The sequence below is a fragment of the Xiphias gladius genome, chromosome 13 (genome assembly GCF_016859285.1).
Source record: "Xiphias gladius isolate SHS-SW01 ecotype Sanya breed wild chromosome 13, ASM1685928v1, whole genome shotgun sequence".
Classification (NCBI taxonomy): domain Eukaryota; kingdom Metazoa; phylum Chordata; class Actinopteri; order Istiophoriformes; family Xiphiidae; genus Xiphias; species Xiphias gladius.
In genome coordinates, this window is record NC_053412.1 from 1865058 (window position 1) to 2151502 (window position 286445).

At 43.4% G+C, this 286445-nt stretch overlaps 10 protein-coding genes and 2 long non-coding RNA genes across 40 annotated transcripts; 6 read left to right on the forward strand and 6 right to left on the reverse strand.

The window, feature by feature from the left end:
- Nucleotides 1–30736: 30736 nt before the first annotated feature.
- Nucleotides 30737–35196, reverse strand: LOC120798364 (cell adhesion molecule 2-like). The gene is made up of 4 exons (XM_040142614.1): nt 35115–35196; nt 34116–34224; nt 31646–31687; nt 30737–30816 (listed from the first exon to the last, which is right to left on the reverse strand). The coding sequence occupies exons 1-4, from the start codon at nt 35187–35189 to the stop codon at nt 30737–30739; spliced, it is 306 nt and encodes a 101-aa protein (XP_039998548.1). The 5' UTR covers nt 35190–35196.
- Nucleotides 35197–39495: 4299 nt separating this feature from the next.
- s100b (S100 calcium binding protein, beta (neural)) lies at nt 39496–40692 on the reverse strand. Its single transcript, XM_040142394.1, has 2 exons — nt 40555–40692; nt 39496–39642 (listed from the first exon to the last, which is right to left on the reverse strand). Exons 1-2 carry the CDS (start codon nt 40690–40692, stop codon nt 39496–39498), a joined length of 285 nt encoding a protein of 94 aa, XP_039998328.1.
- Nucleotides 40693–66373: 25681 nt separating this feature from the next.
- Nucleotides 66374–97463, forward strand: sh3bp4a (SH3-domain binding protein 4a). 3 transcript variants are annotated; one of them, XM_040141736.1, is made up of 5 exons: nt 66374–66635; nt 76328–76494; nt 77196–79543; nt 95233–95421; nt 95734–97463. In XM_040141736.1, the coding sequence occupies exons 2-5, from the start codon at nt 76371–76373 to the stop codon at nt 95956–95958; spliced, it is 2886 nt and encodes a 961-aa protein (XP_039997670.1). In that variant the 5' UTR covers nt 66374–66635; nt 76328–76370; the 3' UTR covers nt 95959–97463. The 3 variants fall into 3 exon arrangements, with proteins under 3 accessions (XP_039997670.1, XP_039997671.1, XP_039997669.1); XM_040141737.1 differs by lacking the exon at nt 66374–66635 and adding an exon at nt 66818–66849; XM_040141735.1 differs by lacking the exon at nt 66374–66635 and adding an exon at nt 72181–72287.
- A 6879-nt stretch (nt 97464–104342) lies between these two features.
- Nucleotides 104343–105018, forward strand: arl4ca (ADP-ribosylation factor-like 4Ca). The gene has a single exon (XM_040142150.1). It carries the CDS (start codon nt 104434–104436, stop codon nt 105016–105018), a length of 585 nt encoding a protein of 194 aa, XP_039998084.1. The 5' UTR covers nt 104343–104433.
- Nucleotides 105019–120102: 15084 nt separating this feature from the next.
- Nucleotides 120103–141033, forward strand: aox6 (aldehyde oxidase 6). Of its 4 annotated transcripts, XM_040142528.1 has the most exons (35): nt 120493–120669; nt 121964–122021; nt 122126–122222; nt 125662–125770; nt 126749–126875; nt 127236–127297; nt 127561–127638; nt 128102–128182; nt 128541–128685; nt 129203–129295; nt 129434–129585; nt 129988–130081; nt 130256–130365; nt 130726–130910; nt 131512–131674; nt 131784–131867; nt 131967–132136; nt 132250–132376; nt 132941–133063; nt 133684–133780; nt 134055–134179; nt 134663–134796; nt 135018–135105; nt 135485–135571; nt 135665–135856; nt 136018–136245; nt 136487–136582; nt 137380–137508; nt 137677–137751; nt 137858–137910; nt 137989–138103; nt 138209–138274; nt 138979–139167; nt 139719–139886; nt 140647–141033. In XM_040142528.1, the coding sequence occupies exons 1-35, from the start codon at nt 120616–120618 to the stop codon at nt 140695–140697; spliced, it is 4005 nt and encodes a 1334-aa protein (XP_039998462.1). In that variant the 5' UTR covers nt 120493–120615; the 3' UTR covers nt 140698–141033. The 4 variants fall into 4 exon arrangements, with proteins under 4 accessions (XP_039998463.1, XP_039998464.1, XP_039998462.1 ...); XM_040142529.1 differs by lacking the exon at nt 120493–120669 and adding an exon at nt 120103–120404 and having other exon boundaries at nt 139719–141033; XM_040142527.1 differs by having other exon boundaries at nt 139719–141033.
- On the reverse strand, nt 140979–149035 carry LOC120798315 (aldehyde oxidase 1-like). Of its 7 annotated transcripts, XR_005708672.1 has the most exons (10): nt 148769–149035; nt 147595–147706; nt 146623–146703; nt 146414–146460; nt 145770–145996; nt 144886–145069; nt 143628–143689; nt 142957–143071; nt 142609–142674; nt 140979–142441 (listed from the first exon to the last, which is right to left on the reverse strand). XR_005708672.1 is itself a non-coding variant. In XM_040142533.1 (3 exons), the coding sequence occupies exons 1-3, from the start codon at nt 142738–142740 to the stop codon at nt 142106–142108; spliced, it is 321 nt and encodes a 106-aa protein (XP_039998467.1). In that variant the 5' UTR covers nt 142741–142912; the 3' UTR covers nt 140979–142105. The 7 variants fall into 7 exon arrangements, 1 of the variants encoding a protein (XP_039998467.1); XR_005708675.1 differs by lacking the exon at nt 146414–146460; XR_005708673.1 differs by having other exon boundaries at nt 145770–146703; nt 147595–147652.
- A 1042-nt stretch (nt 149036–150077) lies between these two features.
- bzw1a (basic leucine zipper and W2 domains 1a) lies at nt 150078–159243 on the forward strand. 2 transcript variants are annotated; one of them, XM_040142531.1, is made up of 12 exons: nt 150078–150200; nt 152201–152274; nt 152381–152557; nt 153029–153123; nt 153319–153384; nt 154090–154225; nt 154402–154511; nt 154740–154910; nt 155827–155973; nt 156827–156965; nt 157521–157643; nt 158449–159243. In XM_040142531.1, the coding sequence occupies exons 2-12, from the start codon at nt 152211–152213 to the stop codon at nt 158478–158480; spliced, it is 1260 nt and encodes a 419-aa protein (XP_039998465.1). In that variant the 5' UTR covers nt 150078–150200; nt 152201–152210; the 3' UTR covers nt 158481–159243. The 2 variants fall into 2 exon arrangements, with proteins under 2 accessions (XP_039998465.1, XP_039998466.1); XM_040142532.1 differs by lacking the exons at nt 150078–150200; nt 152201–152274; nt 153029–153123 and having other exon boundaries at nt 152480–152557.
- A 3293-nt stretch (nt 159244–162536) lies between these two features.
- Nucleotides 162537–164401, reverse strand: si:ch211-246m6.4 (basic helix-loop-helix transcription factor scleraxis). The gene is made up of 2 exons (XM_040142615.1): nt 163685–164401; nt 162537–162572 (listed from the first exon to the last, which is right to left on the reverse strand). The coding sequence occupies exons 1-2, from the start codon at nt 164399–164401 to the stop codon at nt 162537–162539; spliced, it is 753 nt and encodes a 250-aa protein (XP_039998549.1).
- Nucleotides 164402–167570: 3169 nt separating this feature from the next.
- si:ch211-246m6.5 (von Willebrand factor D and EGF domain-containing protein) lies at nt 167571–198028 on the reverse strand. Of its 4 annotated transcripts, none has more exons than XM_040142594.1 (33): nt 197721–198028; nt 192425–192609; nt 191893–192121; nt 191123–191188; nt 190722–190954; nt 188989–189078; nt 188687–188828; nt 187610–187827; nt 186614–186687; nt 186158–186434; nt 185721–185923; nt 184653–185563; nt 184379–184515; nt 184110–184271; nt 183906–184010; nt 182549–182663; nt 180719–180990; nt 179890–180109; nt 179568–179705; nt 176361–176846; nt 175912–176082; nt 174451–174836; nt 173801–174314; nt 173271–173366; nt 173036–173131; nt 172651–172746; nt 172212–172307; nt 172005–172100; nt 171742–171837; nt 171317–171412; nt 169965–170060; nt 169496–169593; nt 167571–168673 (listed from the first exon to the last, which is right to left on the reverse strand). In XM_040142594.1, exons 1-33 carry the CDS (start codon nt 197818–197820, stop codon nt 168653–168655), a joined length of 6321 nt encoding a protein of 2106 aa, XP_039998528.1. In that variant the 5' UTR covers nt 197821–198028; the 3' UTR covers nt 167571–168652. The 4 variants fall into 4 exon arrangements, with proteins under 4 accessions (XP_039998528.1, XP_039998529.1, XP_039998527.1 ...); XM_040142595.1 differs by having other exon boundaries at nt 173801–174311; nt 176361–176849; XM_040142593.1 differs by having other exon boundaries at nt 176361–176849.
- LOC120798353 lies at nt 170409–190391 on the forward strand. 10 transcript variants are annotated; one of them, XR_005708689.1, is made up of 8 exons: nt 170411–170843; nt 172028–172138; nt 179337–179427; nt 179852–180169; nt 180727–181028; nt 182561–182696; nt 188680–188861; nt 190318–190391. It is a non-coding gene; the product is annotated as an uncharacterized LOC120798353 (long non-coding RNA). The 10 variants fall into 10 exon arrangements; XR_005708687.1 differs by lacking the exons at nt 182561–182696; nt 188680–188861; nt 190318–190391 and adding exons at nt 181111–181473; nt 181825–181948 and having other exon boundaries at nt 170409–170843; XR_005708694.1 differs by lacking the exons at nt 182561–182696; nt 188680–188861; nt 190318–190391 and adding exons at nt 179593–179761; nt 181111–181948 and having other exon boundaries at nt 170412–170843; nt 179905–180169.
- A 2461-nt stretch (nt 198029–200489) lies between the features above and the next one.
- kynu (kynureninase) lies at nt 200490–208788 on the forward strand. 5 transcript variants are annotated; one of them, XM_040142602.1, is made up of 16 exons: nt 200490–200943; nt 201565–201704; nt 202867–203048; nt 203647–203842; nt 203951–204071; nt 204159–204241; nt 205273–205334; nt 205705–205776; nt 205919–205993; nt 206430–206576; nt 206674–206772; nt 206852–206925; nt 207076–207128; nt 207364–207449; nt 207784–208014; nt 208183–208788. In XM_040142602.1, the coding sequence occupies exons 3-16, from the start codon at nt 203037–203039 to the stop codon at nt 208303–208305; spliced, it is 1434 nt and encodes a 477-aa protein (XP_039998536.1). In that variant the 5' UTR covers nt 200490–200943; nt 201565–201704; nt 202867–203036; the 3' UTR covers nt 208306–208788. The 5 variants fall into 5 exon arrangements, with proteins under 5 accessions (XP_039998536.1, XP_039998535.1, XP_039998533.1 ...); XM_040142601.1 differs by lacking the exon at nt 202867–203048 and having other exon boundaries at nt 206674–206960; XM_040142599.1 differs by lacking the exons at nt 200490–200943; nt 201565–201704 and adding an exon at nt 202292–202328 and having other exon boundaries at nt 206674–206960.
- A 31186-nt stretch (nt 208789–239974) lies between these two features.
- LOC120798354 lies at nt 239975–256534 on the reverse strand. Its single transcript, XR_005708695.1, has 3 exons — nt 256393–256534; nt 255127–255230; nt 239975–240432 (listed from the first exon to the last, which is right to left on the reverse strand). It is a non-coding gene; the product is annotated as an uncharacterized LOC120798354 (long non-coding RNA).
- Nucleotides 256535–286445: the final 29911 nt, after the last annotated feature.

The following is a 286445-nucleotide window of genomic DNA, read 5'->3' on the forward strand; positions in this document are numbered from 1 at the left end:
CAATAAATTGATGTAAATAAATTATTTAAATAAATACATAATTCTACTGCAAAATGTATAACTATGTTTTGTTTTCGTTTAGAAATATTGCCGTACATTTACAGATTCAAATAAGTGAATGAATACAATTAAATAGAAACAAATACAAAAATAAAATAAATAACTAAAATGTACTATAAAGTTAATAAATTTAAAAAACAAATACCATATTTACTGATATTACAATAAATTGAAATAAATACATAAATTTACTATTGTATTAAGGAATAATTTAAATGCATAAATATTACAATAAATTCACATAAAAATCATTTAAATAAATAAAGTTACTATTTTTGTTTGCATTTGCAAATATTACAGTTATCACAATACTTGTAAATAAGTAAATCAATTACAAAATTTACCATATTACTAATAAGTCTGTTTACATTTTAAAGTGATAAAATAAATTCAAAAAAATAATTATATACATTTAATATGGTATTAATATATCTGTTTACATTTATACATTTACAAGATATTCAAATAATGAATGAATATAAGACAAAACAAAAACATAAATAATAAATGTATTTACTGCAATGTTAAATCTATAAGATAGTACTATACTACTTTATATTTATAAATATCCCAATTAACTCAAATAAATAAATAAATATACTGTTCTTAATACACTGTTTAAATTTAAAAACATTACAATAAATACTAATAAATAAATACATTTGCTATAGTCTAAATAAATCAAACTACATTTGTAGTTATTACAATAAAGAAAACATATTTACAATAATGTTAATACATCTATTTATATTTACAATTTTTTTTTTTTTTTAAATTACAAAATATTAATATTAAATAGGTTAATTTTCCCTTTTCCACACCAACATGCAAGTCTGTCGTTTTGAGATTCATCCACTCTGGAGACCATTTTCAGAAGGCTAATTTTTCGGTTTGAAAACACCACAAAAAGATGAATTTTCAAAATTTGCCGGCTCTGTGCCGACATGGTTTCAGATGTGTCACGTGTTGTGGGGCAACTCTAGACTTGGAATTTTGTTTTTTGTTTTTTTGTTGATGTTTTTGAGCTGATGAGTTCCACCTTAACAACTAAAGCAGATTTTGTCATCTGTCAGGGGCTCCAACCCTGTTATCACCCAATCATGTCATTAGCATTGTTTGCGGTCTTTTCTATGATCCAATAATCATGTTAGCTGACGGATATTTAAACAGCCTGACTCGTTCTGTCTCTCTGCTGTTGTTGCAGTCTTTACTCAGTTGTTACTTAACCCCTCCAACACCCCACCGCCACCAGTGTCAAGCCCCCTCAGAGGACTGTGTCATTCACATGCGATGTCTTTTGTGAATGAAATGAAGTTTTGGAGGTCACAATGTCTTTTTTAAGAAAGCGGTACAGGGTTCAGCTGGGCTCTCAGGTCCTCCAAAGGACACATCGTCTTGATGAGGGACGCAGACCCTGAGCCGGGACACAGCTTGTGAAACTTCAAGTCTGTTTATATTGCCTTGAAATACCCGGTGGTCAAGCTGGAAACAAAAGTTCTTACTGAAAAGCTGACACGTGGCCGATTTTCCCAGGACTATACTGTCGTGTCTGGGGAAAACAACATCTAACATCAGTCAAATTTTGGTTGACAATGTCAAGACACATGATTTGGCTGCACAAACTGTGCTGTTGCTACTCTAACCGGATGGTTATCTACAGGTGAAGGTCCAGTTTCTCTCCCCCCGTTGTTTAACTCTGCCTTTGCTGGCAGAAGTCTGTAGTTACAACGTGAATCGGCCAAGGTGCCTGTACAATTATTGAATGTTTTGGTCTTTTGGCTGTCGGTCAACGTGTCCTCCTATGCTCTGTCAGGGTGGAGGTGAACCGGGGTTTTACAAAGTCGTGAATTTGACAGATTCCCACATTGTTCATTGTATTCGGTGCAGCCAATGTCAGCATAATATATCATGCTGTTTTTGTGCACGGTGACGGACTTGCACCAGAACGCCAGGGACCAAATTTTATTCATAAAAAAAACAAAAAAAGGAAAGGCACAAAAATTCACTTCTTATGACCTGATTCAACTTGAAAATAAAAGCTCAGATTTGAGGAGCTTTATTAGTTCCCTCACAATATTTTTCATCCATAAAAAAAAAGAAGTTAATCGGAATTTTTTCAGTTGTGATCTCTCGTCATGTCGGGTCAAATTGTGCAATGAGCTGCTGGCTTCCAAGATCCCAGTTGCAAATATGAACTGTCAAGCATCAGGCTTCTTTAAGGACGGAAACGATGATGATGAATGACATGAAACACGCGCTGGTTTTTTATTTGTTGACTTGAAAGTTCAGGCCAAGAGCTGCAGTGCTGCTTTGCGCTGCAGGGAATCAATTTAAGGCTTTTTATGAATAGATTTATTACTCGCAATTTATCTGAACCAAAAAAATCGTGACAAAATGGGGAAACAAAACAGCAAAAACTGAAACAAGTTTTGCAGGTACGGTGATAGAGACGACCTTTAAACCGGTGATAAGCAAACAACAAACATCGACAAAACGTAAACATGCACCATAGCGCCCTCTCTGGCCAGTAAGCGCAATTTTTAAATCTTGTGAATGACAGTCATCCGTGATTCTGTGCAGGGCGTAGGGACATTTTAAACAAATGTCGTGGGGTCACCTTAAGGTCCATCAGTGCAGTTTTCAAAATGCAGGAATTAGATAACGACGCTCGCCCTTTTCCCAAAGTTTCATCAAGATCTGATCTGTCGCGGCCAAGATTACGTGCAGCCTTCAAAATGCCCAGCTCCATCATGCTGGTCAAAGAACAACACTGGAGCGAGTTCTGAACTAACCCTAACAACTTTTTAATAACATCTGGGTGCACGTCAGCCATAGGAAACATTTTAATCAAAATAATGGGTATTGTTTACTGGTTACATTTGGGGAATATTTTCCAAAAACCTCTTGTATCTCTTGACAGAAAGAGATGTAGCCCTAATTGAATCCATGTTCCTTCTTGTCTTACAAAATGCTGTGTGATATTTCATCTGTTGACATTCGATTTTATTTGGGGTTGTTGGCATTTGAAGAGCTTGGGAGGGCTGGGGTATTTCTCTTAAGGCTTTCCACAACCAAAAACACAAGAGCAAAAGTGTGAGACATGGATTTGTCTAGCTAATATAAGCCATCAATTAGTCCTCACAGTCCCTAAAAAAAGTCCCTTCCTTGTAAAAGTGTAAAAGTGAAAACAAGCTGTGAAGAGTAAAGCATAAATATAACCTCCGTCTAGCTTCTCCAAGTATGTAAGTTAAGCAGGTAAATTTATGTGTTAGTTATGTCAGAATAAATGTCACGAGAAACAGAGGAGCCCGAAAGCAGGACACCGAACACGAAGAGTCACCACAAAAACCTGGGCGTTTATCCAGATGACCGAATGTAGAGCGGGACTCGTAGACTCGGGAGCTGAGGGAAGGTGGCAGTGGGGAGGTGGAGAGAGGAGCAGGGTGGGGGCGGAGGTCATGATGGCCGGGAAGAGGGTGGAGGTGTCGGAGCCGAGTCAGGGGAAGGCCTGAGGCCTGTCGCAGGCCGCGGATGGAAGGAAGGCGCCGGAAGCTGAAGCAGGGAGAGTTGTGCTGTGTTGTGTGGAGGAGATGAGACGGTGAAGCTGGCAGGCAGGCAGGCGCTCACAATGACAACAGTGACATGCTGGTGTGATGGTTACGATGTTCGCCGTCTAGTTTAACGTGTCAGCGTGCTAATATTTGCTAATTAGTGCTAAACAAAGTAAGTCTAAGCACAATGGGAACGTCACTATGTTTTGCAGGTACAGTATTTGATCAAAAGCCAAGTATTGGACAAATTACAAATTAGACCCCATGGTGGTGCTACAGGAAAAATCAATAGGATTGATCCTCTGGGGACAATCCATTTCCTAACAGTCCACCCAACAGTTGTTGAGATATTCCAGTTTGGTCGAGGTTCTGGGACGACAGAACGATGTTTCCGTCCCTCCAGGACCGAACCGAAATGAGTTGAGTTGCAGTTTCACCACGAAGGCAGGACCGCCAGTTTTCATACACTGGGGTGAAGCAGAGCATCAGTTTCTTCTCAGCCCTCCGTTCCTTTACATTGTGATGATGATGATGGGGATGGTGATGATGAGGATGAGGATGATGATGAGGATGACGCCTGTGCAGACTGATCTACTTCAGTTATATAACTAAACTAGCCTGTGTAGAGACATGTTCCCCTTTTTTTCTGTCTTCCCTATAATTAAAATATACTTCTTGTTTGAGACTGCATTGAGTATAAAACAGTTTGAGGTCGGCTGGCATCGCTGAAGGGCATCCAACTCTTGGCATCCATGTTGCCATGGCAGGACGTTGTGTTTAATGCTAAACACGGCAGTTACAAGTCAACAGCTATCTGCACTATGCCACCCTCTGGCCCTATTAAAATGCAACCTTTGTTTAAAATACACCCTGTTTTAATACAGCTTGGCTCGAACCCTGAGTGTCTGGCAGCTGCGCTCGCTCACTTTTCTTTATTAGATGCTTTTAAAGAGCCACAGCTTTTTCCTGTTTCTGCAGCTCGGCTCAGTCTTTCTGTCTTCAAGTTGTATGATTTTGACGATGATGACAAGTTGATTTGTGCCTGCGAAGCTTGAATTTAATGGCTAATTTGTAATCCGAAGATGCTAATTGAGCCGAGCGATTGTTGCTCTTAATTGAGACATCCACAAAATGATTTATAGCGGGTAATTAAAACAAATGACAGTTCTTTTTAAAAGCATAATAGGTAGCTGAGGTCCTTGGCTGACAGAATGCTTATGAATCAGCAGTGTTTTAGTGTTATTTCTCTGATCAAAACTTGTCAGCTGCAGCAGTTGAACTTAAAACTGGCCTGTTTTTTTTTTTTTTTTGGATTAACTGTGCAGAGAGCAGGGGGGGGGGGTTAGGAAGCCAAAACCTGCTGTTCCTCATCATTAGCATGCTCCATGACTAAACTCCACCAGTTTATATATTTCTCCGCACCAGAAACCGGCTGAGGAGCTGCGGTAACTTTCCACAGTGCCACCGCAGGCCGCTGCAGCACTTTATGGCGACATGCAGAGGTGGCACTTACAAAGCGGTAAGTGCGCCCCCAAACTCCGGCTGCAGCTTGTGACCTTTGTGTTTTTCCAACTTGATTTAAAGCAGGGGAGGGTTCGCACACACACCCTCTCTCAGCCCTCAGCTCCGTTGAGCATGAGGGTTGTGCCTTGCTCAACAGCAGCTCAGCATCTGAAACTTAACAGTTTCTTTATTCACACACTTTTCAAACACAACGGTGAGAATTCATTTTCATGCTGCCTTCCTGAATATGGCCTACGTTTTGAACATGAATGGTTTCTGGGCCCTTGCCTTGAATGAATCTAATCAGTCTAATCACTACTACTATATTGAATTTCTCACAGTTAATTGTAAATAGTTTGATATTTTCCAAAAAGAAACCTAACATCTTAACAACTATTACTTCAAATGACACCAAACAATAAAAACACCCTCCCACTTACAATCACATGCACTCACTTTATTAACGAGATATTGGTCCTCAGACCTTCATCAGGTAAACTTTATAACTATTCATAGAACCTTTGCCTGAAACTGAAAGGTCGTCAAAGGGCGAGACTCTCTGGTGTGCAAAGCAGTGTAACTTGCAGATGAACTGTATCTTGAAATATCTCTTGCGTAGTTTACAATAAATTAAAATGTGTACTCCTTTCATTTCTTCTTTTCAGAGGTCAGTAAAGCTTTTAATCCTTAAAATATGTCCAGTTGTGGAGAGCAAAGAGAAACTGCCCTGAATTCATCTTGAACACTGCACTTTTGTGTATTTAGTAATGTTTTATTTTATGGGTCTTTGATTTCTGAATTATTTCTAAGTTTCTTGGAACAAACTGTGTAATTAGGTACTGATTATGGGGAAAGTAGGAATGTTTTTGAAAGAAAGGCTCAATTTAAACCCAAGTAAATATTCATTTATTTTTCATTCATTATTGGAAACTTTGTCCTCCATTAATGTTTTATTGCATTCTTCCCTGTAGACAAATTTCTCGTTTCTCCATACTTCGCTGACCTACTGTGGCCGAATGAAAGACTCGGACTCAGTTACAGTTAACTGAAAGTGTACCAATTGAACAAAATTTATGACTGGAACCAGATTACATAGTTCTTTGTTGGAAATTAATTGCACAGTTTAAAGAAATTACAGACTTAGTATAAAGTTTTACTGTAAATTCACCCAATTAAAATGAAACAGACTGTGATTTTTAGATCCAAACACAAAAAGTGATTTGCTCTACTCACATACAGATCCCAAATGATGGCGATGCTATTTGCCAGTTGAGGATAAATTCACAAATCCCACAAGGCTCTGTCATGGTCGTGCATGGGTCACAAGTATAGTGTTTGTTTGGTTTTGTGAAATGCCCCAAAATGAGCAAGATGAAATGATCTCATGTTGCCCATTGCAGGAAACGGGTTGCAAATATGGAGAGACAAGCCCCTGGATAATGGAGAAAGTGGCTTCAGAGTGGAAATACGCCAACCCACCGACTTTTATTGTGAAGTTGAAATTCACGACCGGATTTGTCTCATACAAACTATGGAGAACGCTGCTCGGTGACAGTCCTGTCCGCATGCATTTGTGTTTTTGTTGTGTCAGCAGTTTGGCGAAGGTCCACTCTGGTTTCGGCGTGACAATGCAAGGTCCATAGAGGTCCACGAAGAAATGGTTTTCCTCAGCTTGGTTTGGAAGAGCTCGACTGGCCTGCACAGAGCCCCGATCTCGAACTCCGCCAACACCGCTGGAAAGGAACCGTGAGCCAGGCCGTATCACCCAACATCAGTGTTTTACCTCACTAATGAAAGAAAATCGCTGCAGGAAACCCCGAAACCAAATAGAGCGGAGACTGTTATACAGGCATATTAATGCCCATGTGGAAGTGTCCACATACTTTTGGCCACTGAGTGTACGAGTCTGCCAGCTGCTTACTCAAACAGTTGAGGCGGGATATCTCAGATCTGTGCTCCACCAAGAGTAAATCTCATAATTCCACACTGGTGATAGACAAAAACGTTATTATTTGACTGGTGTTGGGCTGTTTTCTGGTTTCACAGACGTCTGGCAGAGCTACGTGAGCATCTGCTTCCGTCTGGTTGTTTTTGGCGCTTCGACACAGACATCTCCAGAATATGAAACGGCACCAAACATAGGACAACGATCAGGTCGAAGCTTTCAGACATCCGACGTCTCAAATTAGGATCGGGCCACCGACAGACGCAGGGATAGAAGATGTAGATCAAGATATGATTAAAGGTCACAGCCACTCGAAATTACAGGCCTGCTGCAGTCATGTTATTTCCATGTCAGGCTCGTCTGGAAGGGCTCGGACCTGCGGCTCATCCTTCAGCCCTGGTTAGTGGTGAGAGCCGTGCAGCCGGAGGAGACACAGCAGGCTGCAGCTCTGGTTAATAGTCCTATCCGGGACAGGCATGTTCTGGTAAATTGGTGGCAGATGTTGGTGAGTTTGGATGCAAATGGGGGCTTTCAGCGGGAGAGCGGTTGGTTTGTGGAAGTGAGGGACTAAAACAGCTTTTCATTACTGGAATTCAGGAGCCTTTCTGTTCGTACTTGCACCTATTTGAGTTCTTGTTGGAGCCTTGATCTTACTTGCTGTGTCTGTGTAGACACTTTTCAGTCCAACTGTTGCACTTTGAAAGAGACAGATCTGCAGCACCGAGGCCCTGATTCACCAAAAGATGGCTCTGCTATTTGGGGTTTGGAAATTGTCCAGCGCTGTTCATCGAAGCACACGGTAAACACAGATTCGCAGGTGCAGCAGAGACACGGGCTGACGATTTGAACTATTTCGCTGGCTCGAATATCGGCCGAGGGTATTTATTGTTCATTTGAAAGTACTAGAAATGTTTCAGAATGATAAAATAGTTTGGTTAATATTTGAATTCTTTGCGCATCCGTTTTACTCTAAGCTCCGGCCTGTGCAGTGGCTCGTCATAAACCCCGTTGCAGCACCACTGCAGTACATCCATTGGAGGATAATTTCACACCAATCCCAAAAAACATACACAACATTTCAGCCAACATAGAAAAGAGGCCCCTAAGTCCTCAAAAGAAAAAAAAAAAGGGGGGAAAAGGGAAAATTGAATATCTACAGTTTCATGACAACTGAGCAAATGTTATTTGCTGAAGAAGATCATGTGATATTATGACTGAAAGCTCGAGAACAAGTACATGCAATGGACCCTGAGGGGGGGGGGTGTTTCATCAGGGAACTGTCAAGCCAAACTCTTGTGTTCTGTTTTAGAAACTGCACTTTAAAGTGTGGTGTTTTTCCCTGTCCTCTCTGTCCTTTCTCAGGATACATTGTGCCCGTGCTGTAGCACTTGTAGTAGTTGCTGCGGTGCATTTTCACTACTGGTGAAGAAAAAGGAAAAAAATGACAACACTTTCAGTTCCTCTTTGTGTTCACTCGAGGTTATTATAAACCAAGGGAATGAGGGTCAAAGGTCAAGACTTATAAAAGAGAAACAGATCTGGTCTATTCTCTCCTTACTGGCCTTACTCTCAGGAGCCAAATGGATATTTTGGATTTTCACGTACCGAGGTTTTGAGAGTATTGACCTCTGAAAATTACCCTGTCGGCTGCATCTTTCCCGACACAAACTCACTCTGGATAATCACAGACTTCACTCTGGATAGTTTTCAAAGGAGCTATTTCTCTTTCGGTGGAAAGTAGTTCCAATTAAAATTGTTGACTGTAATGTCTGTGGATCATTCGGAGGAACGAGAGCATCGCATCCGTAAACAAACCACTGCTGCTGAGTTTTCCAGATGTAATTTTCAAGTGCACATCTGTCATTTTTCAGAAAAGCAGATGGGTGACAGATTGAAGTAAAAGAAACAAAAACTAAACAAAAAACAACAACATAAAGTAGTAAGTGAGGTATTAGTCAGGTGTTGTTTCACTTCCAACCTGCAGAATAGCTCCAGAGCTCTCTGATAGAGATTCTCCAAGTCTCTGAACTCAGTTTCTTTTTTTTCTTTTTTTTTGTTCCCTAATCTGAGTTGTTCAATTGGGCCGAGATCTGTTGACTGTGACGGGCCACAGCGTAAGGTTCCCATCTACGGAAGAGTCTGCATTTGGTTTTCCGCTCATTTGTCAGGCTTTTCCTTTCATTTCTCACCAGTTTTATAGATCTCTCCAAGCCTCTCTCGCCTAAAACCAAAGCTAGGTCCGCGATCCTGGGAGCAATGTGGATGAACCGTTACTTTCTTGGGTCTTTTCAGATCTCCTTTTCAACACTGTGAGCACCACAGAGAACGGTTTGTTCGTAGCGAGTTTATTAGACCATTAGACCTTGTTTTAGCACCACATGTTGTCAACAGTATGTTAAATGTTAGTCTGTTCTATATATGTGGTTCAGGGCACTGCGCTGTCGTTGTGAATCCGCAACGAGAATGATATTTTTAAAGAAAAGAGGGCTGATTTTTAATTACGCTTTCTCGCATCTTCAAAATGTCCGGGAATTTAAGGAAACCCATCTCAGTCTTGGCTTGACAACCGTGTTTTCTTTTTCTAATTGGACCTAAAAAGGGCTTTATTAGCACAAATGTGGTAAACTCAAAGAGAAGTGTGTAATCCCTGACCTTTAAATTAAGTTTAGACTGAGAAAATCACTGAAATTGGAGTCATGAGCTTTTCAGCCAACAATGGCAGCTTTTTTCTTTATTGAACACAGCCCTCTTTTGGCTTTGAAATGGGAAAAATCTAATCTATGAACAACTTTTTAAAACTTTTTCAGTAATTGTAACCCCACGTTGTGTTTTATTTTAGTTTTGTATATTTTTGGAAAGCAGCTCTTTTTTTTTGCCCCAGTTTGACCTCCACAGGATCTAAACTCTGTAATTAAGGAAAGTGACTCTCACTTACTTCAATTAAACAGATTAATTTGCACATAAAGTAAAGCACACCTTTACAAGACCTTTGTGCTGGAAGGTGATTCTATTTTTTCTTGTTCTCCTCTTATCAGCTGATATTTGTAAGTTGCGTCTGTATCTTCCTGCAGTTTGTGGCCTGTTTTTTATTGTGCTTTTACACTTTATTTACTGTGGATTATTTTACCATGTGTTTACCACTGGAAACTCCTGCCTGCAAACCAAGTCTTGCTGATGGGAAACAGGTCGAGGTGAATTTTTAACAGATTACAGTCGTGATTTCCATCTTGGGTGAATTAATGCTCATTGTGTGAACATCCGCAATTTGGTCTGGAGGTTAATTGAATTTGCACGGAAAAAAGACAGGAAGCAAAGAAGATTTAATATAAAACTTTTTTCTGTCTGGTTGTTACTTCTGTTAATGACTCAGAAAAAAAACACAAGTCCAAATTTCCAAACTAGAAAACCTAAAAACTTTAATTTTCTCAAAGCACGTCTGGTACCGTATACATCAGCATCTTTTCAACGTCATTTTCCTCACGTCAGTGCAGTAAATCACCTTATTCCACCTTCGTATTAAGATTTATTGAAAACAGTAAAAAAAAAAAAAAAAGTTTTGTGAAAAATAGAAATGGAAAAAAACAGCATTTCAACACTCAGATGATGATTTGCCCTTTTGAAGTCCCGTTTCAGATATCTGTGAGCTGCTGAGTCACTGTGAGCTGTTGCGGATCTTGTTTACATTGACTTTAAAGATTAATCATCGTTTACAGAATAAAGCCGCAGGAGCCGTGACAACGATATGAAGAAAAAAGAAAAAAAAATGGTAATACCAGAGGTATCAAATAACCAGTCGTGATACTAACTTCCAAAACATCAGGTATGAAAACACACATAATGTATTATATTACAGTACAGCCTGATACTGCTTGAGAGAAAATAGTTAGGACTGCATCCAAATGTATTAGTCATTCCCTGTTGTTTCCTGCCTCAGTCAATGAAGACTATTGTCTTTGAGGAAGCGCCTTCGGGAGGAGAAGTGTGAGTCGTTTCGAAGGAAGTTCGCTCCCCGAGGCTACTCGGCCGCTTGCATGGTAAGAACTGCCTAGAGATACCGGTGTCTGTTTATATGAGGGTCTTATTCATGTGCTGCCCGGAACGTCTTCTGATTCCAGTCCACTAACCCGTGTAATGGCTCAACTGAGTTCGATAGACAAATATGTGATTGGACTTTATTGCCCCGTTACCCGTGCCTCGGCCGGTGCCGCGCCTGCTGACACAAATAGACAAGCACGTTGACAAGTGGTGCAGGAAGAATTCGGATCCTTTACTTCAGTAGACGTACTAACACCGCACGGTAAATTACACGGTCCATTACAAGTAAAAGTCCTGCACTGAAAATGTGACTTAATTAAAAGCATGTGAGTGTAATCAGGAGGACTCACTTAAAGTAACGCTGAGACATGGTTCCTCTGAGTGTTACTAGTATTATATAGATATATATATATATATATATCATATCATGAGATTATTATCACTGTTGCATTAATGTAAAAGCAGCATTTTACTGTTATAGCTGGTTGAGCTGCAGCTTCTTGTAACTATTTTATACAGGACTACAACTAATGATTATTCTCATTATGGATTGATTGATTGAATAATTGATTAATTATTGTTCGGTTTTTACAAAGTCACACGGTGGTGAGAAATGCTGTCACCCCGTCGCCCACAGCTCAAAGTGAAACCTTCACAGCGTTTGTTCCAACCAATCAATCAACCAACCAACCAATCGTCAAAAACCTCAAAATTGTTGAAAAAATAAAACAAAATTCCCGTTTTCTGTCAACTGATGAATCGACCAATAATTTCCGCTCTATACTGTAGGGAGGCGTAATTTATAATTCATAAATTTTTATGTAAAATTTGTATTTTTAAAGTAACTTGTAACTAAAGCGGTTAGTGGAGAAAAAGGACCAATATTTAGACTCATGTAAAGCGCAAGTACCTCAGATTTGCACTTCTTGTGAATGAGCTTTGTTATTTTCCATCACTGACACTGACAAAAACCAAGAAACACTCTGCAATCATTGCGGTTGTGTTGCTTGAAACATCTTGGATCCATGTTTGCTTAGTGTCCGCCACAGATTCGAACGTGACCCCGCACTATGATGGCACTGAAGAGGAGCCTTCCACTGGCTACGACCTGGCCAAACAGCATTGCTGTTTCAAAACCAGGAGACCGGGGTTTGCGTCCAGACAATATCCGCCTGTAGTGACCACAGCCTCACTAAAACTTTTTTATGGTTCTTTATGGTTTCAGACTTAACGGCGCTTGGTTCAGGTTCGGGAAAGATCCTGGTCTGGACTGATACAGAAAAGAGTTCACAGTGACTTCAGACGCAACCTGCTCATTTAGACTGAACCAAAACCACAGAGAGGGCTCAGGATGTGAACCCGGTGTCCCGCGTCGAAGTCCAACCTGACCCTGTGCGCGGTACATTAATGTGGCCCCTCGACTTGCTCCAGCCAGCGATTACGTTTGTCCCCGCAACATGATTGGGAAAATAATGTAGAGATGTGTTAAAGTAATTTCTAGGAGACAGTCTCTCACTGCCTCACTCCTCACGAGGCGTTTACTGCCTCTAAGATAAAGATTATCGGGAATTAGAGCAATAACAGGGTACCGCCCTTGTTAACGATGGCTGCACGGGGTTCCAGTGATTGAAAAGGGTTCTAACTACAACCTGCCCTGAAAACAGTAAGAATCCTGCCTCGATTTTCCAGAGTTTATGTTTCTTCCACAAGCTCTGAGTTTGAACGCCACATTCTCTCACGGCTCACTTGCTTTCCAAAGAATCCAAAAAGAACCCTCAGTCTCCTTCCAAACTTTTCTTGGTTTCTTGGTCGGAAGCTCCAGCTAGAGGAGTTTTTCAAGCAAAAACAGACAAATAGGTGTGATTTTTTTTTCAAAGAGGCTGCTGTGAAGAAAGTGATGCTGGATTTTAGGAGAACCATGATCATCTGCAGTAGAAACAAGTGACATGTTATCACCCTCCTGACAGATTTGTTTGCTTGTTTGCCGGAGGACTGTCTCAGACTAAATAAAGATAAGTTCTGTGTTTTTCCTCCCACAAAGACGATGGATTGACTGTAGTCCTTCCAGTCGTTTCCCTCCCTTGAATTCGCCTGGACCTCTGACCTAACAGCCTCCTACCCTGTACTTTAGCTCCAAAAAACCCTTGCTCCTATTTATACCACACACTCACAGAGCCGAACATTACAGCTCGTTAAAACGGCTCTTGTGGCGCACACTGAGCTTGTTAGCAATTTGTTTGGGGGAAGGAGTTATCAGGTGGTAAGCTGCACGTGAGTTTGGACGTACCTTTGATCTTCGTGGCATGCAAATCACCATTGCGAGATATTCAAATCATTGTGTTTTATGTTTATAGTATAGAGAGTCCAGTGTTGAAGGCGTCAGGGTTTTGTCTGTCCAACTGTGTGATATCATCATGAATACTGGGCTGATATCCAGTAAATTTACCTTGGATATATTTATATTTCCCAGAGGATGAGCGCAAATGTTTCTGATGATCCTCCCCTTGATGATCACTGGTAAACAAGTTCTAAATCCAACGGGTAGACTGCCACGACATTTACTGATCACATTCATGTTAAACAATATGATGTAGGGTTTTGGGGTTGTTTTTTTTTTCCCCAGTGGCTTCCCCGTACAGTCTCTAGAAGCTCGAATTCATCTTAGGTTCGAGGATCGGCTCAGTCGCACTGCTTTTGAATTTGCAGCCGTTCTCCAGGATTGTTCTGGGGTTGAAAAGCCTCGACCAGACCTCAGTTTTTAAGCTTTTATTGTGTCACTGTTAAAAACCAAAAGATGGCATTCTGTCTTTTAATTAAATAAATGGACGACAGAACAGTGTTTACGACGGAATCGGGATCAACTCGATAAAAACCCCTGCGGTGGGAAAGCAGACTCATCAGTATGGTTTTGTGTCCAACTTGTGTTCTCTCTTGTTTCTTCGTGTGGTGTAATAATCTTTTTACAATTGATGGACTGTAAAAACACATGTCACATGCATGGATGACTTACGGAAAGGGCCGACCCTGCACAGCGGGTCCAGGGGGTCAGGGGGGGCCCAGGCCCAGAGCCTCAGTTACGAAACGGCCGCAAACGGTTCCTTATGGAAAAGTCACTCAAATGACTAAAAATGGACGCAAGCTACGACAAAGATAGCTCCGCCATCCTTCGGCTCAACTGTTACCTGTGGTTTTCTTATCATTTTTTGTTACATGTGGTATGAATAACGCAAATCACCTTGCAGGCTCAGTGTCCGAGATAAAACCACGTCCCTGTTCTTCCCAGAAAACTTTCCTCACAACCTGGTCCATTAGAAATCATGGAAAAGTATGAAATCTCCTCATGTCCATGACTCGTGGGTTATTGACAGCAGAGGCTGATTCTGATGGATTGCATGAAGTCTCGTAAAATCTCAAATAAGACTCTCATAAATGGATGTAAATTGAGCACAGACTAGGCAAAGCGGATTCTTTGCAGTTTACACAGTTATGTAAAGACAATATTCCAACTGAATAAGTGAGATTATGTGAAAAAAAAAAGCAGCAATCTGAGACTCTGCTTTTCTTTTGGCAGGTTTTCAGTTAAAAGTTTGGGTAAAGTTCTGCTGTTCACGCAATTTGGTGGAAAGCTTTTTTTTTTTTCATGGTTTAAATGAGAGCAAAACATTGCCAAAAATGTTATTGTTCCTCTCAGTAGAAAACTTGTTTTCACGAGTTGGGGATTGAACCCAGGTCATTGAAATTGAAGGCACATGTGTCCAAGCAAACAAGGAAATGTTATCACACAGTATCACAACTCTATTAGAAAAGCTTCAATGCTGATGATTTTGATTTCCATATATATATATATATATATATACTTTGGATGTTTTGTAGGTGTTAGGACAAGACTGTAAGAGCTGCACCAGTTTTTTTTTTTAATTGTGAGTTAACACTGCAGCGAGACAAGTCAGAAGCAGCTGCTGTAATGGAAAAAAAAGAGGAAGTTCACTGCTCTGCCTTACAGAAATGTCCCCATTTCACCGTCTTGGGTAAGAGCAAGTGTGGATGCGACTCCTCGTTGCCGCGACGTCAGGCGGTTTGCCTTTACACGTTGAGGTCAAAACGCTTCAGGAGAGAAATGATTTGCCGGCAGCCCACGAAGCCTCGGAGCCGTTTGAAGTGGGAGTCTTTTTTGCCGTCCTGTCAGCGGCAACGTGCAGGGGGATCACAAATCAGGAGGATAAAATAAATAAAGGCCTCCTCCTCCTACGATCCTCAGCTGTTCCGGAGATGATAAAGATTCAGTTGTTAAAGTAAAGGAATCTGAAAAGATGACTGTGTGTTTAAGAGCATGCCACTGAGCGCATGCTTTACGTGATGCTATCGTGTACGTGTGCTTTTTCGCTTGTGTTGAAACATGTGTATTTACGCGTGGATGTGCAAGTGTGAACAAATCGGCCCAACAAAGAAAAAAGGCAAAGTAAGACAAATTAAAAGTAGAAACGGGATGAAGGAAAAAAAGACCACGAATATCTGTACTAAATTTCTTGGCAAGTCCCCCAGTAGTTGTTGAGAAATTTCAGTCTGGACCAGTTGACACTGCCATCCCTGTGCCGCGGCTAAAAATTCATAACCCAAACAGTAAATAACGGACCTTGTTTGCAGCTTAGTAGTAGAAACACTGAGGTTTCAATAACATCAGCAGCACAACTATGCAGCTGAATAAACTGCAACGTTTCATTAAAAATATCCAGAAACCACTGAAGTTAGAGGGGGGAATTGAACACAGACCGCTCAGCTCATATAATCCATCTGTTTCCTTTTGGAGGACATCTCTATTGTATGTTAAAGATGCATTTAAGTACAATTGACCATATGGTCATAAAAACTATGATTGCGGTTCACATGCTGCCTTGTGCTTAATGCCTTTCGTCACTTGGGTAAAGGACTGGGAGAACAGGGGATGTCACGGAAATGACTCCGGGGACTTTTTCCACTCTTATTTAACATTGTGAGCATCTGAGCATTTTCAACGTTGTCAAATAATTGGAGAAATTCAACTGCAATTGTTGCACAGTCCTCAACCGAAGCGAAAGGCCCTGTGGGGGGTTGGAACCTAAGGCCGGGGTCATTCTGTTTTTTTTCTCGCCGTCAACAAATCCCATGAAAAGACTCAAACCAACGATGTGATAGTCTGCTCCCTAAACGACTGGGAAAAAACCGGGAGGAAACGGTGCGTTAGTCGGGGACTGTTTTCAGCGGCGGATTAGTCCACATTTGATACTGCAGTGGGTATTTTGGGCAGCAGAGTGGTGTGTGTGTGTGTGTGGGACTGAGTCAAAATAAAACTACAGTGTGTTTATGTTCGTGGTGATGAAGGAACAATGCCGCCCAGTGCAACAGCGTGGCTCTCTCGTGTGTTTTTTTTAGCCATGCCGGTGCCGTGACTTGAGGGCTGGTCGGTCAGTCCGCCGCAATGGTCCGTCCAGAAATATCTCGACAACCTTTGGACGGATCGCCACAAAATTTCGTACAGACATTCATGGTCCCCAGGGAATGGATCCTACAGAATTTGGTGATCCCCTGACTATTCCTCCGGCACCATGAGTCTGAAATTTGTTGGTTTGAGTGAAATGTCTCATGAACTATTGAGTGGATTGTCGTGAAATTTGATTCAGACATTCATTCTCCCCCTTCAGGGATGAATTGTAACAGCCATGGTGATCCATTGATTGATCCAGTACCATTATCGGTTATGAAAAAACAAACAAACATTATTTAGTTTGACAGCAGACAGTAGAAAAAGGAGCGGGGAAAGAGATGAGGGACGACATGCAACAAAGGTCTTCGGCCAAGGTCAAACCAGGGCAGCTTCGGCTCATGGTTGGTGCTTTGACCCCTGAGTCACCAGGCCGCAGGGCCCATCAGGTCAAAATTAAATTTCACTAAACTACATTTCATAATCTGTCCAATCTTTTGGTTTATGACCTGTAAAATTAATGGCATTGCTTTCAGCGCCAACTCCACTTTGTGTACCTGCTTTGTGTGTATTTTACCTACATTCTTTAGCCCAATTTAGCTGAAGAACGCCCAAACATTCACAACAATGGAGCTCTTAAGGCACAGAGGTGTAAGATATATCAGGTTTTGGATACTCAGACAATACTTGTTAGTAGGATCAGTAGATCTCTTGGCAATAAAAAAAAAGGAGAATATTAGCCTAATCCTGTGAGGTTGCGATAATTGAATGTGTCTCCAGAGGATGAGGAAGTTTATGTTGCATTCACAGGTACTTTCGGAGCTCTGCAGTGCACACAGGTTTAGGATGCAAACCTGACAGCAGAAAGTGTGAGAAAGAAACGCTGGTAACTTTGACTCGGTGATCGTGGCATGTGATTCACTTCTGGAATTTGCGATGGCATGTTCGAGATACTGGAGATACCTCGCAAAATATTTCACAAAGTTGGAGACTGACAAAAAAACAAACGGTGTTGCAAGCATCGCCTCATCTACGCGCCTCATGGACGGCCGTGTAGAGAAATGCTCCTAATACATCAGACGTCCGGAGGTTATCTCAGCTCTGTTTGGTTAAAGGCGAGCTTTCAAACACTGACGCCTGAGAGCTTAACTCTGCCTGAAAGCTTCTGTTCCTCCGCCAGCTCTGGAAAAATGAAAACAAGAAAAGGTTAAATAATGAGGAGTATGATGGAAAGCTGCATATTTTCTTCACCCACTTCATTCCTTGGATAGCAAACGCCCACGCACTCCACTGCCTATCAATATCAGAGCTGAGCATTTTACTGGGGGCAACTTTAGAGGTTTGTCTGCTGTGTGTGTGACTCATATATGTGGAGACACAACACAGGGAGAAAGGTCAGAGTGATGAGTAATGAAATGGTTGGAAACAAATAAAACAGAGGATCTGGATTAAAAGCTCTCAATAAACAGGCATGGACAGATAATAAAACAATGGGCCCCTGGGCAAAGACTTGTACATAGGAACAAGACACAAAGACCAAAACAGTATACAGATGACGCAGCCACGTCTTTTATCGTCATCTTGTGTCGCTTTGTGGTCATTTTGCACCTCCATTTGTGGTAGTTTCCCGTTTCTCTGTAGCCATTTTGTTTCTCTTTGTGGTCATTTTGCACCTTTTTTTATTTTCAATTTTTGGTTGTTTTGCATCTTTGGCCTGTGCCCAGTCGGGCCAGTTGACTGACAAGCACCTTTTCTTTTTCTCTCTGCAAACAAGTAAGATACTGTGAGTAAATCAGAAAAAAAATAACACGAATAAAGGTGAATGTACTGAATAATCAAACTTTAAATTTTTTGTTGGTGCGTCATACACGTCGGGCAAGGACATACGTCAACTCTGGCTGCCAACTTTTCCAAGTCACATCTTGGAAAATGGGTTCAGAATCTATACACCTGTAAACGTTTTATTTCCGGTTAGACATAAATGTCTAGAATCTAGAAATGACTTTAAAGAAACAGGAGTAAGATTTTGGGTTTTTTTGTTTTCTGTTTTTTTTTTTTAAAAGTCTAGAAATTTCATTTCAGAAAATTAGATTAGACTAGATAATGTGATACCATTATACCAGAGGCACAAACTGAGACTCTGACAGCCGACGTTTTTGCCTTGAAACCCTTTTCACTTGAGACCCAAACAGTCTGGATGACTAGAATCGTCTAATGGGAAGAGGGAAACTATGTTTCGTGGGGGGAACTGACCCTCTAAATGAAGCAGTAACAGTCTCCGGCTTCAGCAGATACCACAGTTGTGCCCTTGAACAAGACACTTAATTTCCAATTGGCTTAGGTGGAGCAGCTCTGTGGCAGCAGCAGGCCGCGGTTGTATACCGGGCAGCTCCCAGTAGCCGACAGCAGAAGGCTGTGGCCGCACTGGGCAGCCCTCGGTTGATAATATGTGCAGCTTTATGAAACTGAATCATGGCATTGTTGAGAAAGAGGGAACGTGCCCGGCAAACCTCACGTGGATAAATAGGGGCTGAATAAAAACCTCACCGCCAACCTGGGAAGTGGGGGTTTGTTTTTTTGTATTTATTTGGAAGAGCTTTGAATCCATCATCCCTGCTATGTGACTGACCAGGCATGCTGGGAAATGTTTTCGTCAGTGGCCATCCTTTCCAAACCCTTGAGTTTTGATGACCCGTTCTTTGCCAGCATAAAAACGTTTGGAAACGGAAAATGGCGTTTTTTGGTAAGCGATGAAATGAAAGTGTTTCATTACTGCAGAGGAAAGAAAAAAAAAAACATACAGAGGTGCTGCACAGCCATCATGGCACAAAAAATGTTTTAATCCAATCCACATTCAACCAAAAGCACAAAAATTCAATTTTGTTTAACCTCTGCTCCTTTGTCTCTGTCGGAGATGGATTTAATTTGACGAGACACAACAAAACGACGTCAGTTTTCATGCTGCAGGCCTGAACTTCATTGGGTTTTATACAATTGGCTGTTGCTCCTGTCAGCACAGAATAAAAACTGTGACTGTGACAGGTATGGAGTCTATCACAATTTACATCTGTTGGTCAACTTCTGGGTGCTGGTGGGAAATGACACATCCAACGTGGAAAACTCCATTGTTTTTCTAGTTTTTGTCATCATTCCTATTGTTTTGATGACTTATGACTCACCGACTTCTTCACTGGGATTGGGCAACACCAATCTATTTATCTCTCTCTGTGTCTATATTTCTCTCTCTCTCCGTCTATCTATCTAAATTCAAGTGTTTGGCAGATCCTAGCCTTCATCTGGCTGCTTGTGTCGCTGGCTGACGAGCAATGCCGCCGCATCCCAGAGAGTCAAATCAGACCCATGCTGTGAAACGGCTGAATTGTTCCCGTAGGAGTCTGTAGAAAAGTGTGGGTTTCCGGAACAACTCTGCCTACTTGCGAGGCGCACGGAGAAGGGAAAGCGGTTTCGAAAGGTCCAAAGTCCAACAACACTTGCACCGTTGTTGAAAAACTTCATTAAAAAGCCTTTTGACTTGTGGCCGTGTTTATACAGAACATTTAAATGCTGACCAGATGCTGATAAAGGCCACTGGCTGAAACACATCACTCTCAGATTTAAGTTGTTGTTCAACACTCCCAACAACTTGTTGGAGCGTTGCTGGAGTTTGAGTTAAGGCAGCACTTGTATGTAAAATGATACTGGAAAAACTCAACAGTCACATCACCGCAGTCTGTGTAGATGTTTCTGATTCAGACCATCATTGGTTGCTCTTTGTTTATTTTGCATTTAATCACAACCCTCTCCATCACTGACTGAATAATGGAACTTCCCAATTCTCCAAAAAATTACAAACATAGAGTTTTAATGACATCAAGCTGTTACTTTCTACTACCAGCTCATGCCGGCGGTTTGTCCTGATTGACCTCGAAAGCAGCGTTACTCACTGATTGCTTTTGGTTTTTATACTCGTTGTAAGAGGAGAAATGTTTGTGAACGCCTACTTTGGCAGGGAGCTGAGACGAGACGTCGCGGAAACGGGGCCTGTCAGTGAAGTACACACTCCTCCAAACCTCCCCCGTCTGAAAAACACACACACACACACACACACACACACACACACACACACACACACACACACACACACACACACACACACACACACGGCGTGCTCCGTTCGCATACAAAGGTGCTGCTTCGGCCCCCTTGTCCCAACATTCTCAGGTGGTGACTTCAGAGTGAATTGTAAATTTGTTTGTGTGTGTGTATGTGTGTGTATGTGTGTGTACGTGTGTGTGTGTGTGTGTGTGTGTGTGTGTGTGAGTGTGTGTGTGTGTCGGCCCCAGGCACAAGGTTTTGTGGGGCAGGCCCTTAGGACTAACTCTGCCAGCCTAGACTGTTATTACTGCTGTTATACACACACACACACACACACACACACACACACACACACACACACATGCGCACACACACGTACACGTACACACACACACACACACACACACACACACACACACACACACACACTGTGACTCTGCTCATCTGGGGTTGATTAACATCACCACTTCCCTACACACACACACACTCACACACACACACAAAGACACACACACACACACACACACACACACACACACACACACACACACACACACACACACACACACACACACTCACTGACATGAGCTGTGGTGAATGACTGTGTAAATTGTGTGTGTATTTGTGTGTTTTGGACAGATGGGTGGTGGTGGTGGTGGTGGTGGTGGTGGGGGTGGGGGGTGCTTAAGGATCACACATGCACACGCACAGAGACAGACACAGACACACACAGACACACACACTCATGAGTGATGAGTGACGGCGGCTTCCCATGAACTCAGTCACCCCTTCAAAATAAAATCTGGGGTTTGGGACTTCATCTCTCTTGTTTCTCTGTTTTAAATGTTTTTTTTTTGTAGCTTTGTTTTCACTTGTCCAAACCTCTCCAGGACCTTCCAGGACTGGACTCAAAAGTCAAGGCTGCCCCAGATATAGCCTGTTTACGCTTTTCGATCCTGATTTACAAAATCGCCGTCGAGTCAGACACGAGACCAATTTAAATACGCAGCTACCATTTACAGCTTCATGGTTTGGAAATCAACGGGCGTCATTTTAGGTGAAGAAAACATACATTTTGAGTGAATGGAAAAAAACTTGTCCGGGTACAAAGCACTGAGCTTGCAGTAAACTCTCTACACAGGAGGCAAGTACAGTTTAGTGTCACAGTAAAGGTGGTTTCACTCTAAACGTGTAAGTGTGAGTAGTTTGTGTGAGGTAACAACATCAGCTCTCTAACATGGCGTCCCTCTCCTCACTGGTACTTGTGTGTCACAAAATGATGCACAAAATTAAGTTCCTCTCCATCGTTCCTCTCCACAGTGACACTGTCTCACCAAAACTTCTGTCTCCCATCAAGGCCAGATTCCCATCGGCATTCGTTCATTGTGGGGGCCTGCATCTTTGGGGTCTAGTAAATTCAGTTGAGTTGAACTGCGGCTGCGGATCCCTGAGGAAAATCAGCATTGTGCTCTCTCCGTTGGCCATAACGGCTTTGCTCCGTGCAATGATGCCCCTGCGTCGTGGGGCTTCTATCGGGGAAAATAAAGCGATGGCATTCTGGGTTGAGACAGCGGCCGTCGAGCACTACAGACGCACAGCCCCGCTGTTTACTTTTCTTCGCTGTACACTACGTCCACTGTGGAATTACTGGACTCAATTGTTGGTTTTGCCTCGGGCACAAAAGTCACAAAAATAAACGCAAAAAAAATACAAGAAAAAGATGCAAACTGCAGCTGCTAACTCTAGGCCCCTGCCTCCTGTCAATCACAACCCCCAAAAAGATATATGCCAGTCTTTAACGTGTCAAATGAAAACAATACGACGATGCAAACGTGGAGATGAACCTACAGAAAAACCACCTGAATCTGCAGCTCCCCGCGGCTTTACGGAGCTTTATAGTGAGTTTTGGCTCATTGTTTGTTTGTCCGGACCACAGCGTTACTCATTTTTTTCACTGAGTCACTCTGGACGCCCTCATAATATCGTTTTTTTTGCTGCACGAGGCAGCTGCTTTAAAGGGAAAAGCCACTGTCCACTAACTGCTCGGCAGCAAACAGCAAACAGACACAGTCAGAGACCAGCTGGTGGACATAGTGGAGCATTTAGTGGCTTGAGAGCCAGATGTTTCCCTCAGGAGCTGGTAGAGACCAAAACCGGAGCTAAAAGAGAGGGAGTACTGGACTTAGATTCATCAGGTGGACATGAACACCGGATCCGGATGAATCATCATGTTGCTCTGTGACTGCTCAACGTGGAAATAAACAGCTGTTTGAGAACAGGTTCGGGATATCAACTGAAAAGGTGATGAATATGCCAACGCCGTATTCACAACTTGTTTCTGCTGCCCCAGGTGGCCAAAAAGATCAGTTACTGCAGGTATAACGGAGCTAAATGGGAAGCTAAAGACGCTGGCGTTGGATTTCCGTGTTTTCTAAACGCTAAAATTTTTTAACCAAAATCGAATTTCCCCTTTGAGCAACCCGCCTATCGCCGCCTACAGACGAGCCACCGCGAGAGACTTGAATCCGAAGAAACAAAAAAAAATAAAGCAATACAGCATTTTACACAGTTACAACATTAAGTGACTGCTCTCCTCTTTCCAGGAGGTACTTTCTCATATTTACTTTAGAGAATTAGAGAAACTGAACATTTCTACGAGCATGATAAAAGCTGGAAAAGCATCAACAGCGATGGAAAACAGGAAGAGGCTGCAGGAAATGAGCAGACCCTACAATCAAACTGGAGTCATCTTTTTAGACTCACTACCAGGTTGAATAAATCACTTGTTATAACTGATACAGTTTCACATTCCAGTAATGATCTTGTGGGACCGCCGGGTGGGAAACTCAACCCTGCCAAACCTTTGCTCCGCTGGAAAAGGCTGCGTTACTGTTGAGAAATTACGCAGCTCTCCAGAGAAGTTCACAGTGTATTTTATCTCTTTGATTTCTTTCCTCAAAACAATTTCAGCTCATTCTTTCCTTGGCCGCCGCAGCGGTGTTGTTATTGAGAACATCGTTAACTCAGCCCAGCGCTCAAATTGATTTGACAAACAGCAAGCATGTGAGTCACAGATGAAATTTCTTACCTTGGCGGAGCTCCGGGCCTCTCCGTTCCCCATCGGTTTGGGCTTTAATGGACGCAGTTATGACTGCGATGAGGAGGGGAAAAAACCTGACAGTGTCCAAAACTTTCCCTCTGAACTTTTTTATGTCCTCACCTGCTCAGTTCCCAGCGGAGACCCGGTAATGGAGATGTTGTCACACAGGCGGGCTTGTAAAACTAACAGTTAATCAACCATCACATTGCTTAGTTCAAAGGTGCACTCTGTACTGTCTCCGTCTCAGTCAGTATGAGTCAGTTCTGTGAGTTTTATGTAAAGCAAACCTCAGCACTCCGGCAGCTGGCTGGAGTCAAGTCTAAATACCAAACCTGGAAAATCCCAAATCTATTAAATGAGAGAATAATAGAATTTGAGACGGTTAAACGGAAACATATACATTTCTTTAATTTCGAAAACCAAGTCATTTGAATTTCTGGCTCCTCTAAATCCCTGGTGAGTGGTGGAAGACATATTCAGATCCTTTGTCTAAAAGCCCTGCACACCTACTCACATGTTTTCACTTATTGGGGCTGCTTGGTTGGAACTGGCCTGAGCTCCGCTGGAAATTAAACTGGTCTCCCCAAACCTCAGTATTTAAATATATCACATAATGGCGCTCTTATTGTTGCATTCACAAATTATCAGCGTTTTAATGCTGTAGCCGGTGGTGCTACATCAAAACTACGATACTCCTGGTGCTACTTTACACTTTCAGGTAAAATAATAAATGGCAGTACATCACTTTTACCGGCTTTGACATTTGTTAGGCAGGTAAAACCTTGAGTTGCAATGTAACAGGTAAGTACAGCTGCAGTGTTGTTGGATTTTGACTGACCAAAAGTAGCCTGATTAAATTTTTCTTTTCTCTTTGTTTTCTTGGTTAATGTCACATTAGCCCTCGCTTATGCGAACAGATGTACACAGATGGAGGAATAATGTTGCCGTGGATTCTGTGAGTTCTGTGTGAGAAACGACTCGACTCCTGCTTTTTAGCCCGCATTTGTTTACGCGTTGGAACATCAAGTACTCGGAATTCGCCATTAGCGGTTTCTGCCTGCAATTTACCATCGGATGTACAAATAACTTTGTCTGGATTATTTTAGTATTTAATTCAAAATATTTTAACCATACGCTTCCAGTTAATGGTTTTTCTGCATTTCTTGGAACTCCAAGGAGAAAAAACCTCGACAGACCAGAGCAGGAAGAGCGCAGGCGTAACTAAAAACGTTACCGACGTCTCCCTGCTGCGCTCCAGCTGCGGTTTTGACAGGTTGGCAGGTGGAGACAAATCTGGTGACGCTAACAACGAGGTGAGAGTTTTTGGAGAGAGTCGGCGAGACTGTGGGCGTCGCCTGGCCCGGGCGTCCGGGGCTGTCGCTCCCGAGGCTTTTTCTTTAGTCTCCCAACTGTCCCCGCCATTGAGCGGTTCGTCATTTCGTAACTAAACATCAGTAAAAAAAAAAAAATAAAAAATAAAAGACGGCGGGGTTGTAATTTATCTTCAATGAATCGGAGCGGGTTCACAGGAACATTCGTGGAAATACTCGGGTCTCTGTTCTTCAGTTGATGATTCAGTCGATCTGCTGTTTTCCAAAGACGAGCGCACACTGTCAGTCGCCGTGAGGAAAAAAATGGGTATATGCAGGTTTTGTTTTTTGTTTTTTTTTTACCAGCGAAGGGGCTGAAGCTGAAGCACGAGGATCCTCCCATGCTGAGCCAGGAAAACAAGGCTCGCGAATGTATGAGCCCCAAAGTGAGGTGAACGTGATACGAGACGTGAGCAGAGCTTAAGTTGTATGCAGCTAACGCACTTTGCACTGCAGTGTAGCCAGCTAAACCTTGGCTAGCGACACCCCCCCCCCCCGCATTAGATACCCAATATGTTTTATCAGGCTGGTGGTCCCACAAAAAGTGACAACACCCGAGGCGAGTTCAAGTTACCGCAGCTTCCGTTTGGGCGAAACTTTAGGCTTCCGGCTGAGCTGATGGCGCCGGCCAGTTTAAAAAGTGGGCGGATAAAAACTAGGGATTAAACACCGCATCTAAACGACCGAGATGCGTCTCACACACACGTCAACGTAGGTCGGCGTCGGGTGTCGGTGGTGGTGGTCGGTCAACACGCTCTGCGGTGTAAGTTCACAGGAGGCTAGGAAACTCCCACAACCGGTGGTTGTGTCAAAAATCACGTGGTTTATTGATAGAGAGGGTGAAACCAGACACACAGAAAAATAGAAAACCGAATCCAAACCCTTCCTTCCTTCCTTCCTGCTCCGGTTTTCACAGTAGCCCTCACATGCAATAATAAAAAAAAAAAAGATTAAAATAAAATGCACGGCAACGGCCCATTTAGAAGGACGTTTTTAAAAGTTCTTTGATGGAGGAGAATCTGGGCTCCGGCCCCTGATTGTTAACAGTTTAGCTGCAAAAACATCCCGTTCTGGGTATTAGCAGATAAAGACATGATGCAGAGGTTTATGTAATGAGTAATGATCTGGGCTTCACAGGATCTGTCTGATAACTGCGTCTGATTACAAACTTTTTTCTCTGCTGTTGTTTCCCTTTGCCTTTGTTGTTTAATGAAATTAATTGTCAGTGACATTTTGGTTGCTTTACCGTTAAAGGTTGTGGTTCAAAGTTTATACTTGCGCTAAATATTTACTTTTTCTTTCTTCTCTAGTTCTGGTTTCATTCAAAGATGTGATTATTTTGCACTTCGTATTAATTTTACAAGGATACTTCAATTGACGATCACTAAAAATAGCCAGAAAACATTTTGTTCTCTCAATCTGCACAAAAACAAGGGCAAAAACATTGAAAAGTTCCCCATCTTATTGTTGTCATGTGAATTCGGGCCCAGCACACTTTTATTTACTACACCCTTAAGAGTATAAGAAGCGCTCCAAGTGGAGTCGTATAGGTTTTAATTTAGTTTTTTTGGATGGAAAAATACTTTATAAAATGTCCCGGCAACCAGGTCCGGTGAAAAACTCCGGTTTGCTCGGAGACGGATCAGTTTGGACTTTTACAAATGTTTGCATCTCAAAATGTGGCACGGTACCAGGCTGGAGCTCGCGGTGGAAGTGAAGTTCAGCCCCTTTCCTTCGTCCGGTTCAGGTGTCTCTTTCTGGGTTGTTTTCCAGCCTTCGCCGGCAGACCAGCGCCGTGCCACACACCCAAACCGCCTTTCGTCAGGCCGACGCCTGACAACTCCCTGTTTGGTTCGGAAGGCGGCCGAACTGCGAAATCAGGCGAGGCTCCTCTTGGCCAGGTTGGCAGTGTCGATCCCCGGGCAGTGGCCGGAGGAGTGGAAATAAAGGGGAACTGAAACACGTTCACCACATTAGCATGAGTTTTGGATGTTTCACCCTTTAAAATATTCTAAAAAACCAACAGGCATTCAGTTTTTGCTCCCGAGCATTCAGCCCCTAGAACCTCAGGGGGCTGGTGACTTTCAGTCTGGGTTTCGTTCTCAGCGTTGTGACGCTTCATGGTTAAGGCGATGGACTTGTGCTGACGACCAAAACCCTCAAATCATTCATTCCTCCGTGATGGAGTGGGAGGCTGCTGCAGCTAGGCGCTGCGGCTACCGAGCGAGCGGCACAGCGAGCTAATCGAGGCCCGTGGGCGCTTTAACCTTCCTTTCCTCCGAATGACCCAAAGCTGTTCCTTTTTCCTGCCTGCTCGGCTGCTGTGACGCCGCTGCGGTGTGTGTTCTGTCTAAGGGCAGTTCATTAACAAGCGCCACACGGTTTTAATTTCTGGGGGGGGGGGGGTTTATTAGCCGATAAACACACAGACACGTTATATTTACTCTGCCACTCAGGCCGTGTGTGTGTGTTCGTTTAAATATTTAATGAGGTAACATGAGCACACTCCTGTTCCTGTAATGAGCAGGATGAGATCATACTGTGTCTAATGCCTAATGACTTTTCCTTTATACGGTATATTTTCATTTCTCTCTCCCTGGGTCCTTTTATCACTTTTCTTCCTCCTCTTCTTCTTCTTTATTTTCTCCTCCTCCTCCCCCTCAGTTTCCCCCCCTATTTATTGCTATTGATTAGAAATGTATCCGGGTATTGAGTCTTACTACTTTCCTGATAACACTTCTCAGCTGTTTCATGCCACCTTTTTAGCTCCACCTGCAGGCCAGCTGTGCTATTACAACCAGACCCAATATTTTTCTTTTTTCTCTCTCTCTCCTGGTTTCTTGCTGTCCGGCTTTGAAAAGCTGAAAATGAAAAATTGAAACGATTGGAATTTTTTTTTTCAATTTATTTCCCATTATTCGTCTTTCACATTTAGCTCATTCATTAACATGGGAGTCAGGGAAGCTGGGGGGGGGGGGCAGAGGTAGGAGGGAAAAACGTTTTAAACTCAAACACACCTGTGTTTCTACCTCAGAAATCCTCTCACGGTGATTCTCCTATTAGAAAAGAAGAACATAACGTACACCGGACACGCTGAACATCCAGACTGAGGTTTGAAGGGCGTCTTGGGGGGACAGCCCACAGCTCACCGGCTGCTCGACGGTGGGATGAGTCGGTCGAGGTTACGACCGAACCTGAGGTTTAATCAGAGCATTTTTAATGACTCTATGTTTTGAAGAGAAACGTTACAGTTAAAAACAAAACAAGAATAATTGTATTATCATTATAACTATTGCGGTTAGTCCTAGTGACCGTTCCTCTAGACCCCTACTCTGGGACCGGGGGCCGGTGTAAAGGCAGGTACAGAGGCTCTCTGTGTTTTAAAGTCCGACCCTGACAGTTTCTTACGGTCAGAACCGGTTCTGCGTCCTTTGTTTTCCCCTGTCGCTGTTGTTCACTTTTCCGCTGGCACCAGGTCTGTATCCCAAACCGCTCCCCGCCCCGAGGCCCAGACCCATAATCCCGGGTCGGGGGCTTTAGCGGCGAACCGCGCGGGCTCAGGCGATCCGGCCGCGCCGGCAGGACGCTCGTCTCCTCCCGGACCGAAGCTCTGGAGGGAGTCGGTCTCTGCTGGGTGACGGTTTGACTCGGGCAGAGAAACAGGAGCTTCGCTGGCCACCGGGGTCAAGCTGCTTCCAGGATGCTGTTGCCGCTGTCGGCCCCTTGCTGCCCCGGGGGCCTAATCCCCATCCCCTCCTGCCCGGACCACCTGTTCGCTCTCGTCAGCTGCGCCTGCCCCCCCCCGGTCTCCCCACTGTTACACAACACGAAACGAAATAACAATCACCGGGCTCCCGGGGCCCGATCCACCTGCATCCGACTCCCACATCACCACATCACTTCTCGGTAGTTTCTCCTCCCTGCCGCAGCTGCGCGCCCGCCGCGGGAGCACGTTTCCGGACTTGTCCTCGCTCCAGAATCAGGGAAGCGGCTCCGGCGGACCGCGTCGCTTCCAGACCGCGCACACCAATGCGCTGGGGAGCAAGCGCGCAGTTGTCTGTTCCGGCCACCGGGTGGCGCGGTTTGAACCGACTCCTGGTCCCAGAGGGCCACCACACACAAACACACACCGGGGACTAGGACGTGTCCAAAAAAACAAAAAGTGTAAACTTTATTCTTATAAAAGTACAAGTGAGTAAAACTACTCAAGGAGTATTTGTGTAAACATAGATTTAAAAAATAGGACAATCTAGTGAAATTCTTCTTCTTCTGCACTATTTTTAACTGTAGGCAAGAACAGGATTCATTATTGAACTAAGTGTTGACATTCTTCCTCCTTTCTTGTTTCTTTCTCTCAATTCTTCTATTTTATCTGCTTTTCTATTATACTGGAAGAAAAAAAAAAAGAAAAGAAAATAGAAAGAAAGCCAAAAATGCAGAAACGAAAACATCAGCGAGGGTTGAATTCAGGTTGGAAAATTACCACAAACTCTCCTTTCCAAATGTTTAGTCATAGACTATTTCTCACAGCCGACTCGTGACAGCGCGCCGTGTTAGTCAGAGTCCAGTTGGCGGGCGGCTGGTCACTGGTCACGGGCGGCCGAGGGTTGAGAGGCCGCTGGGCGTCGGACGAGTTAGTCGGCCTGGCCTCGCGGCCCTCTTTCAGCAACACGGAAGGCGTTTATTCTGCTGTGAAAATCCAGCCTGTTTTAGGAACCAGCAGGTAATAAAAGGCTGCAGGAGAAGCGACGGCCAAATGGTGAAGATTAGAGGCGTGAGGCCAAAGGTCCCTCAAGATTTCTCTGCATTTTAAAGGGGAGAAGGTCCCCTAAGTTGAATTTAAGGTTGTTTTTCTGCAAAGGTAGACGTTTTCCTCAATGTGTTTGATGTTGTTCAAGACGGCGTAAAGTATATTTGAGTGAAAAAACAAACAAAAAAACAGCATTTTTTTTTGGTTTTGGAGAATAAATCAGAAAGTGAGAAAAGTGCCCCAAGTTCTTCCAAAACGCTGGAGGGGAAATCTTTTCTCAGTCTGCAACGGCCACGACAAGAGTAAAACACTTTCATCAACACGCTGACAATTTTTGTAAAATCTGGCGCGAGGATCCCGATTCACAGCGTTTAAATTGGTTCACAGGTTGGCAGGTGAACTTCATCCGACAACGTCGTCCGAACAAAGTGGGAACATGAATAGTAAACGCTTTTAAGCCTTTTCCCCAGCCCTTACACGGGGGGAGACCGGCCCATACAGATTCTGACCCAGAATTTCTGCACAGCTAAAAACTCACATGTCAAACAGTTTCGTCTCGCTGCCCTTTGGTGGCGCCGCAGTGCAAATTAGCTTAACGCAGCGTTAGGAAATTTGGGCTACTTTTGGAAAACAACAACCCCTGAAAAGAAAATGTTCAGTTTCACATCTCGTCGCCGTCACAGAGCCACAACGATCCTCGCGTCCCCGACATCACGTCATTCCTCCTCTTCGATCTTCAGAGGCTCCTTGGTTTGGAGCAACATATCGTCGTCGCTGTTGTCGCCGCCGCCGCTGCCGCCGCCGCATCGCCCGCCGCCCGCCGCGCTCCCGCCGCCGCGTCGCCGCCGTCCAGACGACGCATTGTGGGCTCAGCCTTTATGTCTGGACAGGTACCACAGCAGCGCCACTACTAAGCAGACCAGTGCCAGCAGCACCGCACCGACGACGCCTGGAGGGTGGAGTATGAAAAAAGTCAAGAGGGCAGAGCAGCGACAGGGCCGGAAAATCCTACCTCACCGCACATCGAGTCGTTGCCACCTCGCCGGTTTTCCTCGACATGAAACAGCTCATGCGACAGGAGCAAATTCACGTCTGGAGTGTGTCACAACAATCAACTGACACACGCAGGCAAGCGGCTAAATTTGCACTTAAATGATGCAACCAGATTAACAAAGGTTTATTAGAATGATTAATTCTATCACCTTGCCGTCTGTAGATAGATTCATAACTGAATGAAGATTATTTTTTCCATTCAAATTCCATTTACTAATATATTTACTTGTCACCTCTTTTCCATGTCATTGACTATATTATATTATTAGCACTGAAAAAGTCCAAGATTAAATTCAGTGTCCCTGATCTGGTCTCAATCCGGAAGCGAGATATTTGAATCTTAAACTCTCACAGAGATAATTCATATTTTGGAAGGATTTATGGTGCGTTCAGGTCACGTGGGATAAAGGGGTTCTCCGATAATCTCCGATATCTTTAAAATCGCTCGCCGTGGACGCATCAGGGTTACGAAAGAAGTTTCGCGCCAAGAACCGTTTCAGGAGGAGCCCGACTTGATTTTACTGTCCGGCTGTTCGCTCTTTGCGTCGTTAAACCAAGGTTCGAGGTAGAACCGATTGTCATTCTGAGATGAAATGACAAACAGGAATAAAAACAGGATAACAAGTACAAGGACAGTAAAGTGCAACCAGTTCAAGCGTGTTCGCCAAATTCTCTAACCGATAAAAATGCAGGTTAAGGAAAGCGTCAAAGTGAAATCACCTCACCTCCGATCAAGGCTTCCGAAGCTCCATTGCCCGAGTCGACGTCTGTAAAAGACACAAATTGAAATGCAGAATGGAATCAAACCAGCTTTGGTTCATTCATTTGCCTTTTGTTTATCCGGCTTTCTAAAGCATAATCCCTGGAAACATCATCTCGTTTTCCAGAGGTGGCTCCGTTCACGCAAACTCACGCTGTGCAGCCAAGCTGAGGGTTTAAGGTGCTGGGGTTTTAAATCGCATGGAAGGTGTATTTTCATTTTCCGGAAGGCTTCATAAAAGTGAAGAAATCATTGCCATTGCCTGATAGCAGCTGGAACTTTTGATTTCAGGTTAATGACGACGATGACGATTTCTAAAAAGAGGAGGTTGAACCTGGATTTTTCCTCCAGTCTAACTCTCTAAAACCGGTCTCCTCGTGATGTTTGGGCTCTCGGTCTGCAGGTCCTTCAGCATGGAGGCCACCACAGCCGCGCAGTGTCGCAGGCAGCTCACCTATAAAGTTGTTTGACATGGCCTGACATGATTTTTTTTTTTCTTTTCTTTTTTTATCTCTCTGCTCAGAATCCGACCGTGCACGGTGTTCAAACGCCCTCGGTCTATTTTAGAGCCTCAGCGTTTGCAGAGTGACGTGACGGAGGCTGCTTTTACACTGCAGGGCCAAAGAGGGCCGGACTCTGTTCACGCCGCATTGCCACCTCACAAAATTTCATATCACACGCTCCAAAAAAAAAACCAAACCAAAGCAAAGAACGGTGCTGCTGACGTCTCTGTTTAGCGGTGAGAAAAAAAGGCATCTACCCCTGCTGACCCCTGCGATGAAACTCGTGTTGAAGGTGATATGATTAGAATTGAAGCACTGAATTGGGAGCACCACCGTGTCAACTCGAGATACTGTCAAAAAAAGCAAGAAGCGAACGCAGCTGCTCCGGGCTTCGACTCTAAACCTTCAAAAGATTTGTCAGTAGAATCTTCAAGAAAGCTAAAACAAGCCGCCCTGAGGTCACTCTCCGCGGCTCCTGCGTGGGTTCCACGGTCGCATTTAGTTTTGGTCACTAAAACGGACTCTGCGCGTAAACAGTAAAAATTGCAGTAGCTCAGAGAGATAGATTGACCCTGCGTCTGCCATATTGTAAATTCTTTTTTTTTTAATCGTGAACGTAGAGAATCATCATTTGTAAAAAAAAAAAAAAAAAAAAGGTTCTGATATATTTATAATGTACAAAGGAAACTGGCTGAAACGGAAACTAAATTCTGCTGTTGGTGGACGAGGTTCATCGGAGAAATCAGCTAAAATCCGAATTCCATCGGTGTCAGATTTACTAATTTATGAATAATAGACTCAGACTTCTCTATTCATAGTGATCCTGCTCCTGCTAGTGTATGATCATCATCATTGCTGTTATTATCAGACAGAAAACGTCACCGTGCTCGGCTCTGCAGCATTTTAGAGACTTTTTAAGTCAGAGAGAAGTTTTCATTCTTAAGTTTGTGAGTGAAAGCGAAGGATTTTTTACTTCATCTTTCACTCGAGTCCTAAATTTGACCTTTAGCAGTGAAATAAAGGATAAACACGGGCCCAGGGCTCAGAGAAAATCCCCCTCCGTTGTCGGGTTGCTCGTGTGTGCTTAGTTTAGTTCAGTTAAATGGTACAAAATGGTGAATTTCGGGTGTCAAAGTGAAGTCTGGCTTCGCGTACACACAGATCCCCCGGCTAGTCAGCCCCCTCTCTGGCCATCTTCAGCCCTGCTGTGTAAACGAGGGCCAGCGGGTATCAGCGCGCCACCCTTTATCTCCCCGGCGACAGACCCAGGGGGCGTCACAGTCGTTCCTTCCCCATGCTCCTCTCTGACACCAGGCTGATAAGACACTCCCTGCTAACCACACACACGCACACGCAGCTCGGCTGGTCCGAAAATGCTCGCCGCGTTTTAATGTTTTTTAATCAGATAAAAGTAGAAACATACAATGTATGAACATTTGAAACATTAAAGTATTTGTGCATTGTTGTTTCTTTCGGGCGAATCAATCCAAAAATATCAGTATTTGTATTGAGGTCTGGTTAGAAGTGCATTTTATAACGGAAATGAATGATTTTGAAAAATGCCTGTCAGATCTTTCGGCAGTGGTATCTGCTGAGTTGTGGTCACCAATAGCAATGATGTCACAGTGGACTGACTTTAGTTTATCCAGCCGACAGAAACGTTTTCTCCGAGGGTTTCTGAAATCCTCCGTTTCATTCGTTTGTTTTAGGGGAAATCGTTTTTTTAGGAAATACACCCCTTTGCTTTCCTGCCGATGGTTAGATGAGCAGATCGATGCAGGTGGCTGGCTTAGCTTAGCATAAGGACCGTTCATGTTTCGCGTTTAACGCGCGGACGCGAGTTTGGTATCACTCCTCCCATCCAACTCTCCGCCAGAAAGCAGATTAGAGTATTTCCCGATATACCGTGTATCCTCGCATACGTGTACGTACCCTTCGGCAATATCTTGTTCACAACCTCTGGAAGAGGAGCGGGAGACATTTCTGCTGACACCGGGACCACGGGGGCAGGAGTCGCGTGGACGCTCATGCTGACGTCAACCTGAACAGAAGAAAAAACATCTGAGAATCATCCGGGTCCTCGGGGCTCATCCTCTGGGCACCATGAATGTCTGTACAGTGGCAATTTGTCCAGTAGCCAGACAGTTTGTCCTCCGCGACGAATACAGCAGGTAATCCATGGTGATTTTCATAGTGATGAACTAAAACAAGTTTGTCTGGAAGAAGGAAATTCAGTCTAAAACCTGAACGTAAACTCTGGATGGCAGTGATGTAAAGATTTATAATTAACCAGGGTAAACAACCAAAACCACTGGCTTCATCCTGTCAACCTCCCCGTGAACGAGCCGCTTCCAAACATGTCGGGTGGCGCTGGCCCCACGAGCCGTCTCCGAAGCGTTCAAAGTGACATGTCTCCGGCAAAGCGATCAGTTAAGCCAAACATGTAACCGCGCGGTCTCTAAAAAGGGGAGCGGGGAGCTCCGTGCCTCCAGTTCTCACAGCTGCAGAGCATCAAGGTCAAACGCAGAAACGTGAAGTACACAACAACTGACTTTAATCTGTTCATCCAAAACTTCATTAGCATGTCTCCAGGGGTTTCAAATTTTCACTTTCCCTCCACATCTTTTCTTACTTAAGACCGCAGCAGAAGTTGATTGTACATATGTGACTTGTAGAATGAGCAAAGCGAAAACACACATGCAGCAGGGTTGTGTTTTGTGAGCGTACGTGGCTTTATCAGCGTCGTTCCAGAGATTATTGACTGACTACTTAACATGATGGAGTATAAACAAAAGGTGCAGGACAAGCTTTGGACCGCAGCTTGTTCACGGGCCCCATGCGTGAAGAAAGATATCACCTGAATATGAAAAAATTAACTAAAACAACAAAACAAGACTTCAAACCCATTAAGAAAAACAAAAAACAACTCACCAGTTCTGAGAATCCACAGGCAGCTGTTAATTCGCCAAGAAGAGGAAACACAACAGAGCATATGCTGGATAACATGCGCGCCCACGCGCACACACAAACGCACACACACACACACACACGCGGATGGGTGTGGTGTCAGTCCCCAGGGTCAGGATCTGTTCCCCCACCAGCCAATTGTGAGGCTGACTCCACCCCTCTGATGCTAAACAGCCTGCAGATGTCTGAGACAGTGCAGCTGACAACGCCCTTACATCATCTGTGAACACACACACACACATTATCCTACGTGCCCGTGTGCACGCACGCTGTGTTTGATCATCTTGGTTTGTCAGCGCAGATCTTCCTCTCCAGTCCGGCGAGTTATTACCTGTCAGCGGCCTCCTACATTTCCCAGCATGCCATTCGGTCCGTTTTGATGTACGGCTGTTGCGCGGCGGATGCCCGACCTGGCTGCGTCTCGACTCCGGGGACGCGTGGAGGCCAAAATGCGACTTTATGAAGCCACCGTTGGGTCAGGTGGAGCCGACCACGTGTCGTGACGTCCGGCGTCCGGGCGGCTTGGGTTGTGGGGACACTGCTGCTGGTTTTTTGACAGATGGGGAGTCATTTTCTGTTTTTCCGCATCTCACTGCCACACGACGAGCAGGAAAAGACAGAAAGTAATCACGTGCTCCGACATCTCCAGCATCTGTACACGCCACAACATGCCAGCACGAGGCTGGCATGTGTGCAGCTCCCTAGACTTTGTGCTTTGCTAGCTTTGTACCGTCTAGTTTCATTCTTTTGAAACCTCACAACTGCCCTCATTGATACTGGACATATTCGAGGTCCATCTCTTTTTTCTGCCACTGTCCCACTGGTTTATTGTCCATTTTGCGGATTTCTTCCCAGTATGCACCTCGCTACTGTTTTATGCTAACTAGCGGGACGGCATACTGAGTTTAGTTGTGCCTGTGCTCACCGTGCGCAACTGTGTCCCCTGGCTCGGGAACCCTGCCCTTTCAGTTATGCTACACTACACGGTGTCCCCGCTAACGTCCAACGACATGTGCGACGCCTCAGTCTGGACGTTTTATCACCACTTCCCCTTCAAATGTTGAACAAAGTGGTAAAAATGGCTCCAAGATACTTAAGTTTACACCCGGCTCTTTATACAATCAGTGATCAGCAACATGTCCAGACTGTTGACGAGAACAAACAGCTGTGGTTTCCATTTCTGGGGTTTTTTTTTTCCCCCCAATCAAACTGAGAAATAATCTTCTGTTGTCAAACTCCTGGAAATAATCTGGACTTGTTGATTAATGTTTCTTGTCTCTTATAATCTACAGGAAGCAGAAACGCACAGAAAACTACAATTTCTTAGACTCAACCTTTCCAGCAGGTGACTCTCATCATCCTGTTGGACAGGCTGAGCTCGGCAGGGCGAGGAATTAACCCTCGCCCCGTCCCACACCCGGGGAAGTTGACGAGGCTAGAAAACGACCAACCGTTGCCTTTTGGTCTTTTTGTCATTTCAGGATTCACACTGACTTACAATGTTTTAGCCGCAGATATGAGGTCACAGGGAGAAACTAATGCCTCGCACATGTTTGAGTCGCATTACATAAGCTCACAAGGGAAATCAAAACATACATTTTTAACTTTTTAGGTCTTTTCAAGCTCCAGTTGGTGTCGGTTTAATCCAAACCACATTTAAGTAGGAAAATGCCTCAGGCCGCCCTTTGTAAAACATCTGCTCCGCACAAAAAATAAAAAGAGAAACTGGAAAATGTGCCAGAGTGACATACTGAGTTGGAGCGATAAGAGCAAATCATTGAAGCGATACCGATTTCATTCCTGATTTGCTGGAAAATGCTGTTTGTTTCTGCTTTCTAGGGATTCAAATCAGTCAGGGAGTTCAGAGTTTGTCCCCGGTTCTTCCTCTGTTAACCAGGAAACACCTGCAGTGGAGTGAAACACACTGACAGCGCGCAGAGAAAGAACACAATGACGAGACAGATGTTCCGCAGCTGAGGAACAACTGGTAAGATGTCACTCTAGTGTTTTTTTGTGAAACAGCCAAGAATAAACTGGGCGAGTTCGTTTAAAAAAAAAAAAAAAAAAATCAAAAAATACCATGCCTTGCAGATTTTGGGAAAATCATCCAGCCTCAGTGAAAATCAAGAGGGTTTATTCTGCACAAAGTGTGTTCTCGTCTTCTATGTAACCTACTTTCTTTTAAAAAGTACAATGATTTTAATCAGCAGCAATGTTTTCATTTTGTTGGATGAATTAATTCTAACGTGTGTTCGCTGCACCTGCTTTTTTATTGATCATTCGACAACCCCCCCACCACCCCCAGAAAAACACAAAAGAACAAAACATTCATAAACTCACAGTGACACACTGATAATTTAATTCATTTCGTATCACCAATAACCAGACAAACCAGTTCTCCACATCTTAAAAAAAATACACATTGTCACATCACCGGACAAACTCCTCTGTTCCACGCCGTTTGGATTAACAGTTTAGAGAGAGTTACGCACTGTGATACTAGATGGTTGTTTTTTTTTTTTTTAAGATTGTTTGACAGTTTCTACTGCGCTGAATGTGAACTCTGACAGGATCTAAACCTGCAGCAGAAGCAGGGAGGGAAACTTGGCTTGCTTTAACTAGACTCGCCCACGGGGGGCGGCGGCTACCAGATCCCGACATTTTATGATTATTTTAGCAGCCAACTAGACATTTGGAAGGTCTCGTGACTCAGACAGTTGTTGATTACTCGTTTACCAAGTACCTACATATGTGGTGAAAAGATTTTCCAGAAAGAGCTTCTAAGGAAGAAATAGACCAAAACAAGAGCCAATCAATCAATCAAACAAATCATCAGCCACTTCAACTATTATACAGGTTGGGGTTTTTTTTGAATAGAGCGTCAAATAAACGAGACGTGCAGAACAGACAAACTTACCAGCCACATCCAAGATCTAGCAGCCGGATTTTTGTTTTACCACATGACCCTGAAATATGGTCGGTTTTCTGCCACATTAGCAGCTAGAGCAGCTAAAACTCAAAAGCCATTTCGTAACTTTTACCGGCCAATCAAGTGTTTTTCAGATCACGACCAACTCACAAGTCACTTTCGATATTTGATAGTCAACTACATTTTCCAAAACTACGGGCATCTTCAGATAGGTGGTTGGTTCTTCGGGCTACTCTCAGTGGCCTCCTAAGGTTGTAAGTAAAAAAAATCTCAGATGAATGATTGGTGGCTGATAAAATACTCACTAGCTACATGCAAAATCTGCCAAAAGCTTTTAATTTTTAAGTGTAGAGCAAACAAGATTTCTTTAAACGTTGTCTGAACAGTTGGCTAATTCCTAAACTATGGCTTCCAAAGTGGCATCTAGATTAGCTAAAACTCACAAGCCATTCTGAAACTTTAACTTGCCATTCAAATGGGTTTTTTTTTCTCAATAAACAACCAAACACGAGTCACTTTCGATAGTTGGTTGACTCCCAAAGTGACGAGTGGAGGCCACTCTCAATTAAGTTGGCTCTTAAAATCTTAAGTGCAAAATCTCAAAAGAACAACTGGTGGGCGCTTGGCTAACTTACTAGCCACATCTGGACTCTACCAGCCAGTTTTGTTTTTTTGTGTGTTTTTTTAGAATATAACTCCAAATGATGGTTGGTTTTATGCCAAAGTGGCTGCAGGAGTAAAAAAATAAAGTTACTGGTTACTTTTAATTTTTCAACCGTGAAGGTGTTAAACCCCTTAATCGTGTCTTCCGAAGTGACTGAAGTGAGTGGCCAGAGCTCACAAGTCATTTTGGAATCTTTCACCGGCCAAATCAGCAGATGTTTTTAGTATGACAACTAATTTACTAGTCACTTTCAAAATCTGACTAATCTGACTAATTTTTTTTTTGTTAATCTTTCAAACACAGGCACCTCTAGCTAGTTGATCGGTTCCTGCGGCTGCTGGAGTCAACTGACTGGTTGGCCACTTGGCTTTGGAAAAAGTACATGAATAAAAATTTACTGGCCAATTTCTGCAGCCAACAGCCTCCAGCTCTAAAAAACCAGTTTGACCTGTGAAACCTTTAATCTTCTGGGCGACGTTTAGAAATGGCTGTTGGCGTTGAGAATGAGTAGCAAATACTAAGATCTCCAAAACATGGCTGACTTCGGCCAAACTAGACTGGACTGTCTGCCAGCCACCAGCCAAACCTGACTGATGGTCTTTTGGCTGCTGGCTGGAGTTGTGGTTCCCCACCCTGCGCTGCTCTGAAGGCATCCACAGGTTGTGCGTTGCTAGGCTTCTGCTTCTTCATAATTTACCGTAGCGCCCCCCCACCCCCACCCCCTTTTGTCTCCGTCCGTGGTCGCCGCCTCCTCACTCGTCCTCATGCTCGAAAAACTCGTGGCAACAGACGGTAACCACGGAGATGAATGTCATGAACTCCTGGAAGTCACACTCGGCGTCGCCGTCGGTGTCCAGGCTTTCCATCAGGCTGTCCAGCGTGGCCTGGTCTTTCACATGCTGCCGGGGTGGGGGGGGGGGGTTCAGATCAGGACAAATACGACAAAAAGAAAGAGCATTAAACATGTTTTGGATGAAAACAGAACTTGATTCAAATTCAGATCAAGTGACTGCATCACAATTTTGGGTAAGTTACTGTGGTCACTCAGCTGGTGTTCCCAAGTATTTTCATTTTCTGAGACTCTTATGCAGTGCTGGAAGAAGTATTGTATTGTTGTGCTCAGCTAAAAGTTTTAAAAAAAATACTATCTTCTTCTAGTTTTGGCAGCAAATTGTACTTCAAAAGCATTAGAAGTAAGTAGTAAAGTGTTGAACTACATTATTGGATTATTCCATACGTTATCGCTTTATCTGGTTGATCTGAGTTTACCTCCTTTACATAGCGTTGGGTGGTTTGGTTTGTAAAAATGCATCATATGTTTTGAATGAAAAAAAAGTCTTGATCTTCAAAGTAACTAGTAACTTCAGGGGCCAAATAAATGCAGTGGAGTAAGAGGTGCCAGCGACATGCAGCACGAGTACCTCAAAACTGTACTTGAGTACATTACTAGAGTAAATGTGCCTAGTTACCCTCCACCACAGCTTTTTAGTTTCATCCTTATTGTCATTTTCCCTCTTTCCTTATTGATTTTTCCCTTCGTTTTTTCTTTCCTTCATCAACTCATCTTGTGACACAAACATCCCCGGAACAACTTAACTAAACTCTACCCCGCACCGAGCGTAGGACTTTTACTTGTAGCTCAGTATAACTTCCTCTGTAGCTTAGTTTTAGCTAATGTAACAGGATCTGAACACTTGTTCCACTGCTGGTCAGTTCAAGTATATACGCTCTGTCTGTTCTTTTCAACTCAGCCTCCCCCGGCCTCTCTCCACTGATCCAGATCCCTTGGCGACGCCGATTTTGAGCCTCACCGCCATCAGGTCTGGCAGCTCATCGTGAAGCAGGTCCTTCAGCTCGCTCTTCTTCAGTTTGCGTTTGTCTCCTTCTCTCTCCGAGTACTTCTGAAATACCGCGATGATGGTCGCCATCGAGGTCTCTAGGTCGGTCATTGTCATCTGTTCTTTTCACCTTCGGCGTGAATGTGAAAACGGGTAAAGAAATAAAAGTCACAAACAGCAGAATTCAGGATTCACCTACTGCAACACAGAGACATTAATCTGAGACAGAAGCCAAGATTTCTTGTTCCCCCGTTGTGTGACATTTAACATCGGCCCATTATTACCCGACTGCACCATATTTTGATACAGATATTGAATGGAAGTGGACTTTCTTTAAAAACTGACAGATGCTGAAACAAAACTTCCACATGGTGTATAAATAATAAATAATTAAAATTCTGACATATTTAAGATGCTGATTGGTTGCTATGATAATAATAATAATAATAATAATAATAATAATAATAGTCCATGCCTTACTATGCTGGATACACATCAGGTTTATCAAATGACAAAGCATATTTTGACAAATATCTTTACTTTTCCATCTATATTCACTCACAAAATGTGTTTTACCAGCATGACGCAGTTAACTTTACTCATTTTTTAAGCTATGATATATGATTGAAAATACTTGAATTGTAGTATTGAAAAACCTGAGATGCAAACTACTTGACACTATTTGTTTATTTACATTGTAGGATCCAGAAAAAGCATTTTTTTTTAAAAACAAAACATAATTCTTCCTAATTTTATCACGTCATTTGGCTCAGAAATGCAACAACGACTGATCCATCAGTCGGTTTTCTTTTTTCCCCTCCCCTAAATGAAAAAAGGCGGATGACCTTACCTCAGGGTTAGTCCGGGCAGAGGCTGTGCGCTGCGTATCCAGAGAGTGGAGGCTGAGGACGGACCGCGGGCTTTATGCTGTGGCAGAGTGGTGGGCGGTGGTGCGCAGGGTGCAGCGCTGGAGGTCAGCCAGCCTGCCAGTCACACTGCTGACCAATCCCGACCGCCCACCTCCCCTCACTCCACTGCAACCCTGCGCTAACCGGCACTGACGGGCATGTCTGACTCTCACAATCCTCAACGCCAGTGCAGTAAGGTAAAAACTGCTCCTGGTGTTGAGAATGTATTTCCCATTACCCTTAAACTGCTGCTCTAGAGATGGAGGACTGAGATTTTAGAAATGTAATCGAATAGGATGTCACAGAACCTCAAGGGTTGAGAGTAAGATGTAACATTACAGCCGACTCTTTCTTCAGCCTCCCTGTTACATGCTTTTGGGAGCACAGGTTTTTTTTCTAGAATGACTGTGAGAGCAACTTACTGGACTTCTCTAATCCCAGGTCCCCACATTTTTAAGTGACTCCAACTTTAATTTTAAGTACGTGTCAGAGGAAACTACGGCTGGCTGGATCTACTGCGGCAAAAAAAGGCTGACAGCAGCTAGACGGATACGTCAACACTCACTTTCGTTCTATCAGTGGCGTGGCGCATATATAGATATATCGATTATGGAGTCATCAGTGGCTAGGATCAATGGGCTCAAACAGGAGGTGCTGGAGGCCTGGGAGGGAGCACTTTACTCTAATAACCCCTTTTAAAAGTCTGGCGATGCATTGCATATGTTTCGCTTTGTAAAGATTTTACAGGTGGCATGTGGGTTTTCAGTTGTTAGGTGGTAATTTTTTAAAATATTTTCTGTATAATTTTTGATAATATTGTGAATGTAAAACTGTAAAGATGATGTACTTCCGCAAAAGTTGATGGAAAGAAAGCGTAGGACACGGGCGTAAAAAAAAAAGGCCTAAATTGCCCCAAACCAATGCAAATAAAACAAAAACTATCTGAGTCTAGTAAGTGAGACTCTACTGCGTTTTTAATAATTGCAATCCTTAAAACTCTACTTGAGCGTAACCACGAGTTCTGTGGTTTCCTGACAATGACCCTGGGTTGGAATCTCTGACGATGAAAAGATTTGGCTGGCTGACGGTGCAGATTCGGTAAGGACCAGGTCTAAGACCTCTTTTAAAAACAGCCTCCAGGTCTGGTAGGGTTGACTACTTGAGCTGAAGTGGGGGCAGATGCTCCATGGGCACTTATTTCACACAAACTGCGGTTGGGTAAATGGACTGACCTTCCGAAAGTCACCTCGGAGTTGATTCGGTGGCCTGCGGTTGTGACAGAGGCTTCATTTTCGTCGTCCTCAGTCTCTCAAGGTCCAGTCGGCCGAGCAGCAGAGGACTGGATCGACTGATGAGAGGAGTTTTCCAATAATCAGCGGAAACGAGAAAAAAAAAGTTGGAGGGGAGAAAAAATAAATCACACCACCCAGCCCTAATTTAAAGAGTTTGGTTCATCAGGGTTGTTTGTAGCCGTGCTAGCGTTGGGGCTCTGGGATCAGTGTCAGTCAATCAGTCGGTCCAGACAAAAAGAGCTCCACAACTACTGGGTGGATTGTCGTGCTGAAGTTCGTGGTCACCAGAGGATGTACCCTAATAAATTAAGCGAACCCCCTCTACTTTTCCTCTGGTGCCACCAACAGGGTGACACTTTAATTTGTCCAGTGCTTTGGTTTATGAACAAATCAGCCATGCTTTGTGTTTAGCGCTAACTAGCAAAGGTTTTCACGCTAACCTAAGATGGTGAACGTTACCTGTCAGGCCTCAGCATGTTAGTGTTGTCGTTGTGAGCGCGTTGGCGTGGTGACGGGGATTGGTCCATCCAACAAAACGGCTACAGAGCAAACCGAAAAAAAAAGTGCTCGGTGGCAGGCGGACCTGCACCATCATAAACCGGACTTCAGAGGAAGAAATTCAAGTTCACGGTAAATGATCCAGACCTGCCCCCAAATTAAGTGGGTTCCTCCCTGGCCCACCCCCCCTCCCCGCGGCAAGTTCGGTGCAAACCGCTTCAGCGGTTTTCGTGTGATTCTGCTGAGGAATAAACAAACAAAACATGCAGACACGGGTGAAAACTGAACCTGGCATACTGTACATAACCCAGGACACACACACACACTTAACAGCATTCAGCAGGCTGAATTTCTAAAGGAGATTTTAACCATCAACCCACGTCGGTTTTAGGGCCTCCCTCTGTTCATCATAACACTCAGGGAACCGTTTATTAGTGCAACTCAATGACTCATAAAATGGCACGTCGGAGAAATTACAGGAGGAGCGGCAGGTCCTTTCCAGTTGAGATATATTTACCAAAACCTCGCCAAGCACCTCTGAACTAATTAAGATCCAATGAGATGAGCAAACAAGCCTGACGGTGCCAAACACCTCCCGGTGTATCTCCGTCCGTTCATCAGGGATCGAATACCATCTATCTGTGTCCCCCCTTTGATCCGGATCTGCCTCTCCTCGCTGTGTGCGGGCATTCGCCGGGGCGACAAAGGCCCGTTTCAGAGGAAGTGGATGGCCGTGCATGTTAATCAAGACGATCTTTTCACCGTCGAAGTTGGCCAGACGTGTGCCCTCCGCAGCCCAAAGGAGAGCTGACAAACACCACATCTGCTCCGGCCAAATGGGCTGAAGTTGACGTGTCCCGGTGCCAGGTTTTCACCCGCAAACGCGGTAAACAAAGTTATGGGACTTTTTGAAAAGAAGAGAGAGAAAAAAATGGAACATGCATGAAGTTTAGTAGGTAGCCTCCAGATATTTCACGATTTGATAAGAGTTTCCTGCAAAGAGAACATCAAACATTGTGTCTTTGGAATAAAATAAAGAAAAAAAAAAAGGTGCACTTTGTACACTTACAGTATTAATTAGAGCTCAAAAGACAGACGCAAGAAATTGGATTTTATAGTTAATGTGGCTGATATGGCTGCAGCTTTAAGCAGCTTTTCTTTTCTACGGAGCCCCGGAGTCTCGAAAGATGCATCTTTATTAATCGTGTGCGGACAAGGTCATTAAGTTTTATTTTGTCTGCAAGAGATAAAATAAAGGCGTCTGACAACAAACCAAAATATAGTCTGGACTCGGCTCAGAGAATCTACTTTTAAAGATCTGTAAAATGAGAGGAGCAAAAAAAAACGTTAAAGAAATCGTAAGCTTTGATTTAAAAAGTGAAATATCAGACGCAAGCAAGACAGGAAGTGAATCCCAGCATACATGGAGACGATCTTAACACTAAGTCATTCTGCATTTTTGAAACTGTCAGCTTTTGAAAAAGTTGATCATATCTTTGTGACATTAAAACATTTGAAATGACAAATAACGGAACGCACGGTTGCATATATAGTGTATGTACGGGATTTTGTTTTTCTCCTTATCGTTTTTCTTCACGGTGTACAGTTCAGTTATATGTAACTCAGCTTTGGAAATTATGTAACGTAAACACTCGGGCCACTGAAGCTCGATTCGATTCGGTGTTTCTGCATTTCCAGCTGCCAGGAGGAAAATGCCTTCCAGGGTAACACTGCGACCCAGCAGGTATATCTGGTGAATATCATGTTACGGGTCAATAATCTCCACAATGTGCCGAATTCCCCGGATGTCTCCCTCCAGCGCCCTCCGTGACCCCCGACCTCCGTCCACTCTCTGTATTTTCGGCCGGGCGGCGTGTTGGAGAACAGAGCCGTTTATTACACGATAAACCGTGTCTTTGTTTGACGGTAGATACACTCCTCACGCGGACGACTACAGACCGTTTCATTGTTTGCTTCAAACACTGAAACTCTGTGAAGAGAAACGGGCCGAGACGCAGCCGGGCGAGAGAGCATGATCATCTATCATCTCTCTCTCTCTCTCTCTCTCTGCTCAGTGTGTTGCCAGGAATGAGACCTCTTCTTTTTATTTTACTTTATAAACAATTAAGGGATAAAAGCCAAAAATATGAGATAATCAGTCAACAGAATTATCCACCGAGTCATAATTTTGACTCGGAGTTTTGACTTAATAATAACAAGAAATTGATTTTCATTTTTTTTTACTCATAATTTTGAGATAAGGACTTAAAAAGTAGAACCCTTGAATAAAAGCCACAGTTTTGAGTATAATGAACTTGATGAAGTCATAATTTTCATTTAGTATCATATCTGAGATGGTACAGTAAATCCATAGTTTGACATAAAGAGTCATAATTGGAAATGACAAGTATATTATATAATTATATTCATTAATTTATTTAAAACCTTTTGTCCTATTTTTTGTTCCTTGTGGAAATAGACTTGAAAAAAAAAAGTTTTGTGCATAATTTAAAGTTCTTGTGGTTTTCATGTAGTTTTCGATTTGAATTTTTTATTCAATTTTTTAATTTTCACTCAGTAAAATGTTAAATTTGTTATCTCATAGTTTCAACTTACCATCTCAAAATCATGACTTAAATGAAGTGGAATTTTTGACTCAAGTCACAGAATCTTGACATCACTGAATTCATCATTTTAATGTAGCATCTCATATTAATTTTTTTGTCATGTTATGTCTCTTATTTTTGATTTACTCATAATGAATTTTCTCAAGATTTTAATTTTCGCCTTATTATCTCAAACCTCTGACTCATTAAGTCATAATTTCGATGTGGTATCTCATAATTGTGAGCACAGTAAATAAATATTTTGACTCATAATCTTGGCACAAAAAATATGAGTATTTTAAATGTTATCATTGCCAACTTTTCATCCTCTTTTTTCTGGGAGAAAAAAAATGCCTCCATAAAGATTGTGCAGAAGAAGCCTGTTTGGGAGGAAATAGTGAAAATCTTCATGCACAATTTTAACATTTTGTATTTTTATCTTTTCCACTATGCATAATTTACAGTATTTGCTATTTTGTGGCGTGTATAGTTTTACATCCGTGTTTTGTTTTAGATGTTTGTGTTGAGTTTTTAAAGCGTTTGTTCATGGGATTTGTGTTTTTGTTTTAGGGGATAATGTGCCGGATGTCACTGGCTCATCCTCATCGCGGGAAGGAACCGGGCTTCATATTGAAATAGACAAAAAAGAATAAGAATTTAAATTTGCTCAGAATTCTCCTCAAGGAGAAGGTAAATGAAGTCTAGTTACATGAGGTGTGGGTGGCAGTGCTGAACATGAGGGAATAAGAAGGGTATTAAAGGTCATTTTTATTCAGCAGCTTCACCAAACAAAACAGCCCCAGTTTATCACCTACAGCCCAGACGGATTCTACACCTCACACTTTTCACAGTCAACCTCTCTCTCTCCTTCCCCTTCCCGCGTCTCCTCCAGCATATTTTCTCCCGGGAGACGGCGTCCTCAAACGGCCCGGGGCGTCCTCGGAGCTCAGCCGGGCCCCCGGAGCTCAGCTGTCGCCGGGGCAACCGGTCGTCGCCTCCCGCTGGTCTGGAAAAGGTTTGCCAGGGCCGCTGAGTCACCGCCTGGCAGCCGAGCGCAACCTGAGATTAACACACACGCGCGCGCGCACACACACACACACACACACACTCTGAAACACACGCAATGAGGTCAGGCCTACTGGTTTCTCCCCATGTCTTCCTTAAGGATTTAAATCGATTTCTGGTTTCTTTCTTAAATTTGTTTTTCCTGTTTCTCAAGTCAAGCGAGCTGCTCCATCTACTGCCAACATGAAGTGACCTCTGACCTTTAACCCCTTTCGTTACTCATCCTATGTCTTTTGGCAGGTCGGGAGTCTCTTTGGACGTCACTCCAAGTCCCTCTGGCCGGAAAAAGACAGAAGCCAAAAAACGGGGAAACGTCTGAATGGTAAAAAAAAATAAAAGTCATGCACTTCTCTGTTTCTACTACTTGTCATAGTGACAATTCACCATTAGAGGGCAACAGTGTGTCATGCACGAATCCTAAAGCTCCCAACAACCTGAACCAGATCAATAATATCAAATCACATATCAGCTGTTAAACTAAAAGGTCTAACTGTGAGCCACAACACAGTTTTAGCCTTCAAAAGTCCTTTATTCTGACAATGAATCAGTCTCACAGTACCCGACATAACAACTTTAAAACAGGGTTGGTTTCATGGGGTTTTAAAGAGATTTATGGTGCAGAAGTAATTAAGGGATTTTATTGTTGTGGATGATTCACAGGTTTATTATCTCCTTATTAAGATGACCCCCCCCCCCCCAACATAAAATGGATCCTTAAAATCACCCCTGACTGATTACACTGTCTTAAAATGACACTCAAAGTAAATCCAATTCATTAGAAGCACTATAGGACAGAGTGACGTGGGGTTTATGGATTATGATCCCTAAACTAATTTGAAGGAGGGAAAATGTAGTTTGTAAAACAAGCCAAACCGATTTCATGACTCCTGACGAAAACAGTATTTTGCCTCTTATTTAGCCAAATGGGGAACTGAATCCTCAACCCAGACCGTGTGAAGCAGGACTATATTCCTTCTGCCGGGTCCCCACTCTTCAAGCTTGTTGTTTTTGTTGCTGTTGTTGTTGTTGCTGCGCGGTTCTGCCTCTAGGGGGCCGTATGAGACGCAGACCTCAGAGTCAATGGGGTCACCGTGTGAAGCAGGACTATATTCCTTCTACCGGGTCCCCACTCTTCAAGGTTTCTGTTGTTGTTGTTGTTGTTGTTGTTGTTGTTGTTGTTGCCGCGCGGTTCTGCCTCTAGGGGGCCGTATGAGACGCAGACCTCAGAGTCAAAGGGGTCACCGTGTTAGTCCCATCGATTGGCTGTATTGATTCCTTCGAGACTCCAGGCTGCAGCCAGCCACCCCTCAGTGTCGAGCCGTTTGTGTGAAAGCATCTGAAGTGAAAATCTGGGCCATCCAGACGTTTCTGGTCGCTGATATCGACTTTGCTTAAAAAATCGGATAACGGACAAGAACATGCTCCGGCATTATCCTCTTCCTGTATTTCCCAGAGGCCTTGGGACAACTATTGAAGGATCTCACAGTCCATTTCCTGCACTTAAAATTTTTTTTATTGGTACACAAAAAAAAAAAAAAGAAATGTCATCATTAGCATTTAAGGCCTTGTCTTTAAAAAGAGCATATTGCATTCATTTGAAATTAAGACTTGAATTTGCACTAAGTTTTTAGATGTGACAAACAAAAAACAGAGGTAATGTGAAAATCATAAAAAAAAGGTCACTGGAAAAATATGTAACAGACTTTCTGCGAGGCACTTTACAAAAGCAACAGTCTGAATTCACCACTTCTGAAGATTGTACTTTACAGCACAAAAAAATCTGCATGTCATAATTTTGAAATAAACATCCTGTATTAGTCAGAACATATGTATAAGACAACCCGCCCTCACCAAACCTAACCCAAAAAATGCACCGATTATCAAGTCAATTTCATCAAGTCAAGGGGGAAAGAATTGCCAGTGCAGGAGGAATATTTCAGCATGTTTCCGGTAGAAATCACCTCATTCAAAAGATTTTCTAGACACGAGTGTCAGCACCTTGAAAAAAAAAAAAGTTTTAAGAAAATAAGACTCAGTTACAGACAAACTGACTTAAGAAGAGGAGTCATTTCACAGAGGAAAAAAGTCCATGTTAGGGAACCAAGTGCCGGATGAGTTGAAAATGTGACCTTATCCTGCCGCTAGAAGACAATTACAGATTAAATAAATATTATTCAGTTGAATCCAAATCACAATTACTCATGGGAGTGAAAAGTGGAACCAGAATTACGCTTCAGCGTCTCCTTAAGCGATGCACGATGACTCTCCTCAACATTTGTTTCAGGAGACTGTGTCAAAGCCTGAGGTTTATTCAAATAGTTTAACCACTGCTGGCATTTTACTGTTGAGGCTAGGCCAGTGAAGCCGAGTGAAAAAAAAAAAAAAAAAAACACAGGGAGGCGAGGCGACTGGAGTGGAACAGAAGAATATTTATTGCTGGATTAAAGGAGTGGGACTTGAGCTGGGAAGGAGCAGGGCAAAGGGGAAGGCCTGGGGAGCCTGGGGACTGGGCTGGTGGCTGGTTGTGCAAGGCAGGGGGGAAAAGGGAGAATGTGGAGGGCGCGACAGATTCCACCTGGGAAAACAGACAGACGAGTTCGCAGTATCTCGCTTTGTTGCGAAACGTCACATCCATCTCTTCCTTTTCCTGGCTGAGGCCGCGGCGATGACCACGGCGGTGTCATGGTGCCCGTCCTGGCCGGTGTTTTTCCCTCCGCTGGATTACTCCCTGGCAGAGCACGCGTATGCCTGGCTGCTGATCACAGCATAATCTGGGCGAATCCTCAATCTGTCGTTCAAACACAAATCCCATCTGGCTCATTTGGTTGTTCACACCGCAGTGGCGGACAGACCGTCATAAACCTGGATCCCAAGGAGGGGGGGGAGTGTTTTGTGAGGGGTCAGGGCTGCTGTGAGAGGGTGTTACACTGAGTTATGGCTGCAATCAAGCCACTCAGGTGATTTGTGAAGGTCATCTATTGTCGCCTGGAGCTCAGAGGTGATGATTTTCTGTCTTCCTGTCTCGTCCCGTCTCTCCGACACACTCCTACTACAAAACAACATCCATCTTGGCAAGTTATTGGGTCTCAGATTCGCCCTTCAAATGGGACTTATATTAAACCCTGCGATGTGAGGGGAGATCATTCCGCTTGTCACCACAGAAGGTAAATGTCAGATCTGATGGAAACAACCTTCTTTCACTCAGTTTTAGTTGTGTTGGCAGACACCAGGGATTTAGCTGATAATTACTTACTTTACTTACTAACCGTCGCAGCTGTTTGACAGAACGCACAGTTTTAAGTAGGACAGGCGCCTTTATGGGGTCATCGTCTGAGTTTTTTAAATGTTGCGAGGCAAACGAATAAACATCCAGTTATTACTCACCATGCCGTTCTTCTTCCAGAGAACCATTAAACGAAACAGAGGAGCTTTCTTTTCAGTTTTTGTAGGTCAGACCTAGATTCAGTAATTTCACCCATTAGTTCCTACACAGGTGTTGGTGTTGGTTTACAGCTCACCATCATCTGGGTCTGCTCCCGGAGCCGCAAAGATGAGGCGAGAGCAGTGCTGACCACCGTGGCCGACGCCCGTCAACCAAGCACACATGCAGCAAAACAAACAAAGCTTCCAGGAAAGAACTCATTTTCAGGAAAGTAGAGGCAGTAATTTTTAGTTTCACTTTTCAGTAAGGTATCGTGACATCACGCAGTTTGTACAACAGTGGGATTTACTAAAATCAGAATATGAAATACTAAAAACTTGAGAAAGACTGCAAAATACTGATACATCTCAGATCCATTTAAACCACGTGAGTACAAGTTTATGGTTGGAAACATAAATCTTTATTCATTTTTATTAAATCATATAGTGTGTATGGATTGTATTGTAGAGTTTATATGACTGTAGAAAGGGTGGAAAATGCTTCGCTTTCCAGTTTTAACGGAGCGAGAAAATCCACGGTAAATGTTCCTGTCTCGATGTCGAACGACACTCCCATATGCGGACGATGTTAAATTATATTTTAACCAGAGAAACCGAGAGATTTCAGCTTTTTAAGAGACATTGGTGTAATATCGAGCCAGTGCGGTGGATTTGAACCCGCGCCCTCTCCGTCCACATGGCGGCCCTGAACGTGCCAGCTGCAGAGTGGCCATCTCATGTCGCATCTTTCCCACCCTAATCCCATAATCCTCTCCCGCCTCCACTCTCACCCACGCCCCCCCCCTCCATCGGATTAGGGGATCCTAGTTCAGAGTGCTCTATCCTCCAACCGCATACACACACACACACACACCCACACACCTACCTGATGGCCTACAAGACTATAAACAGGTTTACAGACTGAACACAAGAGCCTCCAGACTGAATGCAGGTCAGTGATGAATCACAAGAGCAGCAGCATCCATCGTAACCTCTTTACTCACACTGATCCTTTGAATCCTATTTACTATTTTATACTACCCACTGGTGAAGGATACATATATATATATATATGTATGTAATATCCGTCGTGAGACATTCACTGAATTATATGATTGAGTCCAGAATAAAATCTTATAAAAAGTGAATAAATCTGCGACAGAAATACGCTTGTTTTTAAAAACATTTCGTGTCAAGAATCATTTTTATGTGGTGAATTTATCTGAACCAACTGGTAGATTTTTTTTCCCCCATTTTTAAAAGGGACAAACAAAACACACATTTTTACGCCGGTTTTCTGCAGCCATGCAGTAAAACCTTTTCACTTTCAAGCCAAAGCAAATGAACCAAATGTGACTGCTGAAACTTAGTTTAGGATTAGGCTACATGGGGAGAGTCTGGATTCATCTGGACTAATTAGATGTCATTCAAACTTGATTATTTTTGAGTGACAATGCCTTAGTACGAACGGTCTCGGTTTTGTTTGCAGAGTTCTGACATCTTGAGCTTCTGAGAGCCTTTACAGACTTTTTTACAGGAGCATGATTGGATTATTGGTAGTTTTTTAATGAATGAAATGATGAATGGCAAGATTAATCTTTCAGGGGGGCCCCGGGGCAAAAATGAGCCACTTAGTCCTCTAATCCCCCCCAGGTCCGCCCACTCTCTGTGCAGCGTGTACAGCCTTCTCTATGCAAGAATACTCCTGACCCTGAAATTGCTGACGGTTCTTTGATTAAAACTTTGCATCATAGAAGCATGAAAGTCAGGATCAAGTAATAAGAGAGGGACCCACTGTGAGGCCTTCGTATCATCATTTCAATTCAATAAGCTTGAACCTGTTGACAGCACGTTCACCTTGGAGCACATTTCCAATCTAAAGTTCACCGGAGCAGTTTGAAACAAACAAAACAAGGACCGCTGTAGCGATTTTATGCATCAGACTCATTATCATTCCATCCTCGGGACATTCCCAATGATTCTGTGTCAGATACTTTTCTTCACCCTCGAGAGAAGAGGGAGTCTTTGCAACAGATGAATCGAGCAGACATTTTAATGTGAAAGATGCTGATGCAAGTCCACACCAAATGCAGGAAATCTGTTCAACACCAGAGGAACACAGTGCCGTGACTGTTGGCCATGCCAAACATCACACTGTTTTTGCCTCAACACTGGACTCGTTCATCTCCTCCATGTCACCCGTGCCGGGTCATCGGAGCCATTTTTAGCTTGTCCGTTGGTTCGTTGAGTGAATCGGATCAGAGACAGATCCCACAGCTGGTGGAAGTCCCGCCGCAGTGGACGGAAGTGCCATGTTCGGAGAAAAGCTCCTCCTCCGTAAGCAGCCAGCAGCAGCTCAGGCCTGATTTATCTGCCCCCGTCTCAGACGAGGCTTCCAGACCTGAGACGGATGTGTCTGAACTGAGCTGGCGCTCGTTAGGTCTGCGCGAGTCAGGCAGACAAGCCCCAGGACAGTCTCACTCCGGGTCGTGATATGTAAAGAAAAGATTTGAGAAGATCTGAGACGCTCATGAGACAATCGTGACTAGAATTTAAGATTTCATTATCTCCCTGACTGATACCATCTACGTGTTCTCACAATTTGCCTTCTGGCCTTTTCTTTTAACTCTTGTGTTTTTTTCTCAAATAAAACCTATTGGACTTGTTCATGAAAGGCTGAAGTCGCTGTTCGACTTAACTGCTTTTTGTTTTTTTTCTCTTTCATCACAGACGATCTCTTCAATAACAAATTGGATCGACTTAGTTTAATATTACAGAGGGCGTCTCACAAACTGGATGGCGTTTCCACACAAATCTCAGTCTTCCATGCTCAGTCACAGCTGCTACAACCTGTGCCGTTTAAATTTGCCTTGGCCGAGTCGGCACTTTATGCAGAGTGTTTTAATCCTCACACGACCCGCCCCATCCCACGTGACCAGAACGTGGCACAAACGTCTCTGGAGAAGATGGAAGGAATCGTCTTCTTTTGTATATTCTCGCTTTCAAGATTCATGGATACGAATAAAAAAAAGTCATGTAAATTGTTTGAGAAAGTGGAAGGTTGCTTATTCACACAACGTTTGTTAACGAGCAAGCTACTTGGTAGATGAGAGTGTGTGTTTGGGGAGAGATTGGAGGGCCACACCTTGGGGGGGGGACTCATTAGCCGCTGATCTGAAACACCTGGAGGACACCAGGAGAGCGAGAGTCGAGATGCTGAGTTGTTCCTGCAGCTGAGTTTATCCAGAAAGGTGTCGTGCGACAACATGGGAGCTGTAGATCCTTTCACCCATAACATTAAACCCGATATTGCCTACGTCAGGTGTGGAGTCGACTCGGATGAGGCTCGCCAAGAGGACGTCACGCTGCGTGGGTGACACGGGGTCCGGTCCTGCAGCCACAGGTGAGTCAAACCCGTCCCTCCGGCCAGAGAAAACAAAGCACGCTCTTCTTCAGATGAACTGCTCCCAGATTTGGACTAAACTAAAAACTCTCCCTCCAAACTTGAAAAATACATGGAAAAAAACCCAGTTTTATGTGTATTTAAGTGAAACACCAGGGGTATCGAGAGTCCACCTCATGAATAAGTTAGACACACGAGACAAACAGCTTAACGACTTAATAAATAAATGCTATCTCAGTGTTTATGTCTGCCAGGCATCAAGCTAAAGGAGACAAAGTAATTTCATGCTGCAGTAAAGACATCGTCTTTCTGTGTTTTGACTGTCTTGTAGTGAACGCCCAGCGTGACAGTGACTGCACAGAGCTAATCTTTCCGCCGAAACCTCCCCCGCACAGACGCTCAAAAGCAGCTCCTGACAACCACAACACCATATGGTGAACACTAAGCTCCCGACAGGTCATAACCGCAGAGCTTCAAACTCTCAGGGAGGCTGGCACATCGCGGCCCCGACTTCACCGCGGCCGTCGGGGGGGGATTACCGATGTCGAAGGAACGACGAGCTGCACTTCATCGAGCCGTGACTTCTAACTGAATTAAATTATAAAGATATAATCCTGTCTCTGAAAGGGTTTTTCCTTACATGGCTGATTTGTAAAATGAGGACACTTTTAAAAACTCATTTATATTTATTATTATATTTCATTCTTTAAGACCGATGAACAGATAACATTCATCATTTTTCAGTCCAGACTTTGGTTTACATTTCTGGTTGATGCTGATAAACCCCTTTTTTTTTTTTTTTATCGTATTGTTTAGGTTCAGGATCCAAACTACAGCTCAGCCTGTGCAACGCGTGGCTTTTTTTCATTACAGTCCGTTTGATTTTCTCACACACATGAAGCATTTAAGTGTTGTGAGCAGCTATACGTCCTCAGTGACGCATGTCCAGTACATACTGAAGTTCGTGATCGCGCGGCAACTGATGCACGAATCATTTTAACCTCTTCGAATCTGCCGCTGGTTCAGTCCTTGCGAACACTGTGGAAACCCGCTTGGCTTTATTTTGAATTCCAGCCGGGTTGCCAAAGCTTTCGGCGATTCTTGGATAATTTAAAGAAAGTAAGGAGAGATCTCTGACTGATTGCAGCGTAATTTGCGTCCTCTGTGGTGTCAGCACGTCGAAAACCGTGTCGGTGAAGTGAAGCAGCACGTGACAGGGTTTTGAAAACGACGCAGTCCCTTGTTGAGTCGAACTCTTCTTGTCGTATTTAGGAGCCGGTTTTCTTCATCCAGCCGTTATCTTCGGACGCTGTGATTCTCATTTCACTCGCAGGATTTCAAAGAGGCTCACGACGGAGCTGCGTGACTGACGGACGGGGTAATCAAGTTGTTTTTAATCTCGCCGAAAAGCTCCCCGGCCGATTCCTATTATCATAATGAGCTCCCTCGTTTCTGTTTCAAGTCCTCGCCGTAGCAGCTGTTTGGGCGCTCGCGTCGGAGGGAGATGGAGGGCGCTCCCCGTCGCTGAAAGGTCACTGGTGCAATCCACGTGTCCTTGAGCGAGTCTTGGAACACTCTCCATCCTCTGGAGTCCACGAGGAAGAGAGTTCCAGCCAAACTGTGCAGCTTCTGGCTACTAATCTAATTTTTATATTTCAGCCTCAGATCACTGGATCGGCCTCTGAAGTCTGAAACTATTCATGTAGTAATCAGCTCTGACAGCGTCTCAGGCTGATGAGGAGTCTAGCAGATTCCCACAAGGCAAAATCAAGAGCGTTTATTCAATTTCAAATATACAGAGCTCGTTTTTTTTTTTTTTGGTCTCAGCCAGTGAAACTCAATTTCATGTTTTCACCCGCTACTTAAAAATCTTCACAGGCACAGAGGTTTGGTGAAGAATCCTCTGGATGAGCAGATTAGATTTTGCTTCAAAGCGGGAGCCGGGGCTTCCACCATTAGATTAGATCAGGTGAAATTTTGCGAAGACATTCATGGTGGAGGACGAATCCCACTGACTTTGCTGATCCTCTGACTTTTGACGTGGCGTTCAGTTTGCCCAGGACTTTGTCTCACCTCTCTGTTAGCCAGGCTGGAGACTCTTAGCCTTGAGAAACTCCGACATCTTCCCACAAGGCCAGCTCCATAAAGAAACGTTTTTTTTTCCCCAGTTTGATGTGGAAGGACGTGACTGGTCTGCACAGGGCCCTGGCCTCAACCCCGTCCAACGCCTTTTGGATGAACTGGAGCTGTGACTCAACCCCAGAACCCTGGGAGCTTCAGCACCTTGCTCCGCTCCCGGACAATCATTCAACGCCGTCTCTGTGTGGGAACATCTCCACATAGATCAGCCGCCGTGCTCACTCGGCCCGTGTATACGGTGTTTGGCCCAGAGGTGTAACAGCTGTTTAACCTTTTTATAGAGCCTTAATTCTCCCTTGGCATCCCAATGAGTTTCACTGCTTTGCCAGCTCTACCGGTTTCATGAGATTTATACGACTTCAGGAGGCCCTACGAAGGTTTTGGCAGGTTTTAGCGGCCACACGCGCACGCGCGCACACACACACACACGCGCGCTCGGCTCGGCTCGGGCAGATGAAGGCTGAAAAGCATTTAGCCGAGCGCGGCGAGGCGGCGTGAGATTAATGGCGATAAAAGCGCCTGAGCGAGGGCGAAGGTGAACCGTTGCAGGGACCGTCACTGAGCGTTCATGAGACACTGACGTGTGAAAACAAAAAATGAAAATAAACCTTAAAAAAATAAGACAACTGACGACAAATCTCATGTGAAAACACCAACTGTGTGCACACAACTGGAGCCCAACAGAGTAAACACATCCCAAAATCTTGATAACAGAGAAGACTAGTCGGCATATACATTATACAAACAGGACATGCACTGCACTAAAATACTGAACACAGACACTCAACTCTCCTCCTTCCCTGCACTTGTCTGAAACATCTTACATCTGTTTTTAACAGATTAGAGTTTCGAGCCAAAGGAACCGTAGCTGTGAACTTTCCCCGATTTCTTTGACAGTGGCTCACTCCTACAAACGCGCTTTTAGGTTTAGGTAAAACACAAGAGCATCGGCAGGTCAAGTAAAGTAAGTCCAGCAGGTAAAAAGATGTTTTGTTATTTCTTCAGTCGCCTTGTGTTTTGTGTTCAAGCCCCCTGTAACCTGCTTATGGTTTTATGACCATACTTCAAGCGGGGTGGGTGGGGGGCTCGTGGGTGATCGGTGTTGAACCCAAGTGGTCTGCGGCGAGGGTTCAGAGATAGGGATTTTACATTTGAGACCGTACGGGGAGGATTCAGCTGTACAGTGTAGAATTACAGTACCTGGGCGGACTCTCTGCATCTGCCCTTCTATTGATCGATCGATCCCTGGGTGTCGCTGAGATGAGATTTAGCCCCCAGCTCTAAAGACCCTGGCTTTGCGCCGAAGTAATGGCCCCAGACCAGAGTGGCATACACCTCCAAAGACCAGGTTCACCTGTAAAAATGAATGTGATCTACGTTCTGAAGCTGCAGCCACTTTTCTCCAGGAGTTTGGAGTGAAGTTCTTCATAGTGAACCTTAGAAATGGATTTCAAGCTGCATTCGGCAGCTGCTGGTGTCGTTGGTTTGAAAAACAGTTTCAACATCCACAAATTCTGAAAGTGACAGAAACTGAAGGAAAGATGCAAAAATTTGGTTTGTTTGTTTGTTTGTTTGTTTGAAAGCCACAGACATGTTTTGTTTTGTTTTGCTTTGCTTTGTTTTTTACCCCAAAATGTTTTGGAGCTGATATTTTGAATTTATCATTTTAAAAAGGAAACTTGGTGGCACAAAGGGAAATGAGGGGTAAAAGTAGAATTTCCGTGTAGACCTTAGTCAGGTAATGCTTCCGATAACATTCAAAGCTTTTGTTGTTATTCACAACACGCCAGCACATCCTGTTATAATGACAAAAGTTTCTACATTTTAATGAGATTACATGTTGTTTTGAATAAAGTAAAGTGATGTTGTCATAACATAGATTATAAACTCCAACTAGAGAGGTTTCTTGTTAAAATGAATAATAATTTGGTGCCTCGTAACGAGGGGGAGATGTGTCACTACCCACACCAGCGTTGTGTGCAATCCACAGGTCCCCTGTTGACCTTTCACCGGAGGTGGATCTATAAAACCACAGCTGATCATATTCTAAGAGCTCGTCCCTTTTTTGCTTGTAGAGCATTAGTTGCAGTTGCATGGAAAATCGAGAGCTTCCTTCTGCCGCGGAAACACTGAAGGCTGAGTTGCTCAGAGCAGCTTTTACCGCTGCACAGATCCATCAGACACGCAGATCAGAACAGCCACTTACCAGGTTATTCTATCTGTTTTCAGGAAACTATTCAGAGGGAGGTGTGACCTTTTTGTCTGAGTTGAGTGAGCTGTAAAGTATTTGACCCCATCAATAAGAGACATCCTTCATTTTCATCTAAAACGACGAATTTGTATCATTTGAAGCTGCTGCCAAGCGCTATATATCCAGCATCATTACCCTCCCTTAATCATCCTGTATCTAATCTGAGCGTCCTTGAGCGAAACCCTAAATCCCTTCCTTCCCGCGCTCTCTGTAAGTTACTCTGGATAAGATGCGGATGCCGTAGAAAAGAGGCTGGTCCAGAGGGTCCAGGCAGAGAAATGGTAATCATTCAGTGGCCAGGGATTTGGGGATTCAAAGATTTAAAGGCCCCCCTTCAGAAAGTAGCATTGTTCGGGTTCATCGTGCTCCCAGAGTGGCTTTTTCTCTGTGTTTCAAAATGCAGACGGAGGTCTCAGTTTGCAATCGGATCAGGAGCACAAATAAAATGTCAGTGAACCACAGGAAAGTTCAAATGGAATTAAGAATAAAGGCTTTGGATATTCAGCTTTTGCCCCGAAATGATTAATGGTTTTTCTAAATATCATAAAGAATTCAAACTAAATCCTGCGCAGCGACAGAAGAGGCTGCAGATTTCAGGTGTGTGTTTGCCCAGAGATCCAGCCCTCTAATCCACGGCCTTTTCCAGCTGCTACGACCGGGGAAAGGATGAATAAGTAATTTCCTGTGAACAGGCTGTGCAGCCTCAAGTGCGGAGCCGTGGTACACGGACAGATGGAGGCAGGAGAACGAGGAATGGGCAGGGGACAGGAGAGAAGAGGAAGGAAAATAATAGGAAGAAGAAGAAGAGTGCTTGAAGATGAAACCTCTTCCTCTATCCGCAGAAACTCCAGAGTTCATTTCACCACCGTGGACATACGTGTCTGTTCGCCACAGTAAGATTGATTTCTTAACCTCTCATCCTCGTGGAGCCTAGAGTCGCACACTCCGGGAGGTTAGTGATGCAGATTGTTTCATTTCCGGCTCGATACCGGCGCATCACGTCCCTGCGCCGCTGTGGCCTGAGAGGTGAGCGCCCGATACCCGAAATACTCAAAGTCCTCGATGCACTTAGAGCTCGTAATGTTCGCTTTTGACCCATATACGCGCTTGTTATTGGGGCCGTAATTTGCAGTGGTGCTGAACTGGATGCATCATACTGAGAGGTGTTTCTAAAGGCTTACAAGCCTGACGGGTCAGAGTATTAGAGACATCACTGACTATCGTCCTCAGTGCTAACACATGATTTAATTAACACCTCTATGAACATTATTGGCGTCATAAAAGTCGACTTTAAGTCAGGGCAGCTGTATCGGATTACAGTGGAGTGGCCCAATAAAATGGAGCTTATAAGAGCACAAATAAAGATTTTAAAATCTCAGTGGTGTTTGCTTCTCTGATCAAGCAGTGCAGAGCGAATGCTTCGGCACCAATAGATTGCTTCTTTATCTGTGGGATGATGAGATCCATCCTGTTATCTGAGCATTTATGTGCGGGGATGTAAGAATTGGAGCCAGTAAAGTGACGACATAATCAGTGTCCTGGGCTCTGTTTATGTTACTGAATTCCTTTGGTTGTGGTGAGAATTCTAACGACTGCATTTTGAACAATTTTTATTTTATTTTATTTTATTTTTTTAATGCTGAAGTGCGGAAGTCCTGAGAACAGCCTGTAACAGCAGTCGAAAGTCAGACAAGGTGGCGGAGGTAGAAGAAAACGACTTTAGCAATGTGTCCACCAAAGTTTCTCCATGACGCCAATCATCAGTCTTTGCTTCTGTAGTCTATGATCATTTGGAGATTTTCTAAGATGCGTTGCAGACTTTCTATTATATTTTGAGCATTCCCACAACATTGCGCTACGCCGTTACCATAACCCCTTTTTGTTTGGGGATCTTCAACTGAAGGTCTGCAGCCTCTTTTCGTTCTCCGCTGGCGTTTTTAGAACAAATTCTCGGTCACCGCGTTTTCAGGAACTCCTGTATTTGCATTAATGTGGCATCTGAAATGAACCAAATTCCTGGTGTTTCTTCCCATAACCAACCTGGTTGACAAGCAAACGCTCAGTTATTCTGATGCAAAGTGAGCTGCGCTGACAGTCAGGCTTCTTGATAAAGCAGTGAATAGAGAGCTCCTTTTCAGATCCCACGGTTCCCATTCAGCCCGGATGAATAGATGCGTCAAATCCAGTCGGGGCCTCCAATAAGAGCTGAACTACGGGGCAGTAACGTCCACAAGAGAGCCGCGTCCAGCAGAAAACATTTTCCTCTTTATGCAACTCCCAGCTTTTTGTGCCAAACTTCTCAGGAGGCTTCTGCATTCTCGAATCTGTAAAGGACTTTAAGGTTTATTGTTTGTATCGAACTCTTCATATTCCCGAGAGCTGCTCAATACACAAGTGCTAAAATACAAACTGCTCTTGTGAAGTCCCATTAAAGAAGAAGCGATAGGAAGAGAAATGTTGATAATTGCAATGATCAAAATCCAGATCGTATCCCAACGATAACACTGGTAGGTTTACTGACAAGATTACGTATATGTAACTGCTTCTGTTGTGATATAATTAAAAAAATGACCACCAGCAGAGCCCGTGGTTGCGTCTCTGACTTTTGCTGATGATGTAGCTCTGTTTGCTTCTTCGTGCTTCGTGCAGTTTGAAGTCCCCGATGTTTGAAATGGTTGGGATCTCAACAACAATCGGATGCTTTTGGCCTAACCTCTCGGATCCTACTGACTTTGGTGATCCTCCGACTCTTCCTGTAGCGCCACCGTTACGCTGACATTCGTATTTCTTATATTTTTTATTTCTTGTAAAAAGTCTCAACAGCTACTGGTGGGTTTGCGAGTTGAACTATATTCCAACACCCGCCTGTGGTGGGGAACAGAGCGAGGAGCTCAGATATAAAGAGCCAGGAGCTGCTCAGTCAGATTCACATTTGAGATGATGGAATCATTTATCATTTTCCTTTGGTGAATGACTTAAACAATCAATCAGTCAATTACTTAAGTAATTGTTTCAGCATTACATGCGTACTGAAAGTCTTTCAGAGAAGAGAAAGTAGGGGATCATGTCCCATAAAGAGCTGGAAGAACATTTTGATTTGAAACAGATGGTGGAGGTTTGACCAGTTACTACTTTTTTTTTTTTTTTTTTTCAGTTTCCAACCACATCTTGTGGTCTTCCTCAGTGGAAGGAGTTTGAGATGAAGATGTAATTTGCTCATGTTAACTTGTTCCAAGTTCAAGATTGGACTTTTATCCGCAAACATGCAGGACATGTTTGCAAATCAACGCTGAAAAGAGGAGAAGAGAAAAGCAAGAAAAGAGAAACTGACTGCTTACAAATAATATTAGAAAAAAAAAGAAGAAGTGATTTTGTGAGTAGTCTGACTTTCAGAGAACGTTTTGGAGTAAATGTAGCAGAAAAAAAAAAATCCATAAACAAAGATGTAATTGAATCCTGCACTGAGCAGAAAATGGTTCAGATTCAGTCTGCTGGAGTGAAGCAGGCTTTTTGTCATGTGGAATAAATGAAAACTTCAGCCTGATCGATTTAACTGGTGGCTGGAGACGCTGAAAACCTGAGAAATCCTTTTCTAAGAAGGTGCGGGTCCAAGGTGACTTCAGCCTGCGGAGCGGATGTCAGAGCCCTGCGCTGACATCCAGTCACTTCATAACTCGCCTTACAGGTATCCATCAAACCCCTCCCCCCCGCCCGGCCCCTGACGGTGCAGAATGAGAGAGACTCACATCGCTTTCACTGCCCGGAAGCTGCGTTAGCATTCATCGTGCAGTGTGCGAGAAAAAAGAGGGGCAGAGAGATGTCTGGCGTTCTTTCTAAAATGCTACAGTTTGGGTCCGACACAAAAGCTGGAATAAGCGCGTCTGAAGTCATGATGAAAAGACTATGTTGGACTTTTAGACTTCGCCGCCGGATCAGAATCATGTTTTGAAATTCAACTAAAAAGCTTCGTGCTTGAAAAGTTCTTTCATGTGAAGCGACAGATATAAATCTACCACCTGACTCTTAGGAGATAAATGAGGATGATGTATTTTAATTTCAGCTGCGGAAGAAGTTGGTCCTCTCTCCTCTCCAGCTGTTACCGGTTGCTCCAATTAGCTGCCTTGTTGGAAACTTTGGGTGCAGGCTTTAAAAGATCCCCTCAGGCTTGACCGGGGGGAGCAGAACGGCATCAGCGTGCCTCGCTGCAGCATGTGGTATCTTTTTTTTTTCTTCTTTTTTTTTTTCTGTTTTTGAAAGAGGTCTGAAAGTCCAGTTTTTACAGCTTTCCTTAGTGGAGCAGATCAAAGTGAAGTCAAGGTTTTCTTTGAGCTGCGGTTGACTCACTGATGCGTTTGAGGTCACGGCTCTCAGGCATCTTGAACTGTTTGATTCCATCTTCTGTATGCGACGGTGGATTTAGTGGGTCAGAGTTAGAAGTTCAGACTGTCGGGGAAGACAATGGTGTCGCTTGTGATTTTTCAAATGGAACTTTCTAAAACAGACCGTACGATAATCACGCAGCAGCTTGCCAGGTGTGCAGCTGTGCGAGCGTAGGCAGGGTTCGTCTTCTGCTCTCAACCTCCGCTTTTTTCTCTTTTTTTCACCACTACTTCTGTCAGTTTTCGTGTGAACGACCGAGTGCAAAACCACGAATGCCTTGGAGGAAAGTATGCACCGTGATTCCCGTCTGCACCATTCACTGGGTGCCATACAGTTTGTTTTGCTCTGGTGCGAATGAGTGGATCGGTTGCTGAACCTGATGCCTTTTTCTCCATGGTTTCGGTTTCTTTCCACAGAAATAAAATTCAAGCGAACCCAAATGCATCGCCGCTGACGCATTCACGTCACGCCAGCGTTACTGGAATTATGACCAAATCTTGTAAATAGCCTTCACCAGTTGTTATTACAACTGGGAATTTCCGATTTTTCTAAGACCTCTAATACGTCTCACCGTATTTCAATCCTCACACGACCAACTCTGTAATCATCCAACCGCCTTGATGGTGGAAAATCAACATTTTTCCCATCTCTACCAGCCACTCTGTAAGAACTGAACATGGCATTAAAGCCAGTAAAGCCAACTTCAAGCCGGGTGACTTGAAGTGGGGTCAGGTCAAGACGCGCACGTACGCTTATACGCCTGGAGACGTATCTGGGATGGGAGGAGGGCGGAATCCGGTCAGAGCTCGTGAGCGAACGGGAGGCTCTGAAAAGGGTGCGAGGCCAAACAAACATCATGGCTACCAAGACGGCGAAGATGGAGACTAGCGGGAGATAGAGGGGGGGCTCTATGAGCCCCGGCCCTCATCAAACTCCATCACCGGCTGGACATAAACAAACGGGACGCCATTTCCTCTCTCGACTTCTTGGGTGTTTTTGTTGACACTAGCGATCGTTCCCTCTTGTCGCGGATCTCTCCGGCCGCCGCAGTGCAACTGTAGGGGACAAAAAAAAAAAAGTCTTGTGGTTCGAGCAGCTCAGCAGCTCTGAGATTTTCAAAGTCTTGCGGCCTGCACTTGGCCTAAAGGGTCCCGGGGAGGTTGTTTTTCATCTGTACCCCTGCAACAAATCTTAACTTCTCAAAATCCTGATTTCCATCTTATTTACCATCCTCTGTAATGAGCTTAAGACGCAGCAGCAAATACTTTATGGGTTTATTTGGTCTGGGTTTTGCCTCTCAGGCTGCCCCAACCTTTTTGATAGTAGGACCTTTTTTGACCTGACGGGGTGACGGCTGGCCTTAAACACGGTCCCCTCTGCTGCTGTCACTGTTGTCCAAATCCACAAATCTGCAACAAGGCTTCAAGATCAAGGAGGTGAGAGCTTTTATGTAAAAGCCAACATGTCAAAAACACTGCTAAATTCTGAGCGAACGCACTTCCTCTGATACAGATAATGTGTTGATGATTAATGATGCTTAACAGGTTGTCCGACCGTATCAGGACAGAAGCTTCACGAAACTCAAACGGCAGCGTGGACACGGGAGGTTATCCGTTTTAATTTCCGGACGTTTGCGTCTTCACTGGGCTCGGAGCGGAGAGCCACAGGCGGACTAACACATTTTTAGCCTCGGCCTTTTCTTGGGATTTGTTTTACGAGAGCAAAGATACAGAATATCTCCGGCCTTCGACGCTCAAATGCTCCAGTGGAGCTGCTCAGCGGCCAGTGGATCGTGAGTGCATTTGTGGAAAAGGTCCGCTGGAGAATGAATGGGAAGAAGTCAGAGCAAGTGACCCGCCGGACGTCTGAAATGTGCGGTTGTACAAGCAGGGAGCAGAGGGGAGCTCCTGACCGCAGAGATGGATGTCGTCCGCAAGGCAGCGTTTCCAAACGGCCGATTGTTCCCGAACAGGTTTTTCTTGGTCTTGTCGTCTCTCGGAGAGGTCGGCTCTGGATCAACTTCCCCCCTGTGCGCTGACACCAGCTTTACACAGCAGAGAAGACACGTCATTTGAGTGGTTTTTGTTAATGGGATTAAAGAAGGAGGTCTGTTGGACTGGTGAAAACTGTTTTTCTCTCTCTCGGTGAGGAAGAAACCAATTGACTCTCAAGCAGCCTTTTAGAGTTCTTTTTGTAAAGTGTTTTTCAAATGGCGTTAAGTATAAATCTACATCAGATACTGACTCATCAAACTCTGATTTATGAGAAGTTATTATGATGATAGGTTTCTTTTTTTTTTTTTTTAAACCTTTGAGGAAACCTTTGAGAAAGTTTTTTAGTGTGAAATTCTCAACAACTTGAGACAGATCAACTTCCTCCTTTCAAAACAAGCTGCTTCTTCTGCTTCTGTTGTTGTTGTTGTTGTTGTTGTTGTTGTTGTTTTTACCGATGGTGTCACACAGGCCACGGCGGCCGCAGAGGGATTTAGGCGCGCTGACAGCGTTTAATCACCAAACCCTCGATGAACCGCGCCTCATTAGCGGAGGAGCGTCCCGCTGCACGAGCCATTTACCCTTCAGCTCCACTCAGCTTTATTTATAGAGGCTGTTCAACACAGAGATTTACAGAGAACAATTCACACAATGTGTTGATCGTTACTTACTCCAGAGGCAGGTTTACCGTTGTTTTTTGTGCCCCGGTTTCGGAAATAGTGTCAAGTCCTATAATGTTTATTGCTAACAGAAAGATAAAGTCCAACCAAAGCAGTGAAGTTTGATTTCATTGCAGCTTCGGTTGCCATTTTCTGAGCTTGCCGTAATGGAGACGTAATGCACGGTTGCAGCGCTGTATCCTGATTTTTTTTTTTTTTTTTTCTCAACTGAAGTGTATCCGAAGTGGGTAGAAGAAGAAAAGGGAAAGGGGAGGAACGGAGCGTGGGTGGAAAGAGCTGAGAACAATGCGGGGATCGGATGTCTCTGTGTCAAATGAGGCGATCGTATCGCCCGACATTTACACCATAACCTGGCCGAGAGAGAGACAGAGAGAGAATCATAGGTTTTTCTCTCTGCAGCCTGCACAATGTGAAATGAGGATGGGGCGGGAAAGGCCAGAAATGTCAACAACCCCGCGGCGTCTGACGCATCATGTAGCAAGATGCAGATGTAGTCCACACAGAGAGAAGAAAAACTCTCTCTGATATTCCAGTGTTTGCACTGGAGCCCCGCGAGGCCTCCCAGGTGCAGATTCAGTTGGATCAGTTCCTCTCTGTCAGATCTTTATCCCATTTTATTTTATTACATTTTTATTTTTTTTATTTTTTTGCAAATCCTACTAAAAGCCCAAGGAGGTGCCCTCCTCCGGCCGTTACTGGGCTGATATCGCGTCGTCTGATCCAACAGTTTGTCGAACTGATGAGCCTCCATCGCTCCGTCTCTCATCCCTCCTGTTTATTTCATTCATTCCCGGTCACTTGATTTTCGCCCAGCTTCACCTGCGCGACTGTTCCCAGACAACATGGGATATATATATATATATAAATACATACCTCCATAACAAAACAAAAAACACGAGAGTAATGAGCTATAGATGTAATAGATTACTTGATTGCCGAGTGTGTGTTTTCGGTAATTCAGTACCAGCAACTGATGACTGAGCGACTAAAGTAACGGAGTACAAGAGCAACGCGGCAGTTGGAGACTGCACGGCACACGGACAACGCGCGTGCGTGCGTGCGTGCGTGCGCGTGGCCCCGCCCTCCCCGCGACGTCACGCGCTCTCCTCCAACACGGCAGCGCTCCTCCGGTCCTCCGGCAGATCCAGAGCGGCGACGGTCGGAGTCCGGCGCGTCGGTTCGTCTGCCGCCGCTGAAAACTTCTGCGACCGGAAAGCGAGCCTCTTATTTTCGTCTTTCGGTTCCTCCCGGCGCCGTCGAGTCTCCATCCACTTGTTAATTTTTCTTTCTCGAAGACACAAATGACGCGAGAAAATTCGAGAGAAAGAGGAAGAAGTGTCGGCGGGCTCTCCATCAGCTCTTTTTCACCCTCCCCGCACTTGGCACCCTCTCCGAGCGTTCGGGCTTCCGGCCAGCAAGAGGTCAGTTCACATTAAAATCAAATTTAGACTTCATTTCCTCCAATCATCTTCTTTTGCCGAACGATTCCCTCAGCTTCGTCGTGAGTTTAGCGGAGAAACGTGTGGAGAGAAATTCGGCTTCACTCACATGAGCGATCTCCGTCGTGTCCCCGTGATATTCCTGTCGCCCGGTTACCCTTCTCTGCTGCTCTCAAACGGTTCCCCGTGTTATCCTGTGAGTTCATTTTTTTTAAAGACTATTTCCTTCTTTCTGTGATGGTCTGAGGTGGTGTTTTAATTTAAAAAATGTTTTTATTGCTAATTATTCCAGGGTTTTTTGGAGCTTTGTTTCTGTGATATTGTCCTAATATCGCTCGGGCATCAGTGTTTATCTCCCCTTCATCCATCCAGCTGTCGATATTTGTGATTAATCCTATTATTGGGAAACATGGAAAAAAAAAAATCACTGGAAATGATAAGTTGACAATTAGCGCCTATTGTCACGCGTGCGCACGCGGAAAGGCGCGTGCACGCGCGCGCCTCTTTAGCCCTGCCAATAAGGTCATCTGATAATCTGAAAATCCTCTCTCTCTCTCTATTAGGCAGCCTCAAGGTTTGAAACACACACACACACACACACACACACACACACACACACACACACACACACACACACACAGGGTCTAAGAGGAATGTTGGTTTTTCTAGTCTTCTTGTTTCTTCTTGTCTCTTCACCTTCTTCTTTCTCCTGTTCCTCCGTTTCCTTCTTTCCTTTTTTCCCCTTTCTGCCTCCTCTTTTCCTTTCCCTTGCTCATCTTCCTCACCCTCCCCCTCGTGCTCTTCCTCTTGCCTCCTCCCTTTCTTCTTCTTCTTCTTCTCTCCTCTGAAGATTCTCCCCTTCCTCGCCCATCTGCTTGTCTCCTCGTCTCATCTTCATCTTGTCTGCCTCCCAGTTCTTCCCTCTTCCTCCTCCTTGTTCACATATCTTCTCCTCCTCTCTCATCATCTTTGTCTCCTGCCCTCCTCCTCCTTCACCTCACTTGCCTCCTCTTCCTTCCTTCATCCTCCTCTTCTTCGTTTTCTACCTGGTTCCCAATCCTTCCACCTTTTTCTTGACTCTATTTTCATTCTTCTATCCTACTTTGTCTCCTTCCCCGTCTCCTCACGTTTATCTCCCCTTTCCCCCTATATCTGCTCCTCGTCTCCTTTACCTGTTCCTCCTCTCCCTCTTCACCTTGTTGCCTCTTATTCGCCCTTTCTCACTTGTCTCCTCTTTTTGTCCTTTCCCTCTACTTCTTCCTCCTGCTCATCTTTTCTTATTACTCCTCTTTTCCTCATTTTTGCCCTCTTTCCTCTCCTTTCAAACACTTAGAGCATTTATTTTCCTTCTCTTCAGCCTTTCTTCCCCTCTTCCTCCTCCTCTCCCTGTTCGCTTCCTCCTCGTCCTCCTCCTCTCCTGCCAATTCCCTCCTCACCAATATCTTCCTTATCTTCATCCCTCTCTCGTCTTTTTTCTTTTCTTTCCCGGGTCTCCTCCTCCTCTCGCTCTGTGAACAAACACATGAGCACAAACTGATGTGAAAGTGACACTGAACAGTCCCATCTTCTCACAAACACACACACACACACACACACACACTCTCTTGTCTCCACCCCTGAGGCTAAGCCTGAAAACTAGCGTGTCATCGTTTTCAGGCTCCGCGTGAAGGTGCGCTCCATTTTGTAATGAATGGCCACTCAGCACAACACACACACACACACACACACACACACAATGACTAGATTTGAATCAGCACGCTGTCCTTTACACACTTGCAAAACAAACACCGCACCTCAGTATCTTGTTCTCCGACAGTGCCGAGATTTGATTTTCTGCTCGCTCTGCAGCTTTACGGTAATAGATCAAACTCATTAACAAATGTAATGTACTGATTATAATCACGATCCTTCGCTCCCAGTGTGATTTTGAAGCCTGAACCGCATCTGATGAGCCTCGGTCTGAACCATCCAAATGATGCTGTCAATAGCTGACAGTTTGCATCTGCTGGTGTTTGTCCACTGCATTTGACGAGGAGAGGGACAGATGTTATAAGACGTGTGTTTCTGACGGCCGCACTTACTTTTTACTGTCATAAACAAGATTTAACATGCAAACCTTCCGATAAACACATGAAACACTGAAACTATCCAAACATTGTACCCTATGAGAAATTTGACACTAAGTATAGGGCTGTTATCTTGGTTATTGATTCATGCGGTGATTCCTTTTTCCGATTAATCGTTTGGCCCATAAAATGCCCATTAAAATACCCTGGAGAATAAGGTGACGTCGTCCTTGTTCTGTTCAAGCCGTGGTCCAAACCACTAAATGTCTCAATTACTATGATGTAAAACCAAGAAAAGAAGCACGTTCGAAAAAAATGTTTGACAGTTTTTCTTTAAAGATGCCTGGTATTGTCGATCGATCATCAAGATAGTTCAGATCAGATTACTTTTCTTTCAGTCGACTACTCGATGAGTTGGATCAGATCTAATCGAGTACACCTTGCTGCCGAGAGCTGAAAGTGAAGGTTCTGAATCAGGCGTGTATGCTGCTACCTAGAAACAGTAGATACGTTCTGAAGGCAACGTCGTTTTCTAATAACCTAAAGAGGATGCGTCGTCGCACGATCTTCGCCCGAATCCTCCGCCGTGCTGTAGCCGTATGTGTGGATACTGCACCACTCGCTGAAATGCTTCCGGAGCGAGCTGGGGCTCTTTGGACGACTGCCTCCGTCGCTGCTTTAAAGGACTCCGGGGCAAGGAGCTCTTCTGGGTTTGATTCTCATCGAGCTCGGGCTTTCCACCAGATATCAGGCTGAAAACAAGGTCAGCTGATGATAAACCGAGTCCTGACTATCTGACAGCTCTAAATGTCCCCTTGAGTGGTTGAAACGTTATAAATACTGCTTCACATTAGCACGTAATCGGGATGATTCGAGAGCACAACCCTGACTTGTGTTCTCACTTCATTTATCAAAATGATTACATCATCAGTTAAAAATATGCAAAGCCCTTTTCATGAAATTATAAATGCTGCTGACAATGTGACAATTAGCTGCTTTTACATTTTCCCTGAATTTATTACATTAACAGGCTTTAACACATTTGCAGTCCATTTGCAGAAAGACGTTTTATCACACCATCCATCTGTTAGTGCTCTATGATTCGCTACTCGGCTGTTCTTTCACTCCTGCAGAAAGTGACGCGGGAGGTAAATTGTTGCGTTCAAAACGCTTAATGTCTGTTGGCCTACGTTGACCCGTCGACGCGCTCGAAATGGCACCTCCTCTCCCCGAGTGCAAACCTCTCCTCTTCAACTGCCGGCGGCTGACGAATCTCCTCCGGCGCGGAGGCGGAGGAGGCACTAAAACTCAGCACTTAGCAGGCTCATTTACCTGGAAACCCGTCCTGAGGGGAGACAGGAGGGATTGTAACAATTTCAGATGAATTTCTCTGTGTCGAGCCCACCGGCATTAAACGTTTGGCGGTTGGGGCGGAGCGGCGCGACAGACTAATGCACTTGACCTAATGCCGAGTGGAACGTTTTGTCATTTGGTCTTTTGTTTTTTTTTTCTCCTGCAGGTCAGATATCGGCAGGTCTGCAAGGTTTAAAAAAAAACAAAAAAAAAACCAACCAAAAAAAACCCCGAACTTGTAATAAAGCTGCAGCTGGACAGTAAGAAAGATCATCAGAGAGGAATCACCCACTCAGCCAGAAGGGATATGATGTTTCCCTGCGTGGGAGTTAAAAAGGAAAAAGACAAAAAGGGAAGATGGGATCAAATGAGCCACTTCTTACATCTTGTGCAAAATATTTTTTAAAATTTTTTTTGCCATGTACCGGTGACATATGTCTGAAATGAGAGGAAACGAAGCTTTGAACCTCTCAGGAGGTCTGCTGCTCTACACCTCTTTGAGCCCTTAATAAATGCAGGTTTACGACGTCGTATTGTGCATTTCAGAGGAGGGGAAGTGTCGGCTTCAAGGGGAAAAACCCTTCATTTTTCATAATTCTTGTTAAATTAGTAACAGCTGGATCTTTGATTTATTAGACATCTGATGACTCAAAGGCACATCAGTGAAAAGGGCTTTTCTCGAGGGGATACTCGTAAAAAGTACCGGAGGTCAAAAGCTCCACAGGGTGCCTTTGATAAGCCACTTTATTTGTGACTTAAGATTCAGGTGTGGACACAACGGCTACAGTTCTTCAGCTTCATTTCCCTTAATATTGAAACAAATAACTTGCTGGCTGTTTTGTCACGTTCTTCTCAGAGATGCCAGACAGTTTCTAAACCCACTGCAGGGCACGACCACGGTCTTTATCCAGAGGCAACACTTTTCTCTATGATCATATTTTAAGGCATTTTTTTTTTTTAAAGGGTTCTCCAGTGAATGCACCTTTTATTATGTTCTGGTATCTGTCTTGTTATAAATCAAAAGTTTCAAGTTTCTACAAATCCTCTACGGTGGCCCACAGGGGACAGCAGTTAAACTCGTGTATGATTAAAGGAAATCGACAGACGTCGAAGGTGAAGCTACTAAGAATAGTGGAGAGTTTTCTTTGGTCATTTTGAGTTTCACGGTCAAACTTCCGAGGACGTTTCGTTTCCCCACTGCTACATCGCGGGTGCAAACGTGCGTCCTGATGCATGATGGGAGCAGAGCTGCATCGCTGCATCAGGCCACAGCAGCTAGACAACGTGTTTTCTGTCCCCGAGGTCGGGACTGAATTAAACCAAAAGAGCCCGAGAGAGACGGGCACAGAATGTGGAGAAGGACCCAGAGAAACTGCAGCCTTGTTGCACTGATGGAGCAAGTTAAACAGTCACGTTTAGGGTCATTTGTTTTGTCTTGGCCGACTTTAAGGAGAGAGAGAGAGAGAGAGCCCACGTGGACATAGCTAATCAATAATCAGGAGACACTGAAAAAGCGCATAATGCAGTAAATAGAGGAGTCTGATCTTTTGGAGGTTTTATCATCAGCGTGTAAAACCAGGGGGAAAAGAGAAGTGATTTTTTTGTTTTTAATATCAAAACCGGAGGAGACTTTTTCAGTTTGGCATTTAGAGCTAAACAGATGAACATTCATATTTTTAGATTTGTGTAATAAGCTCCTGAAGTTGTTTTCTTTTCATTTTCTTAACTGATAGTGAAGAGTCGTGACTCAGGCGGAGTAAGGAGCAGTCCCTGGTTTGTTTGATCTTGATTTTAAGAGAGTTTTAGCCCTTCAGCCTCCTCCTTTGATCTGGGATTACTGCCTGTTTGAATGCTTACAGACAAAATTCAATGCTAGATTAAATTTAAATATTACATACTGTGGGTTAAGTTTAATCTTTGACATGATAGGTTTTGTTTTCCAGCTGCACACGAACAGGCCTGCGCTGCAGCATCTCGTTCTCCGCCCTGTAATCTGCTCATTTCAAACAGCTGTGATGGGGAAGCGATAAACTCTCTGCCTGCATATGGCTGCTGGAAATGGTTATTCTAGCAACATTCATCCAGGGATTAGGACCGGCCGACTCCCGGCTAATTAAACTTTCGACTCCCCGGCGTCCTCACCGCTCCTTCACTCTGTCAGCTTGACTGAAAGGAGTTAATAATTTCGCCAACTCAGATATGAATACACCAGCGGGTAAAGAAAATATTCCTGTTTCCAATTTTGAGGACGGCTAACCCACAAGCCCTCAAGCAGTTTGCTGCAGATCCCCTGAAAGCTCCTTTTTAAGTGTTTCTTCTCCCTCTGTAATTGAAATTTCTCTGCTAATGTGAAGTAAAACAAAAGGAAAATGGAGTTCATTTCCCAAAATGCTGTATATACTTTATTATTCAGTATCTAGATTCTGAAGAATCCTGTCTGTAACAGTCCTATTTTTCCAGACAAGGTCACATGCAGAGTATTCAGATCCCTGTTTAGCTTTTGTGTTTCGATGCTGGCTTGTGTCATTTCTCCCCTCGAGTCCTGGATGTTTTTCTCCTGTAGCAGAAGGTTTCATCTTCCAGGAGGCTGAGCGTGGATCTGCTGGGGTCCTTTGGAGGTATCCAGTTGGCTCTCGACTGACCGTCACAGAGAACAGCAGCTTCCATGTCCTTTTTTTTACCCCCTTTTTTTTTTTCTCCTCTGTATCTGTCAGAGCCATCCTCGCATTTAGCGGGAACCACCTCGGTGCTATATCAAAGTGGTTGACAGTGTCTTTGTCTGCTGGCCCGTTATTGATCGCAGGCTCGCTCCGGCAGCCCGCCGAGCGCTGGCTTTCGAGCGTGGGGAGGGGTTTTTATCGTTGGGCGACACGCTCACTGACGTGGGGAGAGGGTGCGGGACGGAGAGGAAATGTCACCTCGCAGGAGTTTGACCGGCTTCAGCGTGAGCTCCCAGGTGAACGGACGCAGCCATTAAACGAGCCCAACTTTCCTCTTTAATTGCGTGCTCGGCATCCCAGAGCGTGGCTCTGCTACAGTTTCACTCAGCTTCCCATGAGGAAGGGCTCTGAAACAATTCCAGCCTCCAGTATTTTTCATTTGAAAATATGAGAGACAAAGGTACTCGTATATCTGCTCGGTGCTGTCTTAACACATTGTAAAAAAAACGCAGACTAGAGCTGCAGTGGTTTAGGTGAAGATTAAACTTCTTTTGCGAAAAACAGGTTCATAGGAGAGTGAAAAAGTTGAAAAAGGTGTTAGGGCTCAAGTGGACGAGTTTAGAAGAAGTATCAGAGTTCAAGTTTGGAGGGAAGTTTTCAGCATTTTCAGAAAGCATGAGCAGCGCAGCATAGTGACCGGGTTACTGTCGACTTTGTACGGTAACCTGATTTGTTTCACCCTCATGTGGATAAAAAGAACGGTAGTAATCAGGGGGATAAGAGAAACCTGACTTAAAGCAGCTACATGCCTCCTGGAGAAAGGGGATTTCTTGGTTATGTACACGCGTAACCAGGTTTTTAATGTGCGTTTTGCACGTGACCATGTGCAGGACAAAGAGAAAAAGACAGGGAAAGTATCACTGTAACAGCAGAGCAGCAGGATACAACACCCCCCCCACCAAAAAAAATATATATATATCAGTATATGTTGCAATCCATCCCCTTTTTTAAAATGATTTAGTCCAAATTCTGATTCTCATCCATGTTGACTAAGAAGAGTGGTTCCAAAATAATGAAGAGAGTAAGAGCGAAATCTGATTACTGACCTGGCACATTTTACAACATCCAGGTTACTACATTACCACGATTCACTGCATAACCTGACATCTCCTGTGCCTGTAAACGTACCCATTGCTGAAAAAATGTGTAGTTCCATTTCATGGTGGCGATGCTCAGTCTACTTGACCGTTTTGCTGCTCTGAAAAGACTGAGGGAAGGAAAGGGGATTGGAGTTTTTTTTATTTTTATTTCATCAGATAAAAGTTGTCCTTGGTTGACCAACAGAGGAAACAAGCAGGAATATTCTGCATATCACATTTTTTTAAAAAAAAGCTCTCCAACCCTGAATAAGTTGCCTCGTCTTAACAGTAGCTTTCTTTGACTTTGGCTGAGGATTATGGTCATGTGTCTGGATGCAGTACGTCTGCTAGGAATCCAATATACACACTCAGTCACAGCCTTATTACTGCCTATAGTAAGAGTGAAGACAGTTTTTTACATTTTTGACAGTCAGGTTTTTTTTTTTTATTAGCGAGATCTCACAGGAACCTTCACAGTAGCACAAATCATTTGGCGTATTTTTGTTCATCTTAGTTGTTTACAGTGATGTGTTGGGAGAGAGTTGATTTAACACTTTTTTTGGAGGACGTTCTGACCAGCTGTTCATAGCCATATCAGCTGTATGAGTGGACAGAAAGCTGTGTACTCAATGCTCGGGGACTCTGAATAAATTATATCAAACCTCGCAAATACTAGCTAATTTGCTGTGCGGTTTTCTCAGTTTTCACTGAGGACAGCAGATGCTGGTAACGTGGTGAAGTTGTGTTGAAAACAAATTTTGTATAAATGAAAATCATCTGTGTGTTTAATGTGAAAACACTGAGCAGAAATTCAGCTCCAAACATTAAAGCTCTAATGAAGATAATCAGTGAATGGCATTTACATGGCAGCTTCTACTGTGTGTGTCGCTTTAATCAGATTAAAATGGCATCATTAGTGCGCAAATGCAAATGTTCCCCACTGTCGCCGCTCGCCACATCCTCTAGGAATAATAAAGTCTCTTGTGACTGAGGGGAGCAGCATTTCGCTGCAAAACAATTTCTTGCAGGCTCTCTAATCAGATTACAGTCCTCTGCTGACTTTGTGTTTTCATACACAAATTGAATCATAGCTCAACTCTGACAAGGAAATTGGTAACTTGTTTGATACAATCGGAGATGTAAATACTCAAAACACACAGAGCAGTGCAGCCAGAGAAGGGAGAGATGTTTGGTTCTGAGGTGAAAAGGTTGCTGGTCTGAGTCCCCCGTAGGAAGAGATTATTACTGGTGTGACTGCTGACAACAGCCCGGTCTCGGAGGTCTAGTATGAACCTTCAATTTCTGTTGGCAGGGAAGAGATATTAGAGATCATCTAGTCTTTTATATACGTTTTTATACGGCACTTGGCCAAAAGTATGTGAGCAGAGACGCTGAAATACAGGACTCATCCAAACATACAGTATTTTTATAGCAGGAAAATGACATTTTAGAAAACAGTGTGCTTCCAGCAGTTTGGGGAAGGCCCTTTTCGCAAAGCAAGGTCCATAAAGAAATGACTGCCTTGACTGGCCTCCTCACCTAACATCAGTGTTGGACTTCACTCATGCCCTTGTTGCTGAATGGGAGCAAAACCCTGAAGCCAGTTTCAAAAATCTGGTGGAAGGACTGAAACCAGAGGAGTTGTAGCTGGTATAGCAGCAGATTAATGCCCGTGGTCTTGAAAAGCCTTGTTCATCTTTCCCATAAACGCTAGATGGAAAGTTCGGTTTGGTGTCCAAATACTTTCGGCCATTGAGATTGGAAACGACATGTAGAGGTTTCGTAAGGGACAGAGATATAAAAGAAGTATTTGACGATATTGTTTTAAAAGGATAATGTCAGATAAAAGGCTTCGTTGCTGAATGTAGTTAAACTGGCCAGCATTAGTATAGCATATGTACATTTTCCCACATTGTATTTTTGCAGCTAATAAATAAAGGTGAACATTGTCCAAATGCCGCTCTTTGAAAAGTGTGCTCACGGCGTTCTTTCCTCATGCTTTACATTATGTTTCAGATCGTCTTCATTATCACTTTCACTCAAAACTTGAATCTCTTTTGGTTCCGTTTCTTTATTGCTCTTCGATTTCTCTACACCTAAATCATCTCTCTCTCTCTCTTACTCTCTCAGATCCCCCCTCATGTTCTTTGCATCGATTTGGGAAAAAAACTTCTCCCTGCTCAACTGGGAGCTAATTTCTTCCCTCAGCAAATCCTTTGTACTCAGTTACTTGAAGAAAGCAGTGATATTTGTCAAACTTATTTTCCGCTGCTGCGCTCTGACCTTTGTCGCCCTTAAGTGTGTTACTGATCTAGAAAATTAAGCTTCCTGCTCCGACGTTGCTTTTGGAATTTGCTCCATAGTCGAGCATCAGCTAAACGCCTGAATGCAGATGTGTTTCAAATTTGCTGGTCGCTCCCACCGTGAAATCCTGTGTGCGTTTATTTCCCATCCAGATGAAAGGCTGCCAATGAGCGAACGCCACGATAAGCACCGGCCATGGCTGCCAATCGAATCATCAGAGTAACAAACAACAACCACATCCTCCCTCGCTGCAAGTCTGAGGGGACGCTCATCGACCTCAGTGAAGGGGTCACTGGGGCCAGTCTCAATGATGTCAAAGGTCAGTGTTTCAGTCAGACGTTGCCACATTTTATGTTGCAGACCTTTAAAAAAATATTGTTCATCACTTAATCTTTCTAGAACTTAAATAATCTGTTGTTTAATTTTTGATCTCTTTTGATCTTTTGCAATAAATTATTCAGTCATATGTTGAAAACAGCATTATTCATTGTCTAGCTCTTTCACTTCACTCGTAGCACTTCATTACATTTGTTTACATGCTCTATATAAGATAATGAGGTGAACTAAAAATAGTATATTATGCAGTGAATTATGCGGTTCATCCACTCATACATGTAGCTACTGATCTAAAAATGTTGTAGCTGGATTCAGATGATCAGAAATAAGGTTTTGGTTATGCTGGGGGTAGCTTATATTTTTTCAAAGACCAAGGCAAGAGATTCAGATTCCCTCAAAATTTTTAGACAGTAAACCACTGAACCGTTTGATCACAAACCCTTATGTCTGATCCATAGTACCATCACCAGTTCAACTGCCCCATTATACCCATGAGTGATTATGAGATAAGCACTGTTAACTGCAGTATTTTGAGTAATCAGCCAATGAATAATTAAGTGCACTTGTCTAAAATAGAACCAAACCAGTTACCAAACACTTTGCAATCAAAACAAATAAAAGACCATCATTAATAGTTTTATGACATAAAATTGTGATTTGGTCTAAAATCTTTTTTCCTTTCAGTGCCTTCTCCCAGTGCCTTAAGGCTGGACACTTCTTCCTCCTATGGAGCTGCACAGGAAGTGGTTGCCATAAAGGATTATTGCCCCAGCAGCTTCACCACACTGAAATTCTCCAAAGGCGATCGCCTCTATGTGCTGGACATGTCAGGTGGAGAGTGGTGGTATGCCCACAACAACACGGAAATGGGCTACATCCCAGCCGCCTACGTCCAACCGGTCAACTTCAGGAACTCTTCGCTTAGCGACAGTGGGATGATCGACAGTCTCGGGGAGGGATACGAGGATGGGTCGAAGGAGTTTGGAGGTTTGGGGGAATGGACAGGCATGACTCCGAAGCCCTCCCCAATATACAACAACAGCCCCTTCTCTGTGAACCCTTTTATCTGTCCATTAGATCAAAATTGCAAAGATATAGGTGTAAGGAACTCAGCAGACCTTATTCTGTTTGACGCTCTGGCATCTCCATCATCTTGCTCCAACTTTAACACTCGCACAATCAATGGGTTCAGCAGCTGCCATATTAACAATACCACCCCCACCAGCCCAAACCAAGAGGTAGTACATAACCTCCACAGGGATAATCCATTTTTCAGGAGTAAACGTTCCCATAGTCTTTCAGAACTGTCTGTTCTGCAGGCACAATCTAATCCAACCTTACCTTCTTCGGGATTCTTCACAGGCCTTAAGGCTCCTTCACCAGATCAGTTTCAGAGCAGGGAGGACTTTAGGACTGCTTGGTTGAACCACAGAAAGCTAGCCAGGTCTTGCCATGACCTTGACTCCTTGGGCCAGAGTCCCGGGTGGGGCCAGACACAGCCGGTGGAAACCAACATAGTGTGCAGGTTGGACAGTAATGGAGGGGTTGTTCAGCTTCCAGACACCCATATCAGTGTACACATCCCTGAGGGCCATGTCAGCCATGGAGACCATCAGCAGATCTCCATGAAAGCCTTACTGGACCCTCCACTGGAGCTCAACACTGACCACTGCTCCACTGTGAGCCCTGTGCTGGAGATAAAGCTCAGCAACATGGAGACCAAGTCCTTTATCACGCTGGAGATGAAAGTATCAGTAACTGTGAAGAAAGAGAGTTGTCACATTGCTGAAGTGCTTTGTGTTCGCAGTGATTGCAAAGAGGGGCCTTACATACCGATCCCTAATGCTTACATTTACAAGGATACAGTCCAGGTGCAGTTGGATAGTCTGGAGCCCTGCATGTACATGGCTGTTGTGGTTCAGTCACAGTACATCAGCCAAAATACAACTGTTTGGGACCATTTGCAAAGGAAAGTAACTTTAGGTGTCTATGGACCCAAGCACATTCACCCATCCTTCAAGACAGTTGTGGCCATGTTTGGGCATGACTGCGCCCCCAAGACCTTGTTGGTAAGCGAGGTGGGCCGGCATGTTACCTCCGCTCCACCGGTGGCCCTCCAGCTGTGGGGGAAGCACCAGTTTGTACTGGGATACCCTCAGGACCTGCAGGTGGGATTGTACTCCAACATGTCCAACTACCAGGTGAAGGCAAGCGAGGGCACCGGGCTGATTCGGGGATTTCAGATCAAACTCGGGAAGGTCAGCCGGCTCCTGTACATGATAACATCGCACAACCCCAACAGCATCTCAGACTTCACTCTCAGGGTCCAAGTCAAAGACGCCCTCGACTGTATCCTCACCCAGTTCTGTGTCCAGACTCCGCAGCCACCACCAAAGACTGGAGCAAGGATAATGGGTCAGAGAAGGTTCTTGAAAAAGAAAGAGGTGGATAAGATTGTTCTCTCGCCACTGGCTGTCACCTCCAAATACCCAAAGTTTCAGGAGCGGTGCATTACCAACCTGAAATTTGGCAAATTGATCAAAACGGTGATCAGGCAGCACAAGAGCATCTATTTGTTGGAGTACAAGAAAGGGGATGTTATTGCTTTGCTAAGTGAGGAGAAAATCAAACTGCGAGGGCAGCTGCGGACCAAAGAGTGGTACATTGGATACTATCAGGGGAAGATCGGGCTGGTCCATGCCAAGAACGTTTTGGTTCTGGGAAAGGTAAAGCCAATTTATTGGTGTGGGCCGGATCTAACGACCACCATGTTATTGGAGCAGATCCTGAAGCCTTGCAAATTTCTTACGTACATCTACGCAACCGTGAGGACGGTGTTAATGGAGAATGTGGGAAACTGGAGGGCGTTTGCAGACGCCCTGGGGTATGGGAATTTGCCGTTGAATTATTTTTGCCGGACCGAGCTTGACAATGAGCCGGAGAAGGTGGCATCAGTTCTGGAGAAACTCAAAGAGGAGTGCACCAATATGGATAACAAGGAGAGGAAGTCCTTCCAGAGGGAACTCATGATGGTAAGACAAAAGAAAAGTGTTAATGGACATGGCTGTGATGTGTGAGAGTTGTTAAACTTTTACTTTTCCATTTCTTATTGTTTTCTGTTTATTTCCTCTTTTTGATATGTACGTATCTAATCTTTGTCTTTTGGCTAAGAAATGCTGGAAGAAAAAGGGAACGAGCACTCGTTTGACAGCTGTTTTAAGATGTCGTTAAGCAAGGCACTAAAAGGTGCATGATTCCTATTTTAAGACTTAACATATGTTCTTCCTCTTGATCTCCACAGTTATTTAGCCAGCGCATCCCTTTTTATCTAAAGGTTGAAACCATGAACATGACCTTTTAAAACTTTGATATTGTGACGATTAAAATCTATTTTTACTAGTTACTGTCCCATAGACAAACCACTCTGTTGAGTTTTTATGTGGGCCCTTACAACCAAATGGGGTCTAAATTTCAGTTACACGTTGTATTTTATAAAACCTCGAAAAATTTTATAAAACCTCTCAAGGCGACATCTTCAAATGACTTGCTTCATTTGGCCATCAGTTCACAATTGAGAAGCTGGTAAAAGAGAAATTTTTCATTTAAATTTGATAAATTACGACTGCATAATCTTTTGGGAAAGAGTAGTGTAAGCTAACAATCACTGAATTGTCCATGAGCAGCGAAATAACATAAAGTAAAATTGGTGCCATTCCTTTATATTACAGCTGTTACAGGCTATTGCTGAAATAACATTCAAAGCATTTAGTTCCCAGATAAATATAAAGAAAAAAACCGTATCACCATAACACAGCCACAACAGCTTAAATGATGTACATTATAAACCGAAGAGGAGGAGACTACTATCAGTGTCTCTCAACTGGTTGCTGCATCATTAGTTGAGCTTTGTTGAAGCTGAAGAGAAAAGAAATCTAATTTCCTAAACAGAGTCACTCGCCGTCTGATCGATTAGTGCATCTCAGGTGCAACAGCCCTCAACATGATTTCTTTCCGCCTCAGCCTATGTTGCAGTCGAACAATGTCACACGATGTAAGTGTGAACTGGAAGAATTTGAGTCCTTGCACTCAGTCACATGAATGGTACATAACTTGCCTTATAGCCTGAGGAAGCTCACAGTGGGAACAGCCATCACATGAAAAATGAAGGGTGGGTGGCGTGGCTGGAGGAGAAAATCCTGTAAAGGGAAAGCATAGAAACAAAAGTTAACATCTGCAGTTTGAGCAAAAACAACTCTGTCAAGCGGACACTTGCAGCCCTCGATGCGTTTTTCTTCTCCGACAGCGCCGGCGCCTTGGGGGAGGCAAAATACTCCCAAGATGTTTGCCCACGCTAGACGCCATTATTCAAAAAGTACTTTAGTAAAGTACATTTTTCCAACGGCTGTTTATCCAGGCAGAGTTGTCGAAGCATACACGCACTTTTGTCACAGCAACATGCTCAGTGCGGCCGCAGTTTTCACCTAGCGCCCACCGGAGTTGCTGGGGGTAAAGTGCCTTCATAAACGGGACTTTGACGGTAGCTGTCGAGGTGAAGGGGAGTGCTACTCATTTGCTGTTCATGCCTTTTACCTCACACAGTTAGCCAGAGAAACTCACCTGCAACTTTCTCTCCGTGTTTGGCTGTAAGCCACATGACCTCCCCATAATCTCACTGGGTCTAAAGCGAAGGAGGCATGCTTTTATGTTTCATAAGTCTTTTATTCTGGCGGCTACCTTCAACTCCTGCTGAGGCTCTTTAAATTGCTGTGGGCACAGAGAGCGCCTTGGCTTTACTGTTTCTAAACTGGGCTTCATCTTTGAGTCCATTGAGCTCCATTTTAAATAAAATATTTGCTGGAAAGTGAAACAAGGACACACCCAGATGTCCTTTACTGATGTCCAGCAAATTTTTCTTGAAGCCAGAAACCATTTCATCACCAAGGATGATGTAAAAATTTGTCCTGTTGACCTTGATGGAACAATTTGCCCTTATAGACCAGTACATGGTTTATCATTATGTGGAATCTACCCCTCATATAATGTTTCCTGGCTTAAGAACAGATTTTAAACCCTGACATAATGTTTAACCCTGAATTAAAGGGCCAGTTGCCAAAAAATGATTTCATTATTCCATGTCTCAGCCAGACATTCATAGTCTCATGTTGCTCTCCAAGCTGTTCTGACCAAATTAAACTGAAGGAGTTATGCTGAAAATGTGTCAAGTTGATAGAAACCAGCAGGTGACTCAGGTTTTCTCAGTTTTTTTGGTGCAGTGGACCAAAAGCTCAATTTAACATATAACCTATTATCCAAAGTTGAAATAGACACAGACATACAAGTCACAGGTTGACATGACGGTACAAAGAAAATTTAAAGAGCATTTTAACCTCTTAAACTCTTTCTTCTTAAATTCAGCCTGACATTCAGAACCATATTTGCATAGCTTGTCGATCAGTAACTCTTCTGATCTAGTTCTGTTAGAGCTCCTCATCGTGACATCTAGTGACACAGGTCTGTTGCCGAAGACTGTTTCCCTTGTTTTCCTCCCTTCAAACAGTGTTCCTCATTTCCCTCTGGTGTTGGGCTTAGGGCTTGGGCCAGGTTATGGTTAGGCATTGCAGAGATAACTGGTTGGGGTTATGGTTTTGGGGTTGGGTTAAGTGTTGCAGAACATAACTGGTGGGGAATAGGATTAAATCTGGGGTCAGGTTAAAGTAGGGGGAAACACAAATCGATTGGGCAAACAAACTTCAACACCTGTAATTCTTGGTTCTTTGACAGATGATGCGGCCCCAGTTCTGTTTCTCTTGACCCGTTATCACTCGTCTGGAATTTATTTCCCCTGTGGCAGCAAAATCTCAAAAGCCATCAAAAACTCCAGCAGTTTAAACTGGGCTAACTGAAAAAAATTTTAAGGCTGAACAAACTATAAAAGACTCATTATCAACAACATTAAGGCAATAAAGAGAGTCAGTGAGTCGCACAGGCTTGAATGTCCAAATCTCCTCAAACAAAAAACATCTTACATAATTATTACTCAGTAAAACATTCCTACTGTGAGAACCTCTGGCTATAAAGTCCATGATTATCAAACAAGGCCTTCATTGTTTTCTCATAATAATGTGGCTTTTATCTGGACGAGAGCTGCTACTTTTAGGACAAAAATACCCAAATCCAGACAACTGGTTTAAATTTTACAAATAAGAGTGTCTAATTCAAGCATCGAGGAAAAACATGGTCATTAAATTACACAATATATCAGTCCTCTTTGAGCACTTTATTCAAAAAAACCCGGACCTCTTGCTCGTTATTTTATTGGAACGACGTGTTAGTAAAGGATGGGGTGGAACATTATCATTTGAAAGGGGATGGATCGAGGAATCGGTGATGGGTGTAGACTGGAACACGTCATGGTGAGGAACCCGGGGGAGTGAGACCCGAGGTATCATGGTGTCATTGTCCCCCCTGTGGTTTCTGTAATGAGAGAGGGGGAAGCAAAGAAGCAGAAAAAATGGGATTAGGGCAGGGATGTGAGAATTGATACGAGTGGAAAAGAGAGAGTACAGACACACCTATATACTGTAGGTAAAGCCCGGATACTGAATAAGAACAAGTTGTGGTCTTTGTTCTAGCTCAGTTGTATTTCCTCCCCTCATTACACTGACTTTATTAATTTGTCTAATTCTGGACCTTTAGCTGATCTGCTTACGTAATACCACCCAATATAGCCATGTCTTTTGACCTAGACCTTTTTTTTTTTTGTTTGTTGTTGTTGAACATTAAGACCATAAACCTCTCCGCTAATCTCAGTGTCTTGAGTACAACCACACGCGTTGAGCTAATCAGTTTAACGCAAGAAACTGCTTTGGTTAAGAGAGGAGACTTTCATGGATTGATCCCACTTGTGGTCTGCCACCAAGCAGGACCCATGTACCCCGCCGGAGGAAAAAACCCAGGGATTCTCAGTTGTACACAGTGAAGTGGAGACATGAAATTATGCAAAATTGGTACTAGAAATGCAACAAGCTGAACTAAAATGGATTTTTGCATAGTTTTGCCCTCAGCCAAAGGGGAAATTTTCAAAGAGGAGAGGTATTTCAGCTGGAACTGCCTGACATCAATTCTGCATCTCTCTCTCTCCGTTCAGTCTCAAACACTGAAAAATGAAAGTGCTGCAGCAGAACCAGCACTGTTGCGTAGTCTTCAGGTTGACAACGGCTCATCGCGTCTCCCCCTCTCTGCCACACTAGCCGACAGGTGTTCCCATGTGAAACGTGAGCAGCCATTGATCAGAACTGAGCTGGAGGCCTGGGGGGCATCCGACACCGCCCCGGCAGATCCTTTAACGCCGCGGCTCGAGTTACGAAGGCAGAGGACAAAATGAGAAAGCCGTCCCCATGTGCCTGTAGGCGGAGTAGATTGGCTGAAAGGCCAGGTGATGTTTAATAATAGATCAACGCAGAGAGGCGGGGGGAATCGCTCCTGAAGGGGACCTGGTCAATCCCCTGCTTGTAGACTCCCATCTAAAACCAAAGCCTTTAGTCGTAAAACTTAACAGTAACAGCTCCGCGTTGAGCAGAGTCTACAGCTCGGAAAATGAAACGTCATTACGAATGTGCAGCCGCCTCCATCCCCTGTGACAGCCAATAAAAAATAGCAAGTTGATTATGTGATGAATATTTAACAGCCAACCTGATTATTCAGACCTGGCTGCTGCAGGTTTATCGGACCACAAACTAGAAACAGGTTTGTTAAAGCTGAGAAAGTTTCAGGAAAAATGGCTTGTTGTCAGGTGGAGAGTTCGAACTGCACAGAAACAAAGAGGATTTTAAAAAAAAATAAATCCCCCTGTTACCTGCCACTTAAAAACCTGCTCCATGAATGAAGTGAAAGATCCAAACTGAAGAGTATAAACCAGAAGTGTTTTTCTCGGCAGCAGCAAGTGAAAATGCTGTGATCAGCCTATTGAGTCGCTAATGGGACTTTTCAACCAGACAGTTCTAACTATAGGAATGTCCCGTGGTCAGAGAGTTTACAATGAGTAGCAATGAGTTTACTGGGATCAATGCACAGGATTTCTACACATTCCATTGATTTAGCACACACCTTTGTCCAAAGCACACCCACAATGAGCAACATTCTAGCTCCACCACAAGAACAAGAGCTAGATGTCATTCAAATCTGAAAGTGCATTCCTGCCTGTTTAATGAAGTCCTTCAGGTGATTAGGGATCCAAAAATGTAACCTCTTGCCTGTGACTCAGCCGGAGTGCTTCGAAGATTGAAACTGTTCATTAGAAAAGAACAGTTTAAGATTTCCAAAAAGGTAAATGTGAACAACCGTGGTCGAGTAAGGTCTAAATAGATCAAAAATGCCACGAGAACATACAGAAATAATTGCACATCGGTAGTGTCTTTATGTGAAATTTAAATTTAATTAAAAAAAATATATATATATGTATATGTGTGTGTCTCTCTCTCTCTCTATATATATATATATATATATATATATATAGATCTCAGTTCAAAACATATTAAATGTAACACTGACCTGCTGAGTTTCAAGACTACAGAGTAAAGCAGCTGTATTTTTAAATTTCAGTCTAAAGGATGTTTTGTGATTTTGAATCTGACATTTTGAGGCTTTTAGAAAAAATCTTTCCCTCTTGCTTCTGTCGTCCTTAGTCTTTGTCTTTGTTATTTCTCTTGTCCTCTCTCTTTCCTTTTTGCTTTCTCTCCTTCTCAGCTTGCCTCGTATTCACCTCCTTTCTCCCCGTCTATCTTTTCTACCTGTCACTGTCATTATTCACCCTGCTAGACCTCTCCCACTCCTTCCTTCCCTCCATCCCTCTTTTTCCTTTTGGAAGTGAGGCTCATTTAGCTGACAGCTGGCCGCTCAGCTGTCAGCTCCATCTGTCCGTCTGCCTCGGGGCTTCCTGCAGATCGCCACTATCTCGTATTTTTCAGACACTGTAGCCTCTCGCGGAGCGGACAGTTTTCTATTTATAGATCAGAATCATCTTGTTAGCTAATAATGTGGAAACATCAGCCAAAACCATGCAGGGAACAGTGGACTACAAGAAGAAAATGTGCTGTGGTACTTTATACATCAATAACATTATTCTTCTTAATGAGTACATCAAATTCCCTTTTTATGCAGATAATACAATTTTATGTGCTCCAAAACACTCCAACCCAGGCCCTGACTCATCTTCATTCTGCCTTTGATGCTTTCAAAGTGTCACCAATTTTATCATGGTTGTAAATGCAGATAAGACCAAATACATGGCTTTCTCCACATTCACCGGTGCCTCTGACTAGGCTGACACTAATAGTTTAAATGGTATCCAAATGACTCTTGTCACTGTTGACAAGAACAAAAAAATCCTCTCATGATATCATCTATAAAGCTCCACTGTTTAAATCTTCCAAACTACTTCACATCTTTTCTCTTATTGACATCTCAGTACAGTACAGCACACTGTCCAACAACCCCAACCTCAGAACTGGTTTCAAGTACTAAACTCCTTTGAATTTTTTTTATTTCCCTTGGAAATTTTAAATCTTCAATATCTTTTTTTTTTGTGACTCTTGTAATGCTTTCATTACCAGCCAACAACTGATGTTTGGATTTTGCAAAGTGAGAGGCTCATGTCCTCCCCATACCTGTTGGAAATTACGCCCACGGCTGGTTTTGTGGTTGTCTGACTGTGACAACCACAAAACGCCACAGGTGCCGAGAGCCTGTTCTTCACCGGGTACCGTCTCCTGCCAGTAACATGCGCTGGAGGCAAAAAGGCGACTTCTTTGAAGAGCTAGCATTTTTTTTTTCCTGGGGAACCAATCCATGATTATTTTTACCAGTAGAAGATGATCCACTCCTTCACGGTGACCACAGGTGCTCTCTTCTTTAAAAGACATGCGAACAGCCAATCAAATAGCGGGTGGGGGCTGGTTTTGTTGTTGTCTGACTTTGAATGTTTATTGTTCTCAGGTCTCTCTTGAAAATTAAATTTCTATCTCAATGAGACTACGTCATTAAACAATGTTAAATATTAAATGATACGGAACTTTTGAACAGGCCGAAAATCAAGACAAACTATAAAGAATGTCAAGTCAATTTTATTTATATAGGACCAAATCATAACAGAAGTTATCTCATGCAGATCAGGTATAGACTGGATTCTTTATAGTTATAATTACAGAGACCCAACATTCCCCCATGAGCAGAGGCCGAGAGAGAGAGGCGGGAGAAAAGAGAACATAGCACAATGAATGTTCCACATAAGTTTAATAATAATAAAACATAATAATGATGATGATGATGATGATGATGATGATGATGATGATGATGATGATAATAATAATAATAATAATAATTGTAGCAGTGGGTGTTGAGCAGGATCATGGGGGCAGTAGGTGGTTTGCAGTCACAGGTCCAGACTCTGCAGCACCAGGGGCAGAAACAGCTGCAGAAAGCGACGGTAGGAGAGAGGAGAGAGACGAGGCGGAACAAAACTACGGGAGAGAGAAGAAGTCAAGTTAGTAACGAGCATTGATGGGATATGAATGCGTACAGATGGAGAGGGAGAGGAGCTCGGTGCATCATGGGAAGTCATGGTTCAAGGCAAACCTGAGCCAACCCTTACTGTTAGCTTTATCAAAGAGGAAGGTGTTAAGCCTACTCTTAAACCCGGAGAGGGCGTCTGGCTCCAGGACCCAAACTGGAAGATGGTTCCACAGTAGAGGAGCCTGATAACAGAAGGCTCTGCCTCCCGTTCTACTTTTGGAGACTCTGGGAACCACAGGTAAGCCTGCGTTCTGGGAGCGCATTGTTCTAGTCGGGGTAATAGGTACTATGGCCTCTTTAAGATATGATGCTGCCTGACCATTAAGGGCTTTGTGGGTGAGGAGGTGGATTCCTGTCAGTACCTGCGCTGCAGCATTCTGGTTCAGCTGGAGAGTATTTAAAGATTTGTTGGGACAGCCTGATAATAAGGAATGACAATAATCCAGCTTAGAGGTAACAAAGGCATGGACTAGTTTTTGCAAAGTTACATAGTTGAGAAAAAGAGGTTGTTGAAGTTTGTTTCATGTGGGAGTTAAAGGACATATCCTGATCAAAGTTAAGTCCGAGGTTCCTAACGGTGGCGCTGGAGGCCGGGGCAAAGCCATCCAGAGTAACTTTATCATTAGATAAGGGGTTTCTGAGGTGTTGGGGGCCGTTTGGTCTGAGTTTAACAGCAGAAGGTTGCTGGTCATCCAGGTCTTTATGTCCTTGAGGCAAGTTTAACGTTTTGCCAATCAGTTGGGTTAATCTGGATTCATTGATAAGTATAATTGAGTAATATGCATAAAATGGATGTTTATGGAGTATTTCCTTATAATCTTGCCTAAAAAAAGCATATATAAGGTGATTAGAACTGGTCCAAGCACAGAACCTTGTGGAACTCTGCGACTAACCTTTGAGTATATGGAGGATTTATCGTGTTAACATGCACAAAATGAAATCGATCTGATAAATGTTCCAGTCTCTTTAATAGGATGTGATGGTCAGTGGTGTCAAATGTAGCACTAATATCTAACAGGACAAGTACGGAGACAAGTCCTTTGTCCTACTTTCACCAGGGCTGTCTCTGTGCTATGATGCACTCTTAAGTGCTGACTGAAAATCCTCCAGTAAACTATTATCATGTAAAAAGTCACACAACTGGCTGGCGACAGCTTTCTCAAGGATCTTAGAGAGAAAGGGAAGGGTCTATAGTTGGCCTAAACATCTGGATCAAGAGTAGGCTTTTTAAGAAGAGGTTTAATTACAGCTACTTTAAAGGACTGCGGTACGTAGCCTGTTAATAAAGACATATTGATTATATCTAGTAAAAAGGTGCTAACTAAGGGTAAAACTTCCTTAAGCAGCCTAGCTGGGATGGGGTCTGGGAGACAAGTTGACGGTTTAGATGAAGACATTGTAGAAGTTAGTTGGCGAAGGTCAGAGGGAGCAAATGAGTCTAAATATATACCGGGTTTTACAGCTGTTTCTAAGGTTCCTGTGTTTGAAGATAAGTCGGTGCCGGTTGAGGGCAGGAGGTGGTGAGCTTTGTCTCTAACAGTTAGAGTTTTATCATTAAAGAAGCTCATGGAGCCGTCACCGCTGAGAGCTATAGGAACACAAGGATCGATGGAGCTATGACTCTTGGAGCGCTGAAAAGAAACCCGGGGTTGTTTTTATTTTCCCCGATTGACGATGAGTGATAGACTATCGTGCCAGGCTAAGCGGGATTCTTCCAGTTTGGTTGAATGCCGTATCCTTTCACGTTTTCGCAATGCTCGCTATGATTTGTGGGTTTGGGAGTTCAACCATGGAGCCAACCTCCTTTGTTTTATTGTCTTGTTTTTTTTAGAGGGGCAGCAGAGTCAAGTGTCGTTCGCAGTGAGCCTGCAGCTCTATCCAGTAGCTCGAGATTGGACTAAGTGACTGAAATACAGGGGCATCAGAAAGTATTCAGACCCCTTTCGCTTTTTGCACACCTTCCTTAGTTGAAGATTTATTTTTAAATGCATAAAATTGCCATTTTTCCTATCAGTCTACAATCTCTCGAAGGGAAAAAATGTCGATTTTATCCATTTACAATTAAATCTACAACACAATAAAGTGTGCAAAAAGTGAAGGGGTCTGAATACTTCCTGAAGTCCACTGTATATTTAAACAGTGTCCTTGAGCAAAACGCTGACCTTTGACCTTCATCTGGTGCAGTTCGAGCATGCAGTATTTATCTCAGCGTTAGATGACACTTGTCTTTTTCCACATAACAAAATTAAGATTTATTTATTTATTTATTTATTTATTTGTTTTCCCCGGTTCAGTTCAGGTAGGTACCACGACGTTGCCCGTGTGCACTCCCTGAACCCCTGACAAACTCCCTCCCTGTTTCTTATCGCGTCTCCTGCTCTTAATCCTTTCCGGTTTAAATGGCACATCCCTCCTGCATGCACCGGAGCTCCTGATTTGCATTTGAACACATCATGCACATTTTCAGACAGCAGGCTCAACTGCTTGACCCTGACTGCGTGTGTGTGTGTGTGTGTGTGTGTGTGTGTGTGTGTGTGTGTGTGTGTGTGTGTGTGTGTGTGTGTGTGTGTGTGTGTGTGTGTGTGTGTGTGTGTGTGTGAGAGACCAGGCTGACCGGGTATATATTTAGACTGAAACCTGTGTGAAGCCTGAATCCGCAGACAGAGGACAACAGAGCAGAAGGCCAAAGTGCTCGTTGGCTCTTTGGCACGTCGCAGAATACGGGATACTGAGAAGCTTTTGCTACGGACTGGTTAATAAACATTTCTCTAATTTCTTTTTTATCAAGTAATATGTTATTAGTAGCTTGTTAAATTTTTCAACTAACCTGCCCAGTACTGTCACAGTACTATAATTTGAAGCTGTTGATTTTAACAGAAATTTCCTGGCAAGAACAAACCCGACTAAAGATGTATTCATTATGCGTTTATTATAGGCAGTGGCGTTTTTAGGTGGAACAAAACGGTGGTGCAACCACAACTTTGGAAGATGCAAAAACACAATTATTACACGTTTCACACAGTTTGAAACAGGTGATCATCCAGCTGAGCACATACCTTTTCTCCTCCGCCTGCTCTAACGCTCCTCAAGCCCAGTTCGCACGTGCTGTCGGTTTGCAGGGCTATGTTTGTTCTTCCGAGCTAATCCAATTTTACCTGTTGTCTGTGCCTCCTCCCGATTTCATGTTTGTTAATCCTCTCAGAAAGACGCCACAGATACCGAGAGCCTGCTCTTCACCGGGTACCGTCTCCTGCCAGTAACATGCGCTGGAGGCAAAAAGGTGACTTCTTCGACGAGCTAGCATTTTTTTTTTTCCTGGGGAACCACTCCGCGTTAAAGCCACGATTATTTTTACCAGTAGAAGATGATCCACTCCTTCACGGTGACCACAGGTGCTCTCTTCTTTAAAAGACATGCAAACAGCCAATCAAATAGCGGGTGGGGGGTGGCCCAGATGCAGTCGGGCTTCAAATATGTGCCATCTGCTTTCATTACCAAAGACTTTGAGCATGTGCGTTGTTGTTTTCCCACTCGGGGCGCTTGACATTGCGAGTGTGGGCCTTTTTAAAACTCTTCTACCAGACACTGACCTTAAATTGTAGAATAATGATAAACAACAGCAGGATTTTAATGTCGTGCATTAACACAGAATTATATTAGGTTTAAGTTACTCAATGACAGTGGATTGTACCCTTGCCTGACTCGCTGACTCAAGCAAATCGTTGGAATTAATGAATTGGACGTGTACCAGTTGAACACGGCCTCTATTTTCCATTTGTTTGGAACAAAATGAATTTCTTTTATATGGATGTACAGTTACATGTCAGTTCCTTCTCATGGTAGGACAAGTAAAATCAAGTGCATCTACAGTCTTGTGTATAGGGACGTTAATAATTAATCAATCACTGGTAAGAAATTGATCGGTGAATAATGTATTGGCCTTAGTTAACCATCGATTCCATCAGTGCAGGTGTTTTAAGCAGCCATGATCAGATCAGTGGTTTTCAATGGAAACCCCTTTCCAGGTACAGCAGCGTAAAAGGTGTGTTTGACCTCAGAGGTTTGGTTTCATGTGAACTCTTCTTCCTCTATCGTTTCCTCTCCGCAATGTGATCCTGGCAAAAACCGATCCAACACATCTTTTATCAACAGGTTGCGGTGAACAGACCGACTCGCTCCGTGTTACTTACGGTCCATATGCCTGTATTTTTAATTAAAAACCGCTATCTGCATAAAGAGGCTGCAGCCCTTTTCCTATGGCCCGTGAAAAGATTTTAATGCGTATGCTTCTGAAAGAGCTTGCTGTATGCTTTTGTGTCTGATTATCTATGTGCTTTCCCATTTTTGGCTGTTACACCTTGATTTGTGGGCTGTTATCTGATTGCATTATACATTTACGGCCCGAAGCAAACTCTTAAGAGGCTTTGTGTCATTTTTGTTTTAAGATTTCTGCTCTCGTTTTAATCTCATTTAATGTGATTTATGTCACACGAAGCTGACTAGAAACCACTTGAGCTCAGTTAAAAATTAAGTTGAGACTCCACTGTTGAAGGTTTTTCCTCGTAAAGAAAAGAGAATGTATTTAATCTGTTCTTTGCATTTTGTGGCCACATACTGTAAATCTCATCAAAACGTTTCCAAAACCTGTTACCTCTGAAATGATTTACATAGATTTTACCAATCAGATGTGATAACAGATGCGTAAAATAGCAACATGTCCATCAGAGGTGGAGGAGGCGGGACGCTTCACAGTGAGCGACTCGAGTAGCCTCCCGTCTGCTTAAATCGTTTCTTGTTATGTGTTTCTTCATCGTTTTTAACGTCCATCCATCATGTGAGGCTAGCGACTATTCCAGCGGAGCTTTGCAGTTTGGATAAAAAGACTAATTGCCGAAGAAGAGGCAGGACGGGTGGAATACGCCGGTGTCTTAGGGAGCATGGGTGTCAGTAACTCATGTTAACGTCCTGCAGTACCAACGGTCCGCGACAAGTGGGAGGGAGCCGGAAGCGTGGGCCAAATCCAAGCACGAAGGGAAGGAAACCTGCCCTCTTGCTTTTACTAAAACATGGCTTAGGGGTTGGGCACTGTCAGTAAGCCGGTTTGGTAGCCCATTGCGACTGGACCGGTTGCCGACAAGCGGTGTGTGAAGGGCCGTGCGCTTTTACGTCTGTTGGCAACCTCACTGCTTGCCTCACGATTGCCAGCCGGTATTTTTCACGATCGTCCCGCGGGGACTTCACAGCCACTTGAACGAGACTCTGAGGACGTGAGAACAGTACGTGACTTGTGCCACCACACGGAAGAACTCTAAGATTGACCTTTGTTATGGTTGAGTGGGCCGTGCTTACTAATCTTTGCCGGCGCCTTCCTTCAGACCATCCTACCACAACAGCGTGTGTCTTCCTCCTGTGTACAAACCCTCGTTCAGGCGCCTCGAGCGTGCGAAGAGGACAGTGAAGGGGTTGGTCAGCGTCCCCTCTCTTCAAACATGCTTTGACTTCACAGATCGGCAGTGTTTTTACAATGCTTGTGTTGACATTAATGAACTTTCTGACACGGTCTCGACATACATTACATTCTGTGTCGACATCCCAACAAAAACAGTCGTTGCCTAGCCGAATAACAAGCTTCGGATCTGGAGAAAAGGGTTGTCTCCGGAGAGGTGGAGATGAAATAAGGAAGGTTAAAATGAAGATCAGGGAAGAGATAGAAATGCAGTACAGCAGTGGCAGTCTTAGAGCAGCCTGGCGGGGGATTAAAACAGTCGCCTCCATTAATCAATGCGCAAAGGAGAGAAAACAATCCATCAGTGTGAATGGGGCAGATGATTCTGATTTGCCGAACCATTCTCAACTCATTTTTTTCTCTTGCTTCGAAAGGTCCGAGTTCTCTGAAAGTAGAGTTCCCTCTCTACCCGTTTACCCGTTTAAGAGGGCGAGAGTTGCGGAAGGCTGCTGGCCCTGATGCCGTCTGCCGGTTCACTTTATGCTATTGTGCTGACCAGCTCACCCGTGATCCCCGTTGGGAGTCTGAGCTCAAAATAGTACTTAATGCCCGCGTCACGCTTGATTTTTATACGGCCACCTCTTGCTTTTTCTGCAAGATTTTGAGTCCTGTGCGAAATATCTTCAAGTAGGATCCAACAAAAAACTTGTGTTACACTGTTAGACCCCGGTTCGACCTTGTTTAAGCCATAGTTCAAAAAAAGGAAAAGAAAGAAAAATAAAAAAACCCTGCATTTTCCAAAGTGGGTACGTTTGCTTGGCTTTCTGCGGCTGGCAGCAAAGCAAAACCTCCCCTGCAGAGATCCTGAAAGGCATCACCACAGGACAGGGCATCACTTTGAAGTATGTGTAGGTGTGTGTGTGTGTGTGTGTGTGTGTATGTAAAGATGCAAAATGCTGCAGTAGTTTAGATCCCTGCTTTCCTGAACCAAAATCTTATGTCTGGATGGCCACACACATGCACACAACTGCATTTTTTTGGTCTCAGTGAAAAGCAAAACATCTCGTCTCAACATCTCGGCCGTTGTGCGTCTTTACAAGGGAAACAAAACCAAAAAAAATCTTGCCTGCAGCATATTTTCCACTCAGACGCTTTTATTAACGCTCGTTATTTTTTAACCCTCATTTATCTGGGTTAGATGAGTAAGAACATATTTACAGCAGCAGTCTGAGGAGCATGACTACTTATAGGAGAGGTTAAGGATTACATTCATACACTCATTCATAGAGAAAGCTGTTTTTTTTTTTCCTCAGCAGCGTTTTAACATCTCATATTTGCCGTTCTGCCCTTGGGACTAGTTGAAAGATACACAGCTAATCTCAGCGGGACTTTACATTACAACATATTTCATTTCTTTTGATATAGGGGATATTTTTACCGCTTGAAAATGGAATGACTCAAATGAAACAGTTTGAGAGAGCGAAATCTCACCACATATTGAACCTGTGAGGTGGGGCACTTGTTCATTCTTAGGGGATCCAAGCCGAAAAGGTTGGGACCCGCTGGACGCCCTGACTGAGGACCCCATTCAGCAAATTGTACTTAGCCTAATCAGGTCTGGCAGAGTCCCCCTTCTACTGCTGTGAGACAAATATGTCCAATATCCAGGTGACTCAATGCAGAGTCTGGATCAGCTCTGAGCAGATGGTGTGTCACTATCATCACAGGAGAAAAATGTGTTTTACGAGGCAACTTTACTTCAATTTTTATGGCATATACTGCTGCTAGCATCATACTGCAGCCAGTGTCGGTGTCCTCCCTCTAGTTTGGTGTGTTCAGCTGGACCACATTTCGGCTTGAGTCTAATTGGCGTCGCAGTACATACTGCAAGACCATAGATTTTCCAATACGGATCATAAAGTGGTAGCTTTCCCGTTGATATCTCTGGTAGTATTAGGCCACTGCAGGTGATGCTGCGAATCAATACTCTGGATGGCTTAATAGCATTATTGAGTTTACAGTATGTTTGTCAAATATTTAATTCTGCCATAAACACATTGCCCTGTGTTTATATATATATATATATATATATATATATATATATGTATATGTATAAATACGAGATCGGGTCCCAGTTTTTCCACGGGTCTGTCGCAGAAAAGGCCCAAAATTTTCCACCAGTGAATGAATCTGTTTTATAGAAGGACAGATTCAAGTTTTTAGTTTCCTTCCCTCTCTTCTCTTTCTCAGCCAAAAACCTCAGGGAACTAAAGTTCAGTTTGCCCTGTTGGTAAATTAATTTCGCTTGTTCAGTGACTGTAAAATTTACACTTCACCGTTCACCCCTCTGCGGTCTGCAGTGTGGGCCCAACAGCAGACAGCTTAAGCCCTGATGTGTACAATCATGTGCTTTGTCAAAATATATATATTTTTTTGTTTTGTAGAAAAATTTGAAAAATCCAGGTGAAAATTGGTGCCGTCTATGTTTTGCTCTCAGCCCAGTCATCTCAGCATCCACAGATTACATCCACGTCCACAAAGAGTCACCCAATTCGGAACTTTAAAAAGCCTATAAAAACATTTGTGCAGTATAAAAGAACAATTCTCTAAAGAAAAAGACTTTTTTTTCACCGTTTTCCTCAACTCACAGGCTTTCGGTAATTAAAACCCCCTTCGTCTGCTGACCGTCTCTCTTTCCCCGTTCAGGCATTGCTGAAGATGGACTGCCAGGGTCTGGTCGCCAGGTTGGTCCTGGATTTTGTCCTGCTGACCACGGCGGTGGAGGTGGCGTCGCGGTGGAGGGAGCTGGCCGAGAAGCTGGCCCGAGTGTCGCGGCAGCAGATGGAGGCTTACGAGGCTCCGCACCGCGACAAGAACGGACTGCTGGACAATGAGGTCAGACCCCTGACAGAGTATTATACAAGGGTTTCGAACGTCCGACACTGTGGGTCCCAACCCGGGCACATTTTAAAATGGTTTGAGTTTTGTGCCCGTGCGTCCACCGGTTTTCATCTTGGGGCACATATCTGTATGACATCCGTGAGAGTGTCAGTGCGGGTGCGACCCACAGTTTGAAAACCTCTGGTATAATACAGAGTCCGGAAAACTGGGTAGAACCTCTGCGAGCAAAAACAACAAACTTTTGTCCGATCTGTTGCATTCGGCACCTAAAAAACTCTTTTTCTCTCCCTTCCTCTGACCCCTCAGTCCATGTGGAAGCCTGCCTACGACTTCCTCCTGACGTGGGCCGCCCACGTCGGGGACAGCTACCGTGACGTGATCCAGGAGCTCCACCTCGGCCTGGACAAGATGAGGAACCCCATCACCAAGAGGTGGAAGCACCTGACCGGCACGCTCATCCTGGTCAACTGCCTCGACACCCTCCGCAGTGCCGCCTTCTGCCCCACCGGATACGGAGACTTTGCTGTCTGAACATTTTCCTCCGGCTGGAGAACCAGTTCCATTTCAAAGTGCATGAGGTTTTTATTCCTCAGCTTGTGGTGGGAGTTACTGGAGCTCGGTGCTTCCCGGTTCCCGGGTTTGTCTGGAGTTTGGTTGACCTAAGTGGGCAGCGAGTATCTGTCACGGACAAGTCTATGGGACTGTCGTCATAGATTGAACCGTAAATCTCAGATCTGTCCGTCTTGGTCTCGTTTTGGAGTCCTGGATCGGTATCGATGCGACACCGATTGCTTCTCGTTGAGCGTTAAGCTGACGTAGAAACGCCATTGGACCAATTCTGGCATTGGAAAAGTCAGTGTTAAACTGTAGCATCTGCCTCTTTGTGTTTTTCACGCCTCTTGTTATGTTTGTTGAGCTTTCATTTCCTCCTACTCTTCTCCGTCTCTCTTCTACCTCACCCTTTTTATTCATCACTTTCTGACCTAATCTCTTGAGACATTGTTCATCTATCTTTCGCTGTGTTCCTCTATTAACATCCTGTCTCTCCAACGTTTTCTGTTACTCTCATGGTTTCCAATTTTTGCTCCAGTTAATTAACGGTTTGTCTGATCTGTTCCTGCCGTCACCGTATCTGTCTATCCGCTCTTTCGCCTCGGCCCCTCAGGACATCAGGGACCTCAGCCACCGTGGCCACCGTAGCCACGCAACTCCGACCTTTTCACCGTCTTTTAAAGCAGATTTGACCCCCGTTCTCAACTGACTGTGCTCATGGTCTTGACCTGTGTGTACAAATCAAACTTTAAGCATAATTCATTTTTCACTCCATTTCTAACTGGCAGTCTTTATTCGACTGCTTCCCACTGGCATTTAAAAAAAAAACAATTTTTTTTTATTTTTATTTTACAAAAGAAGGCAAAGCAGATGTTTTTTAAAAAAGGTTTTGGATTTTTAAAAGGTTATGTGCAGGAGATAGAAGTCAAATATATTTCGGAAATAATAAATATGTTAAAATATTGATGCAAAAAATGCACAGTACCGTGATAACCAGATAACTTATATAAATATCCTCTCCAGCTAGAAATTCCAACAAAATGTGCCGTTACTTTGCATTTTTCTTGTAAGTTTGGATTTTTATTCTACTCTCTGACATCTACAGAATGCAGAATAAATGTAATCATTATTGTGTTTAATTTTACCAGATGGATTTTACCTCCTTACACCTCAGCTGCAGTAAAACCCGTGGACACCACATTTTAGTTCTCAGTCAAATCATAAGTGGGATTTTTAAGGAACTGTGTAAACTACACCATCAGATATTATCTAGTTTTTGTGAAACGTGTATATTTACAGAAGCCTTTTGTCTTTGATTTTGTGATCTCGGCAAGTATAATCAGTCAGCTTTGATGCTTTTTGTTGTTTTGAATCTCCTTTGTATGTCCGTATCCACTTCAGTCTTTCTGTCAGTGTTTCTTTTCTACATGGTTTGTGACTGCTGCAGTGTTCCTGTATCTGTTTGGAGTATGAACCTGACCTGAGCGGAAACCTTGCGCGCGGAGTTTATATATATATATATATATATATATATATATATATATATATATATATATATATATATATATATATATTTGTACCGAACGCCGATTGAGTATAAGTGATGTTCTATCAACTGTGACAGATCTGAAATCTGTTCAGCGTTTCTGTTCAGAAGGGATCAATAAAACTGAAAATTGAAAACAACGTGAACTGAAAATCACTGCGTGTGTGTTTGTGCGCAGACGTTTTCCGCAGACGCACGTATTGATGAAGGGTGAATGTGTCTGGACTGAAACGTCCAAACGTCGCCGTAGCCTGCAAATTGCCAGTCAGGCCATGTAAATTGATTGACACGTCTCCTTGGGTCTACTGATTTCTTTTAGCTTTGCCACGATTCCTCTCGTTTTCACTCACAGGCCTCCGCGTCAGCATGGGCAACCTTTCATAGATGCACGTGGAGCTGCGGTGAATCTGCTGCTTAACTGCTTGAAGTGACAAACTCAAACTACACTTCAGGAAGACGACGAGTGGGATCTTTTTACTCTGAGCATTTGTGAACTCGAAACACTTGGGCTCAATCACACCGATGTCTCGGAAAGTCTGCGGTCAAACCCGGGATCCAGTGAAAAGATCCCCGCATCGTCATCTAGCTACGGGCAGTCTGGGAGTTGCAGTAGTGGTAATGTTCAAAATTCAAGTATTAATGATCATCCGTCCGTGAAAACCTATGGAGAAGATGTGATGATATTGTGTTAACGCTGAACCAGATATGTTGCTTTCGTGTTGTGGAACACAGTTGGTGGTCTCGGACTTCATCTTGGTTGTTTGGAGGATGTGATTTTGCACTTTTCCTTTAAGCTTGGCAGCCTGTGTAGAGGCGCAGCAGAGGGCTGAAAAATTCCCCCTGCCGTCACCAATTTGCGAACCGTGTCCCAACTGTGATTCTCTCTGCAAGGGAGCATTCATTAACGGACTGTGAATTCTGTCGAGTGTCGTCATAAATTCCACACAGACAATACAACAGGTTCCTTCGTGTAAACACAGGCAACGCGCACACGCAGACACGCACGCCACACACGCGGGCAGCAACATCCGAATATCACACATGAATGCACAAACAATCTCGTGCACTAATTCAAGCACAAAAACAAAGACATGTACGCACACAAATCCATCCACATATGCTCCCCTCCCAGACTAACACAGTCCTCCACACACACACACACACACACACACACACACACACACACACACACACACACACACACACACACACACACAGAGAGGGTACTTAATTAAAGCAGATAATTATTCTCCCTCAGATCACAGTCCACCTTGACAGAGTCGTCCTTTGCTTCTCAGTGACTCACCCTCAACATTCCTGCTTGTCTCCTGGATACAACTCGAAACTCTGACCAAGGCTGTGTGTGTGTGTGTGTGCGTGTGTGTGTGTGTGGTCTGTAGTGCACAGTTACTTCAGAAATCCCACTTAAAAAGATGTTGAAAAGAAAACACAGTGAACAGCGTGTTATGGTTTTCCGTTTCATTGCGGTTTTAAAAAGCTGCTTGGATGTTGAGCTGCTTGAAATGTTGAAGAAAAAAAAAAAGGAAAGAAGTCATACCAGGGGTAAGACGCCACCTAGTGGTGTGAGGCAGAACACCCGTGGAGCATCTATCCCCAGCTTCCAGCTGGTTTGCGTGTGGCGTTCAGATGTACCCAGCAGCTGTACTGTTTCACGGGAAACTACTTTACACTTAAACTCCAGAGCGTGGAGCAACAAAGCTTCGGCCTTTAACGCGCGTGAGTCGCAGCTTTCCTACCGTAAACCAGGCACGACGTGAGGATAAGCAAACAACGACTGGACCTCGAACAACTTGTGAAGAACAGTGACAACCCATTTAACAGGAAGCTGTGTGCGGGGAGAGTGGCCGATCCAGGGTCCGGTTTCCACAATGCATTATTGACACGGTTTACTATACCACGAATAATCGAGCCGGTGCCACATCAGCTCTTGTGTCAAAATGATCACACACGGAGGGATCATTAGAGCCACCGATGGCACCACGACTTGTTTTCACATTGTCATTTCCTACATTGCTGTTGTGAACCTGTCGATTGCAGCTGCTTCAAGTGGCCTGATATTTCAGTTATTTTGGCCTTTTAAAAAGATCTAATGTCACCTGGTATAAATCGGAAATCGTGGATAGTATTCTTTGTGTAAACTGTACAGTCTGTAGGCACCTGAACTCAGTGAGGGCACCGTGGCCTCCAGGAGAGCCAAGTCCTCCCACCTTCCATCTCACCCTACAGAATCACTTTTTGAAAGTTGCACAAATCACCCCACACTGTGAGAAGCCACTCGTGTTTACATATTCCCTTTGTACAGATAAGATGAAAACAGGCTTATCTCCGGTTTCTCAGGAGCTGTCTGGCCTGGTGTTTTCTTTGGGGACGCAGAAGCAGAGCAGAGTGTTCTTATCACCTGCCACAACTCTGGGAGTTTGAGGTTTTCCGCACGAAGAGCTAATTTGGTTGGATCCGTCCTGTTCAGAAACGGAGACGCGAACAGTTGGTGCAGATCTAACAGCTCCGAGGAAATAAACTTTATCAAATAACAAATTATAGTCGATTACATCGCCGGATCTCGCCTGTAGTCGCGGGATCCCGGGTGCCGCTCCGTGTGTACTTCCGTCCTCTCGCGTCGCACAATCAAAGAGATGCGAGAGGAAAACAGAAACCCTCCTCGCCGCTCTTCCCTTTGGTAATTCAGGACGAATCGGCCCGCTACGAGCCACTTTTCCAAAAGCCAAACGGGTGGAGACGTGAAAAGCTCCGGGACGAGCTGCCGGCCCGTTTCGTCCGCTGTTGTTTCCCGGGGTTTCTGAGGGAGGAGCATGGATGTCTGGAAACAGGCCGGGCTGGTTTTTTCAGCTCGCGGGTCCGGGGGAATGTAAAGGGCCCTCGAAAGATAAAAGCAAAACTCCTTCATCTGCTTTTTCTCACGTCTCGCTCCCACAGCGTCGGCATCGCTTCGGAGCCGCAGGGGCGTTTTGTTGCCGTCGTCGTGAGTAGCCCTCATGAAACCCAACTGTTGAGCGGCTTCTCTTTTGGGGCCAGCGGGTGAACATACTGTTATTACACGGTCCTTTCATAATACACCACATGTGCAACACTGCTGTCCACAACGTGTCATCTGTCATCTCACCGTTTGGTTTTGCTCATTTCGTGACGTTTAATCAGACGTTTGTGTCACAAGACGCCTCTAAAGAAGGAAAACAGAACCAAAACGCTGCTGTTGGATGAAAACACCGCAGGTTTTCTTTGCAACAGCAGCTCAGACCCCCTCCGCTGTAGCTCTCAGGATACTCAGGACACCTTCCGCCTGCATTTGACAGTCTACACCAGAAAGCTGCAGACTGCTGACCGATCAACCCTGTTCGCACGAACCCGGATCCGCAGGTTTGTTTCACGCGCTGCGTCCCCCTGGGTTCCCCCGAGTCGCTGATGTCCAGATGAGCTGTTTCCCGTTTGCGTTGATTTATGCTCACGTGACGGGAATTGTTGCGGCAGGTGTCGCCGTCGCAGGCCCGGCTGTTGGGAGCGTAATGTCTCCCCGTCTTTGGCCGGCGGAGTAAATCTTTGAAACGCTGCTGACAGTGTACTCATAGTGTCCACTTGGACAAAAAGAGAAAATACCTCATAAAAATTTTACTATGTTCTCACAAAAAAAAAAAAAAAACAACCTATAAAACGTGGACTACTGTAGAACAGTTTTGTTTTTTTTTGCCCTAAATTACGTCTGTCAGAGATTTATTCCTGTGAGCCTCTTTTCCCCCGGAATTGGCTGACACCAATCGCGCTCCCAATTACGTGTCCGGAAAAATAATAAAAAATTTCCACACAGGCCTGTCAGTTTTCAACAGGCGGCGGATAAAATATCCATTAGACTCATAAAAACTTTATCGGCTGCATCGTTTGGATCATTGAAATTCTCGGACGCTTCATTTTTGACTATTGTTTTTGGCGCATCTTCTATACTCATAGTTTTTTTTTCGGTGTGGTACTCTGACGTGTTTATGAGTTAATCGAGGCGAGTTCCTAACAAAGCTTGCAGTCGTGGCAATAAAGTTTGACTCAGCTTCCCTTAATAAACCTTTACCAGGCCGAATTTCTGACCTTTGCTCTCTCTAACCTAAACCGTAACCGGACCATTTGATTGGACTGAAAGGAGATTTTGTCAAATTTTAAAAAGCGAGGAGGGCAAAGCAGCTTCTCTCTGCACGGTGTCGTCAAACACAAACTCAGTTCAAAGCGCTTTATGTGCGGCAAATGAGTCGAGTCAATAACCAAGTAAAAGGGGGGAAAAAAGTACAGAAAATGAAGTAAGATAACAGACAATGAAGACAGTTGCTGTGGTGTAATAAATTCCCTCACATTTAATTAAGGCAATAAAAGTTCAGTAAGGAAAATTGATCAGCAGCACAGGAAAAGGAGAGAAGTTTTCCTCTAGACTTGAAAGAACAAAGCTGGACCTCAAACCAGCTCAATGTTGGAAGCACAGACACCGAGTTTTCAGTGAATTCTTTCCTTTTTCTTTTTCCAGTGTTGCAGGATGGACCGTCTCCTCTCATCTGCTCCACCCTCCACTCACCTGTCTGCGGACCGTGGCTACTTCATGAGGGCGTCTGCCGAGAGGCCGCCGCCGGTCGGCTGTTGCCCGAGGAACGGCGAGGACACGACGGGATAAACTGGAGGCAAGTCGGCGAGGGAGGCTCTTGTTTTATGGATGGGCTGGTCGTGTGGGCGAGAGACGCTCCGGTGAGTCAGCCGTGTGAGGGAGAGAGAGGGAGGGAGGGAGGGAGGAGTGCGGTTAGATGGAGTTGTGGTCTTAGAAAGTCACAGTGTGTGTGTGTGTGTGTGTGTGTGTGTGTGTGTGTGTGTGTGTGTGTGTGCGCGCGTCCATGCCTGTTTATAATTCGTTTCATTTATCTCACACACACTTATTGGAAGGGAAATCAATGAGGGAGGAGGGCAGAGAGAACAATTAGTCAGGTCTTGATGACTCAGGTTATGTTGGCGCCTGTGTGTGTGTGTGTGTGTGTGTGTGTGTGTGTGTGTGTTTGCGTGACCGCCCCCCCTTTCCTCGTCTTATCCACAAGCCCGTCCGTGGTGCTGCTTGTCAAGTGGTTGCGAGGAAGGGGAAACCTGCTGGGACGGGGTTCAGGAGGAACACGCGGGATCTCCCCGCTCCGGGACGGACATACGCGTAAGAGGCACCGCAGGGACGCGGATCCGGCATCCCTCAGCCCCAGGGGGCCTCTTCCCAGGTCGCTGTCGGGGTTGTGCCCTTTGGCCTCCGGAGGATTTTCCCAGCCTGCAACGTTTCTCTAGCAGTAGCGTGCTGCCATCTAGTGGCGCCAGTGTCACACACCGCCGTTTGTGCGTGTTTTAGCACACGTGCCACAAAACAATTCACATCAGGGCCAAACACTGTTCAGACACACTCTGCAGTTTTTTTTACTTTTTTTTCTTCTGCTCCAGGAGAAGTTAGTTCCCGGTTTTAATATGGAACCAAAATCACCTCGCAGAGAATAAAGAGCTCAACGTCGTTGTCTAATGGGGTCACACACACCTGCTGGACACGGATGTCCTCGCTCCCTGCTCATGTAGAGACCGACTCGATTATCTCACACGAAAAACTCTCAGGGTCCCGTACTGTTTCAGACCCCGGCGCCGGTCCACGCCTTCACGCCGAGGGGGTGACAGACCAAACGGGGCCCACCAGGCGCTTGAGGTGAGCGTTTGAATGTTCTCCCCCCAGAACAGGGTTTAAATGACAGCCGCCGTCCGCAGGTGTCCACAGCAAACACTCGAGCAAATCCAGAAAAAAGACAAACGTGACCAGAGCAAATAAAGGCAGAACGAATCTAGAATCATGGCAGAATGAGTTGAGGAGCCTCCGGATCCGTGACTGACGAGGAAACGACAATTTAACAAATGAATAGATGAAAGATGGAATTTTTAATTCTGTACTGATGTGCAAATGTTATATGTTTATGGAAAAATATGAGTCACAGTGTAAATCCGACAGAAAGACTCTGCCTACGTTAATCCTCACTACCGGCTCTTATTTGTTAGTTTTACTCTGAAAGGGTAACGTCCTAGACACTGGCTCCGCTACACGGTTTTTATCTGAGGGGGGCGTGGTTGTCGCCTTTCACCGGTAGGTGTCAGGCTTTCGGCGGCTCCGTCCGCTCAGTGCGCAGAGGAAACGCCGCAGCCACAGCGCGAATGGATACCTTTCAAAATAAGATCCCCCGTCTCCCTAGCGGCGTGGGTGGCTGAGTTTCTGACGGGAATCCCGCCAGAGCAGACGGGGCTTTTATTTTCGAGGGGTCCGTGGCTCAGCTGGAAAACGTGCTTGATGTTTTCCGGGTGCAGCTTGACGGATCTTTACAAGTCAACGTTTAGGGGCAGATCCACGCGTCACACACCACAACTTGAGTGTGTGTGTGTGTGTGTGTGTGTGTGTGTCTGCGTGTGCGCGCGCGCGCGCCTGTGAGCGTTACTACACGAGCTGCTACGCACTCGGACGGACGCGGACAGACGCAGAGACACGATGTGACATTCGGCCACGCGTAATTTGCGCATTTGGAGAGCGGCGCGCACTGTCCATGCGCCGCGGCATGTGCGATGATTTGGCTGTTTTCTGGACGCCCGATGCTCTTGGAGTGAGTCCAGGGATGCTGCGGCTCGTCTGGCTGCCGGGGTGCCGCCGCGCAACGTGGGGCTGCGCCCTCCACATCTGAGAGGAGCAGGCGTTTCTGCGCGTTTTCCGCCCTTTTCCGACCTTTCGCTTTGACATAGCCCGCTATGGATCGCTCCGGGGGCATTTGAGCACCTCCCGCGGTGATATCGCACGCTGCCGGGGCTGCGGGATTGCACGCTCTTCCTCCTTCCCAGCCTGCAAGATGGGGAATAGTTTCTCCAATTTGGCCGCCTTCCAGTCCCTACACATAGTCATGCTCGGGCTGGACTCTGCGGGCAAAACCACCGTGCTCTACCGGCTGAAATTCAACGAGTTCGTCAACACGGTGCCCACCATCGGCTTCAACACGGAGAGGATCCGGCTGGGCGGCGCGGGGGCCTCCAGGGGCATCAGCTGCCACTTCTGGGACGTCGGGGGCCAGGAGAAGCTGCGGCCCCTGTGGAAGCCCTACAGCCGCTGCACGGACGGCATCGTGTACGTGGTAGACTCCGTGGACACCGAGAGGCTAGAGGAGGCCCGGACCGAGCTGCACAAGATCACGCGGTTCTCGGAGAACCAGGGGACCCCGCTGCTGGTCATCGCCAACAAGCAGGACCTGCCCCGGGCGCTGGATGTCGGGGAGATCGAGCGGCAGCTGGCCCTGGCCGAGCTGAGCCCCTCCACCCCGTACCACGTCCAGCCGGCCTGCGCCATCATAGGAGAGGGGCTGGACGAGGGCATGGACAAGCTGTATGAGATGATAGTGAAGAGGAGGAAGTCACTGAAGCAGAAGAAGAAGAGACAGTGATTTGGGCTGGATGATGGGGGGGGCTATGCTACATCTCTGCTATTGAAATATTATAAGATGGATTCTAGCGATGTTTTTTTTTTTTTTTTTTTTTTTTTTACAGTGGTACGTAGCAGATAAAAACACCATGAGCATAAATAGGCTTCTCATCGTTGACCACCACAGAAACGTCGCAAGTCTCCACGTATGATGGGAAAATGTGTACAGTGATGCCACATGAGCTAGAGACACCAGTACTGTCTCATTAGCGTCCATACGTTCCTGTGGGAATGTTACAGAGGGACACGGCGAAGAGAAAGATGCCGGAACTTCATCTGCCAACACCTTTTATTCGCAGGAAACAACTAGATGCTCTTCTGACAATTCACAAAATAACCATGCTAATCTGAAACCTAGGGGACAATGCTGCTAGTTGGCCTTGATTGTTGACTGTTTGATCCCCCTTCACAGGGAGGCAGTGGCACTCCCTGTCTGTCAGTCCCTGCTGTAGGAGAACTAAAGGGACTGCTTCGTCAGGGAGGTCTTCGTTACAGCGGAGGTGTCTCACAAAGCGCGTGGATCTGGGGGCAGAGCTCCCCGTGGCCGCCGCCTTGCGCCCCGCGCAGATGTGAGGCTGCTGCGGATGTGATAAGGGAAGCGCCGAGGCACGGGCCGGAGCTGAGAGCCGCGAGGTGGCGCGACACCAAAGACGACTCCCCTGGGAAGACACACAAAACTCTCCATCTCCCCCGTCCTCCGCCCTTTTGTGGTTTATAAACCCTCCCTGCCACTCCGGGGCGAAAATACGAACGACAGCCGCGGATCTTTGGTTTAGGGGGACCAAAGATCCCCCTAAACCTGGGGGAAGCGGTTCGCCGATGCGTTCCCGGCGGTCCCACCTTTTACAGGAACATTTTTTTCCGACATTCAACTTGTAGGCCCGACAAGGCGGATGGCTCGGACAGTTGTGAGCGACATTTCCAAAATGCGTGTTATTAAGTGTTGCATTTGACACAATTATAGATGACATCAACTCCCCCCCTTACAGAAGCAAGCAATCTTTAGAGGGAAATTTGCCGAACGGCAGCGGTTTAAAGAAACGGAATTCCCCCGCTGACCCCTCTTTTTTTGCGTTTTGACTCATTTTCTGAGTGGTGTGTCTTTCCAAGGAGAAACCCTCTTCGACTCGGCTCTTCAGCTCTGCGAACAGCCGGTTCCGTCCCCGCGCAGAGGTTTTTACAGCCGCACGTGACGCCCTTGGTTTCTCTCTCTCTGGCCTGCATGCAGCGATGCCGCCTTTCTTTCATGAGAAAAACACACACAAAAAAACAAACAAACAAACAAACAAAGCAAAACTAGTTGCTAACATGAGTTGCCATGTGTTTGTTTGGAGCTGGTTATATTTGCTACAGAGAGTCGGGACCTACAAATCATCTCCAGCTGCACTGACTTTATGCCAAATACTTGTAGTGAGCACATAAACCATTTTCCAGTGGCCAGGAACAAAATGCTATATTTGTTGCTAGTTGCTGGTCAGGGATACAAAAACACTGATAAATGCTAACAATGTCCAACAGTATGTTTAGAAAAACCCCAACATATCAGACTTTTGTTAGAGATAGAACGACGAGGTCCTGGACCTCTTTCCGCCGTTGTCCCTGGTGTTTTTACAGTCCAGCGGCCTCTAGGCCCATTTTCCTTTTACACAGCTTTTTTTTTTTGCTAATGAGCTGTGTCCACAAAAATTCGCTGTTTATATCGTCGGCAACTTATAACAACGCACTAAACAGTCGTCAGCGCAGAGTGAAAGATTTGAGATGCAGCCATGAAATCGGATTCTGTCTGACGTCGCCTGTCACACAATCAATTTAAAAGGTCAGTATTCGTACTGCTCTGAGAAAGAAATGTGTGTGTGTGTGTGTGTGTGTGTGTGTGTGCGTATCAGCTGGTTCTCAGAGCTGCTGAGGACGTGCTACGAGTGCATCCCACACTGTGTCGACCTGCTGGCAGTGACGGGACGGGAGACAGGGGCAAAGCGTCTTCCTGTCATGATGATGCGGAGAAACAAACCAACAGGCTGGAACCTGTTCAGCTGCTCCTAAAAAAAAAAAAATGTAGGAATTTTTAATTTTCCTTATTCAATCAGAAACTTTTCCTCCAGTTGAGTGATAGACGAAAACGTGCTATGCCTGGGAGTTTTTTTTTTTTTAAACCAAATCCAGCCCCCGACCACAACAGCGTTAGCATCCAGCTCCGTCCATGTAAATGCACAAACCGACCCAGCTGACAGCCTGCAGAATAGTTGGTGAGACGTCACTCAGATTGGCGGTTTGTCCCCGCTTTGGACTGTCGAATGTCCCAAATGGACTGTTGCCTTATGCCGCGTTCACGTCGAAACGGAAGAAGACACGGGGCGAAATCTTATTGCTGCAGCTCGATGAAAAAAAAAAAAAAACTGTGAATTTTAAACCACAAACTGCAGCATGTTACTCCATTTTTTTTTTAAGTAGAGCTGATTGTGTTTCGAAGGTAATTTCGTCATTATTTAATGTCTTGGAATGCTACAAAAATTCCCACATGTCATACTTATAGCTACCGTCGGGGGGAGGCGGACGCGAACGTTAATCTTTCGCGGTCGGAAGATGGCGCTTCCGACGCGAACCCGACGTGAACGCGGCATCCCCTTCTCCGGTGATCGGTTGAGCTGCGTTCAACATTGCATGACAGCCACTTCTTCAGACAATGTAAATTATACAGTGTAGTGTTACAGCCAAGATACAGCAAGACCAAACAATGTGTTACATGCCAAAATGGAAAAAAAGAAAAAAGTATTTTTGGGATTAAACTCTTTGTAATTGAACTCGTTTGTTGTGTGCTTCGTGTCTCATTTCCAGAGGTTTAATCGGGGCGGGAAATTCCCAGCAGCTCTCAGCTAAGTGCCGGTTATACCCTGCATCTCGTTGGAAGTTGATACGAGAAATGGCGTTGTCTGTCACTCGCAGTATGAGGTATTATGAGTGATATAAGTTTGCGGCTTGACTCGAGTTCACTTCTCTGTCCCGAAAACCAAAAAGCCAACATCCATAAGTTCACGTTTCTGTTAACCTTTTGATTTGACTTCATTGAGCGTGATGTCAAAGCAGGTTAGTGAAAGCACTGTTTTTACCGAACGGACTCTGTGGGTCTGTCCCAACCTGTTGCTTTAAATAAACCTTCGAACCAGGGAGGATGTGGATTGGGTGTGAGGGTGGTTTAAAGGGGCAGGTCCCCGTCTCTCGGTGGTCCCTTGTTAAAAATAACAGAAGGTGAAGCGATCGTGTTCACTGCCTCCATTATCTCGGCACGGCTCAGACTTAAACTCGTGAATGCGCTTGAGGAATCATCCGAGGAGAATGAGATCGTCGTCGTAGCTGTGCTCTAAATTTAAGGAGGCTAAAATACTGTTTCTGGAGACCACAGCACATGCAAAGTACATGTTTTCCTCCTTGTTGTTTACTCATCGTCTCTCTCCTGCCAAATTACCCGCTGTGCAGTCACTGTTTGCAGCTAAACTGTCTCATTACTATGGTTTTTATAACTCATGTCTACAGTATAGAATCACAGGGGGAGACCCGCCGTCAGTGTCAGCGTAATCACTGATGCTGAAAACGTTATTTACTCGTTCCACGGGGACAGATTTTAGTGTAATTGCACTCCACACGTTGTGCTCCTGAAATAAGACCTTTTTTAAATTTTTTTTTTTTATTTAAATCTCTCCTCTGGGGTTTAACTGTCTGGAAAAAGACAAATGTGCTTGTTTGTTGATTTATCTGATTATCAAACATATCTGGAGCTGGAGATCTGGGCTTACAGACGAAGGGTCAGCGGTTCACGTCTCAGGCTCGGGACTCACGTCACTGCACATGTAAGTAAATATTTGAAGTTTGGATTGGATCTCGGACGACTCGATTAGGTCCCATAATAAAACACGAGAGGACCGTACCAGTGGTTTTGCGGGGTTATTCCCATTTTATTACCGATTGCACTTAACTTTACGTCAAAGCATTTTGCAAACCATCCCGCTGTGCTTTTCCATTTACCTGCCTGACTACTCCACCGTGGCCTGATTAAACGGTTGGGGGGGGTCCAAGGCCTTGAGAGCTTTGGAAACCTGAAACCTTAAACCTCAGCCGTGGTGAAGTAATCACTGAGTCATGGGTGCTGATCTACAGGCCTCACCTACACCCACAGATATTCTCTATTGTGATAATGTCGTGGAGGCGAGACCTGACTTAACGCTCAAGTAAAGGCCTCGTTCATCTCTTTTCTAATCCTGAGCCTAGTTGCTCTTCCCGAAATGTGACCCGGGTCTATGAGAGCCAGTTTTTCCTCATTCAGGTGCTGCGTCTCCATCCTCAGTCGACTCTGATTCCGACGTCTGCTCCTCAAACCGCTGACAGAGCGCAGAGCTTTCAGCTGTTTCTTTGTTTCTTCGCCTTCTTCTCCTGTGTGATTCTGTGGGCGGATGTGAATGGGATTTTCTCCTTTTTATCCGTTGTTTTCTCCTGGATGATAATCCCTCACATTTCCACCCTCGCCATCCCAAATGACTGTCAGGTTTCTGCTGAGCACGCGGAAGCTTTGAACGCCAACGTTAACGCGCTTAAGAATCCACTGGCGTTCGAATGCGCGGGAGATGAGGTGATTATTTTACTTTTTTAAAGCAGGCTGTCAGAAGCAGATTTTTGTTTACGGCACAAACCTTTTGTCTGATGGGAAGAAAATGTATTTTGATGATTCTGCTGCGTGTTTTCTATTCAGTTTATTTCAGTTTACTTAATTAAGACTTTCGATAATATTAAAGTTACTAAAGCTACTATCCTACCTATATTTGAGTGCTCAAATATAGGTAGGATAGTTAAAAATTTTAATCTTCTCATGCAAAAAAAGGACGTTTTTCCATATTTGCCTTTGATTTTTGGACTGTAGCCTCTGAGACGCCACTGAGACGTAAAAATATTAAATAAAAGCCAAAATCAAATTTTTTATTAATGCACTTATTTAAAAGGAATTTTCAGTTTTAAGAAAAAACCGTTTTACAAAAACAGCGTTAGCCACAACGGTACTGAAGTTTCCTAAGCTGCAAAACCACGAATGAACACGAGATGCTGTCTCTGAAAATCTCCAGCTTTATCGACGTGAATGGAAAACGCACTCTCGGTACCCAAATCCAATACGTGTTTTCCCCATCAATATTATCAATCAAACGACTGTGCCCGGTCAGATTTGAAGAGAAGGACAAAGTCAGACCAAAAAAACAAAGAACGTCACTTTAACGGCGTCAGGTCAGTTACAGATCCGGTGTTTTGTTCGAGGCAACGTTCGGTCCTCCTTCTCTAACGCCCGACGTGCTGCAGACAGAGTCAGTTTGTTGTCAAGTGTTGGTAAGGTCAGCTTGTGTTGAGTCAATAGAGGCTTTAAGGTTTAAAACCACTCTGAGTGATGATCAAAAGCAGAGTTGTTGAGACAATAAAAGTCGTCCTGATTGTGGTCATTCTAGGTTTGTAGTGTCTGCTCTGCTCTCTGACTTCATAAGCTCGTGTTTCAGTCAGTGCTCGGCCTAGTTTTTCTGGTCTTGATCTGCATTTGCTCTGTTCTCATTCTTTTCTAAGCTCTGATTTTAGTCTTTCCAAAACAGCTTTGTGTCTACGACATCTTTCTTTCTCCGCCAAGGTCTCTGTCTTTCTAAACTCAAGTGTTTTTAAGGTCCAGTTTCTGTATTTCTAAGCTCCGGTCTGTCTGCTCCTGCCTGGGGCTCTCACACCCTGGTCCGGGTCTTTGTAAGTTCAGGACTTGATCCCCGCAAGCTCGGGTTTCTGTTCTCAGCCACGCGAGCAGCCCGGCTGCACATTGTCGGTTGGTTTTGAAGGTCTGTCCAGTTTGGTCTAGACTGATGGATCCCCGCGTAAGTTTGTACAGACATCCGTGGTCTAAAGAGGATGAATCCTACCCACTTACTTCCCCTGACTTTTCCACCGGCGCCACCATTGGGTCAGAATTTGAATCTGCCCAACACTTTGGTTTATGACCAAATACCTGCGAGACGGACGGCATTCTCATCCACCTCGGCCGTACATTGTGTCGGGTGATGAGCAGCGAATTTTAGCCGGCTAAGATGGTGAAGATAGTAGAATGACACATGCTAAACGTCAGCATGCTGCTGTCATTGTGAACATGTGTTAGCATTTAGCCCAAAGCCCCGTTGTGTCTAGGTTCAGCCTCAGACCGCTGCTAGCATGGATGTAGACTCCTGCTCTTGTTCCTGTGTAAGCTATTTTCTGTATGTTCTGGTCTTGAACTTTCTAAAGCGCAGGTCTAGGTCATTTTAAACTCCAGTTTCTGTCTTTATGAAATCTGGTCTTGCCTGCTTTGTTATGGGATTGTCTTAGCTCTGGCCTTAATCCGTCTACGTTTAGGTCTTAGTCTTTCTGAACTCCTATGTCTTCCTTTCTATAGAAAGAAATGTGGGCTTTTATCTTTCTAATCTCTGGTCTGTTTACTCTGGTTCTTAATCTCTAAATTCTGGTCTCGGTCTTTCCAGGCTCCGGTATTTCTGCACTGTGGTTTCTGGCCTTGGTCGATCTAAACCCCGTTGATTTACCCCTCAACACTGTCCTAAAATCCCAACATTAGACCTAAGATAAGTACCGGGTAGAACTGACACACTATTGGTTGTAAACGCTGAGAGAATATCCTTCGCTGAGCACTCCGACTGCAATCTCAACTCCTACTTTGAATACAACATAATTTCTATTCTTCTGCTCCAAATGGATCAATAGCACTTTGGAAATGAACTCTTCCCATTAAAATATAAATTCCATCTAGGTGCTGCCGTTGTCGTCGGTTTTGAATCATCGCTCCTTCGCACACACTCTCGGCTGTGGAGCGCGTTCGGGGGTTTTTTGCGGCGCTGCGAGCCGGTTCAGGCGGAGGCCAATCCGGCCGTGTTTCCTCCTGCCAGCAGGGTGTCGGGGTGAAACGAGAGTCACAGCCGACGTCACGACCGAGGCTTTGTTTGAAACACAGTGCATGTAACCACAGGCTGGGAGTCTGGGAAAGAGAGGGCGAGAGAGAAACCATACGAGTCATCAACAGGTCATTTACTGTCAAATTAGGGGTGAAAAGTTGAAAATGAAACATATTCTCAGAGCTGTTTTTAAGTCTTTTGAATCAAGACAGAGTCAAGTCGAGTCTTTTAGAGTAAGTCCTTTGAGTCCTTTGGGGCAAGTACAAGCCAAGTCACAAGTCTTCAGAAGAAAAGTGTCAGGGAAAACAGTCAAGATGTGTTCAGGTCTCTGAATGTTAACCAGTAAAATGTACTTTTCCCTTTACAACCGTCTTAATTGTGTTATATAGCTCAGTATCATTTAAGTAACTTAGTACCGTTACTTGCGTAGTTTACACATATAGTGTATAATTTGAAAAAACGATTAATTCAAAATAAATGGTTTAAAAAATATGCCAAAATATTTAAAAAAAATGTTATATCCAATTAATGAAAAATAAATTCATAAAGAAAAACTAAAAAATGATCCAAAAAAGGTCAAGATCTCACCACAAGGTCCGTTTAGTAGCTGTTCTGGAGCTTTCAGTCGCATCACATGGCCTTCATCTGCAGATGGAGTCTGCCAGTCTGTCATTGGGTTGTAGATGTTCTGATTTCCTCTTTTTCTGAGACCTTTAAGGATGTTTTGATAACCGGGTCAAAACTCGATGTCACTTGACCTGAAAGCAAAAACATCTCAGTAACTCAAATCTCACGGCGGTCAAGACCAACTCCAGTCGGAGCTCCTCATTTTTGGGACGGAAACCTTAACGTTATCCTTTGCTCCGGGCAACAGCCGGTCGACAGATCTGTCTGACAGATTTATATATATGATCGATCCTTGGATCTGAAATGCTTCTGTGTTTTCTGAAACGTCGTTTTCTAAAACATTTCGACCTTGTTGTCTCTCCTGTTCATCTGTTTGCTGACCTCAGTACAGGGTCTGGTGGTAAAACCGACAACTCTCCCAGAATATTTGTGAATTACGGAGCAGATTTTGCAGTTGCCTTCCATCATAAGATAAGTAACATGTCACGGTTTTGATTAGAGAGCTACGTACAGTCAGTATATCTGTAGTTCAGCCGCAACATTAAACAGAAGAAGAGAACACGGCAGAAAACAAACTCAAACTGTACTATATTTTTATTCACGGACGTTCAAAGACAATTTTCATCTGTTAAACAAATTGCACATGATACTGACATGTTGTAAAGTTGTTTACTAAATTCAGCCGGGATTTGGTTCAGAAACAGCAGCCGCTGCAGGTTACCTCCTTCTGCAACGACAGAAGTCTGCTCAGATATGTTCCTTTTGTGTAGGTGGCAGTGATGCTCAGATACCGTCTTTGTTGCTGTCAAAGCCAATGATATCGCACGCACACACACACACACACGCACACACACACACACACACACACACACACACACACACACGCACGCACGCGCGCAGACCGGAGGATTCACAACAAAGTAGTTAAATGCAGATGCTGAGGCAAAATCCGATTGTGACAGACACGTTGAATTGTCCTTTAAAATGACGTTTTAAGAAGAATTATGGTTTTATTCTGTAAAATTCGCAGGTCAGTGTCAAACCAGTTTTAAATTGAGATTAAGACAGAAAGAATGAGGGTGAAGGTCTGGAAGGGGGAGAAAAAGTGAAAAGTGAAGAGTATATTTAAATCTTTAAATGCAGAGTGACAGGGCGTCAGATTTATAACTTTAATGACAACAGTTTGGTGGAGCATGTCATTAACATGTTAAATTACACAGCTCACCTCTGTAATCCCGAGGGCGGGTCCCTCTCCACCAGGACTCTCCCGGAGGACGCTGGGAGAACGTACGACAAAAATAAAGTGAAAGACCCAGAAAACAGCCCGACTCCACCGCAGAAACTCGCGTCTGACTCTCACGATTTTCACTTTATGTATCGTGAACTTAATTTGTCTGGACAGGGTGACGTCCCTGACATCAGCCCTGGAGTTATGGCTTATTTTTTTGCTGTTTGAAAAACTAATTTACTCGGCCTGGCATGGAGAATGTATCGGCCTGATTAGCATGCGATTTTTCTTCTATTTGAATCTTAAAAGCTGCACCGAACTGCCGCCTTTTATCACGAAAACCTTGCAGCGGCGCTGTCTTGGGCCTTGTTCTTACGCCGTACCGCTGCACTCGAACCTCACTCAGTTCCAACTTGAACCTGAAGGTGAGGGTGACGGCTCATTCTCGGCTTTGCTCTCAAACAGAGGGGGTTTTCGTGCACCCAGTCTTGACAGCTGGACCCGGTAGCTGATTTTATAGTTGTGTGTTTAGGGGTAAGACTGGACGGATCGTGAGAAAATGGGCCCCTGGGCACAGACAGGTTATAGCCCCCCACCCAGCCCTCCTATATAGGATCACCATACTGAAAGTTTGTGTCTCTATATGGTCATTTTTCGTCTCTGTGGTAGCTTTGCATCACTTTGTAGTTGTTTGGCTTCTCTCTGTTGTCCTCTGGAGTTTTTTTGGAGTTTGTTTATGGTCGTTTTTGATTCTCTGTGGACGTTTTCGTAGTAATTTTGAGTCTGTTTGTGGTTGTTTGGCTTCTCCGTGCCCTGTGCAAGAATTTTACAGTCTTGATGCCGAGGCTCTGGCCAGGGGGGCCCCCCAGACCTCTCCGTTTGGTGATCCGTCCGTGGGGGTTAGGGTGAAGCTACAAAGCCTATGCACGCAGGCGCTGTAGCCACGCTGTTCTTTCCCTCTCTCTGGCACATGTTTGGTGACGTCTGCCTCTGCACTGTGCTCTGCGTCCCATGTCGCAGTGTTGTGCTTGGATCGTAAGAGCAGCAAAATCATTTGTCCAGTGTGTTGATCTCATATTGTTCATACTTGGGCTGGCATTAACGTCGCAGCCCCTGGGGGATGCTAGCAGGGCTTTAGACTTGAAAGTCCAGTTATTACACAACAGCTGTAATCGTTCTTTGTGTCTAGCGTCTAAACAACGAGCAAATCCCTCTTGGCAGTCATGTGTTCTCCTTCCTGTTGTCTGCCCTCATCCATCGTGTCCGTTTCAAAAAGCAAGTGAAATCTAAAATTTCAGCCCATTTCCTGACAGATTTTAATCTCATGCAGCTGAAGCAAAAGTGACAAATCCGGCTGTTCTGCAGTGATACGGCCCCATGCCTTCTCTTCTCATGATATTTTGACTCTAGATTGAACCAACTTTCATTTTAATCAGACATGGTCACACTGACGCTCACGATGTCCTCAGCATGACGGATGCCGCCTCAGTCTCAGTTCCGTTCCTCCAAATTTCTCAGCTGTAACTGGGTCACGCATTCGAGTGCTTTCGGTCGTAAATAATGACAAAATGGATGTCCTCACAAAACTCTGTTTGTGGTCGCCGGTTGTTTTTGTGTGGGAACGAATCAAATCCACTTCAGGCACAGAACTGAGGTCTTAATTCAAGTTCACGTGACTGTGGAGTCGACTTTTCTCTTTAGCTCACAGCCTGTCAAGAGGGACAGAAAAATGACCTTACGAGACTGTTGACGTAACGCCTTGAACATCACATAGACATCAGTGTTACAACATACTGTGTTTAAATACTTTTCATTCATGAATAACTCACAAAAAGCAGTCATCTATTTCAATTTTAAACCATTTTTCAACAGTTTGTTTGCCCTCGGGTCAAATCCACAACTTTTTCCAATTACTCTCGACATTTTTTCCTCAAATCTCCCTCATGTTCTGAGGGTTTAATTGCCAAGTAAGTAAATAAAAGTGGTAGTTTCCTCACTTGGCCCATGTAAGATGTACTTATGGAGAGAAATAATCTCCCACCGCCTGTCAAATGTGGCTGCAAATTGGCAGTGCTGCTCGAGCCTCTTAACTGTACGTACCACTTTGCTGAGCAACAGCTTGATAATGTTTCCGATGAAAAATCAAAGCCTCTCCTGTCACACCTCAAGGCCAAAATACACAGCCACAATTTAGGTTTAACTGTGAGCTTATACTTGAGCTATTCAGCTGACAACAGTAGAAATCACTTCCACTTTTAAATTTCAATCACTGCAAAAATCCAGATGCAAAGTGAGGTCAGCGGGGGTTAAAGCCACATTTACTCAACAAGAGATGGACCAAAAGATAGAAAAACCGAGAGGCAGCAGAAATCAGGTCCAGCAGGAGGAAAGAGAAGAGGACGAGGAGGAGGGATGGGCCATTCTACACCAGATTTATTCATTTTTCAGCAGATGACAGAAGATAGTGGACTGACGCTCGGTCCAGAATAACTTCATGTGACAGAAGTGGAAAAACAAACCCCCTCATGTTCTGCACGGCACGTCTGGGTCTGTTTTCTGAAGCCGGAGCGACGTCAGAGTACACAGAGTGTGTTTATGCTGTACTGAATGTTTGAGATTTTTCAGTCTGTGTTTTTTACCCTGTGATGTAAGATTCTTCAGTTTATCTAAAGGGTGAAAAAGGGGGACACGGCTGATGTCCATTTAGTAGCTGCTTAGGGCTTTTGTTTGCATTGCATGACCTTCCTCAGCAAATGGCAACTACGCGGAAATTCCTGTGACACGATTGAAAGCTCCAGAACAGCCGCTAAAGGGACCCGCTGACGATTTTTGCCTTCGGAACATGATGGCCAGCGAGCGGACTGACGTTTGATTTATACCTGGTGCCGCCATGTGTTACCCGACCCCATGTGGGAGTGACTGAAAATTCACTCGCTCATCCAGTCGCTCATGTTGAATGTCAGCCGGACAGCCACTAACTGTGGGGAAAAACAGAGATCCTCGGGATTTAGAAGCTGTTTACTTTTAATAAAACTGCAGGCGTTTTCTGACCAGCAGAACCCTGAGGGTGCTCATTGGAAAGAGTTGACGAGGAGAAATTCAGTTTGAAAGGCTTTCCAACAAGCAAACACAGTAACTGAACATCACATATTAGAGCCAAACCAATGTGTCCTTCATTTTCACTGTGAGTTATTCCTCTGAGCTGCACAGACCTGCTCAAATGTGCCTCATATGCGGCAGGACTACGGGAGTTAACAGTCTGGAAACTGTTTGAACTTCAGTAGCCCGAGGGTGTGTCTGTGTGTGTTTTGGTGCTGAGGTGCTTTGGACCTGTCCGCTGTGTCCTAAGCTGTAAATCTCAACCAAACACGGCGTGATTTGTGTAAATAAACTGAATCTGTCTGACATTCAGAGGGAGGAATGCGCTCGACTCAAACTGTGTCGACAGCTTGCGAGAATGAGGGAAACGGGCATGTTAACCCTCGGAGGTCGGAGTTCACAACACGCAGAAAAAGAAAAAAAAAAAATCTCAGCTGACCCAAAAGTGATCTTTAATGAACGCAGAGGGAAAAATACAAGGTTTTCTTTATTCTCCGGAATCATACCTGGTGTAATGAGTTAAAGAAGCTCGATTGTCTGGGAAAAGGTAGAGCCAGATTTGTTTAACCTGGAACAAAAGCTGGGTAAATAAACTCGGAGGCGATCAAACAGGGACAGGGATGGCTGAGCGCTCACGCTGCTGTTTCTTAAGGACTTTCCCACACTCCGAGATCTGACTGAGGCGACGTGCTGCTTTATCAGGTATTAAATCAGCGCTGGAACGCTTTCGAAAAGCTGCCTCCAACCTGGTGCTGCACGAGTGCTGCGGTGCAGAATCAGGTTAATACCCAGTGCGAAGGATGAGGGCCCGAGCTTGCATCTGAAACGCTTTTTCTCCAGCCCATCTGGACTTCAGCTACTGCTGAGGTGACTGGGTTCATGTCCTTTGTATTTTTTTTCTGGGAATTTTGGGGGTTTTAGGAGGTTTACAGTCAACAGTGATAAAAATAATAATTGGTGGATATTTTACAGGCTGATTCTAATACACTCTCTCAGAATTGTTATTTCTGACATTGTGAAACAGACCTTTAAACAGCATTTCTAGACTATATAATTTCACACTTAACTGTGCAACAATTGCAACCAAATGCTTGAGATTTCCTAAACTCTATGTGACACTCTTTTTCCGGCGAGGTCTAAAGATGGTGTGTGTAAAATGTCCTGAAGATTGGAATAACTTTGCAGGGCAAATTGCAAAAAGATACAATTCGACTTTAGAAGTAAGAGGACAAGCAAAAACAGCCAAGAGCAGAAAGACGGGATTTTAGATATGACAGTAGTCGTCAGTAAAAATATAAAGTTAATGTTGTATGACCCAGACTCTAAACATTTTTTTCCCTATTTTTCCCCCTAATTTCCTTGCATTTTGATTTTTCACGCCCCTGAGGGTATCTCATCTTCACATCAAATTTCACCTCTTTCCAAAAATGTGAACCATCTGCTAAAGGACATTTTGCCCATAAGCCGAGGTCTGAATAACAAAAGTGAGAACCAGTCAAAAATGAAGTGCACTAGAAAAAGTGACAGCAATAGAAAAGAATCATCTTCAGCACAGAAAAATAAGAAAACAAAAAAAAGACTTGAAAGAAGACTACAAGCTGTGACCTTGTATATATATTTGTGTGTGTGTGTGTGTGTGTGTGTGTGTGTGTGTTTGTGTGTATAAGTCAATACCTCCAGGTAATAACTTATGAAACACTTTTCAAAACACACTCACAGACATACTGCACAAATAAGAAAAAATAATAAATGAACAAAGAGACATAAATGATTGTATCGTTGTTTCTTCCAAAAGGGTTTGAGTTTTTCCAGGACTTCACACCAGACTGGTCCAGATTTATTCCTTCCTGAAATGATATTTTTGTGCGTTGCCTTTGCCTTTAGCTCCCTCCTATGGCTCGACTCTCCACCTGCACTCGCTGTCTGACTGAAAACAACTCTGCCTTTGTCACCATCCTTTCTCTTTCATATCAGCCCGTGCTCACAAAATGAGCGTCATGCCGCAGCGCACCACATTCACTGTGCAAGGGCAGATCGGGCCTCCAGGTGATGATTCATGTGAGGGAATGAGTCGAAAAGGAGACGGCGAACCCACTAAAAACACTTTTAAAAATTACCTCTTTATTTTTGCACCAGTTAACTTTTATGTTCAGGGTGTTTTTTTTTTTTTTTTTTGGTTTAATATCATGTTGTGATAAATTGAATGAAATGTATAGATTAGATATTCATAATAACTGTAAATATTTTCTCAGAGGGAAAAGCTGATGATTTGTGGGAGAGTTTTTCTCCATTTTTTTGTAAGCAATGATCCTGGCGAATTCACTGTATTTGTATGAAAACACAACAAAGGAAGCGCTTTTTGTCTGATATGTGGGATGTGTTTGTCTACCTACTGTACCTGCCTGTAATATAATTGGAGATTAACAAACTAAGAGGAAATAAGCAAATATTTCATTTTGTTACGTGACAGAGTGATCAGCCAAACACGATGGACTGAAATCTTTAAACCCTGACACAGTTTGGGCTGCACCTGACGAGCAGAGTCCAGGTTGATTATTAAGAATTACAAGCTGGTGTATAACACGCCGCAAAAGCAAAGCGGCGCATCTGCAGATGTGTGCAGGGAAACTTTTCTTGGATGTGATTCCTTGGCTTTACATTTAACTGTTAGAGCAAAACATATATAAAAAAAGACAAAAAATCAGTACGACAAAGAGCAGTGGCAGGAAGAAAATAGCACGGAGAGAGATTGTCCTGTATGAAAAGCATGAGACTATCTTAAACACATAAAGATAGTGAACTAGAATCACAGTTAATGTAATGAGCTGAGATTCTTCATTTGGGATTTTGGCCCTGCAGTTTTATTTGAAATGTGGTCTGTGTTTGTTTAAGTCAGACAGGTCACATAAGGCTGGAAGTGGGCGTTTTTCAGTCCTGCTCAAGCAAATTGGATGGATCAAGTGAGCAGCTGTGTGGGAAAGGAAACTAGGTCATATTACGTGTTAAAAAAAATAAAAATAAAACGATGATATTGTCACCAATGATAAATAAAAAGAAGCCCATCTCGCCAGATAAATCCGAGGGGTCATGAGATGATTGACATGTTCCCGAGGAAGAAGAAGAAGAAGAAGAAGAAGAAGAAGAAGAAGAAGAAGACGACATACTAATGCTAGCCTACACAATACCATCTCTTTTTTCAGACTTGTTGTTTTTTTTGTGAATACTTGGTAGTTTAATCTTGTTAAGCCTTTAAAAAAAAAAAAAAAAAAATCTATATTCAAATTAAACCAAAGCCCAAAAGGTCCACCGGAAGCACTGTGTTATTTTGTTGGGTAGTTCAAATGAGCTAAATTGAGCTTTTCACATGGTTTGCATATACAATTGCCACCTTCAAAGCGACGGCAGCCTTCACACAGCTCTACGTGCAGTCGAGTGTAACCTCAAAAGGTATTTACCAGTTCTTCCGGGTTGTATTTCGGTACAATATTTACGCAAATGTACTTTATTCTCCACCTCTGTGTTTTTTCTGGACAGTTGAGCGCGCTTGAGTAGCGTTTGCGTCTTTTGTTTTGAAAGTCTCGACAGTCGGAAGTGTTGCCGCTAGATTTGACTTTCTTTCCCCTTGGTGTTAAACTCGTCTTAATTTGCCCTTTGAAAGATGTCTACGGGGAGAGACGGGGACGCTCTATGCTTCTTTATCAACGGGAAAAGGGTACGTTTAGCATTTATGTCATAAATTTAGCAGTCTGTGGTAGCGTAGCGGTTGTTTTAACTGCTAGCCGTTAGTTTGGTTTTTCGCCAACGTCCGCCACAAATGTCTGTTTGAAAACTGTAAAAAAAAAAAAAAGAAGAAAAAAAAAAGGTTTCAGCACAAATTTTGACAGCAAAATGGTGACAGACTTTTCCTTCAACTCATAAAACAGCGTCAGGTCCCTCAGACCGTTAAAACAGATAGGGGGGGGAGACACAAAACAGTTATTACAGTAGCCTCAAATCGCGAAGCGGAGTCGCACAGAAATCCGTGACCCCGTCGGATTCTGTGACGGGAAGGGTCGATAGGTTAAAGAAATAAAAGCTCGGCTGCGTTTCGGCGTCTTAAGTTACAGTAAAGCGAACACGTTTGGGGTTTGGAGCATCGGTTGGAGGAAACGAGCAATTTGAAGACGTCCACACACTGTTGTCTGACTTTATTTTTACGGGGCAAACACTTGCTTTATCAGTATTAATGGTAACACTAACGCAGGGGCAAATTTTCCGCATTGAGTACTTTTACCTTTGAAACTTACTTATGAATAATACTTGATTTTTTTTTTTTTTTTTTTTGTCTTTTACTTAAGTAAAATTTTCAGTGCAGGACTTTTACTTGTAGTGGAGTATTTTAACAGTATGGTTATATATACTGGGTATACTTTTACTTAAGTAACGGAGGCTGTACACTCATTGTAAAATATATATATACACACACATGTTTGATGATGATGATGACAAGAAACACAAACCTTTTTGTCCTCTAAGGGCTGTAATTCAGAAAAATATGTGGGGAAAAAAATTTAATTGTCTGCTTTCAGTGGATATTTTTCGTATCCCATGGTGGTTCAAATACTGTTTTTAGAGTATTTTTCTTCTTGGCAAGAAGAACATTTTCAAGGAAACAGTGAATACTTGCATTTTGCAAGAAAGTGGCTCAAACTATCAACACCTCACAACTATGCGGAGATGAACAGGAACGCATACAAATGATTCAAAACCAGAAATGATTCATAACTGTCCAAAGGGACAAAGTATCAACCTTTTTTGACATATTAATTGGACAGTGTGTTAATGATTTACAGCCCAACTGAAAAAAAGTGGAAACAGTTTGTCACTTAAAACAAACATTAACACACCAGGAAAGAAGATAATTTTTAATTCATGACAGTAGCAGCCCAGTGGAGGTAGAGGAGAGTCATTTTAAAGCAGAACCAGAGTGTGACCTCTGATTGTGATTTTGCTTTCTGTCAAAACAGGTAACAGAAAACCATGCAGACCCTGAAACGATGCTGTTGTCCTTCCTCAGGGAGAAACGTATCCTTCAGATCTTCAAAGCCACTATCGCAAGTAAAGCTCTATAAACCTCAGGTTGCTGTTTCACCACCGGAGGTTGGATATTTCCTTGACGGTGACTCCAGTGAGGTTAACTGGAACCAAGTATGGCTGCGGCGGTGGAGGCTGCGGGGCGTGCACAGTTATGGTGTCTCGCTATCAACCCGCCACCAAAACCATCATGTATCCTTTATTATAGACAACATGGTGCTGCTGCTTGGCTCTGATTGGCTTGGATACTCTACAGTCAGAGCTGATTCAAAATATCAAGTAAAAATCCACCTGTGAGCACCTAAGTTTTTCTTTTTTTTTTAATATTAATGAACTTCTTGAAAATCACAGCCATGTTATAGAATAGTTTTGGAGTGGCGACTAACACTTTGTCCCAAATCCACACATACTTACTAATACTGTGTATAGTATTGAAAAACTGGGGGTCATTACTGGCCGAGGGGTTGCAAGAGAAATCTTAGGAGGTTGTGAGATGATAAACTGGGTGTGAAAGAGATAGAAAAAAAATTCTGCAACGTAAAATCATGTATTGGCTTTTTTTTGTGAAATGCTTCGTGGTTTAAACTCTTCGGGCCTCTAAAAATATTTAGATTGAATATTCTTAGAAGGTAAAACTTTGACTTGAATTTGTAAAAACAAGCATTAACCTCAACGTAAAATTCACTTGAACATACAGATAATTTTTTTCAGTTAATCAGAAGGTAGCTGGTGTCAGAAACCAAGAAGAGGTTGGGGATTCAGCGGTGTACACTACGTACGTGTTCACCATGAACCTACAGTTTTATGGCTGTTAATACACAAGTTTTTAAAGCCACGTATTGTTGCGTCCAAGCACGAAATTACACAAGATGGACGAGAGCTGTTGATTCAGCTGGCCAATATTATTGGGCAGTAATAGCTTATCATGTTTATGTTGGCCAATGAGTAATAAATAAATTGTAATTTAGAAATGGTGCTGCTGTTTGTTCTGATGTGTATTTTTTTAACTGTAAAATGTCTTGCTCAGTACATAAATTTGTCACAATTATTTACTAACCAAACACAAGAGATTTTTATAAAAATTGTGGGTTTATATCAACTGTTTCTGTTTCTCTAAAACACAGGCCAATGCTGTAATTACATTTTATACCTCTCAAATATCAATATTTGTATCTGCCTTAAAAATGCAGAGTCAGCGACCATCGTCAAATCTGCTGACTTGACAAATAGCAGGTTTAGCATCCAAGTTGACTACTAAAAGTTTTCAGACTGTATTTTTGCTTAATTTTAGCCCAAGCCGAAAATAAAAACCAGAACTGGCACACATATTAACTGCTGTAGGTCATGTCCTGCAGATCTTCAAATGTTGAAAAGAAAACCAAAGAATCCTGCACACGCTCCACTACCTCAACTCACATTATGAACGCAACGTTTTGAAGAAAACCACCACTCAGATTTTATTCCCTTGTCAAGTTATGGACACGAGAGATTCTTTGGTTTTCTTTTCACGCCAGGAGGTTTTGGTCTTAGGCAATAAGACCTCATCTTGTTCCAAGAACTTTTTTTTTCTATTTTAAACTAAGACACGTTGAAGACACAAATGTTTCCTTTGTTTATCAAGAGAAGTAGCTAGACAGACTGTAACATACTCGTAAGTATATCTGTTTTATCCAAATGGAGCTCGTGACTTTAAATCAGATGTATATTAAACTTTTACCGGCATTAAAACCTTGATTGGGATGGTAAACGGACGACACAATACACCAGATGGAGTTTTTAATTGGATCACCTACTAAACTGTGCTTGACCTGTGTTTGTAGTGATATTTATACATTATTAACAAACAGAAAATTCCTCTGTTTTCCTCCCTGGTGGAGACAAAGCTGTCTGGGAGCAGATTGGCAAGACTGCTAAACTCCCATCAAGGCCAGTGTTTGTTACAACAGGTTGCAACATAGACCGTAAAATCAATTTGTCCAGCCACGAACAAGGTTGGCAAACCTCCACCTTATTTTTTTGTTTTAACCAAATTTGATTTTTAAAAACAAGGTAGTCTGAATGCAAGCTGGTTACCTGCCAAAGTGGTTTGGACGTCCACAGCTAAGAGAAAACAGAATTTTTTTGTGGTGGCTGATGGTAATTTCCCTTCCTGGCACCAAACCAATACAGCATCTGTTTCACTCCTTCACCTTCCTGCAGCAGAGGAGGAGATAATCGATCACAAAGACACACACACACACACACACACACACACACACACACACACACACACACACACACACACACACACACAAAAATGCAAAACAGATGCTGGACAGAGACTAAAAAACGGCGCAAACACTGAATGTTGCCTCTTCAGTGTATGAACAGATCTCACAGCCTGAATAGGTGCTGTGTGCTGAGAAAATCACATATTATTTGGTCCTTATTAATAAAAAAGAGGAGAGTCATTTTTAGTCAGGAGTTTTAAAGCTTTTTGAATCTGCTTTTCTGACATCAAGTCTTAACAGTTGTAATCTGTCACGGACCATCAAATCGTATCTGTAACAGTTGATGATATAAATAAGAAATAGAATTCTAATAGCTTTAATATACGAATAGCATCAGTAGAATAACCTGTGATAGTCAGTAGAAGCAGGGTGTCCAGCAGAATGCCCAGCATGCCAGTGGGTTGCAAAAAGAAAGCAGGGTTAAAAAAAATGACAAGGTAAAGGCTCGTTATAGCTGGTAAGGACTAAAGGGGAAACCTGGAACCATAGAGCACCCACCTCATTTACATTTTCATTATTACAATATTAATTTAAACAAGCAGGAACATGACATTTGTGTTTGGCTCAGTGATTGATTTAGGACCTTTTAGAAGAGCCACAACAGCAGCAGTAGCAGTAGCAGTAAAGTCAATAAAAATAGTAGTGAAGGCAGCAGCAGCAGTATTATTATTATTAGTAGTAGTAGTAGTAGTAATAGTAATAGTACCAGGGAAGCGTCACTAGAAACACTAGAACAGTGGTATGCAAATAGTGGCTCGTGGGCCAACTCTGGCCCTCCAACAAAAATATTTGACCCCTCCAACGATAATATACTTTTTCTTCTTTTATAATTTGGATCAAAACCTCTGCATAGTTTTTCATAAATCTCTTCCAGGTAATGATGTAAATACATGGCTCAGGAAAATCTAAATAAACATGCCATGATTTGTGTCTTAAACACAAATAGGTGGTAGTCTGATAGATTTGGCCTGCTGATTTAGAAAGTAATAATAATCTGAGGTAACAATATGAACAGCATTTTCATTCAGCCATAAAGGAAAACGGTCACTTTTGACTTTGTCATTTTTTTGTAGCAACAATATAAACTGTTATACCTCTGCTAGCCCCGACTTACTAATGGGAGAAATGACATCTGCCCGGAGATACGCTGAAACAACCAGTTTTATTCACATGTCTTATTCTTGAAGAAATAAAAAAAAATAGATAAATGAATAATCTAAAACAACTAGCCATCGGTTAAACCTAATTGCACTAGAAGTTGCAGTAGCAACATCAACAAGAAAGACAGTCGTACATTTAAGTGCTTTTATTGCAGCGTGTGTCCGATGAATCGGCACAGTTTTCCTTCACTGCACCATCAGACATTACTCAGCCAACGCCTGCCTCCTGCCGCTCTGTCAGCTTCACGGAGCTGCAGTCACCACGGTGGAAGGCGTCGGCAGCACCAAGACCAGGATCCACCCTGTTCAGGTCAGAGCTCATGAGCATCTTGACATTACGTGCTGAGGGAGTAGAGCGTCTCTCAATCATTTCTCATTGATCTTTTTTCATACTGTACATGGTAAAGCTCCATTTCCAGCCCTACAGTGATGTGATAGTTTTCTTGCCCAGTTGGCAGTAATTTGTAAATGTTACTGTTTCTCCTCCTTAACCAGTGACAAACATCTTGGATGTTTTGTTTTTTTTTTTTTTGTTTGTTCTTCTTACTCTATGTCTCCCTTGTGTAAAGTTTGAAGATAAGACTAACAGCAGCATTTACCCAGATGTTTATGCAGTCAAGTTACTGCACCTATTAGAGGCAAAAAAAATGTACATTTTAACCCCGTCATGAAGAAGGACATTAAATATGATCGTGTTTCTCAAATACTTTCTGTGGCTGTGCACTTCACTTCTATTGTTCAGTTTTTCGGCCTTTTGTCATAAAATGCCAGAATTATGCAAAAAAAAAACACATTTTACATGTTTTTACATGAAAATCCCAAAGGTTTTTATTCGTATAAAGTATCAGCATTAATTTTTGCTGATTCACCCTGCACCCAGATGTGTGTGTTCATATACAAATATAAATACTTAATATAATTGTAACAAGTCCGTCCAATGTGATCGTGGACCCAGCCAGCCTCTCCCGTTACACGAATGGGAGAGGTTGGCTGTCCCTAAGCTAGCTATCGCTAGCAGCAGGAAGTAGCCTCGGAGGTACGGTATAGTGTGTCAGTTTGCACAGTTGTGGCCTCCATTTCCCAAAGTGTGTTGTTTCAAGAAAAAAACACGTGTATGACAGCCACTTTAAAGCCCCACCCAAACGTCCTGAGTAATGCAAAAACAAAAACAGAGAACACAAAAGTGACGATTTCAGAGGCAATTCATTGGAAACAGGATGCTATGAATAGTTGCGCATTGCTACTGTACAAATTGGTCTGAAATGTGCTTTGGATGTTGTGTTTACAGGAGCGAATAGCGAAGGCTCATGGCTCTCAGTGTGGCTTCTGCACTCCAGGGATGGTGATGTCCATGTACGCCCTGCTGAGGAACAAACCTCAGCCCACCATGGAGGACATCACCCAGGCTCTGGCTGGTTCGTCCGCTTTGTTTTGTCCCAAATCTATTATGCTTAATTCCAACATAATGTTCAGAGGTAAGTGACAGCGAGAAATAGAGATGTATATGCGTCATAGAAGTGAAAAAAGAAGATAAAAAGATAACGTGACGTGTATTTCGTGTTCCTACTCTCTGTCACTTTTAATGGGTTTTTCTGTGTTTCAATGTGAATTTGTCACAAATGATTTGCAATTAATTCAGTTACAACCAAATTATTCTTATGCAGAGGAACACACCCAGGGATTTTCTACTAAGTAATGCACAATGTCTGGGCGCACAAGCACAGAACTCTTAAATGCTCCCAGCCCCGTTCTCACTGTGTGTTGTTGTTTTTCAGGTAATCTGTGTCGGTGTACTGGATATCGACCTATTGTTGATGGCTGCAGGACCTTCTGTCAGGTACAAAGCTCAGCTTTAGAGCCAGTGCAAGTGATATCATTCAGGAAAAATCAACATTGAGACTGGTGATGATGTAAGATTATAACCAAATTTGTTGGTAGGAATGGTTACTGTCACAATACGTGAGCAAAAACAGGGAAAACACTCACAAGTACAACTGAAAGGCTTTAAATGTTTGAAATCCTTTGGATCTGATGGTAGAAATCAAGTGTCACGCGATGTATAATTGTGACAGTGTGACTCCCAAAAAATGATCCCAACAGGAAACCAACTGTTGCCAAATCAATGGAGTCAGAAACTGTTGCCTCAATGGAGAGGAAAATACTGACGAACCAGAGCATGTGAGTTCAGCTGATCAGTTTTTCTATTTCCGACTTTTATTTTTGTTCTGTTTCTCTTTTACTCTACTTTTTTTCTTTTTTTCCGAGTCTTTGCTCTGCATTTGTGTATTTCCTATTTTTTTTTCTTTCCCTTTGAGATTCAACATGCAGTGACCTGGTATTTCTGTCCTCATTTTTTCCTTTTTCAGTTTCTAATTTCTATTCTCTCTCTTCCAACTCCATGGTATTTTTCTTCTTAATTTCTTTTTCCTTCTACCTATTGTAAATTTTAACCCAGTTTCTTCTCTTCTTTGCCGTTTTCCTCCTTTAACTTGTAATTAATACCAGTCACACCTCCTTCAGAAATTTTGAGGTCAAGCTGGATGTGATTTTAAAGGTTTATTTCATTTCATTATCGTGCCATGATAAATCCCATTTCAGTGCTTGTTTTTCCACCTCTTCATCCTCTCATAATGTCCCGCAGGAAAAGGCACAGCTGTTTGACAAGGAGGGGTTTCTGCCGCTGGACCCGACACAAGAGCTGATCTTCCCTCCTGAATTGATTGTGAGTTGTGAGTTGTGTTAGCACTTTTCAGAGAAAGGGCCAGTTTGTATCATTCCCTCGGAAAAGGGAATTTGAATGAACATATTTCACATTTCTCACACACTGAGCACACGCACAGTATTAATTCACAGGGGCATTTGAGCTCTCGTGTGTCTACCGGATCTCTACCAAAGTTCTCTTTTAGCTCCTGGTATTGATGGTTTTCATTACCTCATTTAAAGTAAATTTTGTAAAAGAGCTGTGCTGAATTGTCAACCACATCGTACTAATTTTGCATAAATATTTCCAACTCTAAAGTTGATGCCACAAAGTACCTTTTATTAGTAATCGCAGTATAAAAATGGCCCTGTCTCCATAGCTGATGGCAGAGACTGCGAACCCACAGACACTCACCTTCCATGGGGAGAGGCTGACCTGGGTGTCCCCCGCCTCTCTGGAGGAGTTGGTCCAGCTAAAGACCAGTAACCCTAAAGCTCCGCTGGTCATGGGCAACACCAACTTAGGTGACCAGTAAAACCACACTTATTACAGAGAAATAGGCCAAAGTTACTTCATCACAAAGTACAATCAATTTACGAGGCAAAAGCAATTGTGTATATAGACTTAGATTGAAAAGATACATTCTAATTAAGGCTGTGATTACGTTTTGTTTTTTTTAGCTGTATGTATTTCTATTCAGGTTTATAAGCCTGAAATGTAAAATTCCAAACTAACATCTCCACCATTTAAAGTGGAAGATTTCTTTTTTCACAGAAGGATGAAAAAAATTGGATAAAAAGGACTGCACCTCTGATTTTCAGGGACGTTTTTTTAGTAAGAAAATTGGGTCCACAGTTGACAATGTGCTCCTGATTTAGAGACTTGATCCTGTCTGTTGCTGAGATATTGTCCGATGAACGTCAAGTAAAATAAATTGTTCTGATTATAAGCTTCTGATATATGTTTTTCATATTTGGACTCAGAAAAAAAACCCAGTTGACTCAGTTAAGTTAACTGTGGTCTCACTGTTTTGTGTTGAAGGTCCAGATATGAAGTTCAAAGGTGTCCTGCATCCGCTGCTAATATCTCCAACCAGAGTTATGGAGCTGTATGAGGTCACTCAGACACCACAGGGTGGGAAACCTTCCATTTTGATGTGAATATGTGTATGTGAAAGTGTTTTAATGTCCCGGAAGTTCAAGAAACCCACCAGACCTGTAAGAAAAGAGACAAGATATGCCGTAGACTTGCAGCTTTGTTGGTTTTTCACAGGTGTTTGGTTGGGAGCTGGCTGCAGTCTGTCCGAGGTTCAGTCCCTTTTGGACAAGCTGGTTTCTCAGTTGCCAGAGGAGAAGACCGAACTCTTCAAGGCCCTGATCCAGCAGCTGTGTAATCTGGGAAGCCAGCAGATCCGCAATGTTGCTGCAAGTAGACATCACTCTTTTATTACTGATGTATATTCAGTCAGAGTCGTCTTACATTCTTTACTTTGCATGCTTTCCTTTAACCTGTTTCTCTGTCTTCTTTTCTTAACTCCCTGCCTTCCTTCCTCCATCTTTCATTTCTTTACTCATTTCCTTCTCCTCTCCTGTAGTAGGAAACGTCTCCTGGAAATTTACAAGTTATTTTAACAGATTCAAATCAGTGTTTTTAGATTAGAGTAAAATGAAACAATGTAATCACATTTAACTTTAGTGATATTTTATTGTAAAATAGTTTCGAAATAAGAGTCCGTTGATTTAATAGAATCTAAAGGAAATCCTGCAAGTAAAGTCAGATGAATTGACAAGTGTCCTGTGTGTTAATTTTTGTTTTTACGTGTGTAGTCTCTTGGAGGCAACATCATGAGCGCGTACCCTAATTCAGACCTGAACCCTGTTTTGGCTGCTGGGAACAGCAAAGTGAGCGTCATTTCCAGCGGTGAGTTGCCACCTCTTTGATTAGGGTTAGATATTTAATTGAGAAATTAGAAACCCTGCGACAGCTTCTAGAAGAACATCTCCTCTTTAGACCGCAGAAAAATGTAGACTCAAGTCAGACCTGTTTACTTTTCTCAACTCCCGATTAACAAGGTCTTCTGTCTGAATCCACCAGGAGGAAGACGAGAGGTTCCTCTAAATCAAGACTTCTTCGTGAGCTTTGGGAAAACCATCCTGAAACCAGAAGAGATTGTTGTGTCTGTTTTCATTCCCTTTTCCAGAAAGGTACAAGTGTTGTCTCTGAGTCCAAAAATCCATTTGCACCCACAATTTTTATTTTTGGTCAGGTGCTCTCTGGGAAAATAAAAAGTCATTCAGACTAAACTCGTATATAAAAATTACATTCACGAGTAGGCTTTTTAAAAAAAAGATAAAGTAATCACCAGTGAGTGTTTTATTTAACATTTAGGTCCAGACGTTGTATCTCTCACGCTCTTTATTTCAAACCTAATGGGTGAAATATATCACTGCCACGGTGGCTGTACGCGGTAAGATTAGCTAATAAAATGAGAAAACATTTACGATTGTAAAAACTTTACGGATTACTGCGTAAAAGTGTAATAAAATGCCATGTTTGTCCTGCAGGGGGAGTTTGTTCGAGTTTTCCGGCAGGCTCCGAGGAAGGAGAGCTCTTTTGCCACCGTGACGACAGGGATGAGGGTATTTTTCTCGGAGGGTTCTAGGGTGGTTCAGGATGTCAGTATTTACTACGGAGGAATGGGACCGACCACTGTCAGTGCTGCCAAAACCTGTGCAGCTATCGTCGCAAGGTCAGTGTGACGTTTATCGCTCGACGTGGGATAATTTAGTCTATTGAATATAATGAATCCTTTATTTCTGTCTGATCAGAAGTGGACTAGCTGTATGAAGAGACTAGAAAATTCTGTTTCCGTTCTACTTTTTTTCATTCCTTTCCTCTTTCTTTAATTGTCTTTCCTTATAATTAATTTCCTCCTTTCTGGCTTTCTTCTTTGTTTTCCAAGTCTCTGGCTTCCTAACTTTCTTCCTCTCTTTATTATTTGTGTCCTCTGTTTCTTCTTCTGTTATCTTTGACCTTTCTGTCTTAGTTTATTATTTTTGTGCTAACTTTTATTCCAATTTTCTTTCCTTTTCTCTCCACCCTCCTTCTGTCATACGTTCCTGCCCCTCTTCCGCCCCCCCACAACCCTCATCTTTTCTTCCTTCCTCCTTTGTTTCTTTCATTCTATACTCCTCGTGTATCTTTACTCCATACTCCCCAACTCTTATTCTTGGTAAATGTTAACCAGAAAGCGCATTCAGTTTCATCACAGCTGCAAAATGAAAACAACCAGATATAATCCATTGAAATGAAAACCACACCTTTCTGGCTTCCTCCTGTGCTTCCTTCAGGCCATGGGATGATGAAACCCTCAGCCAGGCCTATGACATCCTCCTGGACGAGTTGGCCCTCCCTCCTTCGGCTCCTGGAGGGAAAGTAGAGTTTCGGCGGTCCCTGACTCTCAGCTTCCTCTTCAAATTTAACCTGCAGGTCCTGCAGAAGCTAAGAGAAATGGTAGGACTGTTCAGTGATTTAAAAAAATGGCCACAAATGTCAAGTTTTTAACCTGGCATAATGCAATGCAATGCAACATGGTAGATACTGGATATTGACTTTTTTACAGAATGTGATTGCAGACGAGCTTCCTGAGAAGATGCAGATCAAGCCTTTACCCAGAGAGATCCACCCCAGCCTGCAGGAGTTCCAGGTCAGAAAATAAAGGGGTAATTTCAAGTGTGTGTATCATATCTTAAAGAAGAGATCGATTGTGAAGTTAAGCTGACTGCCTCCTCTTGTCTTTCTTCAGCACGTGTCAAAGGGCCAGAGTGACCAGGACCCAGTGGGGCGTCCCATCATGCATCGCTCTGCTCTCAGCCAGGCCACAGGTGAAGCTGTCTACTGCGACGACATCCCCAGAACAGACGGGGAGCTCTTCCTGGCTCTGGTCACTAGCTCTCGAGCACACGCTAAGATCACGTAAGGAGAAAGTGACGATTTCTGTCAATTTCCTGTTTTGGACCCAATGATCTCTGACCCACTTTCTAATGTAATACTCCACTTCTTGTTTCAAACGTGTCTTTTTCTAACAGAGGACTGGACGTGAGCGAGGCTCTGCAGCTTCCTGGTGTTGTCGATGTCATCGCGGCCAAAGATATACCCGGGAAGAAAGTCCGTGCAATGTTTGGTTATGATGAGGAGTTGCTTGCTGAGACAGAGGTAGAGTGTGTGTGTGTGTGTGTGTGTGCGTGCGTGCGTGCGTGCGTGCGTGCGTGCACAAACCCCTTAATGTTTTTGTTTTTATGTGTATACTCGTATATCATTTTAAAGAACAGCTCTGGACTGGCTTTTCTTTTATTTGAATATAATTCTGAAGGTTTACTGCAAACAGTGAAAGTCAGAAAATGGATTCACCGATTGCAGTTCTCTGCAAAAGTGGGAAAATATCTGGGAATTGGACAACTGTATAACTTTCTGCAAATGGAGCAGAATTGTATTGATATGATGTTTTACTCATCTGTATAAAATATGTACAAAAATTATATGAAAAGTTACAGAAATAAAAATATGTAGTAATAATATAATAATAAAATAATAAAATATATAGTAATAATTATTACAATGCAAATATTATTTCCCACCCCATCGTCAACGATTTCTGGCACGAAAAAACAGTATTTTGCAATAAATTGCAAATATACCATCAATATATTTCTCAGAACAGGCTGCTGAGATCATCTTAATATCGACAGTATCATTATCTCCGCTGGGGTGTGTTTTCAGGTGTCGTGCATCGGCCAGATGTTATGTGCGGTGGTCGCTGATACGAGGGCGCACGCCAAGCGAGGTGCAGCAGCTGTGAAGATCAGCTATGAAGACCTGCCGGACCCTGTTTTCACAGCAGAGGTCTGTGATGTTCAGCTCAGCTGAAATAATCTGCCAAAGCGGCAACATTCACTGAAACTATATCACAGTTAAAATGAGTGAAATCTCAAATCTTTTTATGGCTTTATTGTGTCAAATCTTCTGTTATGCACTATTGTGTGCTCATTTACTTCTGTAGCAGCCTGATTTATTGGTGTCTTTTAATGCTTTGGCATTTACATTGATTCATTTGGCAGACGCTTTTATCCAAAGTGACTCATAAGTGAGCTAACTTAGGGTTCGGTGCCTTGCCGAAGGACACATCGGCACGCGGACAGGAGGAGCCAGCGATCGAACTGCCAACCCCGCGATCAGCGGACGGCGTGCGCTACCACCTGAGCCACAGCCACCCCCGAACTTTCTGTTCTGAAAACTGAACAATGCTTAGCTGCACTAATGGCGTTGTGGTCATGGCCAAAGTCAGATACGCTTGATAGTTTCGACCTTTAGAGAACGGCACGGCATTAGTTTTCCGCCCCGTGTACCTTTTCAGTGCAGATTCACCCATTAAACCTTCTGATCACAGGTAAAAAGTACGTATGTTTTCATTTTCCTGGACCATCACAGCTGCTTGTGATGTTTGTCCTCTCTCGCTGTGACAGGAAGCCATTGAAAAGTCATCTTTCTTCGAGCCACGGAGGATGATCGAGACAGGAAATGTAACTGAAGCCTTTAAAAGTGTTGATCAGGTTTATGAAGGTAAGAATCTGTTTGTGCTGGACGAACATGCTACAAATGCCACAACACCTCCGTTTTACAAAATGTGTAAATACATGATGAGACATTTTAAAGCCGTTTGGGATTAAATGGCAAAACTTCAGAGGTCATTATTTAAACAGAGGTGATTAAATGTGATGAAGTTCACTGCTGCTCTTCTTGTACTGGAACTCATCCCGTATACAATAGAACCGGGGGTTTGATTTTTCCATTTTGTCCATCTTCATCCGACTGTGTTTGTAATTGTTTTCCTCAGGAGAGATACGAATGGGTGGCCAGGAGCATTTCTACATGGAGACTCAGAGTATGCTGGTTGTTCCTGTCGGTGAGGAAACAGAGTTCAATGTTTACGTCTCCTCTCAGTGGCCCACTTCAGTTCAGGTACACGGAGACACCTGGACACTGGCTACTGTTGTCTCTCTTAGATCTTTGCCCCCATTTTGGTGACCGGAGATCTAATTTTGACTTGAATATCAGGACTTACTTTCTGACTCAGCCCGAAACATTAAAGACCTAATCTGGAGTAAGCTTGTTGCATGAGACTCAACTCTGACTTGAACTTGGAGCTTAATGTCGACCTGGACTGGGATTCTGACTCAAAAACGGATTTCTTGGGCTTAAAACTTACAAAAAAACTTCTTAATTTCTGTTAAAGGATTAATTCTTGCTTTATCAAATGATAAAAGGAATGTATCTGAACTGGAATTGGTATTTTATTAAAGATTGTGTCTCATATTTTAGAAAAATTGTGATTATTATAAAATGTTAGCTAAGAACATATCTAAAAGAGAAATCGGAGCTAAAGAGGATTTGGTTTTTTGTTGTTTGTTTTTCAAGGGCTCTGTCTTATTTTCCTGACTGCAGGACGCTGTTGCGGAGACGCTGGGCATCCCGTCCAACAGAGTCACCTGTCACGTCAAAAGGATCGGCGGAGCGTTCGGAGGGAAGATCACTAAAACCGCCATTCTGGCTTGTATCACCTCTGTGGCTGCATGGAAGTAAGAAACACAATGCACTGAATTCTCCTGAAAAAAGACTGAAAACCAAAAAACGAGATCAGAGATTCCTTTTTAGACTCAAGAGTAATTATCAGTGAAAACATAAAAAACATGTAATTAAATGTGGATTTTAATTAATTGTATAAGTCAGTGTGTATTGAAATTACATTAAATCATGAAAATCAAAGAGAGGCTGGAAAGGTTGTTGTCTTTCTGTTCAGGACCAGTCGTGCAGTCCGCTGTGTTCTGGAGCGAGGTGAGGACATGTTGATCACGGGAGCTCGTCACCCCGTCCTGGGAAAGTACAAGGTACAACAACATCACTCCGGCTTTCATTTCAGCGAGGTTCTCAAGATGAATCTAGAAACCCAATGTGAGGCCTAAACTCTGAAAGCAGTCCCAAGATGAACCCGACAGGTTACAAGATTATTCTAACTATAAAAAGAAGTAATGAAAGAACAAAAATCTGTTCATTCCAGATCTCTAAAAATCCTTCAAATTAAACGATCTGAGAAGAGAAGATGGTATCACTCTGCAGAGGACGGCTGTTTGTAACACTAAACCTTTAATATTGGATTTTTATAGGGTCAGACTGTTGGTGATGATCCAAATCGGTTTTTGACTGACTTGTGGTTTTTGTCGGCCAAGATGTAAAGAAACCCTGATAGTTGATTTCTGCTTGTTTCAGGTGGGTTTCATGAGTGATGGAAGGATAGTGGCTGCAGATATCCAGTACTACGCCAATGCTGGCAACACTGTGGATGAATCTGTTCTGGTTGGTAGGACAGACTTTACCTGTCAGGGCATGTCTCTGCATTTTATACCACAAAAACGTAAAATGCAATCACTGATTTTCTTCTTCTTGCAGATCGTTGAGAAGATTTTGCTCCACATGGACAACGCCTACAACATCCCCAACCTGCGAGGCTGCGCCGCCGCCTGCAGGACCAACCTGCCCTCCAACACTGCCTTCAGGGGCTTCGGCGTGCCCCAGAGCATCTTGGTCGTGGAGAACATGGTCAACGATGTGGCTGTGGTGCTGGGACGCCCTGCAGACCAGGTCATACCCCACTTTGTCGTGCCGCGCACTTGATGTTATTCATCTTGTTGAAATTTTAAAACAGAAAAAAAAAATAGGAACAACTTCTCAAAAACGAGGTCACAGGTTGATATCTTATTTTTAACCGAAGATTAAATGAGCGTTTTGAAATTTTTCATCAGATTCGGGAGATCAACATGTACAAGGGTCTGTCAGTCACCCACTACAAGTTTGAGTTCAGCCCGGAGAACATGCTGCGCTGCTGGGAGGAATGTAAGGCCAAGTCTGACTACAGCGCCCGCCAAAGAGCCGTCGAGCAGTTTAACCAGCAGAACCGCTGGAGGAAGAGGGGGATGTCCATCATTCCCATTAAATATGGCATCGCATTTAGTGAGAGCTTCTTAAATCAGGTCTCCGGGATTCAGTTTTTTCTCATTCTGAACTTTTAGCAGATTTTATCAGGGATGCATCAACCTGTTTTTTTATTACTACGTTCAATTTAAGAAGTCGCTTTTAAACAGAAGAAAATGTTAGTTTTAGTCTGTAGTGTAGTTGACAAGTCTGTTGTTAAAAAAGATCGACAGAAATGTTTTAATTTCCTTTTTCTTCTTTCCTGTTGGTTTTTACTTTTTCTGTGTGTTTCTATGAAAGGCTGCCGCTCTGGTCCACATCTATAAAGACGGCTCCGTTCTGGTCACTCACGGCGGGACGGAGATGGGTCAGGGAATCCACACTAAAATGCAGCAGGTACTGTGCACAAGCAGTCAGTCCCACCTGGCTGGAAACTGATGTCCACTGCCCTCTACAGCTCAGGTTGTTCAACCTGCTTTGCCTGTTAATTAAACCTCTGATCTTTTATTACTCGCTGTTTCACCCGTTGCTTTGGAACATTGAAACATTCACAGACTAACACATAAAAGAGCACTAGTTGTAATTTAGACATTCAGTTTAATGACATTCCTTTACAGGTTTCTGCAGATAAAAGTCAGACAGGTCCACTTCTCAGCCGTCACTTTAATTCCTCAGTTTGTTCTCTTTATTATAGGATATGCCATGTGATTTTCTGTGTTTTTCTTACTATCAACAAATCCCATGAAAAGACCGAAAGCAACTATGAATGTATTCTACTAACAAGTATTGTGTGTGTATCCAAAGCATGATATTACTCTGTGCCATAGAGCTCCATTGTTTTTCAAAAACTATTAAAAACACATCAGTGATTCACACTGTTGCGCTGGGTGACGTTTGTTCATTACCATGAACACACACGCTGTAGTTTATTTTGATTCAACCCCCCGCACAATGTTCTGCTTCCACAAATACTCACTAGAGCACCGAATGTGTATTAATCCCCCGCTGAAAATAGTCCCCAACAAATACAATCTCCTGTGAGCGGAGAGCCACAGAGAAGTCGGAGTTGAGAGACAGACTAACACCTTGTTCATTTTGTTTGTTTTCATGGGATTCGTTGACAGCGACAAAAAATAAGCCATATTGCTGGTAGAATCTTTTAGGCTCAGTGTCTGTTTCCTGTGTGCCTGTAGGTCGCAAGCCGGGAGCTTCATATCCCCTCCTCCAAGATTTACATAAGTGAAACCAGCACCAACACTGTTCCCAACACCTGCCCTTCTGCTGCTTCCTTCGGCACCGACGCCAACGGCATGGCAGTCAAGGTAAAGTCCAGTCCCTGCATCCAACTATTCTGTTTTCTGTATCACTGCTCCTGTTTGGTGAATATAATGATTAAAATTTTTTAATGTCTTCAAAGGACTGATACGGAAATGGCACACTGACAAAACAGATAGTATTTGTAAGTATCATTTCCAATTTCTCTCATTCAGAATGCCTGCCAGACTCTGTACCAGCGACTGGAGCCAATCAGGCAGAAGGACCTCAAAGGATCTTGGGAGAGTTGGGTATGATTTGACAGGCCGAGAGTAATCCTGAGGGACCGCTGGAAAGCATTTGAATGAATACCAGACAACAGACATGAATCTGTTTCTTTTTGTCTTTTGTACTCAGGTCAAGGCGGCATTTTTTGAGAAAATCAGTTTATCAGCTACCGGATTTCACAGGTAAGACAAATAAAAACTGTCCAACTGAAATAATTAATCGAGGAACCAAGACACTGACAACTTCCTGTGTGTCCTTAGAGGTCCAGACCTTTACATGGACTGGGACAACATGGAGGGTCAGCCTTATGCTTACTTCACATTCGGAGTGTGTTGCTGTGAGGTGGAGCTGGACTGCCTCACAGGAGACTACAGGGTCAGAGCTCACACCTCAGTCTTCATGTCGAACACAAAGATGTTTCAGACTTTCTGAATTTGAAGACGAGGCGGAGAGAACAGTGTTGTTTTTTTGCTTCTGTAGACTGTGAGGACAGACATTGTGGTCGACATCGGCAGGAGCGTGAACCCCTCTGTGGACATTGGACAGGTGAGACCAGCTTGTCACATCCTGGTGAAGCAGTGAGCTTGATTCTAGCTAGCTGTCAGCTATAAAATCAGAAATAGATCAAATCTGGTAACCATTTATTTTACATGTGCCATCTTTTCCTAATAATTTCACTAGGGCACGTACATTCAACCGTAATATCATAGAAACTGTTTGTAATTTGGCGCCAATTTTAAGGAAAGTGGGGACGGTGTTTGATTAGCACACTCAATAAATTCAATCTCTGTTAGTCAGCGGACAGCTGAACACATACAAAATATCAGATATATCCCTCTGTGTAGTTGCAAATTAAAGGCAAACATAGTTCAACAAATGTAGAGAATAAGCTTTCCATCAAAAAAAATATTAACGTGGTTTTAAATGAATTTCTGTCAGATTTTCCTTTTTTTTTTTTTTTTCTCAGAAATTCCTCTGGAAATCTGGAACAGCGCTAATCCTGTATAATTTTCTGGTTCATTCTTAATGAACCATACGAATGAGGCTGCACTGTTACAGAACATTGTAACATACAGAAAATATGAAGAAATTACAGGACTCATGAAATAAACGTGACAGTTGGAATCTTGGATGAGCACATGTTCCTGCGAATTTTCCTTTCACGCATTTACCCTTTTGACTTTCTTCCTTTCTTTCCTCAATCTTTCTGTCCTTCCTCCCTTCTCTCCTTCCCTCCTCCAATCTCTCAGATTGAAGGAGCGTTCATGCAGGGTTTGGGTCTCTACACTCTGGAGGAGTTGAAGTTTTCCCCCTCTGGGCTCCTGTACTCTCGAGGTCCGTCTCAGTATAAGATCCCCGCGGTGTGCGACGTGCCGCTTCGATTGAACGTCTATCTGCTGTCAGACTCCCACAACCCCCACGCCATCTACTCCTCAAAGGTCAGAGGGCATCATGTACAGATGGACACCTTTATTTTATGACTTTCTTTGTCGTTTCTTTCTTTGTTTCTTTTTACCTTTTTATTCTTGTTTTACCTTTTTTGAATATTTTAGGATTCATTTTACAATTCTAATTACCCTAACATTACAGTTATAGTATAATCCAGTTTCTTAATCACTGTCAAATACAGATAAAACTGAATAAGCACTAAATTGTTATTTTCATAAAAGCAATGCAAGAAAATATGTTCGGTAAAAATACAAAAACTAAAACCGTCTCTCATTATTTCATGTTCATGTGATAAAAGTACTTCGAACAATATGTCAAGCTATGCTTTTTCAACTTAGAGAGCTTGTCTTGGATTTTCATTGGATTTGACTCAGAAAACACACGAAACCGAGGGATAGCATGTGAAAATGAGAACGCTTATGCCCAGGGTATTAGAAGACAGACACAAAACATGTGGCGTAAAATGAAACAATAGATTCCTGCTGCGACTGCTTCAGTCTCCACCACAAGTAACATTCCAGACGATCCTCTGGCTCCGCAGGGTATTGGAGAACCCATTCTCTTCCTTGGCAGTTCAGTGTTCTTTGCCATCAAAGACGCCGTGGCCGCGGCTCGCTCTGAGTCCGGTCTAGTCGGCCCATTTTCCCTGGACAGCCCAGCGACACCGGAGAGGGCCTGCTTAGCCTGCGCCTCCCCGTTCACTCAGAAGGTAACAGTACTAAAATACTGGTGTTCTGACTCAGTAAGTGCACTGGTAAACACATATTAACCCTTTTATCAGCACTGTCTGCGGTGATTTGCCCGACATGGATTTTGCCAAAAGTGGACATTTTTATTTACAGACAGTTTGTATCTTTTCAAGTTTTCAGTGTTTCTTCCTAAATATTCTTTTGTCAAGGTGGAAAATCTCCCGAAGCAGCAGAAGAGAAATCCTAGGACGCAAGAATTATTAATTCACTGAAAATAATTAAATGATTAAATAAATGAATATTCAGTGAGAATAAAAGATCCTGTCTGCTCATCCAGCCCAATTACCTCTGGAGCTGTCGTCAGACAAGAACCTGGGTTTTAGCTGGTATTTAATTCAATTCCATTATGGATGATATTAGAAAGCTGATACCTGTCTGATCCTGTTACGTACAGGAGGCCACTGTACAAGACTTCATTTATTTTCCCGGAATTTATTAACCAGTCTTTTTTTTATCTTCCCCATTGTTTTCTACTTGTGACAGTAAACCAGGCAAAGACCAGTAAACTAAGACAAATGTAAAAAATGGGGTAAACTAAACTACTCTAATTTCATTCTGATAAAGTAAGCTTACTTCAACAAAATAAATAAAGGAAATAAGTGAAATCACTTCATCGCTTATTGCTGCAAAAAAAACAGCATATGGAAATGATTGCTGTACCTTTGCCATTCATGTCTGTTAATGTTTGTTTGTTTGTTTGTTGTTTTATTCTGTTTCCAGATTCCAGCCAGCAAACCCGGATCTTTCAAACCGTGGGCCTTAAACATCTAAAACTGAAACTTGTTTTGTTTTTCATGTGATCAAACTAAAGCTAGACTGACTGTAGACTAAATGAAACTAACAATAATTAACAAATACAGTTATTTTACTAATAGAAAATATCTTTACATGTCAGTTGTTACCAAAGAAATTAGACTTTTGACCAACACCATATGGCACATTTAAACTCATTCTCAACCATGTATAATGTGAAATGAATGCATCATGACCGCTGGATTTTACAGCACATTTGAATGTTTTTGCTTATGCACTTGTCCCCCAGCGTCGCTTTTTCAACAACAGAATAAACAATTGAAAAAATATTTAATATATCACATATATCCACTGTTTCATCTGTGTTCATCCAGTAGCAGGACACAACGACAGAAAAAACACTAATGACAAGAAATGTCAGAATTTTAACTCGTGAATATATCTTTAGCACAAAGACTTCAGGTGTCACGGGGGAGAGTAAAGCCAAACCTTGAAAAAAAAGGCCATAATTATTTGTAAACTAACATGGATTTGTCTTCCTGTGGACCGGGGATCACAACGGAAGACAGTCCCATCCGTCGGAGATGAGGCCTGCAAGAGCGGCAGGAAGTGATGTTACTCAGGTGTTGGACAGGAGGAGGTTAGGCGATGCAAGTAAGGAGAGAGTGTTGGGAAAGTGATGTTAAGATAAGAGGCAAACATTTGGTCTCACCTGCAGTTCTTGAAAAAATTTGCTAGTGGTTCATCAAATATGTGGAGTACCAACGTTTATTGATACGCCAAATGCTTTTTTTAGAGTTAAAGTGGATGGGCCATTGCAAGCTTTTTCAGGTTGCCAAGGCGGTAGAGCATAAACTAAAGCGTTATAATGGCACTGCATGACACGGCAGGCAGTGGTTGTTAAAATATTTGTAAAAAACGTAGAGAGCCTCTGCACACTGTCGGCAAAAAATTATTTAAAAAAATGAGCTGGAGGACTTCATTCTCTAATGTGCCTGTCCACTAGGTATGCATGTCCAAACAGTCAGGACGGGCTGGTCTCGACAGGCGAGTTGGCGAGTTTGCTAATTACATAGAGTCACATGTTGCTCTCGTTTACAGGTGAGTGATAAGTGGATTCCTCTGGGTTCCAGGTAGTAGTCTTGTTTTTTCGTTATAGCATCATTTTTGATTAAAACGTACCAAGTCTGACTTTGTTTGAAAATGCTGCCAGTGTTAAACATGGCTTGCCGGCCTTGTACCATTTTAGTGAACCGGTCCTGACAGGCTGAGTAGGTCTCCTCAGCTGTAGCAGGAGAGCTCAGGGGGAAAGTGTCCCCCTGGTCCTCTCTCATTGCGCGCCGCTGGAATGGCTGCTTTGATGTCATAAAAAACAGTTGAGCCGAAGAAGATTGGAGGCTCACCTACACCCTGGAACATCAAGACATCAGTGCCCTCGAGGTTTTTTTAAAGACTTTTTTAAGACCTGGAATTGAATTTAGGAGAGGTTTATCAATGAAATTTAAAAAAGCCTAGAATGATATATTGTTAAAGAATTCTCTTTTAGTGTCATAATACACTTGTTCTTTGGGTCAGGCCATGAGTCTCTGGGTCTGTGGGAAGTCTGTGGTACCTTGGACAGATAGATGGCACGAGGATTTTCGGCGTCAGCGAGCTGATGAACAGTGAGCTCAGACGGGACGTCGCAGAGTGCTGGGACCTTGTACTGAGACGGCCCTCTGGTCATCAGGATGGCGTACAGGCCGACGAAGCCTCCTTCCACCTGATAAACATCACGCGCAGACATGATTTATCCAGGAAATGTTTTAATACAGCTCTTTTCTACACGTACATCAGCTCTGGCCGTAGAGATCAGCAGCATATTAGAAATATTAGATAAATATACCAAAGGTTTGGTGTGAGGAAGTGGTGGCAGTGGTGTACATGTACCTGTCCAATGTCCAACGTCGGATCGATGCTTTTGCCAACATCCATCATGATGTCTGTGCAGATGTTCTGCACCAAACAAAATACAGTTCTCTTCGCTTGTAAAGTACAAGATTTATGGCTCATTTCCATCATACAATATATCTAATGTTATATTGTTTATAATATGTATATAAACCCTGTCTTCGCATAGTTACTATCCCAGTCTTTCCTATAGTATCCTAGTTGTTATTATCCGGAGGTTATAGAGGCAGCTTTAAAGAACATGGAGCCAAACTACAGTAGCAGCAAACTTTCTTACTTTGAATATTACCGTTTTAGATTTCTAGGAATTGCAAAAATTGAAAATACCTTGTGATCCCCAGAGAGACAGTGGATCTCCACTTCAGAGCATCCGCCGCCAAAGGTGAAGTAATAGTACGCTTGACCTTTACCCTTCTCCCAGTCCACACCGGTGCTTGGTGCCCTGTAACACACACACACACACAGTCAGTCACACTTCATTTATATGGACAGTAATATTTTGATATTATCACAAGTGCTTCACTTTAAAATAAAGTAATTAAACAGATAGGGAGAGATACAGAACAGCCAAGTTACAGGAAAGTGAAGACCTAAATTAGATTGATGTCACCTGGACAAATCTGATCTTCATAAATAATTTACATAAATAAAGAATCCAGTTGCAGATAAGCTGCTGTTCTGGAAGAAAACAGCCTTGACCTGCACAGGGGAAATGAATGTCGGCTTTCATGTTCAAATTTAAGCCAAAGTTATAAAAAGCATTCACAAAAGTTCCATTGCCTTTTTCTTCCTTCTTATTAAAGATCGTTACAGGGAAAGTTCATACAAGTTCTTACTGTTCCACACCAACACAAAATTACAAAAGAAAATAATTTCAATCAGTTGGGACTTAAAGATTAGTTTTAAATGTCTGAGAAAGGAACTTGGGTGAGATAGTTTTTGCAAAGCAAAAAAATAAAGCATTTTCTTCTTTGACATCAGCTGGAGTGTTTAGTTACCCACTGCTTCCATTTGTTTGTGGGATTCGTTGCAGGCGTCTCAGCAACTTCTCACAAGTATCCTGAGAAAAATAAAACGTTAAAAGTTTCAGGTGATGTGAAATCCAGCTTTACAGTCTTACTGGAACCACTGACAGACAGCAAACAAATGACTGACTATGATTATTTATTTGCACACAACACAAATTGACCTCCTTCAATAACTGGTTTCTCCGTCTCTAAAGCCCCTTCAGAAAACAGGAACCCTGCGCCACATCCTGGTGCCCTCTGAGATTCAAAGTGATTCTTTTTTGCCTGATGGTTAAAAGCTACTGCAGCCCTCCAATGTGACCACCAGAGGGCGTTGTTTCGCCTTTAATCAGAGTACCAAAGCTGTGACTCCCAGATGGAGAGTGACACTGACATGATTGTGGCGTGGGCTCTGGTGCTGTGTCACCCTGAAGATGAAGAGCTCTCCCTTGACCGGCGGCAGGTCGTCCAAGTGCTTGGCTTCACCCGTGGCTTGATGCATCCTGGGACGACCCACGGGGTCAGCGGAGGGCTGGGCCTCTGATACGGTCTGACAGCTGATTTGTTTGATCAGATAAATAAATGCCTCAGAGACAGTTAAATGGACTGTAACATGGAGCTAGTGTAGCACAGAGAAGGCTCTGTTAGATTCAGCATCAGTTCAGTGGACATGTGAAACAGACACACACTGTGGGTTACCGTCCAAACAGTGTTTTCATTTTTCCTCTGCCTGAGAGCCAAATCTAGGCCCCAGCTGTGATGACGATAGCCATGCTGAATTTGACCATTAATCGCCCAAAAAATGTTGCTAAAAAGATGTTAAAAGCAATGAAATATTTCAAAACCAGTCATCTAAGATAAAATGCAAAAAAACCCAAAAACAGAATAAGAGTTAAAACATGGAAATAAAAATTACAGTGTAGCTACAGTGCATTGCAAGATATGAATAAATCGTCTGAACTTTAACTTAATAAAAATAAAAACAGTTTTAAGAGAGTTTGCGGAAATCCGAAGTTTTCTGGAAGTTTGTCTCAGATATATGGTTCAGGACTCAGCTTGCCTGTATGGCATGAACTCCCCTCATGGCCTGGACGACATCGGAGTTACTTCTGAATACTCTGCGGGCAAGTCACTGAAGGTATATGTGTCAAAATAGCATCTGCAGCAAAATCTAAATGTCATCTTGGATTTGTATTTGGTTTGTTTTGGCTGCAGGCTAGATGTCTAACAAACCGAACTGTGAACATACCGTCCATCAAGCTGCTGGCAGGTCCGTCCAGGTTTCAGCAGAGTCGATCCAACTCCACCGTAGTAGATGTTGAGGGACTCCACGATGTCGGTTCCTCTCTAATGGCCACCTTCATCCCAGCGTTCACAAAGGAGAAGGCAAACTCTCTCCTCTGGGCCTGACGATGCCCTGCCACAAACTCCCACTGAGGACACGACAGAGACACAGTGTCAGGCAAAAGAATCCTATACAGGAGGTAGAGTTTTTGCCTCTAACTGTGGATCTATGGATCACTTATTTATCCATCACAAACAATACCTTTTACTAATTTTTACAAAACATTCATTGCTACCTTTTTTACTCTCCAGGGTTACAGCTTTGGCTGAAATGCACCAAATCTTAGATGCTTTTAATTGAATTTTCTCAAATCCTAGAAGAGCATACTGATGTTGTTTTGCATGCTTTAGCCCATTAATTAGAAACTGTGTTCCTTACAGTACAGCGGATTTATTTGTTTGCTTCCAAGCAAATACTCGTTTCACTTGAACTCTCTCTATATATATATATATATATATATATATAATATATATAACTTTATAGAAGTTGCAGAGACGTCACCTACAAGAAATCCACGACAGTGACCATTTAGTTATCTCGTCTTCATTGTGTTTTTGTTTTCAGGTTTTGTAGTTAGTTAGTCATTGCTTTCACAAGCTATACGAAGCATGAGCAATCACGAAAATTGTGAAAAAGGTCAGGTAAACATGCTTGTTTCTGTTGTAAAAAATGTTGCTGGTACGTAAAGGATAAATCCATAAGCTGTGGTACGTTCCAAAAAATGTCTGACAGTAATGTAACGGTTATGCAGTTAAACGTTTATGAGCCAAAACATGCAAAACCATTACCTTTATCTTTTAGGACTTCATGCAAAGCATAAGGGCAAAATTAAACCTCCAAGCAGTACTTAGCATCAGCTTAATACTGAATATGTGAGCTGCGATGGTTAAAGCAGCTTGTCTCACAGGTTTGGAGCAGGGAATGTCATGGGACAGTAGGACTTCGTCAGGCCTGAGGGCTGTTTTTCCAAATTCAGTGAAGAGTTTTTCATCCAGGGTAAAGCTCCTCGTCACATCTGAATATAAACACAGAAAAACATTTTAACTTCAGAAAAATCTTCTCTGTCTGTCTGGATAGAGACAGATAAACAAGACCAGGCCTAGGGAGTTTCAACCTGGTTAGGGTATCAGAGGGTTGTAAATTACCATCGCAGGGCAGTCAGAGGTGTGTTAGAGCCATCAATCCTATGAATGTATACTACAGTCATCTCAGATTATCTGAATTCATCAGGGTTTTGCCCTACAGACCTATCTGGCACAATACACTGGTCACTGAATTTAAAACAGGATCATAACAAAAGAAATATGAAAACAAATAGTAGAGGTGTTAAAGTACTCGATGATTAGGGAAGTCAGGCTCGTGATATTTTTAGTACCCTACGGATCAGTGGAAAAACCGAGCAAAAGCGATGAACACAGGTCTCAACACCTACCTCACTTCCACAAAAAGTCTTAAATCCGTCAATTATTGGTCTGTAGCCTGCGCAGTGACAAAGATTCCCGAGAAAATAAAAACAAAAGGGTCGTCAGTTAATACAAAAGGACCGGAAACTGTCTGGAGAAGCAGCGATTTGTGCTTGTGACAGCACCACCTCTGCTGACGGTGATTTAAATCCTGATTTAAACAGCAGTGACTTGTTACCCGAACAGGGTGGAGTTTGGTCTCGGTGCTGCCGATGCCTTCGACTGTCACCGTAGCAGCACCCTGCAGGGTGATGATTGGCTGCAGACAGGCGTTGACAGTATCAGTGTCTGCATGGTTCAAAGGTCATGGATACAGAACTCTTATTTTTAGCCTCAAAGTGTAAACCCAAACTAGGCAAGATATTTCCAAACAAATTTAAACATTTTCACTATTAGAAAATAAAAGAAAAAGCCTGGTTTATCATGTTTAAATTCCAAATCAGATGCAATTAAAATCATAGTTTCATCTAAACTTAAACCCTTCTGAAGCCACTGGATCCTCTCGAATCAAGGGAAGTAACATCTAAGGTTATACTGCAAAAGTGATTCACTTTGTGGTGAAATTACAAAAGGATGCATGAGTCATTCGTGGTTGCGGTTGTATCTGGACACCATGACTGTGCAGGCTCTACATCCTCCGCCTCCACAGCCGTACTTGGTACCAGTCAGACCAACTGGTGGACAGGAGAGGACAGGCTGGTCGTTGCACGTGAACAATGGTTCAGTAACAGTCCATACAAGTCACATAACTATTGCAGCTTTAATTAAACCCAACCATACTTACTGCTTTTCTTTAAATGATTTATATTTCATTTTTAGTCAAATTAAATAAATTATTATTCAATTATAAGTTTAAATGAACAATCTTTAGATTTACTTTATATTAGTAGTGAATAGAGTATCATATAAATTATATGTTACAATTTAAATAAATCTAAATTTTAACTTTGATATTTAATTACAAATAATTATAAAACATAAATGTCTGTAAAAAAAATAAAAAATACAAATCTGCTAATGCCCTCCAAATGCTCCTAATTTTATTTTTGTCCGGCAGTAGGCTTTAACATTGTGGTTTTATGATACAGGGATACAGGGGTTTTCGGCTTTATTTTGAAATGGCTGAAGGACAAATTAGAATAAAATCAACCTTTTCTCCTCAGAAAGCCGAGCAGCACCTCCTCTGGATCCGTGTTCCTCTCAACAACCTGGAAGAAAGGGAGGAAAGGAGGAAAGACAAAGAAAGAAGGGAGAAGAAAAGACTAAAGCAGTAAAGGAAGGAGAGGAAAGAAGACATGAAATCACAAACAAAAAATGGAAGAAAAGGAAAGGAAAGTCCCCTCCATGGGTTTCAAAACAGGGGCAACCATTAAAGAAGATCAGTGTGAGCATCAGCCCTCCATCAGGTGACTTTCATGCTTATACAGTACATATAACCAGAGGGACATTTAACTCGACTGTGGTTTAAAAACCTCTCTGTTATTATAATTGATCACAGTGTGTCATGTGGTGTGTCATGTTTCCGTCACTGCAGATCAGAGCTGGAGCCGATAAAAAACTGTGACCACTGCAGAGTTATTTGACCCGGGAATGAATGCCGACTGTTCCCTTTCCCACTGAACACAAAAGCCAGATGTTAGTGGGGTTTTTTGTCCAGTGGGAAATGCGCTCGTGTTATTTTATCATGTTTATCGTACGTTTTGTGATATTGCCATAATATCCCTACAGGAAATTACAGCACAGTGGGTCTGTATTTATCTAGCACAAGTTTAACAGCTGTTTAGTACCAGTACTACTTTGATTTTCTAACATAATCGTTGAATCCAGCAACCACATTATATTTATTTTTTTTCTGTGATATGATATTTGCACGCCGTCCCTCTAAAATCAAATTCTAAATGCTTTGCATTGCAGTTCGTCATAAGCAAGTTTGCAAACAACAGTACACAGACTTCAAAAAAGAATCACAAATAAAATAGAATCTAAAGATAACATGACACTGCTGAAACAAAGTTGTCAAAACACACGATGATTAAATGGCAGTGGCCCAGCCCATAGATGGCCAACAATATCCAAAACCACAAAGGCACATATTCTGTTAAGAAAAGTGCATTTCTCAGTCATACACAAGTTAAACGGACCATTCTTGTAATTCAGAATCGCTGGAGTTCTCACTTCTTCTTTTTTAACCTTTTCACAGCTGATATAATGATCGGCTTTTCTCTTGTTTTAACTTATTCTAAAACCTTCGAATTAAGAAGTCAATTCATTGATGGCAGTAATAGCTAAGTAATGGAAGTACATCTGTCGGTGAATGCTCTCACCTTTTAGCCGTTGACAAAGACGATCAGCTCACTTGGTGAAGAGATACTGAGGAGAGTAAACTGTCACCAGTTGACAGGCAGGTCAGTATGAATCTTGAGCTTTGGGTTTTCAGGTCTTCAAGTCATGAATCACTTCACGTGACATGTCGTCCTATACGCCGACAAATCAATCGGCTCGCAGTTCCCATAACCTGACAGCACAGCTGCTGGTACATACGTCATGTTTGTTCTCATGACATTTTTGTCTCCATTGTACTGATTTAGTGCTTGGATTCTGACTCAGTCCTCAGTACCGTTGTTTTACACCTCTTGATTTTCTCTTTGTCCTCGGGCATTCAGTCCAATTCAACTGAACTCAGTATAATTTCATTTATCCCAGAAAGGGTAACTACACGCAGCAGCTCTCCACCCAGATCAACTGCAGGGGTGGAAGAAGTATTGAGATTTTTTTACTTAAGTTAAAGTGCTAATACCACAGAATAAAAATACTCCATCACAAGCAAAAGTCCTGCAAGTAAAAGTATGGAAGTATGAACACCAAAAGGTACTTAAACTATCTAAAGTAAAAGCACTCCTTATGCAAAATGACTCCACTCAGGGTTATGTATATTCTATACCTATGTTATTAGAGTATTATTAGTGATGCATTTACATCTAAGTGATATTTTACTCTTGTCAAGGTGGAGCTAATTTTAAATACCTGTTATTTAGTTTCATATATAAGAATGCTTCATATGTTTTAAACTTTCTTATGTTTGACTTAGAAATCTTGGCCCCTAAAGTAACCATAGCTGTCCGATAAATGTCCTGAAGTGAACTTGATTAATTTATGTTGTATTTAAAATTAATAGCTCACATTGCATTTAATATATTTGAAATGATTATAAAGGGGGTAAAATATTTAGAGCTGCAACAATTAGTCAATTAATCAGTTAGTAGATTGACAGATTGGCAAGTATTTTAAGGGAAAATGCCAAAAAATTCTCTGTTTGAAGCTTCCTCAGTGAACGGATCTGCTGCCTTATCTTTGCCTTTTGTACGGCTGAGGATGTCAACAAGGACTCTGGGAAAATATGAGCATTTTTTAAAACTTTTATCCACCAAAAGATTAATCAAGAAAATGGTCTGCAGGGCGAATCACTATTGAAAATAATTGTAAGTTGCAGCCCTAAAACTTTTAAGCAAAAGGTATGATAGGTTATAAATATAAAATCTCTCTTATCTAAAAGAGAGGATAAAAAGATTTTTTTAATTTTATTTATTTATTTATTTGTTTACTGTTGAACGGAAATCCCCTTTAAAACACGCATGCGCAGCGGGCGGAGCCTGTGGAGGTCCTGACGGGAAGGTCTTTTTGTTTGGGCCGCTGAGAGAGTCGACACTTGGTTTGATTCCCCTGGTTAACAACCGTTTTTTATCTGCATTAATTTCGGTGAGTAGCTGTATTTCCGCCGACTTCGTGTTCTCTCACACCTTAACCTTCTTGTAAAGACGCTGATGTGTCGGGTTAGGCAGTGTAAAATAAGGTTTTGTACCCGGGAATGTTGCCATCATTGGCGCCGCTGGAGGGCGAATTTTGGTTTTTTTCCGGTTCGGGTAGCTTATTTAGCATTAGCCTCCTTAGAGCACACATACCTACACTATCTCGATATTAACCCAGATTTTGTAATGACATTTCGACAGCAGGTTGGTTTTAAGGACAGATTAGCTCACCACGCTGTTTTCTTCAGGGTATTAGCAGTGGTTTAGTAAGTAACCAAACATAATTATTCTATCCAGCCAGCAGGCCCGGCTAACCAGCGCTGGCTCGGCGCATGGTGAGGCCCGGAGTTAGCTAATGCTAACCTACAATTAGCCAGCTGTACAGTGCGCTATCCCTCAACATATCTAACCCAGGGTCTATCCTGAAAACTTCAAAAGGTGTTACAAAGCATTTTCTGCCCCAGGGTCACGCTTGTCAGCGCTAATTAAAGTATAACCTGCAACACCTGACAAATTAGACCACCCAACACCCACCTGCTCCATTGTACCTCCTGGTATTTTCTTTTGTTTTTTTTTTTCCTTTGCTTTTGGACTGGGAATTATTAAAAAAAATCTTCTGTAATTTGTCACTGGTTAAAAAAAAAAAAAGAGAGTATCTACATCCCAACTATGGTTTGACTTTGTTTAGATAACACTACAGTCAATCTGCAGGTACTCATAAATCATTGAATTCAAGAGGCCTTGGAAGTTAGTAATATCTTGAATTTTATTTTCAAAGTTCTTACACATTAAGTTATAATTTTATTGTGTCAGATTGTGGCCTGTAACAATACCTTATTGTTAAAATAAAAGTAGCATTCTTTGATCAGTATGACAGAATACAATTTAAAACCTTTGTCACTATGTGGCGTTAAAAAGGTCTTATAAGGTCTAAAATTTAACTGGGAACACCCTGTACTAATTCTGTATTACAGGATAAGCTCTATTTAAACTTGGCCCTTTTTAAAGGATTTACTTGACAGTCAACTAAATTAAACATCTAAGCAGATGAGATCACATCTTTGTCTTGGTGAAAAATAAACTTTAATTTCTCATGGCTTAAGGGAAAAGTTGGTGGTGGTTTCAGTTCCATTAATGGGCAAGAATTTTAATAGTCTATTCCTTACTTGGAATAGACTAGCAAAAATGCTGAGATGTTAAGATTTTCTGTTTTATACTGACAACACATTTTCCAACGTCACCTTGGATCTGGAAAACTGTAATGGGTCTTCCCCCCCCCCCTCCTTTTTTTTTTTTTTTTTAAAAGCCAAAACACCTAAACGATTTGATTTGCGGAAAAATAATCGTTGGATTAATTATGAAAATGATAATTAGTTGCAAAAAAGGCCCAGTAAATTTTTGAAACAATGAGGCACTGTAGTTTTTAGCAAATGGTACTCAAACACAAATAAATGGTGGATTTGTTGGACTTACACCTCCTGTAGTAATAAACATTGGGTGTGCTAGTGAGTATTACAGCAGCAAGATGGTGAATGTGAGATTGAGTCAAAATAAACTATAGCAGTCACTTTGATCGGTTGTAAAGGAACATTTCAGCCAGTGTATCACTGTGGCTCTTTATGATCACTTATTCTGTAATAGCTTTAGGACAAGAATGGAGCTCAGTGCCGACAGTTCTAGTTACTAGGATCAGTTCATTGTTGGTTTTGGTCTTTTCATTGGATTTTTTGTCTATCACCAGCTTTATCCTTAATACTAAAGGTACCATTGGCTTTCAGCTGTATTGTGTTGAACTCATGACATTGACATGGAGCTCATCCAAGTTACACCCAAACACAGGCAGTACAAAACATAATTAAAGGGAACCCTTTGTACCGTTCAATCGTGTGTTAACATGTAATCTGCACAACTTGAGTAAAAATTAACCGTCTGCATTTTTATCCTTTTCAGGGTGTCTTTTATGAATAATCAAAAGCAGCAAAAGCCAACGCTAACCGGCCAGCGTTTCAAAACGAGGAAAAGAGGTCAAATGCTGCTTTATGTGTTTTCTTCTTTAATGTCTAATTATGCAGAAATCTTGCCTTGTCCCTGGAGGGTTTTTTCCTGAACATGTGTGCTCTCTTCCCACAGATGAAAAGGAGAGATTTGACCCTACTCAGTTTCAAGAAAGTATCGTACAAGGCTTGAATCAAACTGGCACTGATTTGGAAGCGGTTGCAAAGTTCCTTGATGCCTCTGGCGCCAAGCTTGACTACCGCCGGTATGCAGAGACACTCTTTGACATCCTGGTGGCCGGTGGGATGCTGGGTGAGTGGTCATTAGAAAGAAGTCATTCACCTGTGTGTGCTTTAACTGATGTCTGTAAATCTTGGGAAACGATTTGAAAATGTCTTGAATAATGGATCAAATTCAAGACCTAAACTTGATTCTAATAAACAAGACATGTTAAGTTGGGCCGAATGTCTATTTAAAGAGCCGTAAACCATTTTTGCTGGGTTAAACATACATTCTGCATCAATATGCATTAGGTCTTCTTGTGCACCACAATGTGGGTGAGAAGTTAATGTAAGGAAAACCAGTTCACCCGTAACTTATTCAATCTTTACCCTTTTTTGAGCCTGGTATTAGATGCAGAAATGTTTTTTGTATGTATAATAGGCAGTAAGAGTTTGCCTGAGGCAAAATAATCATTCATATAAATCTGATAAAGGCAAGAAGTTGACAGTCCATGCAGTTCATTTTTTTTGACTTGAATGGTTTCAATTTTCTTTCCTACAGCCCCAGGGGGGACTCTATCTGACGACATGACCCGCACTGAGTTCTGCCTCTTCACGGCACAAGAAGACCTGGAGACAATGCAAGCATATGCTCAGGTAAAATGCAGCTACTGTTTGAACAATAGACATTTATTAAATACAAGACAACATTGATCCACATCAGATGTGACATTTCTCCTTCAGAAATCTTCATTTAAAATAAAGACAAAGGCCATGAAACCTTGACCGGACATTTCTTGCATGTGTTTAAGCTTTTAGACAATGTTGTTTCTTTTTCTCACCAAATAACAGGTTTTTAACAAGCTGATCAGGCGTTACAAGTACCTGGAGAAGGGTTTCGAAGAAGAGATCAAGAAGGTGAGGAGTTGAATGGTGTTGAATGCTGTGCCACAGTATTTTTAACCTAAGCTCACAACTGTTTGAGATGGGGGGTGGGGGTGTGCGCGTGCGCCATTTTGATGCGCGGTTAATTTACTACAGCCGGATCACAAACTATTGCTTTGTTGACAGTGCTGACAGTTTTACAGTGATGTGGCAGGTGTTAGCTGGTGATGTAACAGTTGATTATAGCTCAGTGACACTGTTCACTTTTATAGGTGAAGAACTGTTAATTTATAGCCTTAACATGACATGAGACACTTCATGTTAGCAGGAAAAAGGGCTGCGAGTAACTTAGTTACAGTACTGATAAATCTGTTTTATTGTATTCTCCATTTTTTTTTGTCTATTAAAATATCACAAAAAGTGGTCAATGAGAAATTTCTAGACTTGGCAGAGGAATTGAATTGACAATTTCCAGGCTTTATAATTTATCATTATCAACAATTAAGTGTTTATCCTCTGGTGTTATGAGAAAGCAATGATGATGTAATATAAAGCAGATTGTTTGACAACTTCAAGACAAATTTCTCTCTGAGGACAGTGAAGTGGAAAGTATTGCCACACTTGCAGGGACATAAATGTTTGAATTTGCCTGCAGTCATATCAGTTTTAGGATTAACCAACCTCTCTAACTTGCACGCACGCACAAACCTGTTTTTTTGGTTTGTTCTGTTCTTGTAGTTGCTGCTGTTTCTAAAGGGGTTCACTGAGTCTGAGCGCAACAAACTGGCCATGCTTACCGGTATCCTGCTGGCCAACGGCAACATATCAGCCTCCATCCTGAACAGCCTCTTCAACGAGAACCTCGTCAAAGAGGGTGAGGACAGTTTGTTTTTAAAGAAAAGACAGGAAATTGTCCCTGCAGTGTTCATCTGTTAGTCATCCCAAAACGCTAATTGAGTTTGTAAGGGCTTTGTTGTCCACAGTCAGTAGCGTACACTTCATATTCGTTCAGAGTGCAGCAGAAACCAAACTTGTCTCATCTCTGTTCAGGAGTATCTGCAGCCTTCGCTGTCAAGCTGTTCAAGTCATGGATCAATGAGAGGGACATCAACTCTGTTGCTGGCAGTCTCCGCAAAGTCGGCATGGACAACAGGCTGATGGTAAAATGAACTGTTATAAATTGTAGACGGCTACTAAAATACTCAGCTGTGCGTACGACTGTGGAGTTGCTCCCTTTTTGAACGGATGGAGAAAACGTAGTTTTCCACCCTGCTATTCCTGTGTCCTTTTTGTTAGCAATAAAAAACATAATCATAAGGTTTTGCAGTTGATGCGTCAGTATTTGTATTTGAATTAACTTTAACCTAAAAATAATCTCTGCCCCACAGGAACTCTTTCCTGCCAACAAACGGAGCTGCGAGCATTTTTCTAAGTACTTCACTGACGCCGGGCTGAAGGAGCTATCTGACTTCGCCCGAAACCAGCAATCCATCGGCGCCCGCAAGGAGCTGCAGAAGGAACTGCAGGAGATGATGTCCCGTGGTGACCCTCAGAAGGAGGTGAGGCTGCTTCAGGGTCAAGATTAACCGCTTGCGGTTTCCTCTGGGATCATAAAGCAAGGCTGCAGCATATGAAGTGAAATATAAAAATTCCTGTCTTTGTTTATATCCTGGTTTAATTAAAAATCTCGTCCACATCAGTGGCTGGTGTTTCATGCAAATACACCTGCAGCAGGCTGATAAAATAGCAAGTATTCCATGATCAACATTATGGAGGTATGGTTGTGGCCTTGTCACAAGGCGAGCATGTGTTAACTCAACCTAATTGGTATGTAAAAGGTTGCAATGTGGTTAGTCAATGGAGGGATATTTAAAAATAGCGGAAAAGAGAAAGGTGGTACCTAGGTAACTTAAGGATGTTGTGAATCTTTAGCGCAGCAGCTCCTAGTTTTCAAATTTTTTCGAAACTTTCCTTCTATTTAAATGTCTCCCGGTCGGTGCTGCTGTTCCCCTTTGCTGACAGGTTTCCTTGTTTTGTGAATGTTCTCATTATTTACACTTCCTCTCTTTGCCATGTTGCATAATATTTGGGCAGTAACTTGTGAACGGCACATTGAAAAAAGGTGTCTGCACAATGAGTCATGAAGTTGAATACAAATCAACAGTTTCAGTGTTGAGAGGCCTGAGAGTAACAATTTTATGCATAGGTTTTCAAGGCAACCGACAGGCAGGCAAACACAGAGGCCAGATAGTCACCCCCTGAACTGCAACAGCATCATTTGGAGATGATGCTGCATACCCAACATGCAGTCCTCGTCACTGAGGCCTGGCTTAGGGTTTTGACGGTTGCTGGAGGTGTTTGGCTGTGATGACGAGCTCCGGAAGAGTCTGCATCTAATTTCTCTCCACGTGACTGTGACGTATACTGGCTGATTTGGAAACTAACCCAGCCGTCCTTGTCTCCCTGTCGGTTCAGATTATCGCCTTCACCAGGGAGGAGATGAAAAAGGCTGGCCTCTCTGAGCAGGCCATGATCAGCATCATCTGGACCAGTGTGATGAGCTGCGTTGAGTGGAACAAGAAGGAAGAGCTGGTGACCGAACAAGCCATCAAACACTTGAAGGTATGACGCACCGTTTTAAATACATGTCCTGGAAATAGTTTAGTCTTCAGTGCAGTTTAATAAGGCACTTAAACGTCCTAATCCATCAGGCACAGTTAATGAGCCCATTGGGAAAATGTGCACGTGTTGATTCTTAAGGACTGGGCAATAAATTGCACCGCGGATTCTGAAAATGTTTGAGGTAAGATTTGTAAATGATTCAGTGCTGTGAAATTATATTTTTATGTCTGATGTAGAGGATTAGATGTTCTGTAAGGAATCGGTGCTCTCGTTGGTCTGTTCTCTAATAAACTTTCATTTTCTTTATAAGATTTTTTTTTTTTTTTTTCCTTCCACCTGGCCTTTAAAAGGTTCAGAGTGGGCTTTGCTTATGTGGAATTGCATGAAATCCTGCAATTATTGGTCTTTAATAAAGCAAATTAGAGAGGTAAAGTTTAACCTTAGAAAATGGAGCCAAAGGATTTTGTGAAATATGAGATTGTAGGCTTGATAAGAAGTGGAGCTCAGTGCAGAAGCCTGTGCAAACCTGTCTCGTTGCTAAAGTAGAATTTTCCCTGTTTTATGTGGTGTTTGTGTTCATGTTATGAAAATCTGCCAGAAATGGGAACAAGAACAACCTCTCTAAAACAAAGCTGCATTAGTTATAAACAGAAGGGGAACATTGAGCGGCTGTTGCTATCATTTAAAATCCTGATCCTCCTTTAAATTGTTCAGCCTTAATTCCCCATCAAAGCTTTTACTACAAACAGAACCCCTCCAGAGAGCGAGCTGACTGCATGTCCATCACTGCCACAGAGAGGAGAGCTGTTTTTCCTCTGGGGGTAGCCTTGTTTATGTGTCTCGTTGTTTGCAGCAATACAGCCCTCTGCTGAAAGCCTTCACCTCCCAGGGTCTGTCCGAGCTCAGTCTGCTGCTGAAGATCCAGGAATACTGCTACGACAACATTCACTTCATGAAGGCCTTTCAGAAGATCGTGGTGCTCCTCTACAAAGGTTGGTGTCGCGTCCACAGAGGCACATTCAGCTACATCGATGCCAAATGACCTAATACAAACTATCCACTGACTGAGTTTGTCTCATTTTGTTTTAGGTTTATGAAAAAGTCCGTTCACTTTTAACGCTGAGAAGTACGAGGTCATTTTTCAACATTTCCTTGACCTTAAACTGTTGTACCTCTAATGCTTGGTGTCACTTTTAACAAAACACTTGCAAGTCTGGCCTGTCGTTGCCCTTTACGCGGAGCTTCAGCTTCCGATTGGTGTACAGATTTCGCTGAAAAAATCTATTACACGGCTGAGAAGCTACACCATTGGTGAGACGTAAACTCTAGTGCATTTTTACATCAAGTAAAGAGCAACCCATCAAAAATTTTTTAAAATCTGAGTAACAAGCCACAAGCAGTACTTCCCACCAAGCATCAGTTAACTGTTTTTTTCTTTTACGAGATCCATTACAAAGGCATACTTCAGGCATTTTGAGCGTATGTTGAGTGTAATGTTTCTTTAATCCTCCTGCACAGCGTTGACACTTGCCTTTTCCACCTCACAGCGGATGTCTTGAGTGAAGAGGCCATACTGAAGTGGTACACCGAAGCCCACCTGGCCAAGGGGAAGAGCGTTTTCCTCGAGCAGATGAAAAAATTTGTTGAGTGGCTGAAGAACGCAGAGGAAGGTATTTAAAAAACAAAAAAACAAAACGACCCCACACACATTCCTCCACTCTTGGGCAGTAAACGTTTCTCGTGGCAGATATTTTGACTTGTCATAGCAGGTCAAGCAGAGGCAGGAACTATTAATGATTTCTCCTGCCCTCTAGGTATGTCAGTGAGCCAGCACACGTAAGATGATATTCAGCCCTTACTAGAGTAAGACCTGCGCTTTTAGAAGTCAAAATGCCGTTTGAAGGAGGTCTATACAATGAAGGACAGAAACTCCAAGTGAGATCTAGGACTGCAGCTGATGATATATTTTCATCGTCGTGTAATCTGGCGGTTAGCTCGCTCAGTCGCTTGGTTAAATGTCTCACAATGGTGGAAAAGCAAAAATTACCAAAGCCCAGGTTGACACATTGAGATTTCTTGTTTTGTCCAACCAGCAGCCAGAAACCCAAATAACACAGTTTCTATCATAGAAGACGAAGAAAACCAGCGGGTAGTTTCATTTGCGAAACTAGAGCCAGAGAATGTTCAAGCTCCTAAGCGGTGAAGATTTATCTTGCGTGATCGCGAAGTGAATATTCCTGCAGTTAAACACGGAAATGGCAAAATGAAGACGTCCCCGTAGGCTTCAGGAAGTTGTGGTCATTCTTCACTGTTTTCTGACAATTTATAGACTCAACTCGCTTGAGAAAATAATTCAGATTAATTGATACTGAAAATAATGGCTGGTTGCAGTTCTACGCGCAGAACTTTACATTGAACTAAGAATAATCAGCACTTAGCAAAATGTGACTGTGTGTTCTTTCGTTTTCTCTCCAGAGTCAGAATCGGACGAAGAGGAGGCCGACTAAAACCTCCATCGCCAGATGAGCTTTTTTTTTTTCTTCTTCTTTTTTCTTTTTTGTTTTTTTTACAAGTAGCAGCAGGAGCGGTAGAATGTCTTTTCCCCTTCTCTCTATTCTACCTCCTGTTACTTCTATATCCCCACACAGACACACACACACACACACACACCCACCACAGACACACACACACACCCTCTTCCATTACTGAAAAACATTTAAATGTTATTTAAGCAAAATAAAAAAAGGGCTCAGTCCTAATTCGTAACATGTTGGGTGTCGCGGCTGACCGTGGAAGCGGAAAACTTATGGATTCTCCCCTCTTTTGCTCATTCTTTTTGGGGGGTGTTGTTATTGTAATGCCTTCTGTAATTTGGATACAAAACATTCGATGGGATCACGATGCTCGTACGAATCTGATCCAGAATTTGGTTAAAATTCACGTTTGCCTTTTTGCCATAGGAGGCAGACGAAAACCTTTAGTGTGATTCAGCCAAAGTTTGTTTCTTCCCCCACCCGCCCACCCCCCCTTTACTTTTAATTTTGCCCGGCTCATGTTTTGGCTCCTGTTCGGTCTTAAAACTTGACCTTCTTTCTTGACCTTTTGGTAAACCTGTACCGCGTGTCGAGATCGCTCTGGTCAGTCCGTCAGAAGACACGCACCCCTGTAAGATGCCTCGCCAGCTAACTGATTATTATTGGTTTCTACTTTCTTTAATCTGATATAAACCGATTGACTTTTTTATGAAATAAAGATTATTGAAATGGTTCATACTGTGTTCTTTATTAGTTTTGTATTTAGATAGGAAATTAGCTACATAACTATACTCTTGAAGAAAGACCTAGAATTTATTAGCTGTAATAAACACTGCCTCTGTCAGAATAAAGTACATGGAATCCTTTGGTACCAGAAGTTAAACCATGACGCTTATATGAAACAAAATTATGCTTTTTGTATTAGATTATTAAACTCTTGGAGCAAAGGTTTAACATTTTGTAGGTGTGGCATCAGATTCTCCAACAAATCGTTTGTCACTTTTTTTAAAAACGCGTTGGCTCAAATACACGCAGGAACTGAAATCAGTTCTGTGCTGGTTATTTTGGCGTTAGATAACCTACTTTTGATATTTCGTCAAAGCGAAAACATCAGCGAAGGCGTGTGGACGTAATGTGCAACCATTCATGAAGGTTATTTCACCTTGAGACGCGTTGCTGGGTAAACCCCGTAATGATCTCTTTGCGGAAGCCCGTTTCTGCCTGGAAAAGCAGAAGTAAGTTAGGTTAACAAAATTAAAAACAAACCTCATGGTAAGACAGAATTATGACTGACAAAGTCAGTTGTTATGCTTGAAGTCTGAATTTTAACTTCATCTCATAATTGTGATTCTTACCATGAGCAATCTTCGTGTGTGTAGCTTTGAACAGCAGCAGCTGGCTTCCATATAAATGTAACGCAGTAGACGACTATGAAGACCGTTAGGTCCCAGATATTAGAGCTTGTAGCGCCTGACTGGTCATCAAGAGCTCTGCAGAGGTCCTTATGTTTTCCAAGAGGAATATTAATAGTACGAATAACCGGAGAGCTGTTGAATTGGACTCCCTTAAAGCTTTACCTGAGTTGTATCCACACACTCAGTTTGACGTAAATTTAAATTTTTGAGCGTTTTGCGGACAATGAACGAGGAAGACCATTTGACGACATTCTCATTTTTATTTTCGTTGTACAAAAATACATTTATCTTCAAGCAGCTTCAGTATTTGCGATGTGCAAAGGACACAGTTGTCACGTATTCAAGTACATATTTATACAGTCGTTACACATTAGATTTAGAGGTAGGCCTTAATATTTAAAACACAGGTTTTGAGGTAGTGTGCAACATTTCCCACTGACAGTTTTCATCCGTATTTGCTGTATGATTGATATCAAGAGATCCGGTTGATCGGAAAAGGATTAAACTGGTATGTTATCCAAATAAGTGCAAAAGGCAGCCTAATGCACCTTGCATGCCGGGGCATCCCACATTCATGTGCACACAAAACGTCGGTTTTGTGTTTTTTTTTTAAAGTGATATAGAGATTGTGCAACAATGCAAAAGTAAACATTTCACCACACTGCAAATATACTTATCTCAACATTTTATCTAGAAATTCAGGCCAAACCCAAAACTTTCAACAAACAAAAGATGGACGAGTCGAAGTTGTGTCCCAATCAGCTTGAGACATGGGACGTTCATGTCAAACCGAGGAACACATCACCTCCTTCTGGGGGACAGCTTCGAGGCTAAGCAGTGTCAGTGGAGCCCTAAAACTCCCTTCAGTACCCGTGTTTTCAAACCCCAGGCGTCTCCATTTCCTCCACTGCGACCAAAAAATTTAAATCCACGTTCATGTCATCCAAATGGCCCCGAGCCAGAAAATGCTCCTCAGTCTTTTGACTTTGTTTTTTTTTTTTAATGTTCAGACTCCGAGCCTCAGTACGTGAAATCAGATGACACGTCAGACAGGCGGGCGTTTTTCACGTGCTGTCGTCTTCCCGGGGGAAAAATTTTTTTTTTCGCACGTCGATTTTAAACTTGAAACTATAAAGCAGACGGATTGATTGTCTGCTTTTTCCCGGCCCGGCAGTGTTTTTAATGTTTGAGGGTTTGCCCTTTGCAGGAGCAACATACTCACAGAAAACTGATGTCTTGCCTACAGATGGAAAAATGGAGACAAATATGAAAATTCAACTTTTTTCTTTTTTCTGTTTTCTGTTTTTTTTTGGTCTTTTACTTTTTCCTTTGCAGGACGTGATTATTTGCAAACGAGGCTCCAAAATTCGTGCGGACAGAGACGTGACTGAGCCTGATCTCACAAGAAGTTCATACTTATCTGTGTGCAACATAGCGACAGCTATTTTACTTTGCATATGCACAAAAAAAAAAACAACAAAAAAAACCAAACTGTCGCTGTGTTGGACTCCCAACATCTTTTAAAATAAAACTACGCGAAATCTCCCAGAGTTCATCCAGAGGAAATGAAATGTGCATAAGCTCCCGGATTTTGTCAACCCCCCCCCCTCAAATTTATCCTACGCTTCTCTGTCCACTGTGCTCGGGTTCAGAGAGGGAATCTTTGGACATGAGGGCTTCGTGAGGCCGTTCCAGACAGAAAGCAAAGCCGATTCTTGCCTCGCGTCACTCGTTTGACCTTCACTCTTTCGTTTTCCACCGGTCTCTCTCCCTTTTCCTCTCGCCTCAGTACGTTTCATGAAGCAGATTCATCGCGTCGCTTCGCGGCGCCCGGGGCGAGATCCGCTCCAGTCGTGTCCTTCCCCTGACTTTGCGCTCACCTTGCCACTAAAATTGGCCTTGCTTTTTATCTGAACACGGGGTGAACCCTCTAATATACCAAAAAAAAAAAAATACCAGTTAGACTTTGTAAAGTCGATTAACTTGACAGACGCAACTTCGGTGGCACTTTTCTGATTCCTGAGACGTTGATGTGTCACGTTTTGACGCGCGGGGGGGGGGGCAAATGAAACAAAACGCAGGGGAGGGGTCCTGTCGGTGTTGTTGCAGTTCCCACCGTTCGCCGCCAGAGGCGAGCGGCCAGATGAGGCACCTTTAAGGTGCCCCTGCGTGATTCCGAAATGTTCCGACGGCACCCGAAGGCAGCCGCTGCAGGAGCAGCTCCTCACTGTCCGCCATGCGACTGAGGGCGACGAGGCTTTTTCTTTTTCTTTTTCTTTTTTAGGAGTCAGACACGGGATGGGGGTGGGGTGGCGGTGTGTGGGGGGGTACTATTCGTGGGACCAAAATAGCCCCCCCCCCCTCCCCGTCAGGTGCAACTCTACCCGCCGGCTCAGGTTACAGCTCAACCAAAACACAGGGGGTCAGAAGCAGACGAACGTGACCAGAAAGTGCTTCTCAGTGTCGGTTCTGTCTTTGGTTTTTCCCTCGTCCGATCCAAACCCGAAGAGATTTAAATACGTACAAAGTCCTGCGGGTGCGGGTGCGAACGCCGCGCGTCTCCGCGTAAACAACAACGGGGAGAACTCCTCATCCGTCCGGAGCCGCTCTGGCTTCACACGGCAGCCGAGTGCTTCCCCCCGTCCCTGAGCTGTGGAGGCAAAGAACACGGTTCAGCGAAGGCGTCGTGGCAACGTGACCCGAGCAGGCGCATCGCGCGCCTTTGGGGAACAGGGTTAGGGTCCGGAAACGACTGCACTTTCATTTGAGGAAAAAAAAAAATGAAATTATCAGGAGATAATTTAGGAAATCTCAGGGGGATCTGTGTTGGGAAGTTGTCAGGTTAAGTCTCAGACACCTGCCTCTTGTGTCTTTCATTAAGATCTGGAGACTTTATCAGATGAGTCTTGGCGAAGGGCTAGAAAAAGGAAAACCAAACCAACCAACCCACCCAAGTTGAGGCTGCGGCGACGGCGAATCACCGGGTTTTACATCGGGTGGAGTAACAGTGACATAACCTCGGGGACCCTGCGCCAGGTTCTGGTCTCTATTCTGAACCGCAGGGTGTCCAGCCAAACGCCACCACGAGCTGTAAACACCTTTAATCCGCTACTATGATCGTTCCCCGGGTCAAAACCCTCTGCCCGTGGTTTAATACCCGTTTATATTTAGAAGATTTACGGGATTCGTTCGTTGCCCTGGGGCTTTTTTTTGGGGGGGGGGGGTGTTTCGTTTTAATGCATTTTGGAGCCTCATGTTTCCTCGGCAACAAAACTTTCTATCCGTGTCTCCGTCCTCTCTGGATCCCCCGCGACCTGCATCCTGCTCAATCAGACCTGGACTGAACTGTTACCGGTAAAATAACCGAGCCGTTGTCACACATCCTGATTAAAATCAATCACTGCGACCCCGTCTGCAGGACACCGGCCGCGGGCGCCTGCTCCCCTCTAGTCGGTACTGGTGGCGGGTGCCAGACTCTGACCTAGAACGGTTTTTCGTGCGGAGTTCGGCTTCCAGTTCCCGGGACTTCCACTCCGAGGGCGCCGCGACACGTTTTCATTTCACCGGAGAAGCAGGTGCCACTTTGGGGAACCCGACTCGTCTCCCCACGCAGACTCGGCACTTGAAAACCCGTTCCCGGGATAAAGAGGATGCGGCCCGCGCAGGCGCACGGGGCGTCCCTGGGACTGATATCTACCTCCCTCTGGGCTGCGCGTAAAAATCAACCCCCCGCAAGAGTCCCGGCGCGCGGGAGACACTCACCAGTTTCCTCTGGTTGCTGAGGCAGAAAGTGCAGATGGGCCGCAGGGGGGGCGCGCTGAGCGCGGCGGGGCCGTGCAGGATGTCCTGGTAGCGGAGGCAGGGCTGCCCGTCCCGGCAGTCCTCGCCCAGCAGCAGCACGTTGGCCAGGTGCGAGATGTAGCTGGAGGCCAGGCGCAGCGTCTCTATCTTGGAGAGCTTCCTGTCGGCGGGCTCGGTGGGAATGAGCGTGCGGAGCGCGGTGAAGGCCGTGTTTACGCTGTGCGTCCGGTCCCGCTCCCGCGCGTTGGCCGCCTGCCGCTGCTTGCTCACGCCGGACAGACGCGCGTCTCCGTCGCCGCTGTTCCGCCTGCGTCTTCGCCTCCGCCTCGGGGCACCGGCACGGGCACCGACGCCGGCCGCTAGCTCCTTCCCCGCCGCCTCCCCCGTGTCGCGGCGCGGGCTGCAGCCGCCGGTGGACTTTCCGTCGGAGCTGTCGCTGCTGCTGTACAGGTCGTCCAGGTCGGAGGCGAAGCCGTCGGGCTGCGCGGCGCACTCGCTGCCTGTGGCCTTCATCCTGGCTCTGCTCTGGTCTGACTGGAGCTGCTGGAGCCGTGCGGGCGGGCGGCGGCTGCACATCACTTTATCCTGAGGGTGAAAATAGCACCGGGGGGCCGAGCAGCTGCCGCTGATCCGGTGACCGAGGGGGCTTGAGCCGCCCGGCCCCCGGCGGATCGGCATACCATTTGTAATGAATGACGGCTGCTTTCTGGGTCGCCAGGCCGCCGCGGAAAAGGGAAGACAGGTGGAGCGTAAAGGAGGAGGAGGAGGGGGGGGGGTCGGGGGGCACCTGTTGTGGTCTGGAGCAACCAGGGTTTAAATTAGGCTCGACCGATATGGGGCGTCCCTCGGGGCCAATACTGGCCCTTTCAGTGCGAGAACGAGGATGTTTTGACGGGACCGACGACCGGATTCTGCGCGTCACTTTTTTGTGATGGTGGAAAACGTTTACTTGAAGCTTAACTCGTTTTTCTTGCCACCAGAAAGTCTGAAACAGGGTTCGGGCTCCACATCTCCACCCTGTGGACAAACGGGAACTGAGACCTGACCTGTCTTCAGCCTCGCTGAAGCAGAATGTGAGGCTTAGTTCTCAAGGCCCCGATTTGCTCCAGATCCAGTCTGGGTGGACCGCAAATTCCCTTCTGCCTCAACGGCGCTGCGTCTATGTGCCTGCGCGGTGGACGCGTTTACACGCTTGCCCCCACGCGGTTATAGATTCGGGTCCACAAGAGACGTCTGTGCGTCCTTGTGTTGTCCACGTGGACACAGAACGTCTGAGCGGAGGTTCGGCGCGGACGCGAACCGGAGGGACGGGGCAAACCCCGGCCGTTCTTCAGTTGCAGCCGGGAAGCAAATCCAGCTGTGCGGCACTTTCTGGGCCCGGTCTGAAGCCGCCTGGGGGGTTTCAACAGACAAGTTCACCCAGTACCGGCTCCCGTGACAGCGGTCGGGTGTCACACCTCCCCCTGTAAAACCGGTGACCGCGTCTGCGGAAACTCTGACCTCCCCCGGCAGTGAAACGAACTCACCCCCCCCCCGACTTGACCTCCCCCTAACTGATGGACGCTTCAGTGTCACGGGAGTCCAGTCCCGCACTCGCCCTAATGACTGGTGTTCGTGTGCCGGTGTCCTGCCCCGTCGGCATCCGGTCTGGAGGGTAACTTCGCCGCCTTGGCCGGCAGCTCCGAGCCTCCGTTGAGTGAGCAGCCCAGGTGTGCCCCGCCTGTCCCGTCCCATCCCGCTCCGTGTGCACCGTGATGGACACGCACACACACACGCACGCACACACACACACACACACACACACACACACGCACACGCACACACACACCCTCCCCCTGCTGCTCCACCTTGCCCAGTGCCATCTTTGGGAGTGGATATAAATACCCGCGAACGGACGACGCCTTGTTTGTGTCGCTGCATCGGCTCGCAACAACCTTTGGGTCCGGTTGTCAGTCTTCATCCGGGTCTGAAGTCATTCCTGTTTTCTCGGGAATGGATGTGGTGATAATTCAAATGTCCACTCTGCCTCCTCAAAACTCCCAACCTTCATCTCTGAGCTGAGGATTCCGTGAACATTTCGTGCCTCTAGCTGAGACTTAAATCTGCATTTCTGTGCATCTTTGTATCCCGGGCGTTACGACCAGTGCCACCAGAGGGCAGTGAATCCTCAATGATCATTTCTCCTACGGTTGTGTTGTGTTGTTTTGTTTTTTTTGTTTTTTTTCTTCTTGCAAAATATTAAGCTTGGAGAACGTGAAGTCTTTGGCCAATTAACGAAGCAACCCAAACAGAAGATACGCAGTAATTGCTTGAGGCCGGAGGGTCACCTACCTGCGGGGTTATTCCTGCCGAGTCGAAGGCCGAGAGGATTTAGAGGAACATAGTCCTCCATAATTCTGAAAAGAACATTTTTAGGACATGTTAAAAGCAACGTGCTAAGGAATCATACAGGGATACGAGTGATAGAAAGAGATATCAGCAGAGGGCCCAAGCTTTTCGCTCCCGCTGTGGCCTAACAAACCATCCAGCCTAATCCTAATCAGTTGTAAAAAGTCAAACAGCTCTTTGGTTTTCGGGCCGAGTGGCGGCAGAAGTCAGGGAGAGGCTGGCGGTGGGGAATCCTAATTGGTGCGGAGCTAATGTGGCCTCATTAATCTTTTAATCCTCGTTTCCTAGCGGCCCCTGTGGCCCCGACCCGCTGGCCGTGAACTTGTCTGGCCCCTGCAGCAAAGTCAAATGCTTCTCTGCTGCTGCCGCCGCCGCCAAACAGCAAGTCCCACAAAGACCTCGAGGAACATCAGCAAACCAGAAGCGTCTCGGGGTGTCGAGGAGAGATTACGAACACTCATAACGGCTGTCTAATATCAAAACTACAAATGTTGTAAGACCTGCGATTGCCTCGTAATCGTTCATGAAACCTGTACTTTTCAGGGGATCTAACACGTCCTCCGGTGGCCATGTTGGAGGTCTTCAGTTCCGTGGGCAGCTATGAAGGAGGGATTGTGGGTAAAGGGAGATGGAGGCCGTACTTCAGGCCATGTGTGGATAAGAGAGGTAAGTGACACCGGGAGGAACCCAACGTGGACCGCGTGGCGGTGTCACCGTACCCGTTGCGGTTGCCGTCATGTCGTGTGTTAAACATGCTCGCACTAAGTGTCAGCACATGTCCATATGAATCAAAGTCTGTCCAACAAAAAAAGCTGCTTCTGATGCCGGTGATGTGTCGGAGTGTTGAATGACGCTTCCCTGCCATTCAAGTGCCGGTTAACATACTGTCGCGCTCCGTGGTTGGGGTTCGGGGTTGAGGGTTTGGGGCTCGGGGCAGGTCAAGATCAGGAAAACACAAACGGGGGAATTTGGTGAAACTCGGGACACTTCACAACGTCCCAACGAAAGACACTAGCGCGTCTCCTCTCGCTGAGTTTGCTCAGATGAAGTGATTCGTGAGAGCAGAGAGATTTTCTGTATTTTTGACCTTCTCTGCTCACATCTGTACATGATGCAGCACATGACAGCTCTGATTGATCAGGGTCCAACGTGTGGCCTGTGCTTTGTCTCACGTCACGTTACATCTGCGGCTCCGCGATCATTTAATCTGACACAGACACCAGCTCAAAAGACAAAAGTATAACGTAGCCTCAAAATGGAACCAGTCGTTTGACTTCGCCCAACTGAGAAGTCAAACAAACCAAACCAAGAATGTCAGAGTATCCTCTTTTTGGGTTAATTTCACACCAAAGAATACGAACTTCAAGTCTGACTGCAGAGCTTCATATTCAACAAACTTTAAAATATATTAGCAGTTGTAGAATCCACCCTTCGTTGTAGGAAATAAATCCATTTACGCTTAAGAAATCAATACCTTGATAGGATCTTTATTTGTTTTCTTATAAAACAACCGGTAAACAATGCTGTAATAAGAAATAACATAGATTATACCTTGATGGAGATATATATACAACAAGAAATATGCGACAGTATAAAACAACCAAATAAATAAATACTCATACAGAGGTTTGGGTTTGTAGAGTAGAACCTGAACATGATGGCATTAACAGTGAGATAGGAGGAGAGAGCTGACCTCCACTGCAGCTTCAAAACGACCGGCCCATCAATCCAGTATGACGACAAATAAATCATACATTTATGTTCCATATATAAAGGTTTTGGTCTAAAACAAGAAATGCGTCTTCCGCGGACCGAAGCTTTCGTGACGTCGGAATGCTAAATGGTGGGATTCAGGGGAAGATTTCCCGTCTGCAGAGCGCCAGAGTCACAAAGTCGCAAAGTCTTTATCTCTGTCTGTCAAGTACAACAGCAAGTCGGCTTCTCACTAGCCTAGCTTAGCATAAAGACTGGGAGCAGGGGGAAACTGTTAGCCTTGTTTTGTGTTCCAGCAGTTTGGCAGTATTGGAGTTTATAAATATTTCTGGGGCAATAACCTCTCCATCTTAACAATTCGGTTTTAATACATCACGTTTACATGCACTCAAGGAATCAGTTTACTCTTAGCGGTCAGGTTACGCCACGTCGGCAACGCCTGCCGCAGCTAGAGATGCAGGACAGACAAATAAACGGTAGTGTGTCAGGAAACAACTGCCACGAGCACAAAATCTAGTTTTTAGATTTGCATTTTTTGGGTGCCATGCAGTTGGGAAAACATAGGCTTTCCTCCTGCTAAGCTAGGGCCTGTACTGGACACACAGAGGTGACACTGACCTTGGGAGTCAGACTCTACTCTGCTTGCTTTGCAAAGAACTGGGACGGTTCCCCGGAGTTTGAACTCCGCGGTGTAAAATCCAGTGGAGAGAATTCGGACGCTCTGGGTTTTTTCTTTTGACGATGCTCTGTGCCGATGGCTCTGGGTCGCCCGATCTGGGTGCTGATCGGAACTCCAGCTGTGCGGCGTTTGCCTGCTGTAAGTTGGTCTCAACCTTGGGCGATAGGGAGCTGAAAAAAAACAAAAAAAAAACAAAAACACGAGAGCATGAGGTCTGTTAGCGACAGAAACAGGTCCAGGCTGAAAAAGAAAATTCAAGGGCAAAGAGCAGGACACAGGAGTGAAGGACGTAGAGGGTATGAAACACATCGAATGTTAAAGATAGTGTTTTCATCCCACTGTGATCCTGATCTAAAATTTCATGACTTTTCCTCATCTCTTTCTCCTCCCGTTGTCCTCTGGATATCAGGACTCTCGGAGTTTCCCTGTCTGAAGATTAACATGGACAACTTCTGTTTTGTTTTGTTTTTTTTCCTTTTCAAAAGGCAGGACCAGTGCTAAAATAAAGATAAAGGGCTGGTAAGTTTCATAAAACACTTTGACTGTCTCAACGCGAGACAAAATTTCACTTCACCTGAATGAACAGGGAAGCTGCGTTTTGGCAGGTGTGCACGGATCGGATGTTGGGCTCACAACCAGAACAAAGCGCTGCATTTCCTCTTATCGCTGAAACCTTTTTGATTTCTTTCCTGCACAGGTTTTTTGATCACTGACCAACAATACGTCACCATCTGCAACTGGTCAATTCACATGCCCATCTTCTGACTCGCACGTGTATATAACTACTTTGGCTGAAAACCAAGCAAGAATCCAGGAAATGAGGAACATTTCATTTTTTTTTTTTTGTTTAAGTTATAGAAGTCATTGAAAAGTCTAGTTTTACATCAGTGGTCTGATTGGAAAACCCCTTGGAAATCCTGGCCTGTTCCTAATGACACTGCTTATATGCTAAACCGTCTTTGAACTTCCGAACAATCTTCAGTCCTTCTTACCCTCCTGGAGCAAAGAGAGCCCGAATATCCGCTCCGGCAGGCGCAGACATTTGGTTGGACGCATCGACTGCCGTACAGACACTTTTGTTCGCAGTGAGCTGATGAAAACACAGAAACAACCCCCCCCCCAATAAATCAGTGAAGTATCATTTCTGTCTCATTTTTCAACCAAATTCTGCTCAGTTTTAACTGAAGACGAGAACTGTGCCCTGCAAATCTGTTGGTTTTGGGATGACAGTCTATTTCTAACCTCTTCTACCGTATAACACAAACTGAACTCGACTGTGTACAGCATTTAATTCAGTGTAAAAAAAGGAGGCCGTCGGGAACCAAACCGGGTTCGAAGAGGTTCCCAATTTATTTCACAGCCGTGGCATCATTCGCAGTAACGTCTGGTTTATCCTGTGGCACGGCCAGTCTCAGCTTTTCTACCTACGGTCATTTCCAGAAGCAGCGTCGTCATACTCACGGATCTGGCACAGCGTGCCCTGCCACCCCCGGGCGCAGTGGCAGGTGTTGGGACCCACGCACTCCCCTCCGTTCAAACACTTCTGCAGACAGCTGGCTGGGAGGCAACACAACACAACACTTCAGAGCTGTACCCAAGTCAGACCCGCTCCACAAAACTGAGAGACATGACTAGCATTTGACTGAAAACTTGACTTGACTTGAGACTTGGGACCGGGGATGTTTAACTATAAGGGCTCAGCTTTCAAAAGACACGTAACAATACACAATCATCTCTTTGTCATTACAAACACTCTCTGCTCCGGTGTTGCCCTGAAATGCTGCTTTTTAAAATGTTTTATTTCCGTCATTTGGCATTAGCAGGTACGGGCTCGGTCACCTGCGAGTGCGAGTGACTGTCAAAACAACAGCAAGCAACAGACGGGGAGCAGGAGGCAGGAAAAGGAGAGCAAAATGTTGCAGAACACAGTTGAGAACAGCATCAAACCAGGTGTGGAGACTTCACGGCTCGTTGACGGGCTCTCCCGATGAGCGACAGGTGTTAAGGTGTGAACTAATGAGGGAGGAGGTCAAGGCTCACAACACACCTCCTTCAGAAATAAAGGCTGCAGCTCTGAGCTCCGACAGATAATGGTTATCCGTGGGTAAACCCCCCCCCCCTTTCCCCTGACACTTGGATGTCTGGAGGTGGTTGTTGCTTCAGCAGCGTCTCACTGAGAAGTCTGAAGGTCAGGCCCCATAAAACACTGCAGACATCAGAACTGATGGGTCCCACATTTGAAGCACCTTTCGTGGAAGCATCTGTCGGCAGAGCCTGGAGAGTTCAGATGTCCACAGCTCTACTGGACAGTGTCGCCGCCCCTGCCTCTGCTTCAGCTTGGTGAGATTTACAGCAAGATGATTTCAGGTTTTGCTGGTCAGTTTCTGCTATGAAATCCATTTCGGGTAGCGGTGTATGTTTTGAGTCCGCCACGGTGACTTTAGATTAGATCAGTCGATCGACAGAAAAATAACATCTTTTGATGAGCGATTAATTATTCAAGCCATTTATCAAGAAAACACGCCAAACGTTCCCTGATTTCAGCTTCGGCTTTGCTCCGTTTTTAAAAAAATCTGACTGTAGGTTGGCTGTTGCTGGGTTTTTGTGCTGTTGGCCGGATCACAACAACTACTACTACCACTATGTTTTTTAAATTTTGGTGTTGATTTGCGATGACAGGGCGGTGGTGTGACTTTGTACCGGGCAGGCAGCAGTGTTCAGGCGTTCACACGGATGTACGGTGGCCTCCGGCAGACTGGCCTGGAGGACTATACTGTTGTAAATGTATCCGATTCTTGTATCGAGGCACTTACGTTTATCGCATCTCTTCCCTCGCCAACCTGACGGACAATCACAAACATCTGGACCGACACACCTGCCGCCGTTCATACACATGGGCTCACAAACGCCTGGAGAGGGAGAACGGGAGAAATTACATAAAACCATAAAAGAACAGGTGAAGATTAAACCGACATGGCAAAGAGAATGGTCTCTATTCAGATGCAATGTGAATAATTTTAGGTGACACACTTTCAGTGTGTAAATTAAAATGGAGGAACCTGAGGACGATCAACAGATTGGAGGAGAGTCAAATGTAGGAATGGAAAATATTCAAGAGCAGAGACAAAAGAGAAGAAGAGAAGCAGGAATTAAATGAGGTGAGGGGAAAATGGTGCCAGACAAGAGAGAGAAACAATGAGGAGAGAAATGATGAGGTGCAAGATGGAGAAGAACAGACTTTTCTCGCAGCGTCTCCCGACGTATCCCTGCAGGCAGGAGCAGATGTTGTTCCTCATACAGACGCCACCATTTTTACAGGGAGGACTACAGAAGGCTGTGGGAGGACGAGCAAAACGAAACTTGTTAAAATACTGAAGAAGAAAAAAAGGATTTGGATTGACTCTGCGCAACCTCCAATTTAGCAAATGAATTTTGAAATACGGTTTTTAAGTGGCAGTTTGAATGTGAATGGCTGACTGAAGTCTGGAGGTTCAGATTTACCGTTCTGACACTGCGCTCCGTAGAAACCGTGAGGACACTCGCAGATGTTCGGCCGAACACAGGAACCTCCGTTCAGACAGACGGGGGTGCAGAGAGCTGGAGGAGGAGAGAGGCAGGAGCATCAGCACCGAGTGGTCAGTAAACGCACACACACACACACACACACACACATACACACATACACACACACACACAATACACACTCACCAGTTTCACAGGATGGTCCAGTCCAGCCTGGTGGACACATGCACTCATCTGGAGACACACATTGGCCTCCGTTGTGACAGTGGCGACTACACACCACTATAATAACCAGAAAAATAATATGTATCACACATGATAAGAATTTCTTTTTTTAAAAGGAAAATCAACTTAACGGGAAAAATTGGATCAAAAATAAAGTCTTCTATTCTTAAATGTGTAATTAAATTTTAGATAATGAGATAAAATACAAAGACACATAACATAAGTAATAATAAGTAAGATTTGTAAGTATCTAGAAACTACAACTCCCACAAACCTTAGCAATGGGCACAAAAAACAGCTCAAATTAATCCTGTCAACCATGCATCGTCTTTCTCTGGGTTCTAACTTTTGTCAGTGAGTAAATACGGAACAAGGAAATTTATAGTGGCTGTAAACTCACTGGTCTCACAACGGGGTCCAACAAACCCGTAAGGACAGGAACAAGTCTGCAGTCCCACACAGGAGCCTCCGTTTTCACACGGTAACCTGCACAGAGCTGCAGAGATTGATGATGGTCAATTTATAAGCCTACGTGCCCTTATAATTATTTAGTGTTATTGGTAAATACCCTTTTTGTTAATCCAGTTTTCTACCAGGACACATTTTTAAGAAAATTAATACAACTTTTAAAAAAGAATTTCTTCCCAAAGTGTATTTGTAATGTCACTGTAAGATGCAGATGTGTTTATGGGTGTATTTACTGATGGTTTATTAAAAAAAAACAAAAAAAAAAACAACTATTTGATATATAGTTGGTCGACTGGAAGAACTGGGAAACTCCTTACCTTCCTGACAAGTTTCTCCATGAAAACCTCTCGGACACTGACACACACGCGGAGCTATGCAAGCACCCCCGTTCATACACTCTGGATCACAGATTGCTCCAATAGAAAATATGGGAACACAAAAATTAACAAGGGAAGACCAGAAGCTAAATATCCAAAAGAAATCAATACATAGAGATTTCTTTGAAAATGTGAAAATGATAATACATATGAGCCGTTTACTGTATTTTTTTACCTGTCTGACAATCAAGTCCAGTGTAGCCTGGTTTGCAGCGGCACGTATTAGGCGCAGCACACGCCATGTTCCTACCACATGTGTGCCTGCAAACAGCTTAAAACGCAGACAGATGTTAAACATGCACACGTCTTATTAATAGATCCGTTTTAAGTTCTGCTTCTGACCTATTAACAATATACAAAGATCAGGGCGACGCTGGCAAGGAGGAATTTGACTGGTTGGCCAATCTATAATGGTGTCTTGATGTATTTTGTGTTAGAAAATGGAGAGTTTTTTTTCTTTCTTTCTAACAGGATCACACGGTAACTTCGCTCTCAGGAAAAAGAGAGCACTGGTATCAGATCCATACTTGGCACTGGAATCGGTATTTTAGAGAGAAAGTTTGAAGTTGTTTATTGCAGCGCTCTGAGACACTGGACCATAGCAAGTGCATGATCAACCTTGTTCGAGTTGCAGATATAAGAAGTTTGCTGAAGGTAACAAAAAATTCTGCGCATTTCTCGGGTAGTGAAGACATGGAGTTGTACCTCGACAGGCTCGTCCATCGCCAGTGTATCCTGTAGGACACCTCCCACACCTGAAGCCCCCATCCATGGCCGGTTCACACTGGACACCCGGAAAGCACGGCAGGTCGGCGCAGGTCGTCACATGTTTGTCGGCCGTCGCACCACTCCTAACCCCTGGCTGGACGGAGGCAGCCCTCTGTAGTGGGGAGCTGTGGACCGACTTGCCTGGAGTTGTGAAGGTCAACGCTGGCACCATCTGGGGCGCGTCCGGGTCTTCGGATCCAGGCTCAGCCTCGTCTCCATCTGCAGAGAACTCTGACTCGGACAGAGAGTAGGAGAGAGCGGTGAGGGCCGCCGTAAGTGGGAGGGCAGGTCTTGGAGGGGTCCAGGGTTTGGCCTGGGCGGATGCCAGGTGGTTGAGCTGAGGCTTGGTTGTCTGTTTGGGCTGAGTCACTTCACGAGACTGAGTGGAGAGGCGAGGAGCAGGAGGAGTTACCCTAAGAGGTGTGGCACCGGTCTGTGCTGCTTCAGACTGCTGGGAGACGATCATTGATAGAAGAAAAGAAGGTTATTGGATGCCAGTGTCCTCATACACATCTTCCTTATTTGAATCATGACTGCTCTCATGGCTTTCATCAAGAGGATGCACAGTGCAGAAAGGGTAAACTCACCTTGGGGACAGTCACACGGGGATCTGCAACCTCCCCGAGGGCAGTGATGGTAGTTCTCGCGTATTTCCTGACATCCGACCTAGGGTTGGCACTTTGGTGGCTGACGTGAGTGTTTGCAGTGACGTTGAGGGTGCTCACTGGTGTTTTTGTAACATCTCTGGTAGCACTGACCGCTTCCCTCCTCCCAGTTCCACCTCCCCTCCCTGATGCGGGAACCTGGCGTGGTGCATTGTCTTGGTTCGGTCTGGTGACGGACAAGGACAGGTGCCTGATGCCGTGTCTGGTGGGCAGGTTGGGCAGGTGGAGCTGCGAGACTTTGCTGCCACTTCCGTGTGGAGATCGGCTGGTCTTGCCTACTGTCTGCTGCTGGGGGAGGTGATTGGATGCTGGGGAGAGACGGGAGGTGGCATCAGTGCCTTTGGCAAAGTATCCCAAACAGTTGTCGCTGTATACTGAATATGTGCCGTGTGAGAACAGACAGTTCGATACATCAAGCTCCATGGTGAAGAAATTCTTTAAAGACAGTCAACTGTAATAACGGCAAAAGCTATGAAAATAAAATCCCAAGGCAAAAGCAGGAAAGAAGAGAAATCTGCTAAAATAATAGCTTGTTGCCGGAAAATAGTGTGCACACATTTCCCTCCTTGGATGAATAAAATGTTAAGAGGAAATTTTTACGGGCACCGATTTGAGTAGAACTGGTAGAACTCTTCAGAAAAGCAGAGTGATTTTGAGCGATTCATATCTTGTTTGTGGCTGACAGACTCATCTGCACAAACACTTTGCTCCACCTTGTGACTTTCCAGACAAACACGGTCGACAGTAAAGGGATTTAAGTTGGAATGAAACGGTCTCTTCTGAGCGTTTAGGACCAACCGCCCCCCTTGTGAAAAAATAACGTTACGCATTCCTCTGTCGAAGCTATGCGGCCTGTTGCTGACTTAAAAAGCAAAGTACCAAAGGTGGTTATTACATCCAGACAGTCTCTAAGCACTTACACTGATTTATCTGCTGCAATAAATGTAATTCATTCAAACTAAGAAAGCAAGGGTGTGTGTCATCAGGGAAACCAAAACAACTCAAAATAAAAGCAGTCCACAATGTATGGAGAGATTTCACATGACCTGCCTGATGTTTTCATTGAATTCAGGATATTTTTAAAATCCTTGAACAACAATGCAGAAGGTGTCCTCAGGTTGAAAACAAGAATGGGAAGAGGAAGAAAGGGTTTGATTTACAAAGTGCTGAATTTAGTCGTGTATGATATTCATGCAGGCATTCTCTTTATTCTGTCAGTGAAGATGTCACTTCTCCAAATAGTCGACTCATCAATGGATCATCAGCATGTTTCAGGCTTAGAAGAGCTTTAAAACAATGAAATGCAACTAATCTAGTTGACGGAGCTGCAGGTCCATTGGTTACAAAACTGAAAAATCAAATGTTACGAAAAGAATCCCTTACCAGCCTTTGCGTTCTTCATACAGACGCGTCCATTGCCGTAAAGGCCGGGCGGGCAGCGGCCGCAGACGTAGCCGACGTGTGGCGGCCTGCGGTTGATGCATTGAACCCCAGGGAAGCAGGGCCTGCTGGCACATGTAGCCGACACGTTGGCGGCCGGAAACTGAACCGATCCTGGGAGACACAAACTGTGGTCATTGCTCTGTTTGACCTGAATCATCATCATCATCATAGCAGTCGGATGAGGACTGGGGCCTTCAAAGTGCCTGTTAGCCATGCACTGACGTCCAGATCCGCATAGGGTGTGTTTTTGTTCTCCTTTTATTTTCCCCTGAAAATACCCTTAAGTGGGCTTATTAGAGCGCACTATGACTCTAAATATTTCTGTATTTTAAAAAAAAAAAAAAAATAAAAATACAGCTGGTAGAGATTGCTGGAAACGTTGGGCTTACCTGAAGCTGGTCTGCCATTTCCTGATGGTTGGGCTACAGTGGATGTCTTGACAATGGTGTTGCTGATTTTGGGCTGATCAGACTTGCCTTGGTCCCATGTAATTCCCGAGTTGTTCTTAATAGTGTCTGTGTTAATCCTGGATGGGTTGAGGTTAATTCCTTGGGTTTTTATCAAAGCATCTATCTTTGTTTGGGGGACGCGTGATGTAACTGCTGTGTTGCTCTTGTTGGTTTCCGACTTAGTGAGGGCTGGATTCGGGCTAATCCCTGTAGTCTTTCTCCATGTGGTGGCCTTGGCTTGTGATGGGCCTGGGTCAGTTCTTGGAACTGTCTTCCCTGCCTCAGCCCTCGTCTGTGGGGAGCTACTATTTGAGGTCTTGCGGAAAGTGTCTGTCTTTATTTTGGGGGGTTGCAGAAGAACATCTGGTATCTTGTAGGCAATCGTACGAGGAGTAGATGTGGGAGTGATGGTGGCTGGCTTGATGACTGCTGTAGGCAGAAAGGCACAGATTATACTTTGATTTGCCATGTATTGCCCTTTTTATCAGATGCTCTTATCTGGAATTACTTCCTATTCAATTTCAAGATCACCCACATTGCAATGAACCAATAATAGGTGGTGAGGTGAAGGACTGAACATTATACCATAGATGGAATACGTGGAGGCAGCAGTCAGTACGATGGTACAGTAAAGGAAGAGGGGGCGGGAAAAAAACCTGGAAGGGTCGAAAATGTTGGTTTTAATAAGACGCCCAGCCAGAGCTGAGACTTTGGAACGAGTTTGTGTAAAGATCTCAACGAGGCGTGATCACCACTCGCAGACTATCAACACATTTACAAACCAAGCGTAGCAGGTCAAACAAACCTGACTCAGATTTAAGCAAGAAAAGTTTGGCTGTGCTAATGCAAGATAAATCAAATACAACCAGGGCAGATTACATCATCATGAAACACTTGAGTCTTCTCGTCTGATCACACCTTTTGGTTTTTGATTTACGGAGCCCAGTTAAGGTTTTCTCTTCTTTCTGTTGCTGTTTCTTTGAGAGACACACACAGACTGAGACAGCAACTTGTCTCTCAAACTTGTCTTGCTCCCTCTGGGCCTTGTCTTAACTTGGAATTTGAATTTATTTCGACTTGACTCGTTTATTTCGACTTGACTCGTGTGCTTTTGACTGCAGCCCTGATCTCAACAGAAGACGGCAGCAAAAAAAGAGAGGAACATTCATCACAGCTCGCTTTGCATCCATGACATTTAAGATTTAGGAACTTCATGGTGTGAACCCCCCCCCAATGCAGCTCCCGATGGCCCCTGACACACAAAGTTGTGTGTGCTTTTGCACTGAACTGAATAAGGAGGTGAAATAGGTTGAACCAAAGTCCCTTGGCTCAAGAAGATAAGAGGACTGAAGAGTTAAGCAGTAAAACAAAGGGAATGAGGAAATCCAAGGATCTGTCCACGTTACTCTACTTTTACAAAGTTCCATAAAAGTGACAATGTGTTACTGACAGTGATTTATGCTGTGTGTTCTGCTCTGGGCCAATTTTTCCATTAGGGGCAATAATGTCTTGCAGTGTACAACTTGGTTTGATTTTTATTTTTTTTTACCCTGCTTGGGTGCCAGGTTTAGACGTCCTTTTCATTACTCAAAGGACAACAATGCAATTGCAAGAAAGCCACAAATCAGCACACATCTAAATATTCAACACTGAAGATGATGTGCAAATGCTGTTCAGCGCTTCTTCGTTTTTAAAGTCATGTATTACAAACTGTAAATACACCTTTTTGGCGCCAATGTGCTCAACACAGCGTGATTTATCTAAAATGAGTCAACATTTTCACGGTTTCTCATAATGTTAAAACGCATTCTGCATTGATCCTAGCAGGCAACTCAAAAGCAAATGTAAGTTGCAGACACGAACACCTTGAGCTACCTTGAGTGCAACGCCGCTTTGTGACGTGTTTACTGTGTGAATTCACATACATGCATGTACACAAACATGACTGAGTGAGTGATTAAGCTCATCTGGAGAAAAAAAGGGAGGAAAAAACAAACTTCCCCCACAGCGTCGGTGTCTTAAACGCATTAGCTCTGGTTAGCAGTCGCTGCGACGCAAACTGAGCACATGGAGGGAGGCAGCGGTATCGGGAGCCATTAGCCATCTGGTTCCCATTCACCACTGTGTCCCCGCTGAGTGTTTGTCGGAGTAGCACGGCTGCAATGAACAAATTCGCCTTCACATTTAGGGCAATTAGCTAATGCTCTTATCCATAGCAATTTACTTTAATACAACAACAGAATAAGCTACTGTTTTTTTGGGGGGTTTTTTTTGGGGTTACTTGAAAATAATCACAAAGAAAGTTGGAACCAACATCACAGCTTCCAACAGTTGATTTTACATGACAAAGAATAGTTGGGAAATTTAAAAAAATAGAAAAGTCTATAGATATTTTTTCTTTTTATTATGCGAGATCCTTAGAACTGCACAATTTCAAAGTACAGCAGTATCTGATAAACTCATGTTTGCCTGCTAATGGGATCTAGGTTTGGGGTTAGGACCAGTGTCACCCTGTATAAGGGTCTTGTATTCATATAGTACGTAAGCACTGAAGTTATTTCATCATTAGATCCGTCTTGAATTCTTTTCGTAAAAGAACAAAATGACGAGTAATGCATTTTTTAAAATTCTTTTTTTTGTTTTTTGTTTTTTTTAATGTTTTAGCCCTCTTTCAATAAGTGACATTATCAATAGCTCTGAATAATAATTGACTTAATTTATTGCACTAAGAATACTGTTCATTGAAAACTGACAACTGATACTTGGCATCTGGAATCAGACGGACCTCCTTTTTTTAAATTAATTTTACCATTCTGTTCTATTTTCATCTTCTCAGCAAGCTCAAGAGAGTAAATGTTCTCATTTTACTCTCAGGATGTAATGATCAGACTTTGCTTTCTTGTCTCTGGCCATCAGATCTCACCACTGGACACCAGATCTGGCAAACCTGCGACTGAATACCCTTCGTGAATGAAAAGAGCAGGTGCATTATATGCCGAGGGAGCAGGTGGGTTACTCAGTTTCCTGCTCAACGACAAGATGTACTTTGATAATGCACACAACTGCTGACTCCATCTTGGCGGAATCGTCAGAGCAGCTGTCCTGGTATAAGACACCTTTAAACGTGTACAGTATGCCCACACTTACCCGTACATTTCGTCCCATTTCCCAGCATGCCTTTGGGGCAGGGGCCGCAGCCATAGGACCCAAAGTTATTGAAGCACTGGACTCCCGGGAAACAGGGCTTTCTCTCACACTCGTTGATATCTTCCAGGCATGTCTTACCTGTCAAAAAACATGCACACAGGAAATAACTGGGATTGATTATCTGCAGCTGCAAAGTAAAAGGAACCTGCTTTTTATTTTAATTTTTTTAATTTTTTATTATTTTTTAGGATTCCAAAAATGTTTTTTCTGTTTCCATGCATTAGGGCACCGATAAATATAAAGGACAGTCATCCAGTCTGACCTCTCAACCCTGCAGGACACTCGCATCTGTGCCCGCTGACTGTGTTGATGCACTTGCCGGCCGTGCACGGAGCCGACAAGCATTCGTCTATGTCCTCGTCGCAGAGCTCACCCTGCTGACCCCCGGGACACACACACAGGTATTTCCCACTGCCGGCAGGGAAGTGGACGTCTGTCACGCAGGTGCCTCCATTTTGACAGCCGCACGGCACCACATCAACCTGTGGTATAGACGGGAAAAGGGACACCGTTGAAGTGGAGCCTGTTTTCTATTGCTATAGGTATAATATTTAATAATCACTGTATCATCTTTAAATTAACAGGGATACCTTGATTTAATTACTAAGCACCTGCTGGAGAAAGCCTCCCACTTTTCTAGCTGAACTGAGAGTGTTAATGTCCCTTGAAGTTAAGACCACATTTCCCACAAATCCCGTCGCGTCATGCATCATTCCCACTGACCGTCATGACGGCGGAGAGGAAGCGTGGTGGTCAGGTAAAGAGGGAAAAAAAACAAAACTCTGCAGTTACAGTTTTCCTGCCGTTGACTAAGTTACAGTGCGATGAGATGAAGACACTCAGCTGTAGAATTGTATTAGTAGCCTATAGTGTTGACAGTAGTTCTACAAGGCTCATAACAGTACATGGACTGCAGTTATCCAACAGATGATCAGCTGTTCATCATCTTTTCATACTCTCTTTTTATATACCTTTCTTTCTTTCTTTCTTTCTGTCTCTTCTTTCTTTCTTTCTGTCTTTTTTCTTCTCTTCTTTCTGTCTTCGTTTCTGTCTTTCTCGTTCTTTCTTCCTCCTCTCTCCCCCAACTCTACCTCCACAGTGAAGGTGCTCTGCGCGTTGCACTCGTCAGACAGCGTGAATCGGAATGAGCGGCTCGAATGACGCCCCCCCTCCTCCAGAAGCACCGGGACCCTCCAGATAAGGAGGCCAGCTGGGGAGAGAACAGCCCCCTTTGGACCCTCCTCCAGTTGGAAGAGGAGCGCCGAGCCCTCGGGGTCCGATGCCGCGAACTGGAAGACAAAGTTCTCCCCGGCAAAAGTTCGCAGGTTGCTGTGAGGTCGGTGGAACGCCGGTGGCTCGTTGACTGCCAGTGGAGGGAAAAAGTGGAGAAACAGGCTAAAAGTGAAGTGCTGAAATACATTTATGATGCAATTTGTGATTAAATGAAATTCAAAAACTTCAAGTCTTTGTGTTTCGATGACAGAACTTGCTTCCTGTCCTGAAATAAACCCTTCAGAAGTGAGTTTGGTTTGGCTAAAGCATTTCTCCAGGCTGTTCCTGGAAGAATCATTGTAAACACACATGTCCGTCCATCTTCTCTTTCCAGCCGGGGCTCTCAACAGCCATTTCAACAAGATCATGTAGCGTCCCCCAACCACTCGGATCCCGCTCTTGCCACAGATGTTCAACAGGAAGAAAGTGATGATAATCCCAGGAAAGATCTGCTCAGCATGATGGTCTTGTGTTAAGAAATCAGCAGGAGAACACTTGCTGATTAATAAGATTATTACCGTTTCTGAATTCCAAAACTAACTGCTGAGAAATAAGCAAAAAGTCTGGCAATGCGGTGAGATAATTACTCTTGCATCCAACATAAATCAACTTGTCTCTTTTCTTGATACTGTCACTTTCATCTGCCTTATTTTGTCTCGGAAAAACAAACAGTCCAACTGCACAGGGTGAAGAGGAATTATCTCATTGCTTGAGACATTACCATTCAAAGAAAATTCAGGCTTTTAAGGCCTGACGTGAGACTGACTGACGTTTTAAGGCGGCCGTTCATTGCAGTGCACAGCCACAGTGTACGGCTGACGTGATTTGTCGGGTGTGAGGAAGGGTAATTGTGAGTCTATGTTGTCGTGGAAATCAACCATGTGAGTTTTTTAAACCCCCTCTTCTCCCCTCCCCCCTCTCCCAGTGTGGTTAAGCGACAGGTCAGGGCATGCTGGGAAACTTCAACCTCCGCTCCTTTGATCCGCTAATCGGGACAAACGGGACCACAGTTGGACAGCTTCCACAGTGACAGACTACCATGACGGCCACTTCGCAGTAAGATAAATGCTGGTTTTTCCCTGTTTTTAGTCACCATTAGTGGGCAATTGCAACATCTTAGTCAAATTGCAACACACAGAAAATGATTGTTGAATCATAGAAATATTGTTGCACCATCCTTTACAAAATCAGTGAGTGCACTGGTTCGAAGTCATTGGCGCCGATCTGCTGCTGTTCAGTTCAAGGCTCAGTGTAGGCTTGTCAGGTTCTTCCACACCAAGTGGGGAAAACCATTTCTTAATGGACCCGACTTTTTTGTCATGCCCTTCCCAAACTGTTGCGAAAAACTTTGAAGAACACGGTTGTCTAAAATATTACTGTATGCTGTAGCATTAAGATTTACCCTCTTTAAAACCAAGGGGCCTAGCGCAAACCATGAAAAACAGCTCCCCGCCAAAAGTAAACAAAAGGCGTACAGGACACCTCTGTCCACATATTTTTGACCGTATACTGTCCGGAAAAATTATCATCCATTTTTTTGGTGACATGTATGACTCAAATGTCGACCACGCGGACTCAACCACCAAGTTTATCAATGGTAACTTTGATGGTGATGAAAAGGTTGAGATACACAGTAACTTGTTTTGTACCTTGGTTCACAGACCAGGTGAATTTGGAAGTGTCGGGGTCACAGAGGAGGCAAGGGCTGCTGGGATTGGAGTCTCCCTCTGCAAAGCACATCCCATCGATGTTACATGTCTGCTCCTGGCCAACGGAAACGGAGTAAAACAGAAAGAGGTTAGTTTTATGTACCCATATTTACAATGTTGTCTTTAAATGTTGACATAGCAAAGATTAGAAACATTATAAAACAGTTTTTTCAAGCTGTTTGTTTTCCTTTTTTGTGCTTTTCTCTTTCAGGTAAGGAACAGGAAATCAGCTCCGAACACACATAATCTGCTACATCTCTACTTGAATTAATTCAATTTGGTTCAGCTATGGCAAGCACATGCAAATGTCTTGGCATCTGTAGTGTGTGTGTGTGTGTGTGTGTGTGTGTGTGTGTGTGTGTGTGTGTGTGTGTGTCCCTCCGGGTTGTTGGTAAAACTACGTGTTTTTCTGTCTGCACTCTCATTAAAAAGTAGTTCAGTAACAACAGGACCCCTTTTGGGTATTTTTTTTTTTAATTTTTAATTTATGAATGTAAAGTTTTCAGTCAGCTGCTGCATTTTGGGAGGATGGGAAATCACTCCGTCTCTGGTTTACTCATTCAGCCAGTTACAAGTTGTTCAGAGCACACATTCTGCAGCCAAACGGGCGTAAAACGTCTCCTAAATCTGTTTCCTGGAGTCAAATAAACAAACACTGGAGAGTCCACGATTTGTTTACTAGTGACCTGTTGCGGTCATATGAATGATGACGACTAGCTTTTTAAAAAGCAAGAAGTTGGGTTGTTGAAAGGTCACACGAGGTGTCCGACTTAGCAACAGTGTTTTGTGTGTTTTTAACCATGAGGATGTTTATTTCCTTGCTTCAACCAAACACTTTTAGTTGCCTAAACTTGAAAAAGCTGCTGCAATTGATATTGTTATTCATGGTTTTGTGTTTGAGGGTATTTATACATATCTTTGACTTGCTATTAGGATGGGAGCACTTAAATTCCTGATTTAAGTGTTTTTTATGGATCAATTTGGTCGAGCACATCCTGGAAAACAATACATTCTGCGCCTATGACTTTGAACCTTTAATAATGATGAAGACGACAGGGCCAAAACATACTGTACATTTTCCATGCAGTTGTGAAGCCTTTAACAGAAATTCTTTATCCTCGTTTCATTCATCTACTTGAATTTTCATAATCATGCTGTCGTCAAAGGGTTTGTTTACTGAAAGTGGTGGCGTGGTGTCTTCGAACTGGCCTAGAAAAAACTCGGCGTGTTGGAAATAATCCGTTTTCAGTTCAGTTGAGGAGAAGATAAACACCGTTCACTTTTGTATGTGAGTTACCTTTAACTTACAGAGTCCTGAGCGCGATGCCTCGCAGACCTGGCAAACGCCATCGTAGATCGTCAGCACCTTGGCTTGGCTGTACTGGGAGCCATCGTTGGTCACCTGACAGAAAAGAGAGGCGATAGTGTAGAAGTCCTCTCATAAGACATAGACCGACAAACAGCACTTAGGTTAATTGGTTAACATGAGAAGCAGCATTACCTTAATCTCCCAGCGTGCATATGGTTTGTCATCCATCATGAAATCTTCTGTATTGACGGCAGCGTTGCTCAAAGAAGGGACTGCACAGTCTAAAGCTTTGGAGCTGAGGAAGGTGGCTTTTGTTCTCTGTTTTTCCCCTGGAACCCAAACCCCATTCATGTACTGTGGAGTCGATTTAGAGGAAATATATATTTTTAAAAAAACAAAACAAAACAAAACACTTTCATCTTGAATGTTCTTGCCTGGCATTTGACCTTGCCTTTCCTAACCTTCAGTCTGGTGGCATGACAGCTGAGGTCAGGAGTGTTGATAAAGCCGAGGCCAAAGACTCGAACGTTGCGACAATCAAGGGCTCGGATGTCACACAGTCCACTGTTCTCCAAATCTGTTAACTCTACTGGCTGGCCTATGAGAGGAGACATTATTGTTTGCTTATGAGTAAATTACAAGTCAATCAAAAGAGGGAATATTAGTTATTGCAGCGATCAGAAACCAAACCCCTCTTAGACATGAAGCTCACCGGAGAAATGCTTATATACTCACTGATGGCCAGGCTGCAGTCATAGAAGCTATGGCTGGGGTAGCACTGGCAGCCCCATTCGGTACACTCTCCATTTCCACTGCAGAAGTTGGGGCAGCGCAGTGCAGTCACCACTTCCCCGGATGCTCCCGGAGGACCTGCCACCTCCAGAGCTCTCTGGGTCCGGTTTTCCAGCAACCTTCTCTCACACTCATTCTCCAGGTACGGGAGCAGTGCCTCCTCCCAGCCCAAATCGTCTTTGAGCTGCAAGTCCAGGATGCAGAGATCCACTGCTTCGTCCAGGCGGCGTCCCAGAAGCCCCCCGCACACTGCACCCACAGTAGAATTGGCCAAAGCCATCTGGCACACCTCCAAGGCTTTGGCCGAGGTTAGACCGCTTGGCGTGGGCCACCGGGGTTGCACCTCCGGTCGGGCTTCTGCCAGGTGATCCTCGGGGAAAAAGTAAGCGAAATTCTCCAGATCAGCCTGACTGAGGCTTTGAGCAGCAAAGACGGGCTGTAATTCAAATGACGCCTGTCTCCTCTGCCTGTCTACGGAAAGCAGATGATCCTCCCTGAACTCACCGTCCAGTTCAAGATCACTGTCACTGTTCTGATTGTCCTCACGGTGAAACCGAAGGCCCCTCCTCTCCAGAGAATAACTGTTAAAGGCAGACATATCAAGGATGCTTTCCTCTCTTTCTGGGCTCTTGATGTATTCGACTGTTGTGTCCATAGAGGGGAACACTGATGTGTAATCCACATTATCGTAAGATATGCAGTTGGAGTGAGCGGAAGGATTGTACAGGTTCCGCATCCCTCTGCCAGCATGATGAGAAGTGCTGTATCCTCTCTGGCACTGACAGAAAGGCCTCCTGACCTCCTGTGTCATCCCAGGAGGTGTCTTATCAAATAAACTCTCACCTGGAGCTATCCTAGCACACGCACAAAGGGAAAATCCACAGAAACAAATTTATTTGTGCAGACTTTCAAGAAGCTACCATTTCAGCCAAATGAGGTCCTAAGAAAGCTAGGTTAAAGTTAAACAAACATGTTCCTTTTTAATTTCCCTAACTGCTGTCACAGACTGACCTCCAGTCCTCTATGAAGCGATGCACGTCATCTGGGCCATAGGCACCACCATCAGAGGTTTGGAAATCATTGTTGCTATTGCGGTCGAAGGTGCCACAGAGACCTTTAGTGTTGCTGTAGTCGACGCTGGGTGCCCGGACGGACAAGCTCATTCCCCAATCGCCCACATCGGCCCTAACAAAGGCCCCGGAGGGAAAGATCAACTACAAGAGGAGAGTCACACCCAGCAGCTAATTAACAAAATCTCTTAACATAAATGCAGCAAAAGTAATTTTTAAAATTTACAACCGGAAAGAGCTGCGCACTCTTGATCAAACTAAGATGGATATGCTATGGTTCAAGCATAAAAGTATCCAATGATGTTTCCTGCGAGGCAAACGGCGTATAATGGCGCTCAGAAAAAATCTGCACCGGTGTCAAAATGTTCGGATACCTACGGTGACCTTCTTCCCCTGGTGGGACTCCAGCACTCTGACGCGACTGCCCTCTGCATCACCAAGGTTCTTCAGGGTAAGTCGCGGCCTGGTTTCCTGCGGCTGCCCATTGCACATGTCAAAGACGGCAACATCATTCCCCTCTCGCACTGCGACGCCACAGTTGCACGCGACAGCGTAGTGTCGGCTGCCGCAGTCCCACTGGCGAGAATGGACTTCGAACTCCCTGGCGAGGCTCCGGTAGAGGACAAACGTGCCCGTCTGGTGGTTTTCATAACGCCTGCACATAGCAGATTTAAAGAAGGACATACGGTTTGTCAGTATCTAAGTTAATCTATCGTTTTAACATTCAAAACTGAAACCCAACTAATTAAATATGAGTAGAACTACTCTTTATCATAAGAAAACATTATGATTCAAATATGACAACTGCTAACAACCAATAAGGACGGAATTTACCTGCCGTCCAGCGTAATGACATGTGGGTCAGTCAAAGAATAGCAGATGGAAGTAGGAACGTCCTGGACCGTGATCTGTGGGCAGAGGTCAGGAGAACAAAGGTTAGAGGGGGGGATCCCGGGGGTCCCACCCTCTGACCCACTGACCTGGGGCTTTGATGTTTTCACTAAAAACAGATGGGAAACTCCTCTGCAGACCTCTCAGAGACACAATGTCTGGAGGGCTGACATCGTGTCTCACACAATGTAACAGCTTGTGTGGACGCAACTAATGACTTCTTGGAGCAGCGCTCCTCAAACATCAAACCCCCCCACCAATTTCATAAAGTACTGTATAACTGCGTGTATATGTACACAGTATGGCAGAGAAACCTGTAATTAGAACAGTCTTTCTAATATTCTCTTATTTAGATTTATATCCCTCTGCTGCTGTTCTTCATTTAGTTTTGGACCCTCGTGCCCTCTTAAGAAAATTAGGATTCTCCTCCAGGACCCCTGGAATCCCCAAGTGCCACTAGAACCTCCTCAAAGACCCCTTGGGCATCCTCAAGGAGTCCAGGAACCCCTGTAAGCACCGTGTCCTATGCAGTTTGCGTAACACAGGACCCCAACATCAGGAATACATGCAATAAAATTGTGGGCATTTTATTCCTATGCAACTTTGACGCCTGACTTCCAGAACCACTGGACGCCGACTGTAGGCTCCAACCTTTTCATTAACCCCTGGAAAACAAGGATCCCCAAGGATCTTTTTAATCCTTTTAAGGGCCACAATTACAATTTGTATGTCTCCAAATACATGGAGACTTAGCATATCAAAGCTGTGTAGTCTATGCAATGTAATGACTTTGAGTCAAATTTCACGATGAATGTGATCTAGACGAGAATGAAATAATCTGTCGCTCCAAGCAGGCTTTTGGTATTCACACTAACGAGAAAACATCAGGGTTGTGTAGGTTTTTTCCTTGAACATCCCGGGAGTTTCACTTCAACTCACTTTAAGGGACGTAGGGCTGTAGTTCCTCCAGAGTCGTGGTGCGCTGGGTCCGGGCAGAACAGTGATCAGGCTCAGACGGTTCCCGTCGCGCGTGAAGTCGGTGACAGCGGTGACAAAAAATGTCGCCTGACCGCAGCTGCCATCGCTGCAGGTTTCAGGCTGGAGCTCCACCTGGCAGACGGACAACGCCACATTTGAGGCCTCGTGTCCGAGACCATCTGTGAACGTCAACACAGCGGTAGGTTAGTGTTAAAGGACGGCGCGCAGCTGCCTGCAGAAACTGTAATAAAGTCTCCCTGAAATGGCTTTGATGTGATGATGTACAGGACAAGTTGGAGCACAGCAGCAGAAAATCCCAAGCAGGAAAGAGGAAATTTTATGTCAACAGCAGCAGGGAAGAAGATTCAGGATGGTAACTTGACCCTCTAATCATCCGTAATAACCTAACAAGCTGTTTTCAGGGCATTTTTGTTTTTACTAAAAGAATGAGGAGCCGGGACCTCGCTCCGTGTCCAAAATTTATGTTTGGGTTCACCTGCTGTATGCTGGCAATCAAAAAAAAATTAAAACAAAACAGGCCGCCAATTAGGAGAGATTGTGTTGCTTTGATTTCATTCACTGAGACATTCAAGGTTGTGGTGTAAACAAGCTCATGAAGAGATTTCTACGTGAAATTGGCCTATTCATCACCAGCTGGAGTCTTTTCTGATGCCATTGAAGTTGCCAGTGAGGATGCTTACATCTTTCAGGGATGACAACATAATAACACATCGTTTTAAACCATCTTATATGCATTAATCAGAAGCTAGGGTCTCAGTTTTCTAATTTCAGTCCCTCTAATTTGTGTTTTGGTCACAAATTTGAAAATAATTGTCAAATTAAGGGGATATTAAGGCTTAAGGAAGGGTATGTTTGGTCAGCTGTAGCGGTTGCTGCCGGCATATCCCATCCTGTTCCATCTCATTGTCAAAATTAGGATCTCCACAAATTAACAAGATACTCAAACGGTAAGCTTCATTATGTCCACGCGGTTAACGACGACGCAGGCAATGTTTTCTGTTTTCCTGTAGGTCTGACCTGGGTCGTGGACGCTCAGAGCCAACGGGACTCCACACTGGTGACCGTGCTCGGGGGTGTAGCAAGGGATGGGCACCGTGCTGTGGAGCGTCACCTCGTGCTCCTTGCTGTTCTCTGCTACGTGGAGCGAGTCTGGAGAAAACTGAGGAGCGAGGGAAGGAGAGACGAGCCTCTGGTGAGTTTGGCTGGGCACGTTTCAGCTCTGCAAGGTTGACTTTTTTCTCAGTCTGCCAGTGTATAAAGGGATGATACTGCTTATCCTGGTGTAGACCGGAATTAAAATGTAACACGGGATTGTTTACCTTCAGTCCAGCATAGAAACTCTCACTTTCTTTTGGAGTAGATCTGGTGGCGCTGGAGTTGGCTCTGACAGTCGACACACTGCAGGAGAACTGCAGAACAAAAAAGAAATGATAAAGGTATAATTGAGTGACTGATGCTTCAAAAAACTAACCTGTCGGACGTAGACTAACTCTGGTTGCATTTTTAAACGTTTAAACAACATGATTTTAAAGCTCAGGCTAACAATTAAATATAAAACCAACTGAAACTTCTTCTGATAAATGGCACAATGTGTTAATTTTCAGATTTGGCATTAAAGAGCAGGACTATTTTGTGTATTTGTGGAACAAAATAATTTTTAAACTCTCCAGAAAATGAAATTGCTTTGATCATATTTCCGAGTGAACCGGCGTTTTAAATTCCCACGGTGTGTGATTGTTACTCGTGAAAAAGACTAGCAATCTACGACTGACACTGTATTTGTGATTTATCAAAACATTTCCCCGTGTAGCCCACGGCGCATCCCTCCTCTGATCAGCGGCTCTAAGAGCACTAACAGAAAACTCACTCTCGGGCTTAAAAAAAAAAAATGAAGACGACCTTTGACCCAACTCAGCCGAAGTATCGACACGTGTTAAGGACAGGCCCTTTGAGCGAGCCCAGTCCCCTACAACACGTTCCAGACACAACTAATATAAGCCTGGTGTCCAATCGTGGCAGCACAATGATCCACAGCTGTACGGGGCCGAATAGCGAAAGTGACATCACTTCAGTTTCAAATCGCCACACGCCGAAAATCTCATAACTTAGGGGCTTCCTGGCCACAAATAATTTCTCCAGGAAATGAGAGCCGTCGGCAGCCTCCGTGTTGCGGCTGTGCGGGAAACGAGGCTGTGCGGCAGACTGTTGATATGCTGGGAAGAAGCCGTCTTTGCTTCAGGTTAACTTCAGGCGGGAGAAGGCCACTGTGTCAGCAGACCAATCCGTGGACGCTCCACAAGCACATTGCCGCCGCTCAACTTGCTGCTGTCATTTTGCATCAAATGTCAGATTTTTGTTATTTCATCAGTTTTCTTCCCGGTTTCCCTGCCGCTCGGATTTTATGAGCAAAAACTCTGCACAACCAACTCTTTTGCTTATCTGTCATATATTAAGTTTTCATCAGGGTCAGCGTGTTTTGTCCCAAGAGTTCCCGCTCCAGTCCAAGCTGCATCTGAGTTCTGATGTAATCTTGAGGGGCAGTTCCTCTCCAAGCCAAGAAACAGGCTGATGGACCTGACACAACAAGTCGACCTCAAACATCAAGTGCTGACAAAAGCTGACTGATCAAATGCTTTGTATCACCCCAGGGCTTCTGGTTAAAGACTACAGCAGATGGACGTACGAGTGCCAAAGCGTCGTCGAGCAAGAGCAGCCAATCTTACTGTCAGTAAGTGCCGGGTTGTCAGTGTAAACAGTGTCAAACGTCACAAGAAACAACTTCATTGTACGTGTGTGCATCTGTCCGTGAAAAAATAACTTCCCTAGAATTTATCGTGAATATTTGAACGGAGAGGTTTAAATGGGAAGCATGTGGAGCGAGGCTTTTTCAGCCTGCAACTGATTTAACTTCCCCACCCTTCTCTTGCCTCTTCCTAACGGGACATGACACGCGTTGCCTTCCTGCCTTCGCTTTGTAAGGTTGAACCCAGGCAAAAACAGGTCAGCATGATCTACGAGGTCAAAATCTCGGGCACGGTCTGGCAGGAATTACCGTTTCACCGAGCCTGAAGTGGACGCCATCCATCTCCACCAGAGAGAACGGCTTCAGTGTGGATTCCTGCCTGATCTCGGCCTTCATGCTGTGGCCGATGTGTCTGGCCCAAACCACCAGGAAGCCCAGTGGCTGCCTCCACGGCGGCGGGACGAAGGAGCACCTCAGGTGGACGCTGTGGCCAATCAGCTCCGGCGTGATCACCGGCCGGGAGGGCAGGGATGGGACAGCAGCTGAGAACAGAGAGTTGGGCAAACGTCAGTCGCTCGTGGTGCATGGCAGTGCAGGGCTACGCGATGTTGCAAATTTGCAATTTGTTTCTAATGAACAGGCCACGTCTTCATACAAAGATAAACAACATTGTGATTTGAGTCAAAAGTTGCCTTTTTTAGGTGTCTTACCTTTGCATCGGCCGTTGACTTCCACCTCACCTGGTGGGCAGAGTCTGGGTCCGAAATCGGGAGCAACTGAGACACGAGAGAGATTCTCTCATTATTAGGCTAAAAAGAGATAATTTAGCCGGATATTGTACTAACAGTTATTAATCGTAATGATTACGTCTGTAACTTAAGAGAGTTATTTTTTTGCAGTTTTTCTTCTTACATCAACATCACAACGCTATCTCAACTATGCATGAAAGTTTACTCTTGAGATATGAAACAATACAGGAACCCCAATTCAAGTTCCCTTACTAGCTTTTTCTGGAGCTTTCAGCTGTATCACCTTTATTTATTCATTCATTCATTTTTTTTAAATCAAAGGTCAAGAATGAACTTAACTTTTGGGCTACCATGGATAACAAATCCTGAAAGTGCCGCGGAAGAAACAACCGACAAACTCAATTGATACGATTGAAATCTGCAGAAAAATCTAGGGAGTGGACCTTGAACTGAAATGTTTAAGGTAGGTAGATATTCCGGATGAAACCCTTGCTGCCTCTACATGATGCGGTTGTGACGTTTTTGCCCACTCGAGGTTCGTTTTTCCTGTTAAGGTGATAACATGTTGTGACGTTAACAGGCTAAAAGGCGACCTGTGTTGCTTTGTCAATGGTAAATCACATGGTTATTAAAAGTATAGCCGCTATATTCCATAATGGCCCCAGCTATATGTGATGTACGTCGTTTGCCGGCCAGTCTACAGCGACAAACTGCCCGTCAGGTGTGCTCACCTTTGGCGCAGTATCCCATGCAGCCTTGCGTGGGCTGCAGGTAGTAGACCAGGAACTCGCCGCAGTTCCGCACCGTGACGGGGATGCGGAAGAGGCAGCAGTCCTTGGCGCTGCCGTGGAAGAACTGCCAGGTGGCGCAGGCGGAGAGCTGGCGGACCTCGCCGGGCCGTGGCAGGGAGGTGTCCTTCAGTGACAGCCACACCGGAGCCTGTGTACCACAGCGGTTCATCTACCGGGGGGTTTGGACAGAAACTGTCATTACCTGCAGTGAGGGGGGTTATTATACCCTCCAGCTGGACTGGAGGTATTTTTATACCAACTGGCCGGGTGCTGCAGGTTTGCACAGGCAGAGCAGATTTGATGCTGTTATTTGGCACAGATGTGAGATTTTTTTTTCGTTTGTTTGTTTGTTCGTTTGTCTGTTTTTTACTGATTTTGAGTGAGTAGTCGGAGACACAGGCGAGAAAGTGGAACCAACATGTGGAACAATATGAACAACCACCAGAGCTCGCCTGCTATTTCGGTGTCTTACCTCTACGCAGGTGGTCGGCATCTCCGCCGGCTTATCGTTGATCCTGAATCTGTACCAGCCCGGCGACAGCGAGTGGTCACAGATCAGATCCTGGATGGCAGTGTTCTGGATCTCCGTGGAGTCGAAGTCAACGCTCCGATAGGGATTTCGCAAAGTCTGGTGGCCTCCTGGGTAACACTCTGGCGCTGAACACAAGAATGACAACAAAGGGGACAAAGTCAAACCGTGAACTCCAAACTGAACTTGAAACCGAGAAAATGTGGGTGAAAAAAAGACTGTACTCTGAAGAAAAACATAATTTTTCATTTGTTCAAACGCCTAAAACAACTCATATATTACTTGCTTTGTATTCATTTGCTGATTCTCATCACACAAATACTAAGCAGATGTTATTCTGTTTTAAGTTTCAGTAGAAATACAGAAAAACATGTGCAAATTATCATTAAAAAAAAAAAAAAAGAAAAAGCTACAGAGTGACAAACACTAAGCATTAATGTGACCCTGCTCTGAAACCCTTGACTGATTTTCCACATCTGGAGAACTTTAATCTTTTTGGATCCTTTGCTGAATAATCAATATTTCCAACTAAAATCTCTTCTAGCTTAGACAGATCTGGAGCTAAAAAAAAAAAAAAAAACACGGTTTAATCAAGAGGAAATGAAAACTGCAGAATTTCAGGCCGTGATCAGATCGTGTCTTTATCTTTGACGGAGTCCTGCTGCTCTGGCTGTGTACAGGAGAGGTGTAAGGGGAAAGATGTTACAGAGATAGACAAAACAAAAGCAGCTCATTTTGTCGTGGGAAACAGACAGAAGCCTGATGTCCTTGGCCTGACTGAGAAATTTTCCCTCTCTCTCTCTCTCAGTATATTGTAGGTAAAAGGTTTCGTTTACGCTCGAGAGTGAAAGCTTATTCTTGGCCTTGGGAATAGTAATTTGAGAACCTAATTTTAACTCAAGGTCCATTTCATAGCATTTTCCAGGGCTGTCTACCACGTCATGGTCTTCTTCAGCGGATGGAGTTTGCTCAGTTATCATGGCGTCGACTCTTGTCATCACCTGTTTCAAGTACGTAACTTTTGCCACATTGTAACACGAGGTGGTACCATAACCTGCATCCTGCTGTAAACTCCATCTGCTAATGAAGACCACGGTCTCCCGTTGAAAGCTCTGGAAAAAGCCGGTAAGTGGACTGTTTTGTCTGGTTTATCAAATTTATTGTTCTAAACCGAGGCATCGCCTCTAACGACGACAAATAAATGACTATGACCTCTTACAAGAAAATAAGATCCAAATAAAACCACCACATTGCAAGGAGTCATGACCACAAAATAAAAAAAACAAAACTGTTCCGTTCTCACAAGTTTTAATTCACTTCGGTTACAACTTTGCCTTTTCAAATTTTTTGTTTTGCCAGCTGCCGTCGCTACCCAACAGTGCCCTAAACACATCAATAATAAAGACTCGGTCTCAAAATTGGACTTAAAATAACTGATATTTTTTATTTTATTTAAAAATATCAAAAAAATTAAAAAAAATAGACCTTTTTGGAAAAACCGACTCCTTAAATGCATGTTGAGCGTTTACTCTGTTCAATCCTGCTCATTTTGAAACCAGGTTTAAAACTTTTTTTAATACTCAAACTAACAGTGACCTACTAGGTCTGAATGTTATTTCCGGTTGGCGAAACCCACCCGAACCTCTTAAGACGCCACCATGACGAGGTGAAGCACAGCTGTCCTCTGACTGGAGCAGAAGACTAAAGGGTTTAGTTGAGCATATTTTAATGAGCTACATTTTAAGTTATGGCAGGACCTCAGCGTAGTAAAGGACCATGTTTTCATATAAACAAAAATCCAGTTTGATCCTTTTCCTTCTCCAAGCATTAAACACAGCAGGGATCCAACTATTTCCTGGTTAGTTCAGCAAACGTATAGGAAATGGAAAAGGTTTCACAATCACCGTATGGTTACCAGATGCACTTTTTTTTTTTTTTTTTTTTTGGCTTGTCTTTGTTTGTCTGAAATAAATAGAAGAAGACCTGGGTAGTTGGCACGAGCAGTGGTAGCCAATGCGACTGAAAAGACTGCCACCTACAGGGCATCGGGAGAGGACGTACACGTCGAATTGTTTGATATATTTTTTTTTGGGGGGGGCTGTGCAGAAAAACCCAGAGACTCTTCAGGATTGTGTTTTTTATGCCTCTAACCCTCCAACAAAGAATGGTTTGTTGCTGAAGAACTTCAACTTCAGTGTCAACGAGGACAACATCAAATGCTAGCTAGAAAAGTGTGACAAAATTGCGTATGAGCGCTGTCCAAAGTGTCAGCCGGTGTTAAGGAGGTGAGCTGGAAAGATCATTTCGCCCCCAGAGGTTATCTAAATTGCTAAGAATAACAGACATTCCTGTGAGCCTCTCACCTCTCTAAACTCGCCCCGGGAAAGGATGCTAAAACCAATGGCGCATGAGAGGCCTCTGAACACCGCCTGCAGCTGGAGGCTGGAACAACCGGGGGAATCACTTGAGCAGAACATGGAGTTTTTCCACACTAGCACACTCTCAAAAGCCCTACATCTGTGAAGTGAAACGGTCGTCAACTGAGGCCTTTCTTAACAAACCTAAACAAAAAGAACAAATTGTTCTTTCACTTCGAGAGGACAAAACTTGTTCCCTTTCCTCTGTTTGACTTTGACTGCGGTGGCTGAGTGAGTCAGGGAAAACAAACATTCAGGGTATTTAGGATGTCCTGAGACCATCAAAGCCTTGAATGGACAGGGCGAAGTTGCTGCCAGTGATCCCAAGCCCAAACAAGGTCCTGCAGGCCTGTCTTCATGTTGACAGGCCCTTGAAAGCAAATGCTCTTGTTTACATCGTCGCCTGTCTGCGTGTACACCTCGTCTGGAAGCTCCGCTGACAAGATTTGAGGTCACAGGTTGTCCAAACAAGCAGGTTTTCAGGGAGGAGGACAATCGGCGAGACTTTGGCTGCTGGCTAAACTGTTCCACTTGGCGGCTTAATGAGTTTACAGAGCCTCGGGGGAGGGGGGGGTTGTGGTGAGCTAATGAACCGACCCCTGGGTGGAGGAGGTCCCACTGGGAGGGAGGCCCTCAGCCCAGATGTGCAGGGACTCTGCAGGGAATTCTCCAGTCTCTCAGGAGAGAAGATTAATTTGGGAGAGCGTGGTGTTAACATAACTGAGGCTACGGGTCTTTCTCCCTGAGGGCCTGTCACTCACCGCCAGACAGAAACTACAGGGTCAGACCGGCACAGAAAGGGCGATGGGTCTGGATGAGATCTGAAAAAGCTTAAATGACTCGAGACTCGAGACTCCTTGTGACTAATTATGCCAGTTTTGCGGTAGACGACACTTGACGTGCTTGACTGTCTACTTTTAAGAGCGGGGCTTGAGTAGTGTGAGGTTTTAAAGACCAGAGGTGATAGAAAAGGTTTTGGGCTGAAGCTCCTAAGGGCTTCATAACTTTTCTTTGTATTTATAAACCACAACATACGTTTGCCTCCTAGCGCACAACACTGAGATCCACATTTATCAAAAATGTTTTGGTTTGAAAAGCTCCCTCTTAAGTGGCTTTTCTTAAAGTCAGGAAAACTCTTTCTTCGGACAGTTTGCCAAGAACACTGCCGCGGACGTCTCACTTGCATCGAGTGAGAGAGTCAAATCCAAGATGCCATTTCGTTACGACGGCAGTATGAAATTTAAAACTGTCCCGCGCGTCCTTTTTTAACCACTTTTACCCTGAGATATGTGGCATCTTAGTGGACTGTGGCACTTTTTTACCGATGGTCCCACTGAAAGGCCGGCAGGGTCAAAGGCCTTTTAATACCTGTTGAAGAATTTAGAAGACTTGCCACTGTTTAAACTTCTCTCTTAGTAACTTAAACTTAAAACCCTTTTTCTTTTCAGCTGGTCCCAAAATGTCCCCCCGAGTCACAGGAGTTGCGATAGACCTTGTTCTGCCACGGCGATCCCCGGTATTCCTGTTGCAAAGCTCGGCGAGGGCCCACGGCATTTGGTTTTAAGGTGGCCCTGCCTCAGAGTTTACGACTCTGTGCTTTGATCTGTTGTTGGACGCCCCGGGGGCAAAGACACGAGCGAGATGGAGGAAAGGGTGGCGACTTGGACTGACCAAGACAACTCCTGCATATTACAGCAGAGTAAGAACGGGGCTTCAAGGCTCCGCTCTTTACATTTTCCTTTGTATTAGTTCACCCGCATCTGATGCGGAAGTGGCATCCTGCAAGCTAAGACGGGGTTTTTCTGACGATCACGCTGATTGTAAAAACGCCATAAGCATCGGGGGGGATGAAAATCGGGGCTTCGAGCTGCGGTGCGAACAGAGCCCGGCAGCTCGCGGAAGAACTGCACCTGACGCTGACGTTCGTGCGAAAGTCGTGAAAGTTTTTGGTGCGACTTTTACAGCCCCCCCCCCTCCGTTTTTAAACATTTACGACCACACCTGTTGCCAGCAGCAGGGGCAGAAAGACCCGGGGCACAATGGGAGAAGAAACCTGAGTAGACAACACTGAGAAAGAGGAGCTAACTGTGTTAGGTTGTGTAACGACTCATTTCTGATCGTGTTTCACGAGTCCGTCGTTGCTTTGCTTTCCGCTCCTGTTGTTTTCACAGCATTTTCTCCTCTTTTTCTCGAGTTGTTGCTAATGGAGAGTCAACCGGTGAGCGACCTGCTTGTTCTGGTGACGGCTAAGAAAATAATCTCCTGGGCCCTGCCGGCGACGGACACACAACCATTGTGAGACCAGATAAAGAGGGGGGGGGTTTACAAAAGCGAACGTGTCTCTGGATCGAAAGCAGGCGCACGACTGTTCGTTTCTGTGTGACGGAGATTTGAACCTGACGAATAACCAGCACTGCCCTTTCCTTTGGCTAAAGCAGCTTTTTGTTTTGTTTTTGTTTTTCTTTTCCCCCCTCTGGCTCTAGGGTCTCAGTGTTGTTTCCTTCCCCCGTCCGTGATTTCCCCCGGTGTCTCGTGAGGGTCCATCTGACCTCTGGACCCGCTGAGTGATGGGAATGCGGCCGACTCCCGCAGCTCTGCCGGATCTGCCGCTTTTAACGGGCAGGACGTTCTCGTTTCCGTATTTTATGGGTAGAAGTAAGGATTTAGAGAGGTCGTGCGCGAGGTTCGGGATGGCGTTACACATCTGCTTCTATTTCCCGTGAACCCCCCCCCCACGTTATTTGCAAAACTCGGCGGACACGAGAGGCTGCCGGATAAACAAGCCTCAAGTTGAGCCACAGCAATGTTCTACATCCACCTACCATGTTGCGCGAACGCCCCCAATCGAACGACCCACAGCAGCGCGATGCGTAAATATCCAGGGAGCCGGAGGCGCAGCGATCCGTGCGCGCAACGGTCCATTGCTGCGGCTCCGGGGGTGAAGTGATGCGACGGGGCCGGCCTCAGTCGTCCGGTCCCATTGAGGGTCCGGAGAGAACTGCGCGTATCCCCTCACTCCCGATTGGCAGTCGGAGAAAAGAGGCTTCAAGTGCGCGCTCCGCTCGCCCTGGACTGCGGCTTTTCCTGTGCCGGGCGCGCAAGATGACAAAGAGAGAAGACAGGCGGGAGGAGGGCGCAAACCACCGAGGAGTCTGTTCCTGTAGGTGGGTCCTTCTGCGATCCCCCGAAACAAATCAAGTCGATAAGGATCACGAGCGGGACTGAAACCCTCTCAGCGGCCTCGCCGCGGTTTACTGACAATGACCGAGGGGAGCTTGCTTGTTTTTTCCCCCCGTATTATCCATCTCATGTCGCCACAACAATCCCGACTCCTCCTCAGCCAAAAAGACTCAGTTGACCAATACTTAATGCGTCGTCCTGCAAATTGCTGGATCCCCTCAGTCACCGGGAGGAGAGACACACATGAATCGAGTGTAGTGAAATCAAGACCGTGAATCTGGACTTGCAGTGACAGTTGAGACACGTGTGCAGCAGACCATAAGCGGAGCTGCATTGTATATACATGTTGTCCGCCGCAGCTGTATGTACTCAGCGCACTGGGATATACACACAGCGTGTCAGCAGCTGTGGAGGAAGTCGGCGTCCAGTCGGGCTTCATTTCAGACAGACCGTGTACGGAAGACCTTTTATTAAAAATATCGAAAAGTCGGAAAAAACAGATGCAGGTTTTCCTTATTTTTGTTTTCTTAAGTCAAAGTTCTGTTTTTACTTGACCTCTGTGGTATTTGATCATCCACCCGTGTTACACTGCCATTTATTCTACTTTAGAAACAGTATTTTATTTGTTGGACTTAATTGGAGTTTAATTCAAAACATGCTGACACGATTTAGCATAAGAGGGCAAAACAGTTCCTCGCCGCTCAACCGAACAACAAACCAAAATGTGGTTCTCGAACGACTCATCGAACAGTCAGGACACGAAGGCCCTTCCGGACACCGGCCGCCGAAAAGGCCTCATCTGTTCCCTCGGCTCGCGAGCTCCTCACGTGACCGAGATGATTTCACTGCAGTGGAAGCGAGAACCCGCAGAGCCGAAAACGGAGCAGGTCCTAGCCCCCAGAGTTAAATATCAGGTGCCTCTCCACTAAATGAAAGACCTGGGAGCAGCAGCAGGTGTTCTGCGCTGGCCTTCTCATTCAGGCTTTGCTCCGTCGCTGACCTCCACGATGCTGTTTGGAGAGCCAGCAGACGCTGAGGCCCTAACCTCAAAGTTAGCCTCCGGCCCCTGTGTGTCTTCGTTTGACAAGATAACAGCAGAAGAAGACAGGGAACGAAGGGGGGAGCCAGAAACCTCCAGCTCCACTTCTGGAGACCAACGATCACCCAGATTTTAGCCAGTTCAGATCCTTGGACCGACTAGAATAATAAGCTTCATGTGTTTAGCACTGAAACTACACACAAGTGTGGCCCGTCAGTCACGGCCACCCTTTCGTTTGACTCTGTTCTGGATTTTTCAGTCCGGATTTGAGATGTTACTGGTATCTCCGTCAGTCGATACGGCTGTAAACACAGACTCACTTAGTGAAAATGTTATTTGTTATTTTCTTCTCCCTTCACTTGATCCTTTTGAAATAAGCAGTGGGAACAATTGTGCAACCACATTTTTCACCGATCCCGCCTTTAAAAAAACAAACAAACCCTGTTCTATCCAATCAAACTTCCTCTCTCACCGTAGCTTAAAGATGATTGGTTTACACTTAAGGTCGACCCCCGCAGTGACCTGCTTCAACAGGAAACACATCACATAAAGGAAGTAATGGTACAAATGAATAGGACCTCACCTTTTACCACCTGAAGCAGCTTGCCTTTCAGCTTTTAGTTATTTTTTAATAATCAAAATGATAACTCTCAGAAATGTTCTGAGACACACTCAGAAACTCACGTTTCTTGAGTCCCTCTCTGCCGCCTGATGTTGTTCATGAGCTGAGCAGCGTTATGAGAAATTTCCAGGGGGGAAACCGTGCCTGTGCTAAGGTCCTGCTAGACCAGCCCCAGGCCCTCCCATTGCAGATAAACAATAAACATCCTGACAGTGATTCATTTATTTATTTATTCCCTGGAAATTCAATGAAGAAAGCGTGTATAGATAAAATAACTAGACGGGCTTGTTGGTTTTTGGATAATTCGGTGAACTAAACACCTGCGAAATCAAGGTACGTCATTGCAACATTGCACAGAAAGGCTGAATGCAACCAGAGAATGTAGAGATCAGAGTAAAGCTAATGACTGTGTTTCTCTGCGGCAGAAATTCGTCTCGGGGTGTTTAGAAGCTAAGTGCACACTTTATTAGGTACACCTGTGCAGTCTAACGCAACGCAGTGGAGCTGTTCTGCCCATAATGTTCAGTTTTTGTTGACACTGACAGAGGTGTTAAGTCAGGTATATGTTTTAACACTTAGGTCAACAGTAAATGATGGTGGTGTACTGAGCTATATTATGTTGAGGGGTGTCTCTAATACCCCCCCCGCCTCTGAGTGTAATCTGGTCCAGTAGAACACCACCTTGTAACTATGACAGAAACCAAAAGCTACATCTGCATGAGGCCTTGCAACCTTTTCCTCTAGCTGCACCAAGACTTCAGCTTGTCCCGTACCTCCCAGCATTTTTCACACCTGTCCTAGATGTGCGCCGAGGTGCTATATCATCCACGTGGGACTCTCGAGAACCTCCCTGAAAGTCTCCCTGGTTCTGAGACTGCACCGTTGGTGGCTCATTGCTGGAGCACCTTTACTGGAGAGAAAACATTATCTGCCGCCGCCTTTGATGTTTGTGCCCTGAGAAACGACTGGGGGGGGTTCAGTCCAGTCCAGTCCTGCCTCCTGAGCACTTCCAGATGTCACACATCCTCTTTTACTGTGAGAAAAACAAGGGAAGAACATACAAGAGTTATGTCAGCAGCTCCAATGCCCCAAAAACATCTTGCGACCATATTGTTTCTGCACTCTTAAAAACCATGAGTCATTTTTTCAACACGTCTGCGTGCTCAGCTTTTCAAAACACCAACTTGTGCATCCTCCATGCATGGTATGTTTTTATTTTATTATTTTAATCGCCACAATGCAGTCCCGATGTGTTTTCTTACCATAGCATGTGTTGGAAAATGGCTCAATGAAAATGGCAGCATGAGCTGAAAATTTGCATCAGGCTCCGAGAGTCTGAGCCAGATTAAACGGAGTAAATAATCTCCCAAAGTTAGTCTTATAAAGTATGAAATTCCCTCTTTACGTTTGCCTGACATGATTTACCCGTCGAGCCGCAGTGAAAGAGCAGAGACCAACCTGATTTGGAGGGCTTCAGATAAACCTTTGAACACATTTCAGCACAAAACGAGAGCCGAGGAGTTTGTCTCCGACCGCTTCCACTGGAAGCGCATTAGAAAGGGATGTTTTTAATGGCCAGTATGAACAGGAGGGAGGATTAGGAGCAAAACCTGGTTCAGTGCACATACGGTCACCTGAATATCTTTTATAGGCTGGAAAAAAAGTTTTTCTTTAATACACATTTCAAGTGCAATGTGTATTACTTATTATTTAAAAAAATGAAGTGTCTGTTACTGGTAGGATGTGTGTGAAAACTTGTATACTTTTCGGGGGGGGGGTTTTTCACATGTTAGAGTTAATTTTTGTAACGTGTGTTTTAATTCAGGTTCTCTTTGCTGCAGTTTGGATGGAAAACCTCCCCTTCAGCAGGAGTGGGAGCTCCAGCTAACGTGATGGAATGAAAGCAGACGGCTCAGTGAGCTGCGAGGAGGAGCTGAATAATGAGGCAGAAGAAGAACCTCTGAGGTGAGATTCAGTCTTGTACAGAATATGTAATTCCACGGCGAACTTGTACTGAGTGCCCTTGCCCGTCAAATGCAGCGGTAACACAGTTCATAGAGAACGATTAAACTCAGAGTAGAGAAAGACAGGCAAAGTCATATTATGAGGTGATTTCCTGGTGAGGTTTCCTCAGTTGCAGGCTTCGCGGCACATGTGCATGGTTATCTAGAAATGAACACACATTCGGTGATTGAAAAGAGATCTGTTATTACCTGCCCGCTTCTTCGAATGAGAATGTAACGTAGATACGGATGGTTTTGTTACAAAAATGAAAACACATACGACCGATAACAGCTGCTCCGTAGGTACAATAAGCTACAGTACACAGTACAGTTTGTTTTGTTTTGTTTTGTTTAAAACCAGACAACCCCTGCAAATGTCCAGGCAATGATGAAATTGTGGCTAATTGTTCAACTACATATTTTCCTGTATTTACTGTACACAGTGGATTTCTAGTCTATCAGCTGCCTCCGGGAGTGACAATGCTTTGCTGTCATCTAGTGGCGTCTAGTAGGCGATGGGAAACGAATCGCAGGGGAAAAGGAGAGAGAGACCTGACATGTGACCAGTTATTTGAGCCGCCTGCAGGTCCTGACCCTCATCATGTCACGCTACTTTCCACTGTGCACCATTAAATTTAATTCTGCACTTCCTCTTACAGATGAAAAGTTGACTTCATAAGAAATAAACACACACCCTTGGTTAATTCAGTACGCTCGGGTGGTGGTTTCTGATTTGATGTGGTATGACCGGTAGCAGAAACAAATCATCGACTTCTTGACTTTTTTCCTAGTGGTTCTACTGTTGCAGTAGTTTAGGAAAAATAGGATTTTATCTTAAAACGGATCTGACTGCTCTGCACGAAGCCCCGTCCACCACAGACCGGGACCCATTAGCTGTCACCCAACATCAGTGTTGGACCTCACTAATGTTCTTGTGTCTGAATGGAGAGTGGAGGCTGTTTAGAGCTGCACATTAACACAGTGTTTTCTGTGGGGAACTTCAGACTTGAAAGTAAAACCACGAAAACGGGGAACTCACTCGTCTCCCTGTTGCACAAAAGGACATTTAATAATAACAGGAATTTGTCCGATCAACGAGGAGTTAAGCTCTGCTTTTCTCACAGGCTTAAAGTCGATTCAGTGGACCAATGATTAACTCAGAGAGGTTAAAGAGCATATCCAGATAAGGGGATTCACCCAGTCTGAGCAGAGGACGCTCATCTGCAGACCAGCTGATCCCACCGTGAGTTACAGCTTCCACTGCACTGCAGAGCTTCACTTCTGCAAAGAATGAATGACTGGCCAGGCATGTGATTTTTCAGAGAGAGAGAGAGAGAAGGCTGTTTTATTTACTTTTTGTAAGATAAGTATTGGACTGAAACAGAACCGGACAGTTACTGGTTGTATTTTATGTTTAGATGTGAAAGAAGTTTGATTGAAGGCAACCGTAGAGCGTTATTATGACAGTTCCATGTTATTTTTCACTGAGACATCTGCAATACTTTGTGGCCATTTTTGCCTTTAATTGATGTGTGTTGTAGAGATGCACTAACAGCTTGGTAACTTTTCTTTGAGGTACAGTTCAACTGCATGTTCGCAATAAAACTCTGACCCTTGAATAGGTTACAGGACCTTCTTGGCAGACATGCAAGGTCCCTGGTTTTGATTCTGTGCGTCACCGTTACACCTCCAGTTTTAAGCCAATAAAACTGGTAGATAAAATTTAGATCCAAAGGTGGATTTTTTTTTTAAAAGCCCTGAGGGCTTGTGATATGCAGACAGGGTGGCAGCAGTTTTCAAAGAGAAATAAAACCAATTTCTGTAGTAAGAAGACTTATGCATTTGATCGTTTGAGGGGAAAAAAGGGGTCTTTGTAGTTTAAGTGGTGTATTTCCTCTCCACAGGCCAGCAGCCCCCCCAGTCCCACAGCAATGGACCCGCTTATCGGCTCAACTCCGAGGGAGACTCTGGAGCGAGTTTCAGCCTCGCTGGGCTGCAGTCCAACCTCTGCAGAGGTGGCTTCATACCTCGACATGCATGACAAACTGAGACATCTCAGAGAGAAGTTTCTGCTGCCCAAAATTGCAGATTTGCCCACTTGTGAGTAAAAGATTGGCGGATTTCGGTGTTCTTTAACATATGAAGCAGCTCAGTCTTTGAACTGCGTGGCAATGTTTTGGATTCCTTCCATTTCTGATGTTTCTGTAGCTGATCTCTCCCTGGTCGATGGCAGCAAGGAGTGCATCTACCTTGTGGGAAACTCACTGGGGCTTCAGCCCAAAATGGCCAGGACATATCTGGAAGAGGAGCTGGATAAGTGGGCTAAAATGTGGGCTAACTCTTAATTTTCCATATTCACACAAAGGTTACGATAAAGGTTGTTTTTGTAGGGCACTGAACTCAGCTCTTTTTACAGGGGAGTTCATGGTCACACAGAGGGCTCTCGACCTTGGGCCTGGGCTGAAAACAACATAGAAGAGCTCATGGCAAATGTTGTCGGTAAGAGAGACTTGTAAGTAAACTGGTCTTAAAGGAGCAGATCAAGGTTCTGGGAATTTGTCCCTGACATGTTAATGTCGTATGTGAGAATTGATGCTTGCTGAGTGGTGTTGTGACGTCAAACATGCCCCAGCACGAGAGGAGAAAAACCACATCCAGTAGACTGTGACTTATTTCTAGATACCCGCAGGAGCTGCCACATGAGGCCAGGATTTGGGATTGTGGACTTGCCCCAATTTGGGCACAAGAAAACTAATAATCTTTGGGGTTTGTTTATTTTGACCAAATATGCAAAAGCAAAATAAGTCGTCATCAGCACGAATTATTGAGGTTTAACACACTGTGGTAATCTGCTCACTTGTGTTCATGTAAAACCTCATCAATCGTCTCTCACAAAGGTCTGGAGTGACAGAATCTCAAGTCAGTGGTTGGAATCTTGTGTTGTAAGCATTTATTCCTACTGATAAGAGTTACATTCAAAGAAGTTTTCTTTCTTTCTTCCCCCCTTTTCCTGCAAGGCCGCTTGTAAAGGTCACTGTACTTTTGTATCAATGCATGTTTTGTAGTGTCCAAAGTACATGAAGGTCTTTAAATAAATCTGCAGTTACGTACGTACTGTCAGTGTCGGTTGGAAGGCTGAAGTCAACAATCTTTGTGTTTCCTTTATAACAGTTCATCTGGCTATGGATAAATGTGGTGTCAAACCTTTTCTTTATTCGCAGTGTTTGAGAGTATACTCTGGAACACCTCGTAGATCTGTTTTCCAAGACTGCTGGCTGGAATTCATGAACCTTGTGGTACTTCTATAAAACTATGAGGTTTCCTCAGCGGATTTAAGAAAAGCCAGATTCGTGTGTGTGCGCGCGCGCATTGTGTTCCACTGTTCCAAAATAAAATAACAGTAGAAGCATTTCAGGTGTTTTCCACTTTAAAACTGGGAGCAGGTAGAGGAGGGTGTCAGATGTTTGCTTAGCCGATAATGTCACGGTGCCTCTGAAAGGTCGATGAACACTTTTTATTGTTTCTTACAGGAGCTAAAGCTGAAGAAGTGGCACTGATGAACGGCCTGACAGTTAATTTACACCTTCTAATGGTGAGAGAATGGTGCAGACTTTCAACTTTAATTCAAGGGGTTTACCACAAATATCACGTTTGCCTGAAGTCTGGAACCCATGGACCTCACCAAAGGCTGAGTGTCCTCTCTTGAGATGCCTCTGCCAGGCCTTTACTGCAGCAGGGTCAGTTGGTTCAAGGTCAGGAAGCAGATAATAAAGCCCTGTACACTTCAGAGTTCATCCTGCTGCTTCTATCAGCAGTCACATCATCAATAAACACCAGTGACCCATAAATGAGGGTCATAGTGCTATTTCTGTTGAACCCCCTGAATTAAAGCTGAAAGTCTAAACTGTAGATATTTAATTCATTTCAATGCTTGCATGTTATAACATGCCATTATTCTGCAGCTTTCCTTCTACAAACCCACGGCAGCTCGGCACAAAATCCTTCTAGAAAACAAGGCCTTTCCCTCAGACCATGTGAGTAAATCCACTAATGCAACTCTTGTGCTCTGGGATAGTTTGATTAAGGAGGTAAAATTGTGTATTTTTTTTTTTTTTAAATAAATGACTTAGTGCAGCATTTATCCCTTGATGACCATGTTCATTCTCCTGTCCTCAGTATGCTGTGGAGTCTCAGATCAGGCTACGAGGGTTCGACCCCCAGCAGAGCATGCTGCTGCTGTCAGCCAGACCGGTACGGCCAACATGTTTGACACAAAGTTATCGTACCTGCCTCCAGTGAATGTTTATCAGGAAGTTGGATTCTCACAGATTAACATTAGTTACAACAGACAACAAAACGTGGCCCTTCATTGTTTGGATCCTTGTTCACTTCCTCTGTTTGACAACTGGTGTATCACCAGCTACAAGGGAGGAGTTCTTGGAGCCACCCAATCCCACCCAAAACTGCCCACGTGTCTGAAGATCTAAGTCACGCGGTTTATTTCATGTAATACAGTGGCTGAAACCTAAACTCGGTTAATCCAGCCAAGTTAGGCCCCGTTAGTGTAACTGGGTTGGTAGATGAACCCATTTCCATGCCCTCAGATAAATGATGTCAGGTAAGGATGAAATAAGCCTCCACTACAGTGTATGTAATAATCTGACTGATGACTCCGCTTCCCATTCAGGGAGAAGAGACTCTGAGAACAGAGGACATCCTGCAGGTCATCGAGGAGGAGGGCGACTCCATCGCCGTGGTGATGTTCAGCGGCGTTCAGTATTACACCGGCCAGCTGTTCAACTTGGCCGCCATCACGGAGGCTGGTCACAGGAAGGTGAGACTGAGACTAAACACAATTGTCCTAATGTTCCCTGCCTGTACTATAGAGATCAAAGGGCTGTGGCTAAAGAAACGTGTAATGATCCCCTCAGGGCTGTTACGTGGGTTTTGACTGCGCCCACGCGGCGGGAAACGCCGAGTTAAAGCTGCACGACTGGGGCGTCGACTTCGCCTGCTGGTGCTCGTACAAGGTCAGCCGACCTCAGGACCTGCTTTTTGTTGTACACGCTTTCAATGCGACGACTGACTCACTGACTCCTCGTCTCACAGTATCTGAATTCAGGTGCCGGCGGTCTGGCCGGAGCGTTTGTCCACGAGAAACACAAAGACGCCATCCAACCAGCGTGAGTGCTGACGTCCTGTCAGTGTTCATTTTGACGTTAGTCTAAAGCAAGTATTACTTTTATGACAATGAAAGTCAATGTATTTCCTGATACAGACAACACACTCAGCTGCAGCAGGTAATGGTGACTCTTTTTAAATGTCTCCTCCAGGCTGCTGGGATGGTGGGGACATGCCCTGGAAACGCGGTTCAAGATGAGTAACAGTAAATGAAATCATTGTTCTCATATTTCCCACTCAACATCTCTAGTTGCTGTGTGCTACCATCTTGTGGCGTCACAGGATATTACATGTGCAGTAATCTGAATACTCCTGTATCCCACCATTTCTCTAGTTGGAGACCAAACCTTTATATTGACATTGGAATTTGGTTTGATGCGGTTTGTCCCTTTAGGCTCTAAATGAATTATTCAAAGGGTTTTTCCTTCCTCTGCTGTTAGCGTTGGAGCTGCAGCCTGGTGTGAGCGGCTTCCGACTCTCCAACCAGCCCATCTTGCTGGTCTGCCCCCTGCAGGCCAGTCTGGAGGTACTGCAGTACGAAGGCATAATGTTCTGAGTTAATGGGTTAACAACAATGAATTAAAAATCAAAAAACACCCACTGGGTTCACATCTGTGCTACGATGCAGTCAGTGTCTGAAATATTCTCAACATCTGGTTTTGTCATGTTACTTTTTATTGACTTCAGTCTTTGTCTTGCACTAAAATTGGTGAGCTTTGTTTGCATCCCCAAAAATTTGCATGAGCCAAGGAGCAATTTCCAACACACCTGGTTTTCTGGACAGCAACAATGCGAACATCTAATGAGCTACAAAGCTTTCAAGAAGCAAGTTACACTGACACCGCTGTAATATTGGCCAGGTATTTAACATGACCAGTATGCAGGCGTTACGAAGGAAGTCCCTCCTGCTGACGGGTTACCTGGAGTATCTGATCCAGCATCACTACGCTGAAGACCCCGCCCAGCCCCACAAACCTCACATCCGCATCATCACGCCGTCTGACCCTGAGCAGCGAGGCTGCCAGCTCTCACTGTCCTTCTCTGTCCCCATCAGAAAGGTGTTCCAGGAGCTGGAGAAGAGGGGTGTCACTGTGAGTAGCTGACATGTCAAAGTACCATAGGGCTTCTAGTAGTCTGTAGTGGAATGAATATCTATTAACCACATGTCTATTTCAATTTAACCTACAACTCCACCTATTAAATATTACAGTCCATTTCCATTGTGCAGTGGTTGAACTAACAGACTCCCTGTCTCTCAGTGTGACATGCGGGAGCCCAGTGTACTGCGAATCGCTCCGGTGCCGCTCTACAACACCTTCAGCGACGTTCACCGCTTCATAGAAATGCTGGGATCAGCGCTCGCTGCCACCGGCAGCCAATAGAATGAAGTGCAGTACACATCAACTTTTGTTTTTTTTTGTTGAGGTGTCATTAATTGACTTTAAGTTCAATATTAAAGCTCATTATCTTCACCAGTGTATATTATTTCCGTTTGAAAGATATTTAACAGAAAAAAAAAATGTTGTAAATCCACCAGTGTATTAACATGTAGTCAGGATTTGAAGTCTCATATAAATGAGACTATGAGGATCTATAATAGGGAAGAAAGCAAAGTTTAGTTAGCCAGCAGGCCTCCCCTCACCAATTAACACCTACTTTATTATAACATCGACTTCTCTCTAATGTTCTTGCATGTGTTTATGCACTATTACCTTGACGGATGCCTATTCCACAATCAGACATAATTGGCATATCAATATGCGAAACCTAAATGGATTAACCTCCTCTAAAACTAATGAGCACTTGGATGCCCAGCTGGGGAATGGACCAGAATTAGCATTTGTCATCTTTTTGGAGTGATATGAGAATAAATAATTGAAGAGAGGCTGCTTATTGTGTTTCCTTGGGCTACTTAAGCTTAAAGTGACTTTTTTTTTTTTTTTAACAGTACAAAGGGGGGGGGGTGGTATGCAGATCTACTGTCTTAATGATGTCCATGCCATAGGCTCAGTTGCTTTCACACATATAGTGTGTAAGTACAACGTAGCTTCTTCTCTGCTGAGGAAAGTAGAGTTTGGATCAAAAAGTAGACATCAAACTAATGCAGATTTAAATTAGTCTATTTTGTGATTTGCATTACAGACTAAGACCACAATCCAAGGTAATTTAGAGGCTGAGAGGAAGAAAAAGGAAGCAACTGTGGATTAGCAGTCAATTATCTTCCAGAGGATATACTGGTTAATTTGAGGCTAATAAAGACATGATTCTTCACATCGCCACCTCATAAATTATAAAGCCATAGGTCGAAACACGCTCCATGAAGCCCTCAGCGTGAAAAAGACTCAGTGGCATGGTGGGTTTGATCACAGCAATAAAGCCGTGTCAGTCGTAGAGCGGCTGGTTCGAATCCTGCCAGTACCTGGAGCATCAAAAACAATTGTGACGCGGGTGAGGGGGTGGGCTCGGGGGGGTTCTCCCCCCCGAGTCTCTGGAGCGGTAGAAGCAGGGGGTTATGGATCAGTAAACAACAAGTGGCTAAAATTTTAATCGCAATGAATGATTTTACAAATAAACAATCTGCAAACCACATCAACAGCTGCATATATCTTGGGAGAACTATAGTCCCCACTCTGCTGCTAGGACAGCCACCATCAATACAACCAGGTGCAAAAAGAAATGTAGCCGTTAAAAAAAAAAGTTAAAGGCTGAGCTAAACTTGGAGCTATCAGTGATTTCCAAATAGAGCTGGATAAAAGCAGCTTGTTTTTAGTCAGAAAAATGGTTTTGTTTGAAGAAGAAGCTTCATGAATAAGAGAAGAAATCACAATAAGACAAGAAAAGGAAAAATATTAGTCCAAAAGAAAAAAAGGAAGGAAGGGTTGCTCAGATGATTTGGTATCAGATACAACCTTGTTAGCATCGCAAGCTTATTTCCATATTAACGACCCCTTCAGAACCTTCAAAGTAATGAATAATTGACAACAAATGAAATGTTTTGATTGTCGTCAGCGCCCGGCGTGTTTAATGTTTCATATGTTGCTTCTGAGCTAATTATGAAGATGGCACACGTGTCAGAAATACGTTCCCCTGCGCGACCCTCCAACCGTCCTCCACAGATGCCCATGCGTTTCCGGGGGGGAGATCTACAGGCCCTGTTGTAATTAGCTAGCAGGGAATGCTCACTGACCTGGGAGTGAGTCTGATGGCTGTTTGGCCACGGAAACACCAGATTTTACAACCTCCGAGGGAGGAGGACAGATACGGTTATCTAGAGCACTGCTGGCACTGCATCAGAGGAAACAGCCTAAATGCTGTACGTCTTTAGAAACCACAAAGGAGGTTTTCCTCACGCAACCTACGTCACTGTGGGACCTTAAATTTTAAATGCTTGAAGATACAACAAACAGGGTCTCTCTTTGTTTCCAAAGGTCAACGCTAGGGGACCCACTGCTCTAACTATCTGGAGGACAGTTGGAGGGTCACGCAGGGGAAACGCGTTTCTGACAAATGTGCCATCTTCATTATTAGCTCAGAAGCAACATATGAAACACGCCTGATGAGCTGACAACTATCAAAACTATTTCTATTTCATTTGCTGTCAATTACTATCAGCTATTTCAAAGAAACAGTGAAGGTGGAATTCAGCTCTGACCTGGCAAACGACGAAGCCGTTGGTCCCCGTTTTTTCATCTGTCACCCCAGAAGACGTTGGTGACGAACTTTTTGGCAGACACCTCGTCTCTCTGATGCACCTTGACAGGACGACAGACAAATCGGAGCTGACAGAGGTCCTCTGTGTCAGACGCACAGCTGCAGAGAGCTATATTTGGTTACAGCCTGTGTTTGTTTATACTACAAGTGTTTGTTAGTGTGAGCCCAAGTGTTAATCTATGCATGTGTTTACACTACACTCCCGCGTGTGCGCGCCGTTGTCACGGTCCAGTCAGGTTGGAGTATCCCGAAGACACTGTCAGGCGGGATTGTTTTCCTCTTCCCTGTGGAAGCGTTCCTGTAACACAGACACCCACCCCCGAGTTTCGTTACCTTGTCATTTTGCGACACGGATCAAATCGAAGACCAACTGGAAATAGCCGCACGGCGACCTTGAACTCTACGAGGAGGAGAAGGAGGGAGTGACAGGAGCTACACACACTGTACACAGGTTCTAATTGCATAAATAAAACAGACTCTACACAGTGAAAGTAATGTTGAAGGTCGTTAACGCTGGTTAATCTTAACTACTTTACTGCTGGGTAGGTTCATCTATATTAATATCATAATTTATGAGTCGATTAACTAACTAAAGCTATAGTGGGGTGAAACATCCAATACTGCAGTTACAGTGAATTACAATTTCCCCTAGACCGCACTATTACTAGTCTTCAACATGACAATGTCAACAACAAAAACACCGCACCATTTGTTTGTTTGTTTTGTCTTTATACTGTTAAATCATGAATTTCTTACATTACTTTCTCGATCATCTTATAAAATTTGATGATTATTGTAATTTAAAAGACCTGACAGTGTAGTTAAAATCAGCTGTGACACCCACAACATTACAGTCCTGCTTACGTAGTCATACATAAATAGATCAATTAGGGCTGCAACTAACAATTATTATTTTTTTTTTTTCAGTTATCTATTCTTATTGTCTTACAGGATAACATTTAAATAGTAAGAACATTAAAAAAATACAGCTTTAAAATGACCATTTACTACAAAATTCCTTCTGTACCTCAGTCAACCTGCGACACTTCCACCAAGCACCCAGTAGAGGGCAGAACAGCACCAGGAAACACCTGAAACCCAACCAGCAGCATCACACAGAGTCGTGATGACCTTTAACCCCGACCAGGTGGCGTTAACGTGAACGGTGTCAGAAAACGTCTGTCACAGAACTCGGGAGCCTGTGGGACCAGGAAGTAGTAGTTAGTGTTTTCCTGCAGACAAAAAAGGCTTCATATGTACATTTCATGTGTCACCACCATTTCATGTATTCTCCCCAAGAAAGGGCAGTGATCTATCACCTCGTCACATTTTCCTGTCTTGGCAGCAGGTGTTAAAAGAACACAAACTTTTAGACTGAAATAAATATGTAACAGAAATGTCGGTCAGACGTTCGTTAAAACGGTACATAACCAACATCATCACCGTGAAGTAACTTTCACACAGGACAGAGACGGATGCAAATGCTTTGGTTCATCCCTGTTTTAATTGTGTGTCGATTCTGCAGCTTTGGCATTTTGCATATGTAATAAAACTACTTTTCTTTTCACCCTCGCAGCTCTAAATTTCCAGCTCTCGCCTTTCCTGGTTCCAAGAACTTTGTTCCATTTCTCATTCTCTGGCATAATTACAGCTTTATAGCATTCTCAACTGCTCGGGCACGCTGTAGATACCCCGCCACCCCCACTTCCCTTTTTTTTTGTCTTTTTGGTTTGGCTCTTATTAATAATTCACAGAAAGAGACTGGGAAAATTTTAGTGCAATTTGCAGCTGCTGAATCCCAGTTATTGTTTTGCAGGGTGTTGCAGAGAGAGAGCAAACCTCGGACGAAGGCTTTGTAGTCCTGAATGTAATTTGGCGTCGTCTCTCTGACAGGCCACACATCATTAGGGGGGTGAAGGAGACGTGTGTGTGTGTGGGGGGGGGGGTAACAGCTCCGTCCAACCAGTCAAATGCACTGTCTTCATCCGTCGCTCCAAACCCCCGACGCTCTGTGTTTCCTTAATGCTTTTAGATGCTGTTTGTTCATATTTATGCCTCATAACTATCTATGTTTTATTCCGTTTGTTTGCATTCGACCAGGCAGCTGCTGAATTATTCAGCGCCGGCCGCACGGCTTCACAAAGATGACAAAGACGTCGGGAAACTTTCTTGCCACTTCTCTTTCAAAATGCAACTCTTCTTCAAAGAGGAACAATGGCTTTGTCAACCAAGTTTCTTTTAGGGCAACCTGGTGACCTAGTGGTTAAGACGCACTATAAGGGCAACAGTTGCATTCTGTCTGCTTCTTACCAAGTCATAACCCTCTCGCTTGTGAGAGGACTATGGTGCAACCTGAAAATGAAGGAAAATCAGTTATTCAATTCTAAAATGTGAATTTTATCCACTGAAATTGTTTTTAGGTGTAAATACCACTTCTTTTTACTAATGTCACCATAATTTAAATCTAAACTTCACTATTTTCCTTTTATAACCCACCTTAACCTCTTCCACTGTTGCCTCTCTGTACCAGAGTATTCCTCTTAGCTTCTGATGCCTAAATCTGTTGGTTTTTTTTCATACTTTTATCTCTGTACAGTCAGATTTGAAGAGAGTTTCTCCATCTTTCTCAAGTGCAGTTTGCCAGTAAAACTGGTGTGTGTGTGTGTGTGAGAAGAGTCCAGAGGCATCAGGGCTCAGAGGAAAAAGCAAAGAAACACTGAAAAAATAATAAAAAAAAAAACCCTCATTTTTTCCTCTTTTTTGCCTGACCTATTTCGCATAGAGTATCTCATAACTGGAGAGTTTAGGGCTGTTTAATGCTAGGTGACACAGCAGTGTCCTGCAGTCTTTTCTTTCTTAATCCCTGGCATCTTCGGTAAAAGATCTCTCAGAAGAAACAGCGCTCGTTTCTGGCATCCAGCCGCCGGAGGGAAGGGGAGATTGTCAGGGCGCATTTCTTCCCTGCTCGCCAGCCATTCCTCAGGAGGGTTGTTTATGTGTGCGCGCGTTTGTGTGTAAACCCCCCCTTTTTTTTTTTGGCGAGTTAGGTAAACTGAGGGGGAAGGAGGGGAATAAGAAAAAGAGGTGGCAGCTTTCCCCCTTGGAGGACTACTCCACCTTAAGCTCTTTCTGGAAATTACAGGAATGTTGTATCTTGTATTGCTCTTGTCACCTTGCCTCCAACATGGCTGCAAACAAGCTAAAGTGAAACTCAGTGATGCGTTTGCTCCAGAGCGGTGGAGAAAGGAGGAAGAAAAAGGAGGAGGAGGAGGAGGAGGAAGACGCCCGGCGGGCTGGTGTCATCCTCTGATAGTGGGTTTTTGTTTGGCCGCAGGGATGTTGAACGCGAGGCTGACTGTGTGTCCAGTAATCTCACTGACCTCGCTGCCCAGCCACCGAGGAGGAAACACAGGATGGAGGCTGAGATGCTGCCAGTTACAAACCGACTGTATTTGACTGTGCTGCTTCAGTATGAGATGGTCACTTTTTCAATTTGACGACTCACAAAGAGTCAAGATTCACTCCTAGACCTGATTCAGGGTTCTGAAAAAAGCTGAGGTGAAGTAAGTCCTTCTGGACTTCTTTTAGCTCAAAAGTCAATCCAGATTTCGTAGAGAGAAAAAAATCCTACCGAGACCAGCACCACGTCACATCTAAAACTGCCAACACTCGGTTTCTTGATTGGCAAAAGATGAGAGGGCTTCAGAAAGTTCACAAGGGCAGTGTTTTTAAGCTAGCTGCCTTTAGTTCCTTTCTCAGACACACAAAAGTGCGCAAGAGGAATGTATCATTAGTTATATGAATAACATTGATAGTACAAGTAGTAATTAAGTAGTAATTTACAGACTTTACTGCACTACCTAAAAAACCTTGCTTTCATTATAAAAATGCCAAAGAAAAATGTAAATGAAGCCAAGTAAAAAGCATGGTGGTTGGGTACTTAGGTTCTCCTCCAAAGTGGGAAACACATAAGAGCAGCAGAATAACTCGTCTTTTCTGCAGCAGCAGATAAGGACAGGGTCGGCCCCCCCAGACGTCCCATCTACAAGGAAACCGGGCGTCCGGGAAACCCGAGTTTTCCCCAATCAAAAGTTCCATTAACCTGGAGCACCGGGAGCTAATTGAGAGCGGGAGAGGGTGAGATGTATCACCGTGTCATTTCAGCCGCACGGCTCGCCAACACTGCCGGCGTCAGCAGACGTCATACGGTGACACGCCTGACATATTTGTAATTATCCGGGATAAACGAAACAAAATGCGGCAACAAAACAGCCGAGCCAAGGGTGATAGCTTGAAGTGGACTCCTCCGGGAAAAGACAATGAGCAGATGTTTCCAACCTTTGATAACCCAGATCATGTTTTAAGCATTAGAAGATGCATAAGTAGTGCTAAAAAAAAAAAATCCACAAATCTGCATTACTGTTTTGAAGATTTATGAATCTCAACTTCACACATGCTCTTTGGTGGTGGGAGATCACGAGTTCATTATGTTTTGCACCGTTTTCTGATGGTTGCGTCTCTCTTATCTCCTTGAGAGGGTGAAAGATATTCTAATCTGTCGCCCCAATAGCCTTAAGCCCTGGTACGGCGAGTGGGCCAACTTTTGTTCCGCATAATCCCCCCACCCCAGCGAAGGGAGGTCATGTTTGTCAAAACGTGGCAAAGTGAACATGAAATTTTTTTCCCTTTCTCCTCCTCCTTCTTCCCTGGCTTAATTTGGAATTAAAAATGCATGCGATTTTGAATTTTGAACTTTAGATCTCCGGAGAGAGCCGTAAACAAGTATGAAATTAAGTGTCTTTTGAAATGCTGCGGCAGGGACGTGAATTGAATCGAGACACTCACATTATTCAGCCTTGGCAGGCTTCAGAAGGGTGGGCGGGTGACCAGAGTGGCCTCTCAAGTCAGATCACTCAGAGTTGGTACTGACTGAAAACAAGGCGGACTGCAGGAAAACTGCAGATTCTGGATGAATTTTACAGAGTTTTGGTTTGTTTTTATGCACTTTTACTTGCTTGCCATCTTACAGCTATTACAAACGTATAAGAATTTTGTAAATTCTTATAAACACCACATGACTGCTTATAGTAAGGTACAAAGAGTGACAAATACAAACGCAACATCAACTACAGGCCAGGACTCTGCATCACTTAGACCAGTTTGACAGTCCTTAAACATTAAAGTATACACAAAACGAGTGATAGATCTGCCAGGATGATTATTTCAACAACTTGTTTTAAAAGTGTTCTGCAAATGGGTGGTGTCTTTATTTTTAAAGAAGGTAGAAAAAACAGAACGCTGCTCTGGAATAACAGAAAGTGACACTTGATCAAAGAAATTATATCACTGCAACACATTTCTAAACTAAGAATATTAGACCTGTAGGACTCATAGCAAAAGAAAAAAGCTCAGCACTTCCAACCTCTCCCCCGTTTCCCTTCACTTTCTAATGCCACATAGTGAAACTCCACTTTGCTAACACTACATTTCCTCCTCTTTCTTCTCTCCATCTCGGTTAGCGTCCTAATATTTGCACCTTTTTATGCTGCTCTTCGCTCATTAACAGCAGCAACATTTGTCCCTCTTTAACAGCGGGTCGTGCAGAGGTCACGCAGCATCTTAAGTTAAAGACGACACATCCTGTTCTCCCTCAGGCCACATGGAGAGAGTTGTTAAGCAAATCTGCATTCTAATAGGTGATTAGTATTCATTTCTGTGTCCTATTCCTACACACCGATTCCTCGTGTTACTTCATAGCACTTAAGGTTTCTCAAGACTCGCTGTTTTAGAGAGTCTTGAGAAACCTTAAAAATGACTTCAACATCTGCAGGTCTTTTGTGAAAACAAGAACTTGGACAAGCCTGATGATTTAAGGGACTTAAGTGGCTCTCTTAACCCTTACTAAACTGTACTTTTAAGAGTGTACAGCTCAGCTATTCGGCTGACCCTCCCATCCAGAGCCACTCCAAAACTGCTCCAACAGTGAAATGTTTCTGTAATGTCAACTGTGAAAAAATTAAGCAGCAAGAGCAGCAAGAGCAAAAAGGTCAGAGGTTCATTCCAGCAAAGTAGAGACAAAACTGTTTCCCAAAAAGTGATGAGAGATGGATCAAATGCAGGTAGAGAGAAATAATATTTTCTCAAAAATGACTGAAATAGAACACAAGCAGTTGCATTGAAGGGTCAGAAGCTTAAAAGGTTGCGAACCCCCCTAGAGAAACATCTGAGTACAAATACAGTACAAATAGAGTTCACGTACGAAAGTAACTAGGCGTCAGAGCGAGCAGCTGAACTGCTGCAGTCATCTATTGGAGCAGCAGACAGCTTGACCAGCGGAGCAACCCCCCGGATGACGGATGGCGTGCGGCCGGAAACGAGCGCCTTTATCAGGCCGCATTATCCTCCAGCAGCTGATCCAGACGGGCCAGATTTTTATCGAACTGTATTGGATTTAGTAATTTCCTTTTCCAAGACGAATGGATGGAGATACCGAGGGGTTTGGGGGGGGGGGGCTTATTGTCTGCAACCCGGGGGTGATTATTACTTATGATCCATTTAGCATTTCAGGCTTGTCCCAGCAGGTGCTGGATATTACTCTGTTCACCTGTTAAACCCTTTGATATTGTAAAGGGGGATATACTCTAAAGATATTATGATACTGTGCTAGAATTGACAAAAGTTTAGTTAATGAAATGAAACGATGCTGATAAGGTTATGCACGTTTGGTAAAAGCCATAATCTCAGTCAAATCTGAGATATTTCTGCTAGTTTTTTGAATTTGACCGGAACTCAAACAAGATATGTGTGACAACATATAAGACAACAGTTAGGTCATTGTTAGGAGTCGGATATTTTAGAAATACCTTTAAACTGCACTTGTTGCACCTTTATGAGATATGTTAAACTATGTTAAACTTTTAACTCTGAAGTGTTTAGAGATGTATGCCATCGATTCTGATGCTGGAAGCGCACTGTAAGTGCTGTAGTGGGATTGAACTATGCTTTTTGTATGTCTTTTCTCTGTGCTTATCTTGCGACCTTGTACTCAGGTCTATTTTGCAAAAAAGATCATTCTAAAAAGATACGCAGCTATCTTTTGAAGCAAATGTGAGCCTTTTCACGCTGCCACTAACGGCGCCATTAGGTGGTTTGGATTAAAGCGTTTACCAAATGGCATATGTTGCTTTCCCATCTCCTTCCCTCCTCTCTCTCTCTCTCTCTCTCTGTGTGAACATGTGTGTACAAATCCCACGGCTTCGAACGCACAGACGGCGGAAGCACCTTGCGCCAATGAAAGCTGTGTCAGGTAATTTCACACTCTCACACTCGTGCAGTCATGTCGGCCTCCCCCGAGCTAACTCATTACCTGTCTCAGCCGCCGAGCGTGCACAGGATGCACCTTCTGGAGACACTGGCATTAAACAAGCTGCGCAGGTAGGGGGTTGGTTGGTTGTTAAAGTGAGAGGAGGGTTTGTTGTACTAAACGTGGCGGTGAAAAGCGAAAGTAATGCAGAGCACAGACAAACAATTCATCCTTATCCTAAGGGGCTTTTTGGAGTGAAAAACCAGAAAAGATCTACTGTGACAGACCTGGGTATCCTCAAACAGAGGCTAACGCATGCAGGCAGTCCCGCTCACCTTGTAGCGACAACGACAACGAGGCAAACGAGAGCTGGGTCGAGGAGGGTCGAGGTTCACCTTCTGTAGGCCCGCGGAGAGCAGAGAGGGCAGAAATCTAGGGCCAAGGCCCCACCAGCTGTCTTTCTCCCTCGGTTTTGCTCTCTAACAAACGCCTCCCTCCTCCATCCTTCCTCCTCTAACGCCATTGCCAACCCTACAACCTCCCTGCCATGCTGGAGCCGTCCGGGGGGGGGGTAGACCAGAACTGCCAGCATGCATCTGGCTGACAGGCGACTGGGAAGGTGCACTGCGAGCGCACGTCACAATCAATAACCCCTGCTGAGAGCGATGGACCGGGGGGGTGTAGACGCTCCCCGCCACCTCTCTGTGTGTTTTTATTTTTGTATGGAGGGGGGGAGGAGGAGGCGGTGGCGTTGACTTGTCACCTAACAACACACACTCGCTCCGGGTGTTTGGGATTTTGTTTTGAGAAAATACATATGCGCCGTGTGCAGGCGTGCATGCATGCATGAAGAGCGGGTTTTGGAGGTGTGATACGTGATGTGATAAACTGCAGGTCAGTGTTAGGGGGGGAGAGAGGTGGGGAGGGAACACAAAGGAGGACAGAGGGGAGGATGTAACCGAATGGCAAGAAAAGATGTGTCAGTGTCCCTCAGAGAGGGATTTAGACTGTTATTCCTCCTACAGGTCACAACATAAGCTTGAGGAGTCAAAAGACAATCTTTGAAAAATTAAAAAAACAAACAAACAAACAAAAACAAAAAAATGCTTTGCTTTTAACTTTAAAAAAGGTTGAACTGAATCTATACACTGACATGCAATGTGAGTGCCCTTTTTTGCCATAGGAATTAGTGATGAGTTTTTGGGTTTCATAATGGCCTTTATGGGATCTTATAATATAGGTGAAGGAGGCAGTCAGTGTCAATATACTATTCACAAGGAATGCCTCTCACCGTGCGAGAACAGCTGTGTTGTAAAGGGTAAACTGTGCTGTGTATGTTTGCACGTGAGGTGTCAGTTTGCGTGTGTCGTGGACACACTTACAGTCAACAGCCCCAGAAAAAGTGGGGGGAAAGAAGAGGAGCGAGCTGCTGCCATGGGACGAGGAATTCCTGGCACACGCACGCATCCGTAAACAGATATAACAAGTTCCCTACATAGTAAGATGAGAGAATGTCAATGTGGCCTGACACCGAGACACCCGACCGCCGATCAATCGATTGCTGACATTACACCTCGGCACGTCAAGCCTCTTCGGTCGCGAGTATTAAAGTCTTGCATTACCAACGAGGTCCTGCTGCTGGGTTTTCCCCTGATAATTCATGTTTACCGGCTCTGCTTATATTTGAAGGGTGATTATCCAGTCACATCAAAACCTTAATGAACCTCATTTCACTAGCAGGAGGTTTTTCGTTTTTTTTGGCAAATTAAATCTAATTTTTAGAGAATTCAAGAGAAACTGGAGCTGATTCTGTCGGTGTGAGCCACAAAAAGACAATTTCCACAGTGCGGGTGTTATTCTATGAGATGGTCGGTCATGGCTTTTAGATGCATCGCGTCATATTTAAGTCGACAGCGTCGTCCTCCTTAAGGTTTTCTAAGCACTGACAGATTTTCCTAACTGGGCAAATTAACTGGCTTTGATACCTCGCTCATCTCCTCCTAAAGCCAATCAGAACATGTTTACCATCACAGCCAGAGAGGGGGAGAAGTTTTAAGAGTGTGTATGTGTGTTTCTGTTTTTTTTAAGTCTGGCCTCTGATGTCTCTGTGATGTAGCCGCCTCCTATTGATCTCAACGGTCTTGCCAGGTCAGTCGTTATGGGGACCAGGCACCATGAATACGCATGGTTTGAGTTTAAGCACATACACCCCCCCCCCCAGACATTTGAGTTTGATATCAACATCTGGCATGTTATGAGCAAGGTAGTTGTAAGTCGAGAAGTAGTAGTCACGGCACGGTAGCTCGGTTGCACATAAAGCGACTCGTTGGTTGAAAAAAGGAATGATCCCTCACCCGCACAAGTATTTTTTATTTTTAGTTCCTGTCTGAGTTTATGTACCTGTTTGAACTCTAACCAGCGTGAGCTGCCAGTTTTGCAGTTGGCTACGCGAGAGAACGCCGTGTCTGGCTCCTTTGAGTCGAACTCACAAGTTCAGAATGTGAAACGTGAAAAAGCAACATACATTAACTTGTGTTGAAGTTAAAGGTAGGGTTTGGACTTAGGTTCGGGTTCAGCTCTGAGTTAAGGAATTGAAATAGTTTGTAAAGATCCCCATAATGGATCTGAGTAATGGGAACTGATTGAAATGCAAAGTTCACGCACACGTTTATCCCTTCGGAGATGTTTAAATCTGTGGAGGAGAAATCCACCCAGGACACCAGAGCTGTTCCCTCCGTGTGGGGACCGCTCCTTCACAGCCTGACCGAGGCAATAAAACTCTGACTCAGTCCCGTGAAATATGCTGCTGCGTCGCTGCGGTCCACTGCTTCGCTTCCAAACACATCAGTCTGTATTGTTACAGGGCTCTGTTTACCTTCAGGCCCCGACGCTCTTCATTTTTGCATCGCCACCTGTCACTGAGCTCTCATTTATAACACGAGCGGGTTCCTTGCCCTTCCAAACAATGCCAGAACTGTGAAACTTTCTGTTATATTTATACCAAAAAGAAATATAAATATTTGAACTAGAGTTTAATGGGGGGGGGGTTTGTACATTCCATCAAATCGTACACAACCTCAATTGTTACCTTGGATGAATCGCAGGGTTGTATTTACTTTGGGGTCTGCGTGAGTGATATCCGCATCGATGCTGTTTGCCATATTAGTGAGCTAAGACCTGAGGCTCTCCAGCTGAACTATTGCGGCTGTGTACACAATTTAGATGAAAATCCTGTTTATATTGCAAAAGAGGTGTATTTTGTAAGCCCTTTCCCCCCCATTCTGTTGTATATTTAATTGTGAAATATTTCCTGCCGCCCTGTTGGCCGGTATGTCCCGACGGCCTAATATAGCCCAGAATGCACCTTCAGCTATTGGTCAGAGTATTTGGTGCCACATTCTGAAGGTTGATGAATTATAATTAAAGCTTTATAAATCAGCAATGAGCAATTGCTATCACAAATTTGGGGTCTTTTTGTCTTTTTTAACTATTTCTAATTATTTGACTCTTGGACAGAGTTTTGGTCGCCATATGGATAAGTGATTCTTTTATCTCCATTTTTGGTTTTGTCTCTAAGTTTTTGACAGCGGCATGTTTGAATGATTTTTAAAGAAAAGGAGTGACATTTATTATTACTGGTTTCAGACGTAGCTGCTTTGGCCCTACATGGACTAGATGTTGGATCAGGCGTAAAAGTCCTCAGATCTATTTTGAGTTTGAGCTATTTTAATTGAGTTCAGGACAGTTTCCTCCGTCTCTTTCGTATTAGGTTCAAAATTCTTTACCTGTGGTTTTATTTCAAGGGGTTACACGCACCTATTGATACACAAACGTCTAAGTCTGTTGTCCTCTGATTGGACACTAACATATATTTTAATGATGCACTTTACAGCGGACTGCAAATCGGCAATGATGTGACCAATCCACACCAAACACAGTGTGTGTGCCTTCAGTTATCTTCAATCAGTCTTAATGCCACCATTGGCCTCGTGTTACCTTACATAAACTGATTCCGAGTAGTTCCATGCAGTGAGGTATACAGTCTTTAAATTCATCAGCATGACCTCTCAGACGACAGTGATAAAAGTTACCGGGTCAGTAATAAAGGGTTCTTCCACTACAATAATACACCTGGAGTTGTAAATATTAATAAGCTGCAGGATATACACCCATTCATAAATTGCTTTCTGACACAGATTTTAACTTATAAATCTTATAAAAAGCTCATTTAGCTTATTGCTGATCTATAAAAGATCAATAATCTACATATTTTATACATTACACCTTATAAACTCCCTTTTAGAAAGTAATATCTTATTAAACTGATTCTAAAGACTTATTTTTAAGGCCTTGACTTTGCTCAGTAGGAACTGGTTTTAATACTGACTGGCGGGATAATTCAGGGAGCTTCCATGTAACATTGACCTTATGAGGCTGCTGCCGTTGCTTTCTACTGTAACCCAGTCTGGACTTAGAGATCTTTGAAAAGAGGCAATTTCAGATTATCATGGCTTGATCTGTGTGGATGCGTCTGCCCTCGACGCTGTCAGCTGCGTGTGCAGGCGACCAGGACACACACGGTTTGGGAATGCACAGATGCCTTGTGCGTTGTCGTTAATCTCCCCGAGTGGCTCGCGTCTCGATGGCATCCATATGCAACTTTAATTTCAGCACTTCAAACTGCAGGGGGATAAAGATAGCTTCTGAAGATTGCTTTTCATGTTCACTGCGTTCAAGTGTAGCCGAGAAGATCTGGACGGTTTTCTCTTTTGTAGCACAGTTTTTTTTTTTTTTCATTTAAAAAGCCAAAGTCACTCAACCCTTTGACAATTTAAAGGATCTGAAAACGGTAGCTTTAGAGGCAATTTCCTGCTATTGTTTCACGCTAACGAGATAAACGCTTTCTGCCAATCAGAGGTTCTTCCATTGGTGTCAAATTTCACCTGATTATTTTCAACACTGATTTTGTTGAGAGAACTTCATTGAGCTGCCAGCTGTTCTGGACATTTTTACATACAAGTATTTTCTGAACCCAGCAGTAAAGTAAAGTGTCCGGCTTTTTTTCCCCTTTCACAGAAATACGGTTCTAACAAACAACCGTAACATTTATGTTATATGATCCCTATTGTTAACAATTGTCTTTTAACTTCCATCCAAATCAACTGGCGCTACTCACAGAGGGCCAGTGCTAAAAGGATATGGAGCTTTCAGATGGCACCTAAGTGGTGTATCGCATAACCGGCGTGCCTTTTTATGGATTAACAGTTTATTCCTTTTGCTGGAGCCACACCAAAGCAGCCTGGCCCTCTGTAAAATATACTGCTTTTGGTGAATTATGAGTGTGGCCTTCGTCCAAGTGCCTGTGGCCTTCCTGTTTATTTGTACGGCGGCGCAGGTCGGCAGTGAGGTGGGGTCCGACGGATCCAGCTGAGCATGTGTAAACACTCATCCTGGGAGCCGCCGTGAAAGTGGCTATTTTCCTCCAGCGAGGGGATTTTTTTACTGCCCATTGTTTTTAACACAGAATCGACCTCTTAAAAACATTGGACACTCTCTCATGGCTCTCCTGTGGCCCAAAGAGTGCTTTGTATATGCCTATTGACAAAATATTTCTGTGTTATGGCATGTGTATACTGCGACTCATATAAACTGGAAAAGAAACAAGAGTGTGCTGGCGGGAACATCTCGCCCATTTCACGAAAGTGCTCCCTGGAAACCTCTCCGGATACTGGCCTAAAAAACACTGACGACCTGTGTTTTCCTTCACTGCAAATCTCAGACATACAGACAGAACTCAAGCCTCACCTTTTGTCGAAACCTACTACACTACCGCTGAACTTTTACTCCATTTCCCCAGATAATGCTTGGAAAACAATCAGGTTTGACCCTCTTTCAAGTTTTAAAAGCGTGCAGGAAATGACCTAAATGGTTGAGAAACCGATAAAGGAATGAGTAAGTCCTAATTTACATAGTATTTAAAGGAGGACACATGAACGCAGAATTTATTAAAAGCCGCACTAATACGGGTTACGCTGCAAAATCTTTCCATCTTAACAGGTAATTTCTGTCGATATAAAAGCCTTATTTTCTTTAAGGCGTCAACCTGTTTCCAATGCAAAACATTGTGTCTGTATTTTGTGCGAAGCCCCGATGGCGACAAGCAGCACTAATGCAGGTTACACACTGCAAAAATCTCCCATCTTATCATCTGCCATCTGCCTAAAATTGAGCTCCGAAAACTTTATTTCTTGAAAGAAATTCATGATTTCTCCAAAATAAAACACCTTGTGCCAAAACTTTTATAGAAATGAGCATCTGAAAAAATAAAATCAATACAACAGGGGCTGGGTCTATGTGGACCATCCATGCACAGCCAAAAATATATGGGGAAAAAAAAGGGCCTGAAATATATGGGGAAAAAAAAGGGCCTGATTAGTTTTAAATCAGTGAAATTCTTCTGAAAACTAGTTAAAATGATCAAAATACGTTACGAAATGGAAGCTAGATGGAAGCTACCACTGTATACAGTTGGACACATGGGGGACAAACACACTTTATAATCGTCTTCATGTCAGTTTAACCCCTGAGCGTAATCGTTGGGATATTTTTCAGTGTGACTTATGTGTCTCTGAGGTGCAACCGCCGCTGTTGTTTTTGTCAACACGATACGGGTCATCCAAAGGCATAACGTCAGGGGCATCCAAGGCTTCGCTACAGCTCTGACTCAACGAAACTCAAACCTTTTCAGCCTCAAACTGTGCAGATTCTGCTGTGACATAAAGGAGACGACGATGATGATGATGGTCGTTGCGAGAATGGAGTTTGGGGACAAGTTGGAGAAATAAACATCTGTAGGGTGGTGGTTGAAAGAAGAGGAGGGAGGAATGGGCGGCTGTTTGAGCGTTGCCACTATGTGAAAGCTTCTTCGGGCTGCCTGTGCACTTTGACACCGGTAGCTGAGTCCTGGAGGCCTCAACCGTTTGTTGGTGCTGAAGGGGTCTAGGAGCAGGATCCAAGCCAGGGTCAGGGGGTTAGATACATGTCCTAAAAGCAAACTGTAACCTACTTTCACCCACCACACACACACACAAACGCACGCACCGAGTACAGTGAGCCAGTCAGACATCCTGACAATTCACTCTTGAAGTTGCGTCTGTTTTGCAAAGGCAAAAGGCCACAAGAGAGAAGAGGTAGTTCACCAAACTTCTGGGCAGCTACTGAAGTGCCTCAGAGCTCCCAGAGTGGTTTCAGTTGGTTTCAGTGTGGGTGTCTTGAATCCCTCAGCCCTGCGGTGTCGGTGTCATCTACACAACAGCTGCTCAGTTACACATTTTTCATACCCAGATGATGAGATTGTGTTATACTGTTAAGTTCAATGCAGGCTAAGAAAAGTGACGCCCACCAAAAGAACCACCAAAAAATCCAAACTATTTCTGATACTTTTTAAAGAAGTACTCCAGATTTTTAGTATTACACTACTAAGAATGGTAGCAGAGGCCTTTTTCTCCAGTATGGGTCAAGCTCCATGAAAACTGGATCCTACGCTTCCCCTAATGCTACTCAATAGTTTCTTTTCACTTGACCCTCCCTGTCTGGTAGAAAGTCCGCAGTAACACAAGCTTTTTGTTAAAAACTTAAAGTGTACAAGCCAAAGCACCCGACAGAACAACACTGTCCTAAAGATTACGTTCATATACAACTCACCCAGACCAACCGTAGCCTGCCATCTTTCGCAACTTGTGTAAACGGGTGATCAGAAAGGAAGTTCGAGCCCGCTTCCCAACTTTCCCATATGTGTGCGCTGTGCTTCTATTACCAAACATGTCTCAGAAGTTGTCAAGTCTTTCTGCCAGAACACTGTGAAGTGCTGATCGTCTTCCACGATGACACACTACACAGGATAAAACAAGCAAATGTCACGCTCAATTTCGCTCAAAGTCTGTCAGGTCGGGACATTGGCAGGTGTTTACATTATCCTGTTGGCTAAGCCTGGTATCAGGGATTGTGGTCTTGGTAAAATATCTAAAAAAAAAAGAAAAAAAAAAAGTCAAACTTGACCTAAAGCAGAATACAGGACATGTTGAGTTTTTTAATATTTAATGAAAACAACGATCTTTCCCTAACCTTGCCCAAATGTTTTAATAGTCTAGAACTACTACATGTGTCTGTTTTGCGGTGTCAAAGTCCTGACCTCAGCACGTACAACACTGACCTCGACCTCCTCTTCCATGCAACTTTTGTTGGGTGTAAGAATGTGGGACCTCCTGGGTTAGGGAGAAAAAAAACCAAAACCTTCCCATTAAAACGTAATTCAGGCAGCAATTATGATTTCTCTAAAACACCTCCAAAATTTGCCAAAGAACACTAGTGGTACATAAAAGCATTTTGTAGGATGTGTAGGAGACAAGGTTGTTCCGATTCTGTCGCCCCGCAGGCTGCCGCCCCTCCTGCTAACCTCAGTGTCGATGCAAACTCACCAACATGAACACACACGCAAAGACGTGGCTGGCCTGTAGCGCCAAAAATAAGATCCGCTCCACTCAGGATCATCCTGCTCGTCTTCTCTCAACGACTCGCTGCTAGTTTGAAGTTCGACTCTGAGGCACATTAGAGATCTTATAGGGTTTGAAGACGAGCTGCGGCACCGACATGTACCCGCTTCTCCTTTCACCTCGAAGCACTTCTGCTCCCCGAAACAAAGCAACAAAATCGTCAAGTATATGCCAGATCAAGCAAAGGAAGGAAAAACACAGAACATCTCCAGGAGGCAAAAATGTTTTCTTTTTGTGGTTGAGGATCAGTGGGGCGTCAGTGATCACATTAAGGGTGATGCTGTTAAAAATCTCCCTCGGACCTGATCGTACTCTTTACACCGGCGAAAACATGTCAGTACGGATAAAAAATAAAAAAACAGCGCATATCTTTTTCTAGTTTCTCCACATACATCAGAAACTGACAAACTGCAGCGAGAACGGTCAGTCAGCGTGAAAGATAGAGGGGGAACGTGACCTTACATTGTTCACCGTTGTTGAAATCTTCAGTTTTTCAATTAAAGTAATCTAATTTTAAAAAACCAAACGGAGTACTTTTTATTTACCTTTTTAAGGTTTTCTTACACCTATTTCTACTTTCTTGAGTAGGGGTTTCTACTATCTCTATACTATACTTGGTCCACTAAAGTTGCATACCATCTTTGTGCACTATCTACCCAGATCAAATTTCCCTCAACGTTGGTCGTACTTGATACGTTTCTTCACTTTAATCCTCTGTTACATTTCCCCTTACAGTCAATAATCGCAAAGTCAGATTTAGAATAAATTAGATTTGAAATTTTTTCCAATATATATAATACATACAGAATATAGTACATCATATTGCAATACAGCTGATGTCTAGTGCATTACTTTATATATATTCACTGCAGTTTAATATAGTATGTTTAGTAAAGTTTTTACACTGCTTGACTGCAGGACGTGTTTCTGAGGCATCTAAAAAAGTTTAACTTAAAAGTTCATCCTTGACCTTGCATATAGTAGTTTTGGAAAAAAAAAACAAAAAAAACAAACCTTAACGATTTCCAGAGCTTTTTCTCTATTTGCTGATGAAGAAATATCTGTGAAAAAGATAGTGAGCGGATTTTTCGATTAAGACTTTGAAAACGCAACGCAAGACAGAGAACGCAAAGTTCGATATGCTTTAAAGTTTACTCCCTGTCAAACTTTGAACAGTGACAACACTTTTCAAGCTCGGATATTTAATTGACAGGAGGTGACAAAGAGTTTACACAAATCAGAGCCATCCGATCAGGTCCCGTATTGCATCATGTCAAATATTAAATCGGGATCCACATGGTTTTTGGTTTTATCACGATTTGTAAATAAACTGGCTTCAGCTCATTCCCAAAATGGCCATATTTGCATGGATTTGAATCCCGTCAAGACTCACGCAGCTGCATGATGTGGATTACTTTTTTTTTTATAGACACAAAGATACATGGCAAAACAAGCCATAGTTTTAAAGTTGGAGGTTGTTTTATTCATGTAGCCTCAAGACGCAGACAGAGGAGCCCGCTGGAGGCTCTCTGGCATGGCGGGAAGTCAAGCGAGGAGAGATAAGGGCTGTATAGAGCAGCAGGAGAACATCAGTTGGGGGAGAAATAGCTGAACAGTAACCACAGGACGCACCGCCGGAGACAAATATTTCATCAGAAAAGTTCCCTGATACAGGCTGGAGGAAACTCGGATGCTCACTGTGCTTGTGAACACACCCCGCCCTCAGTTTGTCTTTGCCTCGCCTTGACACTGCAAGCTGGTAAATATGTGTTTTCCTCCGCAGTGATTGGAGATGGCTTTCAGTGCCTGGAATAAATCATTGTCGCTTCTGAAAAGCAAATACGTATCTGTTGCTCAGCTTATTGACAATGTAGAGAGACTAGAGAATAAATAAAGAGAAAAAGGAAGCAAATGAAGGCAGCTGCCCAATCATGACGCCCGCTTAAGACCTCATTGCTTCTGAGTGCTACTTTACTGTTGCCGTATTTTGACTGAAATCTTAATGCAATGAGGATTAAAGGGATTACAACATAATCTTGAATAATCCAAAGTGCCACGGACGGAGGAGCGCTTGTAATAACGGCATAAAACCCGTCCGGAGGTCTGACAACATTGTCAGTCACGGCGAGGATTAAATATTTGCGGGAAAAACTTTCAACTAATGCCCACAAACCATCGCGGGGGGAAAAAAGCACAGGGGCCAGAAGGCAATTTAGTAATTTAAGAGACATATAGTACCTCGGTAAGTGCTGGCCAGCCTGCTGCCAGGACAAAGCCCAGGCGGACGAGGGGGAGATGGGCTTTTTAAGCAGATTTACTACTCCAATTTTTATTTTTGATCAATGCTCAGGCAGGTTCATTACACATGTAAAGCACGGGGGAGGTCTGAGCAATGAAAATGTTCTCACAACCAAGAATCAATTCTTATTAGGTTTACCGAAATGCCATCAACATGTCCATTAGCTTTTCCATTAATTTATATTTTTTCCTCAGGAGCAGGGCTTCCTTGTATATTTTAAGGATTATGTAAAGCATCACCAGAAATTATCTTTTGAGCTAAATAAACCATATTCATCGATGTGAACCTGCCTTTAATTACAACCCTTCACTCAATAACAGTAACGTTAAAATCTGTGTGGGAGGCACATTAGTGGGATTTGATGCAGACCTTGCCTGGATCATCCCTGAAATTCATGCTGGTTGATTGAAGTCTTATTGACGCTTAACTCCTCTCCAACAAACCAAACCCTTAATTTAACTGAATGAATATAAATCGAGTGCAAGAAAAGCTTTTAGAAACAGAATCAACGTTAAGTTCAGAGGAATTTGTCTCAGTGAACAACGAGCAGAGACGCGGACGACTAAAATGGTGACAGTACAAAGAGACCGGGCAGCAAAAAGACTGTACGGGACTCATATAGCATATATATGATAAATCTGCATTATGCTGAATATTCTTTCACTGCGCGCATTCAGGCAGCGACAAACTATGGCTGCTGCATCAAACAGGATGAGGACTTTTATGCTTTTGCATAGAATCGGTCATTTTGTGTTAGTGCTGTCGCGTGGAAACTCGGATTAAAATGAAGAAAGCGCTGAGGGGGGACCCAAAAAAAAAAGAACCTCATTTCAGAGGTGTGCATCTGGACAAATTCTACCTTTCTGATATTTTCTATGAACTTTTAGGCCACATCTTACCAATTTTGAGCAACAGTATTGTCATGCAGAACTTTTATTTGCAGAAAATGGTGACTGGTCAAATGGACTACGCCAAACCAGACTGCTTTTTAAAACTCAGGGTTTTTATTTCTGCCAACACTGCCACATGATGCTCCAACTATATACTGATTGATTAATCATTCGTGAGCTGAATCAGACAGATCCTGACGCATCTCATCTCCTGATCAATTTACTTTAAAGATAAAATGTTAACAGCGGCCTTTGCTGCGATTTGCTGATAGTTTTGTGCTTTTTTATTTTTATTTTTAAAGCCTAAACAAGAAAGTCTCCTTGTTGAGTTTGTGGGGAAGTCAGTTTATAACCAGAAGGTCACAGTAAAGGTCAACGGATGTCGTGGGTTCTCCAAGAAGCCACAGAGGTGACATTTTAGAAAGTTTAAATATTTCACTCGTATAATTCACTGCTGTCAGTCGACCACAGGTCTGGCCTTTCTAGTGTTAAATCCTTCTCTCCGTCAATGAGGACACACACTCTGACTCAACCTACTGCTGACCAGCTGCCCTTAGGCAAGGCACTTGACCCCAGTCTGCTGCGTGTCCGGCAGCAGAGGACTGGCCCGCTTCCAGTTTGAATAAACTGTACGAGATGAAAATACTCGTGTGCTTTCCTTGCCCTCAGATGACTTGATGCTTTTAAAATAGTTCATTTGACTATACTGGAGACCAACTTTACATCTGAGAGAAGGTGGGATAAAATGCCCTTTTTTAACTTTTGGATAATTTATGTTTTGGTCCAGTTTCACAGTAACGTGAAGGACAATACCTGCTGTATGCTGTATCTTCAAAATGAATTACAATGCAGAGAAACAGTGTGGTTTTTAATTTGATGATGTGTTTTTGAAGCATGAAAGTTCATAGCTGACTTTCAAAATAGTGGTGTTGATGTAGTGAACCCTAGTTTGACAAAACAACACCAACTCAAGGTCCATGCAGTAAGTTTGCTTACTGCATCTCAGTTGCCATGGAGATTGATGACGATAAAGGCTAAACTGGAAACGTAAACTGGAAAATGAACGGAAATATCGCTAATATTTCTGTTGACAGTGTTTTATGGTATTCTTGGTAACTTCTGTTTTATGGCAATACTATTGTCTACTATCTATAATAGAGCTATATGGACTTAAAAGTGGAACCGCTACCTGATACCTGATATTTGATAACACATGCCCATACACGCTTGTATTCCTGAAAGTGTTATGACTTTGTTCACATGGGTTTAGATGTCTACGTCTGGGTAAGGTGTGTTACCTATTCTTATAATCATTCGATATTTTAAGAAGTAAAAAATGTAGTAGTGAGTAAGTTGTGAAACACTATCAAAGGCAGCACATCCTGCACCCTCCCCTCTTTGAACACAATAAACCCATTGGACTCTAATTAATCTTTCTGTAATTTTCCAACGAAAGCTTCATCTTACAAGGTTAAAAATAAAAAAATAAAATAAAATATATATATATATATATATCACGTATTCTTCCGCCCATACTGTATCCACCCACTGTCTGTGGATACGGACAGATACAGTACACAGTGTATAAAGACCCACGTCATATTATCTCTTTGCAACCCAATTCGTATGCCTACACTTTATTTAAACCCCTCAATTTAGCATTTATCACCAGTATTTCAATGAAAAAATGGTTTATATCACACTATAACTGACCGTAGTGTAGATGTAAGCAGATCGAGACATTTTTGAGTGTTTGATTAATGTAATTATTTTATAAATACTACAAAACTTCTCCTGTAAAGCAGTAGTTACCGTAATGAATCACTGACAGTATAATATTGTACATTTTGTCAGTGTAATAATAAAGACATAATAAAGTATTTCATTTTTTATAAATACTTCAGTCTTCATGTCAGCTGGGAAAATTCCCATCCACAGATGAAGACCACGAGAAGCAGCTAAAAGCTCAACGAGCTAGTAAGATGACCTTTAGTTTTTGTTAAATTACTATTTGCATGGTCAATAACGAACCGTCAAGCTTAAAATGCCTTTTAGTTTCGAACACATTAATAATATAGTTTAAACCTGCATCTGAGTGATTTGTATATGTTGATAAAAAAATACTGCTCCATTTGTCTGTGTGTTTTATCTTTCATTAACCCAAGTAATAATTGTTGACAACCTTATTTCTTTACAACTACATTACAGTGCGTTATAAACCATTTATGATGCGTTTCTATAATGTTTATAAATGCTACAAAGGGGAGGGAGGCCACCAACTCAAATAAAGGTCTTCCCTTTAAAATGTGCCTATTTTACACATGCTAGTTCACAAAAGGTCCACACTGAAATCAGCCCTGAGCCCATCTCCTGTCTAATCTCACCCACAGTGCTGCCACCCAGTGCAGACTGCCGTCAACAGCAGCCGTCTCCCAGCAGCCAGTCACACTCTCTGCCACTGAAACAGATGAAACCTTGGACATGTGTTTTAGTTTGCAACAAGAGGACTGCTTTATAAGCAGGCACTTTACACCAACTCCTCATTTCTCTGAGAAAAGGAGGGGAAAAAAGCTGCCAGGCGGTACAGACAGTTTATTTTTTCTGCCTATAAGCCATAATGAGGTTGTGCCCTGGGGAATCAGTCGAGCGGAATGTTATTAATGCCTCAAAAAAAAAAAAAAAAAGGGAAAAAAAAGGAAAAATTCCTCGGCACCTTCTGCGGCCGTGGCATAAAGGCAGGAAAAGACTGTCAAACAATTAAAGTGAAGTGAATTCCCTGAGATGGAGAAGGAAAGGAGAGAGAAAGAAAGAAAAAGGGGGGAGAAAAAAAAAGGGAAAACAAGTGGACTGGCCTGGAAACGTGTGGAGAAAACAGTTTCCTTCAGGATGTGGAGGACAAACGATGAGCTCAGCTTTAGTTTAATCAGCGGTGTGAAAGCTATCTAAAGACCTGGATGTTTTTCCACTGTGAGTGCATGAGAGCTGAGTTTAGATCAAACAGTGTGAGGGGTCATTACTGTACATTTTACTCAGCATTCAACTGTCTCCAATCAGTTGGATTTAAAAACAGACGCGTGACAACACATTTCCTACTGGGACGGACGTTTTCACTGATGTTAGCCGAGACCTTAAACAAAGAGCTTTAACCCGATTCGTGGAAACTTTTGCCAAGAACAGGTGAACACATAAAGCATAAATGTCTGCTGTTATAACTTGTAATTTTACCCTTTCGTTGCGAACGCAAAATTCGATTTGTACCTACCCAAACACGTTTTCTAAACTGTCCATCTATTTCTTTCTGAGTGGAAACATTAAAAAAAACAAAACAAAAGGAGCCGTCAATAGCCAAAATGGGATTTATAGTGCCAGATAAATCACTTGACTCCCTCTGCGCAGGATGAAAAACTATAACTCCGCGAATCCAGCAAGCAGGTGACAGATCCACTGACATGTCCACTCTTCTCCTCTTGCACGCAGCTGACCGGCAGCACGTTCTTCCAGCGTGTTCCAAGATGTTTAACTTGTGGAAAGACACGTCATGGATGTTGCTGGAAACTCAGGTGTAAATGGTAATAAAAGTTCCCGTTGGTTTTGTAATTTCACAAGATTTTCAAGCTTTTCACCCGGGAACCTCATATCTGTGCATTTCACCCAAAAGGTCAGAGAGGCAGTGTTTTACTCTTGGGCATATTGGCAGGGATGGACACCGAGGACACGTTTAACTTTTCCTTCAGTGAAACACCGGCAGCTGAAATCCAATTTTCTCTCTTCAGTCCCTGTAGGCCGTGTTAGCACCACAGAGCTACAACACAGAGGTGTGTGACACATTTTCATCTTCATTCAGAGTAACCCCGATGACTCTGATTTAATTTGCTTAGTTACATCCTCCCGGCCCGGCCTCCATTGTTCCTCCTGATGTGTCAGGGCGACATCCTCGTCGGAAGACGCTGTCACCGTCAAAGCTCTGCGCCCCGGCGGGTCGAGACCCCGCGAGTGCCGCACCTCATTGTCTGTCCTCACCTTTGTGTCTTTGTGTCTTTATGAACTGTCACGTTGGCGGGTCGTTCAGACGTGACCCGCAACGGCTCGTCAGGGGAAGCGCTGCTCGACAAACGCGGTTCCCACAGGAAGTCGAGAGGGGAAAAAAGGATGCAGGGAAAGCATATCAAACAAGGAGAGGTGAGCGCCCGTGACACTTCTAGCAGACTGAACTGCAGCTGGTGGGCTTAAAAAAAAAAATACAAAAGAGATCCACAGTCTGTCACACACGTTCAACGTCGAATTGCCAAAAACAAAAAATTGACGTTTGGCTCCGGTGGATCCCAACCCCAATGTAGACATTCACCAGTGTGTTGGCTAGTCCTGGCCATACATGATCGATATTTTTCATATTTACTTCTTCGAGTATTAGGTTTTGGCAAATTATTCTTTGTTTACATGCTAAAAACATCCAAAAATGTATACAACCACCTAACTACTGTGCGTAGAGAAGTTTCTACCTGTTATTTACATGCAGCAAAAAGGCATGATAATGTAAATTAAGTTGGTACTGTTAAAATAAATAAGAATGAGCACATTAGGTGTGTACATAGATGTGTTTACACATTTGACGGTGTATACACTCTGACCAGTTACGATTTTTCGAATTGCACATTTGGACCCTAATGGCCAGATAACAAAATGTATGTCACACGTAGCCTCCTCAAGTATCATTTGTGCTTTTGCACTCCAATGAAAATATTCGGATGGGGAGCGCTTTGCAGTTTTCTGAAATAACTTAAATGGCAGATATTAAGTAATTAAAAACATTGGCAGCTTTATTCTTAATATGTGTATCATTATCTACTGTAAAAAGTCAATTCTGAGCCATAACCCTACTGTCAACTTCACACCACCAGCCAGTTTCTGTCAAAAACAAAGCAAAACAAAAAAATACTGCACCCGAAACTGAAAACTTAAGTTGGCAACTGCAGCACAAACTAGGCCAAAGACAACACTGACTTTTCGCTGAAGTAAATTTTGTCCTGAGCGTTCTTGCTTTCAGGATCCGTATTGGGGCCTCGCTCGTCACACCCATCAACTCTGATATGCTGACAATCCCCTCATTAATTTGAACGGTGCAGCCGGGTTTGAAACACGAGAACCCTTCAGCCATTTCCCTAATGGTCTGCGAGCTGGCCGACCCGGGCGCAGCCGAGCACTCGCCTCCGTGGCGGAGCCGGGATGGTGTTAGAGGTCCTTTCACTGCGGGCTGAGCAGCCATGATGGCTAACCACCACACCAGAGGCCCCTTTGTTTTTCTCTTTTCTCACCCCAACACTTTACAAACAGCTAAGCCTGTCACAGTCCAACATCAAGGTTCAGTGGTCTGTCAACATTTACCAGCAGATAAAGACAAAGAGGGAAGAATTCTCAACCCTGGAGAGCACATCGCTTCGTCTGCGGAGTGTGTGTCTGAGAGAGAGAAAGTGTGTGTGAAAAGAGACAGAGCGAGTACTTATGTGTCTTTTCTCAGTGACAGCAGCCAAACAGAAAACACTCATGCGGGGAAGAAGACAGTGAGAGTACATTAGAGCCCTCCGCCGCCTCCCCGCCCACCCGTCGATGAAAAGTGACTATGGAAAGCTCTGACAAATAGGACCGGAGCCCGTCTCCCCTGGGCTCAAACCGAGCCGCATCTCGTTCTTCGGCCCGTGGGCCTCTCGCTCTGTTTAGAGGAGAGGCAGGCTATCACAAGCTTTGCCAGCTTAGACGTGTTTGAGATGAGAAGCCGGGGCAAAGACTTGGGATTCGGTTCTGCGGTGCCCATCAAGGACGCCCTGACTAATAAACGACGAGGGGATATGACAGCACAAAACAAGCTGCTGCTCTTTCAAACAGTCGGGGTGTGAGGACACGGCACTGAGGGGGATTTTCATTTAATTCCGGCTAATGATCCGCCTACAAGAATTTTTTTTTTTTCCTTTCGCTGTTAGCCCGGGAAATTTGTTTGCTAATTGGGCCACAGATGACGAAGAGCTCGACCAAGTTTCCCTCAAGTTTGTCAAGCAAAATACAAATATCTAGTTCAAACAGCACATTATTCACCGCTGCCCTGCTTGTCAAGATTCAAAGACTAATTCCAGGGGAACGGGTCATAATTAGGTTGCACTGAATGAAGGTTGAGCTGAATTTAGGTATTAAAATGTGATACTTCATTGATCGCTATAAGGGAGATTCCCCTCAGAGGTCAGGAAGTAGGTTGAGTTTGTCGTGATGCCGACAGTTTCATGTCCAGATCATAAAAAAGAACATATCTATAGAGATACATATCTACATGTAGATATATATATATATATATATATATATATAGATATGTATCTCTATATATATATATATATATATGATCAAGATCAAATAATAATAATAATGAACTCTGAGTCCACCTCCTCTGGTCCTGCATGTCCTGAATCCACCTGAATTGCTGCACAGTATGTGCAGATTAACACATTATATGGCCAGAAGTATGCAGACACCCCTGTCCACATTCTTATGCTGTATGTACCTGTGGTTTGCAGCTGTCCTGGTTCGGGAAAGGCCTCTTAATTCTGAATATCACACCACACCAGGTTCGACATCTGGTGAAAGGACTGACACCAGAAGAGTGCAGGCTGTTACGGCAGCAGATTCATGCCCAACGTTTTTGGAATGACACACTCCACAATCATATATGGCTATAATGTTCGGGCGTCCATATATTTTTGGACATGTATGTCTACATACTGTATGCAGTAACATGTATTTAACTGACCAAAGATATTTTAATATGTATGCATAGTCCACTCTGTACATATGCTTTAACATATAAAGCCTAATGTAAATACTGTTTACGCCATAATATCTAGTATAATAAAAATGATAATATAAAATAATAATGGCCTTATGTAATAATACAGTTGTATCAATTGTCTGTGACTACAACCATCTTGCTCCTACACTTGTACCACAATATGCACTATTCTGCTGCGTATTCTTTGGATTCAAGCTGTGTGTTACCTTGTATGGTCCACATATATTGTATAACTGTATGAGCATGTCAGCACGTTTTGAAAACCAATTCAACTGAGACAAAATCCTGTATATTTTTTTTATATGTCTGTTTGTAATCGTGAGCCTGATTATGTTTGGGTATTTTCCATCCACCCAAGAAGGAAAACGTAGGAGTTAAATGTGGCTTTTGTCGTATTTTCCCATCATACCACAGCTTAAAAGGAAGGATGGATGGATGAGCACGATTAACATTAAACAGTGCCTCAAGTGGCCTCTAGTCTGTATATGACATGCTTGTTTGTTTTTTATGGCACAAAACAGTACAAGGACCCTGTTCTTCTTCTGGAGCAAACCGAGCTAAAAGTCAAAACTTCTGTTCATAGTGGAGGGAGAGACCGAATGAAGGGAACAAATGTTAATGGAGGGGAGGAGGGGAAAGGAAGCGGCAGGGCTGCTGGGTAATGTGGTCCCAAACTGTAGAAAAATTAACACTATCATTGGAGGCCTGCAAATATGTCACCTCAAAACCAGTCACTTATTACTAATGACTTGGCTTAGATATCAAAATGAATTTTATAATTATGTGTTTGTTGTTTTTTTTTTGTTTTTTAAAAAAAAGGCACCGTTAAATGATTTTTTAATCTTTGCAAATGTTAGAACAATTTTAGGAAACAATAATTTACTTGATTTTTAGTCATTCCAAGTCAATTTTTTTAACACGTCTGAAGTATGCATCATTCCAGTGTAAAGTACTGCGTCGATCAATTTAAGGAGACCATTTTGTTTCCTACATCTTATCTACTGTCACAGTGAAAGTCTTCTCACACTTACAGTATGTGGAGGAGGCATGTGAGGTGCAGGTCACATGATCTGAGTAGTCTCCCCCATCATCTTCTGGTTTCCACATATGTGTCACCTGTCGGTGCAATTACAGTCGTCCACAGGCCAGAGGATGCGGCCTGACTGCACAAGACAAAAAGGCATCCGTCATCGCGCGTTCGCCGCGGTGTCACGGTCGCTTCGATGTCACAGGGCTGACGTGACTGAGGCCTGGTTCTTCTCCCTGCAGCGACAAAAAAGACAGGGGAGACGACAGAATATCAGGGGTGGTTAATTATTTACTCAAATATCCAGGTTGATCCCACTGATGCTAAAACAACATGCCACGTTTCTGGGAGAGTGACACCACAATCATCCACGTCCACTTAAGCCTTAGTGCTGTGATACTAGGCTTAGTGCTGATAACAGGCTGCGTGTATCTTAAATGCGTGTGTGGTCGTGTTTCCAGGGCTCCTTCCAAGAGCAGTGTCAAAGATAAGCAAGTCACAAAACCGCTTTTCATTTTAATCCCGTTAAGTTTTTCGGCAACGTTGGCCCGTTTTCACCCTGGTAATAGCTCTAGTAGGTCAGTATGGTTTCAGTTACCTTTCTGGTGCATAGAGTGCCGTGTGTAATGATATTAGCAAAATCATTTCCATTATGGTTAATTTTACGACTTTAAAATCAGAAGAGCTAATTTAACTTATTTTATGTGGACGCTGGGAGGTGCTGCGTCCATCCTTGAATTTCTGCGTTCTTCCAGAAATCGATCTCTGTGGGCAGATGTCATTGAGCATCTGCTCGAGGAATTTGTTTTGGTCTGTAACTTAAACTAAGTTAAAAAGGTTACCCTTCTGCGTTTTTGAGCACTAGTGGGGTTACAGAGCAATATTTTTGTGAGCGGGTCCATGTTGTTTTTTTTTTTTAAATCATGCATGCCTATGAGGACGCACATGCATGGGTGCAAGCCGGCCAATGTCGCCTACATATTTCTACAGTTTCATTGACAGCTGGTGGCTCTGCCATGCCAAGAACTGTAGATAGGTGCCAACAGAGGAAAGGAAGAAAACAACTGCAAGCTAGTTTACATATATGTAAACATTGCAGGTTTGAAAATGTATGTTTTAAAACTGGCTTCACAAATTATTCTGGTAATTCAGTAAACATGCTTCTTTGTAAAGGGCCTTGGAGTCCAGGACCCTAGGACCTTGAGATCTAAATTCTGAGGTTTTGAGATTTTAGCTTACGCGTTGAAAGGTCAAACAGTTCGAGTTACTGCAGGTTTCAGTTGGGAGTTTTAGTGTGTGATGATCATCAGCTTAAAAACAGTCACTATTACATCAACAGTTGTGTCTGCCTTCCATAGTATACAGATATATCTGCCATATAAAAGCCATTTCACTCATACGGTCACACTGTCAGCAGTGTAATTTAGTGTAGGAGATTGAGCGTGTCCTCCGCAGCCGCTGTCTGAGCAGCTCAGTCGGCTGAACTCTGCTGGAATGTGATGGAGGAACCAGGTTGGGTTTCATGAGCAGGTGTCTGTTGTTTTTCTCCCTCATGTTTCTCACACTGATTCACCACCTGTTCTTATCTCCACTCCTTCCCGTTTTTTTTTTTTCTCCCCCCTAAGAGCTCAGAAAACACGGTGTGCATACATTTACCTCTGAATATTACTGTATGGGGAGATCGAACAACATGTAACCACCAGTGAAGGTTACGTGTTGAAATAGGTGTATGAATGATTGGACTATTTGCTGAACAGCAACATGCAGGACGAGAATGAGTTTGCACGCAACAGTAAAGTAAATCTTAACACAGCTTTGAAAAGTTGGAAAGGAAGATATTAAGCTCCTAGTTTCACAAAGAGATGCAGGAAGCAGTTCTAGTTTCTTTTTGGAGCATTTACACAAAAAGCAAAAAAAAGATGGGATGTTGTGATGCATTTAATGACTTTAGCACATCCAGGTTTACTTCAGGCCAATGAAGGTATGCTCTCGTCCTCTAATAAAAACCGTTCTTCTGTTCAGGGCCAGGTAAACAAGCTAGGGGGTCCTGGGGCACAAATGATCACTGGGGGCCCCTACTGACTCCCGACGTTCTGAGCATCCTGTATGTATCCATCAGGTGTAGCGCACACAGCAGGCCACACATGACAGATTCAGTCTTATTTTGCCCAGAAAACAACCAGTACTTCTTTTCTACTATGTTCAATAAAAAGGTGCATGCAATGTTGATTCCAACAAGTGCAAAAAAACAAGCTCGAATAACAACGATTGAAATTATTATAGGCAGTTGGAAATTGTTTTCCTTCTCAGTCTAATTCCGTGTTTATCAAAGCAGCTGATGGGGTCTGATTACATTGCCTAACTAAAGTCCAACAGTGTAACTCTCCACAAACAATGGCTCCTGCATCGATAACGAGTAAATCTTATAAATATTGGGACATTGGTTTCAATATCATCCTTTATTGCCAAGCTCTACGTGGAGAGAAGACATTTCTTTTATTTTTTGAAAAAACAGTGTTTGATGTTATGAGAGAACAAGATTGAGGGGTGGGAGTGGGTTGAAAGTTGGAGATGGAAAGGGAAAAAAAAAAAAAAATGCATTTGTTATTGTCGGCGTGTCCGCCAGTGTTCTCCCTCCCTGCTCCGACACACTTTTCCATGTTGCGGGCCCGACGTTACACTTGTCAATGTAGTTGTTCAAGCGACTCGGCCGTCGGTCCCAGTGAGGGCTGTGCACCGCTGCCTCCTCTCTCCCCCACGTCTCTTTTTTAAAAAGCTGTGGCTCTTGCTTGAATGCTCTCTGTGTCCATGCCCAGTGCCCTAATCCAGGGCCTGCTCTTCCTCTAAGCAGGGAGTTAACTTAATCCCTCTCATTTAGGCAGCTGCACTGCCGGGGAACTATGGGAAAAAAAAAAAAAAAAAAAGTTATAGCTCTGTGACAGACACTTTCAGCTGTTGTGACGGCACCTCCCCGATTCAGCTGCCTTAACATGCAACTCTCACTGTCGGCCCGGTATTTTAATGTAGCTGTGAATAATGCATGGAGGTCGGGCGGTGAGCGTGGAAAGCATAGAGGGAGGTATGCATGGCTGGAATGATAGCTGTTGACTGAAGACAGAGTCCGTGTAAAGCAGAACAAGCTGTAAAACACTGACTGACATCTGCGTGCTGTATGACCCGGCTACCAACAGTAAATAATGCTGTGAATGTAAATGGTCATTCCCAAAGACACCAACAGATATCAGTGTGAGAGAGACTGACTGGAAGAGTTTAGACATCCGCCGTGGTTGTGACTGTTCGCCCAAAAAAAAGGAGGAAGTGGTGGTTTTTAAGACAAAAGGTCAAAGTCTTCAACTCACCAGGATATAGTGTCTTATAAAAGTCTTGAATAGCAGTAGTTGTGTATTCATAACGAAGATCTGACTATGGGTTAGCTGACAAAAGCCACATACAGTGAGAGTTAAGATGAAATATTCCATGTTTTCTTGTGCTTTGAGCTTTGCAGGAGCCAGAAAGTGTAAACTTTCTCTCTTTCCTATGAAACAACTTCACACCTCTGCACTTCACTTTGCAAAAATTCTCATTATAGTGGCCGGTGGAGGTCAGAAAACACAATTTACAATTTCTGCAAACATTTGAGCTACTTATCTGTGAAATTTTGAACCTCAGAGAACATTTCAAAGGGCATTCAGCACAAGTAGCTGCCTCCTTTATCCTTCGCCCGCATCTGCCACTTCCAGCCTGCTGAACTTTTGTAATGTGCCTCGATTAGAGCGCAGGACAGATTCGGTAATAAGCCCTGGAACCTTGTCAAGAAAGAGGTCAAATCAGAAGACAAATAAACAGGAAATTGCTCCCTGCGAGCCTTCTCACTGTCACCCTTTGCTTGTTACCTTGAGCACTAAAAAGGTATTTATCTGACTCCCTCTCTGCTGTTTAAACAGGCGTCAGCACTGCTCTGCGGGGCTTAATTACGCTTTGGTCTCAGGAGTTCACTTGGTGAAGTGCAGGTGCAGCGTCCAAGAAAAATAATTGAACAAACAATTATAATGTGCGTTCCCACACTGCCGGTTAGACACGGAGCAGCTACAGGCTTTTGAGCTGTTTAGCTTCCCTCCGGTCCAAAATATATCACTATAGGAGTGTCGAAATACCCCAAAGATCTATGGTGAACTTGTGTATATTCTGGCAGTGAGTATCTTGACAGTACCGTCCCTCCACCCTGGGAAAGAATCTGCACCGTCCCTGTAAACAAGCGAGACATTCACAGCCTCTCCTCGTGTCTTTCCGTCCAGAAAAACAAAGGCAGAGTTCTCGTCCGCTGCACCTCGCTCACCGTCGCTGACAGGATATGAGTGCCATCTCGGGACATCAACACGTCTTGGGCCTCAGTGCCTCGTCGGTGGAAAAGATCCCGAACCAAAACACGCAGAAGAGACCCAACCAGCCCTTCGAGGTGCTCGTCACTCCTCGGAGCGCTTTGTTTTCAGCTCGCCCCATTGTTCCTCAGATGGGGAAATGTTTTTGTTAGATGACAAACGGTATGTCTTCACCATCACAGGATTATTTTTACAGCGTTGCTTCACTGGGAAAGAGCTGGTGGAAAATGTTGAGCTTTGAGAAAACATCACAAAGACACAGCTGAAGTAGATCATTCTAGTCAAAATTATTAAAAGTTTTCCTCATTGTACATTACTACAACTGCAAATACGGGATATTAATATTTAGGCCCATATTTCTAAGAAACAGTATATGGATGAAGCCATATGGCAAACTAATTCCTCACACTAGGTGTTTGTGTGATGGTCTTACCGTTTCTTAAACCCCCTCCCTTCACACCTTTTCCAGTGTCCAAAATAAGGGGGATGCATCCAACAATTTGTTTCCAGTCTTTAGGCTAAGCTAAAAGAAGCTATATGGCTGGTAGCTTTAGCCTTATATTTAATGTATATATGGGAGTGGTGTCAATCTTCTCATCTAACTCTCTGACAGAAACCAAAACCCAACAGGCAAATTTCCAAAAATGTTGAGCTTCTGCCCTAAGCATCCCCAACAAGTTAAAGCCACCTGAGGGGCCTTTACAGTAGCATTTTAGTTTCCAATTGTGGCCAGGTAAACACGTTCTGAAACATTATCTTAAGAAACTCATTGTCTTCTTTGCGTTTCCCAAAATCTTCTCACAAATTCATGATGGCATTAAAGTTCAAACTACTTTATTTCTGCTTTTGTTTCCTTTGTAGAAACTTGTTTCCAGGCAAGAAAAAGTTAAAACTCACTTTTAAACATTTCTGAAGATACCAGCTCTCTAGAGGCCTTAACTTTTAAGACTAATTTTTTTTTTTTTTTGCCACATTTCGAGTAAAGAACACCAGGTTATGTGTTCAAACTGTTTTGGAAGCGAAACCCTTCAAATTAATCTTCAAGCTTGCATTTGCTCGATCAAACTGATTTCTACTCCACCGGCCTCCCTGAGGAATTCTTCTTCCATGCAGGAGGACTTCAGTTATGGCTGTTTTGCTTTTTCAGCTCTTCGGTTTCCTCTCCACCTCTCTTTCCCCTTTTGCCGTTCTTCCAGAGATGAGTAGTTGTTGGCAGTGCTTATGTAATAACAGATGGAAGCTAGAAATTAACACGTCTTGCCTCTCTCGTTATTCTCCTCTCTCCATTTATTTTTAATGCTGTGAGCACGAGCGTCTCTCTCGTTCTCTCTCTGTCTTTCGCCGTGTGTGTGTGTGTGTGTGTGTGTGTGAGTGTGACCCCGGCAGGCCAGCAGCACCTGTCAGGAGTGTATCCACCGTGGTTGCGTGCCTAATTAGCACACAAGGAATTTGGTGGCACGAAGCGCGCAGCATCGGTGGGAAGAAAAGAGTGTGGGGTGCAATTAGGATTTGTTGGCATGTACAGAACACACAGCGAAGACCCAAACGAGGAGGAGGAGGAGGAAGAGGAGGAGGAGAGGTTGGGGTGTGTTGGTGTGGGAGTGGAGGGCTGCATGTGTGGCCTGATACTACTTTATTCTTCACTTGAAAAGATCAGAGAAAAGCATTTGAAATATCAGAACCTTGAACACTGAGTTTTCACATAAACACAACCGCGTGAAATACAAACAACTTTCTCTGTGGAAGAAAAACCTTTAGCAAAAACCCAAAGTTAACCATAATCCAACTGTTTCAAAAACATTCTAAAGTTCAGCTGAAGCTAATACGAATACTAAAAGGGCATGCAGTGGTATGTACTTAAAGTATCACAAGTAAAAGTACTGGTAAACACCATTTTCCTGTTGCAGGCCCCTTCAGAGAAACAAGATAAATGTATCAAGATAAATTAAGTAATTTTCTACACATATTTTTATGAATTTCTTTGGACTTTTCTCTAATTGTATTTTCATGAAATACTGGGTGATTTGATCTACTGTATTCTGTCCTGGTGTATTTTCTGTAAGCCAAAAGCGGGGGACAAAATAATCTTTAAAAATGCACTGTAATATTTAAGCTTATCGTATGATTTTTCTGTGGCATCGTATCCTGAAAGGTAACTCGTAATTATAGTTGTCAAATGCTTACCACTACCAGAACATATCCCTCTGCTGTGGGGGAAATACAAGAAATACTGTCCAACATCCACTTGATGTGGCTAACTCAGGTAAAGACAGGCAGGACGTCGCTCCTTAGTCTGTCTGTGGGCTCAAATGCCACACGGAGGACCGGTTACCCTCATACTCTGATGACGTACAGTAGTTTAACAATGTTTATATTGCTGTTGGCGGTGTGACAGGGAGTAATGGGAAAAAATACAGCACAGACAGACTTGTGCCAAGTGCAAGGTAATTAGTGCAGAAGTACCATATAGCCTATAAATTTATCTAATTGTCATTATCATTATTCTCATGGCCCGGCAGCAAATGTTCCATGAGCAGGAACCGGTCCAAGGCCCAACTACTGGACCTTTGCCTGTCTGTTTGTGAACCACTGACCTTGTGACCCGACTGTGACTATTTATCAGTCCATCAAGGTTTTGGATTAGGACGTAACGTGCAAACGGCCAGATTCACGCACATAGGTCTCTTCTACTTAAAAACACAGATCTCCTCGTGTGGATCTAACCCTGCATTTCAGTCCCTGCCACTGCTCAGTCTTACTTGACGCAGAAGAAAAGTTTAAGAGATTTTTTTTTTTTTGAATGAGGAAGGGAGAAGAAAGAACAGATAAAGAATTTATAGGTGGCATCTTTTAGTTTCAACGCCTTTGTTCAGGCATTGATTGGTCTTTACAGCATCAAAGAATAAACATCTGAGCACTGGAAGAAGAGGAAAAAGACAAGGAAAGCGACTGCTGGAAGCGATTGTGACAAGGTTTAACTTTGTGTCCACTACATGATTTATTTATCACCACGAAGGCCGTTTTCATGGGTAGATCGGGGCCACTGGGGGGGGGGTAAAAAGAGTAGAGGGAGCTACAAGGAGCAGACATGACCTCAGTTTGATGAGATGTAATCAAAAAGATCACGATAGCTCTTGTGCCTACAACACTGAAAGGGAACAAATGGCTCTTTAATATTTCCATGCATAGCAAAATAAAATAAAAAAAATCATGAGAACGGTGATGAATAAAACAAAAAGAAGCAACAAAAAAGGACTGCAGCGGCGGCGTCTTTGTGAGGCAGAGAGGAAATATGCGCCATGTCAAAAGCCGTCGTCTTTTTATCTAATGGGGACGGCGGCTGTAATGCATCCATGTGGCCCTCACTTTAATAATTGAACAGACATCGGGGCGGCACCTGCTGGGAGCCCAAATCATCGCCACCGCTTTGAACAAACCGCTGTGACATTACGGCATCAGGCATGGCAATGCAGCGCTGAAAAAATACAGACAGAGGGTTAGAGAAAAAGAGAAAAAAAAAAAAAAAAAGGATGCATTCGAGGCGGTGAACATGGCCTGGGGCTACAGAGTAATGAGCACATCTCCATGGAGGCTTGCACAGATTCACTATTTGAAAATTGTTTCTTGTCTTAATAAATCCTAAATGTGTAATTTACTTGTGGAAGAGGAACAACAAAGCAGCTCACATGGCCCTCTCCCTCTCCTTTCCTCTGTAAAATGATTGAAAACACACCGACCCGAGATGCGCTAACGTTTCCTCAGGTGTAGACGCAGAAACCCTTGCACCCTCAGATCTCCTCAGATCCCCCCCTCCCTCCCATCTTCCCTCCCCCTCTTCTCTGTCCCCCCCAAATTGCAAAGTCATTGAAATTCCTGGTCAGGAATTATAAAACCTTCTGAATCAATTACAACATCAATCGGGCTGAAATCTGCGGCCGATGAATATGTATAAAAGTACACACACATCCGGCTAATTAAACAAGGCCGTCAGAAATCACTTCAGACAGGTCCGGCAGACTCACAGTGAGCATACATTAACCAGCAGGAAGTTCAGGCTAAGAGACAGCTGATGCAGGGACTGAATGCTGAATACATGTATATGTAGATTCTGTCTACTCGAAACAAGTTAACATTTTTTACTAGTACCACACAGAAATTAAGTGCAAAATGCCGTTTGTTTTTTTTTACTTTTCATAAATTGTGTTTGTTTCTGCTGCTGCTTCCCTCTTTTTGTCTCATTGCCCTTGTTACATCAGCATTAAAGAGGTAACAGCACATTTAAAAGGTGTTAATGAAATTGTTATCTTTGTAATCTTTGTAATTTGTAGTCACATTTGCACAGATAGTAGGCGTCTCTAAGCTAGGACTGGTTAAAGCGCTGTGATCACCTAATGTAATTCACAGACAATCTGGAAAGACATCAATGTCAGTTCCTCTGATTCCAGCATAAAATAGTAAATAATAAATAATAAAACATCACGTTAAATACAATGATCAGCAACAACATTAAAACCAACAACTGGCTTTAATGTTGTGGTGGATCAGTCTGTGTGTTAACACGCAGACGATTTGCCTAAACAGTGCATAAAGTACTGGCTGCAGAAATGCAATTTCCAAAAAATGAAATGGCAAATTTCTGAAGTTTTTCAATGGACGTCTGTGTTCAGACTTGTGCTTTTTTCTTGGAATTAGCAAATGAAGTAAGTTTATCAGGAGTGCAGCCTCATCATAATAATGCACTTAAACATAAATCAGCTCCAAAAACAATGTTGCACATTCTCTGCGGGATTAAACACAGTTTTTCTGCACTAAGGTTGATCATTAACTTCAGTGTGAGCTCCACTGTTTAATGCCTAAGGGTGCTAAAGCAGAGAGATTTCTTTAGGTTCCCCATTAGGAAATTTGTGAAGTGAAAATTAAGACATTCGCTGCACTTCTTTTTTTTTTACAGCAATATCTATTAATATTTTCAAATTACTTCCTACAACAGAGGAGGGAAAAAAAAAGTTCTCATCCAGCAAGAGAGATATCAAAAGGCAAATAGATTACTGTCCAAAATTTAAAATTAGGCCTTCCCTTATCCTGTCAGGCATTCGGACAATAACAAATGCAAAGAATAAACAACAAAAAACATATGTAACTGAAAAGGTAAAAATAATAATAAAATCAAAAATAATTACAATAATGATCACGACTTTGTGCTTTTCACAAGGGTTCCCCTATTGTTATATTCACGTCTTCCTTTCATTATTTGTACGTCATTGTCAAACTCAAAGACACAGTTCACATGGAACAGAACAATCAAGTATTAAAAAAAAAAAGAGTTCGTTCAACTCTTGAAGGATCTCGTCCGCCACAGTCATCCCATTACTTAGATCCACGGTCTCTATTGTATAAAAAGGACACAAAACTTTTTCGAACAGAGATTGTTTACCTTTAATAGCCTAAGTAATCTTATCCACGGGGTGAGGTCACGTACGATTCCTTAATCCAATTGATGACCAAAATTTGAGTTTACTGGTCTTCCTCCTTCGAGTAGACAGTCAGATAACCCTTTTTGCAAGCAGTCAAGGTAACAGTAGCTTTCCTAGGTGTACGGCGTTTATCAGGGTGTAAACCTAAAATGAACAACTTCGGGTCATGTTTTAAGTGTATGCCCAATATACTCTCCACAGTTCGTTTAATCTCCCTCCAGAACTGGTTAAATTCATCAAATTCGCAAACACAGTGAAAAAAGGTCCCTTTCTCTTGTCCACACCTGATCCTGGGGGCTTTTCTGGTGGCACATGTGTCCCCATCAGCCAGTTATATTGCAGCAATTTGAGCAGACTGTTGACAGTTTATGTTTGTGCTTCAGCAAATGCTGCTTTCCAAGTCCTCAGAAGGGAAATCCTGTTGTACATCCTCATTCGAGGGATTAAGTTTTAGTAAAGAAGACTCAGAGGATCCCTCAACTAAAAGATTATGTAGTTTTAAGATAACATCCTTCCGAAAGGCATTTCTTTTCTTGCATTTCTTTTCCAAAATATATAATGGGGGGGGGGTTGACAAACACTGACTTTGGGATAATCTAATAAAGTTTTTCACCTGTAGGTATTTGAAGAACGGTTTGCGTGGGACATCATACCTGGCAACCAATTTCTCAAATGAGAAATTAATGGTCCCATCTGATATCATGAGGTCCCCTGTTGTCTTTATACCTTTTCAGGCCACTTTGAAGAATCTGTCCCTTTCCCCCTGGCGGCTGCTATCACAGACATTTCATCCCTGTAATTTAGGAATTTCATCACAAGGACGTTAAGAGGTAATCATCTGATTGACCCGGTGTGCCCTCCTCAAAATCAACGCAGCTCGCTGCGGTGCAAAGTTCAGAGCCTCCAGTAACCAGTTTTCCAGGGATGTGCGAGCGTCCTCCCCCTCCTCGGGCAGATTAATGATTGACCGCCTCGATTTAGTCTCCAGATCCAGCACCTTCTCCTCAAGGTCTATGTTTTTATTTTCGAGGGTCTAATCTTTAGCCCCTTGAGTGTTGATGCTATCCTCTATTGCGGATATCCAGATCTCTGCGTGGTTGACCCGCTCGACACACTCATAAATCTCTGTTTTTCGCGTTCTCTATTGCTGACAAAATATTAACCAGAAAAAAGAATCCGACTTCAAGTTTGCGACAGCACCAGTGGACCCACAGTCTTTTTTTTCCTCTGCCATGGCATCACGTGTGCTAGCGTCAGCATCGCTATCTTCAGAGTTAGCCTCAGAACTCAGCTTAGAAGCTAAGTCAGGCAACTTCGACCAAAACGGCTTGTTGGGAGCTTTTAAACCAGGTTTCCTTTGCAGCCGGGGCATCGCCGCTGTCGGCGGCTCTCAGTATGCCGCCATTACCCCCTTTCACTGCACAACCAAGGTCACAGACTTCTTCGTTATTTTAGCTGTCGTGCATCCCTCTTCTCTCGAATCACAATCAATTTTTTATTTTTTATTTTAACAAAGCACTGTACTATATTTAACCATATTTTAACTCACATCCGTCAGAAAAGACGGACTTTGCCAGGTCTTCAGAAGAATCACAACGAAAATGGCCATTTGCAGTTAAGTGTCAGTCAAAACAAAAAAAAGCCCCCAAAAAAACCAAACAAAAAAAAACTTTCTCCAAGTGCATTTACATGACAATAGTTCTACCCAAAAGGAACTCCGCTACTGACTAATTACTTGGCCAGCTGCACAGCTGCCAGCTGTTCTGGCCTCCAAAACCCACTTTCGGCACCTTAGGCCACCTCCCAAAAAGTTGCTGTTGGATCTCTCGTTTGACAGGCTACTTTGCTCATCTATTCTTGCGTTGATTACAGGCCAGCGGGAAGCGTTACTCTGCCAAATGAGATTAGAGTGAGACGTAAGGTTTGTGCATCTACATCCACAGTTATCACCTTTCCATCTACCATAGTGTTTTTTGCACACATTGGGGGGGGGGGACCTCTAGACCAAGCCCGACCGATATATCTGCCAATCACAGATATATCGGTATCAGCCTATGTTTTTAAATTAACAGAACATAATGCAGAAAAAAGATGCATGGGGTAATTTAGAAATGGTCTCATCACATAGTTTGCCCAACAGAGAGCACTCCGACTCGACCGTTATAAAACACTGTACGTACGTATCACAGCTGAGCAGTCATGCGGTGTCGTCACATTGAGTTGCTAGTTTGTGAAATGCATTGCTGGGAAGTTAATAAACAACGATCAACCATCATTTTCCCTATTCAATATAACTAACACACACTATATGTATATATTAAAGAGCTGATATATCAATATTGGAAATTTTTACTCCCTAAAAGTCGTTATCAGCATCAGCCCCACAAATCCAGTTTCGGTCGTAATCTACCTTTAAACCGGCAATAACTGCCTTTTTTGGCCACTTGGGGGCAGCAGAAACTACTTGTGGACCTTCCACGTTGATATGGTGAACTTGATAGCAAACAGTTGCTTGATTACAAATCCAGCAGTTACCAAACAACATTATCATTTATGTGGAGCGTTGTTTATGTCCAACTGACGAACCTAAGTCTAGTATCCCCCGTCTTTGACCACTGCTTTTGGCCTCTGCCAACTCCTGAGGGAAATATCTGGCTCTTCAGCTGCTGAATTCTCCACTATGTTCACCAGATAGTCTCCAACTGTTCCTGTCTGCTGTTTGCTGCCGAGCAGGTAGTGGAGTTTTTTTTTTTAAACTACAGCTGTTTCTCTGAAAACAGCTGCCTGCTGTGGCTGAAAACGACGCTATGAGAGCGGTGAGAGTGAACAAATTTACGAGAGTTGCAGTCTGGAGAGATAAACAGTGGAGCTGAAACTCACTGTAAAGCTCTGTAAAGCCTCACTGCAACCAGAGACTCCTTTCACACTGTCACACTGTTTCCACATTGTCATTAGAGGCATAGATTTTTATAAAATAAAAAAAAATTAAAAAAAAAATTGCATTAAATTTTTGCCGCTCTAAAAAAATGCAGTCAATGCTTTCCGTGAACAAATAATCACGTCCCTCCAAAAGAAATCGACCTTTTTCATAAAGGTTCCTTTTAATTGCTTTGTGCATTTACATTAAATTTCAGATATCAAGGCTGAAATCATCCACTTACTATACACTTTATAGAGGAGTACATGGTACATCAAATGGATTTTTACCTGTATTTCAAACATTTTTGGACACTATTTAGGTAATTCCTACCATGTAGTAGCTACCCAATTTAAATTTTTCATGTCTGCGTACGGCACGGTGGCAGATAAATGTTGGTTATTGGCCATCGAATGTTCACCACTTGGGATTAGCACTTTGAAATTTGTTCTGCAACTATTTCCTGATGTTCCTGATCACTGACTTTCATCTAATTGTAGTCTCCTAGTAGTCACTAATAGAGGCTGATTAGAAGGCCTACACATGAACGTAAAACTTCTCTCTGTTAAAGCTCCACGTGGTGATTTAGACTGATAAAAAGCATTTTCATATAAGCATGTTGCCTCATTTACTTTAATCTTATTTTCCTGATGGATAAAAGTCTCAGCGGAATGCCTGAAAATGTACAAATTTCCTCTGAACAAAATCACATCGGATAAAAATCATCTCACTTTAACTCTTCCCCCCATCTCCACTTCATTTGACACAAAGTTACCCGAGCGTCTTGACGGCGGAGGAGTTTTTATGATTTGAATATTTTATTTCTGCGTTCTGCTCCACGGCCAGTTGTCTCCGGGCCGTTGCTGTCTCTGCCCATGTCTCCCATCCAGAGATGTGCTGCTCACAGAGCTGAGGGAAGGAGAGAGAAGGGGGAAGAAGAATCCAGCCAAGAGGCCCCGGGGCCACGGCCCTGTCTGGACCCCCAACCCCGGGTCACCGAGCACCTCGGGTCAGCCGGTCCCGCACAGCCTCATCGTGGGGTAATCGCCCGGCTACCGGATCGAGCAGGGAGGAGGGAGGGAGGAGGAGTGGGGAGGAAGGAGGGAGGAGGAGGCTCCCCCGGTGTCTTGTGTAATCAACATTTAGAGAACAGCTGGGAGGAGGAGTGTGTGTTTTTTGTGTACATGGGTTTTTTTCCCCCTCACATTCAAATATATTTTATATTTCATGTGTGTGTTTTTGTTTCGTGTGTAAATGGATACTATAGCGTTAACAAGCTTGGATATGAGCTTGTGAACGACAAAGTTTGGTGTGTGTGGTCGGCGTGTATTCCCTGCTGGCCCCCAGTGCTCTGAGCGGGTTCAGTGTCGGGGTCTTTGCCTGCAAATAAAGACTACTCCTCTGGGTGCCAACATGCTTGTCTTTGGGTAGAACTGTCAGAGCGAGGAATTTCAGATTTGCAGGAGAAGAAACATGCAAGTGGGACGCTGATATTTACAGTTTCAAAGTATTAAAGACTAACCGAGAATTACAAATTAAGCAAAAATATATCATAGTATTTATGACTGTTGTTTGCATGGGATTTATTAAAAGGACCAATACCAGGATTTTTTTGCAACTTTTGGCCCCTTAACCCCCTGATGCCAGAGCATCAAATACAAGTCTCTTTCTCTTAGTTTTTTTTTTTTTAATGAAAAGACTAGTAATTGCAGTAACCCAGGTTAAAAACTAAGTCAATTGATGAGGTAGAAACAGCACTATTGTCAAGATTTCTTTCATCCGGTGACCTATACATATACCCGTTTTTATTAACCCCCCCTACATTTCTGAATTTAACATCTCAATTTTTTAAGTGTCACAATTAGTCGTCTTACCCCCCAGGCGACCCCTTCTGTGCACATTTTTATCCTCAGTTTCTATATAAAAAGTTCAAGTGGCTATTACGTTTAAAATGAAAGAGCTTGTCCATAGTGAACAAAGCACATTTGCAAAGCTGCCCTCAGATTCCTGGTGAATCTGGTACTGGTCATATTACTACTAACCATTTCCCAATGCATACTGCAGGATTTCAGATTTGTGCATACGTTTTTCCAAATTTTTTGAAGGCCTTTTATTTTCCATTTATTGACATGCGGTATGAAAACAAGAAAACACATTGAACTCTCCAGCACTGTGTAGTCCATAAAGTCTGAACTCTTTTTGAGTTCTATTATCACTGCATGTTCATATCGTTTAAATGCAGACAGATTTGTAAAAAGTCTGCAAATACATTTTTTAACATACAGAAATGAATACAAAAAAATAAAAACAAAAAATAATGGAAGATGGAAAAATATACTCATCTGAAACAAACAACTATTGTTTGCAAAATAGTCAGCAGTTAAGTAAAGGACAGCCACAATTTTTGCAACCTCATCCAAATCCGGGCCTGTGGAACCAGAATCCAACATGCTTTCATCTGAGGAAAAGTAGACCCACGCAGACCCAAACTGGGGCACCAGTTAACAACAAGCTGCAGTCAAGCAGAGGAGCAACACCGTGATAATGATTCGCCACCTGACAGGAACCGATTGCAAGTCCACTTCGATCCACTGAGTTATTACACATATTGACACAGAGACCTGAAGCACGAGAACTGGACCCTTCGCGACACGATTAAACCAAAGAGAGATGGTATATAATATTAACTATTCCAGATTCTTAATATGGGGTAAAATATGAAAAATACCTGCTGTAGTTCTTTAATATTGTGATCAGTTTGTACAACAAAGTCTTAAAATAAAGAATAACTTTTCCAACTTGCACCTGACAACTGAGAGCTGACGGGTCTTATTTTGTTCCTTTCCCCGAAATAAAAATGAAGAAGGAGCCAGTTAACATTTTGCCATATACATTGTTTGTTTTGGATTTATAAATACTGTAATCACCACGGGTACAGTGCTAATCCAACAGATAGCTCTGTGTCGCACAACATTTGAATGGACCATCTGACTAATTACAGCAGCGTACAATCAAATCAGGCTCCAGAGAACCTGTGAAGACCCTGAGCGTGGCCTTCCGGTCAGGAAGAGGAAGCTGCCTCATTGTTGCTGCCAGAAATAATAATTTCAATAATTTTCCATAATTTCGAGCATCTAAACAGAGTAAAAACCAAGTCAGGAAACAAAGCAGGGGCCCACCAAGCTCCGCCTCCACCTCCCCCAGAAAACAAACGCACAAACACACACACGGGAGGCCTATAGAGCCTCCCCACAGAAAGCGACTGCCATCTAAAAACAGCCCCTGCAGCTGGCGGCCGCGGCAAGAGGCGTGCTTTCAGCGCTCACACCCGCAGTCGCAGTTTACTCCTGCTAAATGTATGGAATCAGGCTCTCGCTAAAAACTACAATTACAGGTGATATACAGATTGAAATCATAGGGGCCGCTTTTTTGTGGGGGAAAATTGTCCTAATGAGCGGTTTGGCGATTCGTGGGGTGGAAGGGAGGGAAGGGTTGGTGCTGTTGTGGTAGGAGACTGTGAACGTCTTTTCTCTTCAAATGCGCGCACGCGCGTGTGTGTGTTTGTGTGTGTTTGCGTGTATTTGTGTGTGTGTGTGTTGGGGAGGTGTTGGAGGGGCATAAACAGCTGCACCTGCTGCTGCGGCGCGCACTGCCACAGTTAATGATATCGGATGATATCATTAGGCAAAGTGCTCATAAACAGATGTTGGAGGCGCTGCCTAGACTGTGTCAGCTGAGCCGGTTTGCATTTCTGCGAACGTATTATTTATATAGGGCATTTAAGTTTGTTATGTTAATAACCCCTCTGTTAGCATGCAGGATGTGGCACAGGAAGCGTACAGAGATTAAGCCAGTTTGGGGGGGCAGGAGAGAGTTAAAATGCACCTCAGAGGCTGATCAGAGGTGTGAAGAGCTAACAGGAGATCAGTTTAGAGACTGAACACGAGAGGATGTAGACAAGACCAACACCGCCGAGACTAATCCGAGATCCACCTGCATTCTGGTCAGGACCATAATAAAGATCCAATGGTTTTCATTTCACTTTTTAAAACTTGACCGAATATCATTCTACTTAAAAAATCTTGATCCGCCCTTGAAATGATCCTGCTTTCACGCTAACTTTAGGCCAGATGTAAAAGAATTCCCTGCACGTTACGGCAGGGTACTGCAGGTTTCGAAATTCACATCCCCGAAGTTACCTGAGCCGCTCGCTTTATACATACTTTCAAAAGGTAAAAGTCCAACTAAAAAAGGTGCAGGGAATTATTGGGAACATTTTGTGTTTCTAAATGAAAAAGGATGCCATGTTATCCACTGTGTGCCATCCTTGAAACCATTAACATAATAACGGCTCCCAGTGCTTTAAAAATGATAACGCTGTAAAAGCAAAATCTAAAGTTTGAGTAGAAAGCTTGTTCACAACGCTCATACTTTTTGTTTAAGAATATATATTTCAGACTAGATAGGATTTAGCTATACCCCTAAAATTACACATTATTCTCTGTTAATTTTATTGTTTCACATACACATTTTTGTAAAAATTAAACACATTTACTTGGAATTAATCTCAAGTGTATGTTCATATCCAATTTAAATAAAAAAAGTTTTGATAAGGAGTTCTTTTCGAGACCAGAATAGTCAATAAATTGTTTATCCAAATGTGAGGCTAATTCTGCACCACTGCTACTTCCGCAGGACCTTTTAAAAACACTTCACGTGATGTATGCAGTACATTAACAACTCCTCAGTGACGGCACCTGATAAACTAAAGCGGACCAGGAGGAGAAAAGTTGTACGGCGCAGAGTTGAGTAATCACCTTACCCAGACGACATGTGAGTGGTGGGACCTCAGGGAGATTCACAGCGACGGGCAGGTTGGATCTCCGGCAGAGGAGGACGTGCAGTGGTGGATCTGTTCAACCGGCTCTGTAATAGCGGGACGAGATGGCAGGCTGCTTGATCAGTGTATCAATATACAGTTTCTTGCACCAGTATGAGTACAGTAAGTCTGGTACCCTTAGTGCCTTGCTCTGGAAAGGAAATCTCTACCCCGTCGCCCTAACCCCAGCTGTGTTAGTGCCTTGGTCTGGGGGGGGGTTTAAACCCCTAAACCTCGCAGGGTTCATGTCTCACACTGGGGAATTTAACCTGTAACTCTGGAATTCAGCCTCATCTCTGGCCGTTAGTGCCTTGCTCAATGCTGAAGACCACTGTACTCAATGATCGGAAGTTCACCGTTATGTGTCTTTAATTCGTTCATTTTTAGTCAAAAAAATAACAATTCCCTATCTATCACGTCATTAACAGCTAACAAAGTTTTACTGACAGGTTAACCTTGTACACATGAGTTACTTCAAGTACATTAACTGCCACTCACACTTGAAATATAGCAAACTTTCATCCACAGTTAACCTACAAACCTCCACAAGTCTCAGTTATTGTGATTTTTTTCATAGGAGCATGTCAAAAAACCACTTGATTGCTCATGGCTGTTGTTTATCGTCAGAAATTGACCTTGTTGCGAAAATATTTAAACTTCATTCAGCACAGCCTTGCTCTACCCCCCCTTTTCCAATTGAGTCAAAAATGTCAAAACCCAGTTTTCTCGAGGCAAAAACTTGGCCACTTTGTTTGTATGAGCATGAAATTTTCAAGACTAAACACACAAACCCAGAGAGCAGCAGGGAAACCCCAACTTAATCCTCCTCTTCCTCTGTTACAGCCATTTTAAACAGAAAGAAAAACAACTTGTTTAATTATGCTTTTCTGGTTTCACCTCGCCACCAGAAACCAAGGTGTGCACGCAGGTGAGCTAACGGGGCTCAGGTGTCGCTCAACTTGTTAAAAGTTTTTGATTTTGGGTTTGTTTTTGAGTTCAAGCGGCGTTTTTTTTTTTGTGGTAGTGTCAAGCAAATGTCTGAACAGAAATGGCGGGTGCGGGTCCTTGATTGTGTCTGTGTCTTCGCCCAAAGCGGAAGACGCACCTGCGGGAGTTCAAGGAATTAATTAACAGTCGCAGGGGGGGAAAAAAATGTCCACACGTACACTCACATTTCATTCATTCTTCTTCGCTCAAAGCCTAACTAACCTGCGTTGAGCTGCTGCTGCTGCCTTGCCCAACGGCCATGCCTCAACACCGCCTCCTCCTCCTCCTCCTTCTTCATCTTCTTCTTCTTCTCCTGTTAATTTTTCAACTGCAAATGGCGACCAACTGCAGCGTCCGATGTGCTCTACCGCCACCTTGCGCTTCGGAGCGTGAACCCAGAGACTAAATCCCACCCATTGGCGCTGTCAGGCTCAAACGTACCGGTTCATTTGGTCTTGCATTTCCCCTCTTTTTTCTCATTTCATTTGTTCTCACCTCAACATTGCCTAAACCCGCTTCATGCTAAAAGCCATCATCAGTTGTCCTTTGCTGTAGGGCTTTTATTGCGAAGGTTCTGCAGGAAGTGTTGAGTTTGAAAACAGAATTCTCACCTTGTTTCGGGGAAAACTACAAGTGGCGTGTAAAGTAATGATGAAACCAGGCATCATCACACACTGGGAAACTAGTATTTTTCTCTGCTGACTCTGGTTTTAATTTAACATCAAATGATAAACATTACAAGTATTTACTACGTGTAGAGGGATAGATTTTGAAATACTGGATTGTGACATGTATTTCATGATGCTCTGACTGTACTTTCATTTTTTTTTTATCCATTCATTTACTTTCTTAAATCCCTGCTCTCTCTCTCTCTCTGTTATTGTTTGGGTTTTCTTCTCTCCAAGCTCCAGGACAAATGTAAATTTATGTGACGAAAAATCTACTTTGGTGCAGCGAAATGAAAATATAGTTTAACAAATTCAAACAGAAAGGAGGAGGAAAAAAGAAAAGAGAGAGAGAGAGAGAAAAAAAAACAACTCCAACGGGCTCGGCCCACCTTGGAGGAGGAGAGCATCAAGCCTCACTTTTAAACAGCACTCATACACATGTTAACAGATTTATGTAAAAGGTTAACGTCCTTGTGTTATTCTGCTCAGGCGCTGCCATTTCACTCCCCACCTCCCTGGCTGAAAAAAGAAAAAAAGGGGGGGGGGGCCCATTTCCCTGCCACCATTATGCTCATTTGTCCTGTCAAGAGAGTGACAGGCCGGTTGACTCTTCCCCAGATACGACCATTAGGTAACGCTCTGTCATCTGACAGGGAGGCATTCTGCCGCTCCCTAAAAACCCCCTAATTATTTCCTTCGCCAGAGACAGGCGACGGCGGGTAGGTAATTTTTAACCTTTCACGTGCACCTGGGGAACCCTCCTCCGGGGAGCCAAGGTGCCTGTGTGGCATTCAGTCATCAAAACATGACCTTTTATGGCCGTTCGGAGAGCAGTTGGCACCGGGTGCCACGCGCTGGCTAATGCTAATGTTGATGACTAATTTATGCATCGGCCGACTGCATCTGCGGCAAGTTTAGGGCAGCAACAATGTGTGATGGAGTGGCGAGATGGGAGAGGAAGGGAAGAGGAGGAAGGGGTGGGGGGGCTTCACTGCGGAGCAAGCAGAGGTGAAAGGCATTTTAGGGGAAGGGGTGGGGCTTTTGAGACACCCGGTAGCTTGGCACGACAGGGATTTGAGGGGGCTAATTATGTTGCAGGGAATACATTCGGCGTGACCAGCGAGCCTTTTTAGAATTTGTCGAGCGCAATCTGACTAACGTGGCTGACCTTTACTTTTTTTTTTTTTGCCCAAATTGCGAGAGACCAGAGAGCATGCAAGATGTGTGCATATTCTATGACCTAATTGCCTTTTTTTTTCTTTCTTGGGAGGCTAAATGCTGCCCAGCACCTTTCCCGCCCCCTCTCCAAAAGAAAGTGGGATGTCAAAAATTGCCTTAACACATGCGCAATTTAAAGCTCACTGTAGATACAACGGTACATTTACAATATGTTTACATTCACAGATGTTACTACTCCCTGTGGGCGGAGTTGTTTGTAGCCAGTTTGCCTAGTTAAATGAGGATTAAAAGCCTTGCCTTCAAGGAAAATCAGTCTCCGGAAATGCTACATTTTAACACATTCCGTACCCATTTTCTTGACCTCCTCGACTCAATGATGACCTCTGACCCCTTGGTGTCTTTGCTTTTGCCTATTTAAGATGTTGATGGTGTAGGGATAAAACATTTTCTCCGTACCGCTTCTGTAGTTACGGTTTGACATTTTGGGAAATATGCTTGTTTTCTTTTTGAAGGAGAGTTAGATGAGAAGATTGATGCCACTCACACATCTATACAGTGAATATAAGGCTCTAGCCCGCAGCCAGTTAGCTTAGCTTAGCACAAAGACTTGATACAGGCGAAGACGGATAATAAACCCCCAATAAACCCCGTAAAATGGTGAATTTTCATTTTCACACTTTGGTTTTTGTATGGTTTTGTGCCCTTTTTTCTACTGGCAGCGATGGAAATGAATCAAAGCAGAAATAAAGCAGATTTATGATGGGAAGTGAATCGGTTGTGCAATTTTGACACGTTGTTGTCGTTATAAAACAAATAATATTACAGCATGCAAAAGCAGACACGTGTTCCTGTTTTTCCCCTTTTTACCCATGTCCACAGCAACGAATATGGATGGGTGAGAAGGAGCGAATGCCTCCTGCACTGTCAGCCTGCCTAAGAGCGATGGGGATGGGGATGACAGAGACATTTATGCGGGAGCATAAAATAAAAAAAGGCACGGCCTCGGGCTTTACAGTTATCTGACAAAAAGGCTGTATGTTTATAATCTTCCCCAAATTCCTGCAAGTCCATAAATTGTTATTATCATGAAGTGTTTCAGCGAGCAGACAAATCGAGGTGTTGGGGTGAAGATGAGATGAATTTCATGCAGGGTGGAGAAAACGGGGAGGGACGAGAATCCAGCTAATCGGATAACAAGTAAGTGATGGTGCTATCCTGTTTGAAAAACATAATTTGTATGAATCAGGCCATTTGTGCTTTTGCAGATATGTCAGGCCTTCCCCGCTCTCTACGTTTGTGTATTTGTTGTCAGCCAGAGAAAGAGAGAAAGATGCTGATGAACTCTTTGTTTGGACAAATCAGGAAATTACACATCTTATTCCGCCTGGAAAGTGATTTTTTTTTTAACCCCCCCCCCCGTCCTCGCAGTTGTGTTTCTCAAGTTCGGGAAAAAGGTCATCACCAAGTGTTTCCCTTGGAGCAACATAGCGCAATAAAACACAAGTAAACACAAAGCAAGACGGATTCAAGCCACCATACATTCATGCAGCCATTAGTGATTTATACTCTTCTTCTAATCCCTCGCTCAGACCGCCCTGCTGCCATTAAGCTTCGAAATTACATGTTCTATCACAAGCTGCTGCTCTCACCTGAGTATTGGATTACTGAAATAAAATATGAATAATTAATACTGAGAAATAGGTTCCTGGCAACAGGAATGGTTGCAATTTAATAATGAGCATTATATTTCTTGTGTTTTTTCCCTTCTTTTCTTCTTTTCTTCCTCCAGTGTCGTTTGATCTTCTTGGGTATCTCTACCAGGGGAGTTGGTGCATCCTCTTCTTCTTCTTCGTTGGTTCTTCCTTGGCTGAGTTGACTCCCCTGGCCGCTGGGCCGAGAGACCTGCCTTCCGCCTGCCTTATTTATTCTTCTTCCTCCTCCTCCTCTTCTTCTTCTTCTTCTTCTTCATCATCTTGTTTTTTCTTTAATAAGCTGCCGTTAAATAAATTAGAAAATACCCACCCAGGGGTTATCAGACGGCCACAAACCCTTGTCATCTGTCTCCCAGCGCTGCCAGGCAAAAGAGAGCAAGCGAGGAAAGGAGAAGAGAGGAGGACAGCCAGGATTTCTTCTTCTTCATCTTCTTTTCCTTCCCTGGCTTGGTATTCTGTCAGAGGTGAGAGGGAGAGAGAGAGAAGGAGAACAGGCTCGTTTTCACCCTGCCAGACAACCAAAGGCGATTTGCCATTTGCAAAAAAAAAAAAAAAAAAAAAGCCATACGTCCTTATTTTTTTAATGCAGCGAGATAATATATGAGGAGGAGAGGAAGGAAGGGAAGGAGACAGACAGAAAGAGAGGAGGGAAAAAAAACTTTGCTACATATGGAGTGCTTCTTACAACTAATCAGCAGACTGTTGGTGATTGGGGCCGCGGGCGCCAGGTTGGCTCGAGCCAGAGTTAGCACAGTGCCCAGGTCTTTGCTGCAGGCTGCACAGGTTGGCCTCAACTCTGCTGGGGAGCAGATGGCGAGCCAAAGCTTGTAGTCACACTTACCTTCCCCACTAAATCCCTAATCCCTCCGTGGACGCTCCTCCAAGGCAGGTTTTTGGAGGCAGAAATAGGGGTTACAATCTGGACCGGTGCGACGCCTGCCAAAACACTCACAACACAGAAATGCAAATTAACTTATTTGTGTTGTCCGTCGGCCAAGGCGAAGCTTCTTTTGCGAGTAATTAAGATACCTTGAAAAATATTTGTAAAAGATCAATAACTTCAAATGGACAGATAACAATGCAGGAGAAAGAGAGTGGAAGAATAAGCGAGGGGTGGGGACACTGCGTTACATGTGTTTTATTTTTGTTTTTAACACCCACCCCTCCTTTCCATCTGCAGACACCAATCAGCCCTATCACTCCCTATTTCACTAGTCCCCGAGGTGTCGGCGATGTCGACCTTCTGAGGCGTCTGATTACTTCTAATAAACTTATTAGTTACAGCCACAGCCACTGAACCAGACTGGTAACTGGATGTTGAGCGCGTAAGCGTTTGTGTTGAAAGTTCCTTTAAAGGCGGCAGCTTGAGGCCGCACGAAAAAACAGATAAAGAAAGAAAAAGAAAAACAAGCGCCCCCTGAATCAGTAACTGTTAGAGGAGGCGTAGGAGCCTTGGTGACACCTTTCAGCTGTGCTTGTTGGCTGGTGCTTAAGCTACGCACTAACACTAACACACACACACACACACACACACACACACACACACACACACACACACACACACACACACACACTGTTATTAGCCTGGTGTCAGCAGCACTAAATGGGCTGCAGATGTTAATGCACTGTTTTAGATACAGTGGCAGGAAAAAGAGGCAGAGACAGACCCATTCAGACGCAGAATAACTAAATACAGAGTGAGAAACACATTCATTAGTGAAGAACACAATGTGGATAATAATTCAGAGGTGATGCATTATAAACAGTGCTGTTTAAACACAGTGCGTATGTTTAAAATCTTAAAAACAGACAATGTGTAGGTCTTACTTGGTTTACGCTTGTGTTGTCCCACAGTTTATTATCTTAAGATTCTGTCTTTAAGACCTTCAGAGTCAGTGGAGGTTTTTAAGACAGTTTCGGTTCTGGCTTCTTGTCTCAAAGTTTCATTTAACCCTATTACAAGCAGGGTATTAAATTCTGTTATTATGAAACGTTATATTCTAATGGAGTTTTCCATGCCATTGCCTTTATTGCTATTGTTTCACGGCTCTCCTATGCCTGAATGAAACTCGAGGGATTTCATTTATGTATATACTGTACTATATTCAGTACCGTCCAGGACATCACACATGGGAAAAGCATCCATCCTCATCCATTTTATGTTAATTGTGCTTTAAGTCCACTCATTTTTCGCCACTGGATAAAATTTCTATATGTTTGAAAGCAGGTTTGGGTCTTTTGCATATTTTGCTTAAAACAGTCAACAATTTCTTGAAAATATAACAGATTCATTCTTCAAAAATTAACAAAAATTCACAGGCTAGGTGGTATTTCCTCTCTGCATGGATGCAATTTACAAGCCCGGTTGGTACATATATTGCACAAAAATCAAGTGTACATTTGCAAATATCACATAAAAGATAAGAGATGAAAACTATGTTAACATTTTTGTTAAATTATCATGAGCGAAAATATATATCTGGCGCCTATGGAGGCGGGTTTATTTAGTCATCTGGACTCGAATCCCAACTCGAATCTATAACATGGCTCAGTGTCAAAACATTAATGACTCTGTCGTGTGAGTGTTTGTATGAACCTGTGATAGGAAGATCAATCTGTATTTATTTTTGACGCTTCTGAAGTAGGGACTGTACTGTATATTTAAAATGTAGGGGAAGCACAATTATTTAGTCATAATCTACCTAAATGATATTTGCAAATTCAATACTAGTACAGACAATTTTCCCTCTTTCCTTCACTGATATTTAACTGTGCTGCTGTCATGTGCCCCTCCAGCAGTACCCAGCGTTGTACTGTAAGTCTAAGAGGGTCTGAAAGGCCTCTGGGACCAGCCAGGCGGATCAAACGACCTCCCCAGTATCTGACCAGATGTCCTTACTGGGACCGGTTCAGATGGTCCCAGCGAGCAGCGAGGGAAAGGTCAGAGTCACACAGTGGGTTAAACTGGACCCATCATGAAACTGGCTCGGGCTGCAGGTTTGTGCAGCACCGCCCCGCTCGTCGGCAGGGATTATTTCAATTAAGGCTCACGCTGTCTGAACGCGGGATTACAACAGGGTTTAGAGTGGCAGGACACATCTGAACACAGCACATGGTCAGCCAGTCAGCTCCCAGGGATTATGTGGCTGAAATATGACAGACGGGGAGTCATAATTAGTATTGATATAGGCACAATAAAAGCTCATTTTCCATACAAACATATGTATTTTACAAACACTTTTGTGCCAAATTGGTTCCGTTTGAAATGTTATTTTTCCCACTTTAGCTTTACACCCTAATTTTGTTGTAGCGACCACGAGCAACCCAAATTTGTCTTGGCTCACCGATGATTTGAGTTTTGTAACTCGACACTGTTCACAGTTTAGATTAAAACATTTAAAAGTGAGCTGGAATTGGACTGTTACGACAATATTAGGGAGTGAATTTTAAAAATGATCATTTTAATATATGTAATTCAAGAATTATTTGAGTATTTTTTATTTTGTTGTCAGAAAGATGCTGCTCTTTATACTTACTTTAGGTTTATAGTTCTTTTTGTGGGTCTTATTTTTATTTTCAAAAGTTTTATTATAACTGCAGCAATATTTACGAGTAAGGTGAACTGTTTTTTTTTTCATGATATTACCTCATCATTCTTGCAACGTCCTGAAACTGACCTGAAAATTAGATCAGTCTTTTGGAAACAAATCTGAAACGAATCGGTTGTCTTCACACAGTGGAAAACGTCCAGTTTTTCCCTTTTATTTCAGCATTATTTACACTCCCAAAAAATTTATTGCACTACGTGGTCCAAAGTAACGATTTGACCCGTATATACGGTTTAATATTGACTTTGGTTGTGTAGCCATATGTCTGCAACAGTAATAGTGGAAACCGGAGTCAAATTAATTAAACATGCTTGGTCGATAAAGTTGATTCTGATTGCGATCATTGCCCCTCAGGTAACTTTAAGATGGTTAAAATCATCTTCTTGTGATTCCTTCCCCTTCTTCACAGTGTTGTTCCTGCTCGTCCTGGAACATACACGATGTTTACACGAAGTGAAATTTTCAAACCCATGACTCATTTCTTTGTACAATTCCCAAAATTCAGCCTGACATATATATGGTGTCTCTGGAAACACTGGGAACTTAACTAGAAAAATCAGTTGGGCTACAAAGAAGGATGACACGTTGCACTGATTCGGCAGACGCTTTTATCCAGAGTGACATATTTGGGGAGCAATATATTGCATAGTGCTTTGTTCAAGAACACTCTGCCACGTGGATACAGGGAGCTAGGATTCAAACTACGAAGCCAAGAATTAGCCACAGCCGTGAGTTTGATTTAATTGACCATTCTCAGTGGGGTCGAAGAGGTAATGACTGATATCGCCCTACCTTCAGCGGCAGACAGCTTGGATTGAGATGCATGATCTTCACAGTGCTAGAGTGGTCTCAAGTATATGAAACCTTTCTAAACAGAACGAATTTGAACAGATGAGAAATTGAGCCCGACAGTGATCTGCTGCCCCTGGCCTCCGACAGGGAGGTCAGAGGTCAGATACAAGTTGAGGAATTCCCCCACAGGAAACAATAAAATCTCACATAACTCTTTTCAAAGCTTTAGCTTGTCAGTCGTTGTGTATAACGCCTTAAAAATCTCTAAAATGAGGGAGAGAGCGGATCCTCCCAGAGGGATAATTACCCCCCCATCTCTTTGCTTCTTTGCTGCCCATAGACGTGCTGCCTCTATTATTGGCAGAGATGAAAAGGGAAGGTAAACACTGGTATCACATACTGAGTGAGGAGCCTGTTTCAGATCAGTCAATGACGTTGGGAAGCAGCCGCAGGATCACGAAAGGTAAAACCAGCAAGTGAGAGACTATGAGCCCCTGCGCCCATCGCTGGATGCGCGTGGCAGGATCCGGACGTGAATAGCATTACCTGCCTTTAGCATTCACGACGGCGACTGGCGACTCCGTCTGGCATTTCACCTGCGGACGGTCCAGACTGATTGAAATGCGTCGGAGGAGACGTCGGAGGCGCGGCGAAGACTCACCTAATTGGCCCTGGAGTGAGCCCTAATTCCTGATTCTCAGGGAGGCCCACATTTCAAAGCAGCGGCCAGATCAATTAATGGACCGGTAATGTGTCTAATTTTCATACAAGGCGAGAGTCTTAGGTTGGGAAAATCAGATATCGGCCACCTTCGACTCAGCAGGGCGAGCATCAGTCGGAGTTATGTGGAGGGGAATTCGATATGATGCTCAGCTGTCAGGAGCAGGATCGCACGGTGAATATTTTTTGTCTTGCTCCCATTTCTCCTTTTTACCCTCGACGCTTTTTTTTTTTTTAAACACTCACTTGTTTGTTTGAGATCTTTCATCTATAGGAATTGAAAATGTGGCTCTACATCGCTGTGGTTGAAAACTTTAAAACACATCAGTGAGGTACACTGTTGCGCTGGGTGTCGGGTTCCCTCATTATCGTGACCATGGCCGCTGGTTTGACTCAATCCCACGTGCACCATCCCGCTGCCGGGAAATGAGCACCCAAAATGTAATAATGTAATAATGTAATAATCCACCACTGAAAATAGTCCCCAACAAATGCTCTTTTTGCTCCTGTTTGAGTTACATTTGCTACAAACTACAGCGTCCAGCTGGCTTAGAATATGTCAAGCTTTTAGTCAAAAAAAACAAACAAAACTATTTTGGACCCGTTTTCAAAGATTTACGTCTTCGGTAGGAATGAATGTGCTTGGGGCAAAGTGCCACACACAGGGTAGAGAAGTAGAACTGTACTGAGAGATGAACCAGCTTATTGGTGATTTTGGCCTTTTCATGGGATTTCTTGACAGTAAGAAAAACATGGAAAACTCCAGTCTTACCCTTCAACTCACTGGAATGTCAACATCCAACGTTAGTTTACCTCCCAAAGTTAAAAGTTAAATTCAACTCCTCTTGAGCATCAGCACATATTACTCACTTTTCAGGAGTTGGGTTTGGTCATATTAGCATGAAAATAACTCAATGTACTGTTTTTTAAAATCCTGGACTGCTGCATTTCCCAAAAACATTTCCACAATGTGTATCTCCACATTTTAAAAACGACAGAACTGAGCAGAGCAGACTGAAATGCTACACCTGGCAAACACTTTGTGTATTGTGTTTAGCTTAAGTAGCTCATTAGCTTGCTAATCATTTGCGTCAGCCAGCATTTAGTATCTTGTTGTTTCACACTGGAGCTAACATGTAGAAATTACACAGAGTGGCCGGATCTGTGTAATTTACTGCTTGCTGCTAACACATCTATCATGATGCTAACACAACCAATTAGAATACTAGCTAAAATGTAGAAGGAAGCATTAGGCTCCACTGAGTGAGTTATGATTTAAAAGACTTCCTTGCTCTTACAATTATGGCATTTTTAAGTACAAATAAATGACTTGTACCTTAAAAGGTATTTTACATAACAATAGGTACAGATCTCTCTTGATTTATTGGAGGTTATATTTCAGCGAGCTCTGTTTTTTTCCCCCCCATGTTCCCCCTCGGTGCAGCCGGGCACGGTTGACGGCAGGTTTGTGATAAAAATCCCTGTACCTAAAAAAAAATCAGAAGTATAACAGAGTTTAACCGAGTCTGAGCTCTGGTTCAGGAGCTGACAGCCGTGACCACACAGCACTTTAAGGTAGAGCAAGGTACAACCCTGCTGTTTTCTCAGCGGCAGACTGTTTGAAATATGAATGAGCAGCCAGTCTATACATCATGTTAGCTGACATGTTGTATTAAAATTTATGAATGACTTCATCAAAAAGCACTTTCTGCCAGACAGATTTGCCCTGACATCACAGTTACATGGCTGGTTGGAACCTCAGATAAATGTGCGTGTGTGTGTGTGTGTGTGTGTGTGTGTGTGTCGATGGCTAAGTGTGAAATTATGTGTGCTGTGAGCTAGTATAGTGCGTAATCTGTGTGCGCTGTGTGTGTGTGTTTGTTTGTTTGCTGTGCTTGAATTCAGGGAATCTGCATCCCCATTAAACCAAATAACAGACTTTTTTAAAGATTTTTGATGCCTGTAATTGAATTTGAGAATTTAGGACCAAACAATAAATATGGTAAACAGGACGTGAATAATTGAAGAAAATGAGAGTTAAACTGTGTGTAAAGCAGGTACATGATACACTACGCTTAAAAAAAACAATGTATAAGAACTCTAATGACATTATTTGGGCGATCTGAATACTATCTAAGGTCTTAAATTCGATGTAGTACAATATTTCAGAGTTTGTGTGTGAATGCATGTGCCAGACTATGTGTTTGTGTGTTTGTGAGACTGTGCATGTCTGATTTTTTTTAAAATCAGAAAACATGCTTCAGTTGATATGAGTAGGTTCTTTTACATGACTCCAAAACATGTAGTCGAAAAAAAAAAAAAAAAAATATATATATATATATATATATAAATATGTTTTTCCCCCTCTCACTAGGGAATAACTGGATTAAAAAACATTAAAAGTGTATGTAAAATCGTATCATAATGAGATTTTTAGACCTAGAAGACCAAAATGTAATCCAAAAACAAAGTTTTCTAAAAAAAAAACAAAAACAAATACACAACTAAATGCCAACAAAACTCAGCAGGAAATCACCAGAAACTAGTTAATGATTCAGACTGACAGCAAAAGTGTGCGTGTTTGTGTGTGTGTCACCACCAACCCCTCTCCAGTCTTTGGGTTATGAAATAATACCTGTCATCTGCGGACTGCTGAACCCTGAAAAGGGGGCAGGTTTTCCAGGTCAGCCCGCCATCTGTCAGCGCAGCCCTCTCCTGTTCTCGCACATTAGCACCTGATTGGCTGGAACCGGGCCCCAGGTGGGCGGGGCCACCCCCCAGCACCCCGCCGGGACCCAGCAGAAGCAGTCACATGCGGACACACTGACAGTCGCAGACGAGGAAAGACACAACACGCACACAATGCTGAATCAGAAACGCCACGGAAAGAACACGGGCAGTGAAAGAGTGGATACAGGTTGGAACTGGAACGGCACTCAGAGCTCAGACCTGCGCCGAGGCCAATGTCAAACAACATGCACCAGACTTCAGAGAACAAAAAAAAAATTCAAATTCATCGTAGTTGATCTGGACCTGCCGCACCATTTAGTGGGTTCCACCAAGTTCCATGCAAATCGGTTCAGTACTTTTTGCCTAATCCTGCTGACAAACCAACCAACCAACCAACCAACCAACCAACCAACCAACCGAACGACAGACACGGGTGAAAACATAACCTCCTTGGGGTAATAAACAACCCTGTCTCCTAGAAATGACACTTACATACACCTCACTTGCAACAGTAAATACGTTTTTTGACGGAAACACCACCCGGTTTCTGTTTGCTGTTAACATATTGAGGAAATGTTAGAGAATCTGTCAAGTCACAGAATGTTGATACTGAACCACGCATCAGTGATACAGTAGCCGCCCACTGCAACTACAGCATTATTCCATTTTCTGGTTGAGTTTAGCCATCGGCATCACTTGGTTATGGTTAGAGAAAGAGCTTGATCTCGATTAACATTTAACTGAAGCTAAGAACTTTCCCTAACTTTAACCGAAGTGCTTTTGCTGCCTAAACCCCTAACCACGCGCGGGACATGTAGTGTGAACCCTGGTCTCTCCTATCAAGGTCCTGCGCTTCATTCACTGGCAAGAAGCAGGGAGAGAGATTGAACATTGCTTGAATGTCATGTTCGAATTTGGATTTGACTCTGTGGTTGTGTATCCACGTAGCCAAATGTCTGGCTCTTGAATCAGTGTTTCCGATACGTATCGGTTCATCTTTACACCCCTTAGACACAAGGGGCGTCAAACTCCGTCCAGGCAAATTGTTTAAAAAAAAAATAAAAAAGCAGAAAAGCATCCAGATTGATTTCGCTCCACGGAGGACAAACCACACAGTTCCCGGGTTGGTAGGTGAACTTTAGGGAAGCAGATGCACACACAGCTCAGCGCAGATCAACAAAGGTGGAGGTTAAATCATTACTGTACAGATTATTATTACTGTGTAATGTGTAAAAAAACAGAAGCTCCATCCATCTCCTGCGTTTCTCCTTCCCTCTCTCTCCCTCCCTCCCTTCCTCCGTCCCTCGCTAGTTCAGCTGTCTGGTCAATGGGACCGGGGCAAGTAGCCAAGCATGTACAGCCAAGCCTCCCTCCCTCCCTCCTCCTCCCCCCTCTCCACCTCCCTCCCCCCTTCCTCTCCCATCCAGACGGCCTCCTGTTCAGCTGTGCCGCTCGCCGCAGGTTCCAGCCAGGTCAGATGTTCAACACGAGCGACAACATGTTCCCTCCTCACCGCTGTTTACCACGCCTGGCTGTCACGCCGTCGGCCCACCGATACGGGCTCCACAAAGGTCCAATACAGATTCTTTTCTTCGGGATGAAGTCGCCGATAATGAATTCAGATTTCACTGCAGAGTTTGGTTTTGGCAGGTCGGAAAAGCCTCTGAAATGGCATTTACGACACAAAAACCTCGCCACTAAAACCCAAACTAATGAAGTCCTGCTAATTAAACATTCATTCACTGCAGGTTTTATAGACTTCCAGTGCAGCAGCAGTCTGGGAGGATCCTCCATGATAACACTGCGTGGCTCTAAAATGAGTAGTTACTCAAGATGTGCAGTATTTTTTATTCATTTTCTTTAATCTACATAAAAAAAAATAGATGAGAATAAAAACTTTTTTCAAATACAGTACTTCTCTTTGGTTCAGGTTCATAAATTGTGACATTAATTGTAAGATAAATGTTAATTAGACACTTGTTTTAGCGAGTGTAGCCTTTAGGTAAATACCAGGGAATAACAGGTTGCATTTCTGTATTTATTTTCTTAATTTGAAACACATTAATCGTGACACTGCTAACTTTTAGGGAACCCTTTCCACAATCACTACAGTAACTACTGCAACTACTGTCTTTTCTACATGTTGTTGAAGTTTTACCAGCTGCTTATAGGATACCGTATGTTTACAATGACAGGAATGGAGGTCGTACACCCCCCATCCTGGTCATTTTGACAAATATGCCTCGTGTTTCCATTCGAGAGCAGCTAAATTACACAATTTTGTTTTGCTTTTGTTCGTGAAATTTATTAAATCTGGAAAACCCAGAGACTGGTTGGAAGGATCCGGAACCAGACGGTAGAAAGCCATTGTGGACTTTGTGGAGTGACCAGTAAAAACAAATTAAAAAAAAACAAACCCAACTAGGAGAGTGCAGCAGCCCTTATCTGTATCCGAATTCTGCAACAGTAAGTTTCTGTTTTGCACAGTTTTTAAGAAAATGACTTGAATTTGTGGTTTTGCTGCTTTTAACCAGCTTTCAAGTGTTCAAAAAAGAAAAAAAACAAACAATTAAACAAATGATCGTGCAAATTTTGCAAATTGAAAACTCTTTAGGTCACACCAAAGCAAACATCATCTGCTTGTGAAGACGGTGAGATGTGGTTGAAAGCTCTGGAAAAAGTAAGTAACTCGGGCCCTTGGTCAGGTCATAAAATGAGTTTAACATAGTTGTTTTTAAACTTTAATCCTTCTGTTCATCTCTCTATTTTGTGGGAGGTAGAAAAAAGTTCCTCCAATGTTTAACTGTATATTCTCTTTTTGTTGGGCTTATTTTGCACATTTTGTTTTTGTTTTTGCAGATTTGTTTTGCACGGTCTTGTGACTTGCACTTATCTCTACATCCAGTGACGAATAATAATCCTTGAATCCTCGATTATTCTTGTCAAATCTTCTGTGATTTCAGGTTCCTCACTCACTGTATATTCTGTCCCTCTCTCTCTCACACACTCTCTCTAACACACACACACACACACACACACACACACACACACACACTCACAGAGTGCAGCGTTGGCCTATGTGCCCGAGTCAAAGGTGCACGCCTGCCTGCTAGCTGCCCAGGTGCAGAGCAGATAGGGTTGCAGCGCGTAAACGGCTAATTCCGGCACGGCTGTGGGAACGCCAGCTGCCCCCGTATTTCTCAAAATCTGAAATTGTTTAGGATTCACGCGCCAACAGAAGGACTCGACATGCAAGAGTGAAAGCAGCTCGGTTCCTGTGTCTTCCCACGTCAATAAAATAACTGCTCGGTGCTGTGGCGAAACCTAACTTCTGTTCTCCAGCTTCCCCTCTTCAACCCCCCGCCGTCTCCCCCTTCCCCTCCCTGTGTTTGATAGATGATACAGAATGTATTTGAGTTTTATCAAAGCCGGAGGACTCGAGCAGAAAATATGCATATGTTTGACCATTAAAGCTTCACACAATATTGACTGTACTTTTCCAGGGAAGTCGAACGCTTCCACTGCATTTCTGCTCGGTGGATGCAACTTTTAAACCTTCTGCACGCTCGCTTCTCCAAATGAGATCACCGACAGTTTGGGTCGTAACGCGATGTACTTTCCACACAGTCCACACAATCCTCGAACCTTTCCACGCTCCCTCTTTACTTGGCTCTTTTTCTGCTGCTGCAAATGCACTTTTAGAGCTAATTTCCAAAACATCATGGTGTTCTTCGAAAATCAGATGAATATTAGGTTTATCAGGGTTAAAATGCTCCTGTACTGCATTTCTGTCAAAAGTTGGGATAATACGGAAAAAAAAGTGGAACAAAATGCTTCAGAAATGTTTTAAAATCTTTAAAAATGATTTTTCTTACAAATTTAAATAATTTATGTAGTTTTCAACAATCTGTATTTTATTTGTAACTTTATTAGTCTTACATTTACATATTTTATCTTATTTTTCTATTAATCTTTTATTTTAAAAATATTTGTACTTTTTAATATACTTTCTACATATACACCATATTCTATAATTAATTTTTTTATTTTTAATATATACTTAATTTTTTCTATATTTTTTGTAAATTTCTCATATTTTATCCTACATTTTTTCATAATGATGTTTTACTTGTCATATTACTTTTTATTTGTGTAATTTTGTAATTATACCTATGTTTTTATTTGTAGGTTATTTTAAATTTACATGTCATTCTATATTTTTACTTAATTTTCATTTTCATTTTGTTGTAATTACCAATTTTCTGAAATTGTTTTTTGCCAAAAGAAAACAAATGTAAACATGACACGAAATATGCAAACAATGTTTATATATATACATATAAACACATTTGCAGCCATCGATTTGCATCTGGGTCAGAACTTGAATCTCATGTTGTCGTTTTAATCCCTTGAGATCACGTGGAAACTTGTTGAAACGCAGCTAATTCAACAGCACAACAGATGCGTCAATATTCAACACTGTCGACGAAGCTGTGTGGCAGCAGAAACAAACCGACTGTTGATGTCGTTTCTGCGGCAGCTTGTGAATTTTTGGCAGGCAGATGTTCTTCGTCAGGCGGCGGTCGACCTGCGAGACGAGATGAAACAGTTTGGATACCGTTTGACCTGCGGAAGGAAAAGGCTGCAATGAGGACGGCTTGTCCCGGTGGCCCTCGGGAAGATTTGGTTCGTAGATGGATGGATGTGGACTGAGATCAGCATAATGGCATCTGCTTTACACACCCACACACACACACACACACACACACACACACACACACACACACACACACACACACACACACACACACACACACACACACACACAGATACTGCTGAGATATTAGCATTCAGAGCAGAGCTGCAGCTGAGCAGCTTTTCTGTGTATTTGTTCTTTATTAAGAAGCCATGGAGCAAAATCACTTAACTTCACACAATAAATTCCCCTTAACCTCTTCAACCTCTGACTCTTCAGTAATTACATCACTGAAATCTCATATAGTGCAACAGAGCACTGTTCAAACTTACACATCAAATTTCCAAAAAAAACCCCCCCAAAAAATCAAAAATCAAAAAAAAACAAAAACAAAAAAACCAAATGCATCAGATGGAATTTTGGAGAAAAGTGTAGAAAATGAAGTGCAAATTGTCTTTCACCTTAAGTTTTCATTTGAAGTAATGACGCAGCTTTAACAAAATGTCCTGGTTACTGGTTACACAGTCCTTCACTTAAAGTAATGAAGCATGGATTACGTGCAGATACAGAATAGATAGGACAGAACTTTATGCATCCTGAAGGAAATTACTATGTCTAGGATGCTCGCTGTACATAGTACACTTAGTATTTGTAGTAAAATAAAATCAATTAAAAGAGGAATAAAACAAATTAAGGGGAGTTACTCAGGAGAGACATATGAACGTAAGTGTGGTCTTGTATATGTATGTTACTAATGTCAAGCAGTGAAATTCAGAAAACTGTGCCGTACGATGCGTATGTGTTAATATGTCATAATATCATAGGTGATACTTTCCCAGAGAGAAGTCTAAAGTTAATTGAAGAAAAATTGAAGGGGCATTCCACCAATTTCACACATAAGGACCTCTGGAAACTGTCCTCTGTCGCTCTGGAAGAGTTTATCCCCCTGTGTGACAAACTGGCACTGTGCAGCTGATGCTGTTAACGTGCATTATGGGGAATTGAGGAGCCAGCTTTTCTTCTTTTAAACTCGTGGTGGCATCTATATACTTTTATACACTTTTACCCATGTTTTTCTGACATGATGGTTGTGTTTGGAAAGCCTTGAATATGGGCTGAAATTTAAAAACGGAGCTCTACTATTTTTCAATATTACACGGCATGAATTTCTAACGATAGAACTACCAAAACATCTGTGAGGTTGAAGGGGCTCAGAAAGTTTTAATGTATAGAGTTAAGGTATTCTCGTCCCTCTTTGACCCTCATTTCACCCTCAAATTTCCCCTTAAATATGCACAGTTTGATAAAAGTGACAAAAAGACCCAAAACTAAAACTTGAACGTGGCACTTTTTCCTGGAGAAATGTTGTCTGACTCTAAATCTGCTGAAGGGTGGAATTGAGGAGTATTAATCTAATCTATTAATCTGGAACACGACAGGTGTCAGTGTTCACACCTTAAATTTACCTTCAACTTTGTGACCTAAGATTTTCCCCTTAAATCATCAATTTAAATGGGAACCTTTTTGCTTAAAATTCGTTTTCACAGTGTATGACTTTGTGTCTGCTTGTTCCGTGACCGGAACCATTTCATCGGGCTTATTAAATGAATCATTCAATCCCAAGATGCTCCCAAAGGCCCCGGGGGGCTTAAAGACTTTACCTGGGCCTTAACGTATAAAGTTAAGGGATCGTGTTTCCACTTCAACCCCGACCTCACCCTCAAATGCCCCCCTACTGTAAAACCGACTTAGGGCACCGTCAGTCTGATCACAGGTAAATTCGGTCAGTGGTTCCAGAGCCTTTAACACCTGGCTCTTCTATATCTCAGAGATGTTTGGAGAACTTCAGGTGACAATTGTCCCTCCACTCTGAGTATATAAATGAACTCTTCATTTGCTCTCCATTTTCTTTCCCACCAATTAGAGATGTCTGTGGTGGTAGAGCACCACATTGCACTCTTGGACCTTCGTCAACGGGGGGATGAGGCGATTCTCTGCTCGTGTGAAACGGTGCTGGCAGTCTGCACAGCTCGCATTCATTCCCCACATAAACTCCTCTTTTTTTTTGCGGTTTCCTCCCCCGGCAATGCAGACAGCACAATAGTCTCACTGAGCGGTGACGATTAACACATAAAAGCGACACAGGGAATCTCGCTGCTAGATACTAGCGCACATGAGAGGGCAAAGCATTCATACCATGCCAAGAACTTCAGTGGGAGCCCCTTCTATCTGATTGGTGATCTTTTGTTTTGGCGTTGCCCTCAATTCGGGGGAACGTGCCCAATCAGATTACGGAGAGGGAGGCAGAGCGAGACGACAATTGCTGTTTTCTGTTTACTCCATCTATCTCCAAACGGCTTCACTTAAGGCGGCCAAAGATAAGTCAAGTCTCCATCTTGGTTCTTCAACTTTTACCCCCCTTCCCTTCTTCCCTCAAGTAGATTTGGTTTGCGCAGTAGAGCTCAGACACTAAAGCTGGATTCAATTCAAACTTGAGCCCAATCAGATATTCTTGTGAGCTCAGGGCTTTTATCCAAAACCTCATCCACTGACACAAGTGACAGGTAATCTCAGGAAACAATTTGAGACACAAAACGGAGACAAATTAAGGATCATTGCTTGAATTAAGTCTCTTGTCACAAAATAAGGGCGCATTTGGGGTCATTTTTGAGACCTACATAGACCTCAACCTAAAAGTAGAATGCTAGGCCTGACCCCCTTCAGTCTGTTTCAGCCCGTATCTATGATATTATCTATTTTAATCATCAAAAGTCTATCTAAAGTCCATGTTTATTGCTCTATAGCTTGGACAGTTTGGTCTTATGTTGTAGCTTTATGTAAAAGAGCCTGGTTTTTTGGGTCAATTTTTTTTTTTTTCCTTCATCAGACGCGACATCACTGAACCACGTAAGTCCTCTGCGGCGTGTAAAGCAGTGACAAAACACACCTGCGGACCCCCTGACGGCCCTTAAAATGACATCCAATGTGGTTTCTAATGACACCACATGCTCTAACAACCACAACAGGAATGCGCAGGGACCAAAAAGTTCACCCTGAAAGTCATCAGCAACTATCTGTAATGTGCATTCACTCAGCAAAAACCCCGACTTAATGATAACAAGATGTGAGAGCCAGATATATACATAGATATACACTGGTTGCTGCATTTCCAAAGATTCCTAAAGTGGAGCCTCTAATTTATTTGGCTCTGACCTACAGGGCTGCTCACAAACTATGGTTATACTGCAAGTTTAGACAACAAAGTGATACATATATATATATATATATATATATATATACATACATATATATATAATAGCTACAACAGCAATAACTATGGGGCCATGACTGACTGAAAAGCTCTACATGTGCTACAGAAATGAATATCTGCGGTTGATATTTGAATGTGGTTGCCCTGAATGCCTGAATTTAGAATTCACTCTGTATAACTTTGTAACTGTATTGACTCTGATAACTCTGATTTCATGCAGCTATATTATATTATCATTACATTATATTATTATGCTTTTTTAAATTACTGCCAATTTTGTGCTGTCAGATTTCCCTCTAAGACTTTAAATCGCCTCTTCCCCAGCGATTTGCTACAGCTAATATTTTGACCAGAACTGAAACAAAAGTAAAAGAGAAATAATGAATTGTGTCTCTGAGCTGTCTGTTTTCTGAATCAGCAGTAGTTGTGGCAAGTTTCCATTCTGGCTCCGTCTTCCTGCCTATTTTGTGGTCCGAGTTTCAGTTCTGGTGCTAACTGGACTCCGGGTAAGTTGCTAAACTCTCCAGCTCCCTTTTGGTGGTAACATTAAGACTGAGGTGTTTTCAGTTCGCTTAGACGGCTGTTTCTTTTAGAATCAGTGTTTTAAAGATTGACACACAGCTGAGAATTGAATGGAGGAATCACTGAAATGTCAGCATTGTATTGCACTGTATGCTTATATTACTAACACGATGTTAAGACATACGTGTATGTATGTAAATGAGTGCACATTTTACAGACATATGTTAATGGTGATATAATGTGATTATGTGTGTGTATATTAGTGTCACTGGTTTATTAATATTATATGAAAATGATGTGATTAGAATATTGTATTTATACATGTTGTAAACAGACTGATTGTAGAGATTGAGCAGATTGAAAACATTAAGATATTTAATATCATTGCTTATTATAATTGCATATATATATATATAAATATATATATATATTTGAAATATTTTAGTGGTAAGATGTGCATAGATGTATAAGCAGAGAGGCTTGACTGGCAGGAATATACTAATATCTTGATTTTGGAGAAGAAATATAAGATGAAAAAAGTGAATATTTGAGATTCCCTCGGAAAAAAAAAAGACATTGATTATTGATTATTAAGAATCCTAAAACATGAAAGATTGCCGAAATGTAAAACGGTAAGGTAAACTTCTACTTTGATAAGTCATAACAAAGTCCCTGTTTCACTTCAGTATTTATTTTATTTACTTAATCAGGATTTATAAATCGCTTTGACCCGACCCCTAAAATCTACAACTTTAAAAAAAACAACAAAAAAAACCCACACAAAACAAAACATTAAATCCAGTCTAAGTTTGCGCGAAAAGGTGGAGAAGACTTAGAAAATATTACACAGGTTATCATTATTAAGGTCACAGCTCCCCTCACAAAAATCTTCAAATAATCCAGTGAAGGACCTCGGTGTAATTCACGCCGTTTTCTCTGCTGCAGTATTTACATTTTGATAGTCTAACAGTACAATTTGAGCTTCGGAAATACTGTCCAGAGCAGACTTGGCTGTCAGAAAGAGAGAGAGTGTGTGTGTGTGTGTGTGTGTGTGTGTGTGTGTAGTGGGGGTTCCACTAAATCAAGTGGGATTTACAAGCCAAAGCCTCTTGTTGATGCTGCCACTGTTGGGAGGAGATGCAGACTGTACGGATTGACCAGTATGGGTTTTTGAGTTGAGTTCCACCCACTTCCAACAATCAGTGTTAAGATATAAACAAGCGTTCAGGCTTCTCGCGCTTCGATTTCAACGCTCACACCGGATTTTAAAAAAAAGAAAAAAAAAGAAAAGGCAAAAACTGGGAACATTTTGGTTTTTGAAAAGGTCACACGTTGTGACCCCGATTCCGGCAGGATTCATTCATCATATGAACTCAAATTAGACCCAGACGAGCCTCTAATTAGTACTGGGTGGTATTAAAAAGTAAGAAGACAAAACAATATTTTTGAACGAATGTGGAAATATTTTAAAGATAACTGTTGATGCCCCAGAAACCTGATTATCAGTAGGCGTCTATTGTTAATTTCACGCGCAAAATTGTCCAATTTTACTGCAACTCAGCATTTAAGACAAATAATTTAGCACCCAATTATATTAAAATAATATTTAATCGATGGTTTAGATCAACCTCTAAAAAATACAGGCCATCCATCTTTGAACTGAGAACAACTCTGACAGGAAAAGAGATGACGAGGATGATGACAGAGGAAATTATTTCCCTCTCTGGTTTTATTTTGTCTTGCTCGAATGCTTTGAAAGCAAAAGGAAATTGTAAAAATCTGACTTTACGATACGAGCTTACGACACATTTAAATAAAATCTCTCCAAAATAAGAAATCAAAGCAGAGCATTAACTGAAAGTTCTCATATTAAAAATGGGCAGAGCAAAGAGAAAGGACACCGGGAAATAAATCATGATGTGAAAAAAGCCTGAGACCAGACCAGGTATTACACATATTAAACATATTAAATTAAAATATTTCACTGCAATTATCTACATATGCATTTTTGAAGGCGCAAGCATTTTTTTTACGGCTGCTGATTTTTTTTAGTGTGGTTGACTGTTAGATTTTGGGATGTGAAATTGTCTGAACATGTATTTGTGGATGCCGATTTCCTTACAATTTTTGGATTATGGCACAATGTTATGCACGTCTCTACGGAGCCGTACATTTACGGCTGTGCGTACATGTTTGTGAGACCGCGTGGCTGAACATTATTTTGGTTTATTTTTGAAAATGGGTTTTGGTATGAATGTGATAATTAGCTAACTCATAGATATTTGACACTAGAGCGTATTCCAGAATCTTTAATGGAGGACAAAACACAAAATCTGTATTCGATTTTGAGCAAAACGAGCTTCGGAGCTGCCGATAATGATGCCAATATTATTCCATATGTCGTGTAAATTGTATATATTATATATATATATTTGATGATTTCATGTTCTGGCCAAAATATTCCAAATCTCGGATGTTTGCCCCAGGTTCTCCTCCTCATTAAGGCAGAAAAGCCTTGATATTTCGTTCAGACCATCACAGGACACTCAAACTCTCCAGTGAAACCGGACTAAGGAAATTACTTAAGAATGGGAAGCACATTAAAGCTACATAATTACAGTGACACTCTCAATTCATTCACCCGTGTTTAAAAGAACTCTAAGTTCACTAAAAACGCTGCAAATTGAATCAAAGTTAGGTTTTTCTGTTGCTGTCCTGATACGGTGCCAGAGGAACCTCCTTTATGTCTGGTATTTAAAGAAAAAAAAAATCAACACTGGACAGATTTTAGTGTAAAGAACAGAGGGTGAGCAGCGTTGGGAGGCTGAGCAGGCACAGTGAGAGACGGTTTTTAAACTGTAGGGTGCAGCAGTCGTCTTTCAAACAGGACAAGCTGGAAGCAGCCGCAGAGCCGAGCCGAGCAGAGAGCTGGAGGTGGAGGAGGCAGAGCAGGCCGGCGCCTGAACACAAGAACCAGGAACGCTCCGAAATGAAGAGGCGGAGGAGGAGTAAAGGGGGGGGGGGTGATTTGTAATTACAGACTACATACCGACACCCCGTCGTAATTTACATTACTTGATTTCATGAAACAATATTAGATGAAGATTGTTTTTATCCGCAGTCAGTAACACGACGGAGGGAATTTAGGCAAGTGAAGCAGGATGGGAATTTGTTCCCGCACACGCGCACACACACACACACACACACACACACACACACACACACACACACACACACACGCACACACACGCTAACAGGCCACTTGACCACTTAAGTTGCAGTGATTATGCCATTAACTGACATGAACCTTCAGCCGATTCACAGACTCACTGACAGGCAGCCAATCACAGGACGAGATGGACGTTTGGCGTTTCACATACAGTCTGCTGAATGAAACGATTAATGGAAGTGTGTTTCAGTTTAGTGTAAATCCTTCAATTGTTGCTTTCATTCTGTTTTTTCCTGTTTGTTTGCCTGCCATGTCATTTTTGTCTTTTTCTTCTGGAAGACTTTTTGTCTTTTTTTTTTTTTAAATCTTACATTACTTTCACAGCGTGTTTTTCTATGTTTATATCTTCCTATATGTGGTATCATTTGCATGTGCAGATAAGCTGAGCAGAGGGAGATGTTGTGACATGCAGCACCTTTATGCAGCGCTTGTATTCAATTGCTAAAGGTTTTTTAAGCAATAAAACATTTTTTAGCTGCAGTTTTGTGTTGATTTTCACTCTCTTTACATTTTTTTTTCTGTTTTAATGCCAAAACGGGCCGGCACTCAGTAACTTAACCCAGATCTATATTTATATGAGGGTGGAGAGCCGTCTTGTGTCATATCCAAACCATCATTGAAACTCTCAAAACTTTTTAGGTTTAGAGGTATGGCTGCAGCTACAGTATATTATAAGCTACAGTTTATAAAATGTCAGGAAAAAGAAAAAGAGAAAACAAAAAAAGTTTCCCTGTGCCCAAGGTGACATCTTCAAATTGCTTGTTTTGTGCAAGCAAGATATCTGATTTACAATGATATATCACAGAAAAATCAGAGTTGTGTTGAGTGAGTTCATCGACGGATTGTTTCAGCACTAGTTAGATGCTCTTTAAACTGAAGGCATGTGAAGCCTTTCTAAACAAAACATTTATCCACATAAACGTCGAGCAATTTGCTGGTTTAGAAAAATGTGTGAAGAAAATGAAATGTCACGTCGAGTTTCCCAACTTTTTTCCCCCCTTTTGGAAAAGAGCGCCTTCCAATTTCACGAATGCGTTCAATTTTAGGTGACAGGACAGGTGACAAAGTCGAAAGGGTTTATCAATTTGGATTTTAGGTGTCTACGTAATCCGTTTTTGAGGAATGTTTTTGTAGTGAATTAAAATAAGTCCTAAGTTGAACTGCATATTACATTGACTTTGGGAAGAATAACTCAAACTAGCCCAAAGTAATCACATTCCACGGCTGTTTCAGTATTTCAGAGGATTACATGCCTGCTTACAATTACAAGCAGGTAGTCACTAATCTGTACTGATTCATTCTGAAAGCAGCACACTCGTGCAGAGAAAGTGTTTGCTATGGAGAAGGTGTTGCAGGCTGTTTACTGCTCTGCTTATCGGCGATACTGTTCAGAACGAGACCAGAATCGGTCCACATTAGCAAAGATGCAAAGTTCAAGTGGGCCTGAGGGTATTGATTTTCAGAAATTTATGCCAAATATCGGGACTGAAGCTGTTGAACCATCTCAGACATATAAACCAGTTTGATCTGCTGCTTGATGTTTCAGAAAGTCCAGACTGACTATTACAGCCCAAACATAGAGTGTGTTCGGCATCTGTGTTTTCTAACTTGAATGAAAACATCGTCACTCATGTAGAAACTCAACGTGACACCGATCCTCCATCGAACTATTAGCCCATCATGCCTTAGTCCACAGAACCTCTTCCTTGTCCTTTCACTGACAGCCAGATATGGAAGCCTTGAAGTGACGGGAGGCAACCGAAACTATTACATCGAGAAGAAGTTTCTTTTACAAATATGTTTGCGTATGACCTTCTGTGCAACTTCTGTACTCCACCTCGCAGCTTCTTTACCATATTCGTTAAAAATATAAACATTGTTGCTACCGAAGTTGAAATAAAAAAAAGAAAATTAGAAAAAGGAAAAAAAAACTCCAGTAAAGTTTAATGTACAAAGTCAAAGAGACAATGATACTCGTGTCTGCCTTTATTGTGGCGATTGATGGCGGACAGTGGAAATAAGTGGGAAAGAGATGGAGGAGGACGATATCAGATGACATCAAAGGTGCCGTGCCAAATGCATATTGAGATAAAGATTTTTGAGTCGAATAATCAAATAATAGTTAAACTACAGTGTTTGTCCTCCAAATGCTGGTTTTAAAATCACCTTCATTTTCATTCTATTGTTTTATTTTTAACCAATTTTCCCCTTCTCTGATAATAAAAATAAACACCAATGAACCATGGTTTTAAAAGAATGATGATCCCTTGTCATACATCATACGCACATATGGGAAATGAAATTTCAATTTGATTGAATGCTTTCAATTTAAAGTCTGTCCATGACCTCCATACCCAAAGGCCAACACTACATATGAGAACATCCTTTCTCAGCCTGCTCTTACCTTTTTGTCTTCTCACTGCTGAACCAGCACCTGAAGACGACAAAAGGTAGGAGATTCTTTAAGCACACAATCTTCAAATGAAACTGACATGGACGTCCACAGCGGCTGTCACATGAAGAAGACGCATTAGTAAATAACAGCAGGTTGATAAGGGTGAAAATGCACCATCAAATGTACTTCATAATGCTTTACGGCTGCCATTCGCTGACATTTATATATCACTTTTTAGTGGTGGGCCAATGAAACGCCGGCTTTGAAATAAAGTCGGCCATGATTCATGTCTCTGCTGTGTCAGTCTTACATTAATATTATGACCATATCCATCATGTCGGCCATCTATAATGAACAGATGCTGTAAAACACAATTTGGCATGACAAGAAGGAGAGGTGGAGGGAGAGCGTTTCATTGATTGCAGAGTGTTGCTGGGCAGTGGAGCCCGAACCAGCATGAATCTGCAGAAGTAGTCAAGAATTTTCCCTTCGCTCATGAAATCCTGAATGCAAGGTGTTTTAAGAGATAAGGAAGGGAAGAAGAAGAAAAAAAAAAAACACACTAAAGGAGCACTGGTGCTGTAGGTACTGATACCTTGATCAGATTACTGTATCTCTGGCTTAGACCAGCTGAAGAATCAAGGTTTCTGAGACACGTAGCTCAGGGATTGCCCAATTTTGCGACCACTCACGACCTCTTGTCACAGGTTGTACTGTCTATGTCTGAACGGGGCGAGAAAAGCACAGATTAGAGAACAAAAACAGACCAAACCTGGCCTGTTTTGAAGAGAGGATTTTGCGTTTGCATTCACGGATTTCATATACTTGTACATGGAAAGCGTGCAGACGTATGGGAAATCCGTCCGTGTTGATCATTTCGCCTGTGCCTCAAATTTGTCTTGTGACCTCTTGGAGAAGTCCTGATCGCCCGGGTTGGGAGCAACTGTTCTTGGTTACATGCTATCACTAAATTTTTTTTTGACTAAATCTTTTAATGTGAATGAATAGGTAACTTTCCAACCAAGATTAGCCCAGATTTAACTTTTAACTTTAAATGTATAGATGTCTTCTGACCCCGCACATTACCCAAACTATACCTACTGGTGAGCAGCAAGGTTTGTTCCAAGTTGAGGCCCTTTCACCAATTTTTTTTTTTTTTTTTGATACTGTGCACTTGCATGAGGAAAGCATGTGGATGCAACGCCTCAGATCTTGTGACTTGCTGGGTGGGTCGCAGTCCCCTGGTTGGGAACAACTGGCCCCGGTTAGATACTATCACTGTCGTTTCAACAGCGTTTAAATGACTAAACTTCTTCACGTTAAAATATTAAGTACAAGAAGAAACAACTGAAATGTTGTAAAACAAATGGTTGCATGTAATCATCTATACACATCTAAAAACTCTTTTAACCGAAGCAAGTCCATTGTTAAATTAGATGTGACATCTCTTGACCTGCAAACAACCAAAACTATACTTGGTGGTTTGTTTAAACTTTGAGATGAGGCATTTTTTAATTTGAATAGTTGGACTTTGCGTATTTTAAATGAGGAGTGCATGCAGATAAACAGGAAAACCTTCCTTTTTTTATCCTCTCGGGACACCTCCCCAGGTTGGTTACAGCTGGTCTAGGTTACACATCCCGACTGCATACCGAAATAAAGTCGGCGAGCAGTTTCAGACATCTAATTCAGACACCAAATTTAGCTCAGACTTCGTCCCAATGCATGCGTCTTTTGACCGGCGAATGATTTTGCATTTGAATTGGTGGACATGGTGTACTCACAAAAGGAGAGCACGCAGGTGTGTGGGAGTATGTGGAAATTTATTGATGGAATATATTGCTAAGCTCGCCTCTGACCTAAAGAGAGAGCAGGAATCAAACGGATTCCATCTGTTGTCAAAATGCCATTAAAGAAAGGGAAAGAGGTTAAAGACAAAGGTAAATGCTATACTTTTCGTACCCTTGCCTAACTCTAACTCTAACTCTAACGGACAACAGCCGTGTATAGTTTCCATCATCACTCCTCCCATGAGGAAAACTGAGAACGGATGGTTCACATCACACCCGACACCAAAAATACTCCCCAGCTCCTGCACTATATTTGACCAGCAGTGTACTATTTTGTGGCCGAACCACATGCAGTGGTTGTAGGTGTCTTCTGTCATCTTATATCGTGGGCAGAGACTGGATATTTTTTTCACGTCTTCGACTGGCAGACGTGTAGTCGGTGCTGAATTCTCCTCTGTGCTGCTGCTCAAACAGATTCTTTTAGCATTTTGCCAGATTTCACGCCACGTCTCAGCTGTGATTTCTACACTGAGATCATTCTCCCGCATCTGTTTAGTAGCCTGTGTGATAACGCAGGTGGTGGCAATCAGTACCAACTCTAATATTTTGAAGAGGAATGGCTGTTTGTGTGTCTTTGTGCTCTGGAGAATGGCCAATAAAGCTCAACTGGGCTTCTGAAAATGAAGTGTGCGTTAAAGTAGAGTCTGTTTTTGAGACAGAAAAGATTCGACGAGACATTTTATTCTATTCCTCAAAATTCAATGGCACAAGCTGCTGTGCATGCACCATACGAGGATGACTTCATTCATAAATATCCAGGAGAGCTATCAGCTCAGGTGAGATTAAAGAAAAAAAAAAGGGTCAAATTGAGGCTTTTCTGAGAAGGCAAGGAAAAGAAAGTGCCTCCCGGTGAAATAATCCAATTATGTGACAAATTCTACTTTTTCATTCTAACCCCAACCTCTACCCCTTACATTGCTCATTCTCACAACAGTTTGCCTCTCAAAACGCACTATTTCAAAAATGCTAATTTCCTAAATGTGTTTTCCTGACTGCGTCCACAGTGCTGATGAAGGTGCATATTTCCCCCTCCCCTCGCACTCTTTCATTTCCCCCCGCACCCCGTTGAAAATTACACACAGCCTTGTTTTGTATGCAAAGATACCCCCCTTGCTCAGGGAAATTTTATTTGTACGCCGTCTTTCCTGCTAATGCAACAAATGAGAAATGGCGATCCGGGCCTCAGGAAATGCTCAGGCCCGGCAACTGCCACTGTGATGTTTGAGCATAAGCCTCTCCTTTAAAAAAGCGTGTTGATTCTCCATACCCCAATATTGACCGACCGTCTCTGTTTGATGTATGCATGCCCCTCACCCCCTCCACATACACACATTCATAAACTCCCCCACTGCCATGCAAACCCAATGTTTGGGCTTAACTTGTTAGTTCTGCTTCTGGAATAGCTGCTGATGCCCCGAGATATTAGTGTACGATCGACTGTTGTGATGGACCGACCGGCTGTCTGTCTATCTCAGAGTTTGCACACGCTCACTAATGGGAAATACACGTATACATCCACGGATTGTCCACAGTTGACTTTCTTGTGAACGGAAAAAGTGCTAAAATCCAGTCAAAACAGTTTCTTCATGCAAAAGACAGAGTGCGTTTGTAATCTATCGTAAAGTGCAAGAGTTTACGCGCAGCAAACACACCTAAAGTCACATTTGGATATGAATACCACACCTACTTTTGGATTGTTAACATCTATGACCTTTTAGACACTAATGAACTGGTGATGCAGCTGATCAGATCAACTGGATTCATCAATTTGCTTTGATTTGATTGGTTACAAGGTTGGTTTACCCAAATTACAAAATGGTAAAATTTGTCGTCCAGGTTCTGATATGTGTCTCTAAAATTTCAGCCCCCGCCAGAAAAACAACTGAGGTGAGTGGAATTGTGTGTGCAGGGCTCACAGCAGTGGAAGTAATTTAAAAAGTCTACAGCGATGCGTTTTCCGAGAAATAATGTTCTAGTTTCATACCATAATTGTAAAAAAAACACAGAAACATGTCATTTGAAATCTCCTGACAGTGAGCCTGTCCAAATAAAACCAAACTATCTGCATGCTTAGGTGCCATTACAAATAACTTTGTTTGTTTTATTGTCATCTGAATGAACTAACCCATGTACCAGGAAAAGCCTTAAAAGCAGCCAAAAACAGAAAGACACATAGAGAGGATATGAATAAATGTTTAAAAATTTGATGTTCAAAGATGTATGTATTAATTACATAGTGTAGAACTGCATGCTGAATAATAAATTCAAAGTTGATATGCTTATATAAACTTACTATATAGTGCGTTTAGCAGGAAAACCACCAACCTTGGAAACTCAATGCAATTTGATGACATTCTCCTTCAACCCTAAAATACATACAAGTGTATGAGTACTGGCTGGTATTTAGGTTTTTGAAATGGACAAGTAACCCAAAAAATATAGTATATTTATCGTGGAGTTTTTTTACTTTTTCCAACCAAATGTGACTGAAATGGGAGCAAATGTGGCGCCAAAAGTTAAATAAAACCAGACACAACACCTGCTCTATTGTACAAAACCTTGAGTACGCGCAGTGCCAGTGACAACGAAGACAACGCGTCACGAAAACATGTCATGAAAATCATAGAACGCCGAGCTCTTTCTGTGCTCCTCTGGTGGGACAGAGTGCTGTTATTAAAACAGAAATATCAACATAACAGATAGATATCTCCTTCAGATTGAAGATAATCCCCGCCGAGGCTCTGCGCCAAGATATCGAGAGCTGCTGCAAAGTTATCTCACCAGGAAAGTATCCTTGTTTACTAAAGTGGCTGAACAGTGTAAACCTAATTACTCTGAACTAGGTCAGAAATCTGCTACTGAGTCAAGAGTAATCAAACTGAATATTTAATGGTGTATACTAC

Excerpts from the sequence above, each read along its gene's own strand:
- LOC120798364 (XM_040142614.1), bottom strand. The coding sequence starts at position 35,189 with ATGTTATCCAGCATATGCTCTGTTGTGTTTCCTCTTCTTGGCGAATTA. Across the intron at positions 31,688-34,115 it reads GAACAAGATATTGCCGAAGG|ACGTCGACTCGGGCAATGGA; the intron begins GTACGTACACGT and ends TGTCTTTTACAG. Across the intron at positions 30,817-31,645 it reads TTCGGAAGCCTTGATCGGAG|GCGTCGTCGGTGCGGTGCTG; the intron begins GTGAGGTGATTT and ends TCCACCCTCCAG.
- s100b (XM_040142394.1), bottom strand. The coding sequence starts at position 40,692 with ATGACCGACCTAGAGACCTCGATGGCGACCATCATCGCGGTATTTCAG. Across the intron at positions 39,643-40,554 it reads AGCTGCCAGACCTGATGGCG|CATGTGAAAGACCAGGCCAC; the intron begins GTGAGGCTCAAA and ends CCACCCCGGCAG.
- si:ch211-246m6.5 (XM_040142593.1), bottom strand. The coding sequence starts at position 197,820 with ATGGACCGTTGCGCGCACGGATCGCTGCGCCTCCGGCTCCCTGGATAT. Across the intron at positions 187,828-188,686 it reads TCTGAGCGTCCACGACCCAG|ATGGTCTCGGACACGAGGCC; the intron begins GTCAGACCTACA and ends TGACGTTCACAG. Across the intron at positions 173,132-173,270 it reads TGGACTTGATTGTCAGACAG|CAATCTGTGATCCAGAGTGT; the intron begins GTAAAAAAATAC and ends TTTCTATTGGAG.
- kynu (XM_040142599.1), top strand. Across the intron at positions 204,242-205,272 it reads GCTCATGGCAAATGTTGTCG|GAGCTAAAGCTGAAGAAGTG; the intron begins GTAAGAGAGACT and ends TGTTTCTTACAG. Across the intron at positions 207,129-207,363 it reads GCGGTTCAAGATGAGTAACA|CGTTGGAGCTGCAGCCTGGT; the intron begins GTAAATGAAATC and ends CTCTGCTGTTAG.
- sh3bp4a (XM_040141736.1), top strand. The coding sequence starts at position 76,371 with ATGGCTGCCAATCGAATCATCAGAGTAACAAACAACAACCACATCCTC. Across the intron at positions 76,495-77,195 it reads CAGTCTCAATGATGTCAAAG|TGCCTTCTCCCAGTGCCTTA; the intron begins GTCAGTGTTTCA and ends TTTTCCTTTCAG. Across the intron at positions 95,422-95,733 it reads ACGGACTGCTGGACAATGAG|TCCATGTGGAAGCCTGCCTA; the intron begins GTCAGACCCCTG and ends CTGACCCCTCAG.
- LOC120798315 (XM_040142533.1), bottom strand. The coding sequence starts at position 142,740 with ATGATGGAAATGAGCCATAAATCTTGTACTTTACAAGCGAAGAGAACT. Across the intron at positions 142,442-142,608 it reads CGACGTTGGACATTGGACAG|GTGGAAGGAGGCTTCGTCGG; the intron begins GTACATGTACAC and ends GATGTTTATCAG. Across the intron at positions 142,145-142,291 it reads GTGCCATCTATCTGTCCAAG|GTCTTAAAAAAGTCTTTAAA; the intron begins GTACCACAGACT and ends ATTCAATTCCAG.
- bzw1a (XM_040142531.1), top strand. The coding sequence starts at position 152,211 with ATGAATAATCAAAAGCAGCAAAAGCCAACGCTAACCGGCCAGCGTTTC. Across the intron at positions 153,124-153,318 it reads CAATGCAAGCATATGCTCAG|GTTTTTAACAAGCTGATCAG; the intron begins GTAAAATGCAGC and ends ACCAAATAACAG. Across the intron at positions 156,966-157,520 it reads CGTGGTGCTCCTCTACAAAG|CGGATGTCTTGAGTGAAGAG; the intron begins GTTGGTGTCGCG and ends TCCACCTCACAG.
- aox6 (XM_040142527.1), top strand. The coding sequence starts at position 120,616 with ATGTCTACGGGGAGAGACGGGGACGCTCTATGCTTCTTTATCAACGGG. Across the intron at positions 126,876-127,235 it reads CATCACCCAGGCTCTGGCTG|GTAATCTGTGTCGGTGTACT; the intron begins GTTCGTCCGCTT and ends GTTGTTTTTCAG. Across the intron at positions 136,246-136,486 it reads GTGAGAGCTTCTTAAATCAG|GCTGCCGCTCTGGTCCACAT; the intron begins GTCTCCGGGATT and ends TTTCTATGAAAG.
- si:ch211-246m6.4 (XM_040142615.1), bottom strand. The coding sequence starts at position 164,401 with ATGCCGATCCGCCGGGGGCCGGGCGGCTCAAGCCCCCTCGGTCACCGG. Across the intron at positions 162,573-163,684 it reads TCAGCAACCAGAGGAAACTG|CTCAGGGACGGGGGGAAGCA; the intron begins GTGAGTGTCTCC and ends TTGCCTCCACAG.
- arl4ca (XM_040142150.1), top strand. The coding sequence starts at position 104,434 with ATGGGGAATAGTTTCTCCAATTTGGCCGCCTTCCAGTCCCTACACATA.